At 39.5% G+C, this 243438-nt stretch overlaps 28 protein-coding genes, 2 long non-coding RNA genes and 1 pseudogene across 36 annotated transcripts; 19 read left to right on the forward strand and 12 right to left on the reverse strand.

The window, feature by feature from the left end:
* Window positions 1-2676: 2676 nt before the first annotated feature.
* LOC145228310 (uncharacterized) lies at window positions 2677-4654 on the reverse strand. Its single transcript, XM_080093330.1, has 3 exons — window positions 3944-4654; window positions 3505-3644; window positions 2677-3088 (listed from the first exon to the last, which is right to left on the reverse strand). The coding sequence occupies exons 1-3, from the start codon at window positions 4005-4007 to the stop codon at window positions 2774-2776; spliced, it is 519 nt and encodes a 172-aa protein (XP_079949456.1). The 5' UTR covers window positions 4008-4654; the 3' UTR covers window positions 2677-2773.
* A 4924-nt stretch (window positions 4655-9578) lies between these two features.
* On the forward strand, window positions 9579-11767 carry LOC145230122 (uncharacterized). The gene is made up of 3 exons (XR_013860562.1): window positions 9579-9638; window positions 9795-11345; window positions 11411-11767. It is a non-coding gene; the product is annotated as an uncharacterized LOC145230122 (long non-coding RNA).
* Window positions 11768-11789: 22 nt separating this feature from the next.
* On the forward strand, window positions 11790-16843 carry LOC145230121 (uncharacterized). Its single transcript, XR_013860561.1, has 3 exons — window positions 11790-12516; window positions 12581-14767; window positions 15677-16843. It is a non-coding gene; the product is annotated as an uncharacterized LOC145230121 (long non-coding RNA).
* Window positions 16844-52047: 35204 nt separating this feature from the next.
* On the forward strand, window positions 52048-54400 carry LOC145229391 (uncharacterized). Its single transcript, XM_080094721.1, has one exon. The coding sequence runs from the start codon at window positions 52678-52680 to the stop codon at window positions 54388-54390; it is 1713 nt and encodes a 570-aa protein (XP_079950847.1). The 5' UTR covers window positions 52048-52677; the 3' UTR covers window positions 54391-54400.
* Window positions 54401-61140: 6740 nt separating this feature from the next.
* Window positions 61141-71109, reverse strand: LOC145230107 (cytochrome P450 20A1-like; annotated as a pseudogene). Its single transcript, XR_013860558.1, has 14 exons — window positions 70933-71109; window positions 70807-70856; window positions 69631-69800; window positions 68713-68858; window positions 67988-68155; window positions 67236-67302; window positions 65479-65664; window positions 65216-65334; window positions 64958-65069; window positions 64032-64096; window positions 63327-63428; window positions 62786-62996; window positions 62153-62319; window positions 61141-61646 (listed from the first exon to the last, which is right to left on the reverse strand). The product of XR_013860558.1 is annotated as a cytochrome P450 20A1-like (transcript).
* A 369-nt stretch (window positions 71110-71478) lies between these two features.
* On the forward strand, window positions 71479-73762 carry LOC145228313 (uncharacterized). Its single transcript, XM_080093333.1, is given in 3 exon segments — window positions 71479-71722; window positions 72094-72388; window positions 73676-73762. Coding segments are annotated over 3 exon segments (300 nt in total). The 5' UTR covers window positions 71479-71720; the 3' UTR covers window positions 73679-73762.
* Window positions 73763-75528: 1766 nt separating this feature from the next.
* On the forward strand, window positions 75529-82147 carry LOC145228308 (uncharacterized). Of its 2 annotated transcripts, none has more exons than XM_080093326.1 (6): window positions 75529-75736; window positions 76027-76208; window positions 76614-76742; window positions 79356-79550; window positions 80241-80339; window positions 80675-82147. In XM_080093326.1, the coding sequence occupies exons 1-6, from the start codon at window positions 75723-75725 to the stop codon at window positions 80815-80817; spliced, it is 762 nt and encodes a 253-aa protein (XP_079949452.1). In that variant the 5' UTR covers window positions 75529-75722; the 3' UTR covers window positions 80818-82147. The 2 variants fall into 2 exon arrangements, with proteins under 2 accessions (XP_079949452.1, XP_079949453.1); XM_080093327.1 differs by having other exon boundaries at window positions 76617-76742.
* Window positions 81233-84746, forward strand: LOC145229719 (NACHT, LRR and PYD domains-containing protein 3-like). Its single transcript, XM_080095051.1, has 5 exons — window positions 81233-81242; window positions 82082-83856; window positions 84244-84402; window positions 84511-84669; window positions 84720-84746. Exons 1-5 carry the CDS (start codon window positions 81233-81235, stop codon window positions 84744-84746), a joined length of 2130 nt encoding a protein of 709 aa, XP_079951177.1.
* Window positions 84747-84926: 180 nt separating this feature from the next.
* LOC145228309 (ribonuclease inhibitor-like) lies at window positions 84927-87997 on the forward strand. The gene is made up of 4 exons (XM_080093328.1): window positions 84927-85215; window positions 85611-85772; window positions 86396-86548; window positions 87014-87997. The coding sequence occupies exons 1-4, from the start codon at window positions 85054-85056 to the stop codon at window positions 87122-87124; spliced, it is 588 nt and encodes a 195-aa protein (XP_079949454.1). The 5' UTR covers window positions 84927-85053; the 3' UTR covers window positions 87125-87997.
* Window positions 87998-88035: 38 nt separating this feature from the next.
* On the reverse strand, window positions 88036-110747 carry LOC145228312 (serine/threonine-protein kinase haspin-like). The gene is made up of 6 exons (XM_080093332.1): window positions 110630-110747; window positions 110281-110557; window positions 89824-90010; window positions 89285-89499; window positions 88812-88997; window positions 88036-88582 (listed from the first exon to the last, which is right to left on the reverse strand). The coding sequence occupies exons 2-4, from the start codon at window positions 110346-110348 to the stop codon at window positions 89311-89313; spliced, it is 444 nt and encodes a 147-aa protein (XP_079949458.1). The 5' UTR covers window positions 110349-110557; window positions 110630-110747; the 3' UTR covers window positions 88036-88582; window positions 88812-88997; window positions 89285-89310.
* LOC145228303 (ribonuclease inhibitor-like) lies at window positions 98384-107799 on the forward strand. 2 transcript variants are annotated; one of them, XM_080093321.1, is made up of 11 exons: window positions 98384-98478; window positions 99486-99525; window positions 99654-99731; window positions 101226-101267; window positions 102513-104281; window positions 104686-104844; window positions 104982-105140; window positions 105523-105684; window positions 105899-106060; window positions 106475-106627; window positions 107057-107799. In XM_080093321.1, exons 1-11 carry the CDS (start codon window positions 98431-98433, stop codon window positions 107165-107167), a joined length of 2883 nt encoding a protein of 960 aa, XP_079949447.1. In that variant the 5' UTR covers window positions 98384-98430; the 3' UTR covers window positions 107168-107799. The 2 variants fall into 2 exon arrangements, with proteins under 2 accessions (XP_079949447.1, XP_079949448.1); XM_080093322.1 differs by having other exon boundaries at window positions 98400-98478; window positions 102513-102613.
* Window positions 108098-109642, reverse strand: LOC145228311 (serine/threonine-protein kinase haspin-like). The gene is made up of 3 exons (XM_080093331.1): window positions 109136-109642; window positions 108672-108856; window positions 108098-108447 (listed from the first exon to the last, which is right to left on the reverse strand). The coding sequence occupies exons 1-3, from the start codon at window positions 109377-109379 to the stop codon at window positions 108370-108372; spliced, it is 507 nt and encodes a 168-aa protein (XP_079949457.1). The 5' UTR covers window positions 109380-109642; the 3' UTR covers window positions 108098-108369.
* A 4571-nt stretch (window positions 110748-115318) lies between the features above and the next one.
* LOC145228304 (uncharacterized) lies at window positions 115319-121898 on the reverse strand. Its single transcript, XM_080093323.1, has 14 exons — window positions 121861-121898; window positions 121303-121644; window positions 120784-120972; window positions 120135-120254; window positions 120006-120074; window positions 119643-119904; window positions 119461-119579; window positions 119054-119201; window positions 118333-118467; window positions 118060-118221; window positions 117701-118003; window positions 117257-117603; window positions 116832-117025; window positions 115319-116568 (listed from the first exon to the last, which is right to left on the reverse strand). Exons 1-14 carry the CDS (start codon window positions 121881-121883, stop codon window positions 116228-116230), a joined length of 2754 nt encoding a protein of 917 aa, XP_079949449.1. The 5' UTR covers window positions 121884-121898; the 3' UTR covers window positions 115319-116227.
* Window positions 121899-124603: 2705 nt separating this feature from the next.
* LOC145229720 (uncharacterized) lies at window positions 124604-135347 on the forward strand. Its single transcript, XM_080095052.1, has 14 exons — window positions 124604-124664; window positions 125072-125198; window positions 125447-125785; window positions 125855-126058; window positions 126209-126325; window positions 126904-126972; window positions 127567-127783; window positions 128596-128868; window positions 129445-129579; window positions 130372-130536; window positions 131551-131853; window positions 133253-133602; window positions 134075-134277; window positions 134475-135347. The coding sequence occupies exons 1-14, from the start codon at window positions 124604-124606 to the stop codon at window positions 134753-134755; spliced, it is 2844 nt and encodes a 947-aa protein (XP_079951178.1). The 3' UTR covers window positions 134756-135347.
* An 82-nt stretch (window positions 135348-135429) lies between these two features.
* LOC145229395 (4-hydroxy-2-oxoglutarate aldolase, mitochondrial-like) lies at window positions 135430-139425 on the forward strand. The gene is made up of 6 exons (XM_080094724.1): window positions 135430-135709; window positions 136269-136397; window positions 136919-137046; window positions 137415-137549; window positions 137993-138226; window positions 139050-139425. The coding sequence occupies exons 1-6, from the start codon at window positions 135481-135483 to the stop codon at window positions 139197-139199; spliced, it is 1005 nt and encodes a 334-aa protein (XP_079950850.1). The 5' UTR covers window positions 135430-135480; the 3' UTR covers window positions 139200-139425.
* A 643-nt stretch (window positions 139426-140068) lies between these two features.
* Window positions 140069-143531, reverse strand: LOC145229396 (ER membrane protein complex subunit 3-like). The gene is made up of 6 exons (XM_080094725.1): window positions 143287-143531; window positions 143012-143144; window positions 142112-142235; window positions 141643-141724; window positions 141084-141246; window positions 140069-140391 (listed from the first exon to the last, which is right to left on the reverse strand). Exons 1-6 carry the CDS (start codon window positions 143439-143441, stop codon window positions 140251-140253), a joined length of 798 nt encoding a protein of 265 aa, XP_079950851.1. The 5' UTR covers window positions 143442-143531; the 3' UTR covers window positions 140069-140250.
* An 11737-nt stretch (window positions 143532-155268) lies between these two features.
* On the forward strand, window positions 155269-160424 carry LOC145230407 (major facilitator superfamily domain-containing protein 6-like). Its single transcript, XM_080095834.1, has 8 exons — window positions 155269-156953; window positions 157145-157366; window positions 157457-157861; window positions 158501-158655; window positions 158756-159004; window positions 159399-159579; window positions 159888-160089; window positions 160295-160424. The coding sequence occupies exons 1-8, from the start codon at window positions 156815-156817 to the stop codon at window positions 160317-160319; spliced, it is 1578 nt and encodes a 525-aa protein (XP_079951960.1). The 5' UTR covers window positions 155269-156814; the 3' UTR covers window positions 160320-160424.
* Window positions 160425-160976: 552 nt separating this feature from the next.
* On the forward strand, window positions 160977-166549 carry LOC145228496 (major facilitator superfamily domain-containing protein 6-like). 2 transcript variants are annotated; one of them, XM_080093567.1, is made up of 8 exons: window positions 160977-161298; window positions 162419-162646; window positions 163099-163518; window positions 163882-164036; window positions 164552-164800; window positions 165401-165584; window positions 166117-166325; window positions 166453-166549. In XM_080093567.1, exons 1-8 carry the CDS (start codon window positions 161169-161171, stop codon window positions 166495-166497), a joined length of 1620 nt encoding a protein of 539 aa, XP_079949693.1. In that variant the 5' UTR covers window positions 160977-161168; the 3' UTR covers window positions 166498-166549. The 2 variants fall into 2 exon arrangements, with proteins under 2 accessions (XP_079949693.1, XP_079949694.1); XM_080093568.1 differs by lacking the exon at window positions 163099-163518 and having other exon boundaries at window positions 160978-161298.
* A 690-nt stretch (window positions 166550-167239) lies between these two features.
* LOC145228497 (uncharacterized) lies at window positions 167240-168496 on the forward strand. The gene has a single exon (XM_080093569.1). The coding sequence runs from the start codon at window positions 167494-167496 to the stop codon at window positions 168376-168378; it is 885 nt and encodes a 294-aa protein (XP_079949695.1). The 5' UTR covers window positions 167240-167493; the 3' UTR covers window positions 168379-168496.
* Window positions 168497-169246: 750 nt separating this feature from the next.
* Window positions 169247-171723, reverse strand: LOC145228498 (transmembrane protein 127-like). 2 transcript variants are annotated; one of them, XM_080093571.1, is made up of 4 exons: window positions 171556-171723; window positions 170806-171131; window positions 170213-170395; window positions 169247-169644 (listed from the first exon to the last, which is right to left on the reverse strand). In XM_080093571.1, exons 2-4 carry the CDS (start codon window positions 171083-171085, stop codon window positions 169337-169339), a joined length of 771 nt encoding a protein of 256 aa, XP_079949697.1. In that variant the 5' UTR covers window positions 171086-171131; window positions 171556-171723; the 3' UTR covers window positions 169247-169336. The 2 variants fall into 2 exon arrangements, with proteins under 2 accessions (XP_079949697.1, XP_079949696.1); XM_080093570.1 differs by lacking the exon at window positions 171556-171723 and having other exon boundaries at window positions 170806-171528.
* Window positions 171724-171912: 189 nt separating this feature from the next.
* On the forward strand, window positions 171913-174329 carry LOC145228499 (uncharacterized). Its single transcript, XM_080093572.1, has 5 exons — window positions 171913-172058; window positions 172321-172383; window positions 172770-172981; window positions 173233-173337; window positions 173690-174329. Exons 1-5 carry the CDS (start codon window positions 172040-172042, stop codon window positions 173816-173818), a joined length of 528 nt encoding a protein of 175 aa, XP_079949698.1. The 5' UTR covers window positions 171913-172039; the 3' UTR covers window positions 173819-174329.
* LOC145228500 (mediator of RNA polymerase II transcription subunit 30-like) lies at window positions 173832-175791 on the reverse strand. The gene is made up of 4 exons (XM_080093573.1): window positions 175549-175791; window positions 174959-175161; window positions 174588-174633; window positions 173832-174262 (listed from the first exon to the last, which is right to left on the reverse strand). Exons 1-4 carry the CDS (start codon window positions 175666-175668, stop codon window positions 174131-174133), a joined length of 501 nt encoding a protein of 166 aa, XP_079949699.1. The 5' UTR covers window positions 175669-175791; the 3' UTR covers window positions 173832-174130.
* A 403-nt stretch (window positions 175792-176194) lies between these two features.
* LOC145230080 (ubiquitin-like-conjugating enzyme ATG3) lies at window positions 176195-182282 on the forward strand. Its single transcript, XM_080095457.1, has 7 exons — window positions 176195-176353; window positions 176577-176739; window positions 177093-177244; window positions 177553-177663; window positions 179853-180005; window positions 180954-181081; window positions 181746-182282. The coding sequence occupies exons 1-7, from the start codon at window positions 176210-176212 to the stop codon at window positions 181894-181896; spliced, it is 1002 nt and encodes a 333-aa protein (XP_079951583.1). The 5' UTR covers window positions 176195-176209; the 3' UTR covers window positions 181897-182282.
* Window positions 182283-182695: 413 nt separating this feature from the next.
* LOC145230515 (oxaloacetate tautomerase fahd2, mitochondrial-like) lies at window positions 182696-186651 on the forward strand. Its single transcript, XM_080095960.1, has 8 exons — window positions 182696-182867; window positions 183059-183178; window positions 183346-183421; window positions 183547-183649; window positions 184113-184210; window positions 184360-184522; window positions 184776-184972; window positions 186335-186651. The coding sequence occupies exons 1-8, from the start codon at window positions 182767-182769 to the stop codon at window positions 186404-186406; spliced, it is 930 nt and encodes a 309-aa protein (XP_079952086.1). The 5' UTR covers window positions 182696-182766; the 3' UTR covers window positions 186407-186651.
* Window positions 186652-187174: 523 nt separating this feature from the next.
* Window positions 187175-195391, forward strand: LOC145230611 (uncharacterized). The gene is made up of 9 exons (XM_080096081.1): window positions 187175-187290; window positions 188806-188973; window positions 189954-190153; window positions 190555-190674; window positions 191053-191176; window positions 192805-192847; window positions 193314-193510; window positions 194324-194556; window positions 195007-195391. Exons 2-9 carry the CDS (start codon window positions 188814-188816, stop codon window positions 195232-195234), a joined length of 1305 nt encoding a protein of 434 aa, XP_079952207.1. The 5' UTR covers window positions 187175-187290; window positions 188806-188813; the 3' UTR covers window positions 195235-195391.
* Window positions 195392-195590: 199 nt separating this feature from the next.
* Window positions 195591-200384, reverse strand: LOC145230612 (protein farnesyltransferase/geranylgeranyltransferase type-1 subunit alpha-like). The gene is made up of 9 exons (XM_080096082.1): window positions 200283-200384; window positions 199520-199605; window positions 198917-199040; window positions 198748-198838; window positions 198169-198300; window positions 197403-197548; window positions 196829-196891; window positions 196597-196771; window positions 195591-196060 (listed from the first exon to the last, which is right to left on the reverse strand). The coding sequence occupies exons 1-9, from the start codon at window positions 200324-200326 to the stop codon at window positions 195965-195967; spliced, it is 957 nt and encodes a 318-aa protein (XP_079952208.1). The 5' UTR covers window positions 200327-200384; the 3' UTR covers window positions 195591-195964.
* Window positions 200371-202904, reverse strand: LOC145230610 (uncharacterized). The gene has a single exon (XM_080096080.1). The coding sequence runs from the start codon at window positions 202888-202890 to the stop codon at window positions 200842-200844; it is 2049 nt and encodes a 682-aa protein (XP_079952206.1). The 5' UTR covers window positions 202891-202904; the 3' UTR covers window positions 200371-200841.
* A 22-nt stretch (window positions 202905-202926) lies between these two features.
* LOC145230614 (general transcription factor IIF subunit 2-like) lies at window positions 202927-206235 on the reverse strand. The gene is made up of 5 exons (XM_080096085.1): window positions 205842-206235; window positions 205433-205593; window positions 204459-204643; window positions 203729-203872; window positions 202927-203448 (listed from the first exon to the last, which is right to left on the reverse strand). The coding sequence occupies exons 1-5, from the start codon at window positions 205985-205987 to the stop codon at window positions 203299-203301; spliced, it is 786 nt and encodes a 261-aa protein (XP_079952211.1). The 5' UTR covers window positions 205988-206235; the 3' UTR covers window positions 202927-203298.
* Window positions 206236-206449: 214 nt separating this feature from the next.
* Window positions 206450-208445, forward strand: LOC145230613 (ubiquitin thioesterase OTU1-like). The gene is made up of 2 exons (XM_080096084.1): window positions 206450-206577; window positions 206861-208445. The coding sequence occupies exon 2, from the start codon at window positions 206888-206890 to the stop codon at window positions 207785-207787; it is 900 nt and encodes a 299-aa protein (XP_079952210.1). The 5' UTR covers window positions 206450-206577; window positions 206861-206887; the 3' UTR covers window positions 207788-208445.
* A 400-nt stretch (window positions 208446-208845) lies between these two features.
* On the forward strand, window positions 208846-210161 carry LOC145230615 (cleavage and polyadenylation specificity factor subunit 5-like). Its single transcript, XM_080096086.1, has one exon. It carries the CDS (start codon window positions 209082-209084, stop codon window positions 209769-209771), a length of 690 nt encoding a protein of 229 aa, XP_079952212.1. The 5' UTR covers window positions 208846-209081; the 3' UTR covers window positions 209772-210161.
* Window positions 210162-212775: 2614 nt separating this feature from the next.
* Window positions 212776-243233, reverse strand: LOC145230608 (cGMP-specific 3',5'-cyclic phosphodiesterase-like). 2 transcript variants are annotated; one of them, XM_080096079.1, is made up of 19 exons: window positions 243108-243233; window positions 234937-235081; window positions 234034-234201; window positions 233318-233476; window positions 232229-232318; window positions 231386-231642; window positions 230784-230847; window positions 230656-230703; window positions 229803-229937; window positions 226206-226349; window positions 225744-225890; window positions 225116-225244; window positions 224236-224345; window positions 223446-223634; window positions 222573-222717; window positions 221464-221622; window positions 215989-216070; window positions 215244-215383; window positions 212776-213661 (listed from the first exon to the last, which is right to left on the reverse strand). In XM_080096079.1, exons 1-19 carry the CDS (start codon window positions 243122-243124, stop codon window positions 213470-213472), a joined length of 2520 nt encoding a protein of 839 aa, XP_079952205.1. In that variant the 5' UTR covers window positions 243125-243233; the 3' UTR covers window positions 212776-213469. The 2 variants fall into 2 exon arrangements, with proteins under 2 accessions (XP_079952205.1, XP_079952204.1); XM_080096078.1 differs by lacking the exon at window positions 243108-243233 and adding an exon at window positions 235524-236322.
* Between the last annotated feature and the right edge of the window lie 205 nt (window positions 243234-243438).

Consider the following 243438-nt stretch of genomic DNA (forward strand, 5'->3'; position numbering starts at 1 on the left):
AGAGATTTAAGTTGGAATTAAGGTTTTTATCCGACTAATGAATTCAATAAAATCCAACACACCTGGTTGATCAACTTATCAATGAGGTAGTGGATCCATAAAACATTAGTTCTTGGTCGAAAAAGTGACCAATCATTTTCCAATTCATCTCGCATCATTCTGTATATTTCAAACTGATAATCCACGCTTGAATCAGCGTTGAACAGTTCCTCGACATCCGATAAGTCTTGGTACAGAGAAATCCCACTTTAAACAACAACAAAAACAAATAATTGTTTTACAGGACATCTCTGGTCTTTAATTTCAATTCAATAAAGTCAGGGCATTTAAAATGTGAATAGGTAGCATAATATAATTGCATCAAGCATAAAACAATAATAAGTAGCACAATACAGACAAAAAATGAGTGAAATATATCAACTGCATGCAGTATTTTGGTGCGAACCATAAGTTTATTGCATTTCCAGCTTACATTGAAATACTAAACAGTCTAGGGTTGGCCCGATACCAATATTTTGAACCGATACCGATACCCGATATTTTACCCCAAAAGTACTGCGACCCGATACCGATACTTTGCAAACAAGCAAAAACATTTTCAAACTGATGTATTTGTAATGTGTTTTCCCATCACAGTTAATTTAACAACACACTCAGTCTAATGAATCACTTAAGGCCGTAAAATGCCCAGGTCTGGTAAAGACTCTTTGGCAAATCAGCTGGCGAGCTAACGATGCCCTAACGACGGTGGTGCATTGGAGGCATAACTAACGATTGGTGCACTTGTTGTTACGCATCTGATCACGTGATTACGTTTATGCTACGCGCTTTGCAACGTCTTACCGGCGTCTATTGTTTGTAACGTCTTACCGGCGTTAATGTTTTACGACTTTGACAACAAAAAACATTTAACGATCATGGCTTTAGGCAGAGAATGGGATTGTCTGTTAATATCCCCAAAACAGTGAAGGAATCCAAAAACATATGACGTTTGGGTCATTTCTTAACGCCAACTTTTGTATTGCAAAATCGCAGGTAGTTTAATTGGGATTTAAAAGTTCACCTAACGGCATAGAAAATAATTTGTCACTGATAACACTAGGAATGTCTAAATACACTTGGCCATACAAATTAAACACCTGCCGTTTCGAAACTTATGCTTACAAACGTCTACAATGAACTTTGTGCGTTGTGACGCTCGCTCGCAATTAACGCGGGCCTATAAAACGTGTTACGGCATTAAGTCGCTGTAGCGATTTAGGTCATCATATTTCATTAAATCCAAAACGAACGCGTTTTTAGTTGTAGTCCCATAAATATTTTATCACAGCCGATGGTTGTTGTTTTTTGCCTCCTTTCATTTTCAATTTTACACATGATAAAGTCTCAAAAAAAGTATCGGTACTTGTACCGATACCGCTAAAGTATCGGACGAGTACCGATACTGCTTGAAGCATCGGGTATCGGCGCCGATACAGTACTATCGGGCCATCCCTACTAAACACTAGGGATGGGCCAAGCTGAGCCAGAACCTGAGTACTCAGTACCAAGCATCACTGTTTTTGATGCTCAGTGCTCGGCCGAGCAGTTGCACAAACTGACCCGAGCATTAAATATGCATAATCAACCATGCTAACATACTAAACTGGTGTTTGAAAGGGTATTGATGAACAAAAATGATTGGTTTTAAATGCGTTAGATGGTAAAAAAACGGTAAAAATAAAAAATGTAAAAACGGCTCCTGGGGCCTGTATAGTTTATAAATTGCTGGTCTTTGGAAAGATAACAAAAGGACATTAGAAAGTTACAAAACTAGCGTGGAATTGGGAATGTTTGTTACGTCACAATGCACCAAGCGTGCTCAGCCGAGCACCCAGCATTAACATAAGATGCCTGGTGCTCAACCAAACAGAATGTTTGCGATTTTGACTCATTCTTTAAAACACTATACCTTTAGTTATCCGCGACAAAGTTAAGTCAATTATTCTTGTCGAAATCCCGCTTGTTTGCGAACTGTAATTTGTCCTATTCAGAGTAAAACTGAAAGATTTTCTTTCAATCTTCTGCACAAGGATGTTACCCCACTGAAGATCGCGATGTTCGAACATTAAAGTATGCTCGGCCACTGCTAATCCACTGATGGTCTGCTTCAAAGCTGAAAGTGACTGAAAAATTTGATTGAGTGTTTTTGATTTAGTACTTTTTTGGTGAAAGTATGTGATAAGCTGCAGACAGTGCACACTGTTTCGACCAACAAGGTCTCAGTGCAGCTGGTGATGAAATATCGACTGCAGTAGCTAATGCATCCACCTAACGACACTCCTGTTTGTCGGAAGCAGCAAGCTGAAAAGCCATGCCTCACCAACCTGTTCGATGCCTCAACTGGGCATTAAAGACAGAAAAATGTGAAAACTTGGCAGTTCAATAAAGGCTGATCAAATAGCTAGTAGCTTTGCTAGTGTGGATAACAATAGAATAAATACAATACCTGGGATGCATTATTGAACTTAAAATGTTCAACGTCAATTCCTCCATCAATAAGTTCAAACAAAACATCAGGTTTAGGTCTGGCAAAAAAAGACAGATCATATTTTGATGTCTTTGTGCTGTTATATTTGTCCCATGCATCAAGAAGTAGTGATGGGACGGGTACCCGGTACTTGGTATCGATGGTATCGATACTCGAACTCGGTACTGAAATATTTTGTCTCAGTTTTCGACACCAACGTGCGAGTACCGAAGGCCGATTTACACCATAAGAATACGGGCAACTTTATGCCAATATTTGCTTCGAACAGCACAAAAGTGGAAAAAAGTTCCGCCAGTTTACGTATATCTTTTTCGCTATTACGTGGAGATTACAATTTTCGGCATGTGTGTGTGCACGCCTGTATCCCGACCATATGGCAGATAAATTAGCCAGTGATATACAACTAAGTACAACACTACACTTAAGCACTCGGTAATCGTACTCGGTACTCGGTATCGAAGGTATATACATGTGGTACTCGTACTCAGTATCAGTACTCGCTCCAAAACCTGGTATCGTCCCATCACTATCAAGAAGCACCCATACATCAGATGAACTCTACAAAAACAGAAATTCATTAATAATTGGTAAAATATTTTTAACACACCATAAATACAAAATGACTATTTTTTATGCAAGTATTTAGTTCTTAGTTATGTGCTTCAAGTTTGTGCATACGGCAAAACATTTGAAAAGACATTCCACACCCCTCTTATGCATGGCTTGTTTCACACTTTAAATCAAAAACCTTTTCACCCACAAACAAGTTTATAAACACCGATGTAAACAGTTACACACATGGCTTTTTGTGACAGGTTTTGACCATTTCAATCAATTTAGTAGATATATTCTTGTGTAAGGTAGGGAAACTATGTTGAAGCTACGTGTTATTTTATGGGATCTGTTTGGCTTTACTAAATGCCACAACTTGTTATCACCAATATTGTCAGTGCATAAACACATGCATTACTCACAAACTTGCTTAACTGGGATGTGACAATCTTCACAGTAATGTTGCCAGCTTGTTTGATAGTTATGACGTCATAGTCTGTTTTTGCTGTGATAGGAATGATTGGAGGCATGACAATAATATGGCACTGGGGCGCGTTATTTTCTGTAATGAAGTGTCTTGGTTTAAAGTTTTTAAGAAAAAAACATAAATATAAATGTTTCTTGTTAAACTTACACAGACATTTCAAAAAATCTTTACTCATAAAATTTACGAAGCAACATACGAACATTGCAGTTTCAACAGGTATAATTTACATTAGATATATATGTGACCTCAGACATTACAGCGGTCAATTTGATTTTTTAATTCCCAAGAACCTATATAGATCTATGTTGTAAAGTTAAGCCAGATTGTCTTTTGCACTTCATACAAGGTTACTAACATATCAGATAAACTTTCACCTTTGAGTTTGAAGTTTACATGCCCATAAATATCTGAAACAGGATTTTCCACACAAGGGCTCATCAGATATTGATTATTCCATCACAAACTCGATGACATGGCACTAACATCCCATGAGTGCATCTTCGTTGGTTAAATGACATACCAGATTGATGGATGTCGATGATGTGACACAAAAAAATTTGGGTGAACATATCAAACATTAGGCAAGCAGCATTCCCATGCGGGCTTGGTTGTTTGCTCCATTAAGTTACATGAAAAAAAAATGTATTTACATTATAATCAAATAAATGGAATTGTGTAACAACTAGTAGCAAGAGAACATGTGTACAGTTGGACACCATTAAAAGGATTGCATATAAACTGAACTCATCATTTACCAGCCACCCATTCCTGTTAGTATTTCTACAGATTAGCATGTCACATTTTGTCGAAAAATAAACAGCAACTGCACTGAAAGACTAGAACTCTGACCAGACCAGAAGCTGGTGAGATCAATGACAGTGGTATTGGTTTTAGTTAATAGCTTGTCAACATAGTTAATTACATCACAACTTCAAAGTTTGCCACACAACATTAAATATGCTAAAATTTTAACATCCATAACCTTCACGTTTTGGTAAATTAAAACAGATTATAGACCTGTGATTTTATAAAATCAAAGCCATTCTCTTTTTGTTTTGATTTACTGTTATAAGTCTTAATTTCGATCTATCATGTGAAATTGGAAATATACTGTCCAAAACTTATCAAAAAAAACCTGATGCACCAGCGGTTAAGAAACATTATCTCATGGAGCTTCATGGCCGCTATGTTTCACAACCCCAAAAATATTTAATCCATATTCACCTTTTTTGCAGCCTGTTCACTGATTCTTAGCTGCCTCTATACAAAGCATCTTTAGTGGCCCCGGAACGAACATGGTGATGAAGAAACTGATATTTCGTATTCAAGTGATATAACATTCAGGTGAAGGTAATCCAAATGGGTCAGGGATGCCAAAAGTTGGGCAGTGATCCAAGAACTGACCAAATAAGAAAGTTTTTCACCTGTTTAATGATGAAACTTTTTTCTCAAATAAATTGAAAACAATTACAAATTTCATATGACAGATAATAATGTCAAAGTTACAGCTGTTTGTTACAAGCTTGCAAAAATGCCAGGATAAATTTTTAACCCTTTCAATTCAATGCTTAACTATAAGTTAGAGTTGCACAAAATGTGGCAGTACAGCAGCTTGTCCCTATAGATAAAAGTTTATGCAGCCAGAAAAGTTATGAAACTCTGGAAAATTGCAGTATCATTATGAAAGTGATTATAGAAAGTGGCTCAAAATTTTGCAAATTACTTTATCTACAGCAGTGTTTCTCAACCTGGGGGTCGCGACCCCCCAAGGGGTCGCCAAGCACTTTTGAGGGGGTCGCGGAGACGCAACCGAACACGGAATTATTTTATCTGTATCAAAAAAACTTTCCCTGTGACTTTTGTTTAGCATATAGTAACTCACACGACCGTTTGATTTAGAACGGGCGCAACAATATTTGCGATTGTATACTTCTATAATTGCGGGTTTTGGTTTTTCTTAACATAAAAAAAACACGAAATAGTGAAATAGTTAGTGAAAATAAGCGTTTTCCGGAATACAGCAAAACGCCGAACTATTGCAGCCACGTTAGATTGCAAATGTGTGATGAACACAATCAACACATGCTGGTAGTTAAACTTCCTGTGTGTGTGCGTGTGTAAAGGGGTCGCGTGGTGTTAGAAAATCTCTAAAGGGGGTTGCATAGTTAAAAAGGTTGAGAACCACTGATCTACAGTAAATAAAAAACAATAGAATCAGTTTTGGCTTGCAGTTTTTTGGCTAATCAATTGTAAGTTATTCAAGTAATTTATATGATTTATATGTTATTTTTCTCAAAGTTTGTTTAGGTTGTGTCTTCAAATTACAAATTTAACATAAAACTAAACCGCATATGGTTACTTAGTAACTGCAAACCACACAGCATTGAACTTTGAAAATGCAGCAGGTAGCAAAACCATTCATAAATGGTTAAATGTCACCGATGCAAAGTGTTATAACAAACAGAGTAAAGAGACTGCTCAAGCAAATAAAGCTTATTTCTTTGATGCCCATATAGCAAAGTGGCTTGTATAACGGTCTTGTGATTATAATGCTGTCAATTCCAGACTTGACCACTCATATTTTCCTGAGCAAAACTGGTAGATAATAAGTTAAACTAAATTAAAGTTTACAGTTCTGCAAAGTGGAACAGGATAAAAATCAAATGGACTAGCAGCATGATACAAACATCAGAACAGCACTTAAAAAATAAACAAACAAACATTTTATTTTTAATAACCCAAAACATGTTTTTGTACCCTTTATGCATTATGCAGATTGTAAAGTGTTGCTTCCAATGCTTTGCTTATAAACTACAAGCTTACACACAGTACAACCTTATTTAGGTGCAAGAAAAAAAATTATGGGTCTATTTTGTAGCATTATATAATGTAGAATATCTGGTTTGTTTCATAAAAAAACTGAAATTGAACCTGAACTGTAAATTACATTTTCTTAACACTAAATCGGACCTGAACTCGTAAAAATGCAACCCTTATTTGTTGTGCAACCCCTTATAAGTATAAAATGCAACCCCTTATAAGTATTGATTTTAGAAAACTTAGAGCAATAAATTTTTCACTTAAACCCCTATTGTCTCACAATTGCCAATTAGTTAAGCCAATACAAAGGATGCAACAGCTTCCAGTAACGCAAGTTTGCAAGTAAAGTATGTGTTTTTGTACCAACAATATTGTTGTTTGTTTGTTTGTTTGATTTTTATCCTCGGTGGGGGGCAACGCCTGAATGCATTATGCTCACAATGAGTCCGCCGTCGAGCTGCCTGTTTTGTTGCAAGTCCGATGATCATTTTATTTTATTTTATGCAGTTGGTGACTTCAATTTAGTTTAACCCATTGGAAACCACTGAGTTGGAGCAATGCCACTTAAGTTTCTTTCTCATGGAAACACAAGCGACCGAGATGGGATTAGAACCAATGACCTTGTGATCACAAGGTGGTTGCGCTAACCACTAGGCTAACTTGGCGACAAATTGTCAATAACAAACTAGGAAACCATCAGCAGTTTTAACACTGGGGTACACAGCCCCTTACCTAAAGCTTACAATCATTCTAGCATCCTATTCAATATCAGACTGTGTTCGTCATTATGTACAAATCAAAGTAAAACTAGAAGGGTGGCTTAGCACATATTGCCCTTGCATAGACACTATAACCTATTTTAAAACATAAATATATTTGCTATGCTTATTTTGTATTGGGTCCCATATTAGCCATCGTCTTTTATAACTTTAGTCGTTTCTGCAGGCAAAAACTCATGGGTCCCCACACATGCAAAGTTAAAAATAATGCAATTCAAGAGATAACCATGAGAAAGTCGTAAAACACAGTGATCGGCACTGGGCTTAAATAATAATACTATGTAGAATACAAACTACAAAATTAGACTCACCCCAGATATTGTTTGAAGTATGTATATAACATTTTAAAAAATATACATTTTAAAAAACTGACCCATTTCAGGGGGCTAGTAGGGCAACTATTTGGGTTCAACACACAAACTGAAAAATATGTAAAAACCACAATGACCTAATCAATAGTACTGCAAAATTTCAGCCCAATCCGCCAATGTTTAAAATTGTGACCACTAGATGTGTTTTGAGCAACAACCGTTAATGTTTCTGACGTCATAGGGCTGTTAACAAGCCCCTAACTGCCATGGCGCAAAAACGACCACCAAGCAACCCACCAACGAGCAACATACAACTGGTTGCCCTTGTAACACTATTGCTCCTAAGAAATCTTTCGTTTGTGGTGCCCAGTAACACACAAATACGATTTACACTTTAGGGGCTTGTGGGGTAAATGTTAGGACTACAGGGTTGAACACAACAATCGACACCTATAAATGGCATACTATACAAGAAATTCAAATTTCAGCCAATTCTGACACTGTTCAAAAAATCACCCATGTTAGGGGGCTAGCAGGGTAAATACTGGGGTTATCAACAAAAACAAAGTGGGATGCATATCTACATGAATAGATCTACCATCTGTGTAAATTTCAGCCAAATCCTTCAAACATTTGATGAAAAAACGAGTCGGACAAACTTCGGGGAAAAAATACCCATTTTAGGGGACTAGCGGGGTAAATACTGGGGTTATCAACACAAACATTTGATGGAAAAACGAGTCGGACAAACTTTGGTAAGAAGAAAAAAGAAGAAAAACAAAGAAAAAAAACAAACACAATTCGAGTAAAATCAATATGTGTCCCCTTCAGGGAAGGGGACCCATAATTATACATTGCTGAACACCCTATATTCCAAGTATTAAATGGAAGTGATTTTGCACAATCCTAATGTTTTTGCATCTGTTAGTGGAAAACGGCAACATCAACCCAAGTTTTAAGCTCAAAATGTTTAGCCTAATGAAAATTTAAATAAACAAATGCCAATGACCTACAAAATACCAAACCAAATATTACAGTTTTAAAACTTGTGTTAGCAAGTGGAAGCAGATTTGAGCAACACCCTGGTGGTAGAGAACATGCTAAGTCATTTTCTTCAGAAATTTAGGACTTAATCCAAATAGGTTAAATAACTTTTATCACTTTCGCTTGTGTTTGATTTTCATAGGTCATCAGATAAAAAATATCTGTTACAAACCGTTTTGTTTTAACAAATGTTTTTTGCAAAACACATATCACAAGTTTAGATAATTGCATTGACATCCTGTTATATACAATATGTTTGTTCATTTAAATATGAAAATTGCTTAAAAATGTCTTTTAAAATCAAGTATGGACAAAAAAAATCTGTTTAACACTAAGTACAAAATATAATCATATTCTTTTTTCAAAATCTAAAAACTAACATGGTAAATTGGTTACCTCAAAACAGTGTCAGAAAGTTGAGATGGCTTCACATAAGTAATATATCCATATGTGCAGAGCAGAGACATTTGACTTAATCCATGATTTATCTGACAAAGTAGAGTTGTTGTAACATATATTAGGATCAGTTGAAACTAACCTATTGGTATGTTCAATGGGTAGCTGTGGAAAAAACAAAATAAGTATCACATATTTAATTCAAACACAAAAGGTAAATACATAATTTTAATTCAGATCATTTTTAATTGTTTGCTTAAAGTGCCTTATTCTTTTTTAATATTCAAATATTGCATAATGTAACTCGTGTTTTAACAAAATGTGCATTAGGTAAAACAATAACACAGTAACGAATGCACCAACTGTTTTCGGATGTGCCGCTTTTTAAACAAGACGTAACCGACGCGAATTCGTCTTTAAGTTTATTGTTGGCGAATAATGGTTTTTTCACGGGTAATCCCCAAATATTGCCGCGCAAATAAAATAATTTTTCACAGACAATTGTCTTTCTATGATGTCATAAATAGCCAAAAAATAAGCCTTCTATTTTAAAAATAAGGACAAAAAAGTACACAAACAAGTAGTAGGCAATTTTTTTGGGAGGGAAAAATATTTGCTACTTTGAATTCGAACGCAACCGTCGACGATGCGCGCTTAAACCAAGAACGTTTTCTCACCATGATTTTTTGTTTCGCGTTGGACGCTCGACGTTATGCGTGGTAAGTTTTATTTATTTGTTTTTTACGTAAGTTTTCTTGAACAGAAATATAAATTTGTTCGTGAAGAGTAAAAATGAAATCAAAGTGTATAGTACCTAATTTAATAGTGGTATTAAAAATTGAAATACATCTAATTGTGTGTTTGTTTGTTTTCAGATCTTTGTATATCTGTCTAACTTGCATTCATTCGTCGTCAATCAACCAACATCTCTCAACTTCAAATATTCAATAGTATGTAAACATATGAGTCTGTCGTGGGCCAACTGGGTATTCGGAACTGTTAGGCATAACTTAGGTTAACTGGCGCTAAGGTGAGTGACCTATTCTTTGCCGAGGTTGACTCGTGAAGGAAGTCTTCCTCGGTGGTCAAAGAAAGGTCCAAGTCTGTAGGAGTGCTACTATGTCAGCAAGTTGGCGCTAGGGGATAGTAATAGAGTAGCACTCGATAACTAAGGTTAGGCTAGGTAACATAGGTTAGATACATTTGGGATTCGCGCGCCACATAGGAACTTAGCCTAGATCGTTTTCTAGCTAGGTGTGGCGCGTTGCTAAATGGCTGTAGCTAACATAAGGTGCGCATAGAAACACGACTGGCATGGTCTCCACCGCATGCGCCGGCCGCGGTGCAGGCGGGACCGAGTACCGGACACAGTTACTCTCAATGAAGGCTTTGGCTCGAAAGCCTGAGGGGGCCGACATAGCATTTCGCCAGAAAAGTCCCGTGAGCCACCCTGATAGGGCGCAAACTGTTGTTAAAATTTTCCAGCCCTGCGTTTGCGTAATTCATTTGGGTCCTTGGGGGGGTCTCGCAGGGCAGAGAACAGTGATTTCATGTTGTTATACGCTGTAATCATCACTGGACTCTTTAACAAAAACTTCTGCGCATATATTAACTGTAAAGATAGGGTTATTGTGGATTTGTTTTGGGTTTTGACCAGCTTTTGTTGTTCTTGCTTTTATTTCTGGTACACCTTTCCTTCAGTCAAAAGGAAATTTGTGCTAGATATTTCGCAAGGATATAGCTCACTTGTTTTCAATTAAATATATCAAGTAATAAAAAATGCACTTAAAAATGCCCCCTATTCCACTTGTGCTGGTCAAACCCATTTTTTTGTTGTGGATTTAGATTAACTTAATTACTAGTTCAGTTCCGTAACCTACTTGGCCAGACCACCCAGTCATAACGGGGCAATGACTGTTTGGGTGGTTGTAAAACATGACAGACTCACTTTTTACCTTTATAGGCTATTTTGCCGCGGTTGTATGGAGGACAGTTAGTTGAGGCAAGCTTGTATTGTGTTTTTTTACGTCGGCCGTGCAGGGACGGTGGTGGTTCAAACGTTTTTTCAGACTTTCCTACTGATGATGCCTGAACTTCTTGATTGAGGCTGGTTATGAACCAATAGCAACTACCATCAATATAATTGTGACTAAACTTTTGCTTGCATTTTCCCTCTTTCATCAACAAAAATGTGTGCAGAGTTTACTTTAACTATCCTTTATTTCTTTTTAAGTAGACCAGATCTTGGGGGGTGTTGTGCCTTTTACATCAGCCGACAGATTCTTTAAACATCATTACAGTATTGTGTTTGTTTATGCGTCGCTCTAACCACCTGAACCACCATCGTCAAGTGCTAAGAAAGTAGTAAAAAGTCAGCATTGAGACCTTCATCTTTGTGCTCTCACCTATCATTTACTTTATTCCAGGTGTGTACTACTTGTGTTAAATACTTTGCTATCAAATGTCAAAACCTTTTTGTTTTATTTTTCAGGTCTTGCTTTTGAATGATGCTATTAAATTGTATAAATTTGGTTCAATTCAATCTTTATTATTGTGCATATCTACATTGCAAAGGTAATGGTGTAATTTAAACAAGAATGATTTTTTTACAAGTAATTGTCATTTATCTCATTTGTTTTGCAGAAATAACCTTTAATTTTTGACAGTTTTGCAGGTTTTAACATTATTTTGTGGTTGTTTTTGCAGGAATATTACTGTTTAGTCATAGTGTTTATGCACGTCTTAACCATTATTTGAATTTTAAAAGATTTGTTTTTAACTTTTTTCTTGAATATTTTTCAGGTTATAACCTTTATCTTATTAAATATACAGGTTTGAATCATTATCACACAAAACATTTTTGAAAGTTTTGAATTTATTTTTTACTCTTTTCACTTTTGCAACAATAACAGTCTTTGTTTTTTTTGCAGATTTAGGCTTTCTTTTTTGCAAGTTTAGAGTTAAATTATTTACATGAATTTTTATGTTCACAGGATTAGGGCATAGTTTTTCTGGTTAACATTTCTGTTTTTGTTTTTACAGTTTATATGTATTGTTGTGTTCACAGGATTAGGGCATAGTTTTTTCTGGTTAATATTTCAGTTTTTGTTTTTACAGTTTATATGTATTGTTGTGTTCACAGGATTAGGGCATAGTTTTTTCTGGTTAATATTTCAGTTTTTGTTTTTACAGTTTGTATGTATTGTTGTGTTCACGTGATAGGGCATAGTTTTTCTGGTGAATATTTTTAGATTTTATGTGTTTGTAGGTAACATGTATTTTTGTTTTCACAGGATTAGGGCATAGTTTTTTCTGGTTTATATTTTTTATGTTTAAAGGTTAGCATGTAATTAATAATTATTCAGGATTTCAGCTGTGCTTGTTGGTCTGTAGTTTCGTTATGTAAGCAAATCTACAGTGTGTGTTTAGGGTTTTGGCAGAATTATATTTTAGCAGTTAACAACTTGTTTATCTGTTTTGCCCGTTATTTGCTGGCTTAGATTTTTTTTGGCATAAGGCATCTGTCTGTTCTTATTGGTGTCCCTTCTTGGAACATTTGGATAAGTTACATCATATGTTTAATAACCAACATTACATGTAAGTACCTGTATAAACATTACTAAATTAAACTCTGCATTTACCTCCATGGCTACATTTTCAGAAATAAATCAGACTTCCTGTATATACTTCAGGAGATGGGTCAAGGAAAAAACTGCATCAGGTATAATATATACTGGATTTAACAATTAAACTGAGTTTCAATATGACAAGTGTTAACAGTTGCTTGACTTTTAATGTAATCTGGGGAACACTGAAATGTTTTAGAGCTAAAAGAACAATGGAGAAGTGCATGACAATGCTGCTATTAATTTTATTGTAACCCAAAGCAGTCCCATCTTTTGCATAAAGTTTAAAATCATTTGTTAGCTGTGATTCCTGTTTCAAAATCTAATGTTTTCCAAATAATGTACTTGTTTAAGGGAGATGTTTAATGATTGATTTAAATAGTTTTTCATTATTTGTTGGTACATGATTTATGCTGTTTGTAATTATGGGTCCCCTTCCCTGAAGGGGACACATATTGATTTTACTCGAAATGTTTGTTTGTTTGTTTGTTTTGTTTTTTTTCTTTCTTTTTTTTCTTCCCAAAGTTTGTCCGACTCGTTTTTCCATCAAATGTTTGATGGATTTGGCTGAAATTTGCACAGATTGTAGATATAGTTATGTAGATGTGCATCCCACTTTGTTTTTGTTGATAACCCCAGTATTTACCCCGCTAGCCCCCTAAAATGGGTATTTTCCCCCGAAGTTTGTCCGACTCGTTTTTCCATCAAATGTTTGATGGATTTGGCTGAAATTTACACAGATGGTAGATATAGTTATGTAGATGTGCATCCCACTTTGCTTTTGTTGATAACCCCAGTATTTACCCCGCTAGCTCCCTAAAATGGGTATTTTACCCCTGAAGTTTGTCCGACTCGTTTTTCCATCAAATGTTTGATGGATTTGGCTGAAATTTACACAGATGGTAGATATAGTTATGTAGATGTGCATCCCACTTTGCTTTTGTTGATAACCCCAGTATTTACCCCGCTAGCCCCCTAAAATGGGTATTTTACCCCTGAAGTTTGTCCGACTCGTTTTTCCATCAAATGTTTGATGGATTTGGCTGAAGTTTACACGGATGGTAGATATAGTTATGTAGATGTGCATCCCACTTTGTTTTTGTTGATAACCCCAGTATTTACCCCGCTAGGCCCCTAAAATGGGTGTTTTTACCCAAAGTTTGTCCGACTCGTTTTTCCATCAAATGTTTGATGGATTTGGCTAAAATTTACACAGATGGTAGATATATTCATGTAGATGTGCATCCCACTTTGTTTTTGTTGATAACCCCAGTATTTACCCTGCTAGCCTCCTAAAATGGGTGAGTTTTTAAACAGTGTCAGAATTGGCTGAAATTTGGATTTCTTGTATAGTATGCCATTTATAGGTGTCGATTGTTGTGTTCAACCCTGTAGTCCTAACATTTACCCCACAAATCCCCAAAGTGTAAAACGTATTTGTATGTTACTGGGCACCACAAACGAAATATTTCTTTGGAGCAATAGTGTTACAAGGGCAACCAGTTGTATGTTGCTCGTTGGTGGGTTGCTTGGTCGTCGTTTTTGCGCCATGGCAGTTAGAGGCTTGTTAACAGCCCTATGACATCAGAAACAGTGACGGTTGTTGCTCAAAATACCTCTAGTGGTCAAAATTTTAAACATTCTTGGATTGGGCTGAAATTTTGCAGTACTATTGATTGAGTCATTATGGTTTTTATATATTTTTTAGTTTGTGTGTCGAACGCAATTAGTTGCCCTACTAGCCCCCTAAAATGGGTCAGTTTTTTAAAACGTTAAATAGGACATACTTCAAACAATATCTGGGGTGAATCTAATTTTATAGTTTGTATTCTACATAGTATTATTATTTAAGCCCAGTGCCGATCGCTGTGTTTTACCTTACAACACCCGACTTCCTCATGGTTATCTCTTGAATTGCATTATTTTCAACTTTGCATGTGTGGGGACCCATGAGTTTTTGCCTGCAGAAACGACTAAAGTTATAAATGATGATGGCTAATATGGGACCCAATACAAAATAAGCAAAGGAAATATATTTATGTTTTAAAATAGGTTATAGTGTATATGCAAGGGCAATATGTGCTAAGCCACCCTTCTAGTTTAATTTTGCCTTTGTATTTCATACCACATGACCTGCCAACGGGATGGATCTTTATGCAAGTAAAACAACAAGGAAGTACTCTATTGGTTCCCTCAAAGATACAACATCAGGACTCAACAAGGTACAAAATTTATTTTGGTACTTTTGCATGTAAGTGCAGAAATGGGGATATAAAGAAATGCAGATCAATTGGCTATATCACAAGACCACAGTGTAATTTTTTTCAAATATGTGATTAGAAAGTAATTTGCTACAGTTTTATGATCTGCCTAAACCAGGGGTGGGAAAACCTGTGGCCAAAAGGCCACATGCAGCTCTTGGGGCATAAAGTGCGGCCTTTGATGTCAAAATAGATTTTTAGGAAAATATATACATGGTGTTCACATTACAGACTGCACCAGGCACTGAGAAAAGATAGAAATGTTTTTATTTAACCTTTTTACCACATTACTATTTGATTAGTTTCATGGAAGGGCTTTTTAAAACTAGAGCCAATGGTCCCATAGTGGTAAACAAAGCAATTTCTGTAGGACTTCCAAAAACCTAAGGTTCTATAATCTCATTTGCAAAAGAACAATTGTTTGCACATATTCGAATGTCTTAAACTTGTCTGTGATGTCACAAGCTGCTCTTAGATCATTGATATTTGTAAACAAACGAGTTTATAGGTTAAATAAATCCTGAATGTTGTAGTAAAGGTGGAAATGGAGTGAGGAATTTTATTTAGCTTTGGCCGTAAGTCCTACAAATCTACAAGGAAATAGCGAAACAACCATTCTGTAAATCAAAAAGTTTAAATGAGTGTCGATAAACCGTTTTCGAAGCCTTTTATAAACAAAAACATTTCCTACCTCTGGACTAAGTTATGCAATAAGCCAAATTTGTCTTTAACCCAGTGCAAATGTTTATTATAAATTTACTATTTGCTACCTAAGATGTATATGTTTTTTGAAAGACACTTATCAATTTATCCATTTTTGTTATTTGTTGGCTAAATTACTTATACCTTGGGTTTACTTCTATTTTTCAGATGATGTGCACCTCAACATGAACTGATTTGATGCACGAAAACTCTACAAGCTGGTGATTGTTCTTCTGCATCAGCTAAGAAGCTTAACAACTGAAATCTGCAACTGTTGTGGAGTGACTCGCTATAACCTGTACATGTGTTGACATAGAGTGAGCGTTACGAACTTTTGTGCTGGAACAGAACAACCTTTACTGCTCACGTGACAGAGTAAGATAAAATAACAAGAATATTGTTATGGATTTCTTCGCTGTCCTTAATACTTTGCTTACAAAATGTTTGTTTAATTTTTGAATGCTGTAAAACTGTGTGTTGTAAATTTTAAAGCCAGTTCTTTTTTGTGGTTGTGTACATTTTGTTTATATAATATTTACTAAAAGACAAATAAGTTACCAATTGCAGTTAACTGTCCGTCTGTTGCAATTTGTGGATTTAAATAGTTTTGTTTGTAAAGTACTTTGCCACCTATCACTATGCTTGTATTATATATATATATATATAGTTTATTAGACATGTGACTGCTGCAATTTTTAACATTGTGCCTTGTATTTGTATTTTGATAACAAGGTTTCCGCTGATGCTTTACGATTCGGTGCCACTAGTGCAAATCAAAATTTATCATATGAAACTGTTTTTTATACTTCGAAATGTGTTAATTTCACAACCATGTATATTCTGCATATTGTGCACACTGTTTTGACCTATATGGTCTCATCAGTCTAGCTGGTGACAAGAGATAGTGTAGCCATCTATCAGCTTGAATCCTTTGCTCCATAATGTTTAGTTTTTGATTTTTGCAACCTGTTTACCTATTTATTATCTGTTACCCAGTTAAGGCGGAATAACTGTTACGAGGTTGGGCTGCCTAACGTACCAATACTGTTACTTATAAGTTTCATGTGAATTTGTTTGTTTGTTTGTTGTTCTTGCATTATATTTTATTATAGTTCGTTTACCCACAATGCGCCAACCTCACTTACTTGTGAGCCACACTCACATAACGCATTATAATACGGTGTAACTGCAGCGCGTTTAACCATGATCCACCCATTGTGCCCTTCACTGTTTTGCGCTCCATAACGCAGCTATTTTCGACTTGATGATTATTTTAGTGCTGTTGTGTCGATGTGGTTTCTTTCACAAAGCGAAATAAACTTAAGTATAGACTTATTTATCAGTTTGTAGGATATTCTACTGTGTGGATGTGTTGCACTTTCCAGTCCAGTGGTCGGCTTTTTTCAAACATTTTTTTAAACGCTCCAAATTACTTGTTACTTCAAAATAGTAACGGATTCGCGTGTCAAAATTTTTTGTGTACAAGAAAGGTTTGTTTCGAGCTGATTTAACAATAATTTGAAAGCTCTGATTTATGATTAACTGATTTATGCTTGTAAACCATTTAAAGGAGATTTTATCCTAACAAATGCAAAACAAACATTGCAATAGTTCAAAATATACTTTGGCCTGTAGCAAAAGATAAAATGGTAACATGTGTACGAACTTCTGAATTATTTGGCTTTAATATTCGGCTCGACAACCATATGCCGTGCATTGAATCCCTGCTCTAGTCCCAATGGATACAAAAAAAAACGTTTCCAAAAACATCAAGTTTCATCCTTTCAGTTTTATCGCGTCACTCTTAAAAACATTTGCGCGTTAAGGCATCCTCCCTCAATGAAGAAGTGTAAAGGGTTGGTTTCATTCAAAAATGATAATGTTCATCACAATTGGTTGTTAAAGTCTGGTCTTTACATCCGGTGACTATAAAGATTTAAGACATGAGTGTAGTCTTTATTTCAATGTATTTCTGAATAAGCGAATCAAACGCACAGAGTTAATCAAAGGTCGAATCAGAAATAGAATAAAAATGACTTGAAAATGGTTACGTTATTCATAGCAAACATATTTTTTCAATAAATATTTTTCCAGAATCAATATTTTTATGTTATCAGTGCGATGGCGCCTTTTAACTGAGCGCTTATGACAAATGTTAAATATGTAAAAGTCAAAGCTTCGAAGCAATAATACGACTCAACATTTTCTGAGACACCAAATGTGCAGACTAAGAAAGTTTTTTTTTTCCATACGTATTATCACACGGTGCATTATCATAGCTCACTGCTACATACGGAACATCGAACAAAATACTTTGTCAGTCAAGTAAATTTGAATCGTATCAAAAATATAGCACAATTTCATTTAACGATTTTAAGCTTTAAGAGACCCTTTTCGGGAATACAGTATGTATACACTTCGCAAAAACATCGCAAAAACGAGCGATCAAATCTTTGAAAAATTAAATGAATTTCTTGACAATGCGCGCAATGCCAAGTAACCACTTAATGTCACGTCGATGCATGTTTCGTTTCCATTTATTTGCTGACGCGAAACAACGTTTCGTGTACGACCAATTTCAGTTCATCCTAAAAAATGACTTTATACTCAAAAATTGGTACGCAAAGTCTTTACGCTCTTGCACGCCCAGCGCAAAACTTTTTTTCAATATTTGTGAGCTTTTATTAGCAAGGAAGCAAAACATACACCATGGGAAGGGGAAACAAGCGACGAAATAAATATCACCTATAGATAAGTAGCGACGAAAAATTAAAGACCTGCCCATTCTGCTCTACAGTGGCGTATCTAGGATCGTTTTTAGGTGGGGGAAGACGCCATCTGGCGGTAGATTGTGTAGACCCCTCTGTTAGCACCTGTTGTGCCTACTAAACTCGCATAATCAAACAAATGCTGGTTGGCCTAAGGCCCTGTGAAGCCCTTACTGTTGCTGTAAGTAACAAACGTTATAGTCACAATTCGATCGTATACATGTAACACTTGGTATGTTCTTTCTAACGGAAACTAATGAAGAATGGAAGAAATATAAAATATACACTTACGTAATACCACACAGGGAATATCTACATGAAGTCTATACGTCGTTTTTTTTGAAAATTCCACACAATTACGTCGTCGTAATTTAATTTAATGTCGCGGTGAATAAATAAAGAGGCAATTCAATCGAGGTTCATCCATAGTAAAACGCAGGTAATTTTTGATGTATTTTAATGTACTGAACGCTCACTTGATGCGGTTGTGACTGGAAAAGTCGCAAAAAATATGGAGCAATTTCGAAATGCAGGGAAATGTCTGCAGTTCACTTGCTGCTTTTAACACATCAATGATGTTTGTTGGTTTGACTTCTTGGCGCTTCTTGGCGCAGTTTTTTTTTTTTTTTGGGGGGGGGGGTCAATCGCAAAAACTTCTACTGCATCTTTCGGTCCTGGAAGGAAGCGACCAAACTCTTCAACAGCAGCTTCGATCCGCCCGAACGGTTCGTTTACACAGAACTTCGGAGGAAGAGACTGCATGGACAGTGTCTTGGCAGAGTGTTCATTAAACCGTTCACGAAGCTGAGATATGGCAGTATCAATAAAAGGGTAAAACATTTCGCTTGTAGTGCGACGCAAATCCAAAGAGACAGTTTGGAGGAGCATTGCTAACGGTTTAGTAACTTCCAATACTCTTGCAGTAACCTCAAGAGCAACCAACAATGATTGCTCCTGATAGCTCTCATTAACATCAGCGCTTTACCTCCGTTACGAGGACACGAAGTCAAAGAATCTAATGCTGCGACAACAGCAGGGTAAAACTCTCTGAATATCAAAACAGAAGTCTGCTTTTCGACCCATCGTGTCTGACAGTGTTGCTGCAGTCTTATGTGAGCGCTCGCAGATCGTATAAACCAGGGGTGGGCAAACTTTTCAGTGCAAGGGCCCATTGATGGATTAAGGGTCTGCTGGCCTGTAGGCACAATTTGTAAGTGACCCGAAAATCAGGATTGCCAACTAAAAAATTAGAATTATCAGTGTTGCCAAACCATTCTACTGATTTTAAAGTGGCCTGGATTTTTGACTGGCCTGCAGGCACGTGCCTACTTTGCCTAATGGTTAATCCGGCAGTGCAAGGGCCGCATTCAAAGGTTCTTATTCTTATGGTGCCGCATAGTATTTCATCAACGGCCGCCAATTGCTTGCTTGTTTTTGTTTTAAAATAACTGGTGAAAAGAATTTGGTTTATGTCATACGTATAGCATTTGAAGCCACCTAAAATGCTCAGATTAACAATTTCTACTTGGTGCATAAGTTTAGCTAAACGAAGCTAACTGAATATGACGTCATAATTTGTATTATGACGATTGCGCTGCCTGTTTTTTCGCATTGTTTGCACACAATAAGCGGACAAAAAGCCTGACGCATATAGTTACTAGGCTTATAAGCTATTTCCCAGTCTAACGAAATCTGTTTTTAGCAGTTTAGGAGGCAAAATAGTGGCCGTACGGCCGCAGGTTGTGCACGCCTGATCTAGCCCAAAATATTAACATAGTATCTTTTCAGCTATGTGCAAATACGTTTGTTGTCACTTGATTGGACAAACATTGGTTGAAACGCTACAAATTGTAATTGATTTCAAAATAAACAAGCACGTAGTTTTGTTAATAAATTCCTTGCGCCAACATTAAACAATGTGAACCGCTTTTAGTATCCATCTTTAGATGTTGAGCGGGTCTATATTGACGATTCTGAAGCCGTTTTTTTGTCCGTTTGCAAAGTACTGCAACGACCTAAACTTGATCCAAAGTGACCAAAGTTTTGGCGTCAACAGTGCAAAGTGGGCTGTATTTGAAAACGTGAATCGCTTTCACTTTTATTTACTTTTATCGATCGAAGAAATTGTGTCAAGTGACGTTTTGCATAATAACGTGACAGAAACAACAGGCTAAAGCACGTAAAAAGTGTCTGTGTTTAGTTCCTGAGTATGGTACGGGTACAGATACTGCACATGGTATAGGTATGGGCAAGTTGCACCCTTCGGTATTTTTTATTGTTTTTCAAAATTGTATTTAGCGTTGCTCGGTAAGTTTCTCATTAAAATTTACTAACATTTGGCGGGCCGCATGCGTAGTTTGCCCACCCCTGGTATAAACGATTGCAGAGAGGCCAGCAGATATTGGTGGCACATTTGAAGCTTTGGCCAGACAGAGATTCAGGTTGTGTGACGCACAATGTACGTAAACAGAATTTGGACATTTGTCTCGGACATGCTTTTGCACGCCATAATGTTGCCCAGACATAAAATGTCCATTCCGGAGTCTAGAAGTATACTAATAATCTGCTTTGCCAATCCTTTTCCAGTTAAATCTGGTGCCACGGCAAAATAGGAATGTCTGGCAAATGCGGAAGTCGTGAACGTAGCGGAGAAACAAGCTCAGTTGTTCCTGCTGCGAGAAGTCGGTGGTTTCGTCCGCTAGAATTACCAAAGGGTTGGAATCGCATACCTCCCTCACTACAACTTTACGCATTGTGACATCGATGGCTTCAATCAGTTCATTTTGAGCAATGGGGAAAATATACTGCGGATTGCGAGAAGCTTCATTTATATGGCGTTCGAGAACCGTGTCGCCAGACATCGGAAGATTCTTGCTGTGTTCGGATTTCTTGACTGATTTCACAGTGTGGTGGAACAACGACAGTCTAGGAAGTGTTTTCGCGCACTTACAACGGTAAATTACACAGCGTGCCCACAATAGTAAACAGTTCAATAATTCAGATTCGTTAAATACGTCAAATAAGTATATACAGACTAACTTCAAGGGGAATTAAAAATTTTGCCGAGATCCATTCAAAGACCTCCTCCCAATAACTTTGTACATGATTACACGCAAAGAACGCAAAACCGCCCCCACAACTAAACATCGTCCCCACACGACCGTCTAGCGGGCATTGGTCCTTTCGTTTGCGGCGTTATCGGCCAACACGACTTAGCACCGAAGCACAAGTCGCGACCAAGGACGCACAACAAACGGGAGAGTTCCTCGACGTCCGGCCCTGATTGGAGAGCCAAATATCGGTGGAAGCATCGGCTGTACCTCGAAGACCACCTGCTATCGCGACACTTCGTGTTTGTGGACTCACCACAAACACTCGAAAATGCGATTTGGCTTGGCAAGGGCATCGACTTCCAGCAACCACGCGCTCACCTTGCCCCGAAAGAGGAGTGGGAGGAGCGAGAACAGCAAGGCGTGCGACGTAGCGGGTCGAATCGAGCGACTAAGTATCGTCCAGCAGGTCTTGTGGTGCGCGAACTGCTGATCGATTGTGGGTTTCGGCTGGCAGCTTCCCTCATCGAAACAGGCACCAGACCCATCCTTTGCCACGCCCTCGTGGTCACTCACGTGGCTGCCGTGTCAAACGTTGCGATCACGTGATTGCATTGCAATGTACCCGCACACACGAAACCCACAAACGGAAGTTGGGTGCATCTATTGAAATAACCCGAATTTTAGGGCTTGAGTGAAGCTCGTTCTGGGTGTTTCGACACACGGAACGTCGGCTCGTCCCCAGCTCCGTCACAGGTGACGTCAGAGCTCGGGAATCGGCTTCACCGCCGGTTTCCCGAGCAACGGCGGCATTCTGTTTCGGCGGTAGCAACGGGGACAAGTCGAGTTGGCTTCTGTTTGCAGCGTCGGCCTCTCGGCTTGCTCGAGAGGATCGGTGCTGGGCCTTGTGCTCGGCACCGCTCCTCTCATGTAGCAAGTCGAGTTGTTGGTGTTGGCTGTGCCCACGTGGGCGTGGAGATTAAGGAGAACATATACGGGCGATTGCTGCTGCGCTGCTGGCCGCTGCTGGCCGCTGCTGGCCGCTGTTGCTGCTTGCTGCTAGGACGACCCAAAAATATTTTTCCACTGCCAGCAGCAGCGGTGGTGGTGATAAATGATCCAAATGAAAAAAGAGCACAAGGCTCTTTTTACCAAGCCCGCTCAAATTAGCCAACCATCGCGGGAGCAAAAGCATCCCGCTAGGCGGCTTCTTGAGCAAGAGAGGGGAGCAACGCTGGAGCAAAAAAGCCCCAGCGCTGCGCCCTCCCTTGTCCAAGAGGAGCGGAGCTGGTCCGTAGCTTGTCAGGAGGAGATAGTACTTGCGCAACGAAAGCCTTCTTACGTCACCGCTAAGCAAAGTGCAAAGCAGCGACGCGGCCGGACTTCGTGCAGCAAGACCTCGCGTCCTAAAGCTAACAAGAAACGAAAAATTGCCCCTTTTCAATCCTTCCAACCAACTTCTGTTTGTGGTTTCTCACAATGTGCTGCAAATGGTCGTACACAAAACGTTTTTTCGCGTCAGCAAATGAATGGAAATGCAGCGCCGTGACATTAAGTGGTTGTGCAGCGACAACGGGGTGTCGCAATTGCGCAGGAGCGCGCTCTCGTACGCCAAACGCAAAACCGTCGCCACAGCTAGACATCGTCCCCACACGACCGTCTAGCGGGCATTGGTCCTTTCGTTTGCGGCGTTATCGGCCAACACGACTTAGCACCGAAGCACAAGTCGCGACCAAGGACGCACAACAAACGGGAGAGTTCCTCGACGTCCGGCCCTGATTGGAGAGCCAAATATCGGTGGAAGCATCGGCTGTACCTCGAAGACCACCTGCTATCGCGACACTTTGTGTTTGTGGGCTCACCACAAACACTCGAAAATGCGATTTGGCTTGGCAAGGGCATCGACTTCCAGCAACCACGCGCTCACCTTGCCCCGAAAGAGGAGTGGGAGGAGCGAGAACAGCAAGGCGTGCGACGTAGCGGGTCGAATCGAGCGACTAAGTATCGTCCAGCAGGTCTTGTGGTGCGCGAACTGCTGATCGATTGTGGGTTTCGGCTGGCAGCTTCCCTCATCGAAACAGGCACCAGACCCATCCTTTGCCACGCCCTCGTGGTCACTCACGTGGCTGCCGTGTCAAACGTTGCGATCACGTGATTGCATTGCAATGTACCCGCACACACGAAACCCACAAACGGAAGTTGGGTGCATCTATTGAAATAACCCGAATTTTAGGGCTTGAGTGAAGCTCGTTCTGGGTGTTTCGACACACGGAACGTCGGCTCGTCCCCAGCTCCGTCACAGGTGACGTCAGAGCTCGGGAATCGGCTTCACCGCCGGTTTCCCGAGCAACGGCGGCATTCTGTTTCGGCGGTAGCAACGGGGACAAGTCGAGTTGGCTTCTGTTTGCAGCGTCGGCCTCTCGGCTTGCTCGAGAGGATCGGTGCTGGGCCTTGTGCTCGGCACCGCTCCTCTCATGTAGCAAGTCGAGTTGTTGGTGTTGGCTGTGCCCACGTGGGCGTGGAGATTAAGGAGAACATATACGGGCGATTGCTGCTGCGCTGCTGGCCGCTGCTGGCCGCTGCTGGCCGCTGCTGGCCGCTGTTGCTGCTTGCTGCTAGGACGACCCAAAAATATTTTTCCACTGCCAGCAGCAGCGGTGGTGGTGATAAATGATACAAATGAAAAAAGAGCACAAGGCTCTTTTTACCAAGCCCGCTCAAATTAGCCAACCATCGCGGGAGCAAAAGCATCCCGCTAGGCGGTATCTTGAGCAAGAGAGGGGAGCAACGCTGGAGCAAAAAAGCCCCAGCGCTGCGCCCTCCCTTGTCCAAGAGGAGCGGAGCTGGTCCGTAGCTTGTCAGGAGGAGATAGTACTTGCGCAACGAAAGCCTTCTTACGTCACCGCTAAGCAAAGTGCAAAGCAGCGACGCGGCCGGACTTCGTGCAGCAAGACCTCGCGTCCTAAAGCTAACAAGAAACGAAAAATTGCCCCTTTTCAATCCTTCCAACCAACTTCTGTTTGTGGTTTCTCACAATGTGCTGCAAATGGTCGTACACAAAACGTTTTTTCGCGTCAGCAAATGAATGGAAATGCAGCGCCGTGACATTAAGTGGTTGTGCAGCGACAACGGGGTGTCGCAATTGCGCAGGAGCGCGCTCTCGTACGCCAAACGCAAAACCGTCGCCACAGCTAGACATCGTCCCCACACGACCGTCTAGCGGGCATTGGTCCTTTCGTTTGCGGCGTTATCGGCCAACACGACTTAGCACCGAAGCACAAGTCGCGACCAAGGACGCACAACAAACGGGAGAGTTCCTCGACGTCCGGCCCTGATTGGAGAGCCAAATATCGGTGGAAGCATCGGCTGTACCTCGAAGACCACCTGCTATCGCGACACTTTGTGTTTGTGGGCTCACCACAAACACTCGAAAATGCGATTTGGCTTGGCAAGGGCATCGACTTCCAGCAACCACGCGCTCACCTTGCCCCGAAAGAGGAGTGGGAGGAGCGAGAACAGCAAGGCGTGCGACGTAGCGGGTCGAATCGAGCGACTAAGTATCGTCCAGCAGGTCTTGTGGTGCGCGAACTGCTGATCGATTGTGGGTTTCGGCTGGCAGCTTCCCTCATCGAAACAGGCACCAGACCCATCCTTTGCCACGCCCTCGTGGTCACTCACGTGGCTGCCGTGTCAAACGTTGCGATCACGTGATTGCATTGCAATGTACCCGCACACACGAAACCCACAAACGGAAGTTGGGTGCATCTATTGAAATAACCCGAATTTTAGGGCTTGAGTGAAGCTCGTTCTGGGTGTTTCGACACACGGAACGTCGGCTCGTCCCCAGCTCCGTCACAGGTGACGTCAGAGCTCGGGAATCGGCTTCACCGCCGGTTTCCCGAGCAACGGCGGCATTCTGTTTCGGCGGTAGCAACGGGGACAAGTCGAGTTGGCTTCTGTTTGCAGCGTCGGCCTCTCGGCTTGCTCGAGAGGATCGGTGCTGGGCCTTGTGCTCGGCACCGCTCCTCTCATGTAGCAAGTCGAGTTGTTGGTGTTGGCTGTGCCCACGTGGGCGTGGAGATTAAGGAGAACATATACGGGCGATTGCTGCTGCGCTGCTGGCCGCTGCTGGCCGCTGTTGCTGCTTGCTGCTAGGACGACCCAAAAATATTTTTCCACTGCCAGCAGCAGCGGTGGTGGTGATAAATAATACAAATGAAAAAAGAGCACAAGGCTCTTTTTACCAAGCCCGCTCAAATTAGCCAACCATCGCGGGAGCAAAAGCATCCCGCTAGGCGGCTTCTTGAGCAAGAGAGGGGAGCAACGCTGGAGCAAAAAAGCCCCAGCGCTGCGCCCTCCCTTGTCCAAGAGGAGCGGAGCTGGTCCGTAGCTTGTCAGGAGGAGATAGTACTTGCGCAACGAAAGCCTTCTTACGTCACCGCTAAGCAAAGTGCAAAGCAGCGACGCGGCCGGACTTCGTGCAGCAAGACCTCGCGTCCTAAAGCTAACAAGAAACGAAAAATTGCCCCTTTTCAATCCTTCCAACCAACTTCTGTTTGTGGTTTCTCACAATGTGCTGCAAATGGTCGTACACAAAACGTTTTTTCGCGTCAGCAAATGAATGGAAATGCAGCGCCGTGACATTAAGTGGTTGTGCAGCGACAACGGGGTGTCGCAATTGCGCAGGAGCGCGCTCTCGTACGCCAAACGCAAAACCGTCGCCACAGCTAGACATCGTCCCCACACGACCGTCTAGCGGGCATTGGTCCTTTCGTTTGCGGCGTTATCGGCCAACACGACTTAGCACCGAAGCACAAGTCGCGACCAAGGACGCACAACAAACGGGAGAGTTCCTCGACGTCCGGCCCTGATTGGAGAGCCAAATATCGGTGGAAGCATCGGCTGTACCTCGAAGACCACCTGCTATCGCGACACTTTGTGTTTGTGGGCTCACCACAAACACTCGAAAATGCGATTTGGCTTGGCAAGGGCATCGACTTCCAGCAACCACGCGCTCACCTTGCCCCGAAAGAGGAGTGGGAGGAGCGAGAACAGCAAGGCGTGCGACGTAGCGGGTCGAATCGAGCGACTAAGTATCGTCCAGCAGGTCTTGTGGTGCGCGAACTGCTGATCGATTGTGGGTTTCGGCTGGCAGCTTCCCTCATCGAAACAGGCACCAGACCCATCCTTTGCCACGCCCTCGTGGTCACTCACGTGGCTGCCGTGTCAAACGTTGCGATCACGTGATTGCATTGCAATGTACCCGCACACACGAAACCCACAAACGGAAGTTGGGTGCATCTATTGAAATAACCCGAATTTTAGGGCTTGAGTGAAGCTCGTTCTGGGTGTTTCGACACACGGAACGTCGGCTCGTCCCCAGCTCCGTCACAGGTGACGTCAGAGCTCGGGAATCGGCTTCACCGCCGGTTTCCCGAGCAACGGCGGCATTCTGTTTCGGCGGTAGCAACGGGGACAAGTCGAGTTGGCTTCTGTTTGCAGCGTCGGCCTCTCGGCTTGCTCGAGAGGATCGGTGCTGGGCCTTGTGCTCGGCACCGCTCCTCTCATGTAGCAAGTCGAGTTGTTGGTGTTGGCTGTGCCCACGTGGGCGTGGAGATTGAACATATACGGGCGATTGCTGCTGCGCTGCTGGCCGCTGCTGGCCGCTGTTGCTGCTAGGACGACCCAAAAATATTTTTCCACTGCCAGCAGCAGCGGTGGTGGTGATAAATGATACAAATGAAAAAAGAGCACAAGGCTCTTTTTACCAAGCCCGCTCAAATTAGCCAACCATCGCGGGAGCAAAAGCATCCCGCTAGGCGGCTTCTTGAGCAAGAGAGGGGAGCAACGCTGGAGCAAAAAAGCCCCAGCGCTGCGCCCTCCCTTGTCCAAGAGGAGCGGAGCTGGTCCGTAGCTTGTCAGGAGGAGATAGTACTTGCGCAACGAAAGCCTTCTTACGTCACCGCTAAGCAAAGTGCAAAGCAGCGACGCGGCCGGGCAGCGACGCGGCCGGACTTCGTGCAGCAAGACCTCGCGTCCTAAAGCTAACAAGAAACGAAAAATTGCCCCTTTTCAATCCTTCCAACCAACTTCTGTTTGTGGTTTCTCACAATGTGCTGCAAATGGTCGTACACAAAACGTTTTTTCGCGTCAGCAAATGAATGGAAATGCAGCGCCGTGACATTAAGTGGTTGTGCAGCGACAACGGGGTGTCGCAATTGCGCAGGAGCGCGCTCTCGTACGCCAAACGCAAAACCGTCGCCACAGCTAGACATCGTCCCCACACGACCGTCTAGCGGGCATTGGTCCTTTCGTTTGCGGCGTTATCGGCCAACACGACTTAGCACCGAAGCACAAGTCGCGACCAAGGACGCACAACAAACGGGAGAGTTCCTCGACGTCCGGCCCTGATTGGAGAGCCAAATATCGGTGGAAGCATCGGCTGTACCTCGAAGACCACCTGCTATCGCGACACTTTGTGTTTGTGGGCTCACCACAAACACTCGAAAATGCGATTTGGCTTGGCAAGGGCATCGACTTCCAGCAACCACGCGCTCACCTTGCCCCGAAAGAGGAGTGGGAGGAGCGAGAACAGCAAGGCGTGCGACGTAGCGGGTCGAATCGAGCGACTAAGTATCGTCCAGCAGGTCTTGTGGTGCGCGAACTGCTGATCGATTGTGGGTTTCGGCTGGCAGCTTCCCTCATCGAAACAGGCACCAGACCCATCCTTTGCCACGCCCTCGTGGTCACTCACGTGGCTGCCGTGTCAAACGTTGCGATCACGTGATTGCATTGCAATGTACCCGCACACACGAAACCCACAAACGGAAGTTGGGTGCATCTATTGAAATAACCCGAATTTTAGGGCTTGAGTGAAGCTCGTTCTGGGTGTTTCGACACACGGAACGTCGGCTCGTCCCCAGCTCCGTCACAGGTGACGTCAGAGCTCGGGAATCGGCTTCACCGCCGGTTTCCCGAGCAACGGCGGCATTCTGTTTCGGCGGTAGCAACGGGGACAAGTCGAGTTGGCTTCTGTTTGCAGCGTCGGCCTCTCGGCTTGCTCGAGAGGATCGGTGCTGGGCCTTGTGCTCGGCACCGCTCCTCTCATGTAGCAAGTCGAGTTGTTGGTGTTGGCTGTGCCCACGTGGGCGTGGAGATTAAGGAGAACATATACGGGCGATTGCTGCTGCGCTGCTGGCCGCTGCTGGCCGCTGTTGCTGCTTGCTGCTAGGACGACCCAAAAATATTTTTCCACTGCCAGCAGCAGCGGTGGTGGTGATAAATGATACAAATGAAAAAAGAGCACAAGGCTCTTTTTACCAAGCCCGCTCAAATTAGCCAACCATCGCGGGAGCAAAAGCATCCCGCTAGGCGGCTTCTTGAGCAAGAGAGGGGAGCAACGCTGGAGCAAAAAAGCCCCAGCGCTGCGCCCTCCCTTGTCCAAGAGGAGCGGAGCTGGTCCGTAGCTTGTCAGGAGGAGATAGTACTTGCGCAACGAAAGCCTTCTTACGTCACCGCTAAGCAAAGTGCAAAGCAGCGACGCGGCCGGACTTCGTGCAGCAAGACCTCGCGTCCTAAAGCTAACAAGAAACGAAAAATTGCCCCTTTTCAATCCTTCCAACCAACTTCTGTTTGTGGTTTCTCACAATGTGCTGCAAATGGTCGTACACAAAACGTTTTTTCGCGTCAGCAAATGAATGGAAATGCAGCGCCGTGACATTAAGTGGTTGTGCAGCGACAACGGGGTGTCGCAATTGCGCAGGAGCGCGCTCTCGTACGCCAAACGCAAAACCGTCGCCACAGCTAGACATCGTCCCCACACGACCGTCTAGCGGGCATTGGTCCTTTCGTTTGCGGCGTTATCGGCCAACACGACTTAGCACCGAAGCACAAGTCGCGACCAAGGACGCACAACAAACGGGAGAGTTCCTCGACGTCCGGCCCTGATTGGAGAGCCAAATATCGGTGGAAGCATCGGCTGTACCTCGAAGACCACCTGCTATCGCGACACTTTGTGTTTGTGGGCTCACCACAAACACTCGAAAATGCGATTTGGCTTGGCAAGGGCATCGACTTCCAGCAACCACGCGCTCACCTTGCCCCGAAAGAGGAGTGGGAGGAGCGAGAACAGCAAGGCGTGCGACGTAGCGGGTCGAATCGAGCGACTAAGTATCGTCCAGCAGGTCTTGTGGTGCGCGAACTGCTGATCGATTGTGGGTTTCGGCTGGCAGCTTCCCTCATCGAAACAGGCACCAGACCCATCCTTTGCCACGCCCTCGTGGTCACTCACGTGGCTGCCGTGTCAAACGTTGCGATCACGTGATTGCATTGCAATGTACCCGCACACACGAAACCCACAAACGGAAGTTGGGTGCATCTATTGAAATAACCCGAATTTTAGGGCTTGAGTGAAGCTCGTTCTGGGTGTTTCGACACACGGAACGTCGGCTCGTCCCCAGCTCCGTCACAGGTGACGTCAGAGCTCGGGAATCGGCTTCACCGCCGGTTTCCCGAGCAACGGCGGCATTCTGTTTCGGCGGTAGCAACGGGGACAAGTCGAGTTGGCTTCTGTTTGCAGCGTCGGCCTCTCGGCTTGCTCGAGAGGATCGGTGCTGGGCCTTGTGCTCGGCACCGCTCCTCTCATGTAGCAAGTCGAGTTGTTGGTGTTGGCTGTGCCCACGTGGGCGTGGAGATTAAGGAGAACATATACGGGCGATTGCTGCTGCGCTGCTGGCCGCTGCTGGCCGCTGCTGGCCGCTGTTGCTGCTTGCTGCTAGGACGACCCAAAAATATTTTTCCACTGCCAGCAGCAGCGGTGGTGGTGATAAATGATACAAATGAAAAAAGAGCACAAGGCTCTTTTTACCAAGCCCGCTCAAATTAGCCAACCATCGCGGGAGCAAAAGCATCCCGCTAGGCGGCTTCTTGAGCAAGAGAGGGGAGCAACGCTGGAGCAAAAAAGCCCCAGCGCTGCGCCCTCCCTTGTCCAAGAGGAGCGGAGCTGGTCCGTAGCTTGTCAGGAGGAGATAGTACTTGCGCAACGAAAGCCTTCTTACGTCACCGCTAAGCAAAGTGCAAAGCAGCGACGCGGCCGGACTTCGTGCAGCAAGACCTCGCGTCCTAAAGCTAACAAGAAACGAAAAATTGCCCCTTTTCAATCCTTCCAACCAACTTCTGTTTGTGGTTTCTCACAATGTGCTGCAAATGGTCGTACACAAAACGTTTTTTCGCGTCAGCAAATGAATGGAAATGCAGCGCCGTGACATTAAGTGGTTGTGCAGCGACAACGGGGTGTCGCAATTGCGCAGGAGCGCGCTCTCGTACGCCAAACGCAAAACCGTCGCCACAGCTAGACATCGTCCCCACACGACCGTCTAGCGGGCATTGGTCCTTTCGTTTGCGGCGTTATCGGCCAACACGACTTAGCACCGAAGCACAAGTCGCGACCAAGGACGCACAACAAACGGGAGAGTTCCTCGACGTCCGGCCCTGATTGGAGAGCCAAATATCGGTGGAAGCATCGGCTGTACCTCGAAGACCACCTGCTATCGCGACACTTTGTGTTTGTGGGCTCACCACAAACACTCGAAAATGCGATTTGGCTTGGCAAGGGCATCGACTTCCAGCAACCACGCGCTCACCTTGCCCCGAAAGAGGAGTGGGAGGAGCGAGAACAGCAAGGCGTGCGACGTAGCGGGTCGAATCGAGCGACTAAGTATCGTCCAGCAGGTCTTGTGGTGCGCGAACTGCTGATCGATTGTGGGTTTCGGCTGGCAGCTTCCCTCATCGAAACAGGCACCAGATCCATCCTTTGCCACGCCCTCGTGGTCACTCACGTGGCTGCCGTGTCAAACGTTGCGATCACGTGATTGCATTGCAATGTACCCGCACACACGAAACCCACAAACGGAAGTTGGGTGCATCTATTGAAATAACCCGAATTTTAGGGCTTGAGTGAAGCTCGTTCTGGGTGTTTCGACACACGGAACGTCGGCTCGTCCCCAGCTCCGTCACAGGTGACGTCAGAGCTCGGGAATCGGCTTCACCGCCGGTTTCCCGAGCAACGGCGGCATTCTGTTTCGGCGGTAGCAACGGGGACAAGTCGAGTTGGCTTCTGTTTGCAGCGTCGGCCTCTCGGCTTGCTCGAGAGGATCGGTGCTGGGCCTTGTGCTCGGCACCGCTCCTCTCATGTAGCAAGTCGAGTTGTTGGTGTTGGCTGTGCCCACGTGGGCGTGGAGATTGAACATATACGGGCGATTGCTGCTGCGCTGCTGGCCGCTGCTGGCCGCTGCTGGCCGCTGCTGGCCGCTGCTGGCCGCTGTTGCTGCTAGGACGACCCAAAAATATTTTTCCACTGCCAGCAGCAGCGGTGGTGGTGATAAATGATACAAATGAAAAAAGAGCACAAGGCTCTTTTTACCAAGCCCGCTCAAATTAGCCAACCATCGCGGGAGCAAAAGCATCCCGCTAGGCGGCTTCTTGAGCAAGAGAGGGGAGCAACGCTGGAGCAAAAAAGCCCCAGCGCTGCGCCCTCCCTTGTCCAAGAGGAGCGGAGCTGGTCCGTAGCTTGTCAGGAGGAGATAGTACTTGCGCAACGAAAGCCTTCTTACGTCACCGCTAAGCAAAGTGCAAAGCAGCGACGCGGCCGGGCAGCGACGCGGCCGGACTTCGTGCAGCAAGACCTCGCGTCCTAAAGCTAACAAGAAACGAAAAATTGCCCCTTTTCAATCCTTCCAACCAACTTCTGTTTGTGGTTTCTCACAATGTGCTGCAAATGGTCGTACACAAAACGTTTTTTCGCGTCAGCAAATGAATGGAAATGCAGCGCCGTGACATTAAGTGGTTGTGCAGCGACAACGGGGTGTCGCAATTGCGCAGGAGCGCGCTCTCGTACGCCAAACGCAAAACCGTCGCCACAGCTAGACATCGTCCCCACACGACCGTCTAGCGGGCATTGGTCCTTTCGTTTGCGGCGTTATCGGCCAACACGACTTAGCACCGAAGCACAAGTCGCGACCAAGGACGCACAACAAACGGGAGAGTTCCTCGACGTCCGGCCCTGATTGGAGAGCCAAATATCGGTGGAAGCATCGGCTGTACCTCGAAGACCACCTGCTATCGCGACACTTTGTGTTTGTGGGCTCACCACAAACACTCGAAAATGCGATTTGGCTTGGCAAGGGCATCGACTTCCAGCAACCACGCGCTCACCTTGCCCCGAAAGAGGAGTGGGAGGAGCGAGAACAGCAAGGCGTGCGACGTAGCGGGTCGAATCGAGCGACTAAGTATCGTCCAGCAGGTCTTGTGGTGCGCGAACTGCTGATCGATTGTGGGTTTCGGCTGGCAGCTTCCCTCATCGAAACAGGCACCAGACCCATCCTTTGCCACGCCCTCGTGGTCACTCACGTGGCTGCCGTGTCAAACGTTGCGATCACGTGATTGCATTGCAATGTACCCGCACACACGAAACCCACAAACGGAAGTTGGGTGCATCTATTGAAATAACCCGAATTTTAGGGCTTGAGTGAAGCTCGTTCTGGGTGTTTCGACACACGGAACGTCGGCTCGTCCCCAGCTCCGTCACAGGTGACGTCAGAGCTCGGGAATCGGCTTCACCGCCGGTTTCCCGAGCAACGGCGGCATTCTGTTTCGGCGGTAGCAACGGGGACAAGTCGAGTTGGCTTCTGTTTGCAGCGTCGGCCTCTCGGCTTGCTCGAGAGGATCGGTGCTGGGCCTTGTGCTCGGCACCGCTCCTCTCATGTAGCAAGTCGAGTTGTTGGTGTTGGCTGTGCCCACGTGGGCGTGGAGATTGAACATATACGGGCGATTGCTGCTGCGCTGCTGGCCGCTGCTGGCCGCTGCTGGCCGCTGCTGGCCGCTGTTGCTGCTTGCTGCTAGGACGACGACCCAAAAATATTTTTCCACTGCCAGCAGCAGCGGTGGTGGTGATAAATGATACAAATGAAAAAAGAGCACAAGGCTCTTTTTACCAAGCCCGCTCAAATTAGCCAACCATCGCGGGAGCAAAAGCATCCCGCTAGGCGGCTTCTTGAGCAAGAGAGGGGAGCAACGCTGGAGCAAAAAAGCCCCAGCGCTGCGCCCTCCCTTGTCCAAGAGGAGCGGAGCTGGTCCGTAGCTTGTCAGGAGGAGATAGTACTTGCGCAACGAAAGCCTTCTTACGTCACCGCTAAGCAAAGTGCAAAGCAGCGACGCGGCCGGACTTCGTGCAGCAAGACCTCGCGTCCTAAAGCTAACAAGAAACGAAAAATTGCCCCTTTTCAATCCTTCCAACCAACTTCTGTTTGTGGTTTCTCACAATGTGCTGCAAATGGTCGTACACAAAACGTTTTTTCGCGTCAGCAAATGAATGGAAATGCAGCGCCGTGACATTAAGTGGTTGTGCAGCGACAACGGGGTGTCGCAATTGCGCAGGAGCGCGCTCTCGTACGCCAAACGCAAAACCGTCGCCACAGCTAGACATCGTCCCCACACGACCGTCTAGCGGGCATTGGTCCTTTCGTTTGCGGCGTTATCGGCCAACACGACTTAGCACCGAAGCACAAGTCGCGACCAAGGACGCACAACAAACGGGAGAGTTCCTCGACGTCCGGCCCTGATTGGAGAGCCAAATATCGGTGGAAGCATCGGCTGTACCTCGAAGACCACCTGCTATCGCGACACTTTGTGTTTGTGGGCTCACCACAAACACTCGAAAATGCGATTTGGCTTGGCAAGGGCATCGACTTCCAGCAACCACGCGCTCACCTTGCCCCGAAAGAGGAGTGGGAGGAGCGAGAACAGCAAGGCGTGCGACGTAGCGGGTCGAATCGAGCGACTAAGTATCGTCCAGCAGGTCTTGTGGTGCGCGAACTGCTGATCGATTGTGGGTTTCGGCTGGCAGCTTCCCTCATCGAAACAGGCACCAGACCCATCCTTTGCCACGCCCTCGTGGTCACTCACGTGGCTGCCGTGTCAAACGTTGCGATCACGTGATTGCATTGCAATGTACCCGCACACACGAAACCCACAAACGGAAGTTGGGTGCATCTATTGAAATAACCCGAATTTTAGGGCTTGAGTGAAGCTCGTTCTGGGTGTTTCGACACACGGAACGTCGGCTCGTCCCCAGCTCCGTCACAGGTGACGTCAGAGCTCGGGAATCGGCTTCACCGCCGGTTTCCCGAGCAACGGCGGCATTCTGTTTCGGCGGTAGCAACGGGGACAAGTCGAGTTGGCTTCTGTTTGCAGCGTCGGCCTCTCGGCTTGCTCGAGAGGATCGGTGCTGGGCCTTGTGCTCGGCACCGCTCCTCTCATGTAGCAAGTCGAGTTGTTGGTGTTGGCTGTGCCCACGTGGGCGTGGAGATTAAGGAGAACATATACGGGCGATTGCTGCTGCGCTGCTGGCCGCTGCTGGCCGCTGCTGGCCGCTGCTGGCCGCTGTTGCTGCTTGCTGCTAGGACGACCCAAAAATATTTTTCCACTGCCAGCAGCAGCGGTGGTGGTGATAAATGATACAAATGAAAAAAGAGCACAAGGCTCTTTTTACCAAGCCCGCTCAAATTAGCCAACCATCGCGGGAGCAAAAGCATCCCGCTAGGCGGCTTCTTGAGCAAGAGAGGGGAGCAACGCTGGAGCAAAAAAGCCCCAGCGCTGCGCCCTCCCTTGTCCAAGAGGAGCGGAGCTGGTCCGTAGCTTGTCAGGAGGAGATAGTACTTGCGCAACGAAAGCCTTCTTACGTCACCGCTAAGCAAAGTGCAAAGCAGCGACGCGGCCGGACTTCGTGCAGCAAGACCTCGCGTCCTAAAGCTAACAAGAAACGAAAAATTGCCCCTTTTCAATCCTTCCAACCAACTTCTGTTTGTGGTTTCTCACAATGTGCTGCAAATGGTCGTACACAAAACGTTTTTTCGCGTCAGCAAATGAATGGAAATGCAGCGCCGTGACATTAAGTGGTTGTGCAGCGACAACGGGGTGTCGCAATTGCGCAGGAGCGCGCTCTCGTACGCCAAACGCAAAACCGTCGCCACAGCTAGACATCGTCCCCACACGACCGTCTAGCGGGCATTGGTCCTTTCGTTTGCGGCGTTATCGGCCAACACGACTTAGCACCGAAGCACAAGTCGCGACCAAGGACGCACAACAAACGGGAGAGTTCCTCGACGTCCGGCCCTGATTGGAGAGCCAAATATCGGTGGAAGCATCGGCTGTACCTCGAAGACCACCTGCTATCGCGACACTTTGTGTTTGTGGGCTCACCACAAACACTCGAAAATGCGATTTGGCTTGGCAAGGGCATCGACTTCCAGCAACCACGCGCTCACCTTGCCCCGAAAGAGGAGTGGGAGGAGCGAGAACAGCAAGGCGTGCGACGTAGCGGGTCGAATCGAGCGACTAAGTATCGTCCAGCAGGTCTTGTGGTGCGCGAACTGCTGATCGATTGTGGGTTTCGGCTGGCAGCTTCCCTCATCGAAACAGGCACCAGACCCATCCTTTGCCACGCCCTCGTGGTCACTCACGTGGCTGCCGTGTCAAACGTTGCGATCACGTGATTGCATTGCAATGTACCCGCACACACGAAACCCACAAACGGAAGTTGGGTGCATCTATTGAAATAACCCGAATTTTAGGGCTTGAGTGAAGCTCGTTCTGGGTGTTTCGACACACGGAACGTCGGCTCGTCCCCAGCTCCGTCACAGGTGACGTCAGAGCTCGGGAATCGGCTTCACCGCCGGTTTCCCGAGCAACGGCGGCATTCTGTTTCGGCGGTAGCAACGGGGACAAGTCGAGTTGGCTTCTGTTTGCAGCGTCGGCCTCTCGGCTTGCTCGAGAGGATCGGTGCTGGGCCTTGTGCTCGGCACCGCTCCTCTCATGTAGCAAGTCGAGTTGTTGGTGTTGGCTGTGCCCACGTGGGCGTGGAGATTAAGGAGAACATATACGGGCGATTGCTGCTGCGCTGCTGGCCGCTGCTGGCCGCTGCTGGCCGCTGCTGGCCGCTGTTGCTGCTTGCTGCTAGGACGACGACCCAAAAATATTTTTCCACTGCCAGCAGCAGCGGTGGTGGTGATAAATGATACAAATGAAAAAAGAGCACAAGGCTCTTTTTACCAAGCCCGCTCAAATTAGCCAACCATCGCGGGAGCAAAAGCATCCCGCTAGGCGGCTTCTTGAGCAAGAGAGGGGAGCAACGCTGGAGCAAAAAAGCCCCAGCGCTGCGCCCTCCCTTGTCCAAGAGGAGCGGAGCTGGTCCGTAGCTTGTCAGGAGGAGATAGTACTTGCGCAACGAAAGCCTTCTTACGTCACCGCTAAGCAAAGTGCAAAGCAGCGACGCGGCCGGACTTCGTGCAGCAAGACCTCGCGTCCTAAAGCTAACAAGAAACGAAAAATTGCCCCTTTTCAATCCTTCCAACCAACTTCTGTTTGTGGTTTCTCACAATGTGCTGCAAATGGTCGTACACAAAACGTTTTTTCGCGTCAGCAAATGAATGGAAATGCAGCGCCGTGACATTAAGTGGTTGTGCAGCGACAACGGGGTGTCGCAATTGCGCAGGAGCGCGCTCTCGTACGCCAAACGCAAAACCGTCGCCACAGCTAGACATCGTCCCCACACGACCGTCTAGCGGGCATTGGTCCTTTCGTTTGCGGCGTTATCGGCCAACACGACTTAGCACCGAAGCACAAGTCGCGACCAAGGACGCACAACAAACGGGAGAGTTCCTCGACGTCCGGCCCTGATTGGAGAGCCAAATATCGGTGGAAGCATCGGCTGTACCTCGAAGACCACCTGCTATCGCGACACTTTGTGTTTGTGGGCTCACCACAAACACTCGAAAATGCGATTTGGCTTGGCAAGGGCATCGACTTCCAGCAACCACGCGCTCACCTTGCCCCGAAAGAGGAGTGGGAGGAGCGAGAACAGCAAGGCGTGCGACGTAGCGGGTCGAATCGAGCGACTAAGTATCGTCCAGCAGGTCTTGTGGTGCGCGAACTGCTGATCGATTGTGGGTTTCGGCTGGCAGCTTCCCTCATCGAAACAGGCACCAGACCCATCCTTTGCCACGCCCTCGTGGTCACTCACGTGGCTGCCGTGTCAAACGTTGCGATCACGTGATTGCATTGCAATGTACCCGCACACACGAAACCCACAAACGGAAGTTGGGTGCATCTATTGAAATAACCCGAATTTTAGGGCTTGAGTGAAGCTCGTTCTGGGTGTTTCGACACACGGAACGTCGGCTCGTCCCCAGCTCCGTCACAGGTGACGTCAGAGCTCGGGAATCGGCTTCACCGCCGGTTTCCCGAGCAACGGCGGCATTCTGTTTCGGCGGTAGCAACGGGGACAAGTCGAGTTGGCTTCTGTTTGCAGCGTCGGCCTCTCGGCTTGCTCGAGAGGATCGGTGCTGGGCCTTGTGCTCGGCACCGCTCCTCTCATGTAGCAAGTCGAGTTGTTGGTGTTGGCTGTGCCCACGTGGGCGTGGAGATTAAGGAGAACATATACGGGCGATTGCTGCTGCGCTGCTGGCCGCTGCTGGCCGCTGCTGGCCGCTGTTGCTGCTTGCTGCTAGGACGACCCAAAAATATTTTTCCACTGCCAGCAGCAGCGGTGGTGGTGATAAATGATACAAATGAAAAAAGAGCACAAGGCTCTTTTTACCAAGCCCGCTCAAATTAGCCAACCATCGCGGGAGCAAAAGCATCCCGCTAGGCGGCTTCTTGAGCAAGAGAGGGGAGCAACGCTGGAGCAAAAAAGCCCCAGCGCTGCGCCCTCCCTTGTCCAAGAGGAGCGGAGCTGGTCCGTAGCTTGTCAGGAGGAGATAGTACTTGCGCAACGAAAGCCTTCTTACGTCACCGCTAAGCAAAGTGCAAAGCAGCGACGCGGCCGGACTTCGTGCAGCAAGACCTCGCGTCCTAAAGCTAACAAGAAACGAAAAATTGCCCCTTTTCAATCCTTCCAACCAACTTCTGTTTGTGGTTTCTCACAATGTGCTGCAAATGGTCGTACACAAAACGTTTTTTCGCGTCAGCAAATGAATGGAAATGCAGCGCCGTGACATTAAGTGGTTGTGCAGCGACAACGGGGTGTCGCAATTGCGCAGGAGCGCGCTCTCGTACGCCAAACGCAAAACCGTCGCCACAGCTAGACATCGTCCCCACACGACCGTCTAGCGGGCATTGGTCCTTTCGTTTGCGGCGTTATCGGCCAACACGACTTAGCACCGAAGCACAAGTCGCGACCAAGGACGCACAACAAACGGGAGAGTTCCTCGACGTCCGGCCCTGATTGGAGAGCCAAATATCGGTGGAAGCATCGGCTGTACCTCGAAGACCACCTGCTATCGCGACACTTTGTGTTTGTGGGCTCACCACAAACACTCGAAAATGCGATTTGGCTTGGCAAGGGCATCGACTTCCAGCAACCACGCGCTCACCTTGCCCCGAAAGAGGAGTGGGAGGAGCGAGAACAGCAAGGCGTGCGACGTAGCGGGTCGAATCGAGCGACTAAGTATCGTCCAGCAGGTCTTGTGGTGCGCGAACTGCTGATCGATTGTGGGTTTCGGCTGGCAGCTTCCCTCATCGAAACAGGCACCAGACCCATCCTTTGCCACGCCCTCGTGGTCACTCACGTGGCTGCCGTGTCAAACGTTGCGATCACGTGATTGCATTGCAATGTACCCGCACACACGAAACCCACAAACGGAAGTTGGGTGCATCTATTGAAATAACCCGAATTTTAGGGCTTGAGTGAAGCTCGTTCTGGGTGTTTCGACACACGGAACGTCGGCTCGTCCCCAGCTCCGTCACAGGTGACGTCAGAGCTCGGGAATCGGCTTCACCGCCGGTTTCCCGAGCAACGGCGGCATTCTGTTTCGGCGGTAGCAACGGGGACAAGTCGAGTTGGCTTCTGTTTGCAGCGTCGGCCTCTCGGCTTGCTCGAGAGGATCGGTGCTGGGCCTTGTGCTCGGCACCGCTCCTCTCATGTAGCAAGTCGAGTTGTTGGTGTTGGCTGTGCCCACGTGGGCGTGGAGATTAAGGAGAACATATACGGGCGATTGCTGCTGCGCTGCTGGCCGCTGCTGGCCGCTGCTGGCCGCTGTTGCTGCTTGCTGCTAGGACGACCCAAAAATATTTTTCCACTGCCAGCAGCAGCGGTGGTGGTGATAAATAATACAAATGAAAAAAGAGCACAAGGCTCTTTTTACCAAGCCCGCTCAAATTAGCCAACCATCGCGGGAGCAAAAGCATCCCGCTAGGCGGCTTCTTGAGCAAGAGAGGGGAGCAACGCTGGAGCAAAAAAGCCCCAGCGCTGCGCCCTCCCTTGTCCAAGAGGAGCGGAGCTGGTCCGTAGCTTGTCAGGAGGAGATAGTACTTGCGCAACGAAAGCCTTCTTACGTCACCGCTAAGCAAAGTGCAAAGCAGCGACGCGGCCGGGCAGCGACGCGGCCGGACTTCGTGCAGCAAGACCTCGCGTCCTAAAGCTAACAAGAAACGAAAAATTGCCCCTTTTCAATCCTTCCAACCAACTTCTGTTTGTGGTTTCTCACAATGTGCTGCAAATGGTCGTACACAAAACGTTTTTTCGCGTCAGCAAATGAATGGAAATGCAGCGCCGTGACATTAAGTGGTTGTGCAGCGACAACGGGGTGTCGCAATTGCGCAGGAGCGCGCTCTCGTACGCCAAACGCAAAACCGTCGCCACAGCTAGACATCGTCCCCACACGACCGTCTAGCGGGCATTGGTCCTTTCGTTTGCGGCGTTATCGGCCAACACGACTTAGCACCGAAGCACAAGTCGCGACCAAGGACGCACAACAAACGGGAGAGTTCCTCGACGTCCGGCCCTGATTGGAGAGCCAAATATCGGTGGAAGCATCGGCTGTACCTCGAAGACCACCTGCTATCGCGACACTTTGTGTTTGTGGGCTCACCACAAACACTCGAAAATGCGATTTGGCTTGGCAAGGGCATCGACTTCCAGCAACCACGCGCTCACCTTGCCCCGAAAGAGGAGTGGGAGGAGCGAGAACAGCAAGGCGTGCGACGTAGCGGGTCGAATCGAGCGACTAAGTATCGTCCAGCAGGTCTTGTGGTGCGCGAACTGCTGATCGATTGTGGGTTTCGGCTGGCAGCTTCCCTCATCGAAACAGGCACCAGACCCATCCTTTGCCACGCCCTCGTGGTCACTCACGTGGCTGCCGTGTCAAACGTTGCGATCACGTGATTGCATTGCAATGTACCCGCACACACGAAACCCACAAACGGAAGTTGGGTGCATCTATTGAAATAACCCGAATTTTAGGGCTTGAGTGAAGCTCGTTCTGGGTGTTTCGACACACGGAACGTCGGCTCGTCCCCAGCTCCGTCACAGGTGACGTCAGAGCTCGGGAATCGGCTTCACCGCCGGTTTCCCGAGCAACGGCGGCATTCTGTTTCGGCGGTAGCAACGGGGACAAGTCGAGTTGGCTTCTGTTTGCAGCGTCGGCCTCTCGGCTTGCTCGAGAGGATCGGTGCTGGGCCTTGTGCTCGGCACCGCTCCTCTCATGTAGCAAGTCGAGTTGTTGGTGTTGGCTGTGCCCACGTGGGCGTGGAGATTAAGGAGAACATATACGGGCGATTGCTGCTGCGCTGCTGGCCGCTGCTGGCCGCTGCTGGCCGCTGCTGGCCGCTGTTGCTGCTAGGACGACCCAAAAATATTTTTCCACTGCCAGCAGCAGCGGTGGTGGTGATAAATGATACAAATGAAAAAAGAGCACAAGGCTCTTTTTACCAAGCCCGCTCAAATTAGCCAACCATCGCGGGAGCAAAAGCATCCCGCTAGGCGGCTTCTTGAGCAAGAGAGGGGAGCAACGCTGGAGCAAAAAAGCCCCAGCGCTGCGCCCTCCCTTGTCCAAGAGGAGCGGAGCTGGTCCGTAGCTTGTCAGGAGGAGATAGTACTTGCGCAACGAAAGCCTTCTTACGTCACCGCTAAGCAAAGTGCAAAGCAGCGACGCGGCCGGGCAGCGACGCGGCCGGACTTCGTGCAGCAAGACCTCGCGTCCTAAAGCTAACAAGAAACGAAAAATTGCCCCTTTTCAATCCTTCCAACCAACTTCTGTTTGTGGTTTCTCACAATGTGCTGCAAATGGTCGTACACAAAACGTTTTTTCGCGTCAGCAAATGAATGGAAATGCAGCGCCGTGACATTAAGTGGTTGTGCAGCGACAACGGGGTGTCGCAATTGCGCAGGAGCGCGCTCTCGTACGCCAAACGCAAAACCGTCGCCACAGCTAGACATCGTCCCCACACGACCGTCTAGCGGGCATTGGTCCTTTCGTTTGCGGCGTTATCGGCCAACACGACTTAGCACCGAAGCACAAGTCGCGACCAAGGACGCACAACAAACGGGAGAGTTCCTCGACGTCCGGCCCTGATTGGAGAGCCAAATATCGGTGGAAGCATCGGCTGTACCTCGAAGACCACCTGCTATCGCGACACTTTGTGTTTGTGGGCTCACCACAAACACTCGAAAATGCGATTTGGCTTGGCAAGGGCATCGACTTCCAGCAACCACGCGCTCACCTTGCCCCGAAAGAGGAGTGGGAGGAGCGAGAACAGCAAGGCGTGCGACGTAGCGGGTCGAATCGAGCGACTAAGTATCGTCCAGCAGGTCTTGTGGTGCGCGAACTGCTGATCGATTGTGGGTTTCGGCTGGCAGCTTCCCTCATCGAAACAGGCACCAGACCCATCCTTTGCCACGCCCTCGTGGTCACTCACGTGGCTGCCGTGTCAAACGTTGCGATCACGTGATTGCATTGCAATGTACCCGCACACACGAAACCCACAAACGGAAGTTGGGTGCATCTATTGAAATAACCCGAATTTTAGGGCTTGAGTGAAGCTCGTTCTGGGTGTTTCGACACACGGAACGTCGGCTCGTCCCCAGCTCCGTCACAGGTGACGTCAGAGCTCGGGAATCGGCTTCACCGCCGGTTTCCCGAGCAACGGCGGCATTCTGTTTCGGCGGTAGCAACGGGGACAAGTCGAGTTGGCTTCTGTTTGCAGCGTCGGCCTCTCGGCTTGCTCGAGAGGATCGGTGCTGGGCCTTGTGCTCGGCACCGCTCCTCTCATGTAGCAAGTCGAGTTGTTGGTGTTGGCTGTGCCCACGTGGGCGTGGAGATTAAGGAGAACATATACGGGCGATTGCTGCTGCGCTGCTGGCCGCTGCTGGCCGCTGCTGGCCGCTGCTGGCCGCTGTTGCTGCTAGGACGACCCAAAAATATTTTTCCACTGCCAGCAGCAGCGGTGGTGGTGATAAATGATACAAATGAAAAAAGAGCACAAGGCTCTTTTTACCAAGCCCGCTCAAATTAGCCAACCATCGCGGGAGCAAAAGCATCCCGCTAGGCGGCTTCTTGAGCAAGAGAGGGGAGCAACGCTGGAGCAAAAAAGCCCCAGCGCTGCGCCCTCCCTTGTCCAAGAGGAGCGGAGCTGGTCCGTAGCTTGTCAGGAGGAGATAGTACTTGCGCAACGAAAGCCTTCTTACGTCACCGCTAAGCAAAGTGCAAAGCAGCGACGCGGCCGGGCAGCGACGCGGCCGGACTTCGTGCAGCAAGACCTCGCGTCCTAAAGCTAACAAGAAACGAAAAATTGCCCCTTTTCAATCCTTCCAACCAACTTCTGTTTGTGGTTTCTCACAATGTGCTGCAAATGGTCGTACACAAAACGTTTTTTCGCGTCAGCAAATGAATGGAAATGCAGCGCCGTGACATTAAGTGGTTGTGCAGCGACAACGGGGTGTCGCAATTGCGCAGGAGCGCGCTCTCGTACGCCAAACGCAAAACCGTCGCCACAGCTAGACATCGTCCCCACACGACCGTCTAGCGGGCATTGGTCCTTTCGTTTGCGGCGTTATCGGCCAACACGACTTAGCACCGAAGCACAAGTCGCGACCAAGGACGCACAACAAACGGGAGAGTTCCTCGACGTCCGGCCCTGATTGGAGAGCCAAATATCGGTGGAAGCATCGGCTGTACCTCGAAGACCACCTGCTATCGCGACACTTTGTGTTTGTGGGCTCACCACAAACACTCGAAAATGCGATTTGGCTTGGCAAGGGCATCGACTTCCAGCAACCACGCGCTCACCTTGCCCCGAAAGAGGAGTGGGAGGAGCGAGAACAGCAAGGCGTGCGACGTAGCGGGTCGAATCGAGCGACTAAGTATCGTCCAGCAGGTCTTGTGGTGCGCGAACTGCTGATCGATTGTGGGTTTCGGCTGGCAGCTTCCCTCATCGAAACAGGCACCAGACCCATCCTTTGCCACGCCCTCGTGGTCACTCACGTGGCTGCCGTGTCAAACGTTGCGATCACGTGATTGCATTGCAATGTACCCGCACACACGAAACCCACAAACGGAAGTTGGGTGCATCTATTGAAATAACCCGAATTTTAGGGCTTGAGTGAAGCTCGTTCTGGGTGTTTCGACACACGGAACGTCGGCTCGTCCCCAGCTCCGTCACAGGTGACGTCAGAGCTCGGGAATCGGCTTCACCGCCGGTTTCCCGAGCAACGGCGGCATTCTGTTTCGGCGGTAGCAACGGGGACAAGTCGAGTTGGCTTCTGTTTGCAGCGTCGGCCTCTCGGCTTGCTCGAGAGGATCGGTGCTGGGCCTTGTGCTCGGCACCGCTCCTCTCATGTAGCAAGTCGAGTTGTTGGTGTTGGCTGTGCCCACGTGGGCGTGGAGATTGAACATATACGGGCGATTGCTGCTGCGCTGCTGGCCGCTGCTGGCCGCTGCTGGCCGCTGCTGGCCGCTGCTGGCCGCTGCTGGCCGCTGTTGCTGCTAGGACGACCCAAAAATATTTTTCCACTGCCAGCAGCAGCGGTGGTGGTGATAAATGATACAAATGAAAAAAGAGCACAAGGCTCTTTTTACCAAGCCCGCTCAAATTAGCCAACCATCGCGGGAGCAAAAGCATCCCGCTAGGCGGCTTCTTGAGCAAGAGAGGGGAGCAACGCTGGAGCAAAAAAGCCCCAGCGCTGCGCCCTCCCTTGTCCAAGAGGAGCGGAGCTGGTCCGTAGCTTGTCAGGAGGAGATAGTACTTGCGCAACGAAAGCCTTCTTACGTCACCGCTAAGCAAAGTGCAAAGCAGCGACGCGGCCGGGCAGCGACGCGGCCGGACTTCGTGCAGCAAGACCTCGCGTCCTAAAGCTAACAAGAAACGAAAAATTGCCCCTTTTCAATCCTTCCAACCAACTTCTGTTTGTGGTTTCTCACAATGTGCTGCAAATGGTCGTACACAAAACGTTTTTTCGCGTCAGCAAATGAATGGAAATGCAGCGCCGTGACATTAAGTGGTTGTGCAGCGACAACGGGGTGTCGCAATTGCGCAGGAGCGCGCTCTCGTACGCCAAACGCAAAACCGTCGCCACAGCTAGACATCGTCCCCACACGACCGTCTAGCGGGCATTGGTCCTTTCGTTTGCGGCGTTATCGGCCAACACGACTTAGCACCGAAGCACAAGTCGCGACCAAGGACGCACAACAAACGGGAGAGTTCCTCGACGTCCGGCCCTGATTGGAGAGCCAAATATCGGTGGAAGCATCGGCTGTACCTCGAAGACCACCTGCTATCGCGACACTTTGTGTTTGTGGGCTCACCACAAACACTCGAAAATGCGATTTGGCTTGGCAAGGGCATCGACTTCCAGCAACCACGCGCTCACCTTGCCCCGAAAGAGGAGTGGGAGGAGCGAGAACAGCAAGGCGTGCGACGTAGCGGGTCGAATCGAGCGACTAAGTATCGTCCAGCAGGTCTTGTGGTGCGCGAACTGCTGATCGATTGTGGGTTTCGGCTGGCAGCTTCCCTCATCGAAACAGGCACCAGACCCATCCTTTGCCACGCCCTCGTGGTCACTCACGTGGCTGCCGTGTCAAACGTTGCGATCACGTGATTGCATTGCAATGTACCCGCACACACGAAACCCACAAACGGAAGTTGGGTGCATCTATTGAAATAACCCGAATTTTAGGGCTTGAGTGAAGCTCGTTCTGGGTGTTTCGACACACGGAACGTCGGCTCGTCCCCAGCTCCGTCACAGGTGACGTCAGAGCTCGGGAATCGGCTTCACCGCCGGTTTCCCGAGCAACGGCGGCATTCTGTTTCGGCGGTAGCAACGGGGACAAGTCGAGTTGGCTTCTGTTTGCAGCGTCGGCCTCTCGGCTTGCTCGAGAGGATCGGTGCTGGGCCTTGTGCTCGGCACCGCTCCTCTCATGTAGCAAGTCGAGTTGTTGGTGTTGGCTGTGCCCACGTGGGCGTGGAGATTAAGGAGAACATATACGGGCGATTGCTGCTGCGCTGCTGGCCGCTGCTGGCCGCTGCTGGCCGCTGCTGGCCGCTGTTGCTGCTTGCTGCTAGGACGACCCAAAAATATTTTTCCACTGCCAGCAGCAGCGGTGGTGGTGATAAATGATACAAATGAAAAAAGAGCACAAGGCTCTTTTTACCAAGCCCGCTCAAATTAGCCAACCATCGCGGGAGCAAAAGCATCCCGCTAGGCGGCTTCTTGAGCAAGAGAGGGGAGCAACGCTGGAGCAAAAAAGCCCCAGCGCTGCGCCCTCCCTTGTCCAAGAGGAGCGGAGCTGGTCCGTAGCTTGTCAGGAGGAGATAGTACTTGCGCAACGAAAGCCTTCTTACGTCACCGCTAAGCAAAGTGCAAAGCAGCGACGCGGCCGGACTTCGTGCAGCAAGACCTCGCGTCCTAAAGCTAACAAGAAACGAAAAATTGCCCCTTTTCAATCCTTCCAACCAACTTCTGTTTGTGGTTTCTCACAATGTGCTGCAAATGGTCGTACACAAAACGTTTTTTCGCGTCAGCAAATGAATGGAAATGCAGCGCCGTGACATTAAGTGGTTGTGCAGCGACAACGGGGTGTCGCAATTGCGCAGGAGCGCGCTCTCGTACGCCAAACGCAAAACCGTCGCCACAGCTAGACATCGTCCCCACACGACCGTCTAGCGGGCATTGGTCCTTTCGTTTGCGGCGTTATCGGCCAACACGACTTAGCACCGAAGCACAAGTCGCGACCAAGGACGCACAACAAACGGGAGAGTTCCTCGACGTCCGGCCCTGATTGGAGAGCCAAATATCGGTGGAAGCATCGGCTGTACCTCGAAGACCACCTGCTATCGCGACACTTTGTGTTTGTGGGCTCACCACAAACACTCGAAAATGCGATTTGGCTTGGCAAGGGCATCGACTTCCAGCAACCACGCGCTCACCTTGCCCCGAAAGAGGAGTGGGAGGAGCGAGAACAGCAAGGCGTGCGACGTAGCGGGTCGAATCGAGCGACTAAGTATCGTCCAGCAGGTCTTGTGGTGCGCGAACTGCTGATCGATTGTGGGTTTCGGCTGGCAGCTTCCCTCATCGAAACAGGCACCAGACCCATCCTTTGCCACGCCCTCGTGGTCACTCACGTGGCTGCCGTGTCAAACGTTGCGATCACGTGATTGCATTGCAATGTACCCGCACACACGAAACCCACAAACGGAAGTTGGGTGCATCTATTGAAATAACCCGAATTTTAGGGCTTGAGTGAAGCTCGTTCTGGGTGTTTCGACACACGGAACGTCGGCTCGTCCCCAGCTCCGTCACAGGTGACGTCAGAGCTCGGGAATCGGCTTCACCGCCGGTTTCCCGAGCAACGGCGGCATTCTGTTTCGGCGGTAGCAACGGGGACAAGTCGAGTTGGCTTCTGTTTGCAGCGTCGGCCTCTCGGCTTGCTCGAGAGGATCGGTGCTGGGCCTTGTGCTCGGCACCGCTCCTCTCATGTAGCAAGTCGAGTTGTTGGTGTTGGCTGTGCCCACGTGGGCGTGGAGATTAAGGAGAACATATACGGGCGATTGCTGCTGCGCTGCTGGCCGCTGCTGGCCGCTGCTGGCCGCTGCTGGCCGCTGTTGCTGCTTGCTGCTAGGACGACCCAAAAATATTTTTCCACTGCCAGCAGCAGCGGTGGTGGTGATAAATGATACAAATGAAAAAAGAGCACAAGGCTCTTTTTACCAAGCCCGCTCAAATTAGCCAACCATCGCGGGAGCAAAAGCATCCCGCTAGGCGGCTTCTTGAGCAAGAGAGGGGAGCAACGCTGGAGCAAAAAAGCCCCAGCGCTGCGCCCTCCCTTGTCCAAGAGGAGCGGAGCTGGTCCGTAGCTTGTCAGGAGGAGATAGTACTTGCGCAACGAAAGCCTTCTTACGTCACCGCTAAGCAAAGTGCAAAGCAGCGACGCGGCCGGACTTCGTGCAGCAAGACCTCGCGTCCTAAAGCTAACAAGAAACGAAAAATTGCCCCTTTTCAATCCTTCCAACCAACTTCTGTTTGTGGTTTCTCACAATGTGCTGCAAATGGTCGTACACAAAACGTTTTTTCGCGTCAGCAAATGAATGGAAATGCAGCGCCGTGACATTAAGTGGTTGTGCAGCGACAACGGGGTGTCGCAATTGCGCAGGAGCGCGCTCTCGTACGCCAAACGCAAAACCGTCGCCACAGCTAGACATCGTCCCCACACGACCGTCTAGCGGGCATTGGTCCTTTCGTTTGCGGCGTTATCGGCCAACACGACTTAGCACCGAAGCACAAGTCGCGACCAAGGACGCACAACAAACGGGAGAGTTCCTCGACGTCCGGCCCTGATTGGAGAGCCAAATATCGGTGGAAGCATCGGCTGTACCTCGAAGACCACCTGCTATCGCGACACTTTGTGTTTGTGGGCTCACCACAAACACTCGAAAATGCGATTTGGCTTGGCAAGGGCATCGACTTCCAGCAACCACGCGCTCACCTTGCCCCGAAAGAGGAGTGGGAGGAGCGAGAACAGCAAGGCGTGCGACGTAGCGGGTCGAATCGAGCGACTAAGTATCGTCCAGCAGGTCTTGTGGTGCGCGAACTGCTGATCGATTGTGGGTTTCGGCTGGCAGCTTCCCTCATCGAAACAGGCACCAGACCCATCCTTTGCCACGCCCTCGTGGTCACTCACGTGGCTGCCGTGTCAAACGTTGCGATCACGTGATTGCATTGCAATGTACCCGCACACACGAAACCCACAAACGGAAGTTGGGTGCATCTATTGAAATAACCCGAATTTTAGGGCTTGAGTGAAGCTCGTTCTGGGTGTTTCGACACACGGAACGTCGGCTCGTCCCCAGCTCCGTCACAGGTGACGTCAGAGCTCGGGAATCGGCTTCACCGCCGGTTTCCCGAGCAACGGCGGCATTCTGTTTCGGCGGTAGCAACGGGGACAAGTCGAGTTGGCTTCTGTTTGCAGCGTCGGCCTCTCGGCTTGCTCGAGAGGATCGGTGCTGGGCCTTGTGCTCGGCACCGCTCCTCTCATGTAGCAAGTCGAGTTGTTGGTGTTGGCTGTGCCCACGTGGGCGTGGAGATTAAGGAGAACATATACGGGCGATTGCTGCTGCGCTGCTGGCCGCTGCTGGCCGCTGCTGGCCGCTGTTGCTGCTTGCTGCTAGGACGACCCAAAAATATTTTTCCACTGCCAGCAGCAGCGGTGGTGGTGATAAATGATACAAATGAAAAAAGAGCACAAGGCTCTTTTTACCAAGCCCGCTCAAATTAGCCAACCATCGCGGGAGCAAAAGCATCCCGCTAGGCGGCTTCTTGAGCAAGAGAGGGGAGCAACGCTGGAGCAAAAAAGCCCCAGCGCTGCGCCCTCCCTTGTCCAAGAGGAGCGGAGCTGGTCCGTAGCTTGTCAGGAGGAGATAGTACTTGCGCAACGAAAGCCTTCTTACGTCACCGCTAAGCAAAGTGCAAAGCAGCGACGCGGCCGGACTTCGTGCAGCAAGACCTCGCGTCCTAAAGCTAACAAGAAACGAAAAATTGCCCCTTTTCAATCCTTCCAACCAACTTCTGTTTGTGGTTTCTCACAATGTGCTGCAAATGGTCGTACACAAAACGTTTTTTCGCGTCAGCAAATGAATGGAAATGCAGCGCCGTGACATTAAGTGGTTGTGCAGCGACAACGGGGTGTCGCAATTGCGCAGGAGCGCGCTCTCGTACGCCAAACGCAAAACCGTCGCCACAGCTAGACATCGTCCCCACACGACCGTCTAGCGGGCATTGGTCCTTTCGTTTGCGGCGTTATCGGCCAACACGACTTAGCACCGAAGCACAAGTCGCGACCAAGGACGCACAACAAACGGGAGAGTTCCTCGACGTCCGGCCCTGATTGGAGAGCCAAATATCGGTGGAAGCATCGGCTGTACCTCGAAGACCACCTGCTATCGCGACACTTTGTGTTTGTGGGCTCACCACAAACACTCGAAAATGCGATTTGGCTTGGCAAGGGCATCGACTTCCAGCAACCACGCGCTCACCTTGCCCCGAAAGAGGAGTGGGAGGAGCGAGAACAGCAAGGCGTGCGACGTAGCGGGTCGAATCGAGCGACTAAGTATCGTCCAGCAGGTCTTGTGGTGCGCGAACTGCTGATCGATTGTGGGTTTCGGCTGGCAGCTTCCCTCATCGAAACAGGCACCAGACCCATCCTTTGCCACGCCCTCGTGGTCACTCACGTGGCTGCCGTGTCAAACGTTGCGATCACGTGATTGCATTGCAATGTACCCGCACACACGAAACCCACAAACGGAAGTTGGGTGCATCTATTGAAATAACCCGAATTTTAGGGCTTGAGTGAAGCTCGTTCTGGGTGTTTCGACACACGGAACGTCGGCTCGTCCCCAGCTCCGTCACAGGTGACGTCAGAGCTCGGGAATCGGCTTCACCGCCGGTTTCCCGAGCAACGGCGGCATTCTGTTTCGGCGGTAGCAACGGGGACAAGTCGAGTTGGCTTCTGTTTGCAGCGTCGGCCTCTCGGCTTGCTCGAGAGGATCGGTGCTGGGCCTTGTGCTCGGCACCGCTCCTCTCATGTAGCAAGTCGAGTTGTTGGTGTTGGCTGTGCCCACGTGGGCGTGGAGATTAAGGAGAACATATACGGGCGATTGCTGCTGCGCTGCTGGCCGCTGCTGGCCGCTGCTGGCCGCTGCTGGCCGCTGTTGCTGCTTGCTGCTAGGACGACCCAAAAATATTTTTCCACTGCCAGCAGCAGCGGTGGTGGTGATAAATGATACAAATGAAAAAAGAGCACAAGGCTCTTTTTACCAAGCCCGCTCAAATTAGCCAACCATCGCGGGAGCAAAAGCATCCCGCTAGGCGGCTTCTTGAGCAAGAGAGGGGAGCAACGCTGGAGCAAAAAAGCCCCAGCGCTGCGCCCTCCCTTGTCCAAGAGGAGCGGAGCTGGTCCGTAGCTTGTCAGGAGGAGATAGTACTTGCGCAACGAAAGCCTTCTTACGTCACCGCTAAGCAAAGTGCAAAGCAGCGACGCGGCCGGACTTCGTGCAGCAAGACCTCGCGTCCTAAAGCTAACAAGAAACGAAAAATTGCCCCTTTTCAATCCTTCCAACCAACTTCTGTTTGTGGTTTCTCACAATGTGCTGCAAATGGTCGTACACAAAACGTTTTTTCGCGTCAGCAAATGAATGGAAATGCAGCGCCGTGACATTAAGTGGTTGTGCAGCGACAACGGGGTGTCGCAATTGCGCAGGAGCGCGCTCTCGTACGCCAAACGCAAAACCGTCGCCACAGCTAGACATCGTCCCCACACGACCGTCTAGCGGGCATTGGTCCTTTCGTTTGCGGCGTTATCGGCCAACACGACTTAGCACCGAAGCACAAGTCGCGACCAAGGACGGACAACAAACGGGAGAGTTCCTCGACGTCCGGCCCTGATTGGAGAGCCAAATATCGGTGGAAGCATCGGCTGTACCTCGAAGACCACCTGCTATCGCGACACTTTGTGTTTGTGGGCTCACCACAAACACTCGAAAATGCGATTTGGCTTGGCAAGGGCATCGACTTCCAGCAACCACGCGCTCACCTTGCCCCGAAAGAGGAGTGGGAGGAGCGAGAACAGCAAGGCGTGCGACGTAGCGGGTCGAATCGAGCGACTAAGTATCGTCCAGCAGGTCTTGTGGTGCGCGAACTGCTGATCGATTGTGGGTTTCGGCTGGCAGCTTCCCTCATCGAAACAGGCACCAGACCCATCCTTTGCCACGCCCTCGTGGTCACTCACGTGGCTGCCGTGTCAAACGTTGCGATCACGTGATTGCATTGCAATGTACCCGCACACACGAAACCCACAAACGGAAGTTGGGTGCATCTATTGAAATAACCCGAATTTTAGGGCTTGAGTGAAGCTCGTTCTGGGTGTTTCGACACACGGAACGTCGGCTCGTCCCCAGCTCCGTCACAGGTGACGTCAGAGCTCGGGAATCGGCTTCACCGCCGGTTTCCCGAGCAACGGCGGCATTCTGTTTCGGCGGTAGCAACGGGGACAAGTCGAGTTGGCTTCTGTTTGCAGCGTCGGCCTCTCGGCTTGCTCGAGAGGATCGGTGCTGGGCCTTGTGCTCGGCACCGCTCCTCTCATGTAGCAAGTCGAGTTGTTGGTGTTGGCTGTGCCCACGTGGGCGTGGAGATTAAGGAGAACATATACGGGCGATTGCTGCTGCGCTGCTGGCCGCTGCTGGCCGCTGCTGGCCGCTGCTGGCCGCTGCTGGCCGCTGCTGGCCGCTGTTGCTGCTAGGACGACCCAAAAATATTTTTCCACTGCCAGCAGCAGCGGTGGTGGTGATAAATGATACAAATGAAAAAAGAGCACAAGGCTCTTTTTACCAAGCCCTCTATGTGAATAAGGTAAGCATCAGTATTATATTGATTGCCCCTTATCCGTGCCATCAGCAAGTTAAGTCAATAGATTTACACGTGGAACTGGCGCGAATAGAAGTCATTTCGGCTCCCTGTGCGTTTACCCCATCTACTGTTTCCACCCCTGTTAGGCCTAACGTTTGTGCGGACTTCTATTGCCGTCGCAAACGTTCTTACCCGAACTACCCCGTGTGTTCACCACAAAGGGTAGTTGACTCCCCACCTGCTACCCCGGCCACCTCGTGCGTCACCTTGTGGACACGAGGCCTGTGCCCCCCCAAGCCTGCCCCCGAGCGCGACCCCAGCCCGGTAAGGCAGAGCCCAAACCTTCGACACCAGCACCCACGACACCCCGGCCCGCTTTTTCCACCCACCCCCATCCCAGACCGACGAACGTCCGGGGCTCCCAGCCCTTTTCAGGGCTCTTGCGTGGAAAGGACCAGTCGGTCACCCAGCGTGCAGGGCGCCGGCCCAACTGCTGATACGTCGTCACAGCAAGTCGAAGTCGATTTCGACCTAGTGACGTCACGGTCGAACCTTCCTGCTGCAAGGTCGACCTTTGAAGGAGAATTAACGTCGAAACTCACCGTTCCGCTTGAACGAGTTTCGACCATGGCCAAGGCGTGGAATGTCGTTGCAAGCCGCAACCTTCCACCTTTCAGTCGGGAGACTGAAGTACTAGCCAAGCTTCCTGCCCGGAAGACTCGACAGTTCATTTATGAACTGTTGAAAAAGGTCAACTTTCCGGCGCAGGAGCTCGAAGGCATCGTCGAGCGCCGTGGAGGGCTCACGGACTTCACGTGCCGCACCAAGGAGGGTGCGCGCACGCTGCAAAGGAAACTCGGGTCGCACCCCAACGTGGAGTATGCAAAACTCTACGACTCGGAGTGGACCCGGGTTTGGGTGAAGGAGGTTCCACCCAGGTACTCCAACGAGGAAATCCGTGCATACATCGAACGTAAGCACGGAGAGGTCAAGAAGCACGAGAAGGTCAAGGATCGTTGGGGCCTGTACGATGGCAAACGAACCTTCGACACAAAAACGGTTGACCTCAAGGAAAGCCCAATTGGTCCGAAAATCAGACTGGGTGGTTTGGCCTTTGTCATTGAATATGACAACCAACCACCGCAGTGCTTCGTATGTCGCCAGTTTGGGCACATGCGTGACGAGTGCGAGGCACTCAAAAGCCGGGAAAACACCCCCGAAAACTCGGTAGAGGAAGCGGTCGAGGGCCCGCCTCTACCTTCGGCTACCTCCACCCCGGTGCGGGCGGAGAAGAACGACGGTTTTCAGGTGGTCCAGGGGCACCGAAACCGAAAGAAAAGCGGCAACGCGAATGCCAACCCCCTGAAGTCCAGTGCCACCGAGACAGGCACCCTGGTTGCACAGGCACTGGAGCCTCTAACAACAGAGGCCAACAAGGAACTTCAGCATCCGGAGGGCGGCACCTCGGGTGCCCCCGACAATGGGAAACTTCAGTATCCGGAGGACGGCACCTCGGGTGCCTCCGACAATGGGAAACTTCAGAATCCGGAGGGCGTCACCTCGGGTGACCCCGACAAAGGAAAGGATCTTCAGTATCCGGAGGGCGACACCTCGGGTGCCCCCGACAAAGGAAAGGATCTTCAGTATCCGGAGGGCGGCACCTCGGGTGCCCCCGCCCCTCCTGGCCCAAGGCCACAACGAAACCCGCCGCGGAAACCAAAGAAGAGCGCGGGAGGCACTTCGGGTGCCGCAGCCAAGAAACCCGGGGCGACAAAGAAGCAAACCCCGCGGAAATCTGGGCCCACACCTGATCCTGAGGGTGGTACCTCGGGTGCCCCCGACCCTACGGGCGGGAAAACAGGGCCCAGTTCCCCGCCAACACAGGATCCGGACTTGGATTTACTGGACAAAGATTTGGATTTATTGGCCCACCCGGCTGAAGACAAAGAAGTGGATTTATTGGCCGACCCGGCCGAAGAGAAGGAAATCCAACTGAAAGAGGGAATCCTCGAAGACCTTTTGGAAGCTGCAAGAGACCTCTCTGACTCCAGCGGAGAGGACAAGGTACCGGTACTTAATAAGCGTGATAGGTCGTCGTCGAACTCTGGCGATGACCGAAAGCGGGCCTGTTTTGAAAATTTTCACAATATCGTTTCGTGTGAGTGCGGGCAGGACACGCTTCTATCTAAAGAGGGAGAAGCCATAACTTGCCCGGGTTGTAAAAAGTGCTACATTAAATGCTCGTGTGGCCATGCTCATCCGTTAGGGGATGGGCAAGGTAGCCAATGCTCTGAGTGTAAAACGTTTTTCCCCATGCACGCTCTTAACTATACCGTTTAGGGACTAGAAGCGTTTTTTTTTGATACACCGTTGTAACACGCCAATATCAATAGTCATGGCGAATTTCCTAAAAATAGCCACATTCAACGTCGGGGGGATGGCCGATCCAGCTAAGCGATCCGCTGTATTGTCATCCCTCCGGTCGTTAGACGCCCACATCATTCTCCTCCAGGAGACGCATAGTTCTCCTGTGACGGAGGGTGGGTGGTGCGTCGAATGGGAGCCGAATAAAGCGATTTTTTGGTCTTCTCTTTCGGGGGCCCGATCGGAGAACGGAGTCGGGATCTTGCTAAAGCATAACGCCCTTAGCTTTGTTTCTCACTCTGGGGATGGGAACGGTAGAATTTTGGCTGCCGACATTAGACTTTACCATTCAATCATACACGTCGTAAACGTGTATGCCCCTAACCGTACCGAAAGCACTCCCTTAAGGAATGCTTTCTTCGACTCCCTTTATACCTACACCTACTCGAGGCATCCCACTCTCTTGGCCGGTGATTTCAACGGTGTGCAGGACCCGATACTTGAGCGTTTCCCCCCCTTACGTGGTAGTAACGAAAAGTTGTCAGGTCTTATCGCCCTTGTTGAGAACCTCCAGTTGTCGGATTCCTTCCGAAAGCTGTACGGCAACCGTATTTTTTACACACGTAGACAACATAACACTCAATCACGTCTAGACAGATTTTACATTTCATCTCATGTGCACCCCATTTCGGAATTTGGCACACAAAATTCACTTTCAGACCACGACATCATAACACTACAGATTCGGACAGAGCCTCAGCCCCCTAGGGGGAAGGGGATCTGGAAGAATAACACTAGCACTTACACAACAGACGCCTTCCAGGAGGAACTTGAACGCAGGTGGGCCTTGTGGCGAACGCTACAGGTCCCCTGCTTTAAGGATAAATTCTCTTGGTGGCTCGACATGAAACACCGCATTAAATTAATGAACATAGCACACTCACAACAGAACAGACAACAGGCAAACACGGAAGCCAAACAGCTTGAGGAAAGGGTTACGGCTATTTGGGGGCAATTGGCAAGGGACCCTACCCTCCTCCCCGAATACCTCTCTTTAAAACGCCTTTCGGCCAACACCCAGCGACAATCTGCTCGCGCCAAAATTTTAAAATCCCAAGCTTCCTGTTTTGACCGCGGTGATCGGGGTACCAAGGAGTTCTTTCAGCGTTTCACTGAACATAGATCTAATACTGGTATTGTTAAACTGTGTGATGATTCCGGTCGCCACACGGAAAACACTAACGAGATGCTTAACATCGCCCACACCTTTTACAGTAAACTTTACACGAAACGCCCTACATGTACAGCAGCTCAGCAGCACTTCCTGCAACACGTCACCCCTAAACTTGACTCGAATGATGATACACTAGGTAAGCCCATAACGGCTGAGGAAGTGCTGAACACAATTATGCAAATGTCGTTGGGGAAATCCCCTGGACCCGATGGCGTCAGCGTCGAGTTCTACCGCTCGTGCTGGCGTATCATTGGCCAGGATTTAACTGACGTCATTAATACGATACACTCGTCGGGAACCGTCCCGGACGAGATGAAACGTGGCACAGTTACTCTAATCCATAAGAAAAACGACACAACACTGCTGAAGAACTACCGCCCGATCTCGTTGCTTAACACTGACCTTAAAATCTACACCAAGATTCTGGCAAATCGCATGCGCGCGCTTCTGGACAAGGTCTTGCACCCCCAACAATTTGCTGCGCCCGCCCGTCGAATTGCCGACGCCACTGTTTTGCTGAGAGATCTCTATTGTGATGCGATAGAGCGGGGCACAGATGCTTTCATTATTTCGCTCGACTTCGAGAAGGCTTTTGATTCAGTTGACCATGAATGGCTTTATTCGGTTATGACTAAAATGTGTTTCCCTGAACACTTTGTAAAACTAGTTCAGTCACTTAACACAAACGCGCAGTCGAATGTTCTAGTTAATGGACACCAAAGCCCGCTGTTCACTGTAGGTAGAGGAGTGAGGCAAGGAGACCCCCTGAGTCTCTTCCTCTACCTAATCGCCGCAACCCCTTTCTCACTAGCCCTTATGGCAGACACAAGCGTCCGTGGCATCGACGTACCTGGGAGACACGTGATCAAGTGCCCCAGTTACGCCGATGACACAACCCTCACCCTGACGCATCCCTACTCTGTTACACGTGCATTCCAGCATCTCGAACTCCTTTACTCGGCCTCTGGACTAGCACTTAATGTGTCGAAATCCAAAGGCCTCTTTACCAAGCCAAATCCCCCATTGGCTTCTTTACCACCTCTTGAGTGGACGTCATCCCACATCAGTCTCTTAGGGACCGTTATCGGCAATGCCGGTAGCGTAACCGAGAGCTGGCGTGCCCACTATCGCACATTCCGTTCCTCTATGACTTACCACACTCGGTACATACTCACCTGGAATGCCAAATCATTAATCTCTAAATCCAAACTTTTACCCCTACTCACTTACCAGGCCTCGACATACCCTATCCCCAACTCCCTTAGGCGAAGGGTGAATAGCGCGTGCGAGGTGTTTATGACGAACAACACGAAACTGATCATACCCATTGACACTCTGGCACTCCCTTTTGACAGAGGAGGCTACAACGTGGCGAACTGTCCACTTTACTGCGATCTTTTCTTTATGCAGCCTATATTTTCCTACTGTAGACATAGATTGAACGACACCCCAACCTCCCCCGGTATGGCCATGGTCGAGTATAACATCGGACTACAGCTCTCCCACCGGTTTGATCTGCGCTTGCGCAACAACCATCCCCATGCTGTTAGTCCTTCACCTTTCTATAGTAAAACCCTATCTCTTATTGAAAAATATAATTTAACCTTTGACCAACTCGTCCGTGGATCCATCCGTACCCTTTATCGGTTAATAACCTGTTCCCAAACGAATATCCCTGGCGCGGGCGGCTCTCAAGCGTCCCACGACCGTCGCTGGGGCAATGTTCACCACCCTATCCTCACCAACGCAATGAAGTCGTTCAACTACAGAACTATTTGGGATGTACTACCCGTATCCTCCAAATTTTTTCAATTTTCTCTTGACCCAACCACGTTGTGCCAATTCTGTGGGAGGAGCCCAGAGACCTCCACTCACATTTTCACCTCGTGTCCCGTACTCTCCCCGGTACGGGACTACATACAACGCCTTACAAACCGTATTACACACACTGACACCACGCTCTGCGGAGACATGATCATAAAACTTATCATTCCACCCAACATTGAAATATTTACAGAGCACCTAGTATACATCTTTACACTCACTCGGCACCACATCTGGAAAGCCAGAAACCGCATAAAATACGAAGACAGAAAAATTTTACCTCATCACATAATTTCTACCATTAAAAAAGCTATTGCACATCGACTTGCAGTCGAAAACAATAGGGTTGACACAACACATAAGGATATTATTCAAGACCTCAGGGATTTGACGGTGTAGCAGACTAACGCTTCTAGGGACGTCTCCGGTTGTCACATAAAAATCCGATCTCAACCAACCGTAGGAACTAATTTGCATAAATTCCAACTTCGACGACCTGCTTAATTTTGTTTCGCCATTTTGTTTGTTTCTCACGCACAGCCAAATTTTTTACACTAATTCCTTTTTTCCGTTACTGTATTGCCTTTTTTTTTCTATTCACCCTGCAACTCCTAAAGACAACCGAGAGCGTCATAGATTAACATCAAACATCCCCAGTTACTTTTTTTTCATTGACCCTGTTTTGAAAAATTTTGTTTCCATTTACCGTATTTATTTGCTGCAGGCCCGCAGCGCTTCCACCGAGTACTTGAACAGTGTGCATATATGCACGCCACAAACGACTAGTGGCGAAACCATGGTGACTTGTGCGCCATGCGTATTATTCAATTAGGCAGCGGTGTCCGGACCGCGTCGAAACGATTTTCGCTTTCGAGAAACCCCGATATGGAGTTCTCAGTTTCATAAAATACGATACTTTTGCATGAATTTGCTTTCTACTTCTCTCTTTTCGCATCCTCCCAGGGTCAAGCATATCCACCAATTGTGGGGAGCGACGACCCTGACTTTGTATTTTCCATTTCTTAACAGTATAGTTTCTTTTGTTTCCCCCTCCCGATAATTCCCACGAGAAAAAGCCCACAATTTTGAACCGTTGCCCACTACCATTGAATAGTCTAGTGGTAACGGCGTAAGTCCCGTAATAAACAGATCACGGGTTCTAATCCTGATCTTCCCCCTAAAATTAATGTTTGAGATCGGTAGTGTATGCAATGCTCCTTTCTACCTTCCCTCTTCGCCCTTCTCCCAGGGTCAATGCATACCCGTCGTCGGCGGGGAGCGAAGACCCTGTCTTTTTGCCTTACAATTCTCAACCGTTTTTGTTTTCTTGCGTGCTTCACGTGACCCTTGTTTGTTTCGCTCTCTATTTTCTCGTGCGTGTCTCTTGTACTACGATTTTTATGTCGTGTACCGGTGACGTCATTTTTTTTTTTGTTTTTTATATTCGTGCGTGCGTGTTTTATTTTTCGTTATTCGTACTACGATTTCTATGTCGGGTACTCGTGACGTCTTTACCTTTTTCTTTTCACTTCGCGCCGCTTCTCGCAGGGCCCAAGCATATCCGCCAAGGCGGGGAGTAATGGCCCTGGCTTTCTTCTTCTCTTATTGACCAACCCCGAGGGGTAACGGCACCGCGTTGTCAGGCGTGACGTGCCCGAAATTCATCGGCCTGATGATTTCGTTGTTTGTTTTTATTATCGCATTGAGTTTTTCGTATCGCTTCGTTTATTGGCGTTACAATAAACAAAAGATGCCCAGCTCCGTCACAGGTGACGTCAGAGCTCGGGAATCGGCTTCACCGCCGGTTTCCCGAGCAACGGCGGCATTCTGTTTCGGCGGTAGCAACGGGGACAAGTCGAGTTGGCTTCTGTTTGCAGCGTCGGCCTCTCGGCTTGCTCGAGAGGATCGGTGCTGGGCCTTGTGCTCGGCACCGCTCCTCTCATGTAGCAAGTCGAGTTGTTGGTGTTGGCTGTGCCCACGTGGGCGTGGAGATTAAGGAGAACATATACGGGCGATTGCTGCTGCGCTGCTGGCCGCTGCTGGCCGCTGCTGGCCGCTGCTGGCCGCTGCTGGCCGCTGCTGGCCGCTGCTGGCCGCTGTTGCTGCTTGCTGCTAGGACGACCCAAAAATATTTTTCCACTGCCAGCAGCAGCGGTGGTGATAAATGATACAAATGAAAAAAGAGCACAAGGCTCTTTTTACCAAGCCCGCTCAAATTAGCCAACCATCGCGGGAGCAAAAGCATCCCGCTAGGCGGCTTCTTGAGCAAGAGAGGGGAGCAACGCTGGAGCAAAAAAGCCCCAGCGCTGCGCCCTCCCTTGTCCAAGAGGAGCGGAGCTGGTCCGTAGCTTGTCAGGAGGAGATAGTACTTGCGCAACGAAAGCCTTCTTACGTCACCGCTAAGCAAAGTGCAAAGCAGCGACGCGGCCGGACTTCGTGCAGCAAGACCTCGCGTCCTAAAGCTAACAAGAAACGAAAAATTGCCCCTTTTCAATCCTTCCAACCAACTTCTGTTTGTGGTTTCTCACAATGTGCTGCAAATGGTCGTACACAAAACGTTTTTTCGCGTCAGCAAATGAATGGAAATGCAGCGCCGTGACATTAAGTGGTTGTGCAGCGACAACGGGGTGTCGCAATTGCGCAGGAGCGCGCTCTCGTACGCCAAACGCAAAACCGTCGCCACAGCTAGACATCGTCCCCACACGACCGTCTAGCGGGCATTGGTCCTTTCGTTTGCGGCGTTATCGGCCAACACGACTTAGCACCGAAGCACAAGTCGCGACCAAGGACGCACAACAAACGGGAGAGTTCCTCGACGTCCGGCCCTGATTGGAGAGCCAAATATCGGTGGAAGCATCGGCTGTACCTCGAAGACCACCTGCTATCGCGACACTTTGTGTTTGTGGGCTCACCACAAACACTCGAAAATGCGATTTGGCTTGGCAAGGGCATCGACTTCCAGCAACCTCGCGCTCACCTTGCCTCAGAGGAGGAGGAATGGGAGGAATACGCGATTTTTCCTGCAACTTTATTGGACTTACATCAGCTCCTTCTCTACCGCTGATTGATAGGTATAGCACCGAACGGTGTTGTCCCTATTTTTATAGCATTATAAGAACCCAATGTCGTCATAATTCTGAGCTCATAGAAATGCTCTATGTTGAAAAATCGTTCCTGTCGAGTTTTAAAATATACTTTGTTTTGCTTGTGTGTATTGATTAAATTGAATATGTATCGTTTGTTTTCTAGTTCATGTTTGACGTGGATTCCTACAGATCGTTTGAAAACAAATATTTGAAAAAGTGTAGGCTAATGCTTTTTCCATTTTGAAGAATAACAATGTTTTTGTTACCCGATTTTGAGTGGCTTATTCAATTTTCACAGGTTTTGCTTCCAACCTCATCTTTAAATCACGTTCTTTGCGGAGATTATGGCCATTTGGTTAAAAATGCTCAGAGATTAGATTGTAGACGTGGTCAATTATATGTTCACAAGTAAACGCACGCGGCCCAGTGCAATGCACTTTATTTTAACTTGGTGGACTGACGGCGGTTAGTGAAATAAAAACCTGTGATGCAAATAACCAAAATTAAAGTCTGCATGTTAAAATGCTTGCCTTTGATTTAGGTTTGTAATTACAATATACGGAATATCAAAGACTTGTTCGATTCCATTTTAGAGGTTTGTATTTCGGACAACGAAGACAGAAGCAACGGTAAAAGTTCAAGAGGAAAACAGTTGAAGAGCAAATTAGCGCAAGATGCCAAGTAAATGGGAGACATATACACGAAACAATGTACTCCTGGCATGGAGATCAACTGATACTAGAATATTTAGATTAATTTCAGCGCCTTACTACAAACAAATTATGTTGGTCTGTGAATGTTAGAAACTGTGTGGAAAATAAAATGTTAAACATTTACTGTTTGTCAATTTGCCGTGGAAGATTTAAAATCGTAAAAAAATGTTGAGCTTAGGCAGCAAAAGTTTTGAGCCGTTGTAACGGTTACCCTAGCAACAAATGCAGTGATTGATCTATTGGTCGTCTTGGCAACGAAGGTGACGCGTGTGCTGTGGTTGACTTCCGTACGTTGTTGCGCGGATCGAAGTAACACGAGGATCGACTAATTCCGACAACAAATCGTGTCGTGGAAGATCGGAAAACATCGGATATCTTCGGAAAAACACAGGAATAAGTTTGTGAGATGTTAATTTTTGTGTTAATATTTGACAACGTTGACACAAAAATATCGGTTAAAATGTCACTTATTGCCACAAGTCAGTAAGTTACATTCTTATGGTAGACGGCCAAAGCGTTTGATTCTAGGAGTTTTTGATTTTGCAACACCGAAAACGAAGGCAAGGCTATTGTCTTTCCGTCCATTTTTTTCGATTTTAGTTTAAATGTCAAGTTTCCGATTGCAATTTAAACCCATTGGGGGTCGGTAGGGGGCCACAGACGTCTGGAACACAATTAAAAATAGAAACCAATCAACCTTTATCAAACAAACCAACATGAGAAGGAAAAAAATACATAGTAAAACAATACATGGCCTCTTTAGGGAAGGGGACCCAGAATTAGGCTAGTTTCAGTGAGTGATGTATAGAAGTTTTCAATCAAGGCAACATTTTGTCCTGTTTCACTTTTTACAAACATGTCAGATTTTTGTGTGGACTTACCAACTCCCATGTTTTATGCAGTTTGATAATTTGCTCGTTGTTACTGAAGTGATCACCGAACATCATGGAGCAGACACCTTTCATTGCTAAACCTTGCATGTGCTGAGTCAAGGAATGTGTTCTCCTTCAGGCATTTTCATCCACTTTTGGACAAGTTCTTTTGACAACTAAAGAATAAAGCACACTAGTTAGCATAGTACTTCAAAACAAAAAGTAGATTAATTTAACAAATCTCAAAAGTTACTTCCATATTTTAAACCAAATAAATGTTGTTTGTAATTTACTGTATTGTGGTCGCTTTAATTTCTGGATATCCTGGTATACTAAAGCTCCATGATTGCACCAACACATTCATTATAGACAGAATTAAAGAGATTCAAAGCAATAAACAATGCATTATTGAAACAACATACCACCGTAATATAAGCTGACTTGTTGATAATCAATTCTATACGTTTTGATATGTTTTATGCTTCATTTTTGAATAAAACCATCGAATATAACAGAAAGTAGGTAAATTTACTAAATCTGTAAAGTTATCCTCTTAATTTAAAAAGAACAAATATTGTTTATGATTTACTATGTATGTTTAGAAAAGCCAGATATTATGCAGGTTTAACACATAATCCTGACCCCATAAAAATTCTGGCCTCTTCAGCCTGACCCCAACGATTCAACATTCGGACTTCGTTTCGAAACAGCAATCCAGATTTCGTCCTTGGTCGGCATGGCAACAAAGTTTTCGTAGCTTGGTTCGAGAAAGTCGGACTCGCTTCCAGCCAGTGAGACGCTCAGATCAGAAAACACTGAAGCAGCAGTGATGGCAGCAAGATGATACACGAGGCTGTAAAGCATCACAATTGCAACTGTTATAATGAAATAAGTCTAGTTTGTATCAGAAATGGGCCAGTCATTTCATTTTTACTCTAGAATGCACCCCAAACATTCCTTACACTTAAAAGGGCTTTTAATTTTAAAAAATGAAAAAAAATTGATCATAAAACTATACATTTAAACAGGTTTTTAACTAAAAATAAATTTTGTTGAAATTAAATTCACAATATTTTTACCATCAATTTTAAATGTGGATTTGCCAACAAAACTTTTTTACCATAATCAGTTTGGTTAACTAATCCCAAATAACCAGATGGAGGTTTTACAAATTTTCACAAACCTTTCCTGTGGTTGTCTTCTGCTTCCAGCAAATGCAAAGGGTATAAATGTGAGAGGGTCGGGCAAATCTGTGTCTTTCTGAAGATACCGAGATGGGTCAAAATTAAAAATGCAACAAACTATAAGTTGGCAACGCAACACATATCAGGTCAAGAGTAATGGCTATGGTTTAAAAGCTTTCATACACTTTTCAGCTTCTTTAGTAACTATAGATTTAAGTCTAACTAAGCTAACAAAAATTTCAACAAATGTAAGTAGATAGAATGAGGTTGTCTTATTTTTTTGGAACAGAACCAAATCATCAGAATCAGAATAATGTAACAAATGAACTTGATCCATGCAATAAAATTATAACTAAATTTTTTTATAAACAACTAGTTACCATTTATTTATTAACTAATCAAGGTGTTTGAGCCCTAAATTCTGTACAAAGTGTTATTATTTGCGGTAATGTTTATAACTACAAGCCCAATGCACAATGACTAAGCGAAGGCTTAGCGAACTAAACATATCCATAACAGGGGCTAAGCAGACTTGATAGGTCCATAACAGGGGCTAAGCAAGGGATTAGCGGACTAAATACAGCCAAAAGGCTATAAGTGAGTTAAGCAAGTTAAGTGGGTTACACGAGCTATATGTGGGCTACGCGGGCTCACAGTTTTAGACGGCACCCTTACTATGTGTGCATTGATGGCAAACAACTTACAGACAAGGATTGGTCCATATTTTTTCAAGCTTCATTGCAACAGAAACTGCTTCAGTAACTGGAGTCTGAAAAAGTGAAGAAGTGCTGTGTCATGTTGCAAAAATTATGTCATGCTAAGTCTAATGTTGATCACTGGAGAGTTAATGTAACCAAGTTGTCCATTATTTGCAGTTTTTTACTTAGCAGTGACAGGACTATTGGAACCTTTACAGCACAACAGAAAAACAAAAATAAATTAGTTAATAAAGGTTTTGACAATTTTATCCCAACACATCCACTAAGACTTGATCAATATGGTGACCTTTGTTAAATCGGGTACTGTCTAAAACTGCGAGCTCGCTTAGCCTGCGTAGCCTACGCTTAGCCCTTGTATAGGGGATTCCCTCCCCGTAAGTTTCAAAGTTAGTTGTATTGAAATATTAAAGATAATACCCTACCCCAACCCTAATAGCCGGCATGTGTTTTAGCGGTGGGGGAATCGCCTTTTTGACTAAACGGGTTAAGCCAAACACGGCTCTTAGGGTTGCATGCGGCTCCCAACAACTTACTTAGCGGCTATCACCATACCTCAGAAAACCACCGAACATTGCTATTTTAGTTTTCAAAGTAATATTCTTTAGTGATTTTCTCAAGGTTTCGTTTTTTGCGGCTCCCTGGACACTTAAAAAAATACTATTTGGCCTCGACAATAAAAAAGTTTGAAAACCACTGGGCTAAGCGATGGTTAAGCAGGCTAATTGGGCTAAGTCGGCTTGCAGTTTTAGACCATGTTAAATCCCTTAAAATATGCAACAGAAATATACAAGGGATTTTACCACTACAACAGAATCCAACTCCTAACATGGAATATAAGCGTTAATTGCCAAAACACAGTTGCACAACATACTGTTGGAAAACATCAGTTCAATGTTCTTAAAGTAGCTTACATTTTTTTCAACTACGTGTTCATCAATAGTAGTGTCCATGTCTTGTTGCCGGGCAACCATTGAAAACATTTCGCTGCAGCGAACAGTTTCTTTCAGTGTTGCTTTCATAAACCTGTAGGTAAGGAAATATTAAAATCTGCTTCATATAGTACCACATTTGATTTCATAACATGAGTGGTGATGCTTAGTGTATGAAAGTGTTGAAGATAGAAACAACAAACACAATGTGATGAACGAAAACTAAAAGTAGAAACTGACCTATTGTCAAAAATTGTGTCTGGCATCAAATCCAGTGATTTTACATCAGAAAGATTTTGTTGCATTTTTTTTCTGTGTCTTTTCGTTTGTTGCAATAAAATACATCACCCAGGACAACACTAAAAAAACAACAGTATGTAAACTTCTAAAAAGCACTTATGAATTCTAATTCATGATTTGTAGTATGTTGTTACCCTGATAAAGGCACGCTGAATGGAATATTAAAATATATAATAACTACTTGTGCTTCAATCTTCACACACCTGCTGTAGTGACTTGGATCCCAATAGAAAAGCTTGTGATGACATCAGAGAGCATTTGTTCTTCGCTGAGAATGTCATTTGATGCAGCAAGTAGGCCATCGATGATGCTTAGGGAAGAAGACCTTTTTTGCTTCTTCCATTGAGAGTCGATTGCATCTTGAAAAATTTCTTTCAGTTCTTTCACAGCTGGAAAACAGTTTTTTGTTTCATTTAAAACTTAAATTTATCATTGTAAACTGAAGCTTTCAGTACACTAAAATGAGTCTGTGTAACATTGCAAACAAAAACACAGACTGATTTAAGAGTAATAAAATAAATAATAACTATACTATAGCCATTTTTACTGTTGTTTTTCAATGGTTGCCGCAACTAGTTTAAGCTGGAAAACGCTTGTTTCAGATTGCTTGTTGGTTGGCATACTTATTGGCTCACTTTTTTAATATCATGCTGTTTTTTTCGCCACTTGTGTTTTGTGTTATTCACATTTAATATTATTTTGCTTGCATACATTACATAAACTTATTTCTGAACCACATATGGCTTACAATAAAGAATGGATTTTATTTACTTCACAACATTGGATTAGAATGAAGTAAATACGAAAAGCAGGCTTTGTCTATATAAGCTTTGTAATAATGCAACATGGCAGTTCCCAAGCCCTTCGTGGATAGCACAATTAGTGGATCATGATTACCGTAATTTTCCAAGTATAGTGCGCCCCCGTGCATAATACGCACCCTAAAAATGGCATGTCGATGCTGGAAAAAAGCCTGTACCCATGTATAATACGCACCCAAATTTTTGCTCTTAAATCCGTAAACGTAAAATTATTTCAGAAAAAAGATCATCTTTTGAAACAACCGGATGTTATTCTGCCGGTCAGTATCACTGCGCATGCGCTCGCAAACTCGATAGCGAAAAATGTTTAGGATTTGTGTAGGGTACATCGTGACAGCAAACGAGATCTTACTGGTCGTGTTCAAGCGGAACCGATCTTAATACTTGCAGAGAACATTTTTATTTTTAAAACACAAATGAAGTTTAATATGTGTCAGATTAAAATACCTAAAAATCAGAATAATTAAATTCAAACTTATATGCAAAATTTTAGTTCGATCCGTTGCATATCGGCAATGATATCACCCCATTTACGTTGTCGCTAAATGGGCAGTGTGCAGTATTTGACAATAACACACCATCAAGGATTGCACAATCGCATCAAACGATGTGTCGTCAATTATGAATTTTACTGACTAAGTGTGTTGGGCAGGATGGCTAAATGTGATGCGCGATTGACAACAAACAAGAAGAAAGGTCTGATTTCAAGTTTTATTTCGAGGCAGATTTTCTTCAAAAATTGTTGTACCCATGCATAATGCGCACCCTACATTTTAGGACAATAAATTAATTAAATTTTGCGCATTATACACGGAAAATTACGGTAAATGAGCCGCAGCTACACCGTATTAAAAGGCGCTATGTGACTGGGGCTCTTAAGAAAGTGAGTTTGGCACATTGTACATGACTGTGGGGACGTTAGTAGAACCAGTTGAGGGGGCCCTCGAATCTAACCACCCGTGTTAGGAAAAAGGGTGGGGTTTGACAGGAAAAAAAGCCACGTAGTTTCAAGAGCCGTAAGGAAGAGAACACACCAAACGATGTGGATATTTAGCAAATATGAAGACATAAGAATGAAAATTGTTAAGGATGATGTAATATGTTTCTAAAAACTCTGCATCAATATTAGTTTATGTTACCTTTCTTGATTTCTTTACTTTCTTTTGTTGGTTCTTTTTTGCTAATTGCCAAAACCTCAGTCCAGCACTAAAAATTTAAATAGATATTAAAATTAGTTTACAACTTATTTTTTGTAGTATTGCTTGATAATGAGAGCAAGTTTAAATGGTGAACATTAAACAGTGAGTAAAATATAATCTTGGAAAAAAGGGTGTTTAAACAGTTGGTCATGTTAAAAATAGCATTGGGGAAAAATAAGCTTGCAATGTTCAAAATTACTGACATGTGCAGCATACAAGGCAATGGTGATTGTGCTTCGACTTTTGACAGGTTCACTACTAAGCCTGTGTAGCCTATATGGTAAAGCAAGAGTCCTGGAAAGACTCCTGTTGTGGGTTCGAATCCCACCGCAGGCTAGATTTTTCGAACCTACACCTTGCCATATGGGAGGAATGGCTAGTGACTGGCTGATTCAGTATAATGCCTTTAATGGGCCTGGCATACTGTGATTTTTTTTAGTGTGCTTTAATTGCTGGTCTGCATAGATGCTTAAGGGCAGGTACCAGTTATGAAATTATGTTCATATTAACTGTTTGCAGTGTTGCATTATTTTATCCAAATGTGCAAGTGGGTCTTTATGAAATCATAAGTATTATGCATCGGGGCTGTTTATGCAGTCCGATGTATTTTGAGTAACAGCTATTATTGCATTGAGAGATAAAAAAAGTTTAAAAATTATTATTTTTTACAAATAGATTTTGTTTGGACTTACCAACTCCCATGTTTTATGCAGTTTGATAATTTGCTCGTTGTTACTCAAGTGATCACCGAACATCATGGAGCAGACACCTTTCACTGCCAAACCTCGCATGTGCTGAGTCAAGGGAATGTGTTCTCCTTCAGGCATTTTCACCCATTTTTGGACAAGTTCTTTTGACAACTAAAGAATAAAGCACACTAGTTAGGATAGTGAATATAAAATATTCAAATCCTAAACTGTTGGCATCTGCAAAATGAATTTAAAACAGAATATAGGACTTGGTTTAGTTGACTAAACTTACACACACAAACATATGTGCTTACTGGATTGCTGCATGTATTATTATTACACAAAAAAGCTGGCATGCAAAGAAAATTACCATAGTGATACAACAAGTAAATTGGCATGCGGGGTTTGCCAGCCCCTGTTTGAGAAGTTAACATTACTGAGCACACATTACAAGTGGCATTTTTAAACCAAAGGACGGCAAGATTAGGCTCTATTGTGCAAAACTGTTAAAACAATCCTTCTTCATCATAATGAGCTGAGCTGTTACCCAATGCCCATTGCGAAAATGTAACCTAAATGATTTTTCAACATTGAAATGAACAAGTCTGTTTGATAAAAACATTACCATAATAAAGTTGATACCTAACGTAACTCCCAGTTAATTAGCAAATAGTAAGCACACTTGTATCAAGCTGAAATACAGAATGCAAAAATAAAAGACAACTTACCGATCTGAAGGTTTTAGCGTGTTCCTCTCTTGCCGCAGATTTCACTTTAAAGTCCAAGAAATCCCTTGTTTTGAAAACATTTAATCTAGTTGCAAACAAAAAACTCTGATCACCGACAAGACGTTTCCAATCATCAAACAAAAAACCTTTACAACAAAAACAATCAATCAACTGGTATGAAATAGTTGGTACATATTATGTTGGTTTTGCCTGAATTTGTCAAAAATTAAAACTAAAACAATCAGTGAACTTGTATCAACTGAACACTGTTTATCAAGCAACAAGATGATTGAAGGCCAGTTTTGGGCAAACAAGATAGTCACATAAGAATATAGTGTCGTTGACATAGTGTCAAAAATTATAATGAAGTACATTTCCTGGGCTTCAACTCAATTGATTGTGTTTGGTAACAAACAAAATTAAAATGAGATTTTAGATTGTCATGCTCCACCACACTTTGGTATTGGGTTAAACAACAACAACTAATAGTTATGCTCTTTAAACTAAAAAAATTGTGGCACACTTAAAAACCTTTCATGGCTCAAAAGTGTAATGTTGGATGATAGTTAATAAATACTGTTCGATGGATAAAAACAACTAGAACTATAAAGTTCTGATGTGTAGAACAATAATCCGCTTTTATGTTACATAACAGTAAGCCAACCTATTAAAGGTGCCACCGAATTAGCCGGTCACCAAGCGTTCACAACCATATGGCAAGGCATAGGCTAGAAATTTATGTTCATCTTAACCTTTATGTTACACTTTGAGTAAAATAAATATGCCATGCAAAGTCAAGTTTATTTTCATTGTCACTTCATCACATTGTCACTGTTTAGCGGTTTCCTAAAATAGGAGGGCACCAAAAAACAAATGGGTTCTCGAGTCAAGAACAAAAACAATTATAATTTCACTTACCTGGTATTTCAAATACTTGTGATCTGGGTGCAAAGTGCTTCAAGTCGCAAGTCGACACAACAAGTTTGGGTCCCAGTCGAAATGCGACCACATCTCCAAATTCACAGTGAATCTCTCGTAAATATTCGTGTAAGGAGCCTGACCTTTCAAGGTCACTCAGGTTACCCTCCCTGCAGATAAAAGATAAACCTAATCTCAAACTAATAATACCATAACAAAAACTACACCTTGTAAAGATTGATTACAAAATTAATGGTTTCCATGATCAGCATTTGGCATGAATTAAAAATAAGTGTACTTTTTTAATACAGAAAATTGTAGAAGGTTACGGAATTGAAACTAATAGGGCCGAATGCAGAAACCTGGATTAACGTTGAGCCTTGGATTATCTACATCACGGTCTGTTGATCCGTATGCAGAAACTTGGCTTAGCGCGTGAGCCTGGCTTAACAGTTGGGTGGATTTGTAATCCTGGCAGATCTGTTTAGCTCGCTGAGCCGCTGATTTTTGCATAGCGATTGTTATTTCCACTTGGGCAGGTCTTGGTGCATGTCAGACCAAATCCTCGGCTTGGCTGAGCCGAGCCTGACTTGAGTTTCTGTATACCGCTGAGCCAGGCATAGGCTCAGGAGATCAGCTGAGCCTCGATTGGCGCTAACCCGTGACTAAAGATAATCCAGGTTTCTGCATTCGCCCTTACGGTCCGATTGTAACAAGAGTGATATTTGGATGCTGACTTCAACAACAAGGATTTTTAGAAATAATCATTTAGCAATATTAGTTTGACTCTTTTAAAGTTGGTAAAATTTACTTTTTGATAAAAAACGTTTTCCGTTAGCTAGGATGTCACTGTTTACGGTGACAATGAATTAAAGTGTCTGTAAAGCGTAACATGTTAATATTTATTGCTGTATTCATCAAGCACCCTAAAAACTGGTCATTTTGTATTGAGAAGTCCTAATCTTAATTGGTATCCCGTCATGAATTGGAGTACAATGTTTTGCAAAAATCAAATTTGTGCTTTCAGCAAGTTGTTACAAGTGTACAAGCAGAATAGTTTGGAAACTACTGTGTTAAAAAATTTGAACTTGCACTTTTAGATAAGATAAAATCTTCTTTTAAAAACAGGCTTTAAAAACATAAAATAAATCAAATGTCCAGGAAAATTATTCTTACTTTGCATCTGAAGCATCAGGTCCAGGAATAGTGGTAAGCCTTGTTGAACCCTAAAAACAATATAAAGTGACTAAACTGGTGGCTAAATTGCAACAAAATAAAAAGATGTGAGCAAAACATACTTACAGGATACAAGTAAAAGAGAAGACCAATAAGAACCAGCAGCAAAATAATGACGAGTATTGCAACTCCAGTGACGCTTATATGAACATCCAACATACTGATCAGCAGGCTTATTTGCAAGGTGTTAGACAGAAGTTTTCAACACCAAATCACCAAGCATGTATTGATTCTAAACTTAGTTTGACCTGACCATAAAAAGGTAAAATTTTAGACTTGGTAATTGTGCTGCTATGAAGCTTTTTACTGCAGAATTTTACAAAAATATCGTAGAAAAACATAAAACAAACAAGTATTTAATGGTTTTTCGCGAGCAAATTAAACTGAACTTAAAATGTGGAAGTGACGTATGCCCCATTAATTCCAATCAGCGAAATGCAATTATTCGTAAATACTACTTAGGGGTTTTACCTAAGGTTCACCCCCTAAATAAAACCTAATCTGATATGAAGCAAAATGGAAGGTTTACTTTACATGAAACTAATTAAAAAATCACCTAGTCAGTTACTGTACACATTGAGCACTGTTTTTTATTTTTAAGTTGCTGTACGAACTCCCGTGAGTTTTGTCCCCAGAATTGGTGCAAATAGCAAAGGTAAAGAATTTGCACTTTGTACTAATGAGGTTATGGACGGTTGTTCATGGTTTTTGTTTTTATTTTTTCCAATAACGACCTAAAATTTTGAGTGTTAGGAGGTGTCAACATAGTTTAGAAAAAGTCGTCTAGTACAACTGTAAGCCACAGATGCAAGAATGTGGTTCTTGGGTTTCAACTACAGGCCACACAAATCAAAATGTAAGTTGTTGTTTTTTTGTTCGGAAAAAGGAGCAGTTTTTGATATTTCAAAGAGTTGAAGATATTACACCATGTCCCTTAAAGGAAAGCCTTGGTGTCATCTCACAAATCCTTACACTAAGATTTTGACAGGATCACATAATTTTAATCACGCAAACAGTTCTGTAACTTCTGTTACTGCAACAGGTTTTATTTTTGAAAAACCTTTATTCTGCAGCCTGCATGTATAATGGTTGCTTCAGCCATTGTTGAGAGCCTTTGAATAAATCACTGATCTTATGTCTGGAGGGGGCAGATTAAAAATGCTTTTGATAAATCGATACTGCTTGCAAATATTGCTTAACAAACAAAGATTATTATTTTAATTTCAGGTCCAACACAAAAGTGGCATTTCCTGGCAAACTTGACAATATGGTGGCAGGGGGGATTGGAACTGGTCTCGGAATCAGAGAGACAATCGTTAAAGAATCCCATGAAGAAGCTGGCTTGCCTCTGGAACTAGCTGACAAAGTTGTGTCTGTCGGTTTGATCAGTTACATTTAGGAAGATGAGCGAGGAATTCAACCAGACATCCAGTATTGTTTTGACCTTGAAATTCCAGTTGATTTTGTTCCGAAGGTCATTGATGGCGAAGTTAAAGAATTTCAACTTTGTACAATTGATGAGGTATTAATAGTTAATTGTTGTGTGGTTTTTATTAACAATAAGAAGTAGCAAGTGTTTGTCTTGCACAAAACAAACTTGTTAAACAGTTGTTAAGTGTTTTATTATGTTTTATAGCCCTGTAAGTTTGCAAATGACTGTGTCAGATAATAGTAGGATAGAGTATTTAATAGCTGTGTAGTTTTTGCTGCTCGCAAAATTAAACAATTAAATGTGTAACAGACCTGAAATTACGAATAGTAATTTTATTAAATCTAAATATTCATAATCATCAAAAGTTAAGTATATGCTGGGTCATAATAAGTTTTGCTGTTGCTTTAAATATCTTAAATAACCAAGTTTAAAATCAAATTATAGCAATTTGTCTTACAGCTTTTCCTACAAGTAGTATTTTTTAACCTTTGCCTGAACCACATCTTTAAGCAAAATTTTAAGCTCTTATCACTGATTTTTTCAAAATTTAAACATAGATTTCATCATGTTTCTGAAAAATGTAATTTTGTGTTTTGTCATTGTTTCTCAGTAATCCACATTTTTTGTTTGCCCCATTGTGCTTGGGGTTTGATTACACCAGATATAGGTAAGAAACTTTATATCAAGCACTTGTGTAAACTTTCTTTAACTTACATTTGTGTTTCGGCAGTTGAAATGTGTTGCATGTGACAAATCAGTTTCCCTAAATATAAGTTGCTTCAACTGCTGCACAACTTTAGTTACTGAATTGGGATTTGAACCACCAACTCTTGTTTCACTAAACAATACATGTGATGGTTGAAACAGTTGACATGAACATAGTTGTGTTTACTCACAATGCTCCAAAGTTAATTTCTTATGATTTCCTTTCTCATAACAGGATGCAATTGTAGCACATATAGCTGTCAACAAACAAACTATTTTTCAGCTTCACAACTATTGCAACTTATGTGCAGTTTAAAAACCAAATGTTTTCAATATCAGCAATTACCACCTATTTAATTATTACTCTAGACCAGCGGTTCTTAACCTTTTATGCACCATGGTCCCCTAAAAAGTAATTTTCGGGCCTCGTGGCCTTCTATAAAAACTCCGTAGGACCTAATCCCCCCTGCCCAAAATATGTATGTAGCAAACTCAACCACATTATAAATTCCATGATCTATCAGGATAAGTTTTTTGCCCAAAATAAACCTCAATATTGACCAACAGCATCGGAACTAGATTAAATTAGGAAACTAAATCATTTACAACACACACATAATTCTAAGCATTTTTAAAGAAAATAGTTCACTGACTTTTGGTGGATGTTTATAGTGAGCCTACACCAGTGACCCCTGGAATACAGATCATGCCCCTCGAAGGATATGAACTCTGGTTGAGAACCACTGCTTTGGACATATGGTAACATGTGAGTTCTGTTTTTGTTGGATTGCCTAACTTGACTTCATTTTTAACCTACAAGTTAAAGAATAGTGGCACTGCTTTTTATATCATTAAGGCATAAGCACATACATATAAAATAAGCACATATACACACATAAAATAAGCACATATATTAAAAACTATATATTCAATAAATAGAAAACTTCAGTGTAAGTAAATACAAAACGCACAATGGTTTTTTTGCACTACAAAAGTTGTGGCTTTAGACCAGGGTTCTTCAACAGGGGCGATTTCGTCCATTGAGGGGCGATAGTGACAATTTTAGGTTATGCGGGGCGATTTTACTTCCAAGGGGGGCGATTTCAAATATACTGATTGTATAAAAATATACAAGAATTGTTTATAGTAACCTAAGAAAGGAAAATAAAGGTGAATAAAAACAGCAGTTTCACATATTTCTTTTTTTCGATGTAGCGTGCAATGTCAAGGTCTTTAGAGTATTTGACATCGAAGGCCGCACTTACTACCCCAAAAGGCCACATGCAGCCTTTAGGCCGCAGGTTCCCCACCCCTGTCCTATACCAAACTACATAGACAGCCGAACAACCAAGCGTCAAAAACGTTTATAACTTGTTCTCTTCATGCATTTTTTACCAAAACGCTTGCGCTTTACTGTACATAAGTGCAAATCGCGATTTAGGGCGCTTAACAACACAAAACATATTTGAAAGAATATTTTATATATATATATATATACGTGTTGTAAAGTTGATAGAGTTCAAAACTTAACCATATTGCCATGCTAAAGTTGCACGATGCAAGAAGAGCGGAAAATAGACAATTTTACCAAAGACTTGACAAAATCTTCTCTCGAGTAATGCCCCATAATTTTCAATCAAAATAACAAAAAATGGCTATTGTTTGCGCATAATCGTACAATGTTATCTTGTCTATGACGTCACAAACTTTGCTTAGATGCGTTAGAATTGGGTGAATTTGAAATTCAGTGTTGTTGTAGCAATTAAATTGGGTTTTAACTGTAAACATGAGCTTGTGTGGTGCTCTGTAAAACTAATTGCACGCAAATGCTGAAGAGTCAAGAGCTTTAATAAAAAATAACACTATAATGGGGGGCGATTTTGAACCAGTGCCCTAGCAAGGGGGGCAATTTCGCTAAAAAGGTTGAAGACCACTGCTTTAGAGGAATGTTCCTTTGACGAAAATATTGTGTTATTCAAAGTAATTTAACTTGGAACTCCCAAAAATAAAATATTGTGTTATTCATTGTTTCTGATGAAACTAACAAACCACGCAACAAAAAAGGAATTTTCAATTTTAAAAAGTTGTTGTTTTGGTTTCAAATTATGCTGAAATTATTGAACTTCTACACTACAAGTTTTGATGGCATAACATCACTGCAATCTATAGTTTTTGTCTTATTATGTTTTAATGTGTTGGTGTTATTGGCAAGTTGCTTTGCTAAGACATGGTTAACAGCATTGCTCTGAAAAATAATAATTTGCAATAAGAGTAATCAATTTGTAGTAATATTGGGACTTTATATTTGTGTTCGAACTTTAGTTTGTGCAATGAAAACGGCATTCACTGGCTACAATTCATCATTTTTATTAACTTGCATGTTTTAATGCAGGTGTTGCATATCCAACTCCACACTTTGCAGAATACCAGACCTCTTTAGCTGATTGGCAAAACTCAATTTCCTTGATGACATATAAGGTAGTGTTGGCTGTTGCTGCATTCAATCCCACCCCAATTAGTCACTTAGTACTTCCTGTTATTTGATGCAAGTCTGATCAGGAAAAAAGTTTCCACTGTCAGTTTTACAATGCTTGGGCTGGAAATAATATTCATCAACTCAGCTGATCAAGAGTATTTCCTTGTAGAAAGTATAACTTGTTAGTGCTGCTATGCACTGCATACATAGTTCATTTCATGCTGCAACATTACTCAAGTAAATATGTCAAAAGAAAGGTAAGTGTTCAAAAGCATGTAGATTTTGTAACTGGTTGAAGCTTTGCACTTAATTTGAAATCAATGTCCAGTTTTGTTTTGTGGGGCACAATGAAAATGTGTTTATGCTGATTTGGAAAAATAAACTAACAGTAAATGTTTGATTAATTTGTAATTATTGTGAAACACTTAGCACAAGTTTGTAGGTTAAAATTATTAGCAGGTAATAGGAAGTGTTTTTATGAAAACAGTACAAATGTTACCTTTTGAGAAGGACTATTTATACTCTGAAAACTAATTATTGTATTCAGTGTACCACCATCAGTTTCTGATGATCAAGCAGCTGGAGAAAGTATTGGCAACATAAAAAAACAAATTCGACGAGCCAATTGGCCCGAATATCTCAGAAAACTTGGGTTTTCAGACAACACTGTGGAGCAATGTGTCAGTAAAAATGAAGTGAGGTTAAATCCATACTGGATCAAATTGCAAGGTAATCACCTCACAGGCAGTGATTTTTAATTTTTACAGGTATGCCATGTAACATGACATAATTTAGTGACTTACTAAATGTCTTAAAAAAGATTTGGTATGTATTTGCCAAATGTGGTTCACAAAGGATAAACTTGTATATCATGTGGTTGACAACTTAATATCTTTGGTGGCACCAGCTTCCCGTCACCCTGTCAGTGGGTGGCAGCGACTCCCCGTCACCCTGTCAGTGGGTGGCAGTACTGTGTGCAACAACACTGTTGTTGTTGTGTTGTCTTTACATTTCAATGCTGCTTAAAGATGTTTCACAATTGTTATAAATGTTAACACTTCAGATTTTGTGAGACAATAATGCAGGAAACCAGAGATTTTTTGATCATACATTTGACTCCTTATTTTGTGTAAGCAGATGAACAGGGCAGACTTATTATTGGTCTGGAAAAAATGGTAGCAGAAGAGATATTCACTTCGAAACGAAATGAAAAAGTTGATCAAATTTTGGCTTACAACTGGGTCAAGAAATCTGTTGTGCGAAGTAAGTTGGAACTATTTAAAGTATGTTTTAAATCAGAGAAGAATTAAACTAATGATTCTTAACCAGGGGAGGCTTAAATCCTAGATTACTTACTTAGTATACTTTAAACTAGAATCTTCCATCTCGTTAGATGGTGGATAATGACTATTGTGAACCTGTGTTTATTGATATAAATTTATTAAAACATGCTTTGCCTTTGGATATCGATGATGCCACAACGGCAGAATATATTTATCGTGACTTAATGTTTTAATAAATCTCCTAATAAATATAGAAATTTGATTTAAATTTAACCCTAAACTGCATTGTTGAGTTTTAATATTGTGTTATAGTTTAGTACAAATATCACATTATCTTCTGTACATTAAAACAGGGGTCCGCAAATAGTGGGTCGCGACCCAAATTTGGGTCGCAAGACCTTCCAGCCTGGGTCGTGAAATATTTCAAAATTTCCCATGAATATAAGCATCGCATCTACAGTATTAATGAACTTCGACTTTTGTCAATATTTTAATTATGGGTCCCCTTCCCTGAAGGGGACACATATTGATTTTACTCGAATTGTTTGTTTTTTTCTTGCTTTTTTTTTCTTCCCAAAGTTTGTCCGACTTGTTTTTCCATCAAATGTTTGATGGATTTGGCTGAAATTTACACAGATGGTAGATATAGTTATGTAGATGTGCATCCCACTTTGTTTTTGTTGATAACCCCAGTATTTACCCCGCTCGCCCCCTAAAATGGGTGTTTTTACCCAAAGTTTGTCCGACTTGTTTTTCCATCAAATGTTTGATGGATTTGACTGAAATTTACACAGATGGTAGATATATTCATGTAGATGTGCATCCCACTGTGTCGATTGTTGTGTTCAACCCAGTAGTCCTAACATTTACCCCACAAGCCCCTAAAGTGTAAAACGTATTTGTATGTTACTGGGCACCACAAACGAAAGATTTATTTGGAGCAATAGTGTTACAAGGGCAACCAGTTGTATGTTGCTCGTTGGTGGGTTGTTTGGTGGTCGTTTTTGCGGCATGGCAGTTAGGGGCTTGTTAACAGCCCTATGACGTCAGAAACAGTAACGGTTGTTGCTCAAAACACCTCTAGTGGTCGAAATTTTGAACATTGGCGGATTGGGCTGAAATTTTGCAGTACTATTGGATTGGGTCATTGTGGTTTTATATATGTTTGTGTGTCGAACCCAATTAGTTGCCCTACTAGCCCCTAAAATGGGTCAGTTTTTTAAAACGTTAAATAGGACATACTTCAAACAATATCTGGGGTGAATCTAATTTTAAAGTTTGTATTCTACATAGTATTATTATTTAAGCCCAGTGCCGATCACTGTGTTTTACCTTACAACACCCGACTTTCTCATGGTTATCTCTTGAATTGCATTATTTTCAACTTTGCATGTGTGGGGACCCATGAGTTTTTGCCTGCAGAAACGACTAAAGTTATAAAAAATGATGGCTAATATGGGACCCAATACAAAATAAGCATAGGAAATATATTTATGTTTTAAAATAGTTTATAGTGTATATGCAAGGGCAATATGTGCTAAGCCACCCTTCTAGTTATTATTGCATTGTTACATAAAACTAAGTATAGCTGTTACATTCAGTCTATGTAACTATATGCAATAAGCTGCAGACAGTGCACACTGTTTCGACCTATAAGGTCTCATCAGTGCAGCTGGTGACGAGAGATCGGCCGCATTGGCTAGTGTAGCCATTCAACGGCACTCCAGTTTGTTGGGAGCACAGGGTACAACCCCATGCATCACCTAGTCTGTGCGATGCCACAACTGGACATACAGCACAGATGAAACTGGCTCACAATGGCCAAGCAACTGCTTGGGAACCACAGTGAAGTCGGCTCAGTGTCACAGTATCAGTTGAATGGCTACACTAGCCAATGCGGCCGATCTCTCGTCACCAGCTGCACTGATGAGACCTTATAGGTCGAAACAGTGTGCACTGTCTGCAGCTTATCATTTATTGGCTCTATATGCTTTTATATGCAATAAGTTTTGCGCTTTCGGCACTATCTTATATTAAAAGCAAATGCAGAACAAGACCAGAAGTAGAGGACGATCTTCGACTTGTCGTCTCTCAATTTAAACCTCGAATTGATTTGCTGTTGTGTTCTCAACACAGAGCCCACCGTTCTCATTTGTTAGAATAAATACGTTCGTTTACCTACTGTTTTATGTGAAAATGGCAACTGACAATATCATAATAGCAGTCCTAATATTGATATGTAGTAGCTTAGTATTTTCCACATACTTATATGCTAACAAAATGCTTGGGTCGCGAGAATTTAGAGCACTTTTTTAGGGTCGCGCCAAAAAGTATTTGCGGACCCCTGCATTAAAAGACCATGAATAATGCTAGCTTGCACAACCAAATCACTCATTCTTATAGCACCAAACAGGTAAAAAACCTGAAAATTATGACATGTTTAACCAAACACTTCGTTTGCCCAATATGACTGACAACAACAAATTTATCTTACTTACTGAGAAAAAAAGCTGTAAACCGAGAATTGCATTACATTTGTTAGTGTGAGTAATACATTAAACAATTGATAAATTTCTTTACATTTCATTTGCAGATCGCAACCGAGCATGGTTCATATATGATTTTTTAAGTCAATATCCCGGTGGTGACTTTTTTAAAGCAAACATCGTTCGACAAAAGTTTCGACCCGAAGAAAATCAAATCGCTCAAATCGAACACGACTATGAGGGAAACATTAAAGAACAACGATACCACATGATCTTAACTTGGATGAAAGCAAAAAAACTCAGTAAGATTTGATGCTAACATTTTGCCATTTTATATGATTTGCATTTAATTTTTAAGATGTCAAATTATTACAATTCTATTTTTACTATATGAATACCCAAACCAGTCAACCTATATTGTCTCATCAGTGCAGCTGATGACAAGACATAGGTCGTATTGGCTATTGTAGCCATCTAAATGCACTCCAGTTTGTTGGGAGAACAATGCAGATAATCTGATTCGACTTAATCTGTTTGATGCCCCAATTGGACTTGAACCATAGCTGCTAAACTGATGAGACATTATAGGTCAAAACAGTGTGGGCCGGGTGACGCTTACTTATCACATGTGAACAGTTTTATACCTGTTTAGCATTTAATAGTTGTTTGTCATAGCACTATTGGTAAAAACATCTATAACAGGGTTTTATCTTTTATAACACATGATCATAACTCAGCAAAATCAAAAAACATGGCAGTAATTGCTTACATTAAACCCTTTAACCCAGATCAGTTAAAACTTTGTTGCCTATTTAATATTGAACTACTTAAATATACTTGGAGGTGGGCAGCAGAAAAACTTAAATCAAATTTTGCCGAGTTTTTATTTTTTGTAACAGCGCATATAGTTAAGAGTTTTTTATTTATTTTAAACTGGTTGTTATTCTGTTGCTTTGAGAAAATACAAAACATCCAACCATGTTTTGTTTCAGCTTCTGTAAAGAAAATTGCAAAAGCTCTAAAAAACATTGAGCTTGTTGCTCCTGACATTTCCAAACCAGAATCAAAAGCAGCTGGATCTTCAACTAAAGGTTGGTTCATTTGTACTCATGAAAACCTCAAGGTATTTGGGGGTTAGTTGTTCCACTCATAACAGATTAGGTCTGCAAGGAGTATTGTCATAAACTAACACAATCATCAAAGCATTTGTTTGGCACAATATTGCTGCGACAGGCAAGATATGAATGTGATTGCAGAGCCTGTGTAGCTCAATTAGAAAATCTCAAAAACAGATAAGCTCCTGTTGTGGGTTCAAATCCCACCACAGCCTATACTTACATTTAAATCATAAGAATGCCAGTTTGATTTGGTTTAAAGGTAAAACACAGTGTTACTTGAAAGTATATTTAAGTTTTTTTAATTTTAGCCGACTCATGTTCAAGTGATGATGAATCAGATTCACAAAGTTCATCTGAACCTGACTGGAAAGAGATAATATCAGGTTGTAACTTTCTTTTTCGAGCATTTATTTTTCAACTAATTGGATCCAAAAGAGTAGAAAAACTTTAATTATCAATAATCAAAATCATTAATTGAAGACATATTTATTGTTAAGACTTATTCATGTTGGTGATAAATGGTTAAAATCATACCAAATCAACTAAATAAAACATGTATCATAAACGTTAAGACCCAAACTATTAAATTATATCGCCTAGTTGCATTTTTAAGTGGTTTATGGCAACCACACAAAGCCATTATTACTTTGAAATATCAAGTAAATTGGCATGCAGCACTCTAAAGGTTGCCGACCCTGTTGAGTGATTTAAAAACATATATTGAATGCAATGTTCCTTAAGGGTTATAAGCTGAAAAGTTTGGTAGGTCCTGTGAACTATGGGCCAAAATTAGGAAATTCAAAGCGAAAAGTGTATTTTCACCAACAATAAATTGTGTCTAAAAATCTTGCATTGGACAAAAGAGAATGAAGGAAAGTAACAGAGCCACTTATGATTGTTTAAAAACAGTATTACTTGCTCTGATGTGATTTTGATGCTTGAAATAGTTAAACAGCACTTTTATGTTGACTGAGCATAAATACAATGCTGTTGCCATTGACTACTAGCACAGTCTAGTGGTAAAAAGCTGTGAAAATGCACCTTTCAACAAATAAGCGATATATTTTCATGTTACTAACATTTTTGTTGCACAACTTTACATATTGAAAGCCTGTCAACGAAATAATTCCTGGTTAAAAATGTGTGAAAAGACCATTGAGGTGTTGCACATTAGTTTAAGAATTAGAGAAGAAACAACAGGAAAAACAAACACATTAGACAGTTGATCATTGTGTGAGAGAAGGTCGAAAACACAACAGCAAAACAAAAATGAGACAAGCAGCTGAACAACAGACTCTGTGTGACATAATGTGATCAGGTGTTGTTCTGCTCACTGACATCAAAATAAAACACAAATTATTGCAGCCACATAAATGAATACAAGTGTTAAATTTTATCACCAACATTATTTCAAGCATATATCTTGGAATATATATCACAAAACTGTTCACTTTTAATTCCTAACTGCTCAAAATCCAATTATATCTTTCAAGACTTTAAAAACTATTGAAAGCAAATTATTCCATAAAACTGCAGCAACACATTTAGGTTAAATGTTGCTACTACAGTTGCGATTTGGTATGATTTTAACCTCAACACAACACAAATTATAACAGAAGAACACAAGTTTCATAACATATACATTAATAAAATGTTAGTGTCATGATAAGAGAAAAACAGAATCCACAGATAGTAACTGACTGTGTTTCAAACAGTTTCAGACTTGGAAAAACAATCTTTGAAAAAACTTTGCCTGAAATTTGCAAAAGCAATAGCTGATTCAACAAACCGTGTCCCTCTGCAAGCAACAAAACAAGAGAATGTGAGTGAAGAAGAATTTGGAAATACAAGCAGCTGGTTGTTCAAAAAACAAACTGACAAAAAGAATATACCTCCAGAAAGTTTATTTGAGGAAGCATCACGTTCATATGATGAGAAAGCAAAATCATCATATGAAACAACCAACAAACAGCAGCAAAATGTGGCCGGTCTAACAGGAATTGCTGGAATAGGAAAGACCACATATTGCAAATTTGTCTCGAAACATTGGATTGAGTCACATCCAAATGCTTTTGTGTTCTATATTTCCATACGTCAAGTTGACTTCATGGAAAAAAGCAATCTTTTAAAGTTCCTTCTTGTGTCTACTGATCATGAATACAAATTCAAACCAGAAACAGATGATGCGATTTTAGATGAAATTAACAAATCTTCAGACACACTGATTGTTATTGATGGGCTTGATGAAGCAGAAATAACAGGTGATTTTTCCAAACACCCACATGGCATGTCACTCCATCAAGAAAAAATGCCTTACTGTATCCTGATGAATCTGCTGAACTGTCGCTTACTTCCCAATGCAAAAAAGTTAATTGCTTCCCGACCAAATGCTTTTCTGAACTTCAACCCAGAATGCAAGCCAGTATTTATGCTACAAGTTTTAGGTCTGAGCAAAGAATCTCAGAATCTTCTCTGCAAACAGTATTCCAAAACGGAACAGCAACAAAAACATGTCCAAGATGAGCTGGAAAAACAACCCAATGTATCTGCTTTGTTGTTTATTCCAATCTTTGCAAGATTGATTATTTCATACTTTGTTGAAAACCTGGAGTCAAACAAACCAGTTTTGTCCATTTCTGATGTATTTTTGAATCAACTTAAGCAATGGCAGAAAAACCCAAAATTTCACACAGATTTGGAGCATTTAAAGCAACTAACCAATATGGCTTTGAATGGTGTTGAAAACCGTCAATTTTCATTTCCCTGCCAAGATTTTGTGACACATGGCATAGAAATGAAATTTATTGAGCCATTCATGTGTGCTCATGCCAAGCATCAACATGGTATGTTGGTTTTGGATGGGGAAAAAACATTTTTCTTCATTCATGCCACATGGCAGGAGTTTTTAGCTGCACTTCATCTCATGGTGTTTGCATCCTATGAGGAATTCTCTTCCAAGATTCAACAGATATTCCAACAAAGTTCCTGGGAGGTGGTTGTCCGCTTTCTGTTTGGATTCTGTCATCAAAAAGTTCAAGAAAAAATAATATTCTTGTTTCCGAAAGCCCAGGAAATAAACAGAAAAAAACAACTTGTAAAAACACAAGCCAGGAAGCTTCTACCAAATTTGAGTGAATTACCTTCTGATATCCCAGTAACAGTAGACAGATATTTTGATGATGTCATAGAATCAACTTCACAAATAAACAAGTTCAAATCAAGAGAAAAAGATTCCACACTTTCCAACATATGCAGTTGGGCAAATGAGGCCAAAGACGATGATTTAACCAAGGCTGTTGCCAATTCCCTTCCCAACCCATTGTTACTATCAGGAGATTTTCTTTCCCACCAAGTAATGAGTTTCTGTCATGTCCTATCAGCTGCTGAAGAATCTCACATACTTAATGTGGGGGATTGGCAGAATCGATCCACTTTTACTGGACTGGGTCTACATACATTACTGAGCACCATTCAGCAATCCACACACAAAGTAAAAACTTTAAATTTATTTTTGACATAAAAATGTTAGTTTTGTTATAATTTTATAGAATATTAATATAAACCAGTAATGTAAACCGGTATAAGAAGATTTTACAAGCTTTCATTTTTTTTCATTGTATTCTGTTAATGTGCACCAAACACATGATATTATCATTACATATCATAAAAAAAAACAGGACACAGCTGCAAAAACCCATCAGTTGTAAATATGCAAAAACAATTTTAAAAGAAAGGGAACAGTTATACTTTAGTATTAAATTATGTTTATTAAAAACATCATAATACAGACAGCAAAATGTGTTGTATTTTTATAAGAGGTTTTGGCCTGGTTTTGTTTATTGTTACCAGCCTAATGCACTTTAATATTTTTTGACAGATACCCAAGTTGCATTTGAAGGATGTTGACATAACAGGGGATTTTGAGATTATCTTGGAGCTTCTTCCTGGTATCACTGAACTGACACTATGGACGTGTGGTTTGACAATTCCTATGGTGGAAACCCTGGTTGGTGTCATCACACAACACAACATCCATGTATGTGATTTTGTAGTTTGCAGGATATTGATGACTGATTTTTAATTTTTTACTGGTTAAATATCTTTAAAATGCAAAGGGCAATCATTTCAAATTTGTGTCTTACAGTTGTCTCATCTTCACTTGTCTTTCAACAACCTCATTGGTGTTGGGAGGTATCTGGCCAAATCCATCGACTTGATTCAGGCATTATCGCTTGTAAATTGCAACTTGAAAGAAGATGATTTTAATGAAGTAGCTGAAGCCACAGCAAAGCGAGATACAAATGTAAGTTTAGTGTTTTTACTTTTTAACATCCAAACTATTATATGATGAAGTTTGTTGGGTTTTATGTGACAAGATGAAATAAAGTTACAAACAAGTAAGTTTCATCAGAACTTAATGAATATTTAGTTTTCCAAATTTACCAGTTGATTGTTTGTAACTTTCAACTTGTTTGGAAAAAAAATAATTGAGCTCCTAATATCTATGTATTATGATTGGTGTTTGTTACATAACAGTACTGTTGTAATAAAGACAATGGAAAACAATTGTGAGTGTCATGCAAAAACAATGAGCAATTGTTTAACCATTGTCTGTTTTAAGAATTTCAACACAAATAAAATGTTACAGATATATTCCAGGTAACAGATGCATGTTGGTGTTTTGTAGATGAGCTGGCTGGACTTGAGTGAAAATGTGATGTCGAAGAAAGTTTTGGACAGTTTTGCACCGGGCATCCATAAACTTGATGGGATGCGGTTGGCAAAATGTTTAGTCACAGGTGATGGTCTTGAACAACTGTGCCATGAAATCAGCAAGCGGCAAAAACCAGTAAGATAAAACTGTTTTGTTATTTTTGCAAAGCTCAGCAAAATGAAGGCTTTGCTTATTATAACTTTTTTTTTATTACCTCTTCCAGTTTTTTCTGTAAATGTTATTATAAAGTGTTATCAAAAAGATGTTGCAAAATTAAAAGTATTCTCACTCCTTATTACAATATTAAATCACAAGGCAAAGTTTATTGGCAAAATTATTTTTCACACATAATCAGTATTTAATTAAACTTGGTTACATAAATTATGGAATCCAGTAACATAAGCTTACTTCATGTTACTGTGTCATAACATATTAAAAACTGGAAGTTTATAAATTTTACAAAAACACTTGTATTGCTTTTCCTTACAGTTTTTCCTTTCACATTAACTTTCATGCTGATTTGTTTGCAGATGAATTTACTCTTCCTGGGAGAAAACGACATTGGGTTGATTGGTGTCAATCATGTGTCATCTTGTGTATACAACATTCGTCAACTGTTCTTTAAAGATTGCAATTTAACCATCACTTGCTTGCAAGCATTGATTGCTGCCATCCTCAACATGAACCACTCAGTGAGTTGCAAACTTATATTTGAACACAACATAATTTTTAGTGTTTGTTTCGGTAAGGTGACTTAAAAATGCCAAAGCTAGGTTTAAACCACAAACCTAACCACTATAGGGATTGTATTGACCACTCAACTAATGTTGCAGTAAAAATGTTTTGTGAATTGCTTAGATTTGGAAGTTTATATTCACAACATTTCATAACACTGCTTAATGTGAGAACCTAATGTCACTAAGTATATTTCACAGTTCAAAATTTTTGATCCCGATTTACCTCACGCAGTAGTTGAGTTGAAACAGTCACAATGGATTTTTTGTGTCTATCCCCAATAATATTTACTTTATTCCGGTTTAACACTTTTGTATTTACTTTTGGGTTTTTTACATATTATTTGTTGCATTTAGGTACAAAATTCAGTTTTAAAAATCCTAACCAGAAACAAACAAGCCAGTATATTAGTGTAAAACATCCCGTTTCAATACTTGTGTCGATGATGTTTCAATAGCAACATTTGTTGTTTTGTTTTTAAGATTGTTAAAAAATATGTTGTGTTATTTGCATGTCACAAATGACATTTATCTTAACAAGCTAAAAAAAATTAAACTAATAAAACCTTTTATGTTTACAGATGGTTTATTTGGATCTCTCCAAAAACAAGTTTGGTGATGAGGGGGCAATTGCTGTGGCCCCTTGTTTGGAAAAAGTTGAAAAGCTTAATGTTTCAGAGTGTGACATCACACTAGTTGGGGCAGAAGCTTTGCATAAAGCCAACCGCAAACTGGTGAGTTAAATTTATTCCTTTATTTTCTTTCACAAGTGCAAAGTGAGAAAACGTAACAACCTTTTGCAAGAAAACTACTGCAGTGCCGTAATTAAAAACAATAACTTATTATTAGGTAATAAACAAAATATTTTCTTGTTCAATGCATAGATGCAGTCTTGAACAAGGCATTTTGTTGTTTGCCAATAAACAAGAATATGTTTCTGTTTTTGTACTAGAGTTTAAAAAACAAATTCAGTACTGGCAATTTTTATGGGAATTAAAACACAGAATTTGTTGTTTTTAGTAATGACTCAAATGTATTTTTGTCATTGTAACGTACATCTGTCACTCTGGTAGTCATTTGAAAACACTACAATATGTAATTTTCGATGAACGTTCACAAATAACGAACATTAAGAGTCATATTATTTTGCACTGAACTTGGTGGTATGTAAGTGGTAAAATTATGTTGTTATTTTGCAGAATCGCCAGATTTGGGGTCTTCCAGACATACTACAAGCAACTGAAGCAAGCAGTGTTAAGAGGCCACATGAGGTTGCACAACAACCAAAGAAGCTCTGTGCAATAAGTTAAACTTTCACCCACTTCAACTGAAATTACTGACAATGTCATGATTTTGCCGCAGATTGTGTTTATGGATCCTATGTTTCAAATTTTCTACCAAAGCTCTCATAGCAAAATCATAATTTCCCACATTTTAAATCTGCATTTCTGTTGACCACCACTACATATTCACTTTGATTTTGTTTCTCTAATATTTTATTGCTCACGATTACATTTGTTTCAGTTTTGCGCTTATTGGTTACATACTAAGCCAGTGATTTTTAAAATATTTGTTGCTTAAATATCCCGATATTTTATTGTTCAGCACTTTTTAAATAATAGATTGTGTTTTAAATTTTACACCGAAGCTTTTGTGGCAAAATGTTAACTTTTTCCCAGCTTTCCTGTTGACTATATTTCCACTTTTGTTTTGTTTTCCCAAAATTTATTGCTGGCCATTACTTTTTGAGTAATACTGGCTTACACAATGTTTCTGATTTAATGTTCAAAAACTAAATACTCTAACTGTTCAGATGGCTTATATTTCTGTTTTGATTCCTTGCTTTGAAATCACGGGCAAACTCATGTTTATTTTATATTTACTGCAGCTTATAAAACACACATATAACCATATGTTTCATATTTTTGTGGTTTTAACAGAATTTGAGTAGCCAACTGTCACCAGCAGCACATGTGTATGACTAATACATTTATCTTTAGTTTTGTTTTCCCTATATTTTGTTGATCTCCATTACTTTTTTAATAATAATTGCTTTACATTTGTTGTTTACAAACCAAATCCTTTTGATTATTTTCGATGGCTTATGTTTCTGTGTTTGCATGATTTGTTTTTTTTGATTTGAAATTTTGACACCTGCAGCTTGAAAAACACAAATAAACCAACTATTTTTATTGTTGTTTTTCCTGGCGTGACTGAACCCAATTAAAGTAGCCAACTGTCACCATGCCAACAGCACATGTGTATGTCTAATGCATTTATCTTTAGTTTATGGCATGTTGTGCTGATGAAGCAGATTTAAATAGTTTCTTAGTCACAACAGATCAATGAACCAGATACCAGAATATATAACAGTTTGTTAAATTATGTCGACCTGAACAAACGAACCTTGAGTATTTCCCTTCTATTGATCAATGTCAAAGACACAGGGAATTTCTTTAGGGTTGAAAGGTATAACAGCTTTGAGGTAGCAAGTGCATTATTAAACTACTCATAAAAATATTGAACCAGAGAGTAGCACCAACTGATTCATGGTCTACTGCGCGGAGTTTAAAGTCACAGCGATTGCACAAATCACTAAAAGCACAGTGATAACATTGAGATAAGTGGCGAGCCTGTCATCTGTTGAAAAGTGAACTTTTTTGCACAATCTCCTGACACGAAGCGAATGTTAAAATCGTTTTTGAGAGTTGCCGCATTTTTTGAATCGACTGACGGTGGATTTTTCTTCGCTTTGATTTATATTGGACCTGAAAACATTCACAAAAAGTGTCATAGTTTATCTTTACAGCAAAATAATAGATTAAATGGGATAACACAAACTCCATTCTGTTTGGCCAACCATTTATTTGTCTAAATAGGTGGCCAGAGCAAATTGCCCCTTACATACAGAGTAACAGGTTGCAAAGTCAGAGATTTAAGATGGAGTTAATTCTAAGGTTTTTAACCAACTAATGAATTCCATAAAATCCAACACACCTGGTTGATCAACTTATCAATGAGGTAGTGGATCCATAAAACATTAGTTCTGGGTCGAAAAAGTGACCAATCATTTCCCAATTCATCTCGCATCATTCTGTATATTTCAAACTGATAATCCACACTTGAATCAGCATTGAACAATTCCTCGTCATTCGATAAGTCTTGGTACAAGGAAATCCCACGCTGAAACAACAACAAAACTAATTGTTTTACAGGAAATCTCTGGTCTATTCGTTTTAATTTAATGCAGTCAGGGCAATTTAAATATGAATCCACTATTTAATTTAACAGGGTAACTTACCATATGCAGTTAGATAATCGCTACCATTTTTGCATCAAGCATATTAAAAGAGTAACTGTTAGCACAACACTCAAAGAACTTGTGAAACATATTAACTGCATGCAGTATTTTGGTGCAAATCACAATTTTAATGTATTTCCAGCTTAGATTGAAATACTATACACAATACCTTTGGTCATCCGCGACAAAGTGAAGTCAATTATTCTTGTTGAAATCCCGCTTGTTTCTGAACTGTAGCGTGTTCCCATTCAGAGCAAAACTGAAAGATTTTGTTTCAATCTTGTGCACAAGGATGTTACCCCAGTGAAGATCTCGATGTTCGAACATTAAAGTATGCTCGGCCACTGCTAATCCACTGATGGTCTGCTTCAAAGCTGAAAGTGACTGAAAAAATTGTATTGAGTTTTTTTTACTTGTTACATTGATAGTCAAAGTATGTGATAAGCTGTAGACAGTGTACACTGTTTCGACCAACAAGGTCTCAGTGCAGCTGGTGATAAGAGATTGGTCATATAAGCTAACATATCCACGTTTTGACACTCCAGTTTTTTGGGAGCAACAAGCTGAAAAGCCATGCCTCACCGACCTGTTTGATGCCACAACTTCGCATTAAAGACAGAAAAATGTGAAAACTTAGCAGTTCAATAAAGGCTTATCAAAAAGCTAGTAGCTTTGCTAGTGTGGATTACAATAGAATAAATACAATACCTGGGATGTATTATTGAACCTAAAATGTTCAACGTCGATTCCGCCATCAGCAAATTCAAAAAAAACATAATGCTGATTTAGGTTTTGACAAAAAAAAAGCCGATCATTTTCTGATGTCTTTGTGCTGTTATATTTGTTCCATGCATCGAGAAGCACAGCTGGGTATGGCCCATATGTCAGATGGACTCTACAAACACAAAAATGCATTATTAATATATATTTTTAACACACTATAATATAAATACAAAATGACTATGTTTTGTGTTGGGTTACTTAAAACATGTGCTTATTGCAGACAAAATCAAATTCCCTCACATGCATAGCTTATTTCACATTTTTAAACAAAAACATTTTCACCGGTGTGTGATCACAGTACACCAGGCCCATTGAAGGTGCCATACCAAATCAGCCAGTCACCAAGCATTCACCACCATATGGCAGGGCATAGGCCAGAAAAATCTAGCTGTGATCGCTGGTCTGCATAGACACTTCAGGGCTGATCCCAGTTATGAATTTATGTTCATTTTAACTAAAGCCAGTGGTTCTTAACCAGGGAAGCACACGCCCCTAGGGGGCGCCAGACATTCCAGGAGGGGGGCAAAAGTTAAATAAACAAATATATTTAACTTTGGACTCACCTCCCCCTAAAATTAATTTTGCAAATGATTGCGAAAACAAAAAGCAACAAATATTATGATGCATATACCTTGGCGTAACACAAATTTTAAACAAGGCGATATGTGGCAAAGTTTTTAGTTGTCAGTTTTTAAACTGCAAGTCGGATAATTTTAATTAAAATCTGTTTATATACTTCTATTTTAATAATCACGCTCGAGAGTCACATGGGTTACAAGCCATGACGCAGCCTTTCCCAAACTGGCATTCATTAGGCGATTTTGATGAGACCACAAAAGGTTCATGTCTTCCCACGATCTTATTTGTACTCAGAGTATGCCGCTGTTTAATCGTAGAATTTTGAAAAATATGAAAGTGTTACATAACAACTAATGCACATCTATTTTACCACTAAGATCTAATAGACAATTGTTCGCACGCAATTATTATTCTGTGTTTTTGTCTGTGATGTAACAAATGATACTTATGCCTTTGTAATCCTTTTATACCAGGTAAAATGTATTATGAATGTTTGGACAATCTTTAACATCCCTGGGCCGTAATTAGGTGATCCCTGGTTTACAACATTGGCCATGGAAACTGCTGGTAGTTCCATTGCTACATGTGTTCAAAAAAACTGTCGTTTTATGCCTGTTTCAAGGGGGTGTGGAGTGTGTGACAAACACCTTAGGGGCGTGGACAAAAAAGTTTAAGAACCACTGATTAAAGCCAAGTGTTTTTTTTATGGGATCTATCTGGCTTCACCAAATGCCACATGCGCGTTAAGGTTCATAACTTGTTATTAGCAATATTGTCAGTGCACAAACACATACATTACTCACAAACTTGCTTAACTGGGACGTGACACTCTTTAAAGTCAAGTCGCCCAGCTGGTGTAATAGTTATGATGTCATACTCTGTTTTTGCTGCAATGGGCACTGATTGGAGGCATGACAATAATCTGGTTCTGGGGCACCCTGTTATCTGTAATGAAGTGGGTTGGTTTAAAAAGTAAAAAACATAAATGTAACTGTTTTATGTTTAACTTACACATACCATTCAAACAACTTTTCTCGTAAAATTTTTTAAAGCAACATGCTGCAGTTTCAACAGGTATAATTTACATCAGATATGTGCCCTCAGACATTACAGCAATCAGTCTGAGTTTATGTAAGTATAACAACAGGTTTATTTTAACCAGTGTTTCATACCGGAACGGAACGAAACCAAATAACGTTATTCGTTCTGGACCGATATTTTCATTTCGTTCCGGTCTGACCGAAATAAATTTATAACGGTATTTTTCGGTATTTCGGTCTTAACAAAAGAACATTTCTTTGTGGTCGTTACAATTATTCAACGAAAAAAGAAAGAAAGTTGCAACACATAAGAATTATTGTCGGTAGTTGTTACGTCACATAACATTTATTGGTCAAACAGATGTAAATTGTAGGAGCTTCAATTTTTATTACAGTTTACCGGCGCAAAATTTTCAGCAATTGTTTCACGTCAAATGTTCAGAACGAAATACCGGAATAAAAAATAACGGTATTTCGTTCCGTTCCGGTATTTTGAATATTTTTTATTTCGGTATTTCGTTCCGGTATTTGAACCAAAAATTATTTATTTCGTTCCAGTATAACATTCCGTTCCGGTATGAAACACTGATTTTACCACTTGACATTAAATTGCGTTAACATATTTGTGGTGCTAGGACTTGTTTTAGCAAAGATAAATTGCACAAAATTAATTAATATCAGTTACTTATTTCACCTTGTTTGGGATTCTTGCACTGATGAAGCAAACTTGACAACAATCACTGGCAAGAGTAGTGTGAAATGGGTTTCCCGCTCTGTTTAAAAACAAAAAATTAAGTTGTTTGCTCTGCGCATGCTTGAAGAAAGCTGGCAGTTAAAAGGAGCATGGGTCAATTAAAGAAACACACATTTGAATCCACCATATAAATATAGATGAAGAAAAGTTCTAGGGTGCCAGCATTCCTATTTTATAATAGCTGCTTCCCTACGGATTTTAAGTGGGGTAGCATGCCACCCTTGCCACCCAAGAAATCAATGCAGGGCAAACTTGTTGTATACTTTCGGAGGCAGAAACAAGGTTATCTTTATGGCACGGTACTTCAACTAAGAAGTAGTAACCTATATAGTTCTCAGTTACCTATATAGATTTGCGTTGTAAAAAAATTAGGTTATGTGCAAATTTAGGCTGGTTTGCCTCTTGCAATCCAACACAAAGTTACTAAAATAGCTGATAAACTTTCACCTTTGAGTTTAAAGTTTCACATGACTGTAAATATCTGAAACAGGTTTTCATACTCGGGGCTCATCCAATATTGATTATTCCATCACAAACTCGATGACGTGACACTAACATCCCATGAGTTCATCTTTGTTGGTTTTATGACACACCAGGAAATTGACGGATGTCTCTGTACAAAACAAAACAATTTGTGTAAAAATGTTAAATGTTAGTTTTATGCAAGCAGTAACATTACCACCTTCCCAGATGTTAATTAATTGTTTGCTATATTAAGTTACATGAAAATAAACAAATTTGCATTCCAATTCAATGGTCATTTAAAATGTGTTTTTTACTATCATGCCAATGTTGTAGTGTATTGATATAGATTTACACAAATACGGACAGGTATTTGATATTTTTAAATACTTACATTTCATCAGACAAACTTGCTTTAAGTGAATAACAAAGATCACCGTAGCCATGGCCATCATAAAGACATTATCCCGCAATAGTTGTTGCGGTAAACGACAAATTCTCCCGTTTCTGACACATTTAAATCCAACTCCATTCTGCCAATCGTCATCTTCCGGGCAACCATTGCACACATTTCCATCACGTCAATGGTTCAAACTTATTAAGTTACATCAGAACCCATATATAGTGGTTATGGTCAAGTTACTTATTAATTACGACAATAGTATATCCCGTGTGTACTTTTCACCGTTGTATTCCCCCCTAAACAACAATACAAGATATTTTTGTTTATTTTGATACAGCTAGAATTAAAAAACAAAAAAATATTTAAAACACAGCAATGCTGTAGAACTATATTAAGCCTATTTAAGCAAAAACAACGTAGAAAAATTTAGTTTTTATTCGGAGGTTTTACTTGTCTTAAACATTTCCTTTTAATCAATGCAGTTTTCTTAACAAGAACATGTGCAAACTCTATGCGGGTCCGGATTGACAACAATCGATGGTAAAAAATAGAAAACATATGTTGAAATTCTTTAAAAATTAATTTGCATTTTAAACCAGTCGAAGGCGGCGTAGTTAATGAGAAGTAAGCATTAAATACTTTAAAACATCCTTAAAACCCCAACTCAACTCATTATATATAACACACAACCAAACACTAGAAGTGGCGCGTTTAAAAGTCAAGCTCGCTTGTCACTTCCACAAAATAAAAGAGCGATAGTTGGACAAGGACTTTATGCGGAGAAAAAGTTCTCTTTTGTAAATCTATGACTTAAAAAAAAAACGGAACACGGTTAACGAGAACACGCATTCAGTTTTTGGCAAAGGCTTTAATTGTTCTGCCGAACCCATCTGCAATAGGCTAAATAAGTGTTTTACATTTTTTCAGCCTATGTATATCATTAAGGAAGTAGTATGTATTGTTGCGATGTGCTGAGAGAGTTCGCGTCCGGTTTGTGTTGGTCACGGTCAAAATAGTTTAAAATATCGGTTTTCAGTTTGCGACAAGGAATTTGGCTTTGAGCGCCTAAAACGAATCTTAACTGATGCAGGGGTAAAAGTGGCAATAAAACATTAACAAACTGGTGTTACCAAAACCTATAGATTCTACGTAAACAATTTATTGATCAGGTTGAAATCATATGAAGCCTTGTTGTGACGTTGTGTATGCTACTTCAGACAAACTAAAAATTCGTTTTTGAAAGTTGATTTATTAATTCCTGTTTAAATAACCTCACTCACAATGATGAGAAGCACTTTTAAGTCCGGTTTTGCGCGCAGTTTTACTGCCAAAGTCCCCAACAACCATCGAACAATAAACAACAACAAGCTGGGTGGAATCGTTTGCTAGAAAATAGCTTAAATTTTGTTTTCAGGCGCATCCCGACTTACGTGGCTATGCTACAATGAAACAAATAACAAATATGTTTTCAAGTTGCGTTGGTGCATTACATGTTTAGCGCCACGGCGAATTGGAAAAACACAAGTTGTTTGTTCGTTTGCAGGTATGCAGTCGCATTCTTTCGCTGACAAAGGTGATTGGTTCACGTTTCACTTGACTTGTTCCAACAACGTTTGCTCCATGCGCTTAGTTTCTATAAATCTCCATACTTTTTCACGTGATTCGTTTCTTATGTTCTCCCTTTTCATTGAGGCATAGCCGCCGTGTCTTGTCACGTTTTACCACGAAGAGGAACCACGGTTTTTCTTGTCGCTTTGAAGAACTTAGTTCCCTTTTTGGTTCATTTATTCGTGCAGTCACTTGAAGTTAAGTTCAATATCAAAAACAGTGGAAATCTTACTAGAATCTGAAAAACTGTTAGCGTAAAAATCATAAGGATGTGCGCTGGCCAAACATCAGTGTTTGCGACTTTTACGTTGTGCTCATCTTAGTACGAACTCAACAACCGCGAAGCAAAATTCATTATTTTGTTCCACGTCAAACTTACCTGTTTTGGGAGTTTGCCTAAAATAATTTAATAACGTTGTTGTTGTGACGTGTGTTGCCCTTAATCTTTTACGCTACATGTAAATGTTGCACAGAATTATTTTTTCCTTGTTTTTTTGGTTTAATAAGTTTCCGTTATGATGTGATTTAGTTGGCAACAGTAAAAGGCGATTATTCAAAGCGGTCGCTCTTCATATGATGTCAACGTTGCGAAGCTTTTTTTCAGCCACAGACTCGGTCAACGCTCCAACTCACGTCAACTTAGCATGGGTTTGTTGCCCTCGCCTCGCCACGTAGGCAGACATTTTGGTCGTTTTAGAAAATCTAGCTACTTTTTTAGTTTCAATAAGCGCATTCGAAAAAAGTTGAATTTATGCTAGAAAATGGGAAATAATTGTGATTTAAAGCGTTTTTGAATAATTTATTTTTGATAAGAATTGCAATTAATTTCATGGAATTGTGTTTAGTTGTTGCATGTGAAGGGTTAATCGAACAATAGTACACAATACAAAGCCTATGACCATCAAAAATAGGGTTTTGCAACTGATAATAGTAAAATTGTTCCTAAACCAAAGTTGTTGTTTACGCAATGCAAAACTACTCTACTCTGTGCAGCTAATTTAAGAAATTGATCTCTTAAGTATTCGTATATCTTTTTCATCTTAAATGTTTGCACTCTAAACCTTAAACATGTACCATTTTGGGGGATAAAATACAACTAAGTTAATACCTATTTAAGTTTCCAAAAACTATGTTATTTCCTATTTAATCTATCTGGTGGGTCTGAACCTTGGAAAACATGGTTCCAGACATATTAATTTTGATACCACTGCAAAGGGGCCATGCCCCCCCCCACATTTTTTTGAAATTGTACCCTTTAAAAATAAATGTGCTATATCGATTTTTAATTATTTGTTTATGACTGAATAACCGAGAGAATGTTAACTAAATTGCCAGACAATGGTTATTATCAAACAACAATGGTCATTTACACATACGCTGTGTGCAGCTAAAGCAATGATAATAACTTTTTTGTGTAATTTGCCTCAAAAAAATTGCTGGGTGAATTGTTCGCTATCATGTTTGTGGGCACAACTATGTCGTTTTTTTGTTTTCGTTGGATGTTCTTTAACTTGTTAAACGTCACAAAATATTGCCCCCCCCAAAAAAATTTTCCGCTGCCTACGCCACTCAACCAAAGACGTTGTTTATGTGATGCAAAACTACTCTACTCTGTGCAGCTGACTTAAGAAATTGTTCTTCAAAGTATTCATGTGTCTTTTTTATCTTATATGTTTGCACTCTAAAACTTAAACAGGAACCATTTTGGGGGGATAAAATACAACAAAGTTAATACCTATTAAAGTTTCCAAAAACTATGTAATTTCCAATTTGATCTACCTGGTGGGTCTGTACATTAAAAAACTTGGACACTGCACCGATTCTATCACCATTTGAAAATATTATATTGATCATGTGCTTTTTGATATAGCAGCGCGATTTATGACTGTCCAGCACTTTTATGAGTGATATATTTTTACAATTTGCATCAATTGACATTGTGTAATAAAGTTGCAGTGGCTAAACTTCCATATAACAACAAAGTAACCGAAAGAAATGACCAAGACTGATTATTCCTACATATTCTGGGCAAAATTTTTGCGCGAAGTGCCGTTTCTGTTGCTCACGTAGCAACCCAGACGCGAAGCACGCAGCCACGCAAACGAGAGAAGCGCGAAATGGGACTTCCCCACGCGTTGCTTAAACAAAAAGAAATTCGCGTTCCACGCTTCGCACGCGCTTGGTGTGCACACATGTTTTGAACCCCAAATAATTTAAAATGTTGGAGTGTAGAAACTTGGCCTTTTTGTTTTTAGTTAGGCTTCTTTCTGAGTAATGTGTCATGTGCGTCTAACTTACTGAGGTATTTTAATATTTAGCAAGAATATGCAAGCCAATAACTTTATGTACTTTAGTAATGCAACAATGTTTTCAGCGAAAATAAACTATTTTTATGGACATAAGGGGGTTGCCCAAAAGGGAAATCCCGAATAGTAATTGTTTTCCAACATATGTTTACATTTTTTACAAAATCTGTAAATCTTTTTTTGGGAAAGTGAGTGTGGCGTCCAAACATTACTTGTTTTTGTTCAAATCGCAAACTCGCTAGCACAACAATCTCTTGAATTGCTTAGAGCACATTATTCACACAATCGTAAAACCTTGTCGGAAGGTCGTTTGCACCTGAGATTCCAGTTTGTTTTAAAGCAGTTTACGAAACAAATTCAGTTCTCTGCGCTGTCTCCATAACAACGTTTGACGTCAATGCAATAAACATGCTATTTATTTGTCGCTTCTGGCTGGCACTGTCATGTTGATAGGAAGTACAAAAATAACGTAAAATACTCTGTAAGTTTTGCATCAATGCACAACTTGTTAAAGCAGCTGCCGATCTGGGTTTAATTATTTTACCTTTCATAGAGCGTTCTTACCATAATGTCCGCATAAAATCCAGCCTAATTTTACTAACTTCAAAACTGATTAAACAACTGAACCAAACAAATCTAAATTTACACTTTTAATTTTCCCTAACACATCTCAAATGCAGTGTCACTAAGTATTTTATGAACGACCCTAAAGTTTGATTTTACTTCACAATGTAAATTCACAAACCAAAGCAAATCCAATATTAGCCAATATGCACCTGTTTTTTTTCAAATTTTGCTTTGCGGTAGTGACACTATCCCCTGTTACCAGTAATAGCAAAATTTAATTGTACCCCATGCATATTTGTTTAGGACTTGATTGCTTCAGGTCACTTCTTAACATTTTGTGTCTGATTCAGCATGAAGAGTATTGAGATATTGTACATTGTGGTGTAGAAACAGTACAGACATAGTGAGATGCTGTAAAACACAGATTAAGCATGTCACACGTAAAATTAACTGTTTGCTACACATTAAAACTAGTAAATGCTGGATTTTTAACATCCATGTATAATTACCAATATAGATCTAATTGTTTAAATTTTGATTGATCAGTAAATGTTTGCTAATTGTTGCTATCTTCTAGCCGTAATGAAGATTTTTTTTAAGTAAAGAAAGTTTGAGCTTATTATTAATTTCTGCATTGTTTACAGAATGTGTTTTTTAAATTTGTATATAATGCTCTTAGTTGGTTTCATTAACAGTTGCACATCTTCACGCGTTATGGCACAATTCTTATTCACACCTTTTTTATATTTTTAATTAGAGTGTTTAAACTGTAGTTTGCATTTTTACATGCAAAAATAATCCTCTAAAGCTGATATGTCTGAACAAAGAAACTTGGAACCTGGGACAAGTGGGTCAAGTGAGGTAAACTTTTGTAAATTAATTGTTAAAATCTTGTATTTGTTTAGAAATATTAATAAGAAATTTCTTATTTCATAATGAATGAATTCTAAGGCTTGGAGACCTTTGTTTAGGGGTCAACATTTACAAATTTGGACAATCCATTTTTTTAACAAAACGCTGTATGCCACATAGTTGTACTCATGTACTCTTCCAAAAAATGAATGTATCAAATGAACTTGCTAATATAGCAATACACTTGGTTTGACTACCAATACACTACCAGGGCAATCATCCAATAAAATGTATAATTGTTCCTTTGTATACTGTGTAATTCATTGTGTGTTTACCAACATATACAAGTTGACCCATGTAAAATGTTTGCTGGTAATTAACATCTTTTTAGGGTGTTAATAGTTGTGTAAAGTGTAGTGCTAGTAAACTTTAAATAAAGACTGTGTCATATTGTGACCTTATTACTGTCAATAAATTTGATTTCAATATAAGAAACAAGCACCAAATGACACAATTTCTGAAATCATACCAGTATGCAGAATTGAACATAATAATAACCCGCGCCCCCCACACTAAGGTCCCTTTGGCCTGGATTAGTCCTCTAAGCCAGTGGGTATCAAACTTTTTTATTGTGATGCCTGTGGAAAAGTTTTCTGGACTTGCGATGCACCAGCAAATAAAAGTTAATAAGGAAACTTATTATCAAAGTTGTTTTTAATGATACAACAACAAAAAGCCACGAAACTGAACTATTCTGCGACATCCTTGGAAGAAATGATGCACCAGGGTGTCACGGCACACAGTTTGAGAACTACTGCTTCAAGCATTCGGTTATGCTCTGTCATGGCACTGTTTAGTCCCCTAAACCCTCTCTGAGCCCTTGTTATGGACCTGTCAAGTACACCCAAACCCTAGATGTTATCATTATTTGAGTCATATGTTGTGATACAGAATAAAGGGCCACAAACACTTAAGACAATCTACATGTTTATGCAATATATTGTTTGTTTTTGCAGCAACTCACTCCTCAGGCATTACAACCTTCTTACCAACAAGGTTAGTTAAAATATGTTTACATATACGGTTTTGCATGGATTTTGTCACAAGTACTTGAGTTTTAAACTGTATTACAAAAGAAAACACTTAACATTTGCTGGATCAATTGTTTTTTTTTTAAATTTTAGCCAAATCCGTTATTGTTCTTAATATTTCTGGAAATTACATGGGGACAACTAACTTTTATGTGCCTGGCAGAGATCTAAGTAAGTTATTTGTTCCTAAAATTGTTTTGGTGCACTTTAGGATTTTGTTACTTGGACTGCCAAAGGTTTGTTCAAATTAGACCATTTTTTTGTTTTGTGCACTACACTAATAGCAGCATTTAAACTGAAACTATGGTTAAAAAAAGAGGAAATGTGAATATTTTTCGAACTTAAATTTTAGAAGTAGATTTCCAATATAGAAGTTTAATTTACTAATATAAGCTTTTGCTGTTAGGCATAATATTAACTTTATAGAGCCCTTCAGTCAATTGTATGTTTGTCCCAACGTTTCAACGTCCTATACAAGTTACCCTCATCAGGATAAATAACACAGAATTTGAGTAGTACAGTGCACGATAAACAAAGGAAGAAGGGAAGTAATTGGTAAAAGATTGTGGCAAAAACTGCAAGCCAAAGCATGTTTACCTATTTTTAATGTATTAGGGTTTGCCATACTTCAGGACATGTCAGGGAATTTAATGTTTAAAACTGCGTCAGGGAGAAATGTTAAAATGCACTTAAAAGTCAGGAATTTAAGAAAATTTAGATTAATTTTATAAAATCAATGGATCAACAGAGAAAATTTCTAGCAGTCAGCTACCTCTGTGTCTATACCATGAAACGTAAAGAGGTAAACTGACGACACAGGTTAATGCACAAAGTTACTGTTTCGTTTGCAGCGTGTGTGTGCGCGTAATGATACCTGTTTTTTACTAGTTGTCTAATAATACGCGAAAATGCAGAACTAAAATTCGCATCTGAAGAAAACACTGTGTTCAATGCTAAATAGGAACGTGGGTAGTTTCATTTGCTTCCACTGCTGACGAAATGGTGGTTTGCCAAGTGTACCTAGTACGCAAGGAACTAACTAACACCAAAAAGTTGAATGTCGTCAGACATTAAACGTTTTTACAGTGGCATTTCATTTCGAATTTGAAAAGGTCTTTGTGGCTCCCAGTGTTTTTTTTACTATGTTAAATTGGTCCGAATGGCTCTTACAGTGGTAGGTTGGCGACACCTGATATATGTGCTCATTGTTTCAAGGATAGTGAGAGAAGTGAGCTAAGCTTACTATTTCCAACTAAACAGAAGCCTAGGCACAATGTTTATCTTCGTAAAGTATGATTAGACTAGAGAGAGTATTGTTAAAAAAACTGGTTTATACATAGTCCTTACTAGCACTCTTTTAATTTCCTTGGAACATACTTTGTAGCAGTTTCGTGATACTTTTTACTATTTCAAATATTCAAAATTTATGCCATAATAGAAGTGTTAGGGCTGCAAAAAAGGTTAGCGAAACTAAGACAAAATTGTCAGGGATTGTATATCATCCAAATGGTAACCTTACCCTAATACCAATAATTTTTGTTTACTTGTCAAACTTGCTACCGGGGCCTCTGACAGAAAGTCAGAAGGAAAGTTACTATCTACAACATGTGCATTGTATGTAAAACAACTTGTTAGGTTTTTCAATGTCTGATATCTTTTGTTTAGATGTCAACCCTTCCAAGATGCCCTTCAACATAAAGACTGAGGGTAACCTAGTATTTTTTTCTCTATGTCTTGTGTAGATTTGTCTCCAACATTTGGTCAAAAGTGATTTCACACTTTGTAAACTTACACATGTTGTAGACATTTGTCTAAAGTTTTTGTAAATTCAAAATACCTATATTTCCCAAAGTAAGCAATCATTGCGATGCATACTTACATAATTAATACATTGCTAGTTGTTGAAAATAAGTTGTAACTTTTAGTTAAATTCATGCATTTTAATCACATACATATTGTCTTTTTTGTGGTCATGGGCTATTTAGGTCAAAAACACATATTTATAAGCATTAAATATTTCTTTATCTACCATACAAGACATAAAAGGAGTAATTGGTTTACAATTGGCTACAGAGTAAAAGTCGCACAAACAAGTGTTCAGCTGAAAATTGTTCCTTAACTGATTGGAATAACAATTACTTTGGTTTGTTAGTTACACTGTGAGCGGTGACCAATTCATCTGTGTGGTGATACACAGTATAGTTTAGCACAGCGCTTCCCAACCGGTGGGCCGCGGCCCATTGGTGGTCCGCGACGTTCTTTCTGGTGGGCCGCGATGCTTTTCAAACTACTACCATACTAATATAGAGGTTAAAACAAGTTGCACAGTTTGTGTGAACGTACTTTTAAATTCAACCATTTTCCTCAAAAATATGATACTACTCACTATGAAAGCCGCATGGCGCATAAGATTTTACGTTAAACAAAGCTTTATTACACAAACAAACATGCGATTGAAGCGTCACAACAGTACTTGAACTAGTTGTAAAATCTTGATGCTGGAACTCTCTTTGTTGACTTAATTTGGTCTTTGCGTAGCTACAAAATGGATAGTTTTTTTTATTGTGGTTTTCTCGCAATATTATACAGTGGTCCACCAAAAAAAACAAAATTTTTGAGTGGGCCGCGAGCTGGAAAAGGTTGGGAAGCACTGGTTTAGCATTATGCGGGTATAAGTTTCACAACAATAGTAATCCAATGCATTTAGTTCCAGTATAAGGCAGCACAATTTAGTACTTCAGTAAACCTGTAAGGTGGGAAAAAAACATTTTAAGAATAAAGTTTTTAAATTGGCTTTTAAACGTTTCTACTTGCTTTGGTGATTTGGTATTATTATGACCTAAATGCAACAACATCACAACAATTTCATTTGCAATGGTAAAGTCACAACAAAATAACAACAGAATCTACCAACATTTTATCAACAAGTTAACTTTGACGTGTTTTAAACAGATTCAGAAAAACAATCTTTGAAAGAAAATTGCCTAAAATATGTAAAAGCAACAGCTGACATAACAAACCGTGTCCCTCTGCAAGCAACAAAACAAGAGAATGTAAGTAAAGAAGAGTTTGGAAATACAAGCAGCTGGTTGTTCAAAAAACAAACTGACAAAAAGAATATACCTCCAGAAAGTTTATTTGAGGAGGCATCACTTTCATATGATGAGAAAATAAACTCATTACATGAAACAACAAACAAACACCAGCAAAATGTGGCCGGCCTAACAGGAATTGCTGGGATAGGAAAAACCACATATTGCAAATTTGTTTTAATACATTGGACTGAGTCACATCCACATTCATTTGTGTTCTATATTTCCATACGTGATGTTGACTTCATGGAAAGAAGCAATCTTTTGAAGTTCCTTCTTGTGTCCACGGATCATGACTACAAATTCAAACCGGAAACAGATGATTCGATTTTAGATGAAATCAACAAATCTTCAGACACACTGATTGTTATCGACGGGCTTGATGAAGCAGAAATAACAGGTGATTTTTCAAAACACCCACATGGCATGTCACTCCATCAAGAAAAAATGCCTTACTGTATCCTGATGAATCTGCTGAACTGTCGCTTACTTCCCAATGCAAAAAAGTTGATTGCTTCCCGACCAAATGCATTTTTAAACTTTAACCCAGAATGCAAGCCAGTATTTATGCTACAAGTTTTAGGTCTGAGCAAACAATCTCAGAATCTTCTCTGCAAACAGTATTCCAAAACTGAAGAGCAACAAAAACATGTCCAAGATGAGCTGGAAAAACAACCCAATGTATCTGCATTGTTGTTTATTCCAATCTTTGCAAGATTGATCATTCCATACTTTGTTGACAACCTGGAGTCAAACAAACCAGTTTTGTCAATTTCTGATGTATTCCTGAATCAACTTGAGCAATGGCAGAAAAACCCAAAATTTGTCACAGATAAGAAGCATTTGAAACAACTAACCAAGCTGGCTTTTGATGGTGTTGAAAATTGTCAATTTTCATTTCCCAGCCAAGATTTTGTGAAACATGGCATAGAAATGAAATCGATTGAGCCATTCATGTGTGCTCATGCTAAACATCAACATGGTATGTTGGTTTTGGATGGGGAAAAAACATTTTTCTTTATTCATGCCACATGGCAGGAGTTTTTGGCTGCACTTCATCTCATGGTGTTTGTATCCTATGAGGAATTCTCTTCCAAGATTCAACAGATATTTCAACAAAGTTCCTGGGAGGTGGTTGTCCGCTTTCTCTTTGGATTCTGTCATCAAAAAGTTCAAGAAAAACTGAAAAAAACATTTCCAGACTGCCAGAAAGTGGACAGAAAGGGAAAGGTTGTGAAAACACAAGCCAGGAAGCTTCTACCAGATTTGAGTGAGTTATTTTCTGATATCCCCTTAACTGCAGCAGAATTTTTCAACGACCCCATAGAATCAAATTTACAAATGGTTAAGTTTAAATCAAGAGAAAAAGATTCCACACTTTACAACATATGCAGTTGGGCAAATGAGGCCAAAGACGATGATTTAACCAAGGCTGTTGCCAATTCCCTTCCCAACCCATTGTTACTATCAGGAGATTTTCTTCCCCACCAAGTAATAAGTTTCTGTCATGTCCTATCAGCTGCTGAAGAATCTCACATACTTAATGTGGGGGATTGGCAGAATCCATCCACTTTTACTGGACTGGGTCTACATACATTACTGAGTACCATTCAGCAATCCACACACAAAGTAAAAATCTTTAAATTTATTTTTGACATAAAAATGTTAGTTTTATTATAATTTTATAGGCAACAATAATGTTGTTGTAATTTCAGATAATATTAATATTAACCAGTAAACCGTTATAAGAAAATTTGACAAGCGTTCAATTTTTTACGTTGCATTCTGCTCCTACGCACCAAACATAACATGATATTATCATTATGTATCATTTAAAAATGATGACACAGCTGCAAAAACCCATCACTGATAAATATGCTAAAACAATATTAAATGGAAGGGAATAGTTAATGCTTTAGTATTAAAATATGTTTATTAAAAACATCATAAAACAGACAGCAAAATGTGCGGATTTTGTATGAGAGGTTTTGTTTATTGTTATCAGCCTAATGCCCTTTAATATTTTTTGACAGATCCCCAAGTTGCATTTGATGGATGTTGACTTATCAGTGGATTTTGAGATTATCTTGGAGTTTCTTCCTGGTTTCACTGAACTGACACTACATACTTGTGGTTTGACAATTTCTATGGTGAAAAATCTGGTTGGTGTCATCACACAACACAACATCCATGTATGTAAATTTGTAGTTTGCAGGATATTGAGGGCTGATTTTTGTTTTTTTGTCTGAGCAATGATTTGATATAATCACCGTGCAAAGGTACATGACAAAATTGTTTTCTCAAATAATTTTATATTTGTGTCTTACAGTTGTCTCATCTTGAATTGTCTGGCAACAACCTCAATGGTGTTGGGAAGTATCTGGCCAAATCCATCCACTTGATGCAGGCATTAGTGCTTGTAAACTGCAACTTGCAAGAAAATGATTTCATTGCAATAGCTGAAGCCACAGCAAAGCGAGATACAAATGTAAGTTTATTGTGTTTTACTTTTTAACATCTAAACTATTATAGATGTTTGTTGGCTTTTATGAGACAAGATGTAATATAGTTATAAACAATTAAGTTATATTATAATATAATTAACATTTAGTTTGACCCATTTACCAGTTTATTCTTTGCAACTTTCAACTTGTTTGGAAATATAATCATTTAGCTCATAATATCTATGTGTTATGGTTGGTGTTTGTTACATAACAGTACTGGTTGTGATAAAGACAATAGAAAAACAATTGTGAGTGTCATGCAATAACAATGGGCATTGTTTAAACATTGTCTGTTTTAAGTATTTTCACACAAATAAAATGTTACAGATATATTCCAGGTAACAGATGCATGTTGGTGTTTTGTAGATGAGCTGGCTGAACTTGAGTTTTAATGTGATGTCCAAGAAATCTTTGGACAGTTTTGCACCGGGCGTCCATAAACTTGATGGGATGTTGTTGAATGAATGTTCAGTCACAGGTGATGGTCTTGAACAACTGTGCCTTGAAATCAGCAAGCGGCAAAAACCAGTAAGCTACTAACGTTTAAACCGTTTGGTTACTTTTGCAAAGCTTAGCAAAATACAGGCTTCGTTTGCTATTAGTATTTTTTGTTTGTTTTAAACACTGTTGCAAAAATCAGCTCAAAAATTTTTGGAAGTTGGTAAATTTCTGAAAATCACTTGTGTTGCTTTTCCTTATCTGTTTAACCACCACTTCAACTTTTATGCTGATTTGTTTGCAGATGAATGTTCTTTATCTTAGAAGAAACAACATTGGGTTGATTGGTGTCAATCATGTGTCATCTTGTGTTTACAACATCCGTGTACTGTGGTTGAATGATTGCAATTTGACCATCACTTGCTTGCGAGTATTGATTGCTGCCATCCTCAACATGGACCACTCAGTGAGTTGCAAACTTATATTTGAACACAGCAGAATTTTTAGGTGTTTGTTTCTGTGAGGTGACTCAAAAATCCCCAAGCTGGGTTAAAACCACAAACCTCACCACTATAGGGATTGTACTGACCACTCAACTATTGTTGCAGTGAAAATGTTTTGTGAATTGTTTAGGTTTGGAAGTTTATGTTCACAACATTTTTTAACACTGCTTAATATTTCACAGTAAAAATATTTAAATATCAATCCCAATAATATTTACTTATGTCTCAGTTCATACTCTTTTTTACATTCACATATTATTTGTTGCACTGCTTTCAAATTGCAAAAAAACATGTTTTGTGATTTGCATGTCACAAACAACATTTTCCTCAACAAGCTGAAAAAATAAATAAATTTATAAAACCTTTTATGTTTACAGATGGTTTATTTGGATCTCTCCGAAAACAAGTTTGGTGATGAGGGGGCAATTGCTCTGGCCACTTGTTTGGTAAAAGTTGAAATCCTTGGTGTTTCAGATTGTGACATCACACCAGTTGGGGCAGAAGCTTTGCACAAAGCCAACATCGAACTGGTGAGTTAAATTTGTGCCTTTATTTTCTTTCACAAGTGCAAAGTGGGAACACATAACAACTTTTTTACAACACAACTACTGCAGTACCGTAATTGGAAAGGTTAACTTATTATTAGGTTATAAACAAGATATTTTCTTGTTCAACACATAGATGCAGTCTTGAACATGGCATTTGGTTGTGTGCCATTAAACAAGAATATGTTTCTGCTTTTGTACTGGAGTTTGAAACAAACACAGTACCGGAACTAAAACACAGAATTTGTTGTTTTTGGTAATGGCTCAAATGTATTCTTGCTATAACCTATATTTGTCACTCTTGAAATCACCACACTATGTAATTTGGATGAACAATCATAAATAACGAACATTAGATTATTTTGCACGGAACTTGATGATATGTAGGTGGTAAAAATATATTGTTATTTGCAGAAACGCAGGATTGGTGGTCTTCCAGACATATCACAAGCAACTGCAGCAAGCAGTGTTGAGAGGCCACATGAGGTTGCACAAAAACCAAAGAAGCTCTGTGCAATAAGTTGAACTTTCAACACTTCAACTGAACTTACTGACAATGTCATGATTTTGCCGCAGATTGTGTTTATTGATGCTATGTTTCAAATTTTCTACCAAAGCTTTCATAGCAAAATCATAATTTCCCACCACCAATTACATTTCCACTTTTGTTTTCCCAAAATTTATTGCTGGGCATTACTTTTTGAGTAATACTGGCTTATACAATGTTGTTGAATTAATGTTCAAAAACTAAATACTCTGATTGTTCAGATGGCTTATATTTCTATGCTTGCATGTTTTGATTCCTTGCTTTGAAATCGGGGGCAACCTAAGGTTCTTGTGACACTTGCAGTTTAAAAAGCACAAATAAAACCATGTTTCATATTTTTGTGGTTTTGACAGAATTTGAGTAGCGAACTGTCACCATGCCAACAGCACGTATGTATGACTAATACATTTATCTTTAGTTTTGTTTCCCCGATACTTTGTTGCTCGCCATTAATTTTTAAATGATATCTGTATATACATTTGTTGTATAGAAATCAAATCCTCTTTTTTTTGATGGCTTATATTTCTGTGTTTGCATGTTTTGTTTCTTTGCTTTGAAATTTTGACACCTGCAGCTTGAAGATCACAAATAAACCAACTATTTTATTGGATTTTTTTTCCTGGAATGACTGAACCTAATTAAAGTAGCCAACTGTCATCATGCCAACAGCTAATGCATTTATCTTTAGTTTGTGGCTTTTTGTGCGGTTAAAGCAGATTTAAATAGTTTCTTTGTCATTTAGAACTTATTTTGGCCTAAATGCACACAACAGATCAATGAAGCCGAATATATAACAGTTTTTGAAATTATGTCGACCAGTTGTTCAGGAAAACTGACCTTGAGCATTTCCCTTTTTTATCAATGTCAATGACATATAAAAATTTCTTCATGTTTGAAGGCATAACAGCTTTGAGGTTGCAAGTATATTATTAAACAATTTAAAAATATTGAACCAGAGAGTAGCACCAACCGGTTCATGGCCGGTTGCACAGAGTTTAAATCCACCAACAGCGAGGAGATGCAAAATATTATCATGCAAGGAGAACAAGTAATATCACAATTATGATTTTAGTCACAGCGATTACACAAATCACTAAAAGCACAGTGATAACATTGAGATAAGTGGCAGGCCTGTCATATGTTGAAAAGTGAACTTTTTTTCACAATCTCCTGAAGAATGTTAAAATTGTTTTCGAGAGTTGCCGCATTGTTTGAATCGACTGACGGTGGATTTTGCTTCGCTTCGATTATAATGGACCTAAAAACATTAACAAAAAATGTCATAGTTTATCTTTACAGCAACGTATTAGATAAAATGGGATATCACCAACTGCATTCTGTTTGGCCAAACATTTATTTACCTAAACAACTGACCAGAGCAAATTGCCCTTTAGATACAAAGTAACAGGGTTGCAAAGTCAGAGATTTAAGATGGAGTTAAGTTTTTTATCCGACTAATGAATTCCATAAAATCCAACTCACCTGGTTGATCAACTTATCAATGAGGTAGTGGATCCATAAAACATTGGTTCTGGGTTGAAAAAGCGACCAATCATTTCCCAATTCATCTCGCATCATTCTGTATATTTCAAACTGATAATCCATGCTTGAATCAGCGTTGAACAATTCCTCGTCATTCGATAATTCTTGGTACAGGGAAATCCCACCTTAACAAACTAATTGTTTTACAGGACATCTCTGGTCTTTTCGTTTCAATTTAATGCAGTCAGGGCAATTTAAATGTGAATCCACTATTTAATTTAACAGGGTAACTTACCACATGCAGTTAGATAATCGCTACCATTTTTGCATCAAGCGTATTAAAAGAGTAACTGTTAGCACAACACTCAAAGAACTTGTGAAATATATCAACTGCATGCAGTATTTTGGTGCAAATCACAACTTTAACGTATTTCCAGCTTAGGTTAAAATACCAAACACAATACCTTTGGTCATTCGCGACAAAGTAAAGTCAATTATTCTTGTTGAAATCCCGCTTGTTTCTGAACTGTAATCTGCCCCATTTAGAGTAAAACTGAACGATTTTGTTTCAATCTTCTGCACAAGGATGTTACCCCAGTGAAGATCGCGATGTTCGAACATTAAAGTATGCTCGGCCACTGCTAACCCACTGATGGTCTGCTTTAAAGCTGAAAGTGACTGAAAAATTGTATTAAGTTTTTTTTTCATTTAGTTGTTTGTTGGTAAAAGTATGTGATAAGCTGCAGACAGTGTACACTGTTTCGACTAACAAGGTGGTCATATAAGCTAACATATCCACGTTTTGACACGCCAGTTTATTGGGAGCAACAAGCTGAAAAGTCAAACCTCACAAACCTGTTTGGTGCTACAACTTGGCATTAAAGACAGAAAAATGTGAAAACTTAGCAGTTCAATAAAGGCTTATCAAAATGCTGGTAGCTTTGCACAGTGTGGATTACAATAGAATAAATACAATACCTGGGATGCATTATTGAACCTAAAATGTTCAACGTCTATCCCGCCATGAGCAAATTCAAACAAAACATAATGCTGGTTTGGGTCTTAAAACAGTTTGATCCTTTTCTGATGTTATTGTGCTGTGATATTTGTCCCATGCATCAAGAAGCTCAGTTGGGTATGGCCTATATGTCAGATGGACTCTACAAACACAAAAATGCATTGACCCTAGGTTAAGTACTTTCAACACACCTTTCAAGAAAAGTACTTTCAAGATTTTTAACACATCATATTACTACACAAAACAATAGGGATCGGCCGAACCGAGCCAGAATCAGAGTACTCAGCACTGAGCATCGCTGTTTATAATGGTCGGTGCTCAGCCAAGCAGTTGCACAAACTGACCTGAGCACTAAATTTACATATTCATGCCCTGCTAACATGCAAAACTATGTCGAAGTGGTATCTAAGAACAAAAATGACTTTTTTAAAGCCTTGGGTGGTTGAAATGCTAGTGAGACCTTGGAAAGCTACAAAATGCTTGATGCCCAACCAAAAAGAACATTTGCAGTTTTAGATCAAGAAAAAAAGGCTTTACATAAACTTCCAGTGTTTAGCTGATGCTTTTCTATCAATGTTTTCAGCCTCTTACCTTTTGTCCTTTGGAGATTTACAATAAAATCTTTCTGATGCCTGACACAATGTCTTGCTCTCATCCATTCAATGTCACTATGTTTGTGCTGCACCCTTCCTTCCGGCGCCGGAAACTATCAACAGGGTTTCTTTTGGTGGTTTCTTTTCCTGTTGAACCCCACCCTCTTTCCCTAACACGGGTGGTTAGATTAGGTCCCAACCTGGCTGGTTCCACCAACGTTTCCCCCCCAGTCTTGATGTCCCAATGCGCCAACCTCACCCTCCGTTGTGAGTCCCTGCCACATAACGCTATTAGTAACGGTGTAGCTGCACCGCGTTTATCATCTTTCCACCAATTGTGCCCTTACCTTTGTCGCGCTTTATAACGTCCCAACGTTGCGCAGCTATTTCCGGCTTGGTGAATATTTTAGTGCAATTGTGCTGCTACGATTTGTATCACCGGCGAAATAAACTCAAGTCACTCAACTCACATTCCATTATCACAGTTTTCATAGCCGTCACACACTTGGCTATTTGGAATACTGACCAAAAATCTGATAAATTATATAATTACTTAAGTAACTTCCTGGAAACCAGAAAATAACAAAACATAAACACATTGTTTAAACTTTAATAGTTGGACTTAAGTGACCTAATTTTCATCAAACTTCACAAGAAACCAAATTCAGTATTACTTATAGTTACACAAACTATTTCTAAATAGCAGAGCTTAGAAACTCTGACTTTATATCATAACCATTCCGGTGACAGTCCGTGAAATCATAAAACAGAGATTTGTTTTAGTTTTACCTATCTGGGCATTGTTTCTCATCAATGTAGTCTCCTGTACAATAGAGCACTCCATCACAAATTTCATTATTGCCAACATCAATTCGTTTGACAACTTTAGTTCCGTTGGCGTTTGGCAAAGTTACCTACAGTTGCAGTAAAAAATAAAATTGAACCACACCAAGTGGTGACTTTTCAAACCAGCATAACAAAAATGTCTTTTGTACAATTAACCAGGTTTTGCATTTATCTAAAATTATGTAGTGGATGAGATTTACATTTTTACAAGAAAATTACTGATGACTTTTACGTCAGTGGCCTTTGCATTGAGTTTAAGGACCCACAAGAAACAGCAACCACTGTTATACCAAACAACTTACATTTTTTGTGCATCCTTGAAGGAATGGTGCCACACTCATAGCACTTGCAAAAGGAATTGTACAGTTGAATTTTTCCTGAACATCCGGACATTTAGCATTACACTTTGCTTGAAACTATCCGGCAGGGTTTCTTTCGGTGGTTTCTTTTCCTGTCGAACCCCACCCTCCTTCCTAACACGGGTGGTTAGATTCTAGGGCCCCCTCGACTGGTCCCACCAACGTTCCCCCCCAGTCGTGTTATACTCACAGTGCGCCTAACTCACTTTCTGGTGAGCTCCTGCCACATAACGCTTTATAATACGGTGTAGCTGCAGCGCGTTTAATCATGATCCACCAATTGTGCCCTCCACTTTTTTGCGCCCCATAACGTCTTAACGTTGCGCAGCTATTTCCGGCTTGGTGATTGTCTTTAGTGCAATTGTGTCGCTATGTTTTTTTTTTCACCAAGCGAAATAAACTCAACTCAACTCAACTCAAACACTCATCCGGTGGAAACACTGGGGGTACTCCCCACTCAGCACGAATCCCTGAGGCCACGTTACCTGCAGGGCATCCCAGCATCTGTTAACAATCTTTTGGAGCACGACAAAGTCCCATGGCAGTTACTAAAACTGCAAAAAATATACGGTATAAATCAAATAAAAGCGAAAAACCATTAAAAGTAGACGAAATATATTTTTTATTTTAACTTTTCATCCAAATTATTGATGCAATCAGAAATTCCATTGCATACTGACGTCCTATTCAAACATTTAGTGACATTTCCTATTTCCACAATAAACCCGACCCAGTAGACACAGTGTTGGCAATCTAGAGACAAAACAAAATTTTTAACTATTTAGTTTATATTTATGGTAAAAACAACATTATCTTGTTGGCCTGAAAGACTTTTTCTTACCCAACATTTGACGATGAGGACATGATGCCAGGGGCGGCTCGTGCTAGGGTGCTGCGGAGCTGCAGCACCCCCTAGATATTTTTACTTAATACACCTACCATAATATTACAAATAACTTTCATTATTTTAATTTTTTTTATTCCTTAGCAATATATAATAAGCATAATTTCCGCCCTAATAACCTTTTTTTTTATTAAAAATTTTTTTTTTGAAACACTAATGTATATCTATGCTGGAACTGCAGCTCCAGTTTTCTGACGTTTCGTGACGTTTCATGACGTTTTGCGGTTCTGCGCATGCGCACTTTGAAAAGCTACATGCTGGGCGAAATAGGAGCCAGGGTGCTGCGGCTCGCGCAGCTCCACCAATCACGTAGCGTGTGACCTGGGCACCCGGAAGTAGTTGTCTGTTCCGCGTTTATTGTGTGCCAAAGCAAATCACGTGTACCATCAGGTTCGACAATGAGTACAGTACGACAGTTATTCTTTTTTAATCATTTTTACAGTTTTTGATTACAAGGTTAATCATGGCTTTCAAGATTCTAATTCTGTGACTGTAAGTGAGCTTCCCAACTTAAGATTTCGCAGTTATTAAGTGCTGAAAAGATAAGTATAAAGAAAAAAGGGCGTTCAACGCCCGAGATTCAACTTTGTCAGCCAGGAATGAGCCACAGCAAGAAATATATATACGCAGTTTTAATTCTGAATGGTATCAAAAGAAAAAATGGCTTTGTGGTTGTGAAGTTAAAAATGCACTGTTCTGTTTTCCATGTTTGCTGTTTGGAGGTGATGAAAAATGCTGGACAAAAGATGGTTTTACAAATGTAGCCAAAATAGGTGAGAAAGCAGAAAAACATGAGAAGTCAAAGAAGCATGTAGACAATGATGTTTCACTTTCACTTTTGGGAACTGTAAATATTAAGGAAAAACGTAGTGAGGCGTATATAGACTTTCAATTATTGAACACAACAAAAAAGTGGAAAAAAATCGTGAAATTTTGTCCAAAATAATAGACTGCATTTTGTTCTGTGGAAACTTTGAAACTCCCTTACGTGGACATGATGAAAAAGATGAGTATTGATATAATGGACATGTACTGTTTGTCTAAACAGTAGGTGCTAAATTGCTTTACAGGAAGTGTTTCTTAAGAATGAACATTCTACAGACAAGATAGTAGTGACCACCAAGCACATCCTATTGGTGACAAAGAAATACTAGTTACTGAAATGAAAATGTTTCTGTAGATCTGATGTTCATGATGACTTTGAAAATAATCTAGATGATGTTTTGACAAGTGAAATTACTAGGATGAAAAATCCTTTTTGCTGTTTCCATGAGTCCTTCAAAGGCAAGACAGTTTGGATGCAAACCTTTGTTAGGAACACCATTATTTCCAAAAGACTTGCACTTGCAGTGCTAATACTACTAAATAGAAAAACAGTTTCTTAGTTGTCATTTGGAATCAAGGAAGAAGATATCAATCATCATGCCCAAACTATAAGTTCATGATTCATTTTGGTTGCAAAAAGGAAGCACAAGGTTTAATAATATGGTTTAAATTTAAGTGAGAGTGTTGTAAATTTTAAAGCTTGAAGGAGTTTTGCACTTTTATAAGCTATTTGCCAGCAAATAAACCAATTATAGGCTATTTGCCAGCAAATAAAGCAGCAATTATAGCAGTTAAAAGTCTGAAAGATAGTCTGTACACAAAAATTTAAAAAAAGATGTTAAAATAAACAAGTTCTGACACAAATGTAAAGTGGTTGTTAAGTTTGTCACTTATGATACTAATAAATAGCTGCATGGCTAGTCTTTTGTGTGACAATTATAATCTGTGAAGTGTCATATAATATGTTGAAACGCTGACTGTGACCATAAGGTTACTTAAATGAAACATGACCATTTTTTAAATGTTGTCGAACTGAAATACTTCGACCTTTTTCGAATCATTACTTTTTTTTCTATATTCTTGTTGTGTTTTACTGTATTTACAACTGCTTAGTTTCGAGTCTGTGTCACGTGTGTTTTGTTCCACATTATTACTGCATGTTATGGTGTTTAGGCTAAACAGTTTAGCCGTCGCTGTGCAAGTAATAAAATACACAAATGATATCGTCTGCTACACTCGTGTACATTATTGCGTAACAAAAATTACGTCACAATGGAGTTTCTAATTAAGATTTGTATCACTTGTTTTTCTACACAAAACAATGACTAGAAAACTATAAATGTAGGTTTTCTATATATTGCCAAGTTATATATGTTCAATAATGGCTAAAATTTTGAGCAGCACCCCCACAAATTTTAGGCACGAGCCGCCACTGCATGATGCATTATTTCTTTCTTCCGTCGCAATCACGTGATTCGTCGCAAAATTTTGTGATTTCTTTTGTCGATGCATTGGCACAGTTACAATCTTTAAAAAAAACACACACAAAATATAACTTATCGTGTCCGCACCAGTTACTAGAAGTAAAAACAACAATCACTGGCTGAAGCCCTCAAACAAGGCGGTCTGCAGTAGCGAGTAAGTTCATTGTTACGATTCTTAACGCTTGCTGCATAGAGCCGACATAATCGACAAAATATCAATTTAGTTCTTGTCTTTTATTCTGGTTACGCAACACTAGGCCTACTATACGTCCTCTTTTTGGAGGACATGTCCTCCTTTTCAACGAAAAGCAAGTTGTCCTCCAAGGACAATAAAAAATACCCAAATGTCCTCCTTTTTTGAATTTTCAGTATTTACTAAATACCTAAATAACAATTGTGTCTTTAAAACCGGCCAAACGGTGCGAGTTGTGGCCATTGTCAATTGAAATTGGACTATAACAATTGACTGCGTGAAATTCGTAAAATATCTTGTGCCTTAATTTTCTTTGGGCACGTTCAATATATTTTGTGCCCTCATTTTCTTTTGGCATAAGGTTTTAATTTTCTTTGTCGGGAATGTGTCCTCGTTTTTGGTGATGAAAATATGGTAGGCCTACGCAACACACATCAAGTCTCATTTATCTCACGGAACGTATACGATGGAAAAGAAAAAGATCAACGATAAAACATTGGCTTTCAAACTGATACTCCTTTTAATGCGATCATTGCAAAAAAATAACTTCTTTTACTCACATCAGTTGAAGTTAAACGCTTGCAAAGATATGTAGCACTGCAACGGATTGCACAATTATTTCGAAAACCCCTGTTTACGCACCAGTCTATCTTATGGTCAGGCTGTTGGAACATATCAGGACAGTTACTGAATCATGAGAACACATGGAATAGTAAAGTTACGCCGCTCAATGCCATATGTCCCAAAAGCAGCATTTAGTTTCCATGGAACGAAAAATCATGCTTGCGAAACTTTCCATTACTTAATGCTTAGTCGAACCAAAGTGCCATAATGGTAGTTTTAAAGCACTTGACCGCTACACATACCAGAGAATCTGTGAAAACAAATTCAGGGTTCAATTCTGTATTGATAATGCACATTAAAAGTTTGACTAAACCAGGTTGACCAACTGATATATTTACATTGGTAGAAACAGATGATAAAAACAAAGTGAAATTATTTTTTTTATACACAAGATTTTGACATATCTGTTATAATATTTATATCTTGCTGCCGTTTTTAAGATTGAATATAAGATGTAAAAGTATTTATAAAGTATTGCAATAAAATGCTTTAGTTTCCAAGACTCATCACTCATAAATAGGTTTTAAAGAATTGGGCAATGTCAAGCCAGGTCAGAAACCTTTCCCATGCGGGCCAGATGTGGCTACCAGACAAATTTTGGCATTTCTTAACACAATAAGTAAAAAAATGATTTAATCATTAGTGTTAAAGTGGTATTAATATTAAAAAACATCGACGCTACTTTAACAAAACAAGCTGTTGAGACTCCATCACTCAGCCACAGATGATGAAGCCTTGTTCACAACCTGTGACTCTGTTTTTCTGTTTGTCAGTCCGGTTTTTGTTGTGTTTGGAAGATTAAGAAGTTGATGAGATTCCACTTGAAGGCTGACTTCAACCTTTCCTTTACATTTCGTGTAAATCTTGTCGATAAAATTGGAATACAGGATGGGATTGAGGGCGCTGTTGATCGGCAGAAGAACGATCGCAGCTACTGCGTATGAGATGCTGTCGATCTTTACTCCACCGAAGTTGATGAAAACCATGATGGACAGTGGAATCCAGCAACAGAAATCAGTGATGATCAGACGAAGGATCTTGCGTTGAAGAGCTATTGTTTTTACAGAAATTTTTAAAAACAACTGTTAAAAGCAGTCTTTAAAAAAAAGGGTAAGGTAAGCAACAGAGTAACATTTTTTATGTATTTGGTTTCTGCTAACTAGTGTAACAGACCTGGCATATTGTAACTTCTATGTTTGTAATTTTTTAACATTATTTATGCAAAACACATCACTTAAGGGCCTGAGTCGGCCTGTTTTAAAAACAAAATCAACTCCTAATTAACTTATGCAATAAGAAATCTGTAAATACAACCTGATGATTTCTTTCCGACGCTCTGAGATTTGTTGATTGATTTTCTGGCTTTCAAAATGATTGCTGTGTATGTGGAAGCCACAAATACAAACACAAGGAAGTTTAAGATGGAAATAGCAAGAGAGAATTGCCACGACCAGTCTTTGCTGGTAACAAACAGATTTGGAATGCACACACTGTTGGCGCTGTAGTAACTGTTCACACAAAACAAACACTAATTAATGATTCTATTTTTAAGTGTTAGAGTGAGCATCAATGCACAGTTATGCTAATAATCTTTCATATTCTTTTAAAGCAAAAGTGTTATACATAAAATAAATTTGGTTTTTAGAATGTTTAAAAAAACAATTATTCTCTGATAAATGCCAGATTTAGCTATAAATGTTGGCACCCCTGCATATGTGGCTTTGCACATCGTAACTTACCCAAAGTAGTTGGAAATGGTCAAAAGATTGCTCTGAGAGGTATTTGCCAGAAACTGTTCAAGTTTATTCCATGACGTCATCGCTTGCACTTGCAGAAGCAAAGAGTCTGGCTGGGACAACAAATGCTTCGAGTAGGTCAGCAACTTTATGGTGAAGTTTTTGGCTGCCTCAAAGTGAACGACCACATTACTGAAGAATGGATTGCTTTTAATCAAAGCACGCTCCACAAAACTGCTTTGCTGAGAAGCTGACAATGGCACAAGAGCCAAAATGAGGGATATTGTCCAAGTGAGCATTATCATCAAGAGGACAGCTCGAAAACTGGGTTTGTTTAAGGAAGCAATCGGCTAAAAACAGAAACTTAGTTGTAAACTGGTTTGTTGCACAGATAGTTCTTTACTTAGTAAAACTAAAAACCCTCGTCTAATATCAAAAGCAACTTACATTGTAGACCGCAAATAAACGACTTCCAGTTAAAAGTAGCATTGTTAGCACAGATGTTTCGCTCGAAAGCACAACCAGCACTCCCATAGCAACACAGGATTGACTGGTGAGCCATGACAGTGATTGTGAGCAATAACTTCCACTGTACACTGCCCCTGCTATTCCCAGCATTAACAAATAAATCGCCATCAGAAAATCGGCAACAGCTAGATTTAACACCAGCATGTGGTTGGTCCTTGGTGATGCTTTTTGAGGTTTTGAAAAAACTTTTTGAAGAGATTTTATTTCCCCAACAATGACAATCTAAACATTTGAAGATAATTTTAGTAAGTTGAGAGTTTAGGTGATAAAAATCAGACCAGATTTCCAAAAAATGCGAGTAATGCCATGATCCATACAATCGCTCGAAGAAAGGGATTAGCAATCAACTCATATCTTGACGACAAAACATTCGCTCTAGATTTGAACTTTTGTGAACACTCGTCACTCCAATCAGTGCAGTCCCCACGACCATCAAGGACCTTACAAAAAGTTTTAGTTAGTTTTGTTACACTACATGGCAGGTAATTAGAAATACAGAAACAGAAAAAAACAGAACAGATTTGAGTTAGACAACAAATCAGTTGGCAAACCTGGTTTTTTCGAACAAACAATGGTTTTTTATTTTCACAATAAAACCTTCCATCCACACTCGAACAATTCATTTCATCTTCAGCTTTGTCACAGTTTATGTTAAAATCGCAAACAACTTTTGTAGAAACTGAAACCTGGCAAAATTCAAAGTTATGTTTATATTTCATAAAAAATACTGTGTTAAATTTCACACTTTAGCTCAGGGATCACCAAACTCCGGCCTACAGGCCAGGTACGGCCCATGATGGTATTTTTTGGTTTGCCAAATTGTAATTATAACTTTGCAACATTCAAAAGTTAATTTACTTCCTGCAAAAGTTTTCCTGCAACATGTGGAATTAATTTTACTTAGTCTCTTAAGATTACAACAGAGAGGAATGATCCTAAGCCAGTTTGTTACATCAAAGACAAAACAAAATAACAAGTTTTAATTGTTCGCAAACAGTCGTCTTCTTTCACTTGTGACATAATATAGCAACATTGCTTGGAAGATAAGACTAACTTGAAAAATCGCATCACCACACTTTGAATAGTAAATTGTAAAAAGATCTCTTGGCGGTATGATAACAATCGCCTCGCCAGGCGAGTTAGGAAAGATTAGGCCTTGTAAACTATACGACCCACCCCAATAAATATTAAACCTATCCTGCCTGCTGTGAAGAAAGATTGGTGACCTCTGCTTTAGCTGATGCTTTTCCATTTATATTTTCAGCCTCTTACCTTTTGTCCTTTGAGAGATTTACAGCAAAATCTTTCTGATGCCTGACACAATGTCTTGCTCTCATCCGTTCCATTATCACAATTTTGATAGCCGTCACACACTTGGCTTTTTGGAATACTGACCAAATTTCCACTCCGACAAGAAAATCTGATAAATTATATAATTACTAAAGTTTATAACTTCTGGACCAGAAAACAACAAAACATAAAAGCAAAAGTTGTTTAAACTTTAAATGTTTGTTGGGTGGGTTAATTTTAATCAAACTTCACAAGAAAACAAAATCAGTATTACTTATAGTTACACAAACCATTTCTAAATAGCAGAGCTTGGAACCTCTGACTTTATATCATAACCATTCCTGTGAAAGTCCGTGAAATCATGAATCAGAGATTTGTTTTAGCTTTACCTATTTGGACAATTCTTCTCATCAATGTAGTCTCCTGTGCAATCGAGCACTCCATCACAAAATTTCGTACTGCTAACACCAATACGTTTGACAATTTTAGTTCCGTTCGGAAAAGTTACCTAGAGTTGGGGTCCAAAAAAACTTCGAGAAACAGGAACCACTGTTTACACCAAACAACTTACATTTTTTGTGCAGATTTGCATGGATGGTGGTCCAACAGCTGCACCAACAACACCTACAGAAAGAAGTGTGCAGTTGAATTTTCCCGGCACATCCGGACATGTAGCATTGCACTCATCTGGTGGAAACCCTGGGGGAACTGCCCACACGACGCGACTTTTCACCCCCAGTCTGTAGAATCCACAGTCTTCGACCCCGTTACATAGAACGCCACTCTTAACCCCCCTTACACTTGTCGAGTAAAAACAAGGGCTGGTATCACATCTAAAAGAACAAAATTTTATAGACCTGCGTACTTTTTATCCGTACTTGACTGGAAATGTTTGGCAATTATTGTTTTTTTAGATTAATTGAGGCCAGTTTACCTGCAGGGCATCCCAGCGTCTGTTAACAATCCTTTGGAGCAGGACAAAGTCCCACGGCAGCAACTAAAACTGCAAAAATAATTTTGGTATAAAACAAATAAAAGAAAAAAAAACATTCTTTATTTTTACTTTTCATCCAAATTATTGATGCAGTCAGAAATTCCATCACAAACTGACGTCCTATTCAAGCATTTAGTTAAGTTTCCATTTCCACAGTAAACCTGACCAGGCAGACACGAAGTTGGCAACCTAGTGAGAAAACAAAACTCATCAATGAAAGTCATATTTGTTATGTAAAGTTTTTAGTCGTTTATACTCAAACAAGCGCTGGATTAACCATCGGGCAAAGTAGGCAAGTGTCTACAAGCTAGTCAAAACTCCAGGTCACTTTAAAATCAGTAGAAAAAACTTAAACGAACTAAAAAGATGATAAACAATCAACAATGTGTCAACACTGTCTTAGTACACTGGCACTATTGTGTATTGAAAGCGGTCTACTCTGTAAGATTGACCTCCAAAAACTAATTAACGCGTTTTCAATCGCAAAAACGTGCAAAGTTGTTATTTATATAGGCATATGACAAAGCTTTTGCATGGTACCCTGTGTTATTGCAACAACGATCTTTGTGACAATGATTTGGCAACACTGATAATTCTAATTGTTTAGTTGGCAACCCTGATTTTCGAGCCACTTATAAAATGTGCCTACAGGCCAGCAGACCCTTAATCAGCCACTGATTCAAACAATACATTACACAAACTTAAAAGAACTTTTTACCTTTCTGTTCGAAGTTTCACATGATTGCAAATATTCGAAACTTGTTTTTCACACAGGCACTCATCCGATAAGTCTGCACAGTTGATTATTCCATCACAAACTTGGTGTCGTGGCACCAACATTAAATCATCAAGGCAACGAGAGCATCTTTGTTGGTTGAATGACACACCAACAAATTGTCGAATGTCTCTGCAAATTTACAAACAATCAGTGTAAACATGTCAAATGTCAACCAACATCAGCAGCGCGTTCAAATACAAAATTTTTATTGGTTTGTACGTTTTCTTGAATATCGTTGTTCAGTCTCTCCTGTTATTTGCCCATGTTCGTTATACTAAAACAGGGTTAATGACGTCATAGAGACTTTTAATTTTGCATGACGTCATCATATGAGTTCAACTGTGTTGTGACGTAATTTTATGATTTTATGATCTCATTAACCTATATACGTACGATCACACAACACTAGACTGTACTGATACAAAGTTACACGAAAATGGAAGTATTTCATATTGTTACCTTCCATCTGACAAACTTGATTTAGGCGAATAACAAAGATCGGCGCCGTTGTCACAATCCTGAACATTATCCCACAGAAGCTGTTGCGGTAAACGACAAATTCTTCCATTTCTGACACATTTAAATCCAACTCCATTCTGCCAATCGTCATCTTCCGGGCAACCATTGCACGCATTTCCATCACATACAGTTGAGCGCAAAACGCATTTCTTGCTCGTCTGACATTTGTAATGTGTTGGGCAACCGACGTCACATGGCGTCAAACCCTGACACGTGACTGTGGCGTTGCAGAGGTAGTCTCGGTGCAGCAGACAAGTGTGATTGAGCGGGAAAACTGTACAGCTAAAATCAACATGTGTAAAATCGATGCTCCACAACTTTTGACATTTGGCAATGTTTTTTTAGTTTAAATCTTACTTTAAAACAAAACACATTTTGCAGGACGTTTGAGAAGTTTTGAACTACAATGTAAATGCCTGACTTTTTAAACATTTAATTTATTGACTTATCTATTAAAAAAATAACACTTGGAAACAATTTTTTAGACTTTTTTCTCACCCAATATAGGGATAGCGACACATAGGACATGACGCATTTGCCTTTATTTCGTCACTTCCGTCGCAATTAGGTGATCCGTCGCAAAATTTTGTGATTTCTATTGTCGATCCATTAGCGCAGTAAAAATCTTCAAAACACACAATTTTAACCGTTAATGAGAAATACAACGGCTCAAATCGACGTAAAAAGCGATATCCTTATCATTCTAATTTTCCGGCAAATGCTCATGCCATCATCAGTGATATGAAGGCCACATCAGTAACTGCAACTTGATTCATACAAAAGATTTGATAAAACGGTGCGCAAAAAGGTTTGCGTAAAAACGATAGATTTAGCAGTGAAAATTAAGTCGCAAAATCTGGTTTAAAGTGTGTTTTTTGACATTAAAACACATTAAATTGGTTTAAAAAGAGCGATTACACACGTAAGTTGACTGTGTTTAAAGCATTTCACAACTATGCTCGTTTGTATAATCTAAAATACATTGCATAGGCCAATATAGAGCAAAAAAAAATATTTAAAAAATATAACAAAAAAGCTTTATTTAGAAACATTAAAACTTACTTGCGGCTTGAGCGAAGACCAAACAGCCAAGCAATGTCAATGTCGAGAAAACCAATTGATGAAAAAACATCTTTCGAAAGTTTTTGCAACTACTTCACAAGCATGCAAGGTAGTGTATGTTTTGGTTACAAAGTCATGAACGAACCGATAACATCCTGGCTGCGACGACAATAAACCGATTTAGAAACGGATAAGAGATTGGTGATCGCTTGCACGACTCGGGACGGTGTATTGCACATGTTTAGCAGTCAATTTTTTAGCACATAAGCTTTAATGTATTCAATAGTGGAAATAAACAGTTTCAACAATTTTACTAAACGTTTTATTAAAACAATGCTAGAAAAATTCTTCATAAGTTATAGTTCTTTATTTTTTCATTGTGACGTCTTGTTATTTGCTACAGGGTTTCTTTTTCTATCGAACCCCACCATCTCCCCCTAACACGGGTGGTTAGTACTAATAATACGTATTATGGCCCCTCGACTGGTTCCAGCAACGTTTTCTCCCCAGTCGTTTTACCAACACTGAGCCAACCTCACTTTCTTGTGAGCCCCAGTCACATAACGCTTTATAATACGGTGTAGCTGCAGCGCATTCAACCACTCTCCACCAATTGTGCCCTTTACTGTTTTACGCTCAATTAATAACGTTTCAACGTTGCGCAGCTATTTCCGACTTGGTGATTGTATTAGTGCAATTCGCTACGCGTGCATTCACCAAGCAAAATTAACTCAACTCAACAACATTTTATTCGCGTATGCCATTGTTACGCTTGAATCAATACAGAAAAGGAAACGCGTAAAGCGGATGCTCCTCAATTTCCCGTTTCACTTTGCGGATGAAGAGTGAAAAACAATGAAAATCCGTCGAAACATTTCTGTTTACAAACTCATCTAAACTATTAGTATTTGTTGTGCTTAATGAAACGATTTTTCTACCCTTGCTTATTTTTGCAGTGGTAGCCTAACTGCTATGTGCTAAGCGGGAACAAATAGGATAAAAAGGTTTGAAAGGTTTAATATATTTGAATCAGTATGTGATCTTTCTTTAGCAAATAATTAGAAATGTCAATTTGGGCGAAATAAATTACTTTGTTAATTAATACCGGATGTATATCAAGATACAAATGATTTAAAGAGTTTGATAAATGTTTAGATTACAGCGAGTTTCAAACGAGCTTTGTGTATTACGTTCGCTACGTAGCCAAGCTATGTTTTGGAATATATTGATCTGATTTCGTAAAAAAGCATATAAACAAGGCCGGAAATGGCTGCACAACGAATTCAAACGTTATCAGTAGGGCGATTATTTTTTGACTTGTCAAAAAAAGTCAAAAGTTTGTCAAAATGTTTAGAATGGGTCAAAAATTGTCAAAATTGTTTACAAAGTCATTTTTTTACAAAGTTAAAATTGTTTACAAACTGCATTGTCGTGGTGTTGTAGAGGTTGCACTGCCAGTGAACTATTCATTTTACACCTTGTAGCCTACTTTATGCTGTTGTAATTGGCCCATTTCCTAATTATTGCGAATCATAAACCTTCAAATGAGTGAAATAATTAGGTTGATATGGCGTGATGCTCAACACAGCTCTTGCTTCGGTTTAGATACTTCATGTATCTTTCGTTTAGACAAATGTATTGAATAATTTTCGTTGTGTCTTAGCTGCAGTTTTTCGGCAGCGATTTTTAATTAGCTCATTCCCTTTTCAGAATAGGCTAGGTCTGTGTTCAGATTTTTGTCCTTCTGTTAGACTTTTGCACATTCTTTCGCTCTAGTTAGATTAGCCTAGCCGTATTTTAACTTTTTGAACAATAATGCGTAATTTAACTACTTGAATTCTTCATAGGTCAAAATTTTGTCAAAATAGAGTTTTTTAAAGTCAAAATTTGTCAAAATTGTCAATTTGTAGGTCAAATTTTTTCGTTTTTTATGTCAAAAAATAATCGCCCTAGTTATCAGCATAAGGAAATAAAGAGCACAAAAGGTACATGTGAGGTCCAACGGGCTTCAGTTTTACGTATTGCCCCAAGTAGTTGTTTACACGAACCAAGCCGAACAGTGTGAAGGCTGTAGTATACTGCTTCATTAATCAAGTTTCGCTTTGTATGCATTATAGGCGGAAGACCCGGCAATTTAGGTGTTGTGCGCTGACAATACTTAGTAAATACAGCATGCAGAATGTTGTTTGCATGTTTAACTATCCTCACAACTTTTGCAATTCAGGGATCTCTTCAAACAGGTTAGAGACTATTTTTTTGTCAATTTAAATGATATTTGGTTTCAATATTTAGGCTACATGCAGTGGTGGGATTCACATTTTTTGTCAGGCCGTTCTTTCACAAAAGTCATATTTTTTATTCGGTTCTGTTACAAAAAGTCCATTGACAAGTAACTAGTAATGCTAACCGGTTCGCTGATCTCATAAAATTTCGTGAGACGGTCCTATAGAACCGGTGCGGACCGGCTGAATCCCACCACTGGCTACATGTATTTATTTAATTTTGCTTCACAAAAATATATATTGGCCTGCTGTCTACTTGTACGTTTAAACTTTCACCGTTTTTCAATGTTTAAACTTTATTCTTTACTCAACGTTTAATTTCGAGTTTGTTTTATTTATTTTATGATTTCTATTATCTCTTTCAGATTTCTATTGTAAGAACGGGAGTAGAATAAACGCAAACAAATTTTGCAACGGATTAGAAGATTGCGATGGCAGCGATGAAATAAACAACATTTCCGCAGTTGGAAAAAGTTCAAGACTTTATATCAGGTATAGTGGTATACAACTTTTCCAAACTGAGGTTCACTTTCTAAAGAATGTAACAAACCGTATGGGACATCAAATATTTGTGTAAAAAAACTGCTGGAAGAGAATTACTTAATACAAGAAAATACAAGAAACTACTCACTTAGAACAAGATTCGAATTTTATTTTACTCACTAGAATAAAAGTTTTTTGATAGTAGGTAAAAGTCATTCACAAAACGGTTTAAACATCATCAATTTTATTGTATTTAGTTGCACGGTGTCACCATTGAACAAGACTTGTCTGCTGCACCGAGACTACCTCTGCAACGCCACAGTCACGTGTCAGGGTTTGACGCCATGTGACGTCGGTTGCCCAACACATTACAAATGTCAGAAAAGCAAGAAATGTGTTTTGCGCTCAACTGTATGTGATGGAAATGCGTGCAATGGTTGCCCGGAAGATGACGATTGGCAGAATGGAGTTGGATTTAAATGTGTCAGAAACGGGAAAATTTGTCGTTTACCGCAACAACTATTGTGGGATAATGTCCAGGATTGTGACGACGGCGCTGATCTTTGTTACAAAACAAACTTGGCAGAAGATGGAAGGTAAGCAGCGGGATTCGAACCCACGAATCCAAATCTCAATCTGACAAAAAAAAACATTTCTAATTTCAGAGACATAAGAAAACCCAATGCGACATTTGACAGTGGAAAATGTTTTAAATGTTTGGATAACTCGATGATAATCCGAAAATCGAAGGTGTGTAACAGCGTCATCGAGTGTTCAGATTTGTCAGACGAGTGTCTGTGTGAAGTCCTACCGGTCGGAATCTGTAGTTTTGTGCAACTCAGGACTCAAAACAACAACAAGCTAAAACGGTAAGAGTTTAACGAAACAAACATGAAACCCGCTGCATGTGATTTAAATTAAGTACAACAGAAAGCTCCTTACCTTAACAGCTCTGGCGTACCACTAGTTAAGAACCACTGATGTAGAATAATGGGTTTACTCTTTTATTTCTGTTCCAGACTTCCTTGCAAGACGGGAGAGGTAGTGTGCAACCCAAAATTAAATGTAAGCGTTTGTTTGAATCGATCGAGCATCTGCGATGGAAAACGCGACTGCAGAAACCGAAGAGACGAGAGGTAACCATGGTAACCGCCGCAAGCGCAGTTCGCATAAATTCCTGTAAAATTCGAAACGAACTACGGTGTGAAAAATGTTTACTCAACATTGATTAACCAAATATTATTTATTCAAATAGTTTATGTGAGACATTATCTTTCTTGTTAAACACCACAATAAAGAGCGGAGTTATGTTAAAACGGTTATGTTTAACCTATATTGGACGTTAAAATAGATTTAATTTTACAATGTAAAAACCATTTCTGGCCAGCAGCATTGACTCTAAAGACAACGAGACGGCCAAGTCGGCTTTAACCTGTGTTGTCGTGTTCACAATTGCGTTGTTAAACTTTTTCATTAGGTAAGCTGTACAAAGCAAACATTGTGTTTTAAACAAGACATTGGCCATATATGTTGTCTTTTCGGGTACGTCTCTCCAATTTATTGGAGGTAACAACACTTGTCTCACCAAACCAGTTAAACAACCCGATAAATGCTACTAGAATTAGGTTTTAGGAAAAAATAACATCATGCTTAAGTTTTATGCTTCGTCAGCGGCCATTTCATAATAGTTTGTTTCAAAATGTTTTTGATGCAGATTTTCGTTTTGCAAGGGAACGTTGCCTTGTACGTTTGGCAGACAGCAAGAGAAGGGAAGGCGATGCAGGTAAAAATATAGAAACAAAACATTGAAATAAATAGTTTAAGTAGAATTTTGGGGGGGTAAATGCAAAACATATTAATTGTATTATATCTGATGATGCCATTTGGGCAAAATACAAATTGTAATCTCTTTATTGACTATTTCTGTTATTTGAAAATGATTTCACATTCTCGCCAATCACCATGCAGTCTGTTGGAGTTTTTGATTGAATATCAGTTAAGATGAACATAAATTCATAACTGGGATCAGCCCTGAGGCGTCGATATAGACCAGCGATCACTGTGCACTCGTATAAATCAAAGTACGCCAGGTCCATTGAAGGCGCCATACCGAATCAGCCGGTCACCAAACATTTACCACCATATGACAAGGCATAGGCTAGATAAATCTAACCTTCGGTGGGATTAGAACCCACGGCAGGAGTCTTTCCGGGACTGATAGAATATCGTTTCAGCGCTTCCCATGTGCATTAAAATTATTAAAGCAACAGCAATATAAAAAATAGGTTTGTGAAGTAAATTCTATTAAATTGACGCGACTTTTGTGTTTGGTCAACTTTAAAAATCAAAATCAACGAATTTTATTGATCAAACTCAGGTGCAGTAAGAGATGTGTGGCGGCCACAGGGGTGATCTGTGATGGAATAGGGGACTGTCCCGTGCCAAGCAGACAACCCTCAAACTGGGATTTCCCCCCTGGTTATCCGGAGGACGAGTGTCGTGCGTCTTGCTTGGCCTCATCCGGTTTCAAGTGCACCAATTCAAGTTACAGCGTCAGAAAATCAAAGACTTCGTCTGTTACATGCAAAGCTTACGTAAGACCGAGCTTTAGTCAGTTAAGTGTAACGCGTTTATTTGGTAAAGTGGCCCGAAACCTTTTTATTATCGTTACGCTTGAACAACCAGACGAATTTCATTTGCCACTCCCAAGCCTCATGGGACCACGTCTCTTTTATAATTCCCTACAGCGACGTCACATAGAATGGAAATTATGACGTCAGAGAACGGTACCAAAGTAAAAACGTAGCATAACAAAGAAGTTGTCATAATCACTTGTGACCGCACAATTATAAATATTCTAAAGACTTGACAGCGCGCGATAAATCACAAACCGACTGTGGTTAAGTATTCGGGTCACGATAGAAAGTTTTTTTTTTTTTTTTATTGTATTTGTCGACAATCAGGCGGCAGTCCGAGAAATGAAAATTGTCCTTTGTCGTTCACGGGATTCGAACCCAGGATACTTCCGGGGACGAAACCCGATCACGATAGAAAGTTCTGTTGTTAAAAAAGTATCTACCACTATTGTGTGATATTTTGTGTGTTCGTTATACTTCATTAATCTGAAGAAAGCCCTATCGTTCTGGTGGGCAAAACGTTAGCAAAACTAAGTTTTTGAAAAACATCTAGTATTTTGTGTAGCATTACACCAGTTAAATGACAAATTTGTTAAATATGCTACCTGGTGGACGAAACGCCTGTTCAGAAAAAGTTTTGTTGTTAAAAACGCTATAAAGGACAACTTACAAATTTGTTTGTGGAATTTTTAACCGACTCCCAACGCTGGTTTCCACTTTCTCTAAAACTTCCTTTTATTGCCGAAAATCAACCCTAAGTTCGTTTACAGACTCCAAGATTATATCCCAACGGAACGAAAATAATTCGGACTTTCAAAATCTCCGCCAAGAAAGTCTGCGACGGCATCCTAACGTGCGACGTCAATTTAGCGGATGAGCGATTGTGTCGGAACCGATTTCTATGCCCGAACAACAACGGAAAATCGATCAGCATCCCGAAAAGTAAAAAATGTGACGGCTACTTGGACTGCGACGATGGATCCGATGAGAGGAAGAAATCGTGTCCGAGAAGATTTTATTGCCCATCGATGAACGGTCGTAAGGTTTGTAAAACGTTTAAAGCAGTGGTTTGCAACCTTTTATTGTCCTGTGCACCTTTTTAGTCGATATTCAAATCTAATGCCCCCCTACAAATTTAGTTTGCTCAAATATCGTTTACATTAACTTTTTAATGTAATTCTTAGAACAGAAATTAAACTCTCGTTTATAAGCTTTATAGCCTCTAATATTCCTCTTTGTACTATGTATCATTAACTTTACGGAAAAAAATGCACACCCAACCAGTAAGAGATTAATATTGTGACACAAATTCTCCCCTACAAATTACAAAATTACCCCCTAACTGGGAATTCCTCTGATTTAAACCAAGTAATTCGAATATGTTCTACTGTCGTGGGTTCGAATCCCACTGAATCTGTAAGCCTTGCCATATGGGAATGCTTGGTGACCGACGGATTCGGTACAATGCCTTTAATAAGCCTGTGGTACTATCAACTCAAGGTCAGACCCCAATCAAGAATATTTAAACTAACGCCCAAACCCGATTCGAAAAGTCCTGTCGGACTTTCAACATTTTATACAAAAGGTACAAAATCATTTTAAACAATCTTTTTCGTCAGGTGTCGATTAAACAATCTCGCATTTGTGATTTCACAATCAACTGTGACAATGCACAAGACGAGTTGAATTGTACATTGGAAGACGGAAGGTTTTATTGCGAAAACAAACGACCTTTGTTCGTAAGACGTAAAAAGGTAAGCTTTATTACATCACAAAAAAAACGAGAAGTAAGTTACATCTTCCATAACTAGTTTGGTAAAGTTCTGTAAGTTCTAATTTTTGAGATTTGTTTTGACCCAAATTAAAACGAAGTAACTTAGTTTTTAAATTAGGAAAAAAAAACATGATCCAGGTAACGTCACCAATATGGAACTTTTGATTACCACGGCTAACTCTTACTCAGAGTGTTTTCGTAATGTTTTGTTGAGTTAATCACTCGATTTGTTGTGTAATGACACAACTACTAAGATACGCAACAGTGCTCGTGTCGTGGGTTCGAATCCCACCCAGGCCAGGTTTTTCTAGCCTGCGTCTTGCCATATGGAAATGCTTGGTGACCGCGGTGGATTTGCTATAGCACTTTCAATGTTTCTGGCCTGGCGTGATTTATATATGAGTGTACACAGTGATCGCTGGTTTGCATAGACGCTTCAGGGCTGATCCCAGTTATGAATTTATGTTCATCTTAACTGATTACTGGCCAATTGGGCGAACCGCTAATACGAAGCTGACATGTGCAGCATATGAGGCTTCGGCGGTTTTTCCACTGAGCCTGTGTAGCTCAGTTGGTAAAGCACGAGTCCCAGAAAGATTTCTGTCGTGGGTTCGAATGACACCACGTGCTAGAAACTTTTTCTAGTGTATGCCACATGGAAATGCAACCCATGCAACCCACTCAACCCATCTTTGGACTCAATTTTTACTTTTTAACTCCGAGTATAATTTACAACTTGTATAACATCACATATTGTTTCATCAATTTTTAGATGTTTGATGGAGTTGGCGATTGCGAGGATTGGAGCGACGAGTGTCCATCATCGCCGAAACCGGAAAGCGAGAATCAGCTCTCCTCTCGATATGAACTAATCGGCAATCCAATACTAAGAGCTGTGGTTTGGATTATGGGAATTCTAGCTCTGGTGGGAAACTCGGTGAGTGGAAGTGAAATAATAAACTCGGTTTGTTTAGCTTAAAATGCATCAAGCCATAGTGAACACAATATTAAATAGAGCAGTGGTTCTCAACTGGTGGACCATGGACCACTAGTGGTCCTTAATGACTTTTTAGGTGGTCCACAGGGCATTAATTGTGTTTGGTGATAAACTGGAACTAATGGCATATAGTTTACTGAATATTTAGGACAAAAAAGCTCATCCAAGGTGTTGGGTATTTATTGTTAGCTCTCAGTTGTTCGATATCACTCCTCGAAATTCTGTATTGCAGGGAATATATTTCAAGCTACTATGCTTGTTGTGGATGCTTTCTTTATCCTTACTTAACATTGGACTGGTCCACGATATTTATTTAATTGAATTGGTGGTCCATGGCCTGAAACGAGTTGAGAACCACTGGATTAGAGGATGTTTATGATAAACAATAAGTTTACTGGTCTGCTCATAGAGCTATTTTAGTGCAGTTCGGCTCGGACTTGTTTGTCGGGACGGGTTCGGGTTTTGGTTTCTTAAAAAACGGGCCTGATTCAGGCGTGGCTTCACAGTCTGTGTCAGTATTTTTTTGAATAAATTTATCTATCTAAGTAGCCAGTTGCTGGACCTGGCCTAATGTCAAACAGCCCTAAAACGCCTTGTTCAAGACCAATTGTCTATTGTGTTTGTTGCCTATGTCTTTCCTGAGGCTTCAGTATATAGGCCTGTCAATCAATCTTTCGGTCCTAAACGGGCTTCTCAAAAAAGATTCGGGTTCGGGCCGGGTTTCGGGCTTGTACTTTTGGGTTCGGGCTCCAATTTCAGGCCCGTTTACAACTCTGGTTCGGCTTGTAAAGCTGGTCGAGGCGGGATTAGAATCCACAAGCTTGTGAGCATCAGCACAAAAACTTGACTAATTTGACGATCAATTTTGCAACAGTTTGGTCCATGCAAACAGCATACATTTCCTTTACATTTTGCTACGGACAAATTATGCATTTTTGTGAACCTCTTTTGCAGGTTGTCATTTATGGCGAGATAAACACGATCAAAATGTTTGTGAAGCAACGACGGACCGCTTCCTTGGTTACCAACCACATGCTGGTGTTAAATCTAGCTGTTGCCGATTTTCTGATGGCGATTTATTTGTTAATGCTGGGAATAGCAGGAGCAGTGTACAGTGGAAGTTATTGCTCACAATCACTCTCATGGCTCACCAGTCGACCCTGTGTTGCTATGGGAGTGCTGGTTGTGCTTTCGAGTGAGACTTCAACACTTACTATGATATTACTCACTGCAAGTCGACTTTACGCGATATTTCGGGTAAGTTTACTTGAACTAATTGGAATTAAATAACTTAAAGCGGTGGTCGGCACCCACCGGTCCGCGATGAGTTCGTTACCGGGCCATATAAATTTTCAGGTTAAATGCTCTAAAACATTTTGGCCATGTATCTCGTTTTTTGGCTTAATATTTGTAGTTTCTTGAAGACCTGTCCGCGATAAAATTTCACTTTCAAAAACGGTCCGCAGTGTCAAAAAGATTGCCGACCCCAAATTTCTCCAGCGATTTCCCAAATAAGCAAATATGGCTATTTTTTGGTATTTAAATGAAACACTTGCGGTCTCTTAAAACTACTTAGCGGTCACCCAAACCAAACCTTAAAAAAAACCTGGTCCTAAGTATATGCTTAAGCCTTAACTTAGATCAGGGGTTCCCAAACTTTTTTGGTCTGTGGCCCAAATGTCTATTTAATAGCGATTCCTGGCCCACCACGTGCTGTAAATTTGGGCACAAAAAAAAAAAACTCAAAAACAGGCGAAATTATCCAGCAATTTATTTTTAATGAGATACATGCTCCTGAAATTTGGCTACAAGATTCAGAATTCTTTGCAAAAATTACGTTTTTCAAAACAAAGCGCATAACATATACAGTATTACAAAACAGTAGAATCTATTCAAATGGGTCTGTGGCCCATTGAAAATGTCTTGGTGACCCACTACTGGGCCATGGCCCACAGTTTGGGAACCACTGACTTAGATCAAGCGAATTTAAATGCGAAAAATTAGACCAACAGTTTTATTGTTTGTTTGTTGGCCCTGGGTGTGACCAACTTAAGTTAAGGGGACCTAAGTGTAATTAACATAAGCTACATGATACTGAGTGGACTGAATTTAGTCGGGTATTGGTGTGTTAAATTAAGTAAAAAAATACTTTGCTTGAGTTAAGTAAAAAAGTATATTTTACGAAAATGTGTGCTTTACTTACGTTAAGTGGAAAAGTATGCTTTACTTAAAATATGTGGAAAAGTGTGCTTTACTTAAAATATGTGGGAAAGTGTGCTTTACTTAAAATATGTGGAAAAGTATGCTTTACTTAAGTTAAATAGAAAAAAAGTGTGTTTTACTTAAGTGAAAAAAGTATGCTTTACTTAAGTCAGGTGCATCTAAGTCAGTGGTTCTCAAACTCGGTTTTCGGGGCCGCATGCGGCTCCCAACTACTTATTTTGCGGCTCGCACCAGACCTCACAAAACCACCAAACATTGCTATTTTAGCTTTTAAAGTCATAATCTTTAGTGATTTTCTCAAGGTTTCGTTTTTTTGCGGCTCCCTACACACTTAAAAAATACCATTTGGCCCCGACAATAAAAAAGTTTGAGAACCACTGATCTAAGTGAACTCCACATCATGAGGAAGCTTAAGCTAGTGTTTTTCTTGCAGCCAATCCAGTCTATGAATAAGCCGACTGCAACCCAGATGTTCCTGCTTATTTCTCTCGCATGGCTTTTATCCTTGGCCGCAGCGCTGGTACCTCTCTCGCATGTCTTCCAGCAAACGTTTGTCGAGAAAGCTTTATTGAGGGACAATGTCTTCTTCGGTGGCATAATCGTTCACTTTACAAGCGCGAAATCATTTGTGACCAAGCTTCTCACATATTCTCCGAAATTCGCCAACACCACAAAAACTGACATCAATTTTCTGGAAGGATTTTCCAATTGGCACGAAATTGAAGGATTCCTTGCAACTCATGCACCTAACTCAAACTTCCTGAACATTGCTAATTATTTTGGGTAAGTACAACTAAGCGATGAACATCTAAGGGTTCGAATCCCACCAAAGGCCATATTTTTTTACCCAATTTATGTATTGCTAAATGGGACTGCTTGAGTGTCTGCAACAGGCCTGACGTACTATGAAAGAATTATTTCAGCTTCGTATTGGTCCTTACTGTTTTGGAATCTTGAAGTCATGTACAAGCCCGGTTGCTAATTATAACGCCAGATAAATAATGTTTAAAGTTATTTGTAATAATTATATTGAACCTATGCATATATTGCCTGATTCTAAAGTCATAAATTCACAGTGGTTTCAAAATTGATTCCAACATTTCTACTCTTAGCGCAATGTCGCCCTAGAAAAAGACAAAATGCATCAAATTAAAATCTATTTATGAAATACTTGTTTGATTTCTATAACCAGCTCACACCTTGGAACTTATAAACTTCTTTTAGTAAGTTGTTATTATGTATGCTTATTGTTCAGGTATTACAGCGCCAACAGCGTATGTGTTCCAAATCTCTTTGTTACAAGAAGCGATCGCGCTTGGAAATATTCCCTCGGAATTTCAATCTTTAACTTCTTGGCTTTCGTGTTTGTTGCCACTGCTTACGTCATAATTATGATTCGCGCCCAAAAAGCGACGAAAATTCGAAAGAGTAAATCCAAGGGCTCGAATAAAAACACAGGTAGGCTACTGTATCGTTTACCAACAATTTTGGTACTTTATTGGCCCAAGCATGATTTTGTCACTGTTTAGATTTCTTTGCTTGAAACAATAACACTTATATTTCTTGTTCAGAGAAAACCAAGAGGCTCCATATCAGTAAAGTAATTTTTTTACGATTCCGCTCTTTACTGATAACTTGCGACCACCTCGTTTCAGAAATTCAACGCAAGATTATTCGTCTGATCATCACTGATTTCTGTTGCTGGATTCCACTGTCCATCATGGTTTTCATCAACTTCAGTGGAGTAAAGATCGACAGCATCTCATATGCAGTAGCTGCGATCGTTCTTCTGCCGATCAACAGCGCCCTTAATCCCATTCTGTATTCCAATTTTGTTGATAAACTGCTGGAGAAACTGAACTCCAACAAGGCAAAACGGCAACCGAGTTTTTCTCGTGGATTTAATACAAGATCGGTTCAAATATCTGAGATGTAGTTTTTCCGGCTCCGCTATTATTATAAACAACGGACTGATTGTGAGCATAACGCATTCAGGCGTTGCCCGCCCACCGATGATAAAAATGAAACAAACAAACAAACAAACAAACAAACAAACAATTTGTGCTTCATAGAGATCATAATTTTCACCGCCAATGGGGATTTCCCAGTTTTGCAACCAACAGACATCGAATTAAAAAAAATTGAGCAATGTTTTTAAATGAAAACTGAAATAAATAACGTTTAAAAGTCAAATGAAAAGCGAGCATGGTTTTGCGTTACGCCAGAACAATATTCACTACCGTTACAAATTGTAAAGTTTTAAAATAAAAATAAATCGACGTTGAAACAGATAGGCTTTAAACCGTCTAAAACTTAAACCATGTTTGAACGTGCTTTCTTTTGCCTTGTCACAAGTTGTTTCACTTTGATTATTTGATTGAACAACATTTTGTAATTTTGCTTGGAAATTTCGTCGTTTTTTTATGCAACAATGTAGTGCTTCATGCTTTTTATAACTATGGAAATCACTGGTTTAATGTATTTTGCACAGATATAATTAGAAATTAAAAGTTGTTTTGATTTAAAATTCTTTTATACTCATATATATATATAGAGAGAGAGACATTAAAATGTTTTGTTTTGTAATTTTTTGTTGGTTTACAGTACACCCTGCCTAAAATTATTTTTTCGTGTTGTAGCAGCTGTATACTTTGTAATATCATGGCAAGGGTGATGAATAAAATAAGATTTGCAAGGGTGTTGCACTTGTCACAAAGTCATGTTAGAGTGACCAGGAGCATCTTTCTGTCTGACAAAAGGTGCCAGTCCACTTGTTCTGATATTAGCGGAATATTTCCTCCAATTCCGACTCCGTTTATGAACAATGGAGATATTTACTATGAAAAGTTGAGGCAGAACTTAACAAAATGGAATGATTACGATTTTGCAGGTAAATTGATCAAAAATAATCATCCTGTTTCTGAGCTAAACAGGTCGAATGATATTACTGCCAATAATTTATCCAATACACATGCTTACACGCCACTGTCATGCTTGATTATTGGTCAAAATCAGATATAGTTTAATATAGATTTAATGAATGTGTGTGTTTTTCTTATTACCCTGTTCATATAAGCCAGTAATCTTTTGTGGTTGCATAACCTTTTATAAAGTCTGTGCAACCCCATTTTCAAATAACACCATTGGGAAAAACTTTTTTTTTAATGCATTCAAGGAACCATCTCAATGACAACTTAGGGCAGTGGTTCCCAACCTTTATCTACGAAAATTCCCTTAACAATTTGAAACTTCACAGGTTATATTCCCAGAGCTGAATTGCCTATTTACAATAACATGTACAAATTAGTTATTTCGTCCCCTTAAGTTTTAAAATTCCTCATTTGGAAGGAATTCCTCTGGGGTTGGGAACCACTGACTTAGGTGATGAACACGCCAGATTAAAAACAATCACTACAAGCTGATCTAAGTTTGTGTACATTTGGTTTCAGGGTACGTCGTTCAGGGCTCAAACGGGGAATACCCTCTATTAACAACAGATGAAAGGTTGGATCTTGTGCAAGAAATTAAAGACTTTATTCCGGACAACAAACTGGTGCTGGCAGGTGCCGGCTGTGAATGTAGGTGAAAGTTTATTAAACCTAAAATATACAGAATCGCTTGGTGCATGTATATTTTGCTTGTCTTGGACCACCATGTACTAGTACACTAAACTTAAAATAGCATGTTCAAAAAAAGTGTTCAAAAATATTTTGGTAAACTGAAGCCTTTTTCAGGATTACTAAGTCAGGGCTTCTCAAACTGAGGGTCGAGAAATAAAATTTAGGGGTCGCGAAACATTATGCATTGTTATGTTATTGCCACAATAAATTGTATACATTGTTTAAACATCATTCATGTGTATAGGCTATAGCCATCAAGGGGTCATGTAGAAATTTCTTCAATTAAATAGGGTCGCAGGGCAAAAAAGTTTGAGAAGCCCTGACCTTAGTATGTCATTAACCATATTTTTTTCTTCTTCTGGTTGTGTCCTTTGGAAGTTAGGTAAAGAAAGTGAGTTTTTTTAACTGGATCAACTGAAGCAAGGGATCCCTGGTTACTGGCAACAACAATTGAATAACATATATGACTTTGTTTGCAGCCACAAGCGCAACCATCGAGATGTCAAATAAGATGGCTGACAATGGGGCAGATGCCGTCCTGATTGTAACACCAGGATATTATAAAAACCAAATGGGACATAGAGCACTGCTTGACCATTACACTCAGGTTATAAGCTATTTATTCATTTTTAACAACCAACGGTTTAATTAAAACTCTGTTAGATAGGCCAGAGAGTTTTGTGTGTTGTCTGGCATTGAAACACTTGTTCAACAGGATTCTGCATTGTAAATTTAACTTTAATCTTTAAGGAGTATACACAAGCATATGGGGACAAGAGGGGACACTTGTAATGCTTACAAATGTACTTTAATATTTCTATGTTTATTTCATATTTCTAATAAACATAGAAAATATTAACTGTTACAGATTTGCTTTTGTCGGCAAGCGCAGAGAGATATACTGTTGTGAAACAAAATGTTAAGTTTCAACATAAATCAACTGTATGTTGTTAACAAAAGTTGACTTTTATAAAGGTTGCTGATAAGAGTAAGGTTCCTGTGGTATTATACAACGTCCCAGCAAACACAGGAGTTGTGATTCCAGTGAAAACTGTTGTTCATCTTTCCTCACATCCAAATATAATCGGAATAAAAGACAGTGGAGGTGATGTAAGTATTACTGGAGTTGCCGATTGTTTTATTTAATGTTACTTTTGTAAATTAATCATGAACATTACTGCTAAAGAAGTGGTGTATAAAGAATACAGTAAAGACTATGATTAAATTCAAGTCCTGTATAGTGTTCTTAACTTTTGTAATTAACAAACATTTCCACAGTATAATCAAAAATATAACTGCTAGAGAACTTGTGTATAAAGAATACATCTAGCAGACATCTCAACATAAACTGTTGTCATCATCAGTGCAATGTCATTTCTATAGCTTTTTCGGCATTCTGATTTTGACCATATTACCATCTAAACCGGTCTCCGCTTTGGTTACCAGTTTATAGGCCAGACTGAACCATTTTGTAAACATGTAAAACCTAAACTTTTAAACATATGATCCATCCACATTAATGCCTTTTTTATTTTTGTTCATTTTTTCAACAGATCAGTAGAATTGGCCGAATCATACATGAGACGAGAGACAGTAAAGGTTTCCAAATTTTAGCTGGTTCTGCTGGCTTCCTGAGGGCCAGTTATGCTCTTGGTGCGGTTGGTGGAGTTTGTGCGCTCGCTAATGTACTGGGTGCAGAGGTTTGTTTGCTCGACCAACTGTGTAGGGAAGAGAAATGGTCGGAAGCGAAGTACCTGCAGCACCGACTTATTGCTCCAAATGCTGCTGTGAGTTTATTAGAAATGGCTTAAATAATATTTAAGTTGGCATTTATGCAGACAAATTGTTTTAATTTTCAAACAGCTAGTCTCCTTTTAATAATTTCGAAATTATATCTGAATTTGGCAAGTGGATTGCATTGCACACAACTAATATTAGTGTAAAAGTATTTTTAACACATTTTACCCACAATAGTATGATTGTCAACAAATAAGCATTAAAAATCTCTTTATGCTGTCATCATTTTAACCCAACAACAGAATGTTGTTTACCTGATATCTAAATTTTAACCAATAATAAAAAAGCCTTTACCAAAACAATCCTAGTATGCCAGGCCTATTAAAGGCGTTATAATGAATCAGCCACTCTCCCAAGCATTCCCATGTGGCAAGGCACAGGCTAGAACAATCTAGCCTGTGGTGGGATTCAAACCCGCGACAGGAGTCTTTCCAGGACTTGCACTCTACCAAGTGAGCTACATGAGGGTGCTGTGATTGCTGGTCTGCATAGACGCTTCAGGGCTGATCCCAGTTGTGAATTTATGCTCATTACACCAACTACATTGTAATGTGTAATTTGGTTTTAGATTTTGCACATAAAAACGGTACAGAATAGCAGAAAAAATCACAGGCACTGTTGCCTGCCTCGTATGCTGCATATGTCAGCTTCATAGTAGGGGATTGCCAGATTGACCAGTATCAGTTAAGATGAATATGTTTATCTTACCAACAACAATTTTTCCTTGTATCTCCTTGAATAAGGAACTGAAAATGCATGTTAGGTGAAATATTCCTTGACTGTTTCTGTTAGTATTATTATTTTTTTGTTCAGATAACTTCAGAATATGGTGTACCAGGCCTTAAGGCAGCGATGGAGTGGTACGGCTACTACGGTGGGGTCCCACGAGCCCCGCTACAACCCCTTGGTCCAGACGATGTGAAGAGGATCAGAAAAACATTTGAACTGAATGGATTTCTGTAGGCTTTTGTTTTTTAAATTCCAGCCTAAATCGTTTGCAATGGTGCAACTATTTTTGTACTTTTTATCATGTCTTAATTGCGCCTTTTGTATAGCTGTGTCGTGTACGAACTGTGACTTTCTAGTTCATAGTGTTTTGATAAATGGACCATATCAGTCATTTTTATGGTATGTTTGCTGCTCAACGGTGTGCATAAACGATTAACAACTAAACGTTTACTGGGTGCTTGGACTTAATGCCTCAGGAAATGAAAATGAGCCAAAAATCTTCACTTGTGTCAAATGTTTTCTCACACTGTCAGAAGGGTATTTAGTTTTAGGAAAATATGGATTCAACTCCAGTCATTGCATGAGATATCCTATTCAATGTGCACAAAACAGAGCTTCTTAACCGGATTAATGGGGCCCACTTTCAATACTTATAATGAAAAATAAAATTATGTTTAAACATCATACTTATCTGTTCATAGATCTAATTATAACCTAATATCAAACTAACATGACTTATCATTTAGCTGTTTTGGCAAATGTTCATCACCAGTGATAAAAGGTTACACTGTTTACACCAGTTAATGAACACTTGAGATGCACAAAACATTAAAAAGGTGCAAACCAAGGGTTGCTACAACTTTTAAACAATCAAGCATGTCATTTTTTCAGCCTGTTTGGGCCTTCATATTCTCAGTTAAAAAATCATTTTATTTTTAAAAGTAGTGGTTGATTGTAAGGATTGGTTTATATCAATTGCAGACACTCTGGTTAATTGCATAAATCAGATTTGCAAGTTGGGTATGCAATTAACCAGAATTTGGTGAGTGTTTTTGCAAAAAAACAAATCGTCAAAGTGACACAAACTTTCCCACACTATTGGATACACGAAGTGAGCATTGCATAAAAGCTAGGGTGAACAATATGCAATGCCAAGCACGAAGGCAAGCATTGCATAAGCATTTATTAACAAAAATGCAATGCCAAGTTTATTTCCACGGACTAGACAACATATCAGCACACAACATATAATTAAATCTCGTTCTGGTATTTGCTTGCTGAAATATCAAGATGTTGCAGCTTGCACTGATGGGATTTTTTCTGTTGTGTAAAGATCCTCTGGTAATATATGAGTCATACAAACAATATCTTCAATGTGCTTTAAAGCATTTTGATGTGGTGTTATCTGCAAAGCCTCCCATTCACCCTGAATACAAAATGCTATTTGAGATATGGATTTATAATATGTTTTAGTTTAAGTATAAGGCTTATTCGTTTTCATCCACCAAGCTAAGGACTGGGTAAGTTTAAGGTTCAATTACGAGTATAGACACATTTTATTGTAGCAATAATTTGACAAAAACAACCAGAGAGTTTGTACATAATGAATACATTCTACTATAGATGTTTTTTATCTGCAATATTCAGCGTATGCAACCCCTCGGACAGTTTTATTTTTTTAAATATTTAATTGTGATTGTAACTCTTTCAAATAGGTCGGTATATTTCGAGCATGTGCAAAGCAAGGTATGTGAAATCCTTATTGTTTTTGCAACGCATGGGAAAACCCATTTTGCGCTACTCGCTTCTCAAACCTATCTACAAACCCTAATGTGTACCCTAGTGTGTTTTCATAACGTAAGAAACCACTTGACCAAATTTCGCCACCCCACAAAAGAAAATTTATGCTAAAAAATCGACACCTATACCCTACCACATATGGCAAAAAGTCAAAAACACTCCCACTGTGTTTCACATGTTCAGCCAACTTAAACCACTTTTTTCAGGTCAGTATCAAATCACACACAGACTGTTAAACAAGTCACTGACTAGTGTTTTCCGACCCTTGTAATAAGCATCTTTTTCAGAGTAAATATCCATTAACAAACAAAATCTGACCTTGAATGCTTTCTGTGCATCTTGTTGCATCGCCATGGCAGCCCCTGACATTTGATCCTGCATAAGTCTCGTCTGATCTGCGGCGTTATTTTCACCCAGAATCAACGAGTACATACTTCGTAATCCAAAAACATTGAGAAAATACCAAGAAGCAGATGATACCCTAGGTCAGAAATAAAATCTGATTGAATGATTTTTTAAAAATAGACAAATACAAAATCAAGAAGCAGCAGAAAAGTGCAAACATCATAGTTGTGGAACCTGAAGGTTGGGCATTTGTGAATAAGTACATTATAATATTTAGTCACTAGACACCCAGTATGAGTGATGGAGACAATTTTCGCAAATCATAACAGACTATTTGAGTAAGATAATGCACATTCCTATCACTTAAGTTAAATAAAGATATCTTAAGGAAAAAGTGGATGACTTCAGGCTTACAAAAGCTGAAAGGGGCCAAAAAGCTTGTATTTAATTAATATGCAGTAAAAGTGGGTAAGGGGTAAAAATGCTTGATAAGACCATGCTTTGCCATCGCCATGTCTTCTAGTCTTGTTACCATGACGCATCCAAGGCTTCAAGTTCTATTCCACGCTGGAGCATTGGTTTGAATCGAATCGTCAGCGGAAATGGGACCTTAGCTGTAAAGAAAGTTTAGAAGTTAGAACATCATCAATCCAAAGGGGGTGTTGAGATGAGGTTGATTTGTTTGATAAAACTGCAGCAAATGTCAAAAAGTTAAAAAACTAATTGCAGCAGTGGTTCCCAACTGGGGAGGAATTTAGATTAATTTTTACAGGTAGTTTTTGCAAACACAGTTTTGCCAATATCATCTGTGGAGTTGATAAAAGGCTAAATTTTAATAGATTTTTGTATGGTGTAGCATCTACTATGTAGTATATTATGGAGGAATGAAAATGTTTTAAATTGTTAAGAAAAAAATTTATCGAAAAACAAACAAATAATATATTATGCAAACTCCTTGTTAGCATTGTTTCAGCAAAAAATTAAAAGCATAAATATTTTACTTGTGACAAATCCAGAAAATGTCCATTGAATCCATCCCCCAATAACTATCATGGGCAGAACATTAAGAACATTTCCTTTAAGCATGTCTGTCATCATTGAAGGGTCGGTCATCGGGTTTTTAGCCTGGAACAACAATATTACTGTTTCTGTGTTTTATACATATGCAAGCTGGTACAAAAATATTAACGTAGAGAAAGTCTAAGAAAGCAGCAAACTTGGTTTATTGTCCATTGCACCACTGATAAAGCACGGGTATTTCTGCCTATGAACAATTCCACTTGTTACATTTATTTAGCACAAAACTTTTTACAATGGGCCAAAAAAGTTTAATAATGATTCATGAGGGCCACATAGTTTACAAGCCTTAATGTCGTGTTTCCAAACTTAGCCATCAGGGTGATTTTTGTAGGACTCTCAATTTGGGGAACGAAAAAATATGACCATGGGCCGGATGAAACAACCTGTACAAAGGACCATAGTTTGGTGACCCCTGATTTAGGTCATTTTAATTCTTATTAATTGAAACTATTTTTGGTTAAACATTTTTCTTTGCTTGGTATCAGGGAATCGGGTTTGCAAACTTGTACTTGGGTTTTCCATCCGACTTGGACTTGCAGAACAAGCGAATTTTTCTGTTACATTTAGTTTTGACAAATAAATGAAAAACAAGCACATCTTTCCATTACATTTAGTTTTGATAAATATTCGTTACATTTAGTTTTGACAAATAAGTGGAAGTTAAAGACAAAAAACTCAAAATGTCTCTTTGCTATGCACCACCTTGGTTTTTAATGACACAGAGTAACATGTCATTTTAGTACTATGCCAACACCATTAACAATGTAAACATGTGTTGCATACTGAATAATTGTCCTTAAAATAAAATAAAAACTATATACCTGACTGGGTTTTTCTTTTCCTTTTGTAATAATTCCCTCTTTGTTCAATAAATAATGTTTGCGCATTTCAAACGCTTGCTTTGGGATGTATTGACCGTTTTCCCTCAAATTCCGACATCTAATTAGGGCTTGACTGAAATTCAAAATGTACAAAAAAAAATTATTACTAACAAAAATACACAATAGAAATTTTCAATGCAATATAAAAGAACAAAAAATATATATCTTACTTGACAGCAATTATGTTTTAAACAAATGTATGCACAAAGATTTACCTATCTCGGACTTGTTCCAAAGACACAGTCTTTTCCGAAGTCATTAAAAGCGAAAGATAATGACGAATAATTCCAAACACAAAAGTGATGAATACGATCGGCAAAACCACCCAAAAACGAATACTTGAATCCAATAAAAGTTCAGGTTCAGCCATTGCGATGGTTTCTTTATATTGTGCCTGCAGAAGTAAGATTCAAAATAACAAAATGCTGCTTTTAATTAACTTTCTAATATCCACTTTTTAATTCTCAATCTCAAACTTTCATGAACTTTTTCTTGCGTGAAGATTCATCCGATGAGCGACACGCTTTACCATCAGCGCTGGGCGAAAATACATAGAAATAGTAACTAAAATTAAACGTACAAAACGAGCAGCAAACTTTAATTCCTTGACAACGAAATTAAACGTGAACAGATTATGAACTTTACAACTTATTAACATGTCATGAAAGACAACGCCAGTGGTTCTCAACCTTTCGTAGACCGTGACCCCTAAAAGTAACTTTTGGGCCTCATGGCCCCCATCAAGTAACCTTGTAGGACCTGTGGCCCCTTCAAAAATGTAAATGGCAATCTCATGTTGGAATTCGGTACTAATTTCGACTTTAAACAGGTCGAATAGAGTAAACAAGAATCCGTAATCTTGAAAAACCTCAATACAGACAAATAGTATGTGCAATAGACGATTAAATTAGGGAATAAATTTTAAAAGAAAATGGCTTTTAGTGTGTGTTTCTTGTGAACCTACACCCGTGACCCCCCGGAACTCAGCTCGTGGCCCCCGTGGGGAACCATGGGCCCTGGTTGACAACCACTGGTCAACGCCTTACAAATATTTATTTCAATAAAAACATCGAGTTGTTTACAACACAAGTATTTGGAATTAGGTTTATTTGCGACCTGTTAAGGCCATCTTGTGCTTTTGTTAGAAAGATTTAATTTAAATATTGTGATAAAATCTAACTATAGCTATGAAAAGGGATTTAATAAGCGCAGCATGACTGATTACTTGAATTCCTTTGTAGTTATCACCGGAGAAGATCGGATATGTTTGTTTTGTGACAGATGGTGGTCGCCGGTCACAGGTCAATCTAAAAAACTGATTCCGCAAATTTATGTTTTACATTCGGTTTAAAAGCGCCACAAAAATATGTTATGAGGTCTGTAGGCTACTTTACTGTAACGTAAGGATACTTGATTGTTAAAATAATGAGGACTGTGCATTTTAATATTGTTTTGGGTATTGATTTGTAAAACAAATTCTTTATAACTTAAGATCCACACGAGTATGTTATGAATTCTATATTTCCTCAACAAGTTTTCTTGTTACATAAGACCTAACTTCACTGTAAAGTAAGGATAGGCTACTTGGTTGTTAAAATAATGAGGAATGCTTGCATTTTGATGTTGTTCTGGGTTTTGATTTGCAAAACCAATTCCGATAGTTCTGAAGATGCAGGTAGGTCTACAAAGCAAAAGGCATTTCTTATTTCTAAACCCAATTCGAGAACTATATAGCCATAATAGCAGTGCATTACATTTGGTTTCTCCTCGTTAAAGTATTCGCTTAAATCAGTGATCGGAAACCTGCTCGGTGCCGGTCCGCGAGGACTTTTTTCAGGTTAAATGCTTTAAAACAATATGCCCATCAATTCCCGGGGATGATAAACTAATTTAGTCGTTTTCATTGCTAAATATTTGTAGTTATTTCAAAAACGGCCCACAGTACATAAAAGTTTGCCAACCTCTGGCTTAAATGAAAAGTGGCACTTTAAACGTCACAGTGAATTAGGAAGTGGTCGCAAAATGGGTCAAAATATGCCAATGTAGATATAAAGCAGATAGCAAAATGTCGAAAATGACGCAGCAGAGCAATAGAGTATTCGATTTTAATGCAAATTAACAAAACTTCATCTAGAATTTTCGTGCAAGGGGGGAAAAATTATTCACATTACGAAATTTTGCGACGGAAACCGAGATTGCGATGAAAAAGACGACGAACTCTCCGACGACATCTCGTGTCCACAGTGCTTCAGCAATTACGTCAGGTACAAGATATAAAATATTAATGCTTAATAATCGGTCAAATAATCTACACTTTTTTCTTGCTACATGGTGAATAACAGCGAATTACAATGTCAGCTACTTAACCGTTTGATTCAGGTAATGTACATAATATACCCTTAGTCGTCCTTTCAACAAGTAAATAAAAATGTTTAGGAGCAAGACGCACTGAACACCTTGCGATGAGGTTCGAACCCACGACCTCTGTGCTTCTAGTCTAACTCAGTTTGTGTAAAAACCAGAGAAAACGTTTCCATTCGCTCAACTGATTAAGCTTCGACACTGGTATTTGTTGTTTTATACTTGTGTGCATGTTTTGACAGGTGCCATGTTTTGGGCAGAAACAAAACCTGTCTGCTGCACCGAGACTTACTCTGTAAGGCCACAGTCACGTGTCAGGGTTGGACGCCATGTGACGTCGGTTGCCCAACACATTACAAATGTCAGGAGAGCAAGAAATGCGTTTTGCGCTCAACTGTATGTGATGGAAATGCGTGCAATGGTTGCCCGGAAGATGACGATTGGCAGAATGGAGTTGGATTTAAATGTGTCAGAAACGGGAGAATTTGTCGTTTACCGCAACAACTATTGTGGGACAATGTCCAGGATTGTGACAACGGCGACGATCTTTGCTTTGCTTCTAATGTGTCCAATGCTGATGTTCTTCATCCCAGGTTGGTTTGAAACCTATTTCGAGTTGTTGCTCGGGGGATATTTATTTAGATTTGCGTTTGCTGTACGTTTGTTGCTGTATCTTGACTGTACGTTTGTTGTTGTATGTTGACTGTTAAAAACACGAATCTGAATTACTTTTGTTTTGTGATTTTAGTAGCCAAGCATTTTCTTTGTTATCTTTGGACTCGACCAAATGTTGGGTTTGTCTCGACGCTTCCATGATAATCTCAACCAAAGACGTTTGCTCGGGAAGTTTCCAGTGCCCCGATTTGTCTGACGAGTGTTTGTGTCCTAACAATCACTACCTTTATGACGTTTGCAATCTGGTATCACTAAGAGTTCAAAGTATTGGAATGGAAAGGTCAGTAAACACAAAAATATGAGTAAAAGTATAACTTAAAAAAGGGAATTTATAAATCCTGGTAAATTGACTCTGGAAGTTGGGAAATCTTTATTTCCAGGTTAAAATCATAACATTGTCGACTGATCTTAACCTGGTAATAAATATTTCCCAACTTCCAGAGTCAATTTACCAGGATTTCCCAACTTGAAAAGGGAGTTTAGCTAATATTTAAACAAGTTTGAAATCGGTTTTTCTTTATCCAGAGGTTCTCAACTATAGAAATATCGCCCCCTTGGGTTAAATTTAATATGTTTTGGGGTAATTTAAATTTGGTTTAAGTCCAGGGGGAAATTTACCACAGAATTTTAAAAAGAGGACCGAAAGAGAAGTGGTTGGAAAGCCAGATTGTAATCTACCCTGCAGTTTTATGCATGATCTGTACGCTTCGCTGGGGCACCAAGCTTGCTGTAAATCAGCTGTAAAATTGATCAACGCCGAACAGTTTACCTTTAACGTGTGTTTTAGTTTATTACAAAACAACAACAACATCCAATGTGAAGTGGGATTGGTTCAGTGTGGCTATAACAGCTCTCAGTGTGTGCACAGATACAGATTTTGTGACGGAATCGCTGATTGTGAAAACCGGTTTGATGAAAGGTTAGTTAAGTGGTTTTCCTTCATTAAAAAACATTTCTATTCCTTCCTAATACACTATATAGGAAAATGCTATCCGTACATACATCATTTAATATTGTGACTATTAACAACTTCAAAGGCCATATTCCCAGAGCCTAAGTGTTTATTTTAAAAATTAATGTGGGACCAGCCCACAACTGAGATCAGCCCTGAAGCGTCTCTGCCAGCGGTTCCCAACCTGTGGGTCGCGACCCCAACTGGGGTCGCCTGACAATTTGCCTGGGATCGCCAGGAGGCATGGTACCCAACTCGTTGTAGGCCATGAACCACTTGCCCCCAAAAAACTCATGGACCACTTTATTTTTGAGAAAAAATACAGTCAATTTTAATTTGGGGCCCACTACTACCTTTATGGTCATTACAACTTAGCAAATCTTATAAAGGGGTTACGGCGCCAGAAAGGTTGGGAACCGCTGGTCTATGCAGACAGCATACTCATATACTCAGTTGGTAGAGCGCAAGTCCCGAAAAGACTCCTGTCGTGGGTCGAATCCCACAGTAGGCTAGATATGGTAAATGCTTAGTGACCGGCTGGGGCCTGGCATAATATGATTTATAGTGCATTTAATTACTGCTGTGTTTCAGCGGTGCGTTTTGCCGAGGAACTTTGCCTTGTTCGGAGGCGGGTTCGGGTTACAACCAGGAAAACTGCCGATGCAGACAGGATTGCTCCATCCCGGCGATGCGTGACGTCATCACAGCTGCATCATGTGACGGTGAAATCGAATGCCCGATGCGTGAAGATGAGTGCGCGCATTGTTTGAATCAAAACACAATGTTCTGCAATATTACGTCACAATCGGCTGAATCTAATTTACTAGTGGGTTATTCCTTTTTATTTTGCAAGGATAAAAGTGAGAAAAAATCCAAGGTTCTCAAACTTTTTGAGTCTTTTATTTACCTTTTAAGGGCAAAACACTGAGAGCACATTAGAGAAATTGATTTTTAACTTAAATGCAATTACCTTTTGGTAACAAATTATGTCAGAACTGGGTTTTAGCGCTACCATGCACCAATTAAATAGATAAGTGTAATTTCGACATGATATTAAAGTGTTTTAGGGGCAAAGACCTTGAAGTAAAACCGCACGATGGTGGACTCGTTGTGAGCATAACGCATTCAGGCGTTACCCGCCCACCGAGGATAAAAATGAAACAAACAAAGTGTTCACGTGACTTAAGTGTATATAAACGGGTGTAACTGATGTGGCCTTCATATCACTGATTATGGCATGAGCATTTGCCGAAACGTTTGAAATATAAAGAAGGTCGCTTTTTACGTCTATTTGGGCCGTTATTTTTAGCATTAAACTTATAAACAGATCGGTATGTAGTGTTCTTTTGTAAAATAAAACAGGCAGCTCGACGGCGGACTCATTGTGAGCATTACGCATTCAGGCATTGCCCGCCCACCGAGGATAAAAATACAACAAACAAGCATTTAGTGGTTTGAAATGTCACAGATGCGCACCACAGCGACACCATGTGTCCGACAGGCCAATACTTCGGAGGAAGATGGATCAAGGGATGCGATTTCGCCTAATGAGGTTTGCGATGGAAAGGAAGATTGCGAGGATGGAAGTGATGAAGTAGGATGCGACGATAGATTTTACTGCTCGGCATTAAACGGATCCCGGGTATGCAAGAATAAAAACTCTGCCATAAATGTCGTTAGTTCTGACATATATGGCTCTGATCATGCTGTAAGATGAACATAAATTCATCACTGGGATGCAGACCAGTGATCACCGCACAATTATATATTTAGTATGTGTATAAATCACAGTACGCCAGGCCCATTGAAGGCGTCATAACGAAACAGCCGGTCAGCAATCATTCCCATATGCCAAGGCGTGAGCTAGAAAAATCTAGCCTGCGATGGGATTCGAACCCACGACAAGAGTGTTTCCGGGACTCGCGCTACGAAAGTTTTCTAAATGTGCACCAAACCATGTTTCATATTTCAGAGTAAATGTTGTTTTTCGGGACTTGATAACGAAATGCAAGTGTCCATGAAAACAATATAACAAATTTTAAATTTTTTCTGTGACCAAATAAAAGCTTTGAATTGGTACTGCAGGCTAATATTGTGTTTCAGAAGGATTTTTGCTATATTTAGTAAAGTTATTTATCCTTTCTGTTGTGCTTAAGCATATTTTGATTCACTTGCTTCTATTTGAATTACTCATGTAAGCTTATATGGTTGACAGACAAACAAGGTTCATTTATACGTACAGGTCTCGATATCAAACGACCTTGTTTGTGACGAAGTCATCAATTGTGACGCAAGAGAGGACGAGAGTGATTGTTTCGCAGACAAACGGTTCTACTGTACTGGGGGAGTCCCGTACTTTGTCACACGACAACATGTGAGTTTGGGATTCGGATCCTACCGCTTGAAGCGCACGTTTCGAGCTAAAACGGAATCTCATCATTTTTACATTAAAAAGACACTAATTCCCTACATGAAAAGAATTTTTTGGGGGCCCGAAGCATGACAAAGTTGAACCCCCCCCCACCCCTCACATAGGGTACGAGGGAAAAATATTCGCTATTTCTCTACAATACTTGTAACTTACTTTAAACGTAAAATTGGAATCTCCCAGCTTGTTGCTTGGTGGATGAAGACTATAATGAGCTTTGTGTCTATTGATTTTAGATCAAGAAAAACATGAAGTCATTTGTTTTTTAACATTTTGAGACATAAACTTATCTATGTTTCGGCTAAACAGCATCATAGCATCAGTATTTTATTCAAATAGAAGATATGATGAACGTATAAGGCGAAATATATTGATCTGAAACTTGGAGATGTTTTTCATGAAGTAATAAGGCAAAATATAGATCTCAAAATCTTTAGAGACGAATGATTTTCATGACTTATTTTTCCTTATCTAGGTTCAGGACGGTGTTGGTGATTGTGTAGACTGGAGCGACGAATGTTCCAATTTTACGCCAAACGTTAATAGTTACCTGTCGTCCACCCAATATCTCATTAAGAATCAATTTCTAGGGGTCTTGGTTTTGACGATGGCGGCCTTGGCAGTCTTAGGAAACGTGGTCAGTATAATTTATAAGTTCCATAGTTGGTTTGTGTACTAGTCGAGGCATCTGTTGTAAACGGGCCCGAAATTGGACCCCGAACCCTTAAGTACAAGCCCGAAACCTGGTCCGAACCCGAATCATGAGAAGCCCGTTTAGTCCCGATAGTTTGATTGACAGGCCTAAACATTGAAGTCTCAGGAAAGACCAAGACCACAAACACAATAGAAAATTGTTCTTGATCCAACGGGGCGGGTTTGGTGAAAGACTCTTGAACGTGGCGTTGTAAGGCTGTTTGACATTAGTTCAGGTCCAGCAACTGGCTACTTGGCTAGTTAATTTTATTCAAAAAAATACTGAAACAGAGTGTAAAGTCAGCCCCAAATCAATCAGGTTTTTTTGAAGAAATCTAAGCCCGCAAACCCGAAACTGGACCGACTTACAATTCTGGTTTGTCTATAGCGTAACCTTTAACTTTGAATTTCTTTTTAATTCTGTCGCAATTTTCTAACATTTTCACAGGTGGTCATTTATGGAGAAGCTTGTTTCCTACGAAGCCTGGCAACCAAGCGCGACGTCAGCGCTTCGCTACGCGCCAACCACATGCTGGTGTTAAATCTAGCGGTTGCTGATTTTCTTATGGGCGTTTATCTGTCGGTTCTTGGAATAACGAATCGTTTATACAGCGGCAAATTTTGTATCCTGAAGCGTTGGTGGCTGACAAGCGACCTGTGTGTTGCCTTGGGAGTTTTGGTCGTTCTTTCAAGTCAAACTTCAGTTTTTACTATGCTCGCTCTCACAGCGACGCGAGTGCATTCCGTATTTAGGGTGAGTTGTCATTTTTGTGGACGTAAATGACATAAAATTGCTATGATACAAAAGGGACAATGTGGGTAACGCTAAAATTCGAAAGGATGTAGGTTCGAATCTCACTGAGCAGAATAATTTAAGAGTTTAGGATAAGTTGCCAATTTGTGTGGATGTTAACGACATAAATTACAATGATACAAAAGGAATTAGGGTAGCGCTAAAGTTCGAAAGGATGTAGGTTCGAATCCCATCTATATGACACTGAGCAGAACACCTTGAGTGTTTAGGGTATGTTGTCAATTTTGTGGACATGCAATTGTAATGATACAAAATGGGCAAATGTGGGTAGCGCTAAAGGTCGATAGGTTATTGGTTCACATCCCGAATCTATGTCACTAATCAGAAATCGACATTGCTCCTACAAAGAGGAATCATGCCAAAGCAATTTGAAACCACCAATCCAAACAAGTTAAAACAAACACTTCATACTTTAAACAGAAAACTAGAATCTCCCAGCTTGCTGGATGAAGACAGTAATGAACTTATATCTATTGATTCAAGTTCATGAAAAAATTAAGTCATTTGTCCTTAAGATTTTAGGAGATATATATTTCTGTCAAGGCAAAAAATATATCTTTAGTTCTTAGGGAAAAAATGAATGCTTTTTATAAACTTTTATCAATAGATATATGACATAACCCGGCAGTTTAAACAGAACAATTTAATTGATTCAACAAACTTGTTAAGCAACTTAAGCGTTGATTTTTCTTACAGCCGATCGGTTCTTTGAACAAACCAAGCTTCCAAGTTGTAATGCTGATAATGCTCTGCACTTGGGGTATTTCCCTCACCTTGGCTTTGATTCCTTTGTCCGGAATCAAGCAAAGCAGTTTCTACTACTTGGCACAGATCAAACGAAACCCCGTTTTCAACAAAGACGTCATCACATTCAAGGAAGCAAAGGAATACGTCATCAATTTAGTGACGTACCTACGTGACCTTCGATCGCTGACCTTGGACGAGGCGCGGTCGGTGGTTAATTTCGAATCTTGGACCGAAATTGAGAGGTTTCTAGATTTCCACGCACCCAACTTTACCCAATTCAAGATTAAGAAGCTATTTGGGTTTGTGGTGATCTTTCATTATTTATTTGACCTTGGATTCTGGTAATTGTTAATTGCCTTTGTACTATTGATTGTTTGTTTGTTAATTCAAAGGTCATATCATAGTACGCCGGGCCTATTAAAGGCGTTGTACAGAATCAGCTGGTCACCAAGCATATGGCAAGGCAAAGGCTAGAAAAATCTAGCCTGCGGTGGGATTCGAACCCACGACAGGTACAACGCCTTTAACAGGCCTGGCGTACTGTGATTTATTGATACGCATGCACTGATCGCTGATCAGCATCGACGCTTCAGGACTGATCCCATCAGTATATTGAATATATTTGTGATGTGACATTGCTAGTACGGACGAAAGTTTCAAACTTTTACCATCCTTGTTAATGGTTCTCATCCCGTTTCAGGCCATTACCACTAGCTCAGTAAATGAATATCGTAGGCAGTCTGTTGTTAAGTAATGATAAAGAAAGCATCCACAACAAGCATATTGGCTTGAAACATTCTTCAATGAAAAACATCATTCTTCAATGCAGGATTTCGAGGAGTAATATCAAACAACTGACAGCTAACAATAAATGGCCTTGCATAAGTTTTTTTCGTACTGAATATTGAATCACTTATATGCAACTATTTCCAGTTTATCACCAAATATAATTGAAGTCATTTGGACATCCCAAAAAGTTATCATGGACCACCAGTTGAGAACCACTGCACTAATCTAATGTATGTAGTATTCGATTAAACCTTTTATCTTTTTTTTGGATCTCCCGGGGACGAATCACGATCAGGTTTTTTTATGACTGTATGTGGGTCAGGCGCGCCGGATCATTCGGCCAAGTTCTTGGCAAACCTTTCATCTTTTGTCTTAGATACTACAGCTGCAATACAGTGTGTCTCCCTCAAGTGTTCGTTACAAAGGATTTTGACTCGTGGAAGTTTTCGCTTACGATTTCTGTGGTTAACTTTTTGAGTTTCGTGCTGGTCGCCGTCCTACATATTCTCATTGCTGCAAAGATTCGAAAATCGACCGTAAGGTCAAATAGAGGTCAAAGACATAATAGAGGTGATCCGTGATTGTCTTTCGCCGCTTTTTAAATCTTTGTTCTTGGTGTAGCTTTTAATAAACTGTTCGCTTTTTGCTGATAATTGGCTAATTATTTAATTATCCGTAATTTTAGAAAATCAATCAATGCAGCCGTCTTTTTTTACTTATTGTAGTTTTTGGATATTGGTTAAGTTGTTTAATTCTGGCGTCAGGTCCGAAAAGCTCATTTGATAACTTGATTGATGTGTTTTTATACAGAAATTCAACGCAAGATTATTCGTCTGATCATCACTGATTTCTGTTGCTGGATTCCACTGTCCATCATGGTTTTCATCAACTTCAGTGGAGTAAAGATCGACAGCATTTCATACGCAGTAGCTGCGATCGTTCTTCTGCCGATCAACAGCGCCCTCAATCCCATCCTGTATTCCAATTTCGTTGACAAGATTTACACAAAATTTTACAACAAGTTTAAACAACACATCACATCAATCAAAAGCTCCCAAAATCCTATTAACTCTGTATCTTAATGTTAACTTGGGCTACCGTTTCTACTTGCACAGATTCATTGGGGTTTTGGCTTCAAACCACTTTGACCCCAGATTAAGTAACACTTTCTCAACCGCTGATTCGAACTGCTTCATCATTTACAGAAAAACAACTTTTTCAAAACAAGTGCAAACCGACAGACTTTTCCGTGCGTCATGCACACATTAAAGGCCAGTATTTTTAGAATGCTGTTAGCAGTAGAAACAATTGACTATTATTATGTGCTAATATGTACAGCAGGGGTGTCCAAACTTTTTTTGATGGGGGGCAATTTTTACCAGGTGAAGAAGCCCGCGGGCCAACGTATTTAAGAATTAGAGCCAAATATACGGGATTTAGGGAAATTGTGGGATTTTGTTGCGTCAGCACTATGTATGCTTCCGTTTTACTGGTAAATAAAGTTCCGTGGAAGGCTTTTGCGTGAATTCGCAAGTGGCCAAAACCCAAAAACATAATCCAAACTATGGCGGGCCATACGCGTTACAAGTTTAAAAAAAACAGCCGTGGGCCACGCGAAATGCCGTCGGGGGCCGCACTTTAGACACCCCTGATGTACAGGAAGCACAAACTGTTAAACGCACCATGGACGTTATGTAATTGTTGACTGTTTCTGTTGTGTATGCGCAACCGCTGTCGTTAAAAATTCAGTTTAAAATAGCAGCGACAGTACAAGACGAGCGGCATGCATAAGGTTTTAAAAACAGTGTATGTGAGAAATGCCCCTTTTGGCTGAGAAAGACTAAACCAAGGGTCGGGAACTTTGGCACGTAAGGTGATTGTTCATGGCACGCCAAATGATTTGTGTGTTTAGATTAAAGTAGGCATACTATATTTTAACCTATTACATTGCTTGTTTTCAGTTTTTTTACCATGCTATTGTCTTTAAATCCCACATGTATTAAAAACGCTCTGCTTCTGCTTGCTACTAATATCAGCTGGCACAAACCACTATTACTCAAAAAACATGTTGGCACGCTAAGTCATTGCCACATGAAAATAACAAGTAAATTGGCACGCGTCGAATAAAAGGTGCCGACCCTGAACTAAACCATTGTGGTTCAACCAATAGCTGCATTATTAAGAGGTCTTAGAGATTCCTTTTAAATTCATTAACAATAATGTTATACGGTTGTGAAAGTATATTGGTTTGTTCGGTGTTTTCGTAGAAAGAAAATCAATTTCGGGATCTGTGAATTTCCGAAAGGGTGCTTTTTGCACGAACTTATAATAACTTTGATTAAAATAGTAGATTTCATCTCAATGCAATATTATATGACAAATACTTGTGAGTTGCTAAGTGCAAAAGTGCACAGACTTGGCCGAATGACCCAACAGCAAACCCCTAAACCCCGTGAAAAGAGAAACCTCAAAATCCTACGGAATGTACAGAAACGTTAAAAAAGTTTTTGGGAAACACTGTTATCAAGTGTGCGAGAGCTAAAGACGTTTTAACACAGCTGTTAAAAATGAATGGCTTGTGCGACGTTTAATGAATGCCAAGTCAGCAACACTTCGTTTTCGCGCCTGCGCACAAGCCATTCATTTTTTTTAATGTTTTAAAACGCCTTAAGCCCTGTGCAAGCTCAGGTCGCGGGTTTAGGGATAATCGCAGATTTGCGTTCTGTGTTCGACAGCAGTGGTCGACAAACACCGGGCCGCAAGGGGTTTGTTACCGGTCCGCATAAAACTTGATCAAGGTTCACATTGAATCAAAGTTGTAATAATCGTAATTAGTTTTCAGTGCAGAACATTGGTGGATTTTTGAAGGCCGGTCCGTGATAAAAATTTCAGTTTCAAACCAGTCCGCAGTGCAAAAAAGGTTGCCGACAGGACGCTGGCATGCATGAAATGTGGTAACAATGTTTATAGTAAACTACCCCATAATCAGGAAGTCGAAGTAGCAATGCGTAATGTTGGTGTTAGGAAATAGACTCAGCTGCAATAGTTACTGTTAACTGTGACTGTTTTGTAGAAATGTTCGCCTTGTCTTAATTTGTAAGTTCTTCACTAACATTTGGTTTTAAGTATATGTCTGAGCATATATACTTGCTATATGTTGTGGCCTAAGTCATATTGTATTACTAGGTTTGTTTTAGAAGCAATTACCAGAATATACTCGTGAAATGCTATGTACTAAATGGTAGATCGCCATTGAGTTATTTTTATTACTGTTATGAGTCTGTCTTCGTAGTCTATCCAAGCACAACTGATTTCTAATTACTAAAGGTAATATTTGCAAAGAGTTATTTCGAAATTAAGTTCGCGTTACGTTACGTTATACTGTTATCTGTTACGTAAGCAATACATAGCAACTGAACTACCGCATAAACTACACACGTTATATACACTGCGGACATGTCTAGTCGGCAAAAATGCAATGATCCATCGCCCAGATTATCTATGCAGCTATGCATTAAAACGTTGCGTGCTAACCTAATATGGTTGTGTCGACCGCTGGTATTATACGTAAAATTTTCCATTACCGCATACAAAGCGTGAGAAGCCATATTACCTTTAAAAGGAAATTTCGAATAAAACCGCTGTAAGGCAATTTAAACCCTTCCCAGGGCTTAACCTTCAAACATTCCGTACTTTGTGACGTAAGTGACTCCCTATTAACCAAAGTGTTATGACGTAAATAAACTGTCATTTTGGCATTAAAGCCATGTTGCGATACATAAAATATCGTAACACTATATGAATACACTGCGATTAGTTGTTCATACTGTGGTCGCACGCCGTTAGTGTAATTCATGTGTCTGACCCTACACAAGCTCTGTGAGTCAGCTATAAACCACTGTCAGCAACATTAGATGTGCACGCTGTGGCCATAGATCAGTTTATGCACATTATAGATTGTCAAGGGTCCGGACATACACACAAGCTTCCTGAGTGCATGTATACGTAGTGGCTTTAAACCAGTTTATGGACAGTATAGCGTTAAACATGCATGTGAAGTGTGCCTACTTGTTATTTTAAAAACATTTCTGAGCGTAAATATATATATGTGTGTCCTTAGATCCAAGGGTATAACACTGACCACTGGACAATACTGAACTCAAAACTTGGTGCAAGCAAATTGCTGATCTCTAAGAATTAGACTGTGGTGTAGAAATAGAAATGGAATTGGCAGAAGTACAGAGCTGATTTTGATATTTTCAGGACAAGTGTTGTGAAAACATAATGGATACAACATCTTTACACTCACTACAAGCAAACGTGTGCGACAAAGATGAAAAGATGACATCCAAAAGTCGCTGCACAGCCAACATAAATGTGTCATATATTCCGTTGAAGCTGATATATTTCTGTTTCTTGGCAGGTCAGTGTATGTTTACAACCAATGTTTTTTTCAGTGTCCTTACTGTTTTTGCGAAACTGTTCATCAATGACAATTGGATAAAGTGACAATGCCATTAAAATTTTGACTTGAATTTTGCTTTATGCTGGTTTCGTTGTTGCTTTTTGCAATTGCTAGCAACACTCAGAGCTGTAGGTTTTGACGTTTTATAGGTCAAAGTTCAGTGATATTTCGTTCTGTCTTCATGAAACATCTCGGCATGTCAACAACACAGAACGGGATAATCTACGCGATCGACCGTGTTTTGGGCATCGTGTTCCCGCCGATTCTTGGCGCGATCTCTGATAAAAGCAAGCGGCCCAAGACAGTTATTCGCTGGTTGTTGATTAGTGGTTCAATCCTTTGCGCCCTACAGATTTTTATTCCCCCAAAAGGTAAAAAATATGTTGCCCTATAAAAAAAAAATCAGCATCTAATTGTAAAGTGGATACTACGGTACAAGATATATTTTCGATCTATTCCAGATCTCAATTGTTTCAAACCGGATCCGGAAACAAATTCTTCTCGAACAAACTCGAGCGCGTTGCCTTGGAAACCCTGCAGACCACGTGAACAGAACAACAGCTGCATCGAAACGAACAAGAGCCGAAACGCTGCGCGCTACCACGAATGCGGCTGCGTTTGCAATCAGTACGACGTCAGAAATACTCAGGACAGCCATGACGTCACAAACAGTTATGACATCACATTCTGGAGTTTGCTCGCCTTGACTCTGCTCTCATCCATTTCGATATTCGGCTCGAACGGCCTGCTCGATGCGCTCATCTTCTATAAGTTCGCTGCAGAGAAAAGACACACGTTTGGGACACAAAGAATGTGGGGATCGGTCGGGTTTGGGGCTGGAGCACTCACGCTGGGTTACTTGAAGGGTAAGTATATACCGCTTGTATAATTTAAAGCTAAAAAATTCGATGCTTCGGCATAAAGCCTCTTGCAAACCCGAGGGTTATTGTGAGTCAGTTTCCTCTGTGGTGTATGCCCAGTTGTGGCATCGAACAGAATAGGTGAGACACGGGTTTTAAGCCTGTTACTACCAAAAAACGTGGGTGCCGTTAGATGGCTACATTAGCAAATGCGGCCTAATTCTCGACACCAGCTGTACTGATGATGCCTTATAGATCGAAACAGTGTGCACTGTCTGCAGCTTATCATTTAATGGCTCGGTGCTGTTTAGCGAAACGTTTTCGAAACGCAACGTAAATCCTCCTATCAAGTTACTGAAAAATAGGTTTTCCGTAACCACCAACGACTTAATGACATCATAGACACGTTGTAGCAATTGTGACGTATTTTCGTAATAGAAGAGTTGTTGTGTTTGTCAAATTGGAATAAAAACAAATCTTGGCATGAAATTGCAGCCTTCAGTATATTGATCTCATACAAGACAAAGAGAAAATTTACTAGAAAAACAAAACTAAACACTTTTGTTATTTGTAAAGAGGGTTCTGTTTTGTGCCACAATTCTGCTTTTTAAAACACACAATGGATAACCATGTATTTTCAAACAGACGCATTTGCCACCTTGAACTTGGGAGCAAACAGTGCATTCATCCCATTTGCATTTTATCCGCTTATCTTTTGGACGATTTTGTGCGTTGCAACAAAGTTCGTGGATTCAAAACAAGCTGAAGAAAGCCAAGCTCCGAAGATCGAACATATTAAGGTGGTTTCGGCAAAGTTTTACCATTTTTACAAGTTTCAAAAATTTGGAAACGTTTCTTACATCTTAATGCGGAAATAAACCGCTCCTTCTAATGTTTCAGATAGTTGTAAAGGACGTTCGTATGATTTTCTTTATGATCTACACAACTGCTGTCGGTTATTCGGTGGCGTGTGGTGAGATCTACCTGTTTTGGTTGGCTGAGGAAAAATTCAACGCCTCTGGTGCGATTCTTGGCGTCCTCGTCATCACTTGGAGCGCTCTGGACACACTGTCTTGTTTTGCGTCGGGATTCCTTGTGAAAAAGTTCGGCTCGGATTTCCTCATGGTGATCGGTTTGTTTTTGCTCGGGGTGAGTAAACTTTAGTGTTTGAGATCATTGTATCCATGACAACAGTTGGTATAGAATTTGATGTCCCCATGGCAACTGTTGCGATAGAGATCGGTGTACCCATGGCAACCGCTGCCATGGAACGAGGTGCACCCATGACAACTGTTACTATAGAGACAGGTTTACTCATGGCAACTGTTGCTATGAAGATAGGTGCACTTATGGCAACAGTTGCTATACAGCCAGGTAATCCATGACAACCGTTGCTATAGAGATAAGTGTATATTCAAGGCAACAGTTGCTATACAGATAGGTAACCCATGACGACAATTGTTATAGAGATGGGGTAAAATATTGTGTATCACTTGCGTTCCACGAAAAAGAAACAGTCAACAACTTTATGTTGCATTTTCAGCTGAGAATCGCTCTCTACACAACAGCGACTCAAGCCTGGCACCTAGTGGTGATAGATTCCTTACGAGGAGGTTCATGGACCATCACGTGGATCGCTTGTTGCAATCACATCGCATCGATATCTCCTCCCGAACTCCGCGCCACAACTATGTCCGTCGCCAGCGCATGTTTGTGGGGAGTTGGTGAGTTGGTGTTCAAAATCACCAAAGTGATACAGCTTGTAGGCTTAAGTTAAGGCTAGCCATTGACTGTTGATGCTTGCATGTTTTTACAAAGATATATGTATGCGTGAAATATATACATATAATGTCTGACTGGTCTAACTGGGGCAATTACTGTAATAAATGCATGTCACTAAAAAAATCTCCTTTAAAATTGATACGAACAAAAACCTATTCATAAAAACACCACAGTTTAAAAATAACTGGCCGGTGTCGCCGGGATGTGAACCCGCAACGTAACGAACACTTTCAGCTTTCATTCTGTTCAGGTTACGGAACATGCGGAATAGTGGGAGGAATTTTGTACGAGAAAGTTGGAGGAGAAAACATGTTTCTTATTTCGTTCGGCCTCGTTATGTGTTCCTGTGTTGTCTACGTCGTATTTCTCATCGTGCATCGGAGAGTTAAACGGAACCAAAGCGAGAACAAGCGAAACATTCCGGAATTAAATCTTCTAACAGAAAAACGACAGTAGGTTTTAATGACGCAAACTTCCTCAACTGTTTTTATCTGTGACGTAACAACGTAGCTAATATGTGACATCATAATACTTTTAATAACGTCACAATGTACCCTGGTAATTTTGTTACATAATGTCAATCGGAAAGGTGTAAGATCACTGCATAAACTTTCAAGTAGTCGGCTGTTGGACAAAAACTTATGTTTTATTTCGCAGATTGGAAAGAGATGAAAAAGTTTAGAGAAAGGTTTGTTTTACAACTTTGTTGTTTTCATCATAGCACAGTTAGTAACATCTGCTATTGCGACAAAATATATGCACTTTATAATAAAATTGTGCAACGTTGTGTTTGTTTGGTGTATGCAAGAATTTGAACATGAGAAAAGATCCTCTGTATGCACAGTTATGCTGATGAGAATTGCAGCTCACTAAACTCTAATTTATCCCGGTTTCTCAACTATTTCAAAAGTAAACATTGTGCTTTAACGAACAGGATTAGTGTTTCTGTTAATGATTAAATTAAATTGTTGGATTGTTTCGTTCAAATCTTTGAAAGGGACACAAGCCTTAACTGCCAGACCAAACTTATGTTTTAATGCCTGATGAGAATTGTAGCCACTAAATATTAATTCACCAATTTGTCAAAGCTTTCTGAAGTAAACATGTTAGTAAAAACAGAATTTTATGCTTTGTTTACACTTATATAAGGTGTACAAGGCTTATAAGTCAAACTCATGTTTTACAAATCATCGCAGAAAGCAACGTCGTAACTTTCGTCGAGCCGCATATATTTGCCTTTGCAGAACAAATAAAAAACACCCCAGTCGTAAATAATTAACCAGAACAGCGACACCATACGTCCACAGCTGTTCCACTTTAAACCCTACTAGCAATGCTTTGTATTGAGTATTGCTTACAAGCCGTGAAAAGAAATGTGATGACAATGTAAGACAGTTGCTTCATTGAAGGCATAATTAGATTAGCATTGTATTTTTAAGCGTGTTGCTGATGTACGTCATAGATTGGAAGCAAACGTAGTTATTGGTTAGAATTTGTGCACTTTGTCAAGGTATTAAAGTTAGTTTAGAATATGGATTCTTCCTCTCTCCATTCGCTGCATTTAAACTCAGTGAAGAGAGAGGACCAACCAAAACAATGCGCAATTAACGTGAATTTGACCTTCGTTCCATTTAAGGTCATTTATTTCTGCTTCTTTGTCGGTAAGTTTGACCTTGACCTATTCATATTGCCTACTTTTAAGAAATGTCAGATGCTGTTTGTTAGTAGGGCTACAGTAAAGAAATTGCAAATTCAAACGAAAAGGCGCTCTTTAACAGGGTTGCATCGTTTTGTGTAGCCATCGTTTGTATTTCTTGCTTAAAAGTTTCAACTAATGCGCGCAAAACCAAATAACCAGACCAAAGAGAGATTTCACAAACATTGACAACATGGCAAAGGTCAACATAAGGTCCAAAATAAACTTAAAGTGATATCACAGGGGCAGCATATGGTCCATAAACTTAATGCATCAACTGAATAACTTAACACCTACAAGATAATGGCCTTACTTATTAATATTTACTGCCAGATCGTTGATCTTATACTGTATAACAGGTTTTACTGACGGACTATCACAATATAATCCTCGCAATTGTAAACATTCATAGACACTGCATTTAATAGCAGATTAACTTCAAATTATTTTCATCATAAACCTCTTAATCAGAGCTATCACAAACACAAACGAAAAGCATCGGTACAACCATGTAGCGTGCAGTAATCGTAAACCGTTTAAAGTGCGTCTCAAAGCGCGCAAAAGAGATGTGTCATCAATACGTAAGTATTTTGAAGAGCCCTCCAGAAAAGCAGACATTGGGATTGTATTCTATTCCAAAGCAGCGGGAATTGTTTTGTTTTACCAAGACCAAATACTTCACCCCAGAGTTGTAAACCGGCCTGAAATTGGACCCGAATCGTATTTGAGAAGCCCGTTTAGGCCCGAAAGTTTGATTGGCAGGCTTATACATTGAAGCCCCAGGAGAGACCAAGACAACAAACACAAGAGACAATCATAAACAATAGATCTTGAACAAGGCGTTTTAGGGCTGTTTGACATTACGTCAGGTCCAGCAACTGACCACTCAGCTAGTTAAAAAATTATTCAACAAAATAATGACACAGAGTGTAAAGTCAGGCCCGAATCAAGCCCGTTTTTTTTTTGAAAAAAAACTAAACCCAGTCCGACTTACAGCTCTGCGTCATCCACAGCAAGATGCATAGAACGAGATAAGACCTAACACTTTGACGCTGTGTTTAATTTTATGTAACAAATGTTTACAGGTCAAAGTTCAGTGATGTTTCGTTCTGTCTTCATGAAACACCTCGGCATGTCAACAACACAGAACGGGATAATCTACGCAATCGACCGTGTTTTGGGCATCGTGTTCCCGCCGATTCTTGGCGCGATCTCGGATAAAAGCAAGCGGCCCAAGACTGTTCTTGTATGTACACTTTTAAGTGGTGCAATACTTTACTCCAGTCAATGTTTTTTACCCGTCGAGAACCAAGGTAAGAAGGTGTACACATGTCAAAGCCGAGAAACTTTAAGTGCAAGGAGACTACCGTTTGCAACGCTCAAGCGAAACTGTTTATAGACGGAAAAAGCGAAGTTCTATCTGAACCAAATGAAATCATTTGAACCAAATGAAAATTAATCTTAAGGAACAATGTCTTTACTGTGTATTGCCTTGTACAGACGACAACATGTTTTTTTCATATTTAAATAGAGTTTTAAGAAAAGTAGAGCTGTTTGCTACTGCATATGAAAAAACCATCAAAAATATAAATGAGGTTCTAGTAAATTTTGTAAAAATAAAAACTATGTGCAGCAAACAAAAAAGTTATCAGAAAAAAAAGGTTTTGGAAAGCAAGAGAACTTTTGTCGTGACTGCAGTCATGGCGTTAATGAGCTTAATTTGTACAACTCAAGTGAAAAAAACTTTAAGATCAGTAATTTTCAGACCCTCTGTCTTGTTATCAACTGCATTGCAACAACGAATCCACCACTAACGGCGATAGAGCATGTTTCTGGGAGGCCTTTAATCTTACCACCAACCAACAGACGCATAAAAACACCCACGAGCGCTGTCAGATGGTTGAAAGTAACACAACTTTAAACTGGACAAGACACCAAACATCAAACGCTACTTGTACTTGTGTTTCCGACCTGGGCGAAACGATAGACGAATATGGAGTCACATTCTGGAGTTTACTTATAATTACCCTGCTGTCATCCATTTCGGTGTTCAGTTCAAGCGGCCTGCTCGATGCTTTCGTCTTCTATAAGTTTCCGTTGCGGGCGCGGCACAAGTTTGGTTATCAGCGAATGTGGGGGTCGGTTGGGTTTGGGGTTGGAGCGTTAACCATTGGATACTTAAAAGGTGAATCGCAGTTGTAAACTACTTTTCAAAAAGCTGTTTTATAAACTGTTTTTGTTTTATATTATATTTCGTCCCATAAGGTCTCACAAGTGCCGATTTTGACAAGACAGTAGCCCTACAGGCTTTAGTATCCAAGACTTCCAGACTAAAAAGCTGTATGTTTATAATATTATTGAAGATAAGAAAACAGAGGAATAAGGCCTCATCAGTGCAGCTGGTGACAAGACATTGGCCGTATTGACTGAATAGCCATGAATCTTTAATACGAGATACCTTCATCAGGGCAATGATATATTGAAACAAAAAAGTTGTACCGCTTTTTCAATATGTTTGCCTTACCAAAAAACTATTTTGTTTTTGCAGACGTATTTGCCACCTTGGACTTTGGACCGAACAGCGCATTCATTCCCTTTGCTTTTTGTCCCATCATATTCTGGTCGGTTTCGTGTATCACGATGAAATTCGTCAGCTCAAAACAAGCTGAAGAAAGTCAGGCACCTAAACTGGCGCATCTTAAAGTAAGCTAGACCAAAGTAAAATAAGTCAAAAGTACATCAACTTTATAAAATTGATATTATGGCTGGAAGCAACAGTCTAAAGTAAATGTTCGCAAGTATTGGCACCTGAAAAGAAAAAATAAAGAGCCACTTCAGGCCAATCGATTTTCAGCAAATTCTACAAAGACATTTTCAAGAAAAGTACCTAATCAGTTATATTCAAATCAGTCTGGTCGGGTTAGATATTCCGGGTCGTGCTTAAGATAAAAAATTCCGATTCTGGCCCCTTTTTGCACGGGGTGCGAACCAAGAAAGCTCCCGAAGACAAAACCCGACCAGGTGTTTTTAACGCCCAAACTGTCCGAGGTAACTGTTTTTTTTTACGGGGTTCGAACCCAGGTCAATCCCAGGGACAAATCCCGATTAGTTTTTTTATGTCTGTGTTTAGATGAGACGCGCCAAGTTCCTGCCCAAACTGTTAGGTAACGCTTCTCACATGTGAGAGTAAACAATTTGGCGTCCTCTTATGATTGCAGTTGATCGCTACTGACATCCGGATGGTGTTTTTTGCCCTTTACACCACAGCACTGGGATACGCATTAGCGAGCGGCGAAATCTACCTGTTCTGGTTGGCTGAGCAAAAGTTCAACGCTCCCGGCGCTACGCTTGGTTGGTTAATTGCGGTCACGTGTGTCCTGGACACGATCATGTGCCTTCTGTCCGGAACGGTGCTGAAGAGAATCAAAGCAGAATGGGTGATGTCTGTTGGACTGTTTCTACTTGGCGTAAGTTTTTTACACAATGTATTGATCAAAATTAATATCAGTCGAGTCCGAGTAAAGACACCACTTTCAAATCAAGTCACATTAAAAAAAATCAAATCATGTCTTTAACAACCACATCATGTCTTAGGTAATGTTTTTAAAACAGTCTCTCAAGTCGAACATATAAAAAATAGCCACTCAAATCAAGTTCATAGTGATATCTTTAAATGTCTTAATTAATACACAAGTTGGACAACGAGTCTTGCCGGTCAAATAGTCACTTAAGTTACAAAGCACGAAGTAAAGTCATGTCAATAAAAAAGCTTTGAAAAAAATTGCTTTCCACTAAAATCCACTTCTTGAAAACAGCCTCTCAAGTCAAGTCTTTGCGAAGCCACAAAAGTCAAGGCTTTGAAACAGTTACTCAAGTCAAAGGATGTCTTTCAAAAACTCATTCATGTCAAATCACTTAAACCAATAAAATTTTCTTCAGTGTTGAACTAGAATTAGGCTCAGTCTGTGAAAAGGGCTAAGTGATTGCGTAGCACTTGACAGTCAATAAGTTGTAGCTGAATAATTACTCAACAACCCAACTTTTCAAAGAAAATTGCTTTTTACCAGCTGCGCTTATTTTTCTACACAACCGCCACTGAAACTTGGCATTTGTTGGTCATCGAAGTTGCATTACGAGGTGTTTCATGGACGGTCACGTGGATAGCTTGTTGCAATCACATCGCTTCGATTTCTCCACCCGAACTTCGCGCCACAACTATGTCCGTCGCAGGAGCCTGTTTGTGGGGAATTGGTGAGTTGAAAAATTCAGTATCATAGCTTGCGCAGAAGTGGAGTACTGTGATTTTTGGCAAATAGAAGAGCAAAACCTTACCACCAGTAGTGCTTAGCAAAATATGCAAAGCAAGTAGGAAACGTAAAATAGGTTCGACTGATTTGAAAAATGACTGCATAGAATTTTGGTTTGTTTCATGCGAATAAACGGTCACTGATTTTCCCGTAGATTGAAGGTAGATTATGAGATCAAAAAGACAAACCGCGGGTGAATGTCTTTGATCGGAGCCTATAACTTAATATCATTAAATCTGAACTAGTGATCACTAAGACAATTGAACGTGCAGTCAACATAGCAACCTTACCGGGATTTGAACCCTCAACTGGGGCAATTGCTGTAATAAATGCATGTCACTAAAAAAAATCTCCTTTAAAATTGATACGAACAAAAACCTATTCATAAAAACACCACAGTTTAAAAATAACTGGCCGGTGTCGCCGGGATGTGAACCCGCAACGTAACGAACACTTTCAGCTTTCATTCTGTTCAGGTTACGGAACATGCGGAATAGTGGGAGGAATTTTGTACGAGAAAGTTGGAGGAGAAAACATGTTTCTTATTTCGTTCGGCCTCGTAATGTGTTCCTGTGTTGTCTACGTTGTTTTTCTTATCGTGTACAAACGGTCCCGTTCCCCTGAAGAAGACGTTAAAGTCGAAGAACTGAAACGCTTCAAGATCACAATGACAACATACCTGAAGGTCAAAAATGTGTTTAAAACTTTACCACATTTCTTCATTACAAAAAAACTACATTTTCTTCATTACAAAACACAAATGTCGTAGTTCAGAAAATCTAAAGTTTCAAAACCATTTTCTTTTCTTTTAGATAAACCAGCAATGGATGAGATCTGAAATTGTTTTGAAGCAGTAGCGCAAATCAAAATAAATAGCATTTTTACAATACACGTCGGTTTCACTTTCAACAGAGGAAGTTTGCTGGGAACAGAAAATGGAGATAAACCATGTTTAGTTCTGGGCAACACCAACCATTGGTGATCCGGGGCATTTAACCCGTGTTCTCTGACCCTACGAGAGTAAAAACAAATAACGTCAATTCTAAATCTTTGCAAATGCCAGCCACGTCGCTTGTTTCTACCTCAAACATTTCATCATAAATATATTTTGTAAAGGTCAGTGAAGTCATACGTCCGTTTCATTCTATTTCAGTTAGTCAGGTCTTGCAGACAGTTTTTTTTGACTATATTGATTCACAAAAAAGCTAAAATTGAAACACTTTCTTCATTGTAAGACAAAAACTCCTTGCTCGTTTAAACTTTAAGTACCACAAGCGGAAATTGTATTTGAAATGTTTCGCAATAAATGCAATTATAAACTGTGTAGTATTTTATACACGAGTCATCGTAGACCCAGAACAAGAGATGGAGACAACGGTCGCGTATACTAACTGACTACAAAAAAATGTCTGAAGTCATCCACTGTTTTTGAAAAGATGTAAGTTATATATTTCACCTAAGTGAGGTAATTTTCTGTGTTCCAACAAACGCGCATTTTCCTGACTTTTATGCAGTGCTGGATAAACCATTAGGCAAAGTAGGCACGTGTCTGCAGGCCAGTCAAAAATCCAGACCACTTTAAATGATTTGGCAACACTGATAATTATTTTTTTTAATTGGCAACCCTGATTTTCGGGCCACTTATAAAATGTGCCTACAGGCCAGCAGACCCTTAATCCGGCACTGCTATCATGTCATGTAGAAGCACAGCAGGGTTTGACAAGTGGGGGGCTTTGAATTGACGGGAAGTTCAGTAACGAGAAAAGAGGAAGTTTGGTGTGTATTGACGGTGATCGCTGAGTGCGTGTTGTTTATAAAGCAAGCTAGAAGGCAGTTACAAGTGAAGACTAAACATGAACTCAACAACTACAGCAACATCTATTTTCGGGACTACAAGTTGGATAACAGCATTTACTGTGTCTTTAATATGCTGGTTCATATTAGTGTGGATTTTTGCCTGCCTGATCTGCTACGGAGTAAGGAACAAAAAGTGGAGTATTGGCAATGGAGATAGCGACGACCGTGACAGTTTGATTCTCTACACTCTTGCAGTGGTAGCCACGTCCTTTAGCATAATTCACACAACGATCAATATTGTCACTTACAACTTTGGTCACGACGAAGCATCATTACAAACCTGTGTTGTAGGTGTCCTTCTGTCGGTGGAGTTCTTCGCTTTTACCATGTCCTGGACGTATCTGTTCTTATGGTTCAGACAACGAGCTATCTACAAGCATAATCTGTTTATCCACCTGTATACCCCGCTGGTTAGGGTCATCAGCTGGCTAAGTATTTTTCTGATGCTACTGGGCATTAACTCGGCCATAATCATATACAACGTCTGCAGTAAGTTTTCAAGCACTGGAGCTGGCTGTGTAAACAAGGGAGCCCATTGGCCGGCAATTTATGGTACTGCAGTGAATGGGACTGGACAAATAGCTATGTTCTTGCTTTTTCTCTATCCAGTTGTCAACATCCCGACCGTTCGCAGTACGTGCCGGATAATCAGGATTTTAAAACGCACAACAATTTGCACAGCATTCTGTATTGGCAGTGATCTAGTTGCTGGAATCTATGTGGGCGTTTCAAAGGAATCAGACAAAATTGGACTGTCGTTTTACAATTTTAATTTGGTATTGAACATTATAGCTATGGTAATAACTTTTGAGATGTGGTGGCGAATTATTCTGTCTCCTTTCAACTTTGCATCCGAAAACGAAGCTCCTTCCCCCGCATAACAAAATGTGTGTGTGTCAAAAACATTGATTTTTCATTACTATTTAGCACACTCGCCGTATGAAAAAACTGTTTGTATCAGCAAAGTTTTTTTTCACTTGTATTTGATTTTATGTTTCAGTTTTTTGTATTTGTGATATAGATTAGACGAGTTGAAGCAAAAAAGCTGTTTAAAAGTTGTATTAAACTTTGTAGCTGGCAACAGAAGCCAAAAACAAACATGTCTTTGCTTTCAACCAAAATAACAATGGATTAAGTTGGCTGCAGCAAAGTTAAAAGTAGACTAACCTACAATTTCAACACAAAAAATACTGTTTGCCAAAAATTAACAAATAAAACCGATCTTGAAGTCCGCGACTTACCAGCAACATAAAATGTTTGTTTTAATTATCAATTCGCCTGCTACCAAACTCTATTCAGCATAGGAAACATATAATAGACAACCGCCTATATATGTTTCAGCCTCTATTTCGGCCAAGTCATGTAGTCATAAGTACCAATATACTAAAACTAGCAGATCAAACAACAATAATAAACGCAAATTACCTTGCAAAGTCGTGTTTCTTTGTTTCTTGCTGATGGCGAAATAGAAACTGCTGGAAAAACGCTGTTTTCCCGCTTTCACAATCTCGTCTCTGATTGGCTTAAGATTGTTATACGTAACAGATAATAGCCGACATTTCAAGTCAAAGGCAATGGCCATGAAACTCAAAACGCATAATTTAAACAAAACGCAGGGATTCTATTTAAGTTTAACCTTTAAAACAATACTACAAGATTGCTTGGTGTGTTTCAAGTTTCAACCTGCGCGGCATTTATATTTTGCAGGTTGCCGTAACAATATTTTTTGGAAAATAATGACATAATTGGTAGAAACGATGGTTTTTTATGTTGGAACAAAATGCACGATGATAACATAAATATAACTTTTACAACACACCAAAAAGGTAAAATTGGTTTTCAAGGGACATAAGGTGGTGGCTCAGAACCAGAGTGTGCTGTTGAAGTCCATGCAGTATCACTTTCATCAGCAGATTCCTCTGCAATTAATCTCTCAGCCTGTTCCTCCTCTTCAGTTGGATACTGTCGCATCAAATTTGAGGCTGTTGCCAAAACAGCGATCCCACCCGCTGCTGCAACTAGATACACCCCCATTCCAAACGAGACTTTAACAGCACTGCCTCTGTACAATTTCTCTTCATTTTGAATATAATATATTTCCTGTGATGTCCAGTAACAAAATCCAATAACCGTTGCCGCGAGCAACACTGAAAATAAAGACTTAAATTCCTAAAGATGTGGTTGTATATAATTGACAGCTTTTGCAAACAAACTTTTACACATCAATTAAACCAATGCATAACTTTCAAACTGCATTATTTTGTAATATGTTAGAGAGGTGATTCTTATCCTTTCTAGTGATGGGACAAGAACCCGGTACTCTGTATCGAACGATTTCAGTGGTATCGATACTTGTACTTGGAATTGAAATATTTTACCTCAGTTTTTGATACCGAAGGTCAGCTTACACCATAAGAATACAGGCAACTTTTTGCCAATATTTGCTTCAGACAGCACAAAACTGGGAAAAGGTCCGCAAGGTTAAATATATTTTTTATCATGTGGAGATAACATTTTTCTGCATGTGTGTGTGCCCATGTACCCCTGCCATGACAGATAAATTAGCCAGTGATATACAGCTAAGTACAACACTATATTTAAGTACTCAGTAATCGGTATTGAAGATACACATATGTGGTACTCGTACTCGGTACTCACTTCAAAATCTGGTATCGTCCCATCACTAATTGTTACAGTAGTTATTCTTGTTCTTACCAGTAAAAATATATCCAAAAGAGTATCGCTTCATGATTTTCCAAAGTGCCTTTTTACGAGGAGCAATAATATCCAATATAAAAGAAAACAAACTTGAAATGATTGCCAAAAAACAAAACAATATGATAACTTGGATCAAAGTAAGTGCAGTGGCATTGATGCAGTAGCTGTATGATGTATTGCCTACAAAAAAGATATAACAGATCTTAAACAAAAAAGTACCATTCAAACAATACATAAGGCATCTTTAGTGCAAAAGGATACCAAAGTACCAATTTCACTAATACATCAACAACTTTAAGGAAAAGGGCTGTTTAGAAACCTCTGGTAAACTGTTTCTGTCATACCCACAGAAAACAAGTTGATAAAATGCCTTGAAGTAATAAAGTGCTGAAAAGAAATTGGATGTTTGAGAGCAAATTCGACAATTAATAATGAATAGTGTAGTTTCTATAAAAAAAAACCTAAAAAATGTTTACTTGGTCTTGAAGCTTAACACTGTAACAAAACATAGTGCTCAAGTCATGAGGTTTATGCAATGTGCTTTAAAATTATTATTTATTTAAAATTAGATTAGTTCTGAATTTTGTTACCTTCATTTAGATTTTGACAGTTTTCATCTTCAAATCCGTCAAGGCCAAGTTCGTCCATGCTCATTTTACCAAAAAATGAATTTACACCTATATACTGATGACAGCACTTTCCACCACTCAGTGTGAACCATACCGGCTCAACTAGACTTGAGCACAGAACCACAATTGTTGCTGTGCCCAGTACAGCAGACAAAATGTTTTTCTCCTTAAACTTTCTCGATGATGAAGGAAATCTAGTCCTTGCTGACAAGTTGCTCGAATTGTCAGCACGTCGAAACATCGTTTTCGTTTGTCCTTATTTTTGACCAGCCATTGAACAAATTGGTCTAAAATATATGCAGTTAATAATCAGTAACATTATTTCCTTTTTATTTATAAATAAAACTAATCTGCGTTTGTACACAAAGTTCGGAATTGTCTGTAAATAGCATTCAGTGTTACAAAAAGTAGAAAACTGCTACTTATGACCAACAAAACAACTTTGTTAGGACAAAACTGGTTTGGCCGCCTGCAAACAGCAACAAACTCAATGGCTAAGAAAAAGTAACAACAAAAGAGTTATTTCAACATCACTTTCTAACAGGACTTTCCCATTTAAAGAAAACAACTGGTGCTTTTGCAAGAAAGTTGTTAAATAAGTTGTGTACGCCAAGTTGCGTATGTACTTTTTCATACTCTGAAGTAAAGAAAATACTTATTTTGATGAAATCGATAAACAATACCCCTTTTTGTTAAAACTTCCTGGCAAACCTGTTTATTGTTCGTGACTTTCTGTTTTCGAGCTTGACAACAGCTTTTGACAATACAGACTGGCACACCTGAAACTAAAAAGCTAAATTCAAAACTTACAACGCAACAACAAAAGATTGATTCCTTCATTAACAGAAGTACCAGGCCTGTATGCGTGACGTCATGTTTTTTCGGATGAGTAACTCGTCACAATCGATTTGTTCGTCACGTGATTATGACGCGTTTTACGTCACCAGCAAACAATGCGAAGAGAAGAAGGCTCGTGACTCGTAAATCACGTGATTGTAAAGAAAAATGCGAAGCAAAACAAACAAGTGGGAGTTAATAAATGACTGAGTATTCTCCTTGCAGACCTAAACGGCTATTTTTGTGACGCGAAAGGGCAGGAAATATTGTTGAAATAAACTTTTTCATTCATTTTGCAGCGTAAAATTTAGGAAACTTAACTTTTAAGTTTGACACAGCAACAAGTTGAAACTTGAAAATGTCGAAAAGTTCAAAAGGTAAGAACTTGGCGTATAGTCTTGACATGTTGTCAGTACAATATCAATTGTATTTAAGTAAAGTATGACAAAGTAATTGCTCTTTGTTTTGTCTCATAATTGTCTTTTATCTTACATATTGTCTTAAACTTTTGTCCTATTGCTTGTTCATCTAAAAAACTAAGTTTGGTTTTAAAACCCGTTTGTAATCAAAATTTGGTATGCATAAATGCAAGAACTTCAATTATAATTGTAACACCTTTTTTGTTTTTATCTTTTCCAGTTCCCCCTGGAAATTACCCAACCCAGCAAGCTGGCCCTTCTTATCCACATGCTCCACAACAAGGTTTGTTATAAATAAAATAAATGCAGTAAAACTTACTTCTTGAAAATCAACTTTCTTGATGTATATCAGTGATTCTCAAACTATGTGAGAGAGATTTTCCAAGTGTGCCGCGAAATATTTCCCTTTTTGAAGTACATACCATCCCTGGTGTCTTAGGACTTCATAACGAAATACTGGTGTGCATTACAACATTTCAAAGCTTATATTTTTCTAATCGTTAATAAAAAGCACCACAATAAAGTTGAAAATCAACATTCTTTGAACAAATTTTGTTATGTCTACCTGCGAAGTGTGCCATTGAAGGAAATTTTAGTTCTTTACTGCTGTATGCTTAAAAAGTTTGAGAACCTCTGATTTACATACTAAACAATTTGTTTCATTTTAAGGAGGTCAATATGGAGCTCCACCACCTTACACTCAACAAGCCCCTAACCAACAACCAGAAGTAGGGTATCATGTACAAGCCCAACAGGGATACCATCAACCCCCACCACAGGGCTATGGACAAGCACCGCCTCAAGGATATGGACAAGCACCGCCACAAGGATATGGGCAACCACCTCAGGGATATTACCAGCAACCACCCCAACAGCAATATGTTAGTTCAGTCCTTCTTGTCCTGTTCATGATGTCTCATTTGTAATTGCTAATTTTTAAACTAATTCAGCTTTGTTTTGTGATTTAAAGTGAAAGGCAGTTGCAATAACTCAACAACCTAAGCAGTAAAAACCTTTTCTAACAAGTAGAGCTATTTCATTTGAGAGTCTTATGGGTTAACCACTAGGTCACTGTTACAAGGACAGAAATAAAAAAGGGGACTAATAATGGTAAATATATGATTTTTTGCAGCCACCACAAAATCTACAATATTATGGGATGCCTCAACAAACTGTAAATGTCAAGAATGGTTTTGATGCCGGAGCAAGATTTGATGTTACAGCACCATCTATTCCAGTAAGTTGATGTCTTTAATTTTTCCAGAAAACCAACTTTAATATTATCACTGTAATACCAAAGATTAAACCATTTGTAAAGATTGTCTCAAAATGATGTATTCCATTATAAAGTCTGTGCAGACAATTCTGGTTACTAGCATATCCATATTGCTGTGCTTTTTAATGCAAAAATGCACAGCATGAGGGATTGGAAATTAGAAAAACAAATTCAAAAGATAGTACTTTGGTGTGCAAAAACTTGCCACTACAGAAGGTTTCTGCCATACCTGAAGTAACTGTTTAAATTGCCATTAAGGGTAATGATAACCAATAAATGAGGAACAGTTTAACATTGGTTTGTTCAATTACAGCCCCCGCCGCCAGGTTGTCTTCCAACTGCAGGCCAGGTTGCTGTAGCCCAAGGTCAAAATGTTGTCATGACAAAGAAGAAAGATAACTACGTGGTCGGAGGTTCTGATGGTGGATATGTCATCTTCTAGATTACGTCAAAAGCACTTTGGAAAAGTTTAATGTCCATAGTCGCATATACACTGTATATTTAAATGTTAGTGTATGGTATTTTGAATGGTAAGCATTTCATCTTTGTAAATTTTAACATTTGTGGAATGACCTTGTGGTAACTTTTTGAAACATCATTTGCATATAAACTACACCTTTGTCTCCATTATGTAGTTACAAAAATTGTCAGAATTGTTAACAAATGTACTAATCAATTACATGTGTGTGTTTATGTTTTCACATGATTTTAACAAATGGCAGTCAGTTATGTGTGTTTTGTATTTGTGTGTTCATCATGTAATTGTGCTTGTAAGAACTGAATTTGTGTTCCATACTAGTTCCGTCATTTGTGTGAGAAGTCTTTCCAATTGTTCATTTTTGGTGTAAAGTTGTTGTTCCAATTCTCGTTTCCTTTTATCCAACGCCTAAAAGATTGTAAATATTTTTTTGCAAGTTTTTTGTAGTGCACTTGAATAAAGTATTCAAAAAATAGCAACTAGTTTTAAAGGTGTATGACAAGAGGTGTATAATAAAAAACAATCTTTCAAAGTGTAGGGCAAGAGAGTTTAAAACAAGCATTTTGTCTGTGCTAATTGGACCAATAAATACAAAAGCTGATGAGCAAATAGCTTAAATACTCCTGCTTTGGGTTCATATGATTATATTGAATTAATTGTCAAAATAATTACTGTCAACTTACAATTATCATTTAAAACTCACAAGAAAATGAAAATTGGACATCACACACACCTGTTCTTTCAGTGACTTTAGATTTGGGTCTTTTTCCTTTTCCTCACTAAAAAGTTTTACAGCAAAAACAGATGTTGAACTTTTTTATAATATAAGAAAATATATACATTTCACTTTAATTAAGCAAACATCACTTTAATTTAACTAATATTGTTTCAAAAGCATCATTTCCACAAAAAGATTCTCCAACAGTTTTTGTGACTAAAGTATATTTTATCACACACATATAACTTAAGCTCAGGGAATATAACCTGTGAAGTTGATAAAAGACCCAATTTAAGTAAAGCCCAAAGCCTGAATCATGCAGAAAAAACAGACCTGTAAGTTATGACTTGTTCTACACCTAATATTCAAAAATAGAACATATTTACCTGTCTGGCCCACACAAAGGAATAAGAGATTCTGCACTCGGTTGTCCATCCACCAAATGTTTGTGGCACTCGTTGTAGATGACACGAAGTTTTTTAAAGTGTCTTTCAATTTTATCTAACAGCTCCCGCAACTTGTTGCTTCTCTCCATGGCCACACGGTGGCTTGGATTTGTTCCATTAGGAAACTGTGTAAGTTTCAATGCCTGCAAAATTTAATTTGCATGATTAAACAGAAATGCATTCCTCAATAAAAAAATTTAAATATTTTCTAACAAAAGTTTAATTTTAAATCAGCCGTATATTTGTAGAAAGCTGATATACAAGTCGTCCAAGGCTGAAAACAATCAGGGGGGCATCTCCCGACCCCCCAAACACACAATTTTGAATTTAAATTTTTTCAGAACCTTCAAAAGTTCAATTAGTGTTAAATTTTAACTTCCGTACCATTCTGTACAGCTTTACGAAATTTTTGCTACCAAACCCTATCTAGAGTTTTGTTCTGGCTCTGCTACTGGTCTTAGCTGGCCACAAAACCAACTAACACCATACCTAAAAAATTGATACCATGTAAAATAGCCAATGTAACAAACCTGAAATATTTCCACGGCATTTTGTATTATATCCTGCACAGTGTCCTGTCCGGCTTGGAACAAGGATATCGGATTAATTTCGGGTGGATTGGGTTTACTTTCTGCCGAAGGCACAGCCATCACAATTTTTAACTACGTTAAGGAAAAGTCGAAAAGGGAATCCTCAGTCCTCACGTTCAAAGTCTGTGCTCACGTTCCGACCACAAAATAGGGAATCCCCCCTGTAAACACGAATAAAAATAGTTTTTGTCGCAAAATTTATTAAATTGCAACCGTTTTATCAAACCAAACAGTTTGGTTTACCAACATTAAAAGAGAGAGAGTTTACGACTTCAAGAAAAATAAAATACTTTTTTAACATACATGTGACATTTTGAACGTTTTCTTTTTTATTTCGGAACAAAATATCACCATTAAATTAAGGTAAAGTGACAAAGTTTATCACATATCTAGGATAAGTTAAAAATTATTTTGTTTTATATTTTTAAACTTTTTTGTTTTGAAATGCAATTGTTAATGATACATTCTTTATTAGTAATTAAACACGATTTGTTATCCTTTAATAAAGTGGTAATCTTGTGTTTCGTATTGTATTTTAAATTCGTACCTTAATTTTTTGAAATGTTTTTCGATAAAAAGTAGAAGAAAATCATATGCGTTAATGCGTATGAGTTTGAGAGTGAGACTGAAATATATTTGCTTGAACTTTTTTGATTTGAAAGTAGGCAAAAACATGCAGAATGTATTTAATTCCGTCAAAAGCAGCGCGTTGGGCGTTGCTGAAATGCTAACTCCTGTTCTTAAGGTAAAGCAATTTAAAGGCATTTTGCCAATAACATGTTTGTTTCACCAATTTTTCCTTTTTGCACATGGCTACATATTTTACATTGTTGTGGAAGAAACAGTTTTAATATTTAACACATACGTTATGATAGTGTTGCGTATTGTAGTAGTTACAAGATGCTTTTTAAACCAATTGAGGAGTTTAAGCCATGCATTTTAAAATGTTACATTGTGCATTGTTTTAGAATTCGAAGTTTAAAGAAACAGGAGTTTTGACCCCAGAAGAGTTCGTAATTGCTGGTGACTTTCTGGTACATCACTGTCCAACTTGGCAGTGGCATACAGGAGAAAAATCCAAGCTTAAGCCTTACCTTCCCAGCGACAAGCAGTATCTACTTACCCGCAATGGTAAGATAACAAGATAAAACACACAGAATCTAATGGTCTGCAAGGGTAAAACTACAAGCCCAATACACTGCTTTTAGGGACAGTCTTATTTAAATTGTCTTTTAAAACAGAAAATAAATCGTAAGCTTGTTCTATGTGCGATTAAATAGAATTTCTAAATATCCAGAGTTTTTGGTCTATAAACATCAGGCGCTCAGTTCACAATCTTTATGCAATTAAATGGAATATGCAATTAATTAGTATTCAATTACCCAGACAGTTTAAACATGACAATACCCGCTTATTCTCTTGTTTGTTTTTGAGTGGAATATTTTGTGAAAAACAAAACAAACATCATTTGTTTTGCATGAAAGTACCTTGCCACAAGCGCTGCAAACAAATGGAGTACAATGACGAACATGAAGCAATTATTGAAGATGGTGGTGACGGAGGTTGGGTAGACACACATCATAACGTCGATTTTGATAAATTACAAGGAGAAGTGAAAGAAATGACTTTAAAAGAAGTAAGAAACCTGTGATTTATGTTGAGAGTTCAGTGCTAAACTGAAAAACTAAATTACTTTTGTAGTTCAAGCTACTTTGTATTTGTACTCGAGTTTTAAGGCATTAGACCAGGAATTGTAAAAAACTGTAATTTAAATGTTTACAATTTCAGAAAAGTGGTAAGAAACTTGTGATTAAAGTTGGAAGTCCGTTGATCTAAAACTAAAATTTTGTAGTCGATGCAGTTCGTTGGACTAAAAACTAAGTTACTTTTGTAGTCGACAATTTTGTTTCTGAGGAAATGTTATTTCTACGTCTGTAATTTCAGAAAAGTGGAGAGACCTCTGGTGGTAATAATGATGAAGATGATGACGATGATGATGATGATGAGGCCCTCGACATGGAAGATTATGCAGAAATGCTTCAATCTGAGGACAGTGTAAGTATGTTGATGTGAATATAACTCAGACTCGCAATAAATGTTCTCTGAGTTGTGGGCATACAAACAAGTGAGCAACATTAGTTGAGCACATAGTATGGCTCTGGCAGGATACTTACCATGGACAGAATAGCTTTTCTTGTACATAGTTTACATGTAAGTAATGCAAAAATTGCACAGTCACACAGCTAAGAGAGAACATGCTCAAACCCAAAATCCTTAAATGTAAAACAACAGACTAATCTGGTTAATTACTTATTTCACTTAAATGCACAGGAATCTTAAAATTCCATAGTCATTTGTTAAGAAAATCATTCAATTGTTTGCATAAATCGGTTAATTACATGATAAGATAGACAAATTATACATAAGCTATTGCTGTCAAGCATAATTTCAAAAATACATTTGTCAGAAGAGCTCTAAAACCTTGGTAGGCAAATTGTTTTTCACTTATCATAATTATTCTACAAACAATTGTTTCAACACAATTGCAATTAAATACTCACTTGTTATGGGTCCCCTTCCCTGAAGGGGACACATATTGTTTTTGTCTATATTTTTTTTTTCTTTTTTTCTTTTTTCTTTTTTCTTTTTTTCTTTCTAACGCAGATTTGTTCCCACGTTTTGGTCAACAAAGAATGGTTCAATCTTTTTCAAATTTACACACATTGTAGATATTGGTCTAAAGATGGTCCATGTGAATTTTGACCCCGTTTGATCCCTCGGTTCACCCACAGGCCCCCAAAACGTGAAATTTTTTGCGCGGATTTGTTCCCACGTTTTGGTCAAGAAAGAATGGTTCAAACTTTTTCAAATTGACACACATAATAGGTATTGGTCTAAAGATGGTCCATGTGAATGTTGACCTCGTTTGATCCCTCGGTTCACCCACAGCACCCCAAAACGTGAAATTTTTAGCGCGGCTATTGTTCCCACGTTTTGGTCAAGAAAGAATGGTTCAAACTTTTTCAATTTTACACACATTACAGATATTGGTCTAAAGATGGTCCATGTGAATTTTGACCCCATATGACCCAGAGATTCACCCACAGGCCCCCGAAACGTAAATGTGTCTAACGCTCGTTTGGTCAAGAAAGACACTGTAGGCAGAAGTACCAAGAGAGTAACTCACTGGTTTACGATAGCGGGAGGGCTCAGCTTGACGTCGGACAGACGTTTTACGAGACATCGTTTCAGTGATTAGAAATCAGCTGTTTTGCACAGCAATGCTATGTCGTTTTATTAAGTTATCACTCACATTTTTAGTTTTGGTGAAGGTTTTACACCTATGACGTGATTTAAGCCTAATAACCGTGCTTCGGTTTTGTATATGTCAAGAAAAACTTTGTTAATAAAAGTTAAGATGAAAAAATTAACTTGACTTTTTTGCCAAATAAATGTTTTTTAAATGCTCGCTGTCAGGTTGGCCACCGCATGATCACGGGTTACTTAAGGTCAACTAGTCGGTATTACAAACACAGCTCAGAACTTTCTTCATAACGTAGCGTTTTTTTAACAATCAATTTAGGAGTCAATACTCAAGGCATGTATAAATTAGGCTTAACAGTATTGTTGAACACGAATGACGGCGTGCTATTGAAAACGGTGTCAAAAGGTCAAACAGTCGTTTGGCGTGTGCACCCTGAGAGGTTACTACAGGTCAATGGTACTCATTTTGCGAAACAAAGTTAAATGAAAAACAATTTGTTATGTATACACTTGTAGCAAATTGCTTTTTAATTTAAAGTGTCTGTAACACAACTGTTACAGCTTTCTAAAAAAAATTGCCCGACCTTGGAGGACTATATCTGGGTTAAAGCAAGAGATTAGATTTAAGTCTTTGTTACGTTTTTTTAATGTTTTTGTAATTACATGACAATAATAGTGCAAAAAGAATACGAACAATTTTTTTATTGTTGGGTTAATGCTTTCTAAAAATTTGTCCTTAAGAATGTAAAAATCACCGCAACATTTGTTTACCGTAAATCCGCACAAACATGCGTGTGGGGACCCATTAGTTTTTGTTTACAAAAACAATCATATGTGTAGATCAAATGATGTGTATAGTAAATTGGTAAATATCGTATAGAATATATAAAATGGAAGTATATCAGAAAGCCACTCTTCTAGTTATGAGTTGGCTTTTGTTACAAATTATCTTCAAAGCAATTTATAATTTATGTTTTAAGGCAACTGTTGACTTGGTTGCTGTGAAAAAGGCACAGGCCTCAGCTTCAGCCAATGATGACGGGAGTATTCTTCAAACGAGAACATACGATCTACACATAACATATGACAAGTACTACCAAACTCCAAGACTCTGGCTATCTGGTTATGATGAGGTAACAAAAATACCTACAAGTATATCATACTGGTAAATAAGGCTGAGTTACGAGTGTAATGTCGTAACAGACTACAGGAATTGGCCTGTGTTAAAGGGTGGTGACTGACGGATCTGTTTTAACTTAGCAAATATACAAAGTATATACTCGAAAAGAGTGGCAGACTTCTATTTGAATAGGACCGAAACTGACGATGCCGTCTTGATGGGCAAAATTAATATTTCTGTTTCATCAAGTAAAGATTTAACTGACCCTGGTTGCCTGCCACCTGTTTTAAATATATATATTGTATATTTGTAGAGCTAAGTTACGTTGTGAATATGAAATTAACAAATTTACACAACAGTGCAGTCCATATGAAAGTTGTGAAGACATTGTTTGCCTTTTTATGCGCATTAAACTGATTTTACCGTACGGGAATATTAACACAAGCTGTAAATTTTCTGATATTTGTTTAACAATTTCACTGTTGGCAAAGCTTTGGGTACCATTAGTACACAAATATCTATATCCAGGGTTGCCATCGACTTGAAACCAAAAATAAGGACAACCAAAAAATAAATTTTTATGCGAAATGAAACAAACGTTTTTGAACAAATCTTTGCATTTATACGAGCCATGACATAATATTTGCAATATTTTGGCCAGAAACAATCTGTTTCAGCAACTCTTTGTTCGTAGAAAATAGTAAGTGCATCTTACAACAGGCCGGGTCTAGGTTCACTTCTGCTTGTAGCAGGGATTTGACTATGGTAATTGTTGAAAATAAGACAAAATAAGGACTACAGTCAAAAATAAGGACATTTCTTAGAAATAAGGACAATGAACTTTTATAAGACATAGCCCTTCAAACTAAGGACAAATCTTAGAAATAAGGACGGTATGGCAACCCTGTCTATATCTCAATGTTCTGTTTTCAATACATTTACCAATTTTACCGTTTTTTAGGATCGTAAGCCTTTGACAATGAACCAAATGTACGACGACATCAGCCAGGATCATGTCAACAAAACTGTTACAGTCGAACCCCATCCCCATTTACCACCTCCCAACATGTGCTCGGTGCATCCATGCAAGTAAGTAACATTGTTCGAGGTGTCTGTGACCGATGGTTCTAAATATAGCATGATACCACAGGTTATTTACTTGCAGTGGTGGGATTCAGCTGGTTCGCACCGGTTCTATAGAACCGTCTCACAAAATTTTGTAAGATCAGCGATTTAGCATTACTGGTTACTGTCAATGGATTTTTTGTAACAAAACCGGCTGAAAAATATGACTTTTGTGAAAGAACCAGCTGAAAAAATTTTAATTCCATCACTGATTACGTGATAAGCTGGTTACTGGACTTCTGTATACTCTATGCAAAAAATATATTTATAAGGATGGTAAGAGCTATTCTGGTTGGGGTGGGGGTTTGTAATTGAAATACCACTAGAATCTGGTCTCATTCACCCTTCTTAGGGTTTGTATTCACACATTCCAAACACCATGTAGGCACTTTACCACTTGCTGACAGATACTTTGACAAAAATGTACGAAATCAATTAAAAAGGGCTCAAATCATAGATGCAAGTGAAAATAGAAAGATTTCTTTCTCCAACTATAGTATCGTTTTGCCGAATTATTTCATAAAATTTTTGACAATATGTCATGTTCAAATGATAGTTTAAAACTCAGATTCTGAAACCAAAATGAAACTACAAAAACCACTCAATCTCTAAATGTTATGTTGTTCAGGCATGCAGAGGTGATGAAGAAAATAATGCAGACAGTTGAAGATGGAGGGGGCAATCTTGAAGTTCAAATGTATTTGCTAGTGTTTCTCAAATTTGTCCAAGCTGTCATCCCAACCATTGAATACGATTACACCAGACATTTTTCGTTGTGACAACTGTTGCGTAATTGTTTCTTACCTTGTTTTCCATTTGATCTTTATTGTTATTATTGTTGTAATATTGCGTGTGATTTCTGCAATATATATATTATGTGCAGGCAGTTTTCCAATATCTTGGTATCCAGGTGCTTAAGTGGTATATATACTTTGTGGATACTTTGTGTTGTCACCTTGTCTAAGTGCTGATATGAGTTGATAAAAATCAACAGCTTGAAAACTAATTGTTTAAACATTTGTGTGTAACTATCTGTGTAACTTGAATATTTGGATTTTTTCTTATTTTTGTGTCCATATTTTTCAGAATTGATTTAAAACATTATGTTTGTGACAAATGGATTCAATCTAACCGATTTAATGATCTTAATAAATATCATTGGGTATCTGCTGTGTCTTATTGTTTGGGAAAAAATCCTAAAATGGGTTTCAAGAAAGATTGTCTTAATCAAACGGGTGAAGAAACTGTTTGAAACAGGTATTTCCTTCAAGGACTTAAACCGGGATTTGAAAATTCAATCTATGCAATTAAACATATTATGCCTTTAACCGGTTTTATGTTCAGTAAATGGAAAGTCTGGTCATAATCGTTCTGTAAATTTCGGTGGTAAAGAAAAAAGGTTAAAAGAGCCTTTAGTTTAGCGGTAGTTTTAAAAAGGTTTTCACTCATGGCAGATATTTGAGGCAATCAAACTGTCATACTTATTTTATTTAATCATTAAATTTTTATTTTGTTTGTTACGGTCGAGTGATCGGAGGGGAATACCCAATTTGGGAAAAAGTGTGCGCAAGATTTTCCTTTTTTGTTTTTGGATAAATATTAACTTTAGGTTTCGCATTTCAGCAATTTTATAATCACACACACTGCTTATGTGGCGTGGCGCATCCATAAACTTTTGCAGAAGAAAACTATCAACTGCAACTCGCGTGAATATGAAGTTAGTGCAGTTTGTTAAAGACGGAAAGCAAAGGTGGGTGACAAATTCATATTTTGTGATGCGAAATCAAATCAAATTTAACTCAATAGCAAAGATTTTGACTATTGGTCAGTAGTTCTAGTTTGTATGAATTATGAAACTTTTGCATTGAATTAAACTTGTAGCAGTCATGACTGTGCACATGTTTTATACCATGTAGGTTTTAAACTTGTATTTGATTGCAGCATTGGAGTACAGAAAGATGATTCCAGCATTGTAGACTTAACCGCTGACAATGAAAGTTTTCCAAACAACATGGTGTCTTTTTTGGCAGGTGGATCAAGTTTAATGGAAAAGGCAAAAAGGTAGGGGCCTTATATCTCAGATGAAACCATACAGTTGAATTAATCAAATCCTTTCGTAAATTGTATTGATATTAGATCCCCCTTAAAAGCAAAGTCTATAGCTGGTTTATAATATTTCCTGAAGCATAATGTCAATATTTGCAACAAAAGTATCATTTTTTTCATAGTTTTGTAGCCAGTTGCAAATCAACTATTTCAACTCAAGATGTAAAGATTCTTTCTCCAATAACCGGATGTGAAAAGGTAAACTAAAAAAGTTTAAATTTGTTTGAGCTGCTGTTTTTCTAAAATTGTGATGTGCTTTCTCTGTTTAACTAAAACAGCAAGCAACTCACAGCAACATTATCTTGTGCTTCTGTATGTTTTAGGTTGTGTGTGTTGGAATGAACTATAAAGACCACTGCTTGGAGCAAAATGCCCCAATCCCAGAGGAGCCAGTGATTTTCAGCAAATTTCCAAGCTCCATTACAGGTACAGTGCTCACACAGTACTAATGCTCAGAGTAAGTTGGTGAAGTCCCCAGGCAATCAGTGTAAAGCAGCGGTTTCCAACCTTTTCCTTGGTAACATTTGCCAAGTTGCGGTGACCCCAAGTATTAAATTAGATTTAAATTGAATGTATTTTTTCTCAACAGTAAAGTGGTCCATGAGTTTATTTTATTGGGGCTACTGGTCCCTGGCCTAAAACAAGTTGGGAACCATGTCTTAGGTGACCCCAGGTAAATTGTCAGGTGACCCGCCGCCCACCACAGGTTGGGAACTGCTGGTGTATAAACATGACGTGTTTGTTATGATACATAGTTTTGGTCCATATTAGCCACCTAATAGTATGTGACTGTTCATGTATATAAACAGTAAATTGCAAAACAGACAGTTTGTTCTGATATGAATGCAAACACAAACAATATGAGTAATATTTCTATTGTTGCATTTAGGTGATGGAGATCCAATAATTTTGCCGAAATTGTCTAATTCAGTGGATTGGGAAGTTGAACTGGCTGTGGTCATTGGCCAAACAGGGAAAAATATTCAAGTGAGCTTCAAAAGTTTTTTTATTGTGAGGAAGTTTATACTTTTTGTGAATGGTTTACTAACTTTAAACCAATATTTGACAAAATAAATAAATAGAATTTCACACATCTACCTGAAAAAATTCTTTGATTATCTTTATTTTACATTTAGATAGAAAACGCATTTGATTATGTCGCTGGGTATACTGTGGCTCATGACGTGAGTGCTAGAGACTGGCAGATGCAGAAAAATGGAAAACAATGGCTACTTGGAAAAACTTTTGACACTTTTTGTCCCCTCGGACCATGGCTGCTAACCAAAGATGCTGTGAAAGGTATCATACAAGAAATTTTTTTACGTACTATGTTAACTTTGTAAGAAGTCTGTTTAAACTTTTTTGCATCATTTATAAATTTTAAACTTTTTAAAATAAATATGGGTCAATTGGGTTTTAATGGAATTTTGCTCTTTTCAAACCTGAAACCTAACCTGCTCTTACATTTCTTGTCTCTAAGTTTCTCCTTTTACCAGAGTTGTTGCTTTAAAAACATGACTTGCAACTTGACAAATCGTTTTACTTTTTATAGACCCCCATAATCTTTCATTGAGATGCATTGTCAACGACAAAGTGATGCAAAATAGTTCAACATCACAACTTGTGTTTGGGGTCGACTTTGTGGTGTCATGGATTTCTAAATTTGTTACTCTAAAACCTGGTGATGTTATACTTACTGGGACGCCACCCGGTGTTGGAATATTCCGAAAACCTCCAATCTTACTTAAGGTTAGTTTAATGTTGAGCTTGTAAAACTAGATATTGTGCAAGAGGTTCAATAAATTATAAGTGCGTGAATCAAACAGTTTATCAAGCATGTAACCATAATAAACCTGTTTTCAAATTAGGAATGGGATTTTTGTGAAACATTTTTGTGTTATAAAGTTCAAGTTATTTAATGGTGGGTTGAAAAATAATTGCATCTCATAGTATAGATCAGGGGTGGCCAACCCGCGGCTCGCGAGCCACATGCGGCTCTTCGCCTGGTTTTATGTGGCTCTTTAAGTTGTTGTCAAAGTTTGGGGCCATTGTGTATATTTGGGTTAGTATGTGGCGATCTGGTACAAAAATCGTTAAATTTTTGCTTTTGAACAAACTTATTATCGGTATGGTCACAAACCTTGCCTTAAAACTGCAACTTTATGTGGCAAATGGCTTGATTATGATGGCATATATTCAATTGTGAACAATGAATGGTTGCTCATTGTTGCGTACAATGCGAATGAGACACAAAGCAACAGCAATATTTGCAACAAATGTGTTCCAAAGTAAATAATGCTTCAATCCGTTGTTTTTCGGGTTATGACGAACGTTATATTTTATCGGCAGTTTGGCTTGGGTTTGAATTGAGCGATTGTTGGTGGTGAATGCATTAATGACGTCGAAATGAATTTAGTTTCGCCACTTTGCACTTGGGGCACATGCGCGTTAGGTGTTTGGGGCGCGTGCGCGTTAGATGAAAATACCGCAAGTTTTTTCAGCAGGAAAAATCTTTTACATAAACAATTTTTGTCAAATTAGCCTTCGAATTGGCAGTGAAAAAAGATTTTAGCAATTCACCAGAAATGAATCTCACCGCACGTTATTTATAGAATGAGAAAAAAGTTTTTTTTTAATTCATATGTTTTTGTTTGATGGATTCGTTTAAATGAGGGTTTTGTGGTGAGAGACAGTGTTTGCACTGACCATTTATTGTTGAAAATGACTGGCCCGTGGTCTGTACAAGTCAAATTGTGTCATTATTATGTTGGTGTGCGACATTTAGAATAGATCTGGCTAAGCACAGGTCTCTGCCGGTGAGGAAGGGACGAGCCATTTAACAAATGTGCTTATGTGTATAATGTGGCTCTTTGTGGTAACACAATAAAAATATGGCTCTTAGGCTTTGACCGGTTGGCCACCCCTGGTATAGATAAAAAAACACAACATAATATAACTAAAAACGCCAAGTTGTTGTGTGCAGTATTGATATTGTCCAGATGCTAGTCCATTATAATGTTTTATAACTGTATTGTATTGATGGAGGTGCTGATAATACTCGTTAGCGGAGAACCAAATACCACAGTTTGTTTTTGTTTTTCGAATTTTTAGGCTGGAGATGTTGTCACTTGTGAAGTGGAAGGAATTGGAAAAATCACAAATCCCGTTGTGGAAGAAAAATAATCAAATCAACATCTATTTCATTGTGATTAGCTTTCATCTATAATTTTATTTATAATTAGAGTGTAACCATGTATTAAACGACTTTTTTCAACTCGTTTTGGTTGGGATCTACTAACTTAGGGTGGGCCTGTTCCCCTGAAGGAATCCAAGAGTAGGGAGTGCAAAAAATAACAGATTTTTAAATTAAGATTTGTTAAACATTATTTTGTTGTTTAATACTGGTGCAATAAATTTGCTATGCTTGATAGTTGTGTGTTTTCTTGGTTACAATAATGTCGAACGAGTCTTATTTCTACCTGCTTTTCATCTGGATCATTTTACATTTAGTCTTTTTTTGACTTAGACTTGGTGATTTTATTTCAGTTTTTAAAGGTTGCAGAAATGCTGTTTAGCCTACATCATTTCTTCCTGCCCCATAATTAACCCATGTTTTTTCCCGTGTCTTTGTTGTGTACGTAATCTTTCAATAATGGTAAAGTGATGAAGAAGTGACTATGCAAATAAACTTTTTGGCTTCCTTAGGAAACACAAATGGTTAAGACGGGATTAGAACCAACAAACTTTGTAACTTGCTTGTCAACACATAGCGTCTGAGATTATTTCGAATGCGGGTTTAAGAACAGAAGTTAAACTTTTTTGTTAAGCTTTAAAATTTAAACTGTCAAACTCAGCTGTCAATTAAAAAGTTGTACCGCAACTTAAACAATTTTTAATCGGAATTTATTGTCCGTCAAGGTTTGTGCCACTAGTTTATTTTAGAGTTAAGGTCGTGGGGAGCAGGATAAAATGTTGAACGTGCAAATAGCGGTTGGGAATGACAACAACAATTGTTTGTGGAAACTTTTCTAGTGTTTGTTTGTAAAAATAATCTTCCGCAAAGCATGGTAAGTCAAATTTTAGCCGGATTTTTATAAAAAACCCACTTATTTTGCTGTCTGTCAAGACAATACGAGCTAGGGTTTGCTAAAAACTGCACAGTTGAAAGAATGATGTTTTTGAAATGGCTGCATTTAAAAAAGTTGTAGAAACTAAGTTTACATAGTAAGTGTAGAACAGCGGTTCCCAAACTGGGGTCCGCTTTCCTTTAGGGGTCCGTGAGGCAATTTTGGGGGGACCGCAAGGCGGGTAAAGTAATTCTATAATCTTATTTAGCGTCAGTTTGTGCCACTGAATGAGTTTAAATCAAGAGAATTGAGAAATCGACTGTCTCCATTGCTAAACAATAGCCTTTATTAAATGACAACTATCAAAAATGCAATTGTTCGCGCATAATCGTACTGCTTTTTGTCTTGTCTGTAATGTCACAAGCTGTGTTTAGAATTTAGATCATTATTATGCGCAATTTTGCATAACTAGCGAAAATCCTGCAATCAACTTTCGTTTTTCTAAAATACACATTCCAGCTTAAGGACCGCGAGCCCTCGAAATAATGGCAAAGGGACCGTTTTGACAAAATAACGAAAAAGTTTGGGAACCACTGGTGTAGAACGTTATGCAATTTTAATATGTTTACAATAAAATGAAATAAACAACAATTTAAAACAGGATCACATAACAAAAATTGCTTCTTAATTTGTCAAAGTTGACAGAGAATTTTCAGAGTTCATTAGTGGTAAAAAATGTACTACATCTTGAGAAAGGAACTTTGTCGCATTGTGACATGCTTGCATTTAATTCTTTTTCCTTTGTTTTTATTGTGCGCTGTACTACGCGCATTCAGTGTTATTTACCCTGATGAAGGCGACCTGTATATAGGACGTCAAAACACCGGAATAAAAATAATTGCCAGAAGATCTCTATAAACTTGATATTATGCCTGGCAGCAATAGCTTATATATTAAGAAAGAAACTACTATCATTAACAATACTTGCAAAATACATTCTGTGCAATTTTTGTAGTTCAGAAGTAGTGATGCCTTTGCTGTAAATATGACATATGTGACCATAGGGTGTATAATTGGGTCATACTCGTTTTTAAACAATATCGAAGAATGCCACTTTTTTTGTTTTTACAAAATTTTGCATTGAAGTGCAATTTTTTTTATAATTAAAGTCTTCTCACTTTGACTTCAAATCAAGTCTTCCTAATCAAGCAAAAACAAAATTTCCAGAGAGCTTGTGTATAAGGAATATATATGTTGAATTGCAGATGTGTTATGGCAAGGCTCTAAACTTTGCTGTACAATATTTTTTCTTTATTACAAGTTCTTTGCCGATTTTGTGTTCAACCTACTATTTTGGACTGTCATTATTTTCTTATAAAATTATAAAAGCAGCAGGAATATATTTTATCGTTGGTGACTTGGTTTGTAAATTGTGGGCCTAAAATTTATTAAAAAAATAATTTTGCATGGTTAAACAATATGTTAAAATTGTAAACCTTGTTGTTTTGCATGTAGAAAGCAAGATGACATTGACAGTGCAGCACCCAAGAACCCCAGTTTGGGGTAAAAAGGTGTCGGAAACTTCATGTCAGCGGAATGTTCGGACAGCACAAGCATTGAAGCGTTACCTTGACCTCACTTTGACCGGAACTAAAAAAAATTTAGCCCAACATGGACGAACTAGTATGTTCAGCAATTAAACAAAATCGTTTTTACAACTAAATAACTTTCAACTTTTTTGTCTTATGTTTTTGCACTACATGAAAATATGTGTACATACATTATGTGGGGACAAACCTATACATTTATTTTGTCATGATTAGTTGTTAAAATTGTTTAGAATTTAAATCAAATTTGTTGTGTGGCATTGGTGCACTAATTCCTCATTTCACACACTGAGAACAAAAGCAAAAACTTTCAGGCCAATTTATTTGTTTAAACATTGTCATTGAATTCTTACATTGAACTTTTTCCCAACACAATGTCATGCAGGGTGTTAGGAGTCAAATTTTAAATTGTGATTTGCCAAAAGGCGTCAGACACAAAAGAAATAAAGCTGTAGAATAAACAGACTTGACAAAACCAGCTTACCGACAGGCTAAGCTCCTACACACCTTAAACATGTTACTGCATTGTCCAGTAATATTTAGTAAATACTGTGCTGTCATGGTGAACCATGTTTCTCATTGTGGCACAAAACTACTTAAGAATACTGTGGTGCTGCTGATTTCTGATATAAGGTTTTTAACCTGACGATCGAAAGACATGGTTATGTAGCAGCTGATTTAATCAGTTTTACTATAAACTGTCACTGCCATTCAAGTTACGCTATGTCAGTTCTTTTGCCCCCAATACAAGAACTGTTTCCAGTAGTAGGTCAGTTGTTTATTGGCTTATTTTTGTGTAAATTGGGGGTGTTCTGTGGCATAAATTGCAGTAAATGTTTGAAGCCTAGTAAGTTTTCTTTTAAATACTGTGAATTAGGAAACTGCATTATATTACTAAATTGTGTATTTCCGGGTGAAAAAGTCCTGGAATTAGTGACAATGGTTGATATATTGTTACTAGATGTATTGTTGTCTTAGCAGTAAATATTTGTTTATCTTATAAATTGTTTCTTTAAAACGTTCATACAAGTAAGCAAAACTTAAATATTTTTGTAGGCCGAAAAGGTAATCCTCCATCTCCATACACGTTCGACAAGCCAGAGGTGGAAAGTGCCATCGTACACGCGCTTCAGTCAAAACCAGTTCCTGTTAGCCTATCCAAAACCCCTGGATGGATAAATGAGATTAATGAGAAAATTTGCAATCACAATGGAGAGGCACCCATGTTTACTGAGAAGTTTCTACCCATGTCCAAGGTAAATGAACAATTGTTTGTTTTTAGAGTAATTATTCTGAATAGCACCAGACCCTCCAACAGACAGCATGGTCACTGAGAATAAATAACTAACAGTATATATCGCTTAATTTGCATCATCAATTCCTTACAAAAAGGTATTTATTGACCTACTCTGTCACTTGGAAAATCTTCTCCATTCTCAGTTGTTGTTTTTTAGCTTGGTTATTTCATCTCTATGATAGGCTTTTAATGGGTTTCCTTGTGCAGCAATTTTGTTACAATTTCCTGAGTCAATGCACTCTCTATGTCAAAGAGTTTTTACAATGTACAACTGTTTCTTCATTTTTGATTTGCTGATCAACTTCAAGATTGTGCCTCCCAATTAAATGTAAGATTTAAATTTTGATATTTACATTTCAGCAAGAGCAACGCCAGCCACCAGATTCTCGCCCTTTATCTGGTGTTTCAACTAAGAGTGCCCCAGTCATAATAGACGGTGAGATGTATTACAGACCAAGCAGGAAACACACATTTTTACAAGTGAGTATTTGACATTTTCTTTCAAATGAAAACAACTTGTTCTAAACTTGACATTAATAACTGGTTGCATGCTATAGAACAGATTGATTTTATGATGTTCAAATGTTTTATATTTAAAATTATGACATTAAACTAACTTGTTTTGCCGACCTTGTTTAGCATAAGCAGTCTACTTTTAGTACCTTTTCAGAAGGAAAGATTGTTATATCAATGTTAAATTTTTGTCTAATACTAATGTCACAAGAGCTGAAATACAAACTTATTTAGTTTGTTACACATGATAAACGGGCTTCAAAATTTGTTAAAAAAATGATAGCTGTAGGTTAATAAAAAAAACATAGAATTATCTGTTGTAATATATTTGCCTTGATAATATAGGCATCGAATCGGCCGGCATCAGCCAAGGAAAGTCGTTTAAATCGTGCAAGCAAATTACGAGAGAAACACAGATGTCAATCAATGTCAAGTGTGCCGTCAAATGACACAAAACTACAACTAAAGCGTAAGTGACTATTTCTTTTTCAAACTGTTATTTATTGCAGTAAGCAGAATTAAAAAAAGATTTTATGTTTAACTGAATCTGTATGGTATGTTGTCAACCCTGAATAGGCTCAGGTAATACTCTGGTCTGCATGATGAAAAAATTAAGGTCTTAACCAAGGTTGTAGCATCCATCTTAATGTATATACTGTTATAGAAAGCATAATATTCGAACAAACGTCTTGTCACCAGATATACTGATGGGACCTTATAGATAAAAACAGTGTGCACTAACTGTCAGCTAACTAATCATTGTATTTATATGGGACATTGTATTCTTATTTATAGCTTACTTTTGTTAAAAAAAATGTCTAAAAGTGAGTGATAAAGTCCAAAGTATGGAAATGCTTTGGTATTAATAATTGCTATGGATTAGGGTGCACCAAAAATTTGCCATACCCATTTCTACATGTCCGTAAAGAAATGCCCCAAACACAATGGACTGGTTAAACATATTTTTGCTGATCCGGCAGCAAGACCCCTTATTTTACCACACAATATAGTCACTTGTAAGTCGTACTGAAGTACATGGGAATAATACCACTCTTTTTGTGGGCTGTGAACCTTATTGTTGTCACGATTTCGACCTTTTCGTGTCCCACTCTGATTTCTTTGTACTTCCACCCACTGTAGATGACTCTGTTGTTTCAAGTGTTTAAACAGTGTTACTTATGTCCTTGAGTTGATTAAGAAAAGTCACTTCAGAAAATTTAACTTGTTAGTTATCCTTGTTAATTCAACATAAGGTAGAATAAGACTAATAAACATTTAAATAATATCGGTTTTTTTACCCACATTTCTGTTGGTGCTGTAAAACTGATTGCATTGAAAAAGATGCACTAAATGGTCTACAAAATGCCAGATTAAGTTGTATAAAGTTGAACATAAAGCATAAAATCGCATGTGTAATATGTCTGACAACAACTTCATATCCACATAAGTGTTTTACCAAAAACTTTAAGAAAATAATGTTATCACAGAAATATTTGGGGGATGGAAGTTACTGTCTTTTTGACTTTCTTTCCATTGTTTCAATGTTAACTGCCATCAGATCAGATTTGTGTCTGTAGAAAAACACTAGTTTGCTTGAATCTGCCGTCCTGTTAAGCTCTTTGTCTTCATTCAATTGTCCCCATTGTGTCGGCATAATTGATCTAATTTTGAATCACAACAAAAGGTTGCTGTCAGTAGCTACAACCTGTGTTTGTGCTTGTTTACATCACCGGAGGTGCCAGTCTCCTTAATCGCTGACACTGTGCTAATATTTGGCAGAAAACATGCAGAATTTTAGTCAAGTCCCCCTTGCTATGTTACCACATCTAATGTTTTTGTGTGTTATGTCATGTAAATAAAGCTTACAAAAGCTTGGTGACCAGCTGATTCGGTATAACACCTTCAATGGGCCTGCTGTACTATGATTTATAAATCAGCATGCCGTGATCGCTGGTCGGAATGAATGCTTCAGGGCTGATCCCAGTTATGAATTTATGTCCATCTTAACTTGAAAGTGTTTCGCTGGGTGTAAACATTTTTCTGATAGTCTTAAACCTGTTTTGTCTTATCTATTTTTACAAACTACTTTGATTTTAGGTATGAAAGATATGAAGCCAAAACCTCTTCACTTAAACAAAGAGTAAGTTTTCATAAATTTGTCTAAAGTAAAGTCCAACATTTGACACCTGATGCCATTTATAAGACAAATGAATACCTGGATAGCATTCAAATAGATCACGAGAAACAGAACATAATCAATTAGCACTGTAACAAGCCTTAAACATAAGAAGCACTGTGTGATAACATTATTTGCTATTATGCAGTGTTTTCGTTGCATTTAATTCTTTTTTCCTTTGTTTATCATGCACTGCACATGTCACATTCAGTGTTATTTACCCTGATGAAGGCGACCTGTATACGTTGTCGGACCAAAAATACAATTGCCAGAAGAGCTCTATAAATTTGACATTATGCCTGGCAGCAATAGCTTGTACACTGTGTAATAAGTAACAAATATAAACTAAAGTATATCATTACCCTGTTGCCAGTTTGTGGCTGCTCAAGCTGCTTTCAAACTTTCAACACACAAATTTTATTTCGATTAGTTTGATGCCAATTCCTTGTCACACGGGGGAGACACCACACTCATTTATTATTGGAGCTCGTTACAACTGCTCTCATTTTATGGATTCGAGGTCGTATGCTCGCCTCGGTCTCTATGTTCCACGACAAAACCCACTTCGCACCTTTTTAAAGATTTACAAAGGAGAAGAAGCTTACGCTGATGCAGAAAGTGATTCTGGTAATTACCCTTTAATTTACAAAACATCAGAATCTGGTTAATCACATAACTTGTTTAATTGCATGTATGTGGGTTATGTGGTTAAATTGATTAATGTGTCTTTGACTGTAAACAACTCACTTGTATTCAGTTCTGCTTTATCTTCATAATTTGTCACATGAATTAATAAGTGTGAAAACCATAGACACAGGTAAAATATAGGAGCTTTATTATTTCCAGACCAATTTTTGTCTTCATTGTTACAGCTTTATAATATAAATTTTCTGTCCTATCATCACCATTTATTTTCTTCATTAATCAAAACACCAAATTAAGCAGACTCTATTTCATTTTTTTGTCATTACAATAGGACAGACAGATGTGGCAACAAGGCTAAATCTTTTTCTTAAAATCTTGCACCTTTTGAGCATAAATTCCATCATGGCTTGCACAAGTCTTCTTATATCACCAATAATGGCATATGTTGTTGCAAAAAACATGTCACTTTAAACTACTATGTAAACCAGTATGATTGTCGTTGCATGTTTACAACAATGAAATATAAATTCCAGCTTGGCTTGCATATGTCTGCAATTATGATCTGTACACATGTATTGACAAGATCTCGAGAATTTAATCTATACAGCTGTAAACTATATGCAACCACTTGCTTGCTAGCTATCCTAAAGTGAACTCCGCATTTTTGTATGTATAATCATCCAACAATGGCATTTGTAATTGCAGAAGAAAGGCTTGTTGCTTCAAACTACTATGTCAACCACAAACCATTGCATATTTACAACAATAAACAGATACATGTTTATTTTATTGCAGATTTTGTTGGTCACACAAGTGTCAAGGCAGCAGGAAGCAGTGGGAAGTTGCAATTTGAATCATCGAACTCACGATTACAACCCCAAGTAAACCCCCCACATGTCCGCAAGGTTGTAAAGGAAGCCTGGTTGAATTCACAGGAAAACAGCAACACTGAGTTGGCACCGAAGCCGAGAAGATCTTTTGTGGCATATTCACGACAATCAAATTCACACAAATCTCCAAAACCAAAGGTAATAAGGTCAAGTATATTTGTGCCAGGTCATTGTTGAATAACTGCTCACAACAAGCAGAATCATTTTGTTTTTCCTATGGCCAGTGGCATTACACAAATATATTTTTTCCTTCCCATAGAACCACAAGATGATGTATTACTGATTAGGAAAACCTTTGTTATGCAGAACACAGTTTGTCCTGATACCATGTGGTGCAATATAGGGCAACAAAGCTTTTAACTGGCGACCTTTTTAGCTGTAGTTGATTTTTTTAGAATAAATGAAATATTATTTTTGTGTGGGACTGTTTGATTTGATGCTTCAAAAATTTTGCTGCTACAAATGCAAAAAAACACAACAATTTCAATCAATTTTGTCTCTTACACCTAATCCTAGAATACTTTGTGCTCACAAACATTTTTCCCATGAAAGAGGATTTCTGCTTTAAAACATTACCTGTTATTTCAGTTTTACGAAGGCCCTTCAACCACCCCAAGAAGCGAGAAAAAAACTCCAATCAATTCGAAATCGCAAGACAAGTTCAACGTGCAAGGTCAACACATGACATCGTCACCGGATGGCACCAGAGGGACTGATGTAAAAGTGAAACGTACGCCGAGTTCAACTCAGTCAAGCGGCAAGGCGAGAAAGAAACAAAGTATCGAAGCAATTGTGCCGTCAGCGGAATTAGCATGACAATGCATTTTTGTTGATGCTTAAATAGGTGATTTTGAAATTAAAATGCAATTCTGATTTATCGTTACTTTTGGAGATCATTACATGTTTTTGTGTGTTATAGAAAATATTTTGATTTTCTTCATGACAAAACACCTAATTTTAGTCATTTTTTCTGCGATATTTACACAACTTTTGCGCTTTTTAATACTTTCACTGTGAGAACAGCCATTTTCTGTGAGTGATTTAAGAGAATTTAATTTTTTTGTATTAATACTACATGCTACTGATTTAACTAATGAAATTGTAATATATTGTACCTCAAAATTCTTCTTGCCAAATTCAAAAGTTTTTCACATTTTGTAGTGTATTGTAAGTTAGATGACTTTTTTATGTAAGATGTACTAAAAATGACTTTCAGGATCTAAAACTGGATATTTGTTAGGTTGTCACGATCGCTTGAAAAATGCCCCAAAACAACTTTTCCATAAGCATGCATAAATTAAATTGATATGTTATAATTGATTGAGTAGCATGGCAGAAATACTCCAAAATATCCTTATTTCAATTCAGAAATAATAATTCACCCAGGAATTTTATAGATTTGCATCCTTTCCATTGCAACAAGGTGAAAGGCCCAGTTTAGTGCAGAAAAACAATTCAAAATCTCAGTTTCACAAAAGCAGCTGATTCACAAATGGTTGTTTCGTAACTGAATACAATTCAGGTCCGTAGGATGTTATTTCCGCATCTATTTGACTTCATATTCCTTTGTCATTCTTTGCAAAACAAAATTCCAATATTTCCTTCGAACAGTGTCAGTGTCCTCAGCCAATTCTTTGCACAACTGAAACACAGTAGATGCATATGATATTTATAGCTTCAATTTATTCACATGTATTGCAATATAATGGTTACAACAGGCCCCAAAAACCAAACCACATGTGACTAAAAAATTGAACATTATTAACAACTTAGATAAACATACTGGAACCAGCCTTAAAGTGTTCATGCTCTAATGTTGGTTCACCAGATATTTATGTTTAAACTGGCGATTGTAGTGCAGCGTACGAGGCAGGCAATGGTGCTTGTGATTCGACAATGACTATGGGCAGGTCCACCACTGAGCCTGTGTAGCTCATTTAGCTCGAATCAAGGGTTTAAATCCCACCACAGACTTGATTTTTCAACCTATTGGGATGCTTGGGGAGACGGTCTTGATTCAGTTTAATGCCTTTAATGGCCATATAAAGATGGAAAAAATACAAAGCATTACAATGGCAGTATCCCTAAATAAGACAATCTTATACGAAACCTCAGCACTGCACTAACTGCTGATTGTTGTTTAATAGATAAATAGGCCTCTGAAAAACAAGCACCCACCGATCTGACTTTATCCATTGTTTTGTTGACATCACATTTTTTCTTTTCAAGATCTTCGTCAAACATATCAAGTAGAAACGCGGCAAGGTGGGGGGATCTTAGACCCTCTCCCCTCCATGAGTGAATTTGATCACACAGAGATTTACTCCATGTTAAACCCTTGTCTTGCAAAACCCTGTGGTAAAATGGCTATGAACTGTTTTACATCTAAAGGATTAAGATGGCCACTTACCCCCTCAAATAACTCCATGCACTTTCATTCTTGGTCGCCAAATTGATCTTTTTGATTGCATATCTGAATAAAAATTTAATATTTAAAACCAAAAAAATCATCTACAAATTTGGAGGCATCATTAGGAAGTTTATTTAGCTTATACATCAATGAGCAAGAACTTGATTTTAGTCAACAACTGTTTATGAGATGAAAAATTCATTTTTGCTAACCCAAACTACCCTGAAAATTTGCAGATACAGCAATGCAGATAAAACCAATTAAATCGTACCAGCATATAGCTAGTTTTGAGATAAAAATGTACTTTATTCTGGGTTCTGGAATGAGCTAAATAACAACATTATTTTGACTAGAAAATTGGCAATTATACAGAAGTCTGATAATGCGGAAAAACAGTGAATAGGGATTTGAATCTGGATAACAGGTTTTTACTGTATTACAAACATTTTCAGAACCACATATCATGTTCCCATTTTATTCACAACAGCACACAAATTAGTAATTAATCATTTTAACCTTTTATCAGCTACAACCTAATTTTGGATTTGTTAAATGTAATGTTATTATGACTTACTCAATTTCCCGTTCAACAACTTCGTCTGTGAATCCTGTCGTGTGTTCAATCACAAAATATCTTTCGTTCCACGCAGAATTGTTTCTTACGTCTTGCTCCAATAATTTGTCGATAAAATCTAACTCTCCATCCCATTGTTCAAATTCCTGAAATAAAAACATCTTAATGACTGTTTTCTGTGATACGCTACAGTTTAACTTTGATGGAAAATATTAGCCAAATGTGTGCAATATTAAGTTTGAGAGTGATGTTGCAAAACTTAAATTCATTTTTTCACAAAACATCCACAAGAACAGTTTTATTGATTTTTTCCCCAATTTTTTGACCGAATAGCAAAACTGAGCAATGCGTTATATTATCATAACCTAAGAACCTACAAACTCTTTACGCAGCTAATATGCCTTCATTTCGATAATGTCAGTTGCCCAACACAGTCCTACTTATAACATCAAAAAGGTAAATGTGAAAAGGGACAGGGACAAAAACGGCAATAAATTGTCAATAAAAACTGCAGTTCAGTGGTGTAAAAGCAACCAATAGCTAATCAGGAATAGAAAATCAGTTTTTATGTTCTTTATAATAATAAATCATACATATAAAAAAACGTACCAAAAATGACCAAATCATTTTACTGCAGTTCTTTGAATAATTCATAGACATGGCAAAACTTCTTTAGGCTTTTGGTTTTAGCCACATTGTTAAATCTTTTGGCAGCAACGATGGAAATCTCTGTACATACATGCTATAAATAATCTCCATTACTTACTTGAATGACCCATTGTCTGTGCTGCCATGCGTGGTAATTTTTTTGATCTCTTGAAATAATGTCGGCAGTAAAATCAAGTTCCTCCGAAAAATCCTGGCTCCATTCGACCAACGCGCGTCGGTGATGCCAAACCTTTCAAGTAACATAAAGTAATTATACCAGCTGTTGAACCAATACTTGCTGCAACCAACAATGTAATGGCCAATTTTTAATACCAGGACACATACTACTCATATAATCTTAACTGGATGTAAATTTTTAACTAAAACGTAAACTGCATTAACGCTTCTGAGTTGCTCCCAGTATGAATGTATTCATAGCCGATATGGTTGAACTGGCGATCCCCTACTAAATAGGCCTGGCGTACTATGATTTACATATGAGTGTGCCGTGGTCGCTGATCTGCATCGACACTTTGGGGTTGAATCCAGTATAAATGTTTTCATCTTACAACAAAATGCTCAGCCAATTAGACCAGTTGGCCTGTCACTAGTAATAACCATTCAGTCACCCTGGCCAAGAAACTACAATCCTTAAATGTAGAAAAAAATTTTTTTGCATTACATTAAATGAAAATACCTGATAGTTTTTTTGTTGTTCCATAATAATTTGTGAAAGAAACTTCATTTCTACAGCGATGTCTTTTTTGAGAGCCTTTAAGACTTCACGCCTGCATAGAAACAAATATATGAGGGAAACATCGATGAACACTGACAGCCAGGAATAACTTGTGAAGCTGGATTTTTACCTGTAATGCCAAACTGTGTAATTTGCCGGATTTAATTCAATTGCGCTTCCAGTTAATTCAAGAGCTCTCTCACTTTTTTCGTTCATCGCCATGACAGCACGGAAATAATCAAACACGTCTTTAACTGAAAGAAACAATTTGAAATTGCAGACTTTTGACATTGATTTTCATAATATACATACTTAAATACAAAGTAACTACTAAACATGCACAATTTATCAAACAGAAATAACATAGGTTTATTAACACAAACATATAGATAAGCCAACTTTTTTGCGGTGGTACTAATTACCGCATGGTACCGTATGTGACTGCATGGTATACCACATGTTATCAAAAAGCAGAAAGTTGTGAAGGATTTAAATATGCTTTTGCAAAAATTAATTATTTTGCGGACTTTGAAAGCGCTAACGGTTAGAGCTATTCAGGTTGGGTGAGGGTTTGTAATTGAAATATTACAATTTGGTATAATTTACCCTTGTTATGACTTGTATTCTCACGTTTCACATAGCATGTAGTATTTTAAGCAGTATACCAAGCGGTATTTAGTACCAGCCACTTTTTTTGTAGTGGTTTTAGTGTTACAACATTTCTGTCACTTACATTTTTCACTGTACGCGATTTGAACAACTGGGGCCGGTCCGTCATCTTGAGGAACTGATTTCACATCATTCCATTCTGGACGATCTCTGAATTGAAACAAACTTAATTTAATTACAATATTCCATAAATACAATAACAGGATATATGTCATGGGTCCACTTCTACTTTTGATTAATTTGAATGTCTACATGTAGCAACATATACTACAGTTGTTGTTTGCATAATTACAACTAAACTAGTAAGGTGGTTTTGTAATATACTATTTAATATATTCTATAAACACAACAAAAAGATAACACATGAACATTTGTTAATCACTTCCTTAAACAAAGACAGTTTTTTACATTAACTTTTGATGTTCCTTGCGAAAAGTTAACTGTATACATGTAACAACACATTATACTGCTCTTGTTTGTATAATTACGACAAAAGTGCAACTACTGTATTTTACGGACCATCAGGCGCAATTTAAATCCTTTTTTTCCTCATAAATTGATCGTGCGCCTTATAAACAGGTGCGCCTAATGTATGGATCAAGTAGTGCTTTATATACTCCTTAAAATACATTGCGTTCTATAGCCTGGTGCGCCTTATGTATGAACAAAAAACTAATCAAAGCAATTTATTGACAGTGCGTCTTATAATCGGGTGCGCTTTATGGTCCGTAAAATACGGTAAATTAACAATTGCACACTACTCCACAGTACAATGACATTTTTTCCAATGTTGAAAATATTTTATGTTCCCAATAAACAACACTTACTTGTACATCTTGTAACTTTCATCCTCGTCTGAGCTTGAAGACATTTTGCCAATTTAAATTCTATATTATCACAGTATAAATCAAATACCTGTAATTTAAAAGAGAATTTGTGGCACAAACAATTTACCAAGTGAATGTAAATGTACATTGGAACAAAATTGAGGCAAAATTATGAAACTATGGCATTTGAGTACAGATATCACTTCACAAAAGCTTAGAAATTGACAAGACATGTGCACATAACAACATTCAATATCATAAACCATTATGTGGGAAAAATAATTACAAGCGATTCAGGTTGAGAACAACGTAATTAGACAAGTTTGGTAGTTAACCAGAAAACCGCCGATAATTATAAAAAAAACATTGAAATGATGCCATAAAACACAGCAACCAATTAGCTAAGGAGCGGAACGGTGTGTACATCACAAAACAACTCCTGATTATAACAGTGTATGTCATTTTTAAGCAAGACCAAATTTAAATGGCGTGTCCATGTGAGGAGCTTGGCCTGGAAATGCAGATCTGGCCATGACAGTAACAACAGTGTATGTCATTTTTAGGCAAGACCAAACTTGAAAGGTCGGTCCATATGGGGAGCTTGACCTGGGAATGCAGATTGAGCCACGACACGACAGTAACGATCCACATAAGTTGGGTTATAATTCTCGATTCGCCCTTTCAAGATGTTTACACCCAGAAACTTGGCCAGTTTTTGCAGACATTCCTCGGCAGCAGCTACAGTAAGTGCTACGTCGCATGACAAAGCATAAAAAATCGGGTCAATGAAAGATTCAATGTGGGACTTGAAACCACGTTTGCCGAGACGTGGAGCCATAACTGGAAGTTGTTTACAAAAAGTTTCCAGTAACACAAGGTGCTGTGCGTAATGCTTGTGTGACAAACATGCAATTACAGATGGCAACAGACTGGATGCCTTCTCAGGGAAATCTGCTGATAATTCTGTGATGAGATAAATACAACCGTCACTGCGTTCCCATGGTTCAGAAGGTCGTCTGAACTGACAGTCACTGCAGCCTCCACGACTACCACGGCCCATTTTTGGGGCCAAGGACCCGCACGAATACATCTGCTGGTCGGTGTGTTTCAAATCCACTTGGGTGTGTAAATCCTTTACCACTCCAAATTGTGCCGGCTTTTTGTCATAACCTGTTGCCTTTTCACCTGAATCTTTTTGGCTTTTCACTTCATCCAATCCTGTTTGGATTTCCGACATTATAGTAGTCATGCAATCTTCATGATACACCTTGGTATACTTAGCAAGAGCTAAACCTGCTCCCTGTCGCACCGAAGCAATAGGATCACGAAGATTGCCAAGAAAGAGAGAGTACAACATGTCGCGTTTCTCTTTCGCTGCGTCGCTGTAACTTAAAATGAAGTTCCCACATGCAATACAAGCTGCATCGCGAACTGGCCAGCTGTCATCTTGAAAACACTCCAACAAAGCATTTAGAAGATCAGCAACATAAGGTCGCACTGCATCTGGGTTCACTTTTGTTGCAAGCTCTGATATGCAAGCACAGGCAGCTTCTCTTACAGCATGATTATCAGCTTGAGTGGCCTCAATATAATATGAAGCCACATATGCGATGTGCTCTTCTACCAACTGTTTACCATGACCCTCTGAAATTATTTTCCAGGTGTCTTGTGAGTAAATACGAACGCCCTCTGCTATGTAATACCGGTTGAGACACATGCGTGGAATTAGTTGTGGGAAAAATTCTGAGCGTTTATCAACGTCAATCGAAGTCAAGAAGTTTCGTGAAGCCACTGATGATGCAAGTCTAACTTGTGACCAATTATCTGCCAAGCCACGAGCAAGATGACCGCTAAATTGCTTTCCGAATTTCACAATTGAGTTGTTGAGTGACTGTTCATCTGATTGGCCACACTGAACTATCGCAGCGCAAACATTGAAACCAGTTTCACGGACAAATCTGTTCGTGTGGAGGAGTGACAAAAACAAGAGATCAAGAAGCTCCAGATTCACAAAATCATTAAACTTTTTCCCACAGCCCTCGATCATATGTTGAAGACATTTCATCGTGGTTTCCAAATGCCTCCAGCCAGCGGACTCATGAAAAATGTTTGATGCTGACTGTGCGGCGATGGCGCTGTTGTTGTGGTTGTCAGAGTCACCTTCAATGTGTCGGTCAAGGTCGGATCGTAGAAGCTTCAAAACTTCTTGGCCAAGTTTTTTGTAAACCTCACTACCCTGCAGGGAGCATAAACGACCAAGCAAACATCCAGCCTCATTTCGAACCCTAACTTCATTATGCGACAATGAAAGTAAAGCAAAACTATGCAAAAAGTCAAGCTCTTCTTGATGAAATAAGCTCTTTTCAACAAAGCCATCAACAGCCTCTTCAACAACACACTTCATACCCAATAAACCTCCGTGTACATCTTCCCATTTGCTTGACTCCGAGCTAGTTTTCAAAGTCTCGTGAAACTTGTTAAGCAGGTCTTCTGCAAGTTGGTCATTTTTCTTCTTGAAAATCGATTTCAGCTGGACGACTCCTTTATCTCGGTCCAGTTTTCTTGCACTTTGCAGCAACTGCAGAATGTCATCACTTTCACTTTGCATTATTATCACTTATTAAACAGTTTAATAGAACAAATATCTGAAAAAAAGAAAACATGCGCTCAGAACAGGTTTGAAAGCGAAATGATAGATTTGGGGATTTAGAATTAATAAATACACTGGCATGATTACAATATTAGTAATAAACTCATTTCTATTTGCTAATGTTGGTATTGGTTTCGAAAACATGTGGTCATTACGAACTTTATCCAAATACAGTAAACCATTTGCAGATGTAACAGAAAAATCAGCGAGACAATATAAAAGATCCACAGAAAACATGTCCTTAAGTAAAAGGCAGCAAGGTGCAAACAATTGCCAAACAATCCCGCTAATCTAGCTGAACTTCAAGTCCTCAAACTGGCAGTTAAGAAGTGTTTGTTTTTGTCCACATTCAACCCTGTTTCATCGTCATGGCGATTCAGCCATATCAGAGTCACTTTGTTGAGTGGGTTCGGGTTTTGAGTGATGTCGGTATTCAGGTTTTAATTCCCACATATGCCTGTGACCAGTGTGATTGTTGTAAAGGCCGATCTCCTTCAGAACTTCTTTGAGGAATGTCTAAAGTAAACAAACTATTGGTTTAAACCATGTACTATATGATATATCTAAACCATAATCACCATAATATTTGTGGCATAAAAACAGTATTTACATTTTATCAAACTGTACAATACGACAAACAAAATTTTTTAAAAGTAAAAAAAGGTCAAAAAAGGATTGAATTGTAGGGATTACAGCTACACTTCGAAAACACCTTGATAAACAAAACACATGGCAAAAATTAGGTTATTTAAATTAAACACATATATTGTTTGTTGCAACATTTACTCTAACTTACAATAGGTTGTGCTGTTATATCCTTTAGGTCCTTGATATTGTAATATTGATGTTTCTCAAAAGCCTTAAACAATGCACTTTGAAGTTCGTCTCTTTCCATGCGCACGCTCTTGTCTGCTTTCTTCTTGTTAATTTTGTACTCGCGCTGAAAATCACAACATCAGTGTTTTTATAACTTTTCTGAACCACACCATTAACAGCAAGGTAATTAAAAACACCCTAACTAATATAATAGTATGCCATTGAAGGTGTTACACCAAATCAAACCGGTCTTTTAGGCATTCCCATTTGACAAGGCTAGTAACCGACCACAGGAGTTTTTTCCAGACTCTTGTTATACCAACTGAGCTACACAGGCTCAGTGGTGAACCCGCCAAAAGTTGAATCGCAATCACCATTGCCTGCCTCGCATGCTGTACATGTCAGCTTTGTAGTAGGGGATCGCCAGTTCGACCATTAGTCATTGATCAGCTATAATAAATACATTCATACCATGTTCAGCCCTGAAGCGTACTGTGATTTAAATACGAGTGTGCCGTGATCGCTGGTCTGCATGGACACTTCAGAGTTGACCCCAGTATGAATGTATTCATTTTAGCTTAACTAATATATGATCGTTTTAAACGATATATATATATATATTTAGGGAAATGCGTACAATGCGCAAAAATTTTATCAGCCTACATTTTAAGCAGTTATGCATTCGGCAACTTAAAAAAATCGAAACTAACCTCTTCCTTTGTTATATCGACCGGTTTGTAGGTTCTCACAACTGAACTGAGCTGTTTGGTAATACGTTTTGGTCGTGACGCTTCAATCATCTGCGCTTTTTTCAGCTGCATGTAATTTTTACTGACCACAGGGCGACAGTCGACTTTTTGAACCACGCGTCCCTCCATGCACCGTTTCTCACCAACTGCAAAGTTTTGTACAAAAGTGTTGCTCAAATTACCAATTTTTAGCCACGACTTTGACATTAACAATTGACTAGCATAAACAGTTTCAATGCAATTTTATGGAGTTACAGTATATATATATATATATGGGTGCATCTAAAATATACAGGATCGCTTGATGCATTATTATCACCGCTTGGCACACCGTTATAACATTTGGCGCATTTTTATATTGCTTCATGCACCGGGTGCATCTTTTAACGCTTGGCACACGATTATATCGCTTGGTGCACCGTTATGACACTTGGCACACCTTTATATCGCTAAGTAGAGGTGCACCAAGCGATATAAAGTTGCACCAGGCGGAATAAGGGTGCACCAAGTGATATAAGGGCGAACCAAGCGATACAAATGTGCACCAGACGACACTAATGTGCACCAAGCGACACTGAGGTGCACCAAGTGATATGAAGGTGCACCAAGCGATATAAATGTGCACCAAGCAACAATAAATTGATGTTAAGGTGCACCAAGTGATCCTGTATGTTTTAGAAGCACTGTATATACATATGGGTAAAACAATGACAGTTTTTTAATTTTCTTTATCAGTTTTCTCAAATATAATAATTTTAACACACAGAACATATCAAATGTACAGAACAATGGTTGAACATGTTGTAAAAAAAAATATGTTTCTAATGAAGTTACTGTATTAATGCGAACTGTTTAATCTTTTTCGCCAAACATTATTGCTCATTTTCCATGTGGTTCATAAAATTTTTGGTTTTACTAGCAGATATAAGTTTAACCTTTTGGGTTGCCTGTGGTTGAAAACACGGAGAGACATTGTCCTCCAGAGCCTTGTAAAGCAAATTTGTGGTCAGTAGAAAGATTCGCATCAGCGGACGTTGCATTGGGATCTCGAAGATTTGAATTCATCGAATACATTACTTCTGTTCTTCCTGCATTTCTGCATTGTAAATGACAATTTATGGACTATTTATGGAAGTTCTTACCATGCATAAACCAGTTAATTTGTTTCCTAAGTAAAAATGATATGACACTGTTTGTTAGAAAAGCAAAAAACTTGAAAAAAACATTCTCACACGTTTTGCGAAATGTTTTGAGAAGCAATGCCTAAGTTATATTGAAAGTTTATTAAAAATGAAAAATAAAGAAATTAAAGTTTATTTTGGAGACAAGAACCAAAAATCTTACTTGCTAATTCTTAATTTTCCCACTGGACATCCATCAGGAGCATTCAGCCATTTGGTTGCAAGATACTTCGGAACTTTAACAAGCCAAACGTCATGCTTAGCTCCACTTAAATCTAAAGTTTTATCGCCAGTATCAAGATCCCCCATCAACTAGTTAAGTTTATCCAGTTTGGGCAAGCACAGTTGAAAAATATTAGCACAAGTAACCCAACCTTTTTTAAACACAATTAGGTTACATTTTTCTACTTTTTTAAGCGCATGTTGCAAAATTTCAGCTTAGCTAATTTTAACTTTGCATATTTGTTAATGCAGTATTGCAGGTTTGAACTTGTTGAAAGGTGTTTTTGGTCAAAAACTGTTTACACTGAAAAAGTGGTCAATGATCATGTTCAACCAATGTAAGTTCGTTGCTTAATTCAAAATTACGAATTTATTGTGACTTTTACATGAGGTTGCGCAATAACGTCGCAACTAACAATCTTTGTATTCTGTCTGTAAACATGGCATACTTTTATTTGAGGAAAATCATGTGTACTCAGTCGTAAAAAAACGCTGGACTTATTGGATACAACTGCGCACCTGTTTAAACGGATGAGACTAAGCTTAACGCTCCGAACGATTGTTTGTTTAACAGCTGAAGTTTTTACTGTTGTTTGTCATAAGCCTACGTAAAAACGTTAACATTTTTGCGGCAAAAACTGGTCTATGGTGTGTTGGTGTTTTCATCGAAGTTTTAGGTAAGAGTTTTATTCATTATGAAAATAAAAATAAAGCTATATTAACTGGTTGATAGCTGTTTGCATAACACATGTCCCAACGTTCTTGCTAACTAAACCCTTACATCTGGTATTTATGAAAGCAAATTTTACAACAACTTTATGTAAGAACAAAATAATTTATGCAAGTGAGCTTAATAGATTTGTTTCATATCTGTGCTTGTGTTCCGTCAAATGATTGTGTCATGTTAAATGTGCACTTGTAAGTAGTATTGGTCAATGTAACAGTTATGCACAATTACAGGTTCACCCTTATTAGATCCAAGTAGTTATGGAGTCCTTAAGATTGAGATGCAAAACATCAACTGGAACACATCAGTTGAAATCCAAACTTTTTGCAAACTCAACGTTAGCTGAATTAAAGGAGGCAATAAAGATTGTTTCTGGAGTTGAACCATGTAAGCAAAAAATTATGACTGGATATCCTCCGAAGCAACTGGATCTTAGCAACAACTCTTTGACACTATCCGATGCACAAGTTCGAAATGGTGACACCTTCACTGTGGTTAATACTGAAAGCAGGACACATAAGCAAGAGGCAAAACTACTTGAACCTGTAATGAAGAGAAAAGAAGTACCTGCAGACAACTCTTGCCTGTTTTACAGCGTGTTTTTTGCCTTGAATGGATACTTAACTGAAGCAAACTATTCAGAGGCAAAACATTTTCGGTCGAAGATTGCAAATGTTGTTCGGTCGAACCCTGAAAAATATAGCGAAGCATTTTTAGGTAGAACCACCGATGAGTATAGTGTTTGGATTCAATGCGACACATCATGGGGCGGTGGAATTGAATTGTCGATTCTCTCTGAAATTTATCAAGTTGAAATAGCAGCCATTGACATTCAGACCCAACGTGTGGATAATTATGGACAAGACGAAAATTATGCAACAAGGATTTTCCTATTGTACGATGGCATCCATTATGATCCAATGTTTATGGACCCCCAGACATCTAAACTACCTCATCAGACCATTTTTCCTAAAAATGATGACTTGGTGTTAATTCAAGCCCTGAAAGTTGCTGAAGAAGCCCACAATGCAAGGCAATTCACGGATACTGCCAACTTTACACTTCGTTGTTTGACTTGCAACAAATGCTTGAATGGACAAACTGCTGCACAGGCTCATGCAAAAGAAACTGGCCATGGAAATTTTGGGGAAATTAGTTGAAACTAACAGTAAACTTAATTGTATGAAAGATAGGCAATTTTACTTGGAGTTGTGTTGTAGTGATGGGACGAGTACTCGGTATCGAACGATTTCAGTGGTATCGATACTCATACTCGGTATCGAAATATTTTGTCTCAGTTTTCGATACCAACGTGCGAGTACCGAAGACCGATTTACACTATAAGAACACTGAAAACTTTGTGCCAATATATGCTTCGGACAGTACAAATTTGGGAAAAAGTTCCGCCAGGTTACGTATTTTTTCGCTATCGTATGGAGATTACTTTTTTCTGCATGTGTGTGTGCACGCCTGTACGCCGGCCTTGGCAGATAAATTAGCAGGTGATATACAACTAAGTACAACACTGTACTTAAGTACTCGGTAATCGTACTCGGTACTCGGTATCAAAGGTATATACATGTGGTACTCTGTATCGGTACTCGCTTCAAAACCTGGTATCGTCCCATCACTATTGTGTTGTATGAATTGCTACTAGTGGTACACTGACGGATAATTGTTTTGATATTGCATGTTATTAATCCAACAGAATATTTTTTAATATTTGCTTAAATGTGAATTGAACGTTATGTGCTGGAGTTGCTGCTTTTTGCTGTTATTTTTGTTTATTTATTTGACAATAAAGCGTACTCATGAAAATGTGCTATCATTTTAGGTCTTGTTGAGGTGGATTGAAGAAATTAAATAAGGGTTCTTTGTCTGCATTTGTTTTAGCTGTAAGCATATGATGTAAATAAAATTTTACTGAATATTTAAAGAGTTATTACGTGCCAGTATTAAAAAAAACTAGAGTAGATAAGACGTTTTTTTCAAACTCCTTTTAATAACTCAACTCAACTCAACTCAACTCAAGTGGTAGGATACATACCAACGGTAAAAAACAAAATTGGGGTTCTTCAAGTATGTCCCGAATTATTATTTTTTGTTTTTTAACATTTTCAACCTTCAAAAAATTCAAATATTTGCATTTTTAGCTTTTTTCTTAGTCGAAAAAATTAGTTTTGTTTTTTTGTTATTTCTATGAGCATAATATTCACTGAACCGTGATAACGTGGTAAAGTTTCGGCGGCATCGCTTATTTTTGTGCTTGTTGTTAAAATATTACTTAATTGTTGGTATTTTGTGATTGCTTTGTTGTTTTTAATTTTTTGCACTTTCAAATTTGAATTTTTGCGCGTGTGTTTCACCGTTATGTAATCGTTTTTCGTTTGTTGTTGATTGTTTAGCCGCATCTTTCGTACGACCACAAACTACTAAATAGCAGCGAAAACACTGATGTCTGGCCGAAGATCGAGCGGTAGCGGCACTGGTTGGCCGAAATACAAGTACAACAACTCAAATGAGGGCAAAGAAGAAAATGCAGTGGTCCAGCAACCCATCGAACGACCGATTAGTTTGTACCCTCTGACAAACTACACTTTTGGGACTAAAGAGCCGCTTTTTGAGAAGGACCAAACAGTACAAGCTCGATTTCAACGCATGAGGGAAGAATTTGACACTGGAGGTCAGCGTCGATCTGTGGAAGGAGTCTTGATTGTGCACGAGCATGGATTGCCGCATGTTCTGCTACTTCAACTTGGAAACACATTTTTCAAGCTCCCTGGAGGTGAACTACACGACAGCGAAGAAGAGGTTGATGGATTAAAACGACTCATGACTGAGACCTTGGGGCGACAAGATGGAGTCCAGCAGGAATGGGTGATTGAAGATTGCATCGGCAATTGGTGGAGGCCCAATTTTGAGCCACCTTTATATCCCTACATTCCTGCTCACATCACCAAGCCAAAAGAACACAAAAAGCTCTTTCTGGTTCAGTTAGGTGAGAAGGCTCTTTTTGCTGTTCCTCGAAACTACAAACTGGTGGCAGCACCCTTGTTTGAACTTTATGACAATTCAACTGGGTATGGTCCAGTGATTTCTAGTTTGCCCCAACTGCTGAGCCGTTTCAACTTCGTTTACAACTAAACATGTCATTTACATAATAGTGACTAAGAAAAACGTTTTGAGACAGGATAATGTCATCCACATGATTAAAAGACAATCCAGAAAAACTTGTATTCTAAATTGTGGTTCAAGTTTAATTGTTTCTATTTAAGTCACAGGATGCTTCAGGCTTGGTAAGAATTTTGGGCCAGTTTCAACAGGAAACAATGACTTAATCATCTGCCTTGAAGGACTTTCTTTGTTTTTATTGTATGTTCTTGTGTGTCGTGTAAACTGCGCTAATACAAATTCACCCCCAAAAAACTGTTGATTTATAATAGTTCATTTTTTTAATTTTAGAAAGGTAAGTATATGTAGTTGACTTTGACAAACTTGATCGTGTGGAAATTATAATGCCATTTTCTTCAACAGGTTTTTGTTATAGTTGGTTAATCTTGTGCATGCTTTTTATACCTGGCTCAATTAAAGTTGTATTACTCTGGACACTCAACAGTCAACCCATAGAGCACAAATCAGACAGAGATCCAACAATCATTATAAAAAGGAACAGCCAAGACAACTATCCAATTTGTTTAGAATATCATTATCTCCTTAAGCAGTGCAAAACATATTTTGGTACTACTGCCCTATGCAGCATGTAACCAATGGGCATTGCTGCATATATATAGTCATATATATAATAATGAAAGCATTGGTTTAATTGGTATTCACATTTTTTAATTTTTTGTTTAATGCGTTTGAACTTAGAATGTCAATGCAAGATGAAATCAATTACATGTGATATCGGAATCTGTTACCACCAGTTATTAAATTACATAACTACAGCTTTGTGACAGTACAACTTAATGAGTTGTGGTCTTTGAAAATAACAAACAGATAAAGTTAACATCTATCCAAACTAGACTACATTAATTATCTTTAGAAAATGCAATGAATATCTGATGGTTGAATTATCTTTGGGCCAAAGAAGCAGCTGCATTTATTCTTTGTGATCATTGTGTCATCCTTTTTAGGTGATAAAAATATGGTCGGTCTAGTTAAACACAAGTTTTCTTGAACATAAAATGTTTTTTTTTGTTATGATTATCAAATATCCAGCGCTACAACTTAATGAAAGTTTTATTTCAGAGAATGAGTATATTTGTTACCCATCCTTTCTATGCTCTACATACATGTCATCAACATATGAACACAATACGAACTAACTTTTATTTATTGCACTTTATTTAAAGATTTTTTATTCCATGTATAGAAGGAATTTTTCATATTTGCAGATATTTTTTATTTAAGATTTTGAATGATTTTTCATTGAAATATCTAGCTTTAAAAATCAAATGCCTTTCTTGGTACTCATAGTTGTTTTGCAGAAAAAATTTCATGGTAAATCAACAATTTTGGAAGAGGTGGAATCAATATGTGTTCAAGTTGCAATGTCTCACAACTAAAAGTTAAAAAACAAAAAATTCAACCAAATCAAGCTTGTTTTGAAAGAACAAAAACATTATGTCGATGAAATTATCTGACAATGGAAGTAAGACACACAGTAGTAGGTATTCGTTCAGTAGCAATTACAGTTTTAATGCAATTTTTGTTCACGTCGGTCCACCCTTTCTTCTGGCATATGCTCCGATGCATGCCATGAAAGCACAAATTGATATCACAAGTCCAATTGTCAAAGCAAAACCATCTCCGACATCAAACGCCAATGCTGATGGAATGTTTCCCGATAAAAGTAACAACAAGCTATACAGGAGAAATTTCATTGTTGTGGATGTCAGAAAGTTCATTTTTTGTCAGTCTTTTTCAGAAGGTAAAAAACCTACATGTAATATTAGGTTTATATATATTATAGTTTAATATTAGGCCTATATGTGTTTGTTTTTGTATAGATCCTATGTCAAATTGTAACAAAATTTAAAAACACGTTTATCATCTTTTTGTAAATCCTAAATTACATACAAAAAAGGGTAAGTCTGTCTAGCACTTTGGTGGTAAGTATCATGTTCAAAATGAGGTTTTCTGACATGCAAACACGGACTTGAAATGAAGAAATTATTCTACATTTTGCCACATTTGATCTACACAAGAAAAATAGACTTATTTTACGAAGTTTCCAGCAGCTTTGTTTATTACTAAATCAGTATTCGACTCTTTAATTTCTGCAAAGAACCAAACCTAACTGGTAAAACAATTTCAAAAATTGCACAACAACGAAATGTTACAGCTGAAATAGAAATTATCGTCGCGTAGCGTATCACATCAAAAACAAATTACCGTAGACATCATCTGAAAAGTACTGAAAAAAGAAAATCGTCTGTTTTAAAAAAAAAACGTTTATTTGTTGACATCGCTAAATAATACGTCACTGACACTGTACTCTATTGCAAGAACCACGTGACTTTGAACCATAGAAATCAAAAAATGTGACAGAAACAAATCCTTGGCGAACATTTAAAAAAACTCAGCAATTTCCTTCAGGGGTCAGTTACTCTTTGAAGTTTAACTGGCCGAACTGTTGGAACATGGCAACTTAACTACGTAACTAATGTAAGGTTCTGTTATGAATGGTGACCATATCTACTCTATTATATGGCTGTTTTTAGACCTGGCAAACCTATTGTTTTACCTATTTCATCTATACCCGTTGTCATCACACCAAAGGAAAAGTGCAACAAAATGGCATCATATACTTATGACAGCCGTGCTTTTAATATGGTCTATTTTGCTTGGCATGTGTTTTAATGGTCTGAAATTTGGTTTCGGGACATAGGCTACAGGTTTTTTCTTGGTCCTACCTTCCAATAGATGTACGCGCTCAGCGGGGCTAAACTAAGTGTCAGGCAGATGGCAATAAAATAAGTGTTAAAGTCTCTCGTTAAAATCTTGATGTGGACCACAAGTCCAGCTGCAAAACTTTTAACGCTGACGAACAGCTAACGGTTTTGCACCCTACCTTAAGTTGTAGAATCCTGCAGTAAGCTTGTGTTTACTGGTTGCTTCGTGCTTAATATGCATCTGCATGCAGTTATCTTGATCGGTCAAATGATCGATGCTTTATTAAACACGAAAAACACGCGGTAAAAACTCATTTTGTTGTGGACAAAATTGTACAAAATAAAGGGGCGAAAAAACGAGCATAAGTCATGAAGAAAATAGGAAGAATAGTAATATTAACTGAAGAACACGAGGAAAGGAATGCAATTGAAGGTTAAAACGATAATTATAAAGTATATTTCTGGATAGGTTTTCTTCTATGTTATTGTCTGTATGTGAAGCATCTGTTAAACTGCAGGGTTGCATGGTTACGCTTTGTTAAAAAAACTTACTTATTTGAAGATTTCAGTGGTTTATCTTGTAAAATGTAAACTAAAGAATTTCATCTTTTTACTGAGTAAATTATTCGTTTCAAAATCAAATCGTCGTTGAAATAAATAGAAATAGTGATGGTTGATCAGCAAAATCGGACGGCAGACTTTACGAACGGCTAAAGTATGCGCCTGTGGGGGTTTTAAACCTTTTTCCGCATGCTTTTGCTTGTCAACAATACGCCATTTAGCGAAACATACACCTCACTATAACCGTAAGATAGATGAAATTCCGAAGGAAACTTAACCATTATGCGGCCGTCAAACTGCCTCGTGACGTTATTTGTGTGTTGCTACTGACGACGACCGTGTTTTGCGTTCGTGGCGCACGAGTACTCCCGCATGGTGGCGGTGTCACATCACCAAGCACGCTTTGCTTTTGTTTTCAGTTTCTGTGGCGGCGCCTGGCGCGTTAGGCTCTTCGGCCGCGACCTTGTTACGCCGGTTTCGCTTCTTCTTCACTTCAGTGCCCTGTGCCTCTCTGTCCCCACCGGGTGACGGTTTGGCCTTCTTTTTGGGTGAGAAAACCACTTTCTCAATGACGACCTGCCAAGTGAGATTTGTTTATTGCGTTAAAAGTTTAATGTATGTCTTGTGTGTAAATTAGAAAAAAATCACATTTTTGCAGCAACAGGTCGACCTACGTAGAAAGGTGTCTAATGTCCATAAGTTTAATGATATATTTTGGCACAAGTCAGAGAAGATGGCATGTTCTCTAAACCGATATTGTTCCAACAAGGTTGCTGGCCTCTTTACCGTTTCGAATTGTTAACAATGCATTACTTAAGATGAACATAAATTCATAACTGGGATCAGCCCTGAAGCGTCGATGCAGACCAGCGAACACAGCACACTCATATATAAATCATAGTAGTACGCCAGGCCTATTAAAGGCATCATACCGAATCAGCCGGTCACCAAGCATTCTTATATGGCAAGGCACAGGTTAGAAAAATCTAGCATGTGGTGGGATTCGAACCCAGAATAAAATATTTATTGATTTTTTTTGTAACCACTTTCAAAAATCTTAGTAGGCTACATCCTATTGTTTAAACTATGATTTAGAGCAGTGGTTCTCAACCGGGGGTGCGCGGACCCCCAGGGATCCGCAACGCGTTTTCAGGGGGTCCGTCACAACTTCCCAATTTTGCAGACAACGATATTGATAAAGCGCTATTTAAAAAATATGTTTCAGCGTTTTAAAATAGCATGAAACTTGTTTAAAATCGTTCTTCATACGCGACAAACCAAAATGCATTGTGACATTTTAACCCCATTGTGATGCAACAGAGGTAAATTTTCAGTGGCAATGTAATGGCTCTTTATTATTGAGTTCCGATGCCGCATCCCGGTCAAAGTGATTGAAATTTTGGTCCTGGACCAAACGTGGTTGGTATATTCTGCACCTTTTTTGCTTGTTAATAAAAAAGGACAAAAAATACCAAAACCTTCAAAGGGGTCCGCGATTAGCTTGACAATACCAACAGGGGTCCACAAAGGCAAAAAGGTTGAGAACCACTGATTTAGAGTATTTGAAGTGACGTTTATTCTATTAATGTCTTTCTATGTCTGTATCCCAATTGCAAAAATTTAACCTGATACACCGATCGAACCGCAATAAGAATAGAATCCAAAATCATAGGCAAAAACCGTCAAGACAAAGTTTTTAGCACAAGAGTGGATAGCTGTAGAATTTGCAAGCGGCAACCTAGTTAACCCGCGCTATCTGCTCAAAACAAGAACGAGATCGATGGAAAAGGATTAAACAGTTTTTCGTAAGACCACAAATGTTGGAAAATCGATGCGAGAATTTAAATTATTTAGTTTCCCAACATTGGACCCAACGTCAAAGAAAAATTAGGTTGTTAGCTATCCCAAGGGAATACACAGAAACTGACATTAGTTTGTTCCCTACAATGTTGCGTTGCTTTGTGATAAGAACGGCTTTTGAAAGATATATCCATCTTAACTACCGAGGTTGTACAGTTAGTGAAGAAAATCTAAAGGCCGTTTTTCAACATAACTGCGATTTAATGCGGTTATGCGTCGCAAAAAGCAGGCTATACGACGCAGTGATAAACACATTGAACATCATTCCGTGAAATGTTGTCCATGTTACATCACATACCTCAGGGGGCACTTCGTTGGGGTCGATGCCCCAGATAAAGTTTTCGGGGTCCATATTCCAGTATTTCACCCACAAGCTTCCGTATTCGTCCTCATCCTTCTTCTGCGTCTTCGGAGCGTCAAGGTCATGACCTTGGGCGACTGCAAAAAATAAAAAGAATTGTAGCTGTACGATTGCTTAGTATGTTCGAGAATATTGTAAACTTAATAACTGGTTCGAGAACCTTGTACACTACTCAAGTGGTTCTAGAATATTATATTCTAATTCAATGATTCTAGAACTTTGTACGCATAATAATTGGTTCTTGTGCGTGGCCATTTACTTCTACTCTGATATGAATGGTTCTAGAACCTTGTACATGGTCTATTCGGTTCTGGAATCTTATAAATGGTTTATTTGGTTTCTTGAACTCTTTACGTGTTCTAATTGGTTCTAGAAGCTCATGGTCTATTTGGTTCCAAAACCTTGTAAGTGGTCTATTTGGTTCTAGAACCTTGTACCTCGTCTATTTGGTTCCGGAATCTTATACACGGTTTATTTGGTTTCTTAAACCTTTTACGTGTTCTATAATGGTTCTAGAAGCTTGAACATGGTCTATTTGGTTCTATAACTTTGTAGTGGTCTGTTTGGTTCTACTAGAATATGCGACCCAGCACAGTTCCTAGCTTTACACGCATATTCCCGCGAAAAGCGTTAATGTCCGAAACAAAACAAAAATAAAAATCAATTTCGATGCCGAACTTACTGGCTGCGTCCTTCCAATGTTGCCGGTTGTTCATCATCCCGTCTCGTAGCGGAGCGTAACCTGGACAGAAGTCGGCCATCATCTGCAAATAAGAAGAAATGTTTACATCCTGAATTGACATTTTTGTGAGTCGTTATGGATGCAAAACTGGGATATAGATTTTGGTTTAATATTTTATTGGTTATTTCGAGACACGAAACACTCGACTTTATTTCACACGAGTTATAAAAAGCAAATTACTCGAGTCATATCACGCAGAATACACAACTCTAATCTAGTCACTCTTAGAAAAATACTCGAGTCATAAAAGGAAGAATACTCGACTTTATTCGAGTCATATCAAGCAAAATAATCGAGTCACACTCAGGTAAATTCTAGACTCATGTCAAGCAAAATACTTCAATCGAGTCGTACTTAAATATTTCGGGTTCCGTAACGGGTGTTTTTTAACATCATCTGATCATCTTTTTTCGTATAAGGTATATCTTAAAGATCATAAATTGCAATGAAAGGCAGAATTTTGGTCTAAACTTGACTTCACACAAAGGAGTTTACTAAGGTCATGAGAATACAATCACTTGAACTTGGCTTCTGATCGCTAAATGAATGATTTATATTGTTATTGTGACTTGTTTATGCTTAAGTTTTCAGCTTGGAAAGCACAGACCTCTTCAAACCGTGCTTCTTTTTATTATTTGCGTTTACAAGTTTTCCAAAGCAAAGTCCTTTTGAGAAACGGCCTCCTACGCGTTTGTCGTCATATATTGACGTCATAAATGGACAGTGACGCAATGTTGTAACGTTTGTTTGTAACAATAACGATCGCGGCAGCACACAATGGGCGTGACATCACAAAGGCGCGTAAATACACAAAGGTTAGCTCAATTGACGAGAATTTTTTCGTTATCATTTGTGCGAAAAGACCCGCAGACCCAAAATCGATTTTCGTTGACGCAGTTGATTGTTTTTATCTCTAATTCCACATCGACTGTTTTGAATACAGATATTTACATGAAAATGAATGTTTTGTGTGTAATTGTCTCCTTTTTAAGATAAGTAATAAACTAAAGTTGATAAAACTATAAAGGAGACTTCTCATTTTCACTGATTTTGACTTATTGCTGTTAACTTAATTACAGCGTGTTTAGTGAGCAACGGTCATCTCATATTCTATAAAGGTGCGATCCACGGTCTAATAATATTGGTCGAATTTGGCCCTTCTATGATTACGGCTGCATACCAAAGACTTGGAGTAGCAGCAATGCAATCGGCCCAATGTTGTGCATGTGTTGTAATTGCACATAATACCTTAATAATTGCCACACAGCTCAGTACTCAAATAGTTGAAACGCATGTCGAAGTGAAACATATACTTAGTGCCACGATAAGTTGGCGATTAAATGTATTTTTTGGTTCTAAGTAATTTGTCGTTTGGTTGGAACGCAGCAAAATTGCTTTTTCAATACTGAAGGTTCCAAACCGCTGTTATACGGGGCCTGTGTTTGTTCAGCAGTGCACATATGTTTGATGTTCAAACATGGTCGTTTGTTTCAACGTTCGCCGTAATATCGCGGTAACTCGCTTGAACACTGTGTGAATGTTGCCATCTTGATAAGCTACATCGAACCTAGAAACTCAATTCAAATCCCGGCAAGCGAATCGATATTCGAAATTATCAAAATACGGTTATCCGATTCGAAACCTATTTAGACACGGTTTTTGTTTTAGTCCCTAGTTGGCCAAAAGTCTTGAATTCTAACTACACACGAGTGTCTGTTTCGAATTATAATTAGGCACGGTATCTGTTTTCGAATCCTAAGTAGAAGCGTTTGACTGTTTCGAATCCTAACAAATCGTCAGTTTCAATTTCGTATATAGCAAAGCGTGTCTTTTTCTTTCGAATCGTAGCGAAGCTTGACTATTTGTTCTGAAATACCGATAGTTAATAGTTCGCATTATTCTAATCCATAACTATTCGAACCCTTCGACGCTTATTCACATGACTTTAAAAAAACTCTTAGATCTGGTCCAACTTTTAAACTATTTTGAGTTTTGGTTTCATGTTAAAATAAGTGATACTTTAGGTTAGTAAATTATAGCAGCATAGCAAGAGTTGTGAAAATGTTCAGCTCCTACCTGTAAAGATTCCTCATTTCACAAGAACGACAACTTTGGATTTCAATTTTTTAAGCTCGTTTACTTTAAGTCAGACAATCAAGTGAAAACCTATAAGTTGTCAAAAAGATTGTTTAAATTTGAGAACCAGTGTTGATAGTTGAATGATCGGAAACCTTTTTTCTTACAAAACCTAAACTATTATCTAATAACGAGGGGCTTGTATGTAGCTGTGTTAATCAGATACAAAACAAACTTTGCTCTTCGTTGTTTCCGTTTAAACTCGATCTGCATTTAAGAACTGAGATAAACAGACAATTTAAACTTCATACGTACACCATGACCATATATTGACCCTGTCTGTGCATTAAATTCTTAACATATCTACTTTAACACTAGAAAAACAGCTGATCTGAACTGCAGATGTGAGGTAAAACGCTGAAAAGACGTCGCGACGCAAAAACCCGAGAAAAAGAGCAGTTTGTGGGTTTGCTGAGGCGGAGAGACACTTCTCTGGTGAGCCACGAACGAGAAAACCAACAGATATAAACGTAAATTTATTGATCCCCGCCGTCGTTTATTAACGATTTCTCAATAGCTGCTTTGGGCTGCCTTTATTTGTTCTACTCTTGTTCTGTCTTGGCTCGTATATAACTAATGACACTTGCTTGTTTGTTTTGTGGTTTTACGGGAAGGCAGTCTGATCGGAAAATTTGAGCTGCGCTCATTGGATGTTCGCAAAACCGCACGTAGCTCGCAAAATCAACCTACAATGCAAACCTACATTAGTGGGACCTGGCATTGTAAAACTTGATACTAGTCGAGCAAACAATACTACTGTTGTTGTATTGGCTGGCGGTTTGGGTATTTTACGATGATTCGCGCTCTCTGTGTAATTCTATCTATGCCTAAGATGTAAATTTGCTGATGGGTGGAAAATAGTTAAAGTCCAACATAAATTCCGTAAACCTCATCTGGTGAATTACTTTGATGCAAAATCGTAACTACGGATTTTTCGAACCGTTACAATTGCTTATTTGAATATAATTTAGCGTTTGTGTGAGTGTAGTTCCCAGCCTTTATCGACGAATTCCTCTCATAACAATTAAAAACGTTTTCATTCCTCCCAAATAGACTGCATAATAGTTGCTAAACCATACGAAGATCATTTAAAATTGGGCCTTCTATCAACTTCACAGAACATATTCGCAGACCTAAAGTGTCTCACATGCAGTGGTGGGAATCAGTCGTTTTGCGCCGGTTCTATAGAACCGTCTCACTAAATATATGAGATCAGCAAACCGGTTAGCATTACTGGTTACTGTCAATCGACTTTTTGTAACAGAATCGGCTGAAAAATATGACTTTTGTGATAGAACCAGCAGACAAACAAGTTTGAATCCCACCACTGATCACACGTACAAATAAAAGTAAATCCCTACCCGGTTAGTCTTCTGCCTTATACTATTTGGGAAAGTCCAATGTCACAACACCTGTAGCATACATTACGTAACCATTCACGTGCCACCCCGCCCCCTGGGGTCATGACCTCTGGAGCGATAAAACATTTTTACTACGTACTTTCCCAAAACCCGACCCATCGTAAACTAATAGCGGTTCCTGGAAAGTGTCAACAAACAGGAGGGTCAAATGAACGAATATGTGTGGCTTTCTGTGGACGGAATTCCGTAATTTTCCCATGAGTTTGTTTTGTTGTGTGTTCGTTTGATAGTTTGTTGTTTGTTTGTTTTTTTATTGGTCTGTTTGTTTATTTGATGTTTCTTAGCTAGCTTGCTGGTTTGACTGTTTTTAAGTTGGTTTAAGAGTTTTAAATATTCAAAACTAAAACTTGCAAGTCACGTCTGGTTCAGTAGAAATTTGTAATTAAATGTGTGTAAAACATAATCTACGTTTCGACAAGGACCTCTTTAATATCCGGCGTACAACTCTTAAATACGAAGATATCAGCAGGCACTAAAGGCTTGCGGAAAAGAGTTGTGAATAATATCAAAAGCCCTTGTGGAAACGTGGAAAATTTTTTAATGTATAGCACGTCCCTGACCAAGACGCGTTTATTGTTGTGCAAACGTTGCCATGACGATAATATTTTGTATTTTAAACTGACTCATCCCTTAATTAGTCACGTGACTGAAACGTCACATTCGACGTTAAAAGGTTGTTTTTGCCGTTTTTCACCTCAGACAATCTTTCAGTCTAGATTGCGTTGTTATCAATTGGACAGAGATAGGGAGCGAAAATTGGGGGTGCAACTGACCCCCCAGGCACGCTTATCGATTTCTACAAGACAAAAATCGGAAAACCTGCATTCAACCGAACATCTGTTGCAGTTCAGAGCGAAAACAATCCAGAAATTCTCCACTAATAAACTGATGGAACAACATTGGCCTTTTATGTCTTGTTAGATCGTGGATTTTTTACCAGAAGCTTTGGCGAAAATATCAATTATACAAATCCTCTGAAACGAATCACTGTAGTTCCAAACTAAATATATATTGTATGTATCAAGTATCTCTATACTTTAAAAAACGTCTGCTTACAAAAATTGGGGGAATTTGGAGTTTTTGCTGAGGAATGTGTGAATAAATGTTCCGCAAGCCTGACAAGGTTGATAACCACTGGTGTAGGCACTTACACGCTATTCAACATGCCTATATATACACGTCTCTACATTAAACCGTTCGGCACTACACTAACGAACGGCAGATCCCGTAATGGCAAAAAAGGAAAAAAAATGTTATCGATTAAAAATAGAAGTCACAAGTATAAACACATCGTTAGCTGAATGTTTAAACGAAAATGCATTCTACACACGCAAGAACTCGCATCACGCAAAGCTTGTGAATTGCGCAAAAGGCATTTGAGAATACTTAACTGCTTACTGTGTGAAAATGCTCACAGTCAGGTGTATTATGGTTTAATTGAGGTTTTATAATAATAATAATTACAATAAAACCAACATATAAACTTAGTTCTACACGTAAATTAAGTTCCTAACCCCCATCCCAGTGTCTTTAAATAACTGAAACTGTCCTCGATCGAAAATTTCTTTTTGTGATTTGAGTTCTTATTTTAAATCGTTGCAGTGATTCTTAACGGCGGCTCTCAGGGCCGCATGCGGCTCCCAACTACTTATTTTGCGGCTCGCACCAAACCTCAGAAAACCACCAAAGATTGCTATTTTAGTTTTCAAGGTAAAAATCTTAGTGAACTCCTGAGGTTACAGGTTTTTGCGGCTCCTTTCACACCTAAAAAAACTACCATTTAACCACGACAATAAAAAGCGAACCGCGGCGTTAAAAGCAATGTCAGGAAGAAACGGGTAAAAACTGCTAATCTAACCTCATAAGCCATGGAGCAAACTCCATCGATGAAACCGATTTGCATCTTGGGAAGATCTCCCGCTTTGCTTCTGTCCATCATTGGCATCGGCTCGGTTCCGAAAAGTTTCCTTTCCATGTCTCCCTGGTCGTAAAACTCGCTCGTGACGAGGTGCGCCATCTGGAGGAAATTAGGCGGATTAATTTTTTACTCTTCAACAAAAGTTTTTAACTCCATTGTGTAAACAGACTATTAACTGTTTGTGGAAACTTGGATATTTTGCTCCAAACCCACAATAAATTTTATGTGTTGGCAATAGCGTTCTAATTAAGACTTAAAATGAAGTTTTCAAAGACTTGAAATTACAATTATTTACACTTGCAGAGCAGCTAATAACTTAATTCCTGATTACATTTTTACAAACACACTAGATACAGATTTTAAAAACAACTTGACCAAAAAAAACATAACTGTTAGAAATTTAGTATGGGGTGAATATAACTTTGCAAAAATTTCAACAAATGTCGATTAATTTTGCGATGTTAGAACGTATTTAAGCGGTTTTAGTTTGCTAAACTTCGTTTTTCCATACATCGTAAGGTAAAAAGAAGGTTTATTTACTCTAAACGACCTTGAGATCGTTAAAGTTTACGATTGTGATGCTATACACGATATAAAAGCGATAAAATACCAGACATAGCAAGTTGTAAAATTCGGTTTGGATTGAACATACACACTCGGCTTCGTTATAGGGTATCTTCCATTGGTTTTGGACTTAAATAAATTGCTTTTATAAAAAAATGTAAAAATATAAAGGGTTTGGCAAAGCACGCAATACGGTCTTCTTGATTTTCAACTTATGGGTTCGAATCCCACCGCATGCCCAAAAAAATCTGTACCCGAAACTTGACAAAGCAAATTTTGCTGCGTTTGTTTTTTAACCCAACTCATGGATATGTGATAATAACAGCCCGTTAACCCACAAAGGGATACAAAAAATGCAACATGAAAAAAAAAAACACTTTAACAGACAACAAAGCATGAAAACTAGTGCAGTTTGAAATAACTGTGAAGTTTTGAACATTTAGGCAAACCCTTTGTGTGCAAATCGTTTCTCTCATCCAACTGACCTTTTGTTGAACCTCCCATGGCTTAGTAATGGATGAGAGGTCACATGCGGTCATCATCATCGACATGAGCAGCATTCGGTTTCCATCACTGAAATCTCTCTCTTGCGGTTTCTTCTCCAGTAATCCCTTGAATGTGTTTCTCCGTCTGAAATCCAACGAAACGTTTGTTACATTAAACTTATTTCGGTAATGTCTAACTTATTTTTTTCAAAGTCGGATGTAAGTGTAACGCGCACATTATTTAAGCGAAAAAGATAATGTATAGAGTCAACATTACGATGTTCAATACTTTTGGACATTTGTAAGCGGGTCAAAGCCGAAAATAAGTCCAACTTAGGCCCAAAAGTTAAATACAACAAGTAAATTACGATGGAATTAAGGCCACATGTGAAGACATGACCGAATCAAGGTTTTTTTTCGGTAGTTTCTTTTCCTGTCGAACCCCACCCTCTTTCCCTGACACGGGTGGTTAGTTCTTTTAGGGCCCCTCGACTGGTCCCACCAACATTTCCCCCAGTCGTGTTCCCCCACAATACGCCATCCAACCTCACTGTTTTGTAAACCCCAGTCACATAACGCTTAATAATAAAGTGTATCTGCAGCGCGGTTAATCATTATCCACCAATTGTGCCTTCCACTGTTTTGCGTCTCATAACGTTTCAACGTTGCGCAGCTATTTCCAGGTTGGTGGTTGTTTTAGTGCAATTGTGTCGCTTTGATTTTTACAGAGCAAAATGAACTCAACTCAATCAAATCAAACCCATTATTTTGGTAAACTTAAACACGGTTCTAAAAAGTCTGATCCGACTTGCAACCCTCTTCTGTGACAAAACCTTGAAAACGACACCAACTTCCTGATAAGATTCAACTCACTGAAAGTATAGGGCAAGATCTGTTGCTAGGATGGCGTGTTTCACAAGTTCGCATGTATCAGAAAACTCATTTTCGGTAAAAGACTCGAAAATGTTGTTTCCCTCCATACTACTGATGCGAAGACATGTGTCGTAGTGATGGTTCTCCAAGGTCGATGTGTTGTACAGAATCGCCATCGGTGCAGCAGCCCTGAAATGAAATTGATATGATGGTTTATGTTCATAACAAAATGGTCTTAATATTTTGAATTTTTAATGTTTTGAATACTGTTTTGTACAGTCGTTTTCAGCAGTCAGATTCAGTAAACTTTTAACTTTGGGACTATATGCACCATAAGTAGTATTGACTTTATAGAGGTGTGTATGCAATTGTATTTTTGCACTGACTTTTCGACGTCCTATACAGGTCGCCTTCACCCGGGTAAATAACACTGATTGCGCGTAGTACAGTGCGTGTTTCGGCTCCCCCCCCCCCCCCCCCCCAAGTTTAAGACGCGTTTATTGCATTATCAATTCCGACACTTATGTTCTGAGCTAACAACTAATTTTTGGAGATTTTTATGAGAACGAAAATTGAAATAATTTAAAGAGGAAAAATTTTCCGTTGCATTTTCCGTAAACAAATACATTAATTTTACTACTTTTCATAAAAGACATAGCTGGCAGAGTACTTGTGAGTAGAGAAAAAAATTTTTGGTGCAGACATTTCAACAATCGCTGTTGCCATCATGGGTGCAGGTTACCAACTGGTTTAAGATACTTACTTTAATTAACTGCAGTGAAATCGTTACCTGATTAGGAAGGCGTTGTTTGTTCCGCGGTGATCGATATCGTGACAGAAACAAGCGACCACAAGAGTGAACTTCTCCCTGTCTGTAAACATTGTCGGCAAACCCGGGGTCTGATAAAACAAAACAATTTTGATGCTCAGAAAAGTTTCGTACTGAAACCAATGTTGCCTTAAATTTATGTCATTACCCTGATGAAGGTGTCTCGTATGGGACATCGAAGCGTCGGCATATTATAAAAAAAACTGCTGGAAGAGCTACACATTTGTTGATACATTACGCCTGTTTTTTTACTTTGGTTGGCAACTTCAACTTAATTCAACCCATTAGGTTACTCTGGATTGAAGCAATACGCTCAAGTTCCTTGCTGATGGAAACACGACGATAGGATTAGAACGCAGAACCTTGCGAAAATATAGCGCTTGCGACAAGTTATAGACGAATAGTTCTCAACCTTTTATGAACCGTGACCCCCTAAAAGTATAGTTTGGGCTTCGTTGCCCCCTTTAAATAAAAATGTAAGATCTGTGTCCCCCTGCAAAAAATTTAAATGGCAAACTCGCTTGGAAATTCTGTATTAATTTCGGATTTAAACAAATCAAATAGAGTAAACAACAAACTATAATCGTGACAAACCTCAATATTAATGAAGAGTGTTAAGGAATAAATATATTTGCAGCACGCACTCAATTTTGCCCATCAGAAACGAAAATGGCTCAATGACTTTTAGTGGGTGTTACAGCTTGTGGCACACCTAGGGGGGCGAGGACCCCGGTTGAGAACCACTGTACTTAACCATGTTGGCAATTTTGGCATACACAGCTACACGTGTATAACTTAACCCTTGCTGAGTTTCGAACCCACGACCTTTGCATGTTAATACCTGATCGTCCTTATTCATTCGATCCAGTAGCAGAAACATAGTGTGGGCGACGTTAAGTCCGTGTCTCCAGTTATGATAATACACAGGTCGGTAGCATCTGCGCACGCTTATCACCCAACGTAACATTGTCTGCAAAATAAAGCAAGTTTAAACAATTGAGAACAAAAAATATTTTCATGTAACACAATCAGTCAATGATTTTATTTAGAATACAGGCATCATTTTTTAAGCAAGTGTGTTGTTAGTATTTCTCTGTGTTGCAGAATATAAACAGTTCCATGTGCTTTAAAAACCCGCATTTTTTGCCCAATGTCTAAATATCCTACCATAAAAGTCCTAACCAGTTCAAATCACTCCTTAAAAACAAACAAATATGTTCGCTTCATCAGATACGCGATAAATAGTTGGGCCCCATAATAACTTGAGCGCTCTTCTTATTTGCAGTGTATTTGATTTTTTACACATTAAAAATATCAAAAGGTTTGTTTTTAATCATTCTTTCTGAAACTGTTACACCAAGTGACATTTTTATCATACCTCCTGCTAAGTTGACTATAAACATTAAAAAAGGCATTACTCCCCCACTCCCCCAAAAAAATCCCTTTCAGCCCCATTACAACCCCCTCACCTCTTGTCTTATCTTGAACAAGTTGAAAGCATCCAAGTCCTTAAACATCCTCATGCAAGCCATCACTGTTTCGTCATCACTCATCAACAAATCGCTGAATGTGAACTCGTACAAGTTGTACTTCTCGCCATCCGGTATCGGCTCGTTCTATGACGTCACAAGGAATTGTATTACGTCATCACAATTACAACACAAAAATATTTTTACAGAAGAAAAAATCGAAATATTGTGAGTTTGTTTGAACTTCAACGTTTGCGAACGTTTCATATGACGTCATGCAATGGTGACGTCACAAATAATATAATTACGTCATAAAAAAGACGTAACATCACAATTGAAACACCAATTCTTCTACAAAGTATATTATAATATTTTACGTCATCGACTATGTGTATGTCGACATAGAAATCGTATAGGGTCGTCGTGCGCACCACTAGGTGTCGGTAAAGGTTCGATACTCACCTTCACTCTTTCGAACTCGTTCTCTGTACATCTTGTGTGAAAACGAACAATTTCGTCTGATACATCGGTCTTCGCTTTGTTGATTGTGATAGAATTAAACCCGTTTGCGAAAAGCAACCCGTTCATCAGATAAGGTCGAATCGACTGAAAAACGACCACGGTTTTAAATGTCCTACTGGAATAAGGAACTGATGATGCCATTAAGCAAAATATAAATTCCTTCACATGAACCAACTGATTCGGTTTCAACCAAGGTTTTTATCGTGTCAAAAATAACAGTGCACAAGCAAAATGCTTTGGGATTTGATAAGGCCAGGTAGATGATGGGTGGAATTAAATTGAAACGAATATAAAATTTAACCGCTTTAAAAACCGCAAACCGGTTCGGACCGGATAAATTTGCCCAAACCGGAACAAAACCCGAACCAGAAAATATACATTTTTTAAAACCTGAACCGAACCCGAACCCTTAAAAACAAATCAAAGCGAACCTGAACCCATATGACAAGCGGGTCGACTCCCTGACTGATATTGTTGTTTTGATCAGATCAGTTTTTATTAGTTTATAATTTTGTGAATCCCAACGCATTAAATCTATTCATGAATTCAAACCCCACACCACACACAATATTTACAGAATGTTGTCAAATATTTTAATCAATGTAAATGGATGAAAAGGATGTATTCTATATTTATACCCAGGGTTGCCATACCGTCCTTATTTCTAAGATTTGTCCTTATTTTGAAGGGTTATGTCTTAGAAACGTTTATTGTCCTTATTTCTAAGAAATGTCCTTCTTTTTGACCTACGTCCTTATTTTGTCTTATTTTCAACAATTACAAGGAACAAACTTAGTGAAATGACAGTCAAATCCCTGCTATAAGTAAAAGTAAACCTAGACCTGAGCTGTCATGAGATGCACGAAGTATTCTTTATAAACAAGGAGTTGCTGGAACAGATTGTTTCTGGTCCAAATATTGCATATGATATGTCATGGCTCGTATACATGCAAATATTTGTTCAAAAACGTTTGTTTCGTTTCGTATGAAAAGTTAATTTTTCGGTTGTCCTTATTTTTGGTTTCATGTCGATGGCAACCCTGTTTATACCTTTGCCACAATGTCCTAATTACTTAGCTTTTTGCAAGTTGAATTGTGCCTCAACTTTTAGATATATACTGTGTGTATAACTATCTATTTCAGGGGTGGCAACCTTTGTTACGGTAGGGCCAATTATAAATGTCAAAATTGGATCGAGGGCCGCACATGTGCATCACACAAAGTGATTTTGCTTTGTTTCTTACCAAATATGCTTAACTACAAGTATAATTCGTATTTGATTCTAGCCACATTTTGCCAGATCGCAGAAAACTAGCATCAGGCGCATTAATCGGCTCATAAATATGTAATAATTGGACTCGTTTACCAGTACTATTGAAATCCATGCGTCTCTGCGGGCCGCACAATCTTTAATTAAGGGCCGCAGGTTGCTCACCCCTGATCTATTTGAATAAGATAGTGAAGATACCTATTACTTAGGTGAAGTATACGTATCTTAAATAAACGTTGGATGACTTCAGACTTGTTAAAATCTTCAGTCTGTCAACTTTTAGATCGATTTAAAATTCATGACGTTATATTGACGTAAGCATATACAATTAATTATGTTTTTGTCCATATTTTTTTCTTTTCTTTCTAACGCAGATTTGTTCCCACGTTTTGGTCAAGAAAGAATGGTTCAAACTTTTTCAAATTTACACACATTATAGATATCGGTCTAAAGAGGGTCCATGTGAATTTTGACCCCGTTTGATCCCTCGGTTCACCCACAGCCCCCCAAAACGTAAATTTTTTAAAACGGCTATACTTGCTAAAGTACTTCATTTAGGAGTTATATGCTTTGGATTTTGGTGCAATATAAGGTATTTCAAAGAATTTTGTACCTTAAAAAAAGATTTACCCATTTTCACCCCTTAAACCCCCAAAATATTCGTTTCTATCCAACACTGGTTTGTTAATTGCGTTTGGTCAAGAAAGAGTGCTTTAAATTTTTCAAATTTGCACAGATGTTAGTTATTGTTCCGAATTTGATCCTCCTGAAGTTTGACCCCAAACGACCCAGCGGTTCACCCACAGGCCCCAAAACGAAAAAAATTTAAAACGGCTGTATTGACCCAAGTACATAATCTGAGGGTTTCATGCTTTGTTGGTTGGTGCAATGTAAGCTATTCTAAATAATTTTGTAACTTTTTATTGGATTCACCCATTTTTACCCCTTAAACCCCCAAATAATAAGTTTTAGGCAAGAAATACAAGCCCTAATGTGCTGAAATGTTAAACAATTGTTTGCAGTAGGTTATTCGTTTGGTATTTAAAAATTTGCCTTAATCGGCCAAATAGTTACTTTTGCAGCCCATAATATGTGTACACTGTCAGTCAGATAGAAGTCTCAACTCTCAAGGGAGTAATTCACTTGTTTACGATTAAGGCGTGTGAATGCAGCGGGAGTGCTCAGCTTGACGTCCGCCGGACGTTTTACGAGACAGTCGTGTTGGTGATTAGATATTAGCTGTTTTTGCGCAGCTATGCTATGTCGTTTTATTAAGTTATCAAACACATTTTCACTTTTTTCCTTAAAAATCTAAAAATAACCAGGATGTTTGTTTACCATAAATCCGCACAAACGCGCGTGTGGGGACCCATTCGTTTTTGCTTGCAAAAACAATCATATGTGTAGATCAAATGATGTGTATAGTAAATTGGTAAATATCTAACAATGATTGTGCCCTATTTTTACTGTTACCAATTCGCATATGCATATGTGTGGGGACCCATTAGATTATGCTTGCAGAAACAATTATGTTATAAAGTGCCAGGAAAAAGATAGGGACCCAATGAAATGTAGGTGCCAAATATATATCCATTATAAATATAGTAAATGGTATATGTGATACATCGTTAAATATGATATAGTATATATAAACTGGCAATATATAGAAAAACCACTATTCTAGTTCCCAATTTGTGTTCGTACGAGAAATTATTGCGTTACGATTGTTAAAAAAACGGTTCCCAAATGATTCTCGGCGATTAAACCGTATTAGCTTCATATTATTGGATTTAAAATGAGATTTGCTGAAGCAGACAGATCAAAACACGACACACTGAATCACAGTTGATTTTGTTACCGGGCGCTTCTTATGCAACACAAGTAATTGCTTTATGGGGTTTGTTACGAATTGAAAACTCAAAACCCCGATCACAGCAAGGGTATGCAAACGCGAAAAAAAAGGTTTAAAAAAGGTTTGCCCTAGATCAGGGCTTCTCAAACTATTAGTCGCGACGTAAATTGGGGTCGCGAAATATAATGCTTTATTATGTCATTGTCACAATAAATGGTATATGTGCGTAAATTTATTGTTTAAACATCATTCACGTGTATAGGCTATACCCATCAAGAGGTCCTGTAGAAATTTCTTTTCTAAAATTGGGTGGCAGAGCAAGAAAGTTTGAGAAGTCCTGTCCTGCGTTAACAACCCATGAAAAAGGAGTTGCATTGAAAAGTGACATTTAACACAAAATCATAATGACCCTTACCTCAATAGTGGCTTCGTCGTTTTCATCAAACCCAGTCTTTTTATTTCCAAGATGTAAAACACCCAACAATCTGTCAGTTCCATCGTAAAACGGGACACACAGAACCGTCTTTAAACTAAATCCGCGTTTTTCATCCTTAAAAATTAACATTGTTGGTAAATAAAACGTAAAAATTAAAAATGCAAGTCAATATGTGTGTATGAAACAGTGAGTCTCAACCGCGGCTCCCAACGACTTATTTTGTGGCTCGCACCAGACCTCAGAAAACCACCAAAGATTGCTATTTTCTGGGGTCTCGTTTTTTTAGCGGCTCCTAACACACTTAAAAAACTCCAATTCGGCCCCGACAATGAGATAGGTTGAGAACCACTGGTATAAAGTATCACACCGTGTTGTGTGATTATCAGGCGCAATAAAACCAGCAGAAGGGATGTAAGTTGCTGCCGTATACAACAGAGAAAGAAGAATTAAAGATAGAAGCAATTAAGCGGTGATAAAAACGCAAGCAAAATAGGGACGAATGCAGTGATACCTGAGGCATGGGCAAAGATTTTACAAGTTAAACAGGAAAAAAGGACTTGTATGTTTTGTCAAAATTATATTTGAATATTGTTACAAATATTCCACGATTATTTTTAAATGAGAAATTGCCAAATAACGCTTCGCCCGATTTAGACTTCAGCTTGTATTTTTGGGTCAAAAATATTTGGAATACAAAACCTACATAGCCATATGATAATGATATATTTGAATAACGTTATATTTTTGTGCGATTATTTTATAGGATAAATTTCAAATAAAAGCTTCGCCAAATTTAGACTGCTATTAACCAATATCAAATGGATTCGCTTACCTCAAGTTTGAATTCGGAAAACGGTGTAATTTTTGACATGTTGACTGTCTGAAAAAAAAATACACAAATATTCACGCGATTTTTTTGCTGACGTATGTATAATTAACCATAAAAACTTGCTGACTCACTTTTTTCGTTTCCAACGTTTTCTTGATTACTTTGTGGCTGAACACCCAGTCGGATTTCTTTAATCTAATTAAAAGTAGAAATTAAAACGGTAATAGCTTTTCCGTTGAACCACAATGCGTCGGTCCCCAAGCTTTCCCATATGGCAAAGCACAGGCTACAAAAATCTAGCTTCCGGTGGGATTCGAACCCATGACAATTCCGGGACTCGCGCTCTACCAACTGAGCTACACAGGTTGAGTGGAGAATCCAACGAAAGTCGAATCACAAGCACCGTAGCCAGCCTCGTTGTTTGTAATGTGACGTCATAAACTGGTTTTTGATTACTTGCAAATCTATTTATATTGTTTCCTACATGTCAAATCCAGGAGAAGAACAAAATTAAATTTAAATTAATCTGTTTAACATGTCTTCAATGGGAACGGATTCCCTTTGAGCTTTTTTTGGTGTGTACGGTTTTCCTTTAAGCTTTTTTAGTGTAATCGGCTTTCCTTTAAGCTTTTTTAGTGTAATCGGTTTTCCTTTAAGCTTTTTTAGTGTGACCGGTTTTCCTTTAAGCTTTTTTAGTGAGATCGGTTTTCCTTTAAACATTCGGGTTACTTACTTGGTCATGTCAACAACTTTCTTTACTTCCTCCTCTTCATCAAAGAGTCCTCCTTTCGGTTTTTGGAGCAACATGTCGTAGGAGCGGGCGAACTGGAGACTTCCCTCGATATTGCAGTTGTCAATGAGAGCAACAGCCAGCGTGTATCTTTCGCACTGGACCAGTTCTGAGACTTGGAGTACGAGCTCCTTAAGGATGTCGTCGTAAGCACGAGCTGGCCACAAGTGGGCGACACGGGACGAAAGTTCTTCTTGCAACTGGGGAGCAAAAAAAATTGTTAAACTTTAGTTTGTTAAGCTGATTTCTGATTCGGTATAACGTCTTCGGGAGGCATGGCGTACTATTATTTCTATGTGAGTGTATCGATGGTCTGCATAGACGCTTCAGGGCTAATCCAAGTTATGAATTTATGTCTTAACTTAGTTTGTTGATCACAAGATGAAAACGTTCATTTCCGGATTAAATCAGTTGACTTTCTTTCATAGAACAACTATAATTCGCACATTAAAGCATTTTTAGTTGTCTTTTTATATGACATGCAAATAGAATTGCTTGAGATTACTGTAATATTTACATTTAAATATATCCGAGTTCATCAAAAATACTTATATGAATCCTTTTTACAGTAAACCTCGGTTAATTCGAACAAAACTTAGATACAAATGATTTGTAATGTTGTAAGCCTTGAACTAATCGACATCGGTTAATCCGGATATTTGCCTCTTCCGGACAATGTTTTGGCCCAAACGGGTCCGAATTAAGCGAGGCTGCAGTATTTCACAAACCCTGCAGGAAACACGTTGAGCAGGTCGGTTCACAAATCGGATTTATTGCATCACTTACCCTAGCTCCTTGTTGAAGTCTGTTTATTTGCGCTGTGTTCCGGCAGTTTTGAATCGCTCCGTCGCATAAAACGATAAAATGCTCAAGAACCTAAACCGAAAAAAGTAAAGCAACTGTTCGTAGATAGAAATCAATCTCGAATTACCAAAGACTCTTATTTTTTGGAACATATGTATACTGTATACTTTAATACAGGGGCAATACTATTGAGGGGGTAGACATATTTGCTTTTGATGGCCGTTTTACAGGTTGTTGTTTCATTCGATGATTTAAACCAGTGGTTCTTAACCATGATCGCATACCACCTACCTGAACCCTGTTTGGATGGGTAGACCAGGGGTGGGGAACCTATTTGTTTATAAAGGCCACCAAATGATTTATCGACACTCGTGTAGGCCGCATAGACTATATATTCACTACATTTTCATCTTCACTACAACATTCAGGATTTATTTAACCTAGAAATTGCTGAACCTGGAGTTTTTGGTAGTCCTATGGAAATCGCTTTATGCACCACTATGGGACCATTGGTCTTGTTTGTAAACCGCTGCCCTAGAACTAATCAAATAGTAATGTGGAATAAAGTCAAAAATACGTTTCTGCCTATTTTTTTCAGCGTCTGGTGCAGTCTGTATTATCAACATCCTAAAAATGTATTTTGCCATCCAAGCCCACACTTAGTGCCCTAAAAGGCCGCAGGTTCCCCAGCCCTGGGGTAGACCAACAGATAGGTCTATTCTTCTTTACAAGGTTAGCATATTTCTGAAACCAGCAAGGTTCGCTGTTCCAAATTAATTTCGCTCAAAATCACGGCTGATTAGTTGTGTGGATAAATCATGTGTCATTGTCAGTTGAACAAATTTTATGACAAATGCCCGTTAACAACACTATATTTTAAAACTGGATATTATTTGCAAAACTTTTATTGGATAGAAATATTCAATCATAAACATAACTGCCAAAGTACTGGTGTATATAGAATACATCGTGCAGACGTTTCATGTTTATGATTAAATTACTCTTCAAGTCCGTGTATAGTTTTCCTAAATGGAAATACTTCATTGTTGGCAACAAATATATTTTTCTCACCTCCTCATCTTGAGATGTGAAAGGTTCTTTCGATTTCTTGTTGAGAACCTCGACCACACCGATGACGCGGTCCTCGCGCTCGATGATGATTGGCTGACAGAGCAAGTCACGTGATTCGAAGCCAGTTTTTTCGTCGATCGTTTTGTTAAATTTTGGATGCTGGATAAAAAGTAAAAAACAGGAAACTAAAAAAACAAATAGAATAGAATAACGGACAAACAAACGAACGTGATTAAAGTGTTTATAAACGGGTATAACTGATGTGGTCTTTCATATCACTGATGATGGCATGAGCATTTACCAATACATTTGAAAGATAAAGCATGTCGCTTTTTACGTATTTTGGGCCTATATTTTCACCATTAAACTTATGAACAGATCCGTATGTAGTGTTTTAAACAAAGAGCGTTTTTTAAAGTTTTCATCGCTGTAAATCACAATGAAATGAATATCTCACTAGGAAAAATACTTGTAAAAGAAAAGTTACAGAATAAGTGTAAGAAACTGGAGTGCCGTTGGTGGCTTCCCTAGCCAATACGGCCGATGTCTCGTCACCAGCTGCACTAATGAGACCTTGTTGGTCGAAACAGTGTACACTGTCTGCAGCTTATCAATTTATTAGCTATATGATTTTACAAGTGTAAAAAAATTGACACTTTAGTAAAGAGAAGAAATGGTTAGGAACTTAATTATGAAACGAACAACAAAATAAATACCTCGTATACGCTAGTAACGTTTATCGAAGTTTTTGTTTTTGCTACTTCGCCAGCCAAGCCGATGTCCAGCGGAACGACCAGCTGGTTACGTGTATCGCACACAGCCTGTTCGAACGTTGACTTCGGTGTAACGTTCCACAGACGAGACACCAACTCTTTGCTGTCACCCTGCGGAAGATTGGTGCTAATATAGATTTCATTCAAGTCACTTTTTATTTCTATGGTCACTTTATAAATTTGGTAAGTAATAAACGGTTTCGTTACAAAGCCAGGACGCTAAAAACGCATGGGTTATGCTGGAGTCAAGTGTCTGTTAATTGAATGAATTTTGTCCATTTATATGCACATGAAAATCGGGATGCTTTAAATTTAACACGTAAAAACGTAAAATGATTGTTTACCTAGACATTGCAATTCGTACACAACACCAAATATCACATTTGTACCAAAATAACTTGATCAGTGACATAATTATAAAGATACCTTGTGTAGCGCAATCCCTAACAGTTAGTTGAAGCAAAGCATTTAACCCAATAACTGTTTAATTAAAAGAAATCAAGCATGTTTTAAATCATGATATCATGTAGGTTTTGTGGAATAAATAGGGCAAACAATCAGTTGGGGATTCAATTTTTCTGTCAGCCGATTCTATCACAACAGTAATAATTTTTAGCCGGTCCTGTTACAAAAAGTCCATTGACAGTAACCAGTAATGCTAACCGGTTCGCTGATCTCATAAAATTTCGTGAGGCGGTTCTATTGAACCGGTGCAAACCGGCTGAATCCCACCACTCCAAACAATGTTAAATTGAAATAAATAATGCATGTTTTGAGTAAAAATCAAAATATCATGTAGGTTTTGTGTATGGAATAGCAAACAATGTTAACGAAATAAACTATTACCTTTGCTGAATCTCGGATCCAAAACAGACTGCATCTTTCCGCCCCGAGAAGCTCAGCGACGCATTTCAACGCTTTGAAACAGAACTGATCGGGATTCTCGACGGTGGGGATTTCCCTCGCCAACTCGATCAGCAAACTGTGTTCGCTGTAACGAAAAAGTACGTCGTTATTTCGATTGCAAGACACCGATGTCTGTGTGACTTGTGTTCTAAGGAAGTAATAAGGCTACCATATCATTTGCGTCGCATCTGATTTTTATTGTTTATGATGTCATAGATATTAGTTCGTTAACCTATTCAAGCATATTGTGCAAGGGCGACCCCTAGCAAGGTTCCGGGTTTCGTAAACAATGTCATGAAATAAATAATAATATAGGAGGCGTCTTAACCTAAAAACTAGAACAGAAAAGCAACGCAGGCCTATGAGTAAAAAGATTTTATGAGAAAAAAAAGTTGTTTTTTGTCTGTGAAACTTTCAGGCATCAAAACTTGGACAAAATTTCTTCTTGGATATTTCTTAAACCATTTGAAACTCTTAAACTGTTTTTTCTGAACAAGAAAGTCGTCCTTCCGATGCAAAGCACTCACGTTGCAAGTTGAACTGCTTTATCCCGTTCAGACTTAGTAGTTTTTTCACGGTCTTTACGACGCCGAATCGCGAATCGACGGCCAGATTCCTTTATACTCGTTTTTCTCTTTGTAACATCGTTATGAGTTTCTTCAATCGAAGATAAGCTTTCACTCAAGTGTCGGGCTTTGGTTTCCTCAATGGGAGCCAAGGGTCGCCTCGAAGGTACATTTAGGGGTCGTTTGGCGACTTGAGGCTCACTTAACGCCATGGGTGTATCTTTGCCGACCTTGGGGTCACTGAAGGTCTTGCGTTCATTTTTGGTGGCCTTGGGTTCACTTAAGGTCGTATCTTTGGCAACCAGTGGGTCACCTGGGGTCAAGCGTGTATCTTTGAGAATCAGTTGGTCATTTAAGGTCATGGACATGTCTTTGGCAAACTGGGGGTCACTTAAGGTCATGCCCTTGGCAAACTGAGGGTCACTTAAGGTCATGCGCATTTTTGGTTTTGGGGGTAATTCAGGGGGGCAGTTCTTAAGGTCAATTGATGCAAGTCTTCGCGGTAGGGGGGTCCGTTTCAGGCCGTCGTCGTCTGGTACGGGATGCGACTTGTAGCGGATATATTCAGTGAGAAACGAAGGGTTGTTCTCGAGATAGTTGGTAACTGCGCTGTGCATTTTGCGTTGCAGGTACTTGGCCAGAAATTCCGGGTTTGAATCCAGGTAGCACTCGACATTTTGCGGCCTGTCCAGCAAGGCTCGACTTTTCACACTATCTATCAGTTTACTACCCATCTGTTGCACACAAACTTCAAATCTTAGCATTGATATTAACTTGCGTTTAAATGCGAACTAGCACTGTACGTAAAACCTGCTAAATCAAGCCGTTTTTTCAGTATTTTCACGCAGTCAGACGGGCTATAAAATTAAGCCCACTGCGTTGGGATTCGAACCATCGACATACGCATATCTGAAGAAAATTTTAACACACTTGGCTACCGGTTAAGCATCCACGAGTTTTAATAGAGAGAGACTTAAAACTTTTGGTAAATGGGTATTCAAACCAATAGGTTTTAGACGTATTAAGTATTTTGCATCCCACAAAATTAGAGACAGAATAAGTTACAGGAATGAAACTCCAGTAAATACAAGCGTTACGAATATACGAAAGCAATAGAATATCGACGTAGATTGTCCTTGGAACCAACTAAACCCGTTTTTGAAGATATCCCGGCGCATGATTGTGACGTAAAAAGTGATCGCGTCGCGGCGTCATACGTCATAATCAAACCATTATCGCGCAACACAACGAGCGTCACTGCAATAAAACCGACAAGAACTCAAACAAAGTTAGAACGAGACGGACCACCAGCGTCGCTCGCTGTGCAAACAATCCGCGGCGTTGCCGTGCCGTGTTCACTCGTTTGAACAAAGGTTTGACGTTAATCAATAAAATAGCAAATTTTTTGACGATTTTGATACGTTTGCTTGCGTAATGGCAAACGAGGCAGCGCGTTGTAAAATGCGGACTGTTACGTTAGAAAGGGAAGATTGTCGTAACTGTCGTCGCAAACAAGTTATATCTCCTACCTTAATCACACACAACTGTCTGCAACTTTTTTTCGAAATCATAACTTTTTATTTTATCCAGAGTTAGTCGTATATCAGCCTTGTGGGAGCGGGTTCGGGTTCAAACCGACTTGATTCCGTCCTGACTTTACTCTTTGCCACATTTACGTGGCAATATGACCTTGATAAAGCAAATTTGCGGCCCAAAGACAGTCTCTCCTGAAAAAAATTGCGCTCCAGTTTCTGACGTACAACTAAGGTTTCATGATGGTTTGTTTCCTACACTTAAAACCAAGGGGCGTTTATTTTAAGGCATGACGTTTTAGTTTCATGCAAACGTAACAAAATATTTGAATCGTCGTTTGATCTTCGTCTTATCTTGGTCAACAGTTTTCAGACAGCAACTTTTTTGGCAAGGTATAATGATTTTGCTGGCGGAACAAAACGTTCGACAGTTTGGTTGTCAAAATTATAAGATTGAACAAAACCACGGGCACCCGTTGGTTCGAACAAAAAACCCGAGTAACACCTGATGTGGCTTGAAACGTTTGTAAAGCAAAACTGCAGGAAAGCTTGTATTTAACTGCAAACATTTACCAATCTCTGTTGTTATTTTTTTTACATACCAGTTTTTTGCTAGGTTTAGTCAGTTTCAATTCACAAAAAAACAAGAAATAAACTTTTACGTGCAATATTTAAACGAAATGAAAAGAAAACAGGCATCTTTATAGGTTGACACGACCCAGTCAAAAATAAAAACTGTAGTACATGGAATCTACAATTTTGCTAATTCACATTCACATTTGGAACACTATATACGGATCTGTTCATAAGTTTAATGGTGAAAACAACGGCCTAAATAGACGTAAAAAGCGTCATGCTTTATATTTGAAACGTTTCGGCAAATGCTTATGCATTCACATTTATTTGGTTAAACTTTTCACTCGAGGCAGGCTCTTTGAAACGCTGCACTCGTATGAATAATACATCGAATTTCGAAAGGTCATTCCTTTCATCCGTCACATGCTATCAGTGATAATGGCCGTCGGCTCGACATTATGGATTGATTGCGCATGCGCACTACACATCATTTTGATAGTGATGACGTATAAATCATGACGCGCCGAAGCAAATTCGTTTCGCACCGAAATCTGTTGTGTAATGAATTTTATGCGAAAAAAAAAGATTTTTTTCGGCATTATGGTTTTGCAGTGGTGATGTTAGTTTCATAAAACAGTTTAAAAACAGATAGTTATCATAACCCCGCGTTTCATACGTGACTTTTTTATTTGTTACTTTTGCGATCTGTATTTGATTAAGCCCTTTTCGAAGGTTATATGTACCTAGTGTTTAAGCATTACAAAACAACCATGTAATGATGCCGAAAATACTTGTGGTCCATAGACAAGTTATTGGCCTTTTATTGTTTGCTATCAGTTATTTGATATTACTTCTTAAAATTAGGTTTTGTATTGATGGAATATATTTCAAGCTACTATGCTTGTTGTGGATGCTTTCTTTATCCTTACTTAACAATGAACTGACCCGCGATAGTTATTTAATTGAACTGCTGGTCCATGGCCTGAAACGAGTTATGAACCACTGCCCTACACGTACGACGACATTCACAAAAACCCTAGTGTAATCAAGTTTCGTAAAACAACTTCACTGAAAAGGCCAAAATCACAACGACGCAGCACCCAAGGGGAATTGTAAAACAAAGGTCAAATGACCAACAAACTATATTCGAATACATAAAAACCTCAGCTATTAAAAACAGTCAACTAACTTTAACAAGCAGCAAAAGAACTATTTGTTATCATTGGGATAATTCGTAAATATTATATGTTCGCTATTCTGGTCAGCAAAAAAAAGAAAACAAAATTTAAACTCAATGCGGTAAATACGCCTTTATTATAATGTTTAAGTGTTTTTTCGGTTGTTTTATTTGCTTTGGTTTCTTATGGACAAATTACGTAATATCACCTTTGGTTTCGGGATCAAATATCAAAGAGCTTGGCGTTGTTGGCAGGTTTAAATGACGACATTTGACACGAGATGAAAAGAACGGAAACGATAATGTTTGATAAGTTAAGTTCAAAGCAGGACACGAATCAATTACCTTAAATGTTCTAATCTAATAAGGTTCTATTTGAATAAGAAACTGACGATGCCTTAATAGGCGAAATTAATATTTCTGTTGCAAATAAAACTTTACACTGACGCTGATCGTCTGCCACTCTTTTTCAGTATAATTTGTATGTTCTAATCTAAGTACAAATTTGTTCATTTCATTTTTGTATTTTAAATGAGAAGTTAGCATGGCAAAACACGCAACCAACAAAAGTTGATGCTTTTTACCCTAGTTTTTCACCTTTTTGCGAGTAATTTGTTTTAAATTCACGGTAGCCAAGTGATATTGTGTTGATAACATTTATCAGCTAGAAAAAAAAAACTGTGTTACCAACGGATAAAAGCGACTCAAAACTTTTTTTACGATTAACAAACATAAAGATAAAAGTAGTGAAAGATCTTATTCAAACTCCAAACAAACCGGGCTTTTATGACGAAATAACGTCAACCTATATTTGAATAGTTGCCAAGCAGCAATGTTGACGCGTGTCAGTCAATAAGATGTCAATTATCCAAAGTCAATAAGAGTGAAAATTAACAACATCGTTTACCAATAAGGTTCAACAAATAGTCTAAGCGGCAAACAAATGGTTGCTAGTTGCTACCGATATTGCGTACTTCATACTCATGTTTAGCGCACTAAAAACTCACTAAAATGTGTGTGTACATCTAATGTTTTTCACAGTGGTCCTCAGTGTACTCAGGGAGCTTGTGTGTATGCCCGGACACTCAAAAAATCTATGCTGCACATAAACTTGTATGTAACCACATGCGTACATCTAATGTTGCTCACAGTGGTCCTCTGTGCAGTCAGGGAGCTTGTGTGTATGCCTGGACACATAAAAATCCATGCTGCGCATAAACGTATGTTCGCCCGCAGCGTGCACATTTGATGTTGCTGACACAGTGCACCCAAGGAGCTCGTGCGTTTGCTACAAAAACTATAGGGGGAACTGACAAATAGTAGCGACTTGGGCGTTCAGCCATTGCGAAGCTATATTCTGTCGCTGATCTTTAGCGAAGAGCATCACACACATATCGATTTTTAGAAACAGGCCGTTGCTTCGACCTTTTCAGGCAGAGCTCTAATGCCAACAAATACGTACACCTCACAAGCACACAAAAAACTGTTTATATAGACCAGCAAGTCTTGTGCGATCAGGCGTTGCAAGGATCTGTCTTAATCGACTAAAATAGTTGGCAAAAGTGCTTAATCTTGGCTATGTCTAATGTAAAAAATCTCGTTCTTAGCAGCACTTAGTACTTTACGATATAAAACTAACTTTCTAACCCGTTTCATGCTTTGCAACTTCTGTGCATGGACGGCTAATATTAAACACATTCCACATAAAGTGGTGTAGTCTAAAACGGCAAATTGCTTTTGTTGGTTGATCAAAATCGGATAGTTCGGTTGTCAAGCATCGATTGTGACAGATGGGCCAATAGTAATCCGCGTGGACAATATGCTGCATCGCTGATAATCGCTTAAATCCGATTCAGATTTGCTGTTGGATTTACAACCGCCGTGTCCACCAACGTTTTGTCACATTGTGCGTTTTCTTGCAATGATAATTTTCACACCGTTACAACTTTTTAAATCCTCAAAAGCAGTGTTACTCAATATCGAGTCCGTGTGAGGGACTACCAAACGATCAGCAAGATTTTTATCCAATTTTTTTTAATAATTGTAAACTTTCACCAGGGCATTATAGGCTTGCAGGTTATTTCCTTGGAATTTTTTTGCTTAAACGGCATTGATCCAACCTATAGGAAACTAGTATATAGTATACGGATCTGTTCATAAGTTTAATGGTGAAAATAACGGCCCAAATGCACGTAAAAAGCGACGTGCTTTATTAAAATATTTCGTACCTTTTTATCATTCCTTCACGTGACTCAAGTGTATATAAACGGGCATAACTGATGTGGCCTTCATATCACTGATGATCGAATGAGCATTTGCCGAAACGTTTGAAATATGAAAGCATGTCGCTATTTACGTCTATTTGGGCCGTTATTTTCATCATTAAACTTTTGTACATGTCCGTTGCGCAAAAATGACACAATGATGGCAGTTTTGTCTAATTTGAATACAGTAGCCCTCGTCAACGATACAATGACACAACGACGTCACCTTTAACGAGCTGAATTGCAACATGCAGAACAGGATGCAGACTTTCAGGCCTGTCAGTCAAATTGGTATGACGGGAAGGCCCATGAGGCTTTCATTAGCTGCTGTTGCGTCCCTATGGAAATATACGCCGTTCCTAGGCCTGTTTATAATGCATGTATGTGGTCGACTTTCCAACACATTGAAGCTGTAGTTGCTGATTTTACACTACATCAAATATTTTGACACTACTTCAAGCAATTTGACACAGCATATAAAGTTTTGTAGTTTTAACACATATTTTCACACTACATTAATAATTTTAACACTAACCAATATTTTTGGTGTCTAATCGATCAAATACTTCAAGCATTGACTTCCACAAGACTTTTAATGTTCATTTATTCTATTTGAATAAAATACTGAAGATTCACATTACTTTTTCACATTAGTTGGATACGCATTTAAGAATAGTAATAGGCCTTTTGGACTTGCGTAAGTTTTGTGACCTGTTTGTAAACATTAAAAAATATTTCTACACAAACGCGATGCTTTATACATCTTTGTGTAATGTAACAAATCAAACTGTTACATGAGAAAGCAATTGCAAACGCTGAACAAAACACAAGTACAGGGTTTAAACTAGCCTTGCTACAAGTATTAGTGTGTTACTGGTTGTAGCAATTGCGTTGTAATGTTTGAGCAAAGCATTTGTCTTGTCTGTGTTAACTGCGAAGGCATTCAACCAAATTACAACATCCTGAAATTGGTTGACAGGCCGCTAGCGTTTTTTAAAAATCTCACATAGATTTTGTTCAGCCTTGCGCACAACCAGATAAGTACGTGGTTAAAACACATTATAGGGGATTCATTGTATAGATTGTTTCTTAAAAACACTTAAAAATCATACCTGGAAATACATACGATAAAAATAAATACCTATTGATTGCACGATTGAAATAACATACTGAAGATGCATTAGTAGGGGGTTGGCATCACAGATAGGTTCAACGTGCTATATACGCGACCGCTTAGGGCATTTCGACCATGTAACACTGTAGTGTAAGTTTGTGTTTATTGATTAGCCAAAGTCTGACAACTATTACCAACTGTTTGCTTGCTAAGCTCGTCCAAACTTCTTCCGGGACCCAAAAGCCACGTTGTGATTTCTATTAGGCCATTAATTATTTATATACTCCGGCCCATTGGGGTTTTTCGTTGTGCTTTCTGCAAACTTGACAGATCCCATACTGTCTTTGAAGTTTGGATTTGTTACGTCACAGATTGATTTATGACGTATATATTGGTACCTTACGTACACAGGTAGTTACGACCAAACAAAGACCATTTAACAATTGTAAAAAATATTAAGCGCTTCATTCAAATGAAAAGAAAGTTTTTGAAAAATGAATGAATGTATTCTTCGGAAGTATAGATAAAATCCACTTGTCAAATACCTATTTTCAGACAGTTGTTTCGAAGTATTTGTTTCAAACGGTCGCACATTTTTACTCAAAATAACATTTCCTCCAGTGAAAAACAATCACAGCTTTTGGCGTTTGGCTCTACCAAGAGCATGTGTGTAACCTTAAGTATTATAACTAAAACATAGATAACATTCCCAGTGCCCATTGAGTTGTTAAGCCTGTATTGATCGGCATGCGCAGATAGAATAGTAGTCAGCAATATTGTGTGTGTGCTGACTAAAATGCTTATGCAGCAGAACATACTACTACTGCGAGATACTACAAATAAGACGCAATACATACGTTTAAATCACAACAAATGTATTACCTTTTACTTTCTTCCATCTTGCTTTGCGGTTCACTTATGAATAATGTAGATTCGGTGCAAAAGAATGTTTCCTCAAATGAATGTCGCAGCAGAACGCAGCATTTTTCACAGGACACTTAACAGACTATTCCTGTTGCAGAAAAACATTGTGTTCAGCTGTTTTTGCGACGTTACAAGAAAATATATGTCTTACAAGCTGCTCTACTTAAGCTTAACGGCAAAACCCTGTTGAGACTTGCACGAATGCTGCTTTATAAAGTCCTCTTACTGTCTGCATGCATAAATTCAGCATTAATGCATCTAAAAATAATGTAATACGCGCGTTGCTTTG

The sequence above is a fragment of the Phallusia mammillata genome, chromosome 5 (assembly GCF_965637545.1).
Source record: "Phallusia mammillata chromosome 5, kaPhaMamm4.hap1.1, whole genome shotgun sequence".
Lineage (NCBI taxonomy): Eukaryota > Metazoa > Chordata > Ascidiacea > Phlebobranchia > Ascidiidae > Phallusia > Phallusia mammillata.

What these genes read in the sequence shown, in the direction of transcription:
- LOC145228310 (XM_080093330.1), bottom strand. Translation starts at nt 4,007, where the DNA reads ATGAGCCCTTGTGTGGAAAATCCTGTTTCAGATATTTATGGGCATGTA. An exon ending in TGTAAACTTCAAACTCAAAG is followed by an intron (nt 3,645 to 3,943) that starts GTGAAAGTTTAT and finishes ACTTCATTACAG; the next exon opens with AAAATAACGCGCCCCAGTGC. An exon ending in CATCCCAGTTAAGCAAGTTT is followed by an intron (nt 3,089 to 3,504) that starts GTGAGTAATGCA and finishes CTGTTTTTGTAG; the next exon opens with AGTTCATCTGATGTATGGGT.
- LOC145229391 (XM_080094721.1), top strand. Translation starts at nt 52,678, where the DNA reads ATGGCCAAGGCGTGGAATGTCGTTGCAAGCCGCAACCTTCCACCTTTC.
- LOC145228308 (XM_080093326.1), top strand. An exon ending in ATACTGGATCAAATTGCAAG is followed by an intron (nt 76,209 to 76,613) that starts GTAATCACCTCA and finishes ATTTTGTGTAAG; the next exon opens with CAGATGAACAGGGCAGACTT. An exon ending in GATGAAAGCAAAAAAACTCA is followed by an intron (nt 79,551 to 80,240) that starts GTAAGATTTGAT and finishes GTTTTGTTTCAG; the next exon opens with CTTCTGTAAAGAAAATTGCA.
- LOC145229719 (XM_080095051.1), top strand. An exon ending in TTCAGCAATCCACACACAAA is followed by an intron (nt 83,857 to 84,243) that starts GTAAAAACTTTA and finishes ATTTTTTGACAG; the next exon opens with ATACCCAAGTTGCATTTGAA. An exon ending in CAGCAAAGCGAGATACAAAT is followed by an intron (nt 84,670 to 84,719) that starts GTAAGTTTAGTG and finishes TATATGATGAAG; the next exon opens with TTTGTTGGGTTTTATGTGAC.
- LOC145228309 (XM_080093328.1), top strand. Translation starts at nt 85,054, where the DNA reads ATGAGCTGGCTGGACTTGAGTGAAAATGTGATGTCGAAGAAAGTTTTG. An exon ending in TCCTCAACATGAACCACTCA is followed by an intron (nt 85,773 to 86,395) that starts GTGAGTTGCAAA and finishes TTATGTTTACAG; the next exon opens with ATGGTTTATTTGGATCTCTC. An exon ending in ATAAAGCCAACCGCAAACTG is followed by an intron (nt 86,549 to 87,013) that starts GTGAGTTAAATT and finishes GTTATTTTGCAG; the next exon opens with AATCGCCAGATTTGGGGTCT.
- LOC145228303 (XM_080093321.1), top strand. Translation starts at nt 98,431, where the DNA reads ATGTCTGAACAAAGAAACTTGGAACCTGGGACAAGTGGGTCAAGTGAG. An exon ending in ACAACCTTCTTACCAACAAG is followed by an intron (nt 99,526 to 99,653) that starts GTTAGTTAAAAT and finishes TTTAAATTTTAG; the next exon opens with CCAAATCCGTTATTGTTCTT. An exon ending in CAGCAAAGCGAGATACAAAT is followed by an intron (nt 105,141 to 105,522) that starts GTAAGTTTATTG and finishes GGTGTTTTGTAG; the next exon opens with ATGAGCTGGCTGAACTTGAG.
- LOC145228311 (XM_080093331.1), bottom strand. Translation starts at nt 109,379, where the DNA reads ATGAAAAAAAAACTTAATACAATTTTTCAGTCACTTTCAGCTTTAAAG. An exon ending in TTTGTCGCGAATGACCAAAG is followed by an intron (nt 108,857 to 109,135) that starts GTATTGTGTTTG and finishes TAGTTTGTTAAG; the next exon opens with GTGGGATTTCCCTGTACCAA. An exon ending in TTGATAAGTTGATCAACCAG is followed by an intron (nt 108,448 to 108,671) that starts GTGAGTTGGATT and finishes TAATGTTTTTAG; the next exon opens with GTCCATTATAATCGAAGCGA.
- LOC145228312 (XM_080093332.1), bottom strand. Translation starts at nt 110,348, where the DNA reads ATGGATGAGAGCAAGACATTGTGTCAGGCATCAGAAAGATTTTATTGT. An exon ending in AAATCTCCAAAGGACAAAAG is followed by an intron (nt 90,011 to 110,280) that starts GTAAGAGGCTGA and finishes TTGTGTTTGTAG; the next exon opens with AGTCCATCTGACATATGGGC. An exon ending in GGTTCAATAATACATCCCAG is followed by an intron (nt 89,500 to 89,823) that starts GTATTGTATTTA and finishes CAATTTTTTCAG; the next exon opens with TCACTTTCAGCTTTGAAGCA.
- LOC145228304 (XM_080093323.1), bottom strand. Translation starts at nt 121,883, where the DNA reads ATGTGTCGCTATCCCTATATTGG. An exon ending in AATCTCTCAAAGGACAAAAG is followed by an intron (nt 118,468 to 119,053) that starts GTAAGAGGCTGA and finishes GAATTTTGCCAG; the next exon opens with GTTTCAGTTTCTACAAAAGT. An exon ending in TCGCATTTTTTGGAAATCTG is followed by an intron (nt 118,004 to 118,059) that starts GTCTGATTTTTA and finishes TCAAATGTTTAG; the next exon opens with ATTGTCATTGTTGGGGAAAT.
- LOC145229720 (XM_080095052.1), top strand. Translation starts at nt 124,604, where the DNA reads ATGTTGTTTGCATGTTTAACTATCCTCACAACTTTTGCAATTCAGGGA. An exon ending in AGTTCAAGACTTTATATCAG is followed by an intron (nt 125,199 to 125,446) that starts GTATAGTGGTAT and finishes TATTGTATTTAG; the next exon opens with TTGCACGGTGTCACCATTGA. An exon ending in AACAACAACAAGCTAAAACG is followed by an intron (nt 126,059 to 126,208) that starts GTAAGAGTTTAA and finishes TTTCTGTTCCAG; the next exon opens with ACTTCCTTGCAAGACGGGAG.
- LOC145229395 (XM_080094724.1), top strand. Translation starts at nt 135,481, where the DNA reads ATGGCAAGGGTGATGAATAAAATAAGATTTGCAAGGGTGTTGCACTTG. An exon ending in TGCTTGACCATTACACTCAG is followed by an intron (nt 137,047 to 137,414) that starts GTTATAAGCTAT and finishes ACTTTTATAAAG; the next exon opens with GTTGCTGATAAGAGTAAGGT. An exon ending in TAAAAGACAGTGGAGGTGAT is followed by an intron (nt 137,550 to 137,992) that starts GTAAGTATTACT and finishes TTTTTTCAACAG; the next exon opens with ATCAGTAGAATTGGCCGAAT.
- LOC145229396 (XM_080094725.1), bottom strand. Translation starts at nt 143,441, where the DNA reads ATGGCTGAACCTGAACTTTTATTGGATTCAAGTATTCGTTTTTGGGTG. An exon ending in TTGGAACAAGTCCGAGATAG is followed by an intron (nt 143,145 to 143,286) that starts GTAAATCTTTGT and finishes TTTGAATTTCAG; the next exon opens with TCAAGCCCTAATTAGATGTC. An exon ending in GAAGCCTTGGATGCGTCATG is followed by an intron (nt 141,247 to 141,642) that starts GTAACAAGACTA and finishes TTTCTGACCTAG; the next exon opens with GGTATCATCTGCTTCTTGGT.
- LOC145230407 (XM_080095834.1), top strand. Translation starts at nt 156,815, where the DNA reads ATGGATACAACATCTTTACACTCACTACAAGCAAACGTGTGCGACAAA. An exon ending in ATATTTCTGTTTCTTGGCAG is followed by an intron (nt 156,954 to 157,144) that starts GTCAGTGTATGT and finishes GACGTTTTATAG; the next exon opens with GTCAAAGTTCAGTGATATTT. An exon ending in GATTTTTATTCCCCCAAAAG is followed by an intron (nt 157,367 to 157,456) that starts GTAAAAAATATG and finishes GATCTATTCCAG; the next exon opens with ATCTCAATTGTTTCAAACCG.
- LOC145228496 (XM_080093567.1), top strand. Translation starts at nt 161,169, where the DNA reads ATGGATTCTTCCTCTCTCCATTCGCTGCATTTAAACTCAGTGAAGAGA. An exon ending in TTTACCCGTCGAGAACCAAG is followed by an intron (nt 162,647 to 163,098) that starts GTAAGAAGGTGT and finishes AGTAATTTTCAG; the next exon opens with ACCCTCTGTCTTGTTATCAA. An exon ending in CTAAACTGGCGCATCTTAAA is followed by an intron (nt 164,037 to 164,551) that starts GTAAGCTAGACC and finishes TTATGATTGCAG; the next exon opens with TTGATCGCTACTGACATCCG.
- LOC145228497 (XM_080093569.1), top strand. Translation starts at nt 167,494, where the DNA reads ATGAACTCAACAACTACAGCAACATCTATTTTCGGGACTACAAGTTGG.
- LOC145228498 (XM_080093571.1), bottom strand. Translation starts at nt 171,085, where the DNA reads ATGTTTCGACGTGCTGACAATTCGAGCAACTTGTCAGCAAGGACTAGA. An exon ending in CTGTCAAAATCTAAATGAAG is followed by an intron (nt 170,396 to 170,805) that starts GTAACAAAATTC and finishes TCTTTTTTGTAG; the next exon opens with GCAATACATCATACAGCTAC. An exon ending in TTTTGGATATATTTTTACTG is followed by an intron (nt 169,645 to 170,212) that starts GTAAGAACAAGA and finishes CTTTATTTTCAG; the next exon opens with TGTTGCTCGCGGCAACGGTT.
- LOC145228499 (XM_080093572.1), top strand. An exon ending in TCCACATGCTCCACAACAAG is followed by an intron (nt 172,384 to 172,769) that starts GTTTGTTATAAA and finishes TTTCATTTTAAG; the next exon opens with GAGGTCAATATGGAGCTCCA. An exon ending in AACCACCCCAACAGCAATAT is followed by an intron (nt 172,982 to 173,232) that starts GTTAGTTCAGTC and finishes GATTTTTTGCAG; the next exon opens with CCACCACAAAATCTACAATA.
- LOC145228500 (XM_080093573.1), bottom strand. Translation starts at nt 175,668, where the DNA reads ATGGCTGTGCCTTCGGCAGAAAGTAAACCCAATCCACCCGAAATTAAT. An exon ending in CCTTTGTGTGGGCCAGACAG is followed by an intron (nt 174,634 to 174,958) that starts GTAAATATGTTC and finishes AAAACTTTTTAG; the next exon opens with TGAGGAAAAGGAAAAAGACC. An exon ending in TAAAGTCACTGAAAGAACAG is followed by an intron (nt 174,263 to 174,587) that starts GTGTGTGTGATG and finishes ACAATCTTTTAG; the next exon opens with GCGTTGGATAAAAGGAAACG.
- LOC145230080 (XM_080095457.1), top strand. Translation starts at nt 176,210, where the DNA reads ATGCGTATGAGTTTGAGAGTGAGACTGAAATATATTTGCTTGAACTTT. An exon ending in GTATCTACTTACCCGCAATG is followed by an intron (nt 176,740 to 177,092) that starts GTAAGATAACAA and finishes TTTGCATGAAAG; the next exon opens with TACCTTGCCACAAGCGCTGC. An exon ending in TGCTTCAATCTGAGGACAGT is followed by an intron (nt 177,664 to 179,852) that starts GTAAGTATGTTG and finishes TTATGTTTTAAG; the next exon opens with GCAACTGTTGACTTGGTTGC.
- LOC145230515 (XM_080095960.1), top strand. Translation starts at nt 182,767, where the DNA reads ATGTGGCGTGGCGCATCCATAAACTTTTGCAGAAGAAAACTATCAACT. An exon ending in CAATAACCGGATGTGAAAAG is followed by an intron (nt 183,422 to 183,546) that starts GTAAACTAAAAA and finishes TGTATGTTTTAG; the next exon opens with GTTGTGTGTGTTGGAATGAA. An exon ending in AACCTCCAATCTTACTTAAG is followed by an intron (nt 184,973 to 186,334) that starts GTTAGTTTAATG and finishes TCGAATTTTTAG; the next exon opens with GCTGGAGATGTTGTCACTTG.
- LOC145230611 (XM_080096081.1), top strand. Translation starts at nt 188,814, where the DNA reads ATGACATTGACAGTGCAGCACCCAAGAACCCCAGTTTGGGGTAAAAAG. An exon ending in GGAAACACACATTTTTACAA is followed by an intron (nt 190,675 to 191,052) that starts GTGAGTATTTGA and finishes TTGATAATATAG; the next exon opens with GCATCGAATCGGCCGGCATC. An exon ending in CACAAAACTACAACTAAAGC is followed by an intron (nt 191,177 to 192,804) that starts GTAAGTGACTAT and finishes CTTTGATTTTAG; the next exon opens with GTATGAAAGATATGAAGCCA.
- LOC145230612 (XM_080096082.1), bottom strand. Translation starts at nt 200,326, where the DNA reads ATGTCTTCAAGCTCAGACGAGGATGAAAGTTACAAGATGTACAA. An exon ending in AATCGCGTACAGTGAAAAAT is followed by an intron (nt 199,041 to 199,519) that starts GTAAGTGACAGA and finishes TGTTTCTTTCAG; the next exon opens with TTAAAGACGTGTTTGATTAT. An exon ending in TACACAGTTTGGCATTACAG is followed by an intron (nt 198,839 to 198,916) that starts GTAAAAATCCAG and finishes GTTTCTATGCAG; the next exon opens with GCGTGAAGTCTTAAAGGCTC.
- LOC145230610 (XM_080096080.1), bottom strand. Translation starts at nt 202,890, where the DNA reads ATGCAAAGTGAAAGTGATGACATTCTGCAGTTGCTGCAAAGTGCAAGA.
- LOC145230614 (XM_080096085.1), bottom strand. Translation starts at nt 205,987, where the DNA reads ATGGGGGATCTTGATACTGGCGATAAAACTTTAGATTTAAGTGGAGCT. An exon ending in GGAAAATTAAGAATTAGCAA is followed by an intron (nt 205,594 to 205,841) that starts GTAAGATTTTTG and finishes TTTACAATGCAG; the next exon opens with AAATGCAGGAAGAACAGAAG. An exon ending in AACCACAGGCAACCCAAAAG is followed by an intron (nt 204,644 to 205,432) that starts GTTAAACTTATA and finishes AAAACTTTGCAG; the next exon opens with TTGGTGAGAAACGGTGCATG.
- LOC145230613 (XM_080096084.1), top strand. Translation starts at nt 206,888, where the DNA reads ATGGAGTCCTTAAGATTGAGATGCAAAACATCAACTGGAACACATCAG.
- LOC145230615 (XM_080096086.1), top strand. Translation starts at nt 209,082, where the DNA reads ATGTCTGGCCGAAGATCGAGCGGTAGCGGCACTGGTTGGCCGAAATAC.
- LOC145230608 (XM_080096078.1), bottom strand. Translation starts at nt 236,296, where the DNA reads ATGGGTAGTAAACTGATAGATAGTGTGAAAAGTCGAGCCTTGCTGGAC. An exon ending in TTTCCGAATTCAAACTTGAG is followed by an intron (nt 229,938 to 230,655) that starts GTAAGCGAATCC and finishes TTAATTTTTAAG; the next exon opens with GATGAAAAACGCGGATTTAG. An exon ending in GAATGAATAAGGACGATCAG is followed by an intron (nt 224,346 to 225,115) that starts GTATTAACATGC and finishes TTGTTTTATCAG; the next exon opens with ACCCCGGGTTTGCCGACAAT.